At 42.8% G+C, this 275,135-nt stretch overlaps 19 protein-coding genes across 24 annotated transcripts in view; 8 read left to right on the top strand and 11 right to left on the bottom strand.

The window, feature by feature from the left end:
• The first annotated feature begins 6,427 nt into the window (after nt 1–6,427).
• rdh8a (retinol dehydrogenase 8a) lies at nt 6,428–12,464 on the top strand. The gene is made up of 6 exons (XM_079281275.1): nt 6,428–6,762; nt 8,977–9,138; nt 10,310–10,489; nt 10,844–10,937; nt 11,038–11,221; nt 11,378–12,464. The coding sequence occupies exons 1-6, from the start codon at nt 6,657–6,659 to the stop codon at nt 11,603–11,605; spliced, it is 954 nt and encodes a 317-aa protein (XP_079137401.1). The 5' UTR covers nt 6,428–6,656; the 3' UTR covers nt 11,606–12,464.
• Nucleotides 12,465–43,409: 30,945 nt separating this feature from the next.
• notch3 (notch receptor 3) lies at nt 43,410–71,019 on the top strand. Its single transcript, XM_079281755.1, has 32 exons — nt 43,410–43,545; nt 44,589–44,661; nt 54,577–54,719; nt 54,820–55,155; nt 55,809–55,931; nt 56,025–56,258; nt 56,352–56,507; nt 56,624–56,809; nt 57,847–57,960; nt 59,104–59,217; nt 60,174–60,407; nt 60,563–60,673; nt 60,785–60,977; nt 61,144–61,289; nt 61,632–61,865; nt 62,013–62,165; nt 62,283–62,511; nt 62,627–62,828; nt 62,962–63,118; nt 63,216–63,400; nt 63,511–63,643; nt 63,744–64,114; nt 64,235–64,758; nt 64,853–65,179; nt 65,271–65,419; nt 65,513–65,738; nt 65,844–65,934; nt 66,080–66,248; nt 66,387–66,691; nt 66,789–66,936; nt 67,058–67,155; nt 67,255–71,019. Exons 1-32 carry the CDS (start codon nt 43,485–43,487, stop codon nt 68,722–68,724), a joined length of 7,395 nt encoding a protein of 2,464 aa, XP_079137881.1. The 5' UTR covers nt 43,410–43,484; the 3' UTR covers nt 68,725–71,019.
• A 2,105-nt stretch (nt 71,020–73,124) lies between these two features.
• Nucleotides 73,125–78,480, bottom strand: LOC306787395 (retinol dehydrogenase 8; the record flags this gene model as incomplete). The annotated part of the gene is made up of 8 exons (XM_079282515.1): nt 73,125–73,334; nt 73,452–73,635; nt 73,773–73,866; nt 73,948–74,127; nt 74,227–74,388; nt 74,484–74,621; nt 75,645–75,800; nt 78,474–78,480. The coding sequence occupies 8 exons, from the start codon at nt 78,478–78,480 to the stop codon at nt 73,125–73,127; spliced, it is 1,131 nt and encodes a 376-aa protein (XP_079138641.1).
• A 597-nt stretch (nt 78,481–79,077) lies between these two features.
• On the top strand, nt 79,078–80,903 carry soul5 (heme-binding protein soul5). Its single transcript, XM_079281055.1, has 7 exons — nt 79,078–79,153; nt 79,313–79,372; nt 79,466–79,547; nt 79,651–79,756; nt 80,192–80,331; nt 80,456–80,619; nt 80,723–80,903. Coding segments are annotated over exons 1-7 (648 nt in total). The 5' UTR covers nt 79,078–79,151; the 3' UTR covers nt 80,817–80,903.
• A 1,737-nt stretch (nt 80,904–82,640) lies between these two features.
• nr5a5 (nuclear receptor subfamily 5, group A, member 5) lies at nt 82,641–85,968 on the top strand (the record flags this gene model as incomplete). Its single annotated transcript, XM_079281335.1, has 7 exons — nt 82,641–82,734; nt 83,477–83,592; nt 83,839–83,980; nt 84,223–84,977; nt 85,152–85,271; nt 85,413–85,560; nt 85,721–85,968. 7 exons carry the CDS (start codon nt 82,641–82,643, stop codon nt 85,966–85,968), a joined length of 1,623 nt encoding a protein of 540 aa, XP_079137461.1.
• Nucleotides 85,969–88,732: 2,764 nt separating this feature from the next.
• camsap3 (calmodulin regulated spectrin-associated protein family, member 3) lies at nt 88,733–109,685 on the bottom strand (the record flags this gene model as incomplete). The annotated part of the gene is made up of 18 exons (XM_079281341.1): nt 88,733–89,774; nt 89,894–90,012; nt 90,111–90,229; nt 90,796–90,880; nt 90,993–91,285; nt 91,664–91,788; nt 91,887–93,960; nt 94,048–94,120; nt 94,364–94,419; nt 94,504–94,546; nt 94,659–94,743; nt 94,852–94,991; nt 95,082–95,220; nt 96,035–96,067; nt 96,461–96,547; nt 96,751–96,891; nt 103,463–103,725; nt 109,553–109,685. The coding sequence occupies 18 exons, from the start codon at nt 109,683–109,685 to the stop codon at nt 89,475–89,477; spliced, it is 4,308 nt and encodes a 1,435-aa protein (XP_079137467.1). The 3' UTR covers nt 88,733–89,474.
• A 2,518-nt stretch (nt 109,686–112,203) lies between these two features.
• On the bottom strand, nt 112,204–118,677 carry xab2 (XPA binding protein 2). Its single transcript, XM_079282690.1, has 19 exons — nt 118,547–118,677; nt 118,011–118,159; nt 117,644–117,767; nt 117,347–117,544; nt 116,975–117,109; nt 116,713–116,877; nt 116,412–116,556; nt 116,168–116,319; nt 115,945–116,064; nt 115,714–115,845; nt 114,918–115,049; nt 114,644–114,757; nt 114,367–114,529; nt 114,062–114,252; nt 113,631–113,753; nt 113,346–113,517; nt 113,020–113,146; nt 112,797–112,903; nt 112,204–112,660 (listed from the first exon to the last, which is right to left on the bottom strand). Exons 1-19 carry the CDS (start codon nt 118,580–118,582, stop codon nt 112,599–112,601), a joined length of 2,547 nt encoding a protein of 848 aa, XP_079138816.1. The 5' UTR covers nt 118,583–118,677; the 3' UTR covers nt 112,204–112,598.
• Nucleotides 118,678–121,692: 3,015 nt separating this feature from the next.
• LOC306787011 (myosin heavy chain, fast skeletal muscle-like) lies at nt 121,693–132,685 on the top strand. Its single transcript, XM_079281996.1, has 40 exons — nt 121,693–121,741; nt 121,857–122,094; nt 122,374–122,517; nt 122,662–122,818; nt 122,970–122,997; nt 123,145–123,250; nt 123,335–123,427; nt 123,525–123,588; nt 123,971–124,069; nt 124,160–124,263; nt 124,346–124,484; nt 124,594–124,712; nt 124,818–124,967; nt 125,055–125,225; nt 125,316–125,619; nt 125,881–125,951; nt 126,039–126,126; nt 126,218–126,335; nt 126,434–126,557; nt 126,637–126,773; nt 126,887–127,142; nt 127,366–127,608; nt 127,721–127,897; nt 127,997–128,142; nt 128,254–128,344; nt 128,438–128,827; nt 128,936–129,062; nt 129,148–129,266; nt 129,426–129,622; nt 129,732–129,915; nt 129,997–130,162; nt 130,258–130,382; nt 130,632–130,940; nt 131,026–131,229; nt 131,323–131,448; nt 131,558–131,728; nt 131,861–131,965; nt 132,034–132,129; nt 132,240–132,371; nt 132,585–132,685. The coding sequence occupies exons 2-40, from the start codon at nt 121,876–121,878 to the stop codon at nt 132,621–132,623; spliced, it is 5,838 nt and encodes a 1,945-aa protein (XP_079138122.1). The 5' UTR covers nt 121,693–121,741; nt 121,857–121,875; the 3' UTR covers nt 132,624–132,685.
• Nucleotides 132,686–134,632: 1,947 nt separating this feature from the next.
• On the top strand, nt 134,633–138,594 carry LOC306787396 (paramyosin, short form-like; the record flags this gene model as incomplete). Its single annotated transcript, XM_079282516.1, is given in 5 exon segments — nt 134,633–134,641; nt 134,829–134,869; nt 134,871–134,919; nt 135,015–135,146; nt 138,478–138,594. Coding segments are annotated over 5 exon segments (336 nt in total). The 3' UTR covers nt 138,583–138,594.
• Nucleotides 138,595–142,457: 3,863 nt separating this feature from the next.
• On the bottom strand, nt 142,458–152,841 carry stxbp2 (syntaxin binding protein 2). The gene is made up of 19 exons (XM_079281245.1): nt 152,780–152,841; nt 150,109–150,158; nt 149,951–150,032; nt 149,470–149,546; nt 149,291–149,366; nt 149,002–149,105; nt 148,429–148,577; nt 148,262–148,346; nt 147,574–147,704; nt 147,343–147,450; nt 147,104–147,161; nt 146,927–146,992; nt 146,478–146,558; nt 145,082–145,223; nt 144,796–144,902; nt 144,611–144,709; nt 144,419–144,504; nt 143,233–143,393; nt 142,458–143,128 (listed from the first exon to the last, which is right to left on the bottom strand). The coding sequence occupies exons 1-19, from the start codon at nt 152,814–152,816 to the stop codon at nt 143,049–143,051; spliced, it is 1,779 nt and encodes a 592-aa protein (XP_079137371.1). The 5' UTR covers nt 152,817–152,841; the 3' UTR covers nt 142,458–143,048.
• Nucleotides 152,842–153,686: 845 nt separating this feature from the next.
• On the bottom strand, nt 153,687–155,771 carry pet100 (PET100 cytochrome c oxidase chaperone). Its single transcript, XM_079281308.1, has 4 exons — nt 155,667–155,771; nt 155,409–155,495; nt 155,277–155,309; nt 153,687–155,044 (listed from the first exon to the last, which is right to left on the bottom strand). Exons 1-4 carry the CDS (start codon nt 155,691–155,693, stop codon nt 154,955–154,957), a joined length of 237 nt encoding a protein of 78 aa, XP_079137434.1. The 5' UTR covers nt 155,694–155,771; the 3' UTR covers nt 153,687–154,954.
• A 783-nt stretch (nt 155,772–156,554) lies between these two features.
• On the top strand, nt 156,555–179,776 carry brd4 (bromodomain containing 4). 4 transcript variants are annotated; one of them, XM_079282238.1, is made up of 19 exons: nt 156,555–156,594; nt 170,772–171,159; nt 171,350–171,487; nt 171,584–171,713; nt 171,810–172,129; nt 172,299–172,682; nt 172,770–172,898; nt 173,085–173,315; nt 173,409–173,638; nt 173,979–174,310; nt 174,421–174,516; nt 174,604–174,987; nt 175,241–176,080; nt 176,189–176,295; nt 176,391–176,541; nt 176,650–176,780; nt 176,862–177,067; nt 178,338–178,653; nt 178,768–179,776. In XM_079282238.1, the coding sequence occupies exons 2-19, from the start codon at nt 170,923–170,925 to the stop codon at nt 178,834–178,836; spliced, it is 4,431 nt and encodes a 1,476-aa protein (XP_079138364.1). In that variant the 5' UTR covers nt 156,555–156,594; nt 170,772–170,922; the 3' UTR covers nt 178,837–179,776. The 4 variants fall into 4 exon arrangements, with proteins under 4 accessions (XP_079138364.1, XP_079138361.1, XP_079138363.1 ...); XM_079282235.1 differs by lacking the exon at nt 156,555–156,594 and adding an exon at nt 162,276–162,850; XM_079282237.1 differs by lacking the exon at nt 156,555–156,594 and adding an exon at nt 162,276–162,850 and having other exon boundaries at nt 176,650–176,774.
• Nucleotides 179,777–193,641: 13,865 nt separating this feature from the next.
• On the top strand, nt 193,642–196,537 carry lpar2a (lysophosphatidic acid receptor 2a). The gene is made up of 4 exons (XM_079281462.1): nt 193,642–193,759; nt 194,515–195,267; nt 195,742–196,004; nt 196,370–196,537. The coding sequence occupies exons 2-4, from the start codon at nt 194,517–194,519 to the stop codon at nt 196,457–196,459; spliced, it is 1,104 nt and encodes a 367-aa protein (XP_079137588.1). The 5' UTR covers nt 193,642–193,759; nt 194,515–194,516; the 3' UTR covers nt 196,460–196,537.
• A 214-nt stretch (nt 196,538–196,751) lies between these two features.
• Nucleotides 196,752–222,037, bottom strand: pbx4 (pre-B-cell leukemia transcription factor 4). Of its 3 annotated transcripts, none has more exons than XM_079281979.1 (9): nt 221,652–222,037; nt 217,739–217,812; nt 205,367–205,611; nt 204,344–204,534; nt 204,052–204,187; nt 203,663–203,819; nt 202,105–202,208; nt 201,191–201,277; nt 196,752–200,214 (listed from the first exon to the last, which is right to left on the bottom strand). In XM_079281979.1, the coding sequence occupies exons 1-9, from the start codon at nt 221,834–221,836 to the stop codon at nt 200,125–200,127; spliced, it is 1,269 nt and encodes a 422-aa protein (XP_079138105.1). In that variant the 5' UTR covers nt 221,837–222,037; the 3' UTR covers nt 196,752–200,124. The 3 variants fall into 3 exon arrangements, with proteins under 3 accessions (XP_079138105.1, XP_079138103.1, XP_079138104.1); XM_079281977.1 differs by lacking the exon at nt 202,105–202,208 and adding an exon at nt 219,291–219,404; XM_079281978.1 differs by lacking the exon at nt 202,105–202,208.
• A 2,363-nt stretch (nt 222,038–224,400) lies between these two features.
• dsn1 (DSN1 component of MIS12 kinetochore complex) lies at nt 224,401–227,666 on the bottom strand (the record flags this gene model as incomplete). Its single annotated transcript, XM_079282517.1, has 11 exons — nt 224,401–225,248; nt 225,336–225,423; nt 225,749–225,896; nt 225,992–226,063; nt 226,183–226,233; nt 226,349–226,436; nt 226,538–226,610; nt 226,906–226,979; nt 227,094–227,367; nt 227,466–227,514; nt 227,632–227,666. The coding sequence occupies 11 exons, from the start codon at nt 227,664–227,666 to the stop codon at nt 225,166–225,168; spliced, it is 1,035 nt and encodes a 344-aa protein (XP_079138643.1). The 3' UTR covers nt 224,401–225,165.
• A 1,505-nt stretch (nt 227,667–229,171) lies between these two features.
• Nucleotides 229,172–236,755, bottom strand: atp13a1 (ATPase 13A1). Its single transcript, XM_079281013.1, has 25 exons — nt 236,294–236,755; nt 235,717–235,806; nt 235,358–235,621; nt 235,092–235,247; nt 234,909–234,978; nt 234,704–234,810; nt 234,453–234,582; nt 234,262–234,317; nt 234,019–234,145; nt 233,787–233,924; nt 233,529–233,649; nt 233,236–233,393; nt 232,748–232,923; nt 232,563–232,673; nt 232,337–232,462; nt 232,142–232,250; nt 231,758–231,951; nt 231,349–231,445; nt 231,071–231,255; nt 230,845–230,959; nt 230,541–230,737; nt 230,273–230,415; nt 230,060–230,171; nt 229,830–229,973; nt 229,172–229,726 (listed from the first exon to the last, which is right to left on the bottom strand). Exons 1-25 carry the CDS (start codon nt 236,645–236,647, stop codon nt 229,616–229,618), a joined length of 3,591 nt encoding a protein of 1,196 aa, XP_079137139.1. The 5' UTR covers nt 236,648–236,755; the 3' UTR covers nt 229,172–229,615.
• Nucleotides 236,756–240,238: 3,483 nt separating this feature from the next.
• On the bottom strand, nt 240,239–253,679 carry lmx1al (LIM homeobox transcription factor 1, alpha-like; the record flags this gene model as incomplete). The annotated part of the gene is made up of 9 exons (XM_079282306.1): nt 240,239–240,585; nt 240,803–240,958; nt 241,051–241,171; nt 241,260–241,337; nt 241,505–241,668; nt 241,943–242,175; nt 250,641–250,830; nt 251,668–251,756; nt 253,636–253,679. 9 exons carry the CDS (start codon nt 253,677–253,679, stop codon nt 240,428–240,430), a joined length of 1,233 nt encoding a protein of 410 aa, XP_079138432.1. The 3' UTR covers nt 240,239–240,427.
• A 653-nt stretch (nt 253,680–254,332) lies between these two features.
• On the bottom strand, nt 254,333–266,203 carry gmip (GEM interacting protein; the record flags this gene model as incomplete). Its single annotated transcript, XM_079282518.1, has 21 exons — nt 254,333–255,613; nt 256,446–256,548; nt 257,219–257,540; nt 257,630–257,829; nt 257,943–258,080; nt 258,179–258,355; nt 258,469–258,611; nt 258,702–258,791; nt 258,918–258,980; nt 259,071–259,162; nt 259,384–259,574; nt 260,020–260,157; nt 260,348–260,509; nt 260,795–260,875; nt 260,990–261,097; nt 261,243–261,307; nt 263,357–263,482; nt 264,984–265,023; nt 265,107–265,203; nt 265,742–265,823; nt 266,179–266,203. The coding sequence occupies 21 exons, from the start codon at nt 266,201–266,203 to the stop codon at nt 255,042–255,044; spliced, it is 3,015 nt and encodes a 1,004-aa protein (XP_079138644.1). The 3' UTR covers nt 254,333–255,041.
• Nucleotides 266,204–267,697: 1,494 nt separating this feature from the next.
• Nucleotides 267,698–275,135, bottom strand: part of colgalt1a (collagen beta(1-O)galactosyltransferase 1a) — a 7,482-nt gene continuing 44 nt past the window's right edge. Inside the window, exons 1-12 of the mRNA XM_079281780.1 lie at nt 274,815–275,135; nt 272,465–272,575; nt 272,256–272,373; nt 271,599–271,733; nt 271,297–271,501; nt 271,066–271,185; nt 270,818–270,894; nt 270,584–270,690; nt 270,350–270,482; nt 270,134–270,261; nt 269,842–270,048; nt 267,698–269,736 (exon numbers count right to left, since the gene is read on the bottom strand). The exon at nt 274,815–275,135 is cut by the window's right edge and continues 44 nt beyond it. Of these exons, the coding sequence (XP_079137906.1) occupies nt 269,469–269,736; nt 269,842–270,048; nt 270,134–270,261; nt 270,350–270,482; nt 270,584–270,690; nt 270,818–270,894; nt 271,066–271,185; nt 271,297–271,501; nt 271,599–271,733; nt 272,256–272,373; nt 272,465–272,575; nt 274,815–275,038 (1,833 nt within the window). The 5' untranslated portion in view covers nt 275,039–275,135 and the 3' untranslated portion in view covers nt 267,698–269,468. The remainder of the gene's footprint in view (nt 269,737–269,841; nt 270,049–270,133; nt 270,262–270,349; nt 270,483–270,583; nt 270,691–270,817; nt 270,895–271,065; nt 271,186–271,296; nt 271,502–271,598; nt 271,734–272,255; nt 272,374–272,464; nt 272,576–274,814) is intronic.

Raw genomic sequence — 275,135 nt, forward strand, 5'->3', positions numbered from 1 at the left:
GGAGCATGTGCCTTTGTCCAAGTATGGGACAACTTACAGATAATCATTCTTTAAAAAAAACTAAATAAACAATAAAACACAGAAAAACTCACAATTTTCCTTTTTCAAGTTGATGTAAACACATAATTAAACAGAGCTCAACATGGAGAATGAAATCGGTTCCTGCTTGCGGCCTCTTTTATTCTGCATCAATCAGCAGAAACCAACAGTGTTTTGTTCATACTTTCAAATCATGTGGAAACACCAACTAAATTATACTTCATATGTGTTTTGACATTTATTTATGGGTAGGCTGTTTGGATGAGCCCAGACATGTGTGTTACAAATTGCAAGCATCTCTCTCTCTCCCTCTGCAGGTCATTCTGTGCTGACAGATGATGGTGGGCTTTCCTTATCATTGAATCACTGAGCGGGTGGAAGGTGAAGGGAAGTAATCTGTCCTCGCCACATGTTAGACCCTGTGAGATATAGTGAAGCCCCATTCATCCTCACGAGGAGCTGATGAGCGTTTAGGATTATTGCTCCTTGTGTTGAAGAACATGCCACAACAAGACAACAGGCCAACTGTCAGGAAACAAATATGCATGCAAAGTTGCAAAGGAAGACTGACTCTTTCAGCTTGCCAAATATTGAGTTATGTATGTTCAAAGGGAAAATCTTTTTTTTCTAAGCAGTCATTGTGAAAAAAAAACACCTTCAAAATCACTTCAGATCTTACACCACTGCTTCCCAATGGACTTCTGATCTATTTCAGTTGCATATTGTGCGATAAACATTGTTTTTACTTTCTGTCATTATAATACAATGAGGATTTTAAGATGACTGTGAATGATGATTGTGCATCTAAGTTTATGGTGTGTGTGTGTGTGTGTGTGTGTGTGTGTATGGATTCTGACAGCTTGTCATATCATTTCACCATTTATAGCAGAATTATGAATGAGCCTTCAGATAACAACTCCATTTTTCTCTGCACATGGAGATTCTCAAAGCAACTGTAATTCATATCACATGGAAGAGAAGATGTGGTCTCAGGGGTTAATGGTGAAAAATGCGCATTTAGCTTGGAAGGGAAAATGAAGGTTAACCTGTCAGAGGCTGGTAAAGCCCCTGATCTATAAAAACACCTCAAGAGAAATGCGATTGTGCCACCCACTGACTGCTGATGATAGTATCTCCATATATCAGAAAGCATGTGTTCTTACATAAGAGCAAACCACACCCTGTGATACAAATCTAACCTGCAACAGGTATTCAGGCCTGCGGTACAAGAAAGGGGGGGGGGGGGGGGGTCAGATTGAGCACGTCAGACAGGACAAAATTGGCAGCTTGGTATTTAATCATCACTGCACTTCCCTTAAATAACCAATTATGGTATTTGAAAAAAATGACTTTGTTGAGCCTCGTTGAAAGGAGCAAGATCACCCGTGATCAGCCGTGTTTTCAGACATATTACTCCACACAGTCAGTTGCTTAACTCTGCTGTTAAGTTGCCAAACCGGGGAACGGAGCATGAGAAAGTGTGTGGAAATGTTCTGGTTTTGCACTGGGCCAGTAAGGGGAGCTGCCAGTCTGGTGATAATTATAATATTGAGAGATGACGGGAGACTAAACCAATTGACATCTAAGGACCGTGTCTGCTAAATGAACTGCTCACCCTGCTGCGTGCCCTCCTCTTCACATTACAGCACAAAACACGGTGATTGTGTTTTGATCTGTAAATAGCAAGGCAGTTAGGTTGAAAACTAGTATTTGCAGGGGCACTGAAGGTAAAAGCTAAATATGGTTCAAAGCAGCATTTCTTTGAATTTTCTCGCGTGTGAAAGACAGAAGTTCTAGCTCCCCATAACATCAGCTTTCTTGCAAATATGCGAGGAAGCTCCTGTGCATTACAGGCATTCTATTTACATCATAAAATGTATTTTATTTATCCAAGTGCAGAGTAAGCAAAGAGGTCAGAGGAGTTTTGCGGCATGGTGCCACAGTGGCTAAGTGGACAGCCCCCCTGGAAACACATCTATGTCCATTTGTTTGCATTAGATCAGATGTGCTGTTGTTTTACTTTGGATGAATAAGCTATAAGTGGCAATGTTCTGTATGTTTCAGCTTGTTTTGGCATTAATAAATGTTTGTGCCACAAAAAAAGCATCGCTATCCTATTCAAATGAACTGTTTTGAGTCCAATCAAAATTTCACTGTATTTTGAGTCATGCTTTTCTACAGGCATGTGCCTGAGACTGGTACAAAACGACGTACGATGATGAGATGTAACTGTTTCTAAGAATGCCATTAACTGGCGCTCAGAAATGCCACATCATGATCTCCAGAGTGCCATTGGTGTCAAAGCACTCTCTGCGTGTTCATTGTGTGTGTTTCTGCAGCTGGAACAACGGTTTTAACTCTCCTCTTTTGGTTGCAGCTCGTGGGACACTTTTGTTTTTTAGCACTCTCTCAATTAACTGTGTTCTCGGTCTGCCTCAGAACCCCTAAAACACTTCCCCAGCTCACTCTTTTCTAAGCCTTTGCAGCCATTCTCATTCTCTCTCTATCTCTCTCTCTCTCTCTCGTTTTTTAAGTCTCACTCCCGCCCACCGACCCCCAGCTACTCTTTCCCTTTTCGTCCCTTTTATTCTCATGAAGTTTGCATTCCACACCTCCTCTGCAGACTGCACACAAAGGAGCAGAAAGCGCCACTCCTGACCTGTGGCAAACATTCCAGTCCTCGAGGCCCTTTCACACAGCCAGAGTGCCTCATCCTTCCAGTACCATCAGCCAGAACAAGTCTCTTATCGTGGCGATGCCACCGAGAGAACGGCCAAAAAAAGGGACAGTCAGTGTGATGTACTTGATGAGGAATATTGCTGTCGAAGTTTTTGTAAAATACTTCTTTTTTTTTATTAACCCTGCAAAAAACGGTTTATGTATAAAAAATGTTGGGAAAAATGAAGTGGTGATGGATGATTTGGGCTCAGACCAGGTGTCAGAGAGAACAGGTGAAAGGTCTGACAACGGATGTTGAAATTGCTACTCGGAGGATTGAATATTGTAGATACACATGGCACAGAGCTGCAGTAGGGGAAGTGGAGAGGGGAAAGTTTGAGGTGAAAAGGGGAGGAGGATTTACAGCAAGACATTAAAAACAGAGAAAGCTTTTGGCGTGGAAAAGCATGCATGGGCTTGTGTTATCCCCTCTTCTTTGTCTCTTTCCTCACTCCTTCTGTGTCTTTGTGCCTCAATCTTCTGAAATTCCACAGTTATAGCTTGGAGGCTGGTAGACATCACTGGCTGCCCAGCACCCCTCCTCATCTCCAGCCACACCACCTGTCCACTTTCTCCAAAAGCACAAGGGACACAAGGGAAAACATGCCAGGAACGGCCCTGACCTTATTCCAGCTGCTGACTCTGGCCGTTTCTGCACCGTGTCCACTTTAGGACAGCTTTAACGTTTGTCTGTGCTGACTTTTACGACCGTTATGTTTTTTATGTTACACTACCGTTCAAATTTTGGGATCTCCTGCCACTAAAGCTTAATTTGTTACAGTCAGAGGGCTGAGATGACTATACTCTATGTTTTTTGAACCGTCTTTCATGCTTTTAGGTTGGAGAGAGTCCTTTTTACAAATAGGTGTTATTTATGAAGGGTTTGTTTTGTACTTGTTCAACCAGGCTGACAATTGAAATGGCAGAAAGAGACAAAGACCCCTCTGTGCAACAGTAAAATATCATAGAAGAAGTCATTGGGAAAAGAAAACTGGAATCTGAGCATCAAATGTGTGCAGATTTAAACAGGCCTTGCTTCAGTGTTGAGTGCACAATAATGGCTATAACAAGCTGGAATATTAACAGGTGTGTTGCTTTAGAAAAGCGGTTACTGTAGGTTACTGTAGGGGTTAGCACATTGGAACCGGATCTGAACATACAAATAATGTCTGTTCAATCTCCCCACTAACTGCAGAGGGGCCAAAGAAATATGGAAATATTAAGGGTCCAGTTGTACCTTTGTGTTTCAGTAATGGTCAAGGGTCGCGATTTGGTTCAGTCAGTGCTGCTTGGTTGGTCTGGGTCAAAGGTTCATGGTCATTTTTTATTCTCAGACCACCACCTGCCTATCTGTCATGAAAATGTAAAGCTCTTAAAATGTTTGTTCTTACATGAATAGAGTTTGGGCTCAAACGCACAATTTTTCGGCTGCCTTTCCATTGCTATTCTATTGCTCAACTGTAGGTTACTCTGAGATTGTCAGCCAAATGCCTGATATCTGAAACACAGCAACAATATAAATATACCGGTATAAACTAAAATGTCACCGCGGCAGTGCATGTTGTTTTTCCACACTGTCAGCTTGGATTTTAAAGCCGCTTTATCTGACAATGCAAATTATACATTTATTGTCTCATTGTAAACTTCTGCTTTCTGGTGAGAGAAATGGGTCATAGCTGTTCTCAATAAGCAGACATCAGCTTTGTGAGACAGCAAGAGGAAATTGGGCCCAAACTCCACGTAAGCCGACAGCCCGCTCTCTGTTGTCAGCATAACAGACAGTTTATCACAAGCAGTGATGATTGGATGAAGGTTTTTTTTTTCGTTATGTATTCTTATATGTTGAGTTATATGCATCACATGCTTGACATTGATTTTTTTTTTCATAGCAAGATTAAACCCGCCTTGTCGGCTGGTTACTGGCTGACCCAGGACTCCAGTCATTGTGCGATATCTTCCCTTTGGGAGAATCTCTTCAAAGTTATGACAGAAATGTCTGCTGTTGGTGATGGATGTCGTAACCTCAGTTTACCTTCGGAGGATAGAAAACTCAGGAACCTGTCCCTGTCCTCTCCCACTGCTCCCTCTGTTGGTCTGCGCGCGCGTGTGTGTGTGTGTGTGTGGGTGTGTGTGTGTGTGGGTGTGTGTGTGAGTGGATCTGCTTTCACCTAACCTCTTGTCTTGTCCTTAACATGCCTGATGCTTAACACTGTGTTAGCATGTTGAAATGATGAATGGGGTTAAAGAGGTTAACCAGGGGGAAGGATTACATCAGGTGGGACATATTCATCATTGTATGCTTGTAATTAGCTTTTCAAGGGCAGAAATGTTTCGTGTCGGACAATAATCTTAAATAGCTTGCAGCGTTTCAGACTGTTTAACATGTAATGTGTAATCCTCCTCGACTCTGTCCAAACGAGACACAAAAGGCACCTGAGCCGGGAAGCTCCATCATCATGATCCCAGTTCAATCCAATTCTTACAAACAGAAACAGATATGCTAATTATTCCAAATATGTAAAAGCATCAGGAATGTATACGTATGTGCTTATCTGGAGCAGCTGCAGCACTTTCGTTTAAAATGTATTTCATGTAAAGTTAGCAAGGTATTAGATAAGTAGATGCCAAAAGTGAGTTAAAGGAGAATGGCATCAGTCACAGATTGCTTTTAACAACTCTCTGGCTTGCTTACTGATCAGTCCAGATTGCTCTTTGGACCATGCACTCATCCCTTCTTGGGGGCTTATGAGGATCAGTATTAGAGTATATGGAAGACTTGCAGTTTGCACGTGGTTGCATCACATTCAGCAACACGGCAAACACGGCAGACTCTGACTCTTGCACTATGGCCTTTCATCAGAGAAAAAGAAGCATGTCTGGTTTGTTATCAGCAGCACTTTGACCCTTTACAACATCCGTCAAGAATAGAATCTAAGTGCAAGAATCCACTCGTCACCACGACACAGCCTTGCTGATGGCATAACTGTGAAACCAAACTGAGACATAGCTGATAAGCAAACCCACGCCATTCTTCTTGTGTTCTTATATTCACTTTCCATTGGGATTATGGTGATGCTATTAGCATTGGTTTTTGATGAGGTATTATGCAGTCAGTAAAGCCTTAGTGCTGCTTAAGTGTGCTGCACCGTTCCTTACCACCAGATGGCAGTACAATGCAGCGCTTTAAATTACCATAAACATTCCCTTCCAAAATAAGACATGGGATGACTAGTTTTATAAATTAATCAACTCAGGCCGAATAACAAGTTTAGCAACAGCAAATAGCATAACAGTAATAATACAAATAATAATAATAATAATAATAATAATAATACAATCTAATTTGTTACCTGCTGCTCAAATATAGCGAATTTGAAGTATTGTTAAAATTAAATGAACTAATTAAATTTAAGTATAAATGAAATGATAAAAAACATAAAACAAAAAAAGCGTTTGGTAGGCTACCGTGAAATAAAACGTTTTAATCATTCCTATTGAGAATATTAAACACCACCACCATGACCAAAACATCACGTGACTACTGCATGAATAGTACAGTTATTTGTTGTTGGGGTCACCAGCTCAGAAATCAAGCAAGCACTGCCCCCTCAACAAAACACGCACGTTTGCGCATGCACGGCCACGCACATTTTAGAGGAATAACCAAATTTTCAGAGCAGGCGGCACCTAATCAGGTTTTAAAATCCTGTTTGAAATGCCACGTCTTTTTTTGGTTACTGATTTGTATTGAACATGTGACTGAATTAGAGGCTCACATGGCTGAGGTGGCTGTATGATCCGCATTAGTTTTTGTTAAGTCCTGTGATCGGTAGCTCCCTCGGCAGCGACCATCCAGAGCAGAGGACCGCTGCTGAACACGGCGCCCATCCGCACAAATCATGGCGAACAGCGGGCAGAAAGTTGTGCTGATCACCGGCTGCTCCTCCGGCATCGGGTTACGAATCGCCGTCACGCTGGCCAAAGATGAAAAGAAGCGTTACCATGGTAAATGCGCTTTCTTCTACATTGTTTCTTTGATCGGACCTATAAGTAGCAAGCCTGTAACAGTGTGGTTCGCTTAGGAAAACCTCTTTCGTGTTTACTTTTCCTTTTAATGCTCTGCTAATGCACCAAAACTCCTTTACGCACAAAGTTCTGTTGAGTTTCGTGCGCAACTCTCCGCCTTATGGCAACGAAGTGATATGTTGTAATGTCCATTGGAACAACTAACCCTAGTGATATCGGATCCATATCCTTTTGTAAGGACTGGGATCCAGGCGCCCTTTTGGCTCAACAATTATCATCTGAAAGCGCAGTTTCCATGGTAGGGCTCTGCAAGGATGCCGCTTTCCAGCCGGAATCATAAAAGGAGTCTTGTCAGTTCTCTTTCAAGTGACTTCTCCAGCACAAAGCGCCCTTTTATCGCAGCGAATTGTAGACCGCCTGCTCCGGTTTAGTGCCGTGTCTAATGTGCCTATAGTCCCCTCACTGGAGCGAGTGCTGCAAGGGGGACAAAGTTTGAGACCTGTACAAGCGAGGGTTCACTCTAAAGCTAGGGCCTTGTTTGAAGTCTTCATTGGTGCACAGTGGAGTTAAGAGTGTCCCACTTTGACATTGTTGTGTCTGTGGGTCTACTCTCCTGCTTCCCAGCCATCGTTGGTTGTGTCACTCCAGAACCTTTTCCGTGTGGTGGAGCCTCAGACATTATTACATCAGACCACCTTCCCACCCCCACTGCTGTTGGTAAGAGTTGGCCTTCAGACCCCCGTTGTTGTTACATGTGACTTTATGCAGAATAACATAAGTAGCTGTGGGCCTGGTCGGGTCATGAGGTAACAGTGAAACCCCTGACTTCAGCAGTCATCTTATACATGAACTAATTCAACTAATTCAAGCAGTTTTTACGGCTGTCCTTCAGGAACAAGCAAGGGTTAGTTCAAGTTTATTTGGGGGCCCTCGGGGTCTGATGGGATTTATCACCATCGATGAGGAAAACAGAAGTGATTAACTGCTCCCATAACACCGGTTTGAGCAGATTTTTTTTGTGACCTGATGTCAATAAGGCTACCTCTGAGCAATGAAGCTGATCTGCTCATTCCGGAGGTCTTTAGAGATTAAATATTGCATTGTGCAAAAAAAGTGATAATTAGTTGCAGCAGTAACATGCACCAAAACTCAGAGAAACCCCCAGAAAGACCTTTGTGTGTGCAATGCAATGTGGTTAATTCAAGAATGTTGAAGCAGCCCAAGAGTAATTCCTGCAGGAGCCAGAAGAACAATAGATCTCTTGTTCACTTCTAAATCTCTTTGTTGCTTCATGGACACACAGTTTCCAAATCACGAGATTAAACTTAACTGGACTTCATGAAACGTCATTACAAGAATAGAGTGTATATGTTGGATGATGACACTTACACAACGACATTCGAAAGAAGAAAATGGGCTGAGCTTCATTACGAATCAGTAGCATTGAATGGCAATGCAAAGCCTCCACAGCATAGCAATCCCTCTTTCCATCTTACTTATCCAACCCTGTCTCTGTCCAGACACGAATCAGGTAAGGGGTTCGCCTTTATCGGTCAAGGACAACAGGTAGAACCAGATGAATGTGTGAAGAAGAGCTTATTTGCTCCCGTTGGTTGTGCATTGTGCAACAGCACAGTCTCTCCTTTCTCTGCTAGAAAGCGTCAGTCAGCAAAGTGTCAGCACAACACACAACATGGAAGAAGCCATGAAAGCTGAGTCAACACTCTGCTGATAGCTGCTGTCACTGGTCATGATAGATGTGTGTCCTGTATGTGGGTCAAAGTTCAGGGGAAATCAATAATGTGTCCTGTAAACTGACAGGCGTGGTCATAGGAACTCTGACCTGCACGTATGACTCTGTCACAACTGTGTGTGTGTCCGGGTGTGTGTGCGGAAGTCATTTAGTGAGATCAGAGGTTTCACAGTAAAGTGTGTCATTTTATCAGTGTGACAATGGGTCAAGGTGTTTTTTTTCCCTTTTACAGTAAATAATTAAACGTGATTTTCTTCATGACTAAATAAGAAAATGACAAAAATGGACTCAAATATAAAGCCACTTTTTGCAGTGTGTTACTGTACCAGTTTAAAGAACCGTTTCCTGGTACTAAAGAGGCTCTTTTTGTGAAGTTTGAAGCCACACCATCATACAAGTGTATGTACAATACTTTACACTCCTCTGTTTCTCCCTCTCAGTCATTGCCACCATGCGGGACCTGAAGAAGAAGGACAAGCTTCTGGAGGCAGCTGGAGACGCATATGGCAAGACCTTGATGTTGCTTCCACTAGATGTGTGCAGTGACGAGTCGGTCAAGCAGTGCATCAACAACGTCAAGGACCGCCATATTGACATCCTGAGTGAGTGGAAGATACCCGAAACTAGGCCTGCATCTGCCATTTGACCCCTTCCCCAGCTTTCAATTTGATTTAAACGTGGGTCTATACATGTTTTGTTTTTAAATTTTTCATAATTTTTTAGATCAGTTGATAAATAGTTTTAGTGTACAACCATAAGTCGTTAAGAAATGTACTGCATGAGTTTCTTGTCTTTTTTTAGGAACGATAATCGAATGCATAGAACACAAACCTTGAACCTTCCTGTGATAGTAGCCTATATTTAACCCAAACCGCAATGTCGCCCTTCCACGAGAGAGAGAAACAGTAAATATCTAACGTACTTGTCAAGTGGACAAGCAAACTATCACAGTATAGTGTTATTCCTGTTATAAAGCTACAACTTTTTAAATAACTGAAAGGGTTCTGGTGGCAAATCTCTTGTAGCGCTGTCATCTGTGGTTTTGCAGTTCGATGGGGGAAGAGGAGATTGGGAGAGTCTGGGAATTCCAGTGGGCAGATAGATTCTGCACCAAACTGATATTCTGACTGAGTGTTTGAAATATAGCTGAAACTGAGTCTGCAGCTCTTATCTGCCCATGACACCTTCATTTTCTTGTTATTTGTCTGAAGGGGGGGGTCCTTTCAGCTGAGAAAGAACATACAATGTATTTAGAAACCCATGAATCTCACAACATCACCAACAATTAATTAGGGCCTTGGTGTTTGTTAATCAACTCATTCTATTGTAATTTGGTCAAATGTATGTTGCAGGATTAATAACTCTTGAAAATCGGTCTCTTTTTGTTTGTCATGTTTAAACCTCTAGTCTGGATAAAGGTTCTATTTATAAACCTGCATCCACCTCACTCTAAATCCATCATGACATCCCCCTTCACCTAATTACTCAAGACCCAGAGGCCCTTCAACATGGACTGTTGTTACATCACACCTCGCTGTCGTTGTCACACACTGACATCTGGTGGCAATATCAAGAAATGCCATCTGTAATCTATCAATAAGGATCTGTTCTTGTCGAAAAAAGGCCATCAGGGAACAGTGCAATATCCCTTCTTCATGTTAAATGAACAATATCATCGTCAACAACATCAACCATTTAAAAGTATGTGGTAAGTGCAGTGATGGAGATCCAAGCGGGTTTGTCATCTCTGTGTCTGTGTGTGTTTCCTGTCAGTCAACAATGCAGGTGTGGGCCTGCTGGGACCTGTGGAAAGCATCAGCATCGAGGAGATGAAAAGAGTATTCGAGACCAACTTCTTCGGTGTAGTTCGCATGATCAAAGAAGTGATGCCAGACATGAAGAAGAGGCGTTCAGGACACATCGTGGTCATGAGCAGTGTCATGGGTCTTCAGGGTATGATTTGTGTGTGTGCGTGTGTATATATATATATATATAATCTTCTTTTTTTTTTATTGACCTGTAAATCAGTGTTTACGATTGATTAAATTAGTTAAGTCACAATTCAGTTTATAATACCATGAACGTTAAACATTACATAACACAGAGGCACTTTTTAAAAATCTATATGTAGCCTGTTGAATCCTATTGTTTTCCAATAGTAGTGTTAACAATGCTAGCAAGCAGTTTATCTGAATATGTTTTATTTTGTCTGCCTACGATGCCTTTCATTTCCAGTAAAGGTCTGCTTACCTCACTCGGGTACTATGCAGTGATGCTGTCCTCTTTCTCCCTGTTTTGTTGACTTAGGAGTGGTGTTCAATGATGTTTACACTGCCTCTAAGTTTGCCATGGAAGGTTTCTGTGAGAGTATGGCCGTGCAATTGATGAAGTTCAATATCCGGTAGATTACCCTCTTCCCTCTGTTCTTCCTTCACATCTGTCTTTGCTTTGTACTGCGACTGCTCCCTCACACGGGCCTTTCTACATCTGACTCCCCAAAGGTTGTCCATGATTGAGCCCGGCCCAGTGCACACGGAGTTTGAGACAAAGATGATGGAGGATGTGGCCAAGATGGAGTATCCGGGAGTAGATGCCGACACAGTTCGGTATTTTAAAGACGTTTACCTGCCATCATCCATAGATATATTTGAAGCCATGGGCCAGACGCCAGAGGACATAGCCAAAGTAAGAGAAAAGGTTTCTAACTCACATTTGACAAATCTAGCTCAGGATTTGAGAATCAACGATGTGTTTCTGTGACCACTAACTGGTACACGTATTCCACCGGCTTGCATAGCAATGAAATTAGTCAAACGTTTATTTTGCTTCTCGTCTCTCCAGTGCACCAAAAAGGTAATTGAGTCAAACAGCCCCCGCTTCAGGAATCTGACCAACAGCCTCTACACACCCATTGTGGCCTTAAAGTACGCAGATGAGACTGGCGGCCTTTCTGTCAACACCTTCTACAATCTGCTCTTCAATTTTGGCCCTCTCATGCACATCACCATGAGCATCCTCAAGTGCCTGACATGCAGCTGCCTGCGTAGACGCACTGTCTCACCGAACTAAAATTGGGGTCGACCAATCCTGCCCCTCCCCCCCCCCCCCCCCTGTTTGTTGACCCCCACCAAGTTCCTACTGCCTTTTCCTGAGGTTTTGGGCTAAGCAGGTAGGGTGGAGCCAGTAGCCCAGGAAAGGGGAGGTGCCTTTTAGTTCAAAGACACTACCATGATAAGCTTTGCCAGACATCATGCACAATTGTACAAGTTTGTCACAGCGATGTTGTATTCAGGATGACATCATGTACTCGCAGGCTCACACACAGAGAGAAACATACATGCATAAAACACAGAAATACATAAAACACACACAAACGTTGGATCATTGTACATAAAGCTAAGGCCATGCCATAGTCAGACATACCGTGGTTATATAGTTGTTCGATGTCGATATTGTTGAAATGAGAACTCACAGACAGGACATGAGATGTGAGCCCCATGCACAGACTACAAAGCACAAAAAAATTAACTCTGTTACAGAGACAAACAAGAAAAATATTGAGAAATAATAATTATATAACTTGTAGCCGAGATAACTGTAGACTCAGGCTCACCGGAGTTATAACATGTATGAGAGACCGAATGAATTTATCTTCTTTAATTGTTTCGTGCCCATCATTTCATGTTTTTAGTGTTCTCATGGTCATAACTGCTGTTAATAAATCATATTTTTACATTGTTTTGATAAGCTGAAGGTTTGGGTCAGATATTTTTAATCCAGCTCCTTGATTTAAAAATAAATACAATTGTGATTTACCATCAACAGTATCTTTGTTTTTTAAGGATATTAATAACAAAATGTGACCGCTTTGACGAATATATTTTACTGATACTTTCCTGGAAGTTCTGCAAGATGTTTCGTTCTGTCTGCAAGACTCCCTGGGCACCAGGAGGGGGCAGTATTTCACTGTTTTTCCCTGGCAGTCAACCTTTGGATTTCATAGAATGATCAGCCAGCAGGAGCTGGAGCTGTGGTGTAAAGGAATTTGTCCTCAGCAGCCTGAGATAAACAAGTGCAATATAATTAAATCGTTAATATCTTGCAGACACTGGCCGTCTTTCTTTTTAGCAGAATTGTTTTATACTTTGGATTTGTAACAATACATGTAGTCAACACCAATCCATAATTAGAATTTTTTTTGTGGTTAATTTGGGGGGGGAAATATATATACATATTCCTTAGTGGTAAGAATTATTACCATTTTCTTAGTTTTCATGTAGCTTAACAAACCTATCTCACAGAGACTTTAAGCTATTGGGACCATATTCAGGTGAAGACACATGATGCCTCACGTAATTGTTTTTCCTTATGCATTTTGTGCATTCTTGTCCGTGCACATACGCATACATTAGCATGTGTTTGCATGCATGCGTGCGTGTGTATGTGTTGTATGAGCATGTCTATGGGCCAAGTTAGTGATCTGTTGATGGATATAAAGAGGTCATGGCCTGCTCCCCATCAAAACCCCTCCCTTGAACCCCCACCCCTCTCACGCACACACCCTGCTTTGTGCCGTGTGAGAGAATGTGACCTGGTTCCCATCCCTGAGGAGGGGTGAACCCTAATGACGGCCTCCTCAGACACATTGCGCAGCACTGAGCCTCCCTCTCCAGCTGGCCCCCTCAGCCCATAGGGCCGGGGACCCCCTGGTCCACACTGGGAGAGGCCTGCAGTCTGGCCTGGATAGCCCAGCCAGAGTTTGTCCTGTCTGCACTCACCCTGTCCCATCCCAACCTGCCGTGCCCTGCCGTGTCCAGACTCACCCACTGCACGGAGCTCATAATCAGACCACAGGTTCCAGACCTGTAGATTCTGTGCAGTGTACAATGAGTGCAGCGCCTCAGCTCTGTCTATGTGTCTTCATCAGAGGCGACAGCTCCGCACAATGGGACAAAGATGCTGTCAATCACAATCAAATGGGTGTGTGTGCGGGGGGGCGGTGGGGAAGGGGGGGGGGGGGGAGGAGGTTGGAGGAGGAGTCTCTGTGTCTTGAATGTTCAGGGGGATGCCAAGACCCAATGTGGGACGCTGAAGGCTAAGGGCAGGGGGTGGTTGGGGAGTTTTGGGGATGCGAGGGGTGGGAGTTTGTCGCATTTGGGAAGATGAGAATTGGGGTGCACAGGCCTGAATGGAAGACCTGTTTACTAATTGAATGAACACAGGAGTTACAGCAAAGTCTCATTGAACAAGAGGTCTTATCAAACCATTGTTGTGCACCTTTGTTTCACAATCAAGAACATAATTGCAGTATAATGAGGGCAGCGTGACGTGGTTAAGTCTTCCCTTAATTGTAACCCTGTCACAATTACTGAGCCGCTAAACATGCATGAGCTCTGTCTTCATGCACCCTCGCTGTGTACGGACAAACAAGCCATTTGCATGTTTAGACAGTGAACATGAGTAGAGAGAAGGACAAAAATGGGAAACCTCAAAAGGTACCTTTGGCATGTTTGTAGGAGACATTCTTTGAAATATGTCTGCCTTGTGTATTGCTGGGTTGTTGCTGGTTCAGCCGTTTTACCGCATCCTCCTCTCACTGTCATCATCACCAGAGAACCACACCTAAGCCTGAAGAGTGATGAGATAGGCTAGGGAGTCAGAGATTAAACAAAACAAAAAGGGAGCTGCAAAGGTCAGAAAATTGTGAGAACTGAGTTGGACTGAAAGTGAGAAAGAGAAAAGAAGAGAGGGAAAGTGTGAAAGAAGCAGAGGAATCAAAGGAAAGGAATCGAGGTCTGGATGCTGTGGGATGCTGCATTAAGTGGAGCTGATGTCTAGACAGGGTGCTTCAGCCTAATCCCAGGTCAGGATGGATGAAAATGTGGCTCCACTTATCTGTTCCTGTTATTACTTGCATTGCTTTCAAGGATCCTTTCTGGATAATTCTAAATAGTGTCACAGAACCGCCATATGACTTATGACTTGTGGATCAGAAATATATTCAATAAGACTGAAGAAAGAAAAGGTGGAGGTCAGCCACCGTTTAACATGGCGGCATGTGACTGGAGATGTAGCCACATGGGACATATTACTATCCATCAAGAGCTGATCTGGGGGTCTGAAGAGAGCTATCAATCTTTACATAGTCAACACAGGAGAAGCCCAAGTTGCCCCGAGGTTGGCCTGTGGCGTCTGGGTCCATTAGGGCAACAGAGGCCACAGGGAGAAACCAACACACAGCGTCTCGCTCTCCTTCTCTGTTCGTTCCCTCTCTCTCTCTTTCCTTCTCACGCACTCTCAGTCTCTCTGAGGCCCACTGTCTGTCTGCCCTCTCCTCTGTCCATCTCCATAACTCCGCTGTGCAGTGACCTCTCACAGACCCAACGTGGGTCACTTGTTTATTCACACATGGAGGGAGGGGGGGGGGGTCAACATCCCTCGTTCTGAGTAGAGCTGCTTGTTTGCGAGGCCATTCAGGATCGTTTGGAGGTCAGAACATAAATCAATAGCATTTTGGCTCCATAGCTAGCCAGTCATACACATTGTTTTACCCACACAGAACCGCTATTGTCACTATCATTACAACATTAGCGTTGTCCCCTTTCCCCACTGCTCTTCCAGAACATAAACAATCCAGCAGGAATTTCCCGTCTGCGACTCAGTTTGCCCACCACCGTATCGTTTTGTTCCGCTCTTTTCACTCTCTCAAAACGACCAGTTCCAATGACTGTGAAACTCTGTGATTAGAGGGTTCATTCTGTGTACAAGCACGATAATTGTCAAACAAGGGGATGATGGTTGATTGTGCTGGGCTTTGAGATGATGAAATCTGAGGTGGGGTAACGTGATCCTCTTGTTTTTATTGTGGACAATGAGGTATGATTGGTGTCAAATTTCGCAAGAGGAGTTTGACAGCAAAGCCGCTGATGTCAATGCGCAGGTTTTGCTAAAAACCTGAAAGTCCTGTTTGTGGGCAAGGCAAGCCGAAGGGCATGACGTTCAACAATTTAAAAAAAGTAGATAAACAGATAAGGAAACAAAGTGAACAAACACATTACTCTTTTCTCATCATGATGTGCACTCACATTTCTTCCTGTAACATATCATCTGTCTTGGGGTTTCTAACCCCTTCCACCGCGGGATCAGTTGTTTCTCTCTTTCAATGTTGTAATTAGATGTCTGGGAATCTAGTGCGGAGAAGCATTTATATTTTTAATTCACAGACAAATAAGCATATGCTTTGCTTTCTGGTTTGACCGACACCAAGGAGGGAATATGTTCAGCCAAGGGATGATTATATTTTAAATTTGTTTCCCAAGGATGGCAGTGAGTGAGTGAGCTTAGTGAGTGTTTATGTGGATGTGTGTGAGTCAAACAGAGAGAGAGAGAGGATTCAAGAGTGGGATAGATGGATGGATAGATAGATGGATGGATAGATGGATAGATGGATAGATGGATAGATGGATGGATGGATGGATAGATAGATGGATAGATGGATAGAAGGGCAGATGGATAGATAGATAGATGGATGGATAGATGGATGGATAAATAGATGGATAGATAGATAAATAGATGGATAGGTAGATAGAAGGGCAGATGGATAGATAGATGGATGGATAAGATAGATAGATGGATAGATAGGGATAGATAGAAGGATGGAAGGAGGGATGGATGGATAGATGGATAGATGGAAGGAGGGATGGATGGATGGACAGATGGATCTATAGATAGCAAGTATGCAAAGGGGCAGAGACAGTTAGTCTTTGATAGACAATGACCTCATCAAAGAGTCTGTAAGTATTGCCTTGCCTGGCAACCCTGGCGATATCCCAGCCCCTTTTCCCTGCCAGAGAAAAAAAACTCACTCCGGACTCCATCAGCACTGCCATGAATCTGATCTATTCACTGTCACCAACCATGAAGATGAGAAACCAAACAGGGTGCGGGCACGCCCATGCCAGGAAGCCTGTCTTAGCCCAAAGAGCCCGCATCATTGTTTATTCAGCTTGAGCGCATCATGTCTTGGCAGCCAGGGTGAAAGTAGATAGACCTTAAAAATTTGAGATCATAAGAACTCAAGGACAACATAGCTTCAAGTGTTAGCTCACTTAAACATAAGGAATAATGAAAAATGGCACTTTTACTCTCTTCCATGCACCCAAACTTTTTTCTTTTCTTTCATGAAAACAAAAGAATGCCTCCGTCTATTGACCGTGAAAAGATGTTCATAATTTGTCCCCAGTGAAGAGATGTCTTTGTTGGTTATCTCCATTGGTGAGCCGCCTCCATTTGGCTCAGCCTAATCAGAACACAAACACGCCTCTGTCATTTGGCTGCTTTCCCTCTCTCCCTCCATCTCTCCCTCTCGCTCAGTCCGTCTCCTACTAACACACAATCACCGCAAATTAGATTCTATTTTCTCCCTCCTCAATTCATTTTCACTTTTATTTTTAACGTCCTCTCTCATCCAAATGCGTGTGCATGTGTGTGCTCGTACAGTCGAAAGAAAATCACACCACACTGTTGGTCTCTCTCTCTCTCTCTGGCCCTCCTCCCACCTTGGCCTCTGATTTGTTTTCTCTCTTTCATCTTCTGTCGATCTAATCTACTCATCTAGACGGTGTGTGTATCTCCCTGAGGCACAGACACTCAGGCCTGGCATACATTACTGTAACTCTGCTTGTCCGTGCACAGCCTGGTTTCGGTTGCCGGAGGGGAAGTGTTGCGACGTGAAGACACTCCCTGAGGGAGAATACTTGTGCTTGGATTCCTGATGAATACGGGCTGGTCACATCTTGAATATGTTCAAAATGACAGTTTCCTTACATAAAAGATGCTCATACACAACTATACTGCTCCAGAATTAATTAGTTTTAACTCCACTCAGGGGCTTAAATATGCACAGTGCAGGCAATGTTGTTGCGCTGGGGCCGGTGGGGAGGGAGGTGTCCTGGAGAGGGTTTGCGCCCAAACAATGTGTGGGGCAGAGAATGAGCCAATGTGAGTGATTTGGATTGCCACCGAAAAAAACATGCTCGTGCTCAGAAGAATTCACATGAACTTACCGCTGGTGCCATTTGCTACATATTCCCTCGAAAAAAGGAAAACCCATCTCCGGCATGTTTTCTTTTTTTGGTATCTATATGCTAATCCCACATCAACTATAAAAACAATACATATACTCCTCAAAAAATATTCAATTCAATAAATAGAAAATCTCACATTTTCTTTGGTATTGTCACTGTCATTCAAAGTACAATACATTCTCACACCGATGTGTCAAATATTGCAGCTTGGAGAGTATTTCATTCACCCACCACTTGCCCACTCTGCGTGTTTACACAGGCTATTCTTTTCAGAACGCTTCGATTTACACTGGGTTCAAAGAAGGCTTAAGACAGCAATACACATACAATATTTGTACATAGCACAATACCTGTGTGGAAATACATTCAAACCTAGAAGAACACAGGCATTCAAAACACAAAAAGGCCAACGCAGGTGTATGTTTGTACATCTTAGAACTATTTATACAACCACTTTTTTTCTTTGATAACACACTGGGGCCAATTGTAACCTTTCTGTATGAAGTATCAATGCTCTCCTTGGTCGTGAATTTCTTTTTTATTATTTAGTATGGTTTGGCTCGATGCACAATTGGCGGTAAAAAAGCATACCAACGGTGCCGGTCTTGTGTTGTAATGGAATGATGGTTCAGCCAAAAAAAAAAGCAAAACTCCTATAAAGACAAAATTGTACATTCTGTAATGCGACATGTTGACAGTGCTTTTTAGGATAGTATGAGATCTTGAAACAACACGTGTTCTTGTTATAGTAAAATACGTCAATTAGGACACGTATCAAGTGTGTGTTTGCGTGTGTACACGGTAACCATACCTCTGTCATTTTTCTTTCACTGTACCTTTTACAGTTTGCATATCCCACGTCTTGGAAATCACTTATGAGAAAACATTCCCGACAGAATCGGAACCAAAAGTTTCTGTGCCACATTGGAGAGATCAGACATTTCTGCCAGATCCAGGCACTCTCCATATTTCCCCTGACCTCTGGAGAATGGCCTAACTGTGACATTTGCTGCAGGTCATGTCTGGCATTAGTACTGGGCAGGTCCCTCCTCATGTGATCGCCCACTTCTTTGGATTTATTCCAGGAAAGAACAGAGTGATGTGTTTGGTCCATGGTGGGAAAAGCATCCCTTGGAATGTGACTTTGAGCGAACCATGTGGGACCGGCAAGCGGGTCTTCAGTAAAAAGGCTTCTCCTCCTGAGGCTGTGGGAAGGTCAGAGGTCAAATGTACCCAGTGCCCACTCTCTCACAAAGCCCACAGCTGATGATGCTGCAACTCTGTCCAGAAACCCCTCAGGGCAGCGGAGGAAACAACTGGCTACACAGCTATAGCCGCACAATTCTTCTTGTGCTCAGTCGGACAAAACACAAACACATGTCTGTTTGAGACTGTCACGGGGAAAGTTTTTAACAATTTATGGGTTTTACACCTTCATCTTGACTTGAAATGTGGTACCTCAACAGATGTCTACTCAGTAAGGTAAGACTTGGTGTAAACCTGCAGACAAAATGTGCTCGTATTTAAGGAGGACATGATGTCAGCTGGGATAGTCTTGCGTGTCTATTATGCACAGAGTGTATGTCCTTTTTCTGTTTTTCACGTTTCTCTTTCAGAGCTTTATTTTCTGTGTCTCGTGTGTCTCGGTTAGTGGCCTATGTTTTGTTCCTGACAAAAAGCAAACTGACCAGTAAGGAGCAGCGCGGGCACCTCACACAACCACTCGCCTCGTAAAACCTAGGGCTGACCATGACTATTACATTGCAGGAGCGTGGAGAAAAAGTGTTCCAGTTCCCTTCGAATACATTTATTTATGACTTCTTCATGTTCAAAAACCCATCAGCCCAGCCCAGCCTCTCGAGGTATTGTCAATGAGACATGGGAGAATATTCCCTCCATCCTGACCTCCATACCCCCCCCGCCCCCACCCCCTCTTTTCTCCTCTTACAACACAAGCCCACACAGGAAAATAATAAACAGATGAGTGGGATGGGAACAGCTCCCAGCAAGAGCAGCCAGGCACTTAGGTAAGCAGGCAGCGCTGCTCTGGTTCCCAGGCTGGAGGGAATAGGGCAGGCTTTAGCTTGACTACACCAGTCACTGAGTAGAACCAGAAAAACCTGACAGAAATCACCGTTACCTGTCACCGTCATCCACCGGCTCTACACACTCCCTTGCACAAGTCTGGACACATAAACCGAGGAACTGGGAGCAAAACAACTATTTCTACAAAGAAACCACCAGCGAGGATTAGTGTCTCGGTCTTGTGTGAGGTTTTGTCACGAGCAGCTCTCCGTGATTGCGTACAATAGCTGTTTGAGATGTTGTGCTCACATTGGGTAATCTTGGAGAGCAGTGGATTCTCCCAGGCTTGTGGGCCCAGGCCCGTGCCAGAGTAATCGACAGACTATTAACTACTCTGTTTCACAGTATCCCCCCCCCCACACACCCTTTCCCGCAACCTTTCGTAACACCCATATACTGAAATATACAACCACTTGCACAACAATTTCCACAGCAGACACACCGAACTACTAGAAGGCTCAAAATGTCTCTGTCTGTCACGTCTGCATGGCTCAGAGAGGTCCAGCCTCAGCCTCATCATCTGCGGCAGATTTAGGAAACGCAGGTCCGCCCGGCACTCAAACACACATACAAAAGTCCTGGCTTCATTTCCATTGCTCCCCCCTCTCTCCTTCATTCGCTCTCTGTATTCTGGCAAAGTCCCGCTTTTGCAAATTAAACACAGATCTCCCTTAGATGCTGGGCTGACAGCTCCAGCTACGTGCCAACACTACTAAACGTCTGCAGGTCAGAAGGTCGAGGAACACAGGATTATCCCCATGCACTGACTCTCTTGAGCAAGACAAGTATTACAGTTGGCTCCGACTGTACATGCTTTTGTGTCACTTGGATCCATCTGTGGGCCAATGACAGATAAACACTGCAATCATAGTGGACTGATGATGTTGGCGACAGCGTTGACATCATAGAAATATTGAATTACTCACACACACACACACACACACAATGTTTTATAGACACGCATGCCAATGCGCACACACACACACACACAGTGCAGACAAATGGAGGTGGGTGCAGCAACACCACAGCAAGAGTGATGCGACGAAGGCAAGTGTGTCTGGACTTGATCAGCAAGTACTTGTTTGTGTGTCTAAGACTCCTCAGATTACTCCCAAAAGACTTACTACCACGATCAAGAAACTCATACCATGAGCAACCTGCTGCTCATTTGTCGATTTAACTGTGCGTCTCTCTCTCCCTCTGAGTGTGTGTGTGTGTGTGTGAGAGTGTGTGTGTGTGTGTGTGTCTGCATGTTTTTTCCACAGTGTGTGCGTGTGGAAACATGTACATCCTTCATCACAACCAGTCTACCAGGAGCCACATTGTCCAGTACCCAGCAACATATGCACCGAATGCGGATACACACTTTGAAAGGGCAGAAGAAAAAGTCATACGCCCCCACAAATGTGGCTGTGTGCATTTAAGTGTTTGCACACATACAAGAGAGATTGCTGTAGAACAAAAGCACAAAGAACATGTGCGGAACCCACAGCAGTCTGGTCCCATGTGGCAGCAGACCGGTCAGTGTGGTGAGTGTGGTGGAGGGTTTCGCCAGGGAATTGGGTACAGAGAACAGGCCCTTGTATGGTGAAATGATGCAGACCCTCATTCCACTGGCCTTACGAAAGACTATTTCGGGGCATTTTGAACTCTCCCACGCAAGCACAACAATTTTGGGGTTAGTTCATTTATTTATCTTTTATGTTTTCCATCTAATGAAGCCCAAGAGAGAGGCGCGTGTTGTTGTTTTTGGCCTTTAAGTCGGGAGAAAAGGAGGAGGGGTGTGAGTGTGTCTGCGTGCCTGAGTGTGTGACTGTAGCTTGAATAATCATTGCGTTCAGTATTTTTGAGCCAAAACACCACGATGACTCAATCTTAATATCTAGCTTATTGCAAAAGGTGTGTCTATTCTGCAACACCACTCAGCCTAACCCTGGTAGTGTAGCAGAGCGAGTCTCTAGCTCTTTACTGCTCGAGGCTTGATGTGACTGTGATTTATGGTTATTCTCATATTCAGGGGAGGAGATGGGGGAATGGGGGAGATGGCGTGGGAGAGACCCTGGGGGAAGAAACTTCTCTCACTGCAGAGCGCCAAATGTGGGGTTATACCCTGAGTTTCTGTTCAGACGTTTTTTCTCTGTGTGCGGGTGTGACGCAAAAATGTACACACACACACACACACATATAAAGTACAGCATGAAGGGATGAAGCCAAACACTACACAGACATAGCAAACGCTGTTCTATTTTTGTAATTAATGGCTTCTGACTTGTCTGCAAACATTAACAGGCTTCAAGGACATGGAAATGCTTTGTGGGCTCCACATTTCGGAGATGATGACTTTGTTATCCGCTTTTGTAGTGACAGCTATAAAGGGTGCTGTGTTATTCTTTGAAACAAGGTCATACAACTCTTCTTGGCATATTTATGTGCTGTCCTCAGATTGTTTGGCGGTTGTTAGCGGTTTCAATAAACGGTCTCCTGCATTAACTTTTCCTCTACTGAGCGGCACAACAATAACATACATAAAACATAAAGGGTACAAATAGAATGACGGGGCGAACGCTTTATACCTCATCGGTTAGTTTCCCCTGATGGACCTTTATGTCATCGTGATGCAACGTGTGTCAAAGCAACAGTGCATTTATGGGGAAAACAGTGAAAGGGTCACTGAGGGTCATTTGAACTGTGAGTTATGGACCATGACAGACTTTATTAAATATTTCTGTTTGACTAAGACCCTCATAGAGTTGTTGTTTTTTTTAAACGACGGGCTTTTAGCAGCAGTGGTGTGTGACTGGCTGCTGTTGGGGCTGGTGACAGTTCTGCTGTAGCTACAAATTCTGGGAATAGTTAACATAAAGCTCACTTTCTCACCCTACAATTGACGAGTCGATTTATTTACGAGTCTCAGAGGGCATGATATGGTTTGTAATTATGTTGTGTTTTTATGCCCATTTAAGGTTTAATAGATTTTCCATTGACATGTCCCTTCAAATCACCAATTGTGGCTGCCAATTGCCTTTCTCACAGTGCACCATTTACTGAAATAAAGATACTTCTGCATATAAGCAAAAGTCCTGGATTGAAAACTGGAGAAAAAGTACAAACAAAAAATGTGCTCAAAAGTTTGAAAAATGGCATTATTAAAGTGTTATAGCTTTATATTAGATTACTAGAACATTGAAGCATAACGATGCATTTCACTGTTGTAGTTGGTCAAGGTGAAGCTCACTAAAGCTATCAAATAAATGTTGCAAAATTGAACATTTCTGACTAGACTGTAGTGGAGTAGAAGTATAAAGGAGTGTGAAATCGAAATACTCAAGTAAAGTAGAGGTACCTTAAATGTGTACTTAAGTAATGCATGATTTAATCCACCACTGCACATTGCATATCTGAATCAGTTACGAGGAATTATCCGGCTGCACGTGGCCCATGATGTTGACCATGAAGTCTTCCTCTTCCACGCTGTACTAGGACAGTGTATTCTGCTTCCTGGCTTGACCCTGACACTTCTCACATTAAAGCTTTTACACGCTTCCATGAACCGTGATGTAGGCCTACTACACGCTACGTGAGATAAGACTGCGGTCGTAATGCAGTCTATCTGATGTCAACTTTATCGGAGAGGTCCCATGAATGCACCAGCATAGTTTTGCTGAAAATGCAACAATAACACACCTATCAAACTCCAGTCTCTCTCCCTCTCTCTCTCTCTCTCTTTCTCTCTGCTGGGATGAGTGTGAAAGATAAACTGTCAGACTATCTCACAGAGATCAAGTTCCACACCGCACCATCAAGCTTGAAAAAAATCCCTGAGCAAGATAAAGCTTGCGCTGTTTACAATGCAGATGAAAATGACTCCACAATATCTGGAAACGACAAAGTTACATTCTTTTACAGTTGTATTAATTGCTTGTACAACGACAGACAAACTTTGCTGAATGTTTATTCAAGCTTTATATCACAAAGTCCAGTCCTCTCTTGCTGTGCAGCACTTGCCCAAGTTCTTACCACCCTGTATATACGGACAGGAAGTGATTTCACTAAGTGGATCTATTTCACTCTGTGGAGGAGTCAAACTTGCACAGACCTTTGACCCCTTTGTGCAGTCAGCCGGGAGGTTCTCTTTTTCTTTTTCTTTCTTCATCCCTCCGCAGTCCACTTGTTTTCTCACTGTAAGCTCCAGCTCAGTATGCATCCCACAGAACAACATTGCTGGCCTTTCTCAGAGAGTTACTGTGTTGCTGATGACTGACAGGTGAAATGGGAAATACGACTATTTTTTCCCTCACTGGCGAATTGGCTTTTCCCAGTGTTTGGGCCCCCATAGGATTGTTAAAGCGAGTGTGTGGGAGGAGGAAAAGGGAGACAACTTATGGCTGCAATTTGAAGATGCTTTTTTTAGTGACTCTTACATGTGGGAAGTCAAAGTCATTGAGCCCGGGGCGTCTGTGGGAAGGCAAGCTCGAGATCTGGGAGAGTGGGAAGTTTAGATCTCCTGGTGGAATTCTCTCACTTTCAGCTAAGGGGGGATTTTGGTTGAAAGAGGGGCCATGGGCTTGTTGAAATTTTCGAATGCTTATTTACATTAGATTGAGTCAGTCTGTCACAGTGAAGGGGGAGGCATACAAAGTTAATCTGCAGGAAACGGAACATGCAGCCCACACCACATGCAGTTCTCTGTAATGTGGGAATCCTGAACCACATGACGCTGTAAACGCTGGAAGAAGGCCTGGAACAGAACCACAGATTATAGTTTAAACCAGGGGGCAGCAGTCAAAAAACTTGTGATCTCACTGTGTTTTTGTGTGTGTGAAAGAGAAAGATAGGGAGAGAGACAGAGACCAGTAATGGTGTAAAGTGCATCTTAGCCTTTCTCGCTGGTTCCCAGAGTCTGCGCCAGCTGGTTGGTAAATGTCGAGTCTTTGCTGCACAGCTGCCCTCCAAACTGATTAGAGCTGGCTTACTTCACCAGCGCCTTTGTGCCCTTCTAGTCAATCTCAACTTGAACAAAATGTGAAAACACAAGGAAGAATACTTTGGTGCTGTTTTTCACTGTCTATTCCACCCCTGACATACCTGTGATTGATTGCCGTCTGTGAAGTTAGAATGCCGTGGGTTTGTAAACAGATGGGATTAGTGTGAAAAATGATGCGGAGAGATTTCGTGTTTGAACGTACAATTCTTAAAATTCAACTTCAAAAGAGAATATAGCTGACAGATGTGACAGTTGACCAATGACACTTCCGATATATATCCATTGTGCGTATATATGGCTTTTTAAAGAGTGGCTGAAATGCAATCTGCCCATCTGTACAGCGGCTTAGAGCAGTCTGCTCTTGCCGGAACACAGCGCGATGAAAAAGAGCATCAAATCAGCGTGCTAATTCACAGTAAATCCTCTTAAAAGACTCCGTTCCTTGCTGTCACTCACTCACATACCGGGGTCACAACCTCCAGAGGGTTTGGCTACAGAAGTTTTTAAAAACCAGAACGAAAACGTCACAGTCCAGCCACAGGCCCCAAGCTGCAGCATAAGAAATAAGATACCCACAAAACGGACCTGCAGATGAGGATTCGGAGAGGAGTCAAGTTGAGTAGAGAACGTGAGTCACACAGGCTTGCTGGAACAACTGGGTGGTAGCAGGTGGCCAGCAGATTTGATTACCTGGAGTACGTAAGTACAACGGATTGGACGACGCAGGCTTGTTTAATTGATTGTTAACTATTAACCCCAAAGAAAAAAAGTGTGCGGACAAACACAAAGATCAAAAACGCATATTTAAAATACAAGTCACATGCACATCAGACGCAACAAATGATGCTTTCGGAAAATCAAATAAAGGAGCTATACGCCTGTGGCTCTCTGTGGTTCGTAAACACTGATGCATTTATCATTTGTGTGGTGGGAATCTAATTTTCAGGCTGATGGACTGAATCCTTCCATGACATTGTCCAGCGCTGCCACTATCAGCGTGCATGGTTGGTTTCAAGTTGGCTAATCAGATTCAGTGTTGGTCAAGTTGTGTTATCTGGGCTGCCATGGTCCACCAGTCCGCCCATTCCGTGAGCGCTTAGTGGGAGTGCAGTTTCCATGCAGTCATGAACTATAAAGGGGAAGTCGTTTTGGCCTCCTGCAGTACTGTGGGAAAGTGCGGCTCTCGCTTCCTCTGCTTATTTGGACCAATCTGGTTATAAATGGACATTCACAAGCAGGCAGCCCTGTAAGCACAGCCCTGAGCCCTCTAGTCACATTCGCCTCTTTAATATTCCCTATCTCAAGAGACCAAAGTTCTGAGAGAGAGGTGCAAGGGGCCATGCAATTTTCCATTCAACAGAGCAGAAAAAAATCCACTGGTATGTTTTGAGTGGATGTTTAACCCGAGATGTTTACAGTAGTAATTCAGACTGATTCTCTGAAACATTTAGTCCCCAGAGACCTTGTCAGATTTATATTTTACGCGGGTCTTTTTTGTCTCCTCCTCTCCTTTTTTGATGGCCTGCCTTCTCCCATTCATGTCCAGCATATAACGAGATGAAGGGAACAAGAAGGGCTAGCAAGTCAGATGCAGCTTACAATTTGTTTTGACACATGTTCTGCCTGTTGCACAGTCTCAAACAACTCCGTAAGACTGTTTTGACACCAAGCATTCTTATGCAAGTTGCATTCCTGGACCCACTATATCACCACGGACATACGTATTCCATATCATTAGATTACAGGCCCGCTGAGGTCAGAGCACCCACTGAGGAGCTTCATTGTTATGTGTGGTGTCAGATCAGGAGCCAGTAGGAGGGGATGGAGTGGATGGCCTATGTGTTCCTGGCCGAGGTTCAGATTGGACCCACAGCTGCACAGGCAGGGTCCTGCAGAATCCTGGGTCTGAGCTGAGCCCTGACAGGTGCTGCATTAAAAACTGCCCTGAAACCGCTCTCTTTGGCTTAACGTTGATCCCCCTCTTGCAGACGCCTCGTGGAATGGCCCTTTCATTGGCATGCTGTTAAACCAAACGCCGATCTGTGACCAAAGCACAGGCCGGCAAAACATCAGGCCTCTAGAAGGTCCACTGTAGGAAAGAGGAAGATTCTACTGAGCGGCAGACGTGAAAGAAAGAATGAAACATTGAGAAGAAAACTGATGCTTGAGAAAAACGTTGATCTGAGGATCATCTTTAATCCTTTTTCCGGTCTCTTCTATTGGATGTCTGACAGTGCACTCTTCATGTGTATGATTTATGTCATTCAGAAGTCCCAATTATCTAATGCCTGCCTCTGTCGTCACTTATTCACAGTCTCATTTACTCAAACTTTGACTTGGAAAAACAAGAGCAGCATGGCAGCTTCGGGATGAGAAAAAGTACAATTGCCCAGTCTTCTCGAAGTGTTGTCTGTATTCCTAGAATCCCCCATGTTGGACGTGGTAGCAGCAGCTGTCACTGTCGCTCTCTCTCTCTCTCTCTCTCTCTCTCTCTCTCTCTCTCTCTCTCTCTCTCTCCCTCTAGCCTGGCACAAAACTGCCTGATGCTTTTAATGGGTGATTAGTGTCAGATATCTGGCTGTTGCCGCCTGGGCCTCAACTGTGGGAAATGGTCTTGCTGGTTGCACCTGATCCAGGGCTCAGTTTAGAGTTTCCTCCTATCTAAGAGGAACACAGGGATCTAGCACACACATCACAAGACTTAGAAGATTGACTCTACAAAATGGTATTTCATTCAGCAAAGCACAGCTCTGCCACTCAGCTGGAGCCTCTCCATCCATTACTGGGCCAAGGGGCAGCTCAAGTTGGCCCGGCTATTTCTCTGCCCAAAATCCCCATTTCCATTCTCCAATATGACAGTTTGGCTCACCCTCTCCGTGAAACTGAGTAGGCATGCCAGCAGTTATTGTGTGCATGCATAAGGGTCGGGTAAGGTGAATTCCTTGGCCTGGTTGTATGAATTCATTACTGATGTCCGTGATGTACAAAATCCTAAACCTGCAGAAAACTGAATTTAGACACAGATTTTACGCTGGTCTGTTATTTGATGGAAAAAGAAAGAAACATGGAACACATTTTTATTTTTATTCAATTAATTTTTTATTTTATTTTTGCAAAGAAGAACATTAAGGAAAATATAATTATATTACTGTAAATATGTGCCTGTTTTTTTAAAGTTGACATACCACTGAAACAATGGGGTCCTATTGTTTTTTTTCAGTATGTAGATGAGGTCACTGAAGAACAATGGCACAAATATTCTGGTTCCACTTATTGGCAACATAAACTTTACTGGATTCAGTTCTCCTTTTGCGTGTTTCGCAAGGATCTGCAAACTCAGTCCTCCAGTGTCTCCCCAGCAGCAATGGGCTGACTCAATCGCAGAATGATGAGTACCATGTGGAACTCTGAAAAGCATCGCCATCTCGTCACCTATGTGTTGCACAACAGCCTCGTGCAGCTGTTTAGAGAACGTGGGGGTGATGGAAACAAACAGAAACATTTGGTTGCACAGTACATTGCATTACAAAGCGACTTACAATTCAGATTCTACACCGGAGGCACAGCTGCAGGAGCAATTTTGGGGTTAAGTGTCTTGCTCCAGGACACATCAACATGAGAGTATAGTGGAACCGGGGATCGAACTGCCGAGCCTCCGATTGAAGGACGGCCCTGCTATCCACTTCGCCACAGTCACCCCAGTAAAACAATGCAGATTGTCTTTTGTGCATTTCTCTCCGCGCTATGTCTTTGTCTCTTTCTCTGTTTCTGGCTCTGCTGGCACTGCAGCATGTGATGATGCCCCTCACCGCAGCTCAGGCCAGCGGGTAGACGGCTGTCTGTGTGACGGCTGTGGTGTCCTCTCTAAGACAAAGGGAACTTGGCAGGCTGCTGGGCTGCGGTTGGATCAAACGGGCCTTGTTTATTGGACCTCTCCCTCTTTGCTCTGCGCTCCACAGAGGCGGTGTGTGAGACTGCAGCAGTCTGAAGTGTCTGAGAGATCTGCTCACCCCTCGAAGACGGGAACTATTCAGACCACACACAGGGGCGCTTCAACCGCCACAAAGGAGAGCGAGGAAGAAGGCAGACACACTCACTGCGCATATGCTCTCTTTATGACTTCTTCAAGTCACTTAGTTCGTATCTCTATTGATTATACAGCTCTAAGAAATGATTTCTCTCTCTCTCTCTATTGACCTTTACTTTAGCTGTAGTCCATGATGTCTTATGGTCACATATAGCTCCCCTCATCAACCCCTTGCCTTTCTTTCTTTCTGTCACTATACGCACTCTGAGAACAATGTACTGCTACTGCTCTGTGTTTTCCCATGGTGCTAGCGCTGGAATGTGTGCATGTTAAAGGTGATATATATTTGCTATCGGGCAGAGAGAGAAGGCCTTCATCACTGCTTGATACAGATAGAAGGGAAAAGCCGAGGTTGAACACCACTATACCCAGAGGCATTATTCATCAGCCTTCACTCTGGCTGCAGGAATGGTATGAGATTCGTACAGTTAAGACTCCTATTGCTAAATCATACAACAACATAACAGCAGAAGACAGTGGGTCGTATGCACACGCACGTGTTGGTGTTTTTAAGAGAGCGAGTGTGATAAGTGAGAGATAATGATCAGCTTGATAAGTTTGAGTGGAAGGTGTGGAAGGAAGATCAGGTACGGACAGGTTGCTGTCTTATCCCTACATCTACCGTTGGGTTCCCAGAGACTTATTGGCACTCAAGGCTGACACACGTACGGTACGGAAGATTGACTGTTGAAGTTGTGACTTCTGGGAAGAAGAGCAGAGGAGGTCATGGTGCAGTCCCTATCTGAGCCCCTTTCCTCTAAATGTTATGTGTTATATGTTACTATTCCCCCACATCCTCCTATCGCTGCCCTTGATTCCCACGCTAAGCACCAGCGCTGATGGGAACAATTCAAGAACACAGGGACACTCTAAAATTCCAGGATTCTTGTGGTGTGTACAAATCTGTCTGTCTTAAAAAAAAAAAGGACGTAAACAAGGACAAAGTGGCGCACTGCAACAATGTCAATTTTCAGTCTTAGATTGTAAATCGCAGAGAATTCTGAACATGGCAAATCCACAGTGCAGTTGTTTTTAGGCAACTTATTTTTACTCGTCAGTGGCCCTACACTTCAAATAATGCTCCGTATCCCACTCGCGTCTAGTTTTGGGCTGTGTTGATGAAATTGTAAATTTGGACGATAATGGATGATGATGAATGTACAACAACACCTTTGTTTCAGCCTTCTAAACCCAAGATGATTGTATTTTGCCCAATATTTACTTTATCTTAGATTTGCCTTATTTACAGTAGTATTCAGTTCATTCTTATTTTATAGCCGAACTACCTCTAAAGCAAAACATCAACCTGGTATGCATATTGGTATTTTGGTAAGTTGTAAACAACTTTCCTCCTCACAAGATCACGTATATTGAGACTACTCCACCTGAGTACTGCAACACACCTACAGTGTTTTACTGTGAGAGTGGACCAATCCAGATGATAAATATTGGACTTGCATTTCGCTTTTGGCACCAGAGCATAATTGTTTGGTTTCAGAAGGCTCTGATTACACTGCACCAGCTGGAGCTGTTTGTAGTCGTTTTATGGCATAATTATGAAAATTGCAATGTTTTGCTCATTTCACCGTAGCCCCTAAAAGCTGTTCTGTTATTTGCAGCATAGTGAGCAATTCTCAGGGTGACCTTAATGGTGCTCATGGAGAAATTGCAATAATGAGGAAGTTCTCACACAAGAAAAGGATTTTCATGCATGCTCAGCCAAGGCCACTGAGCACTCTTATCTCTCCCTCATCGATCCCGAACGTCGGAAAGCAGCTTTTCCCACACACGGAGTCCCCTCACCCAGCAGCGTAAACAAATACACACAGCCTGCATGCCATCTGCACGTGGAGCATGCAGAGCTTACATGGGACACACTGAGGGCTCATTCACGAACATCAGAGCTACTGAAACCTGCTCACAGTGGCCTAGCTGTGCTATGTCTGGTAGGGAAAGGAGAATAAAGAACAAGTGTCATCAGGGTGTGAGAGGAGTAGTTGAGGGAGGATGTAGAGAGTTGGATGGGACCGAACGATGGAACACATTAGGATGTGGAGGGTGCCAGGCTGAGTCACTTAGGTTCATAAAGCCAAAGCCATTTGCCCACACAGAGCATGTGTTCCTGTCATCAGGAGGATTGTACGCCCTGAGTGCCAAACACTTGAGGAGTTTTTTGTTGCTTTGAACATCAGGCCACAGCCCCCATCAGGACATACAGATGAAACAAGTTTCAACCTTGTTAAAGCAAGGGTAAATATCTTGTGTGAGCAACACGTGTGAGTAGAGAAGACCAAACATCCGAATAACTCAAAATCTAGAGTGTGCAACAATGAAGCCCCCACCTGTTCAAAGGTTTCACTCAACTCAGTCCAGGTCAAACCTATCCCTTCCAAATGTCACAGTAAATTCTATTTTGAAAACTGCATTTGGCGGCATTACAACCAGATTCATGCTCAAGTTATTTTACTCCCGTTTGCAAAATGGGAAACCTTATTTGTAATTAGTTATGCTTGCAGAAATGCAAAAGCCAGACCTGGTATTTGTCATCTTACACAGTCAGTCAGTATTACTGGCTAAATACAACTATCCACTCAACGCTCCTTTGTCCAAGACATTACACGATGGAAAATGTATTTTTGCGAGGGCTGTGCGGAAAAGGAAATCCAGGCATTAGTCACTCGGGCCTCTTCAGTGCTGTCACAGGAGGGACTTTCTGACTTCAATTAAACGAAAGGATTCCTAGGGACTGGCCACATTTTGCTCTTCTTTGATGTCTCCTTCTTGAGCATCACATCTGATTACTATTCAAACAGTGCCCCCGCCTTCATTCATCTAGTCTTGATTTTTGAAACCACAGGGGTGGTGGTGCCTAATTGTGGTATGTGAGATGTGGTTTGTTTTGTAAAGGAATGATGACAGAACCAGGAATTCAGTTCAGTGTTTCTATACAATCTTCTTTATTGTCTTCTGTGTTTGAAAATGAACTCTCACTGCCTATTCCAGATCATTCCTACACACTGTCACTGGGATTAAAACTTCACATGGAAACATTGAAGCTGAGGGTACAGGACTCTGGACTCCGGTTTCAGAGGAACTTCAAACAGTCTGGGACTGGAGGCCAGTTTGCGTAAAACCACTAAATAAGGCGACCCCATGTGAAGGAGAGAAATTCCCCAGTATATAAGGGCGTGGGCAACCCACTACCCTCATTTGTGACCCCCTCGCTCCTGTGCCTCAAGCCCCACTGTGATTGCATTGACCCTCTTCCTCCTTGTGCCCCTAAGGCTGCTCTTATTGTAGCAATGTGGGACTCCAGTGCTTCCTCCTCCTAGAGGAGCTTGTAGAGACCAGGGAATTAGAACAAGCTGTCGAAACAGCATTTCCGTGGGAGCGCAGGTCAAGCAGACCCCCAGGATGGCCTTTCTCATATACGGTATGTGGGAAATCCACCTCCAAAAACCCACTGCTAAACAGGAAGAAGCCTGTGTCCCAACTATTCACAAAGATTATAAAAAAAAGATCAGCCCATAGACTGAGAGGAAATTCAATGTTACTGATTTGACAAAAGCAAATGCAACATGGATAGAGGACAATTTGATGGTTCGGGCCAGCATAGCAAAATACATGAGTGATGTGTTGACACAATCTGTGCTGTTCACTGTATACTCAACATGATAGTGGAGTAACGTATCTGAAAGCACGCATGTGAATTGGAGACAGGAGAAGGAAAATAAATCAGTCGGCATCCACTAGCCTGATTCACAGAACGATTCCCAGTAATTATGTCCCATAAGGGAGCCAATAGTGTAATTAGGGGTTACTACGGAGTAGAGTGTGTACCACATCTAGGATCCCCCAGGGACTGTGTGCCTCAACATGTTCACCAGAGTGTGAGAACCTCAGCTCATGAGCTCACCTAAACACATAGAGTTGCTCCAAATAGCCCACCACATCACAATCTTAAATGACAAGTTTTATATCAAATGATTCATTTGCAGAAATGTTGAAATGTTTAATCTAAATGTTCACACATATTTATAACATTTCATTGGTACTCCAGATACACTTTTTTTTCGATCACGTTTGGCTATGTTGGGAGGAGGCCATGGCAGTGTGAGAAGCCTCTGAGGTATGGAATCTCATGACACACAGTGCAATCATTACTCTTTCCTTTGACTCAAAGAATATGAATGACTCAAGCAACAGGTGATTTCAAGATGTTTTTTCTCCTCAAAGCAGCAGGTGCCTGCCTCAGTCCAAACAACCCAGCAGGAGCCTTTACTTTCCAGTGTGAGAACCACAACGAAGGTCCAAGTATGGATGAGACCTCCTTCTGGCATTTCCAACACTCTCTGAACCTATTCTAGTAAAGTTTGGCCATGCCCACAATAATGCTGTTCAGTTTGCTGGTCAAATATTCCAAAATAATCCAAAAATGTTTAGATCTTGCTCTATTTCCACAAATTATATTCCCTCCATTTCCAGCCAGGGGTTCAGTTTATTGCTCAGGTTCGACTTCGACACGTGACACATCCCAGTCGGGGATCGAACCGTTGATCGAACCGGTTCCCAGACTACCTCTTAACCCAGCGTGCCACGGTCGCCCCCTAAAGCATAAGTATACACATTAGTGCAGACCAGGTCTTAAAGGGCATAGGTGCGTTTCTCTTATAAGGACCATCACTTAACTGACTTCTGTTTTTACTGCAGGGGCCTGCAGTGACTATCCCCTATCCTGTAATCTAGCTTTCATCCTACCTGTCATAGGTGTTCTGTTGAGAGTCAGTGCCACAAACTTGGAAACTGTGATAGGGGGGGGGCATCGGTCCTCATATGCCCCCACCTCCCCAGCTTTGATGGTTGAGAGTTTGCAGGGCCTGACAGCTGCTCTTAAATTAGAGAGTAGGAGAGAACACAACAGGGCCCTGGAATGTCTGGATTGTCTGGATTGCCTTTCTCTTCCGCAGAGTCCTGGGACGATGGCTGCAGCTAAGTCAAAGTGTTGGAAGCGGTGGATATTAGAAGATGAATAGATCTGAACAGTAGGGACGGAGGAATTGAACATGTCAGATATTGGTGACAGTCTCGTGGTGTCTGCCCTGGGCCCAATAGTCAGGCCATCCTGAGGTGAAACCTCCTCTCATGCATTATCACACCTCCTTCATTAGTTGCTGGGGAGACAGTGACCAGGTCATTGGGGTCAGTGTGGCCAGAGCCGTGGTTGTAAAATTGCCCGGACAATAAAGTCAGCCTCAATAAGGGTGTAGTGACCATTCAGGAGAGATTAGCACTACACAGCCTGGGATCCACCCAGGAACACAACCTTTACCTAAAGCTGCAGGACACCCGGCAAAACACAGGTCAAGACAGGCAGTGAGGGAGGAGCGTCGCAGAGTTTCCAAACAGCAACATCTCGCAGTCGTGAGGGGCTCACGTGAGGTGGACGAACATAGATAGTAAGGCCATGGGAGAGGAAAACAAGAGATTGATAGAGTGGGAGACGAGAGGATGGGCAGGATAGAACAGACGAAGGAAGAGAGATTAAAGGAGTGGGCTGAGCTTGGAGGCACAAGCTTCCTGATAGTGAGAAGGAGGTTGGATCCAGCCGTCATGCTGATTTTCTCCTCCTCCTGTCATATATAATACCAGTGTGTTGTTTTCCTTCAATATGTTTCAATAAAAGTGGAATTACTGCAAGCCCTCCTCTCTCCTCTGCCCCTGGGTGGTGTGATGTGGAATGTCTGCTGCTTCCCACCCGCTCTGCACTGCAGCCAAGCCTTTCTGAAAAGGGCTACTACTAGCTTCAAACCATACACTTGACCCATGTGACCCACATACAAAGAGCTAAATATTAACCGCAACACAATAGCAGTAAGCAAGACTTCAAATTACAACAAACCACTTTTTATCTCTACATCTGAAAACAAAGCCAATGAAATGAGAATTATTCAAATATCCGATCGTTTATTCTCAATGAGAGAGGCTTCGAAGGCCCTGTCACAACAGATAATCTGTGTATGTGTTTGGAATAAACTTAAATCAGCGTGGTCAACAAACCTTTAAGAGTTTCCTTTTTAAAGCAGGGTAGTCAGCCCTCAGGCACAGAGCACTTAAGCCATATCGACCCCAAACACTTCACTTTAGTCCCACCCTGTCTTATTCCATTACTACCTTCCTTATCACTCAAGTGTGCCTTCAGGCTAGCCTTAGCCAGAGGAAGGAATGTGGCGTGCACCTTTCAATCTGTGTCCAGTAAACCTGCCATATCCCAAATTCACCCATTTTTCTCGACTTGATCGTAAGCTGACCACAGAGCATCGTCCGGCCACGTTTTAGCAAAAGTACAACAGCTGCTGTGGCCGTGTCTGTGTATGATAACATCTTTGACCGGCTCTGGCTCTGCTGCTGCCTTCCACGGCCAATCCAATGTGATGAAGAGGAGGATGGCTGTGGTAATAACCACACATGTAATCACACACCACTTCAGTGGGCTGGGACAAAAGGGCTTCCATGACGGATCTTGCGATCAGAGACTGCTTGGCCGACAAAGCAAGCAGGCCTGTTGATTTTGGCAAGGATTTAGTCTCACGTTGGACAGTGTTGGCAAGACTCATGCCAGACACTGTAATAGCTGCTGTCCATCTACAAAGCCATAATGAGTCAAGTTCACAAGTACACTCATGCAACAAATACATCCATCGTTTCGTTTTTTTACATAAGACCTTGTAAGAATCAAACTGCAGTGTATGACATCTCTGATGTCGATTATATGGAGATTTACGTGTTTGTGGCAAAAACCCTCATGTTGTGCATGTGTACGTGTAGATGGCTGGGTTTGGTGGGTAGGCAGGTACAGGCTAATTATCCCATTCTTGTTTTTTTTAGTTGTAATTATACCTCAGTGGTACACTGTCATTGTTGCTGATTGGCTGTTGTTTTGATTGCGCACCAGTCAGGTTTAGTGTTTTCTCCCTGTTCTTTTCTTAAGGAAGATCCTGGCTCAGGAGGGCTCTGCTGGGACACGTAGAGGCACAGGTGAGGCTGTGGGTACAGCCTCTCTCACCTCGGTGTGTAAGTGTGGGAACCACTCAGCCGGCAGTAGTGCATGAGTAAGAAGGAGCCTGAGGGAGTGTGGCGTAATCTCCACCTAATACTCTCGTCTCTTTCTCTCACTCGGCGGAACACACACGTTCACTCAGAAGACTGCAGCGCATTCATGCATTTATCTCGATCAGCATGCAATAAAAACAGCAATCTTTAAGCTCATCCTGAAATCACATAGACACAGACATATCTGTATTGTAAATGCAGTCACACCGTGGTAAATAACACCTTTAGTTCCATTGTTGGACCAAATTTACTGAACTTTACTGAAGGAGCGTGCATAACAAATCACATCATGAAACTAACCAGTTAGACAAGTATGTGTCACACATTTTGAGCTTGGTTTGTTTTGAATGAGGGAATCATTAACTCCAATGGAAATCAAAGTGAGACATAATTACATGAGGATTAATAAAAATGAATCATTAATACCAGAGTTTAAATGCATTTGACCAATTTTAACAATGCAAATACTGTAAACACATGGATTTGGTAACTGGTATATACAATAGATGGTGGATTAAAACACTTGATGACAATAATAAATAACGATCAAATTTCACTATCATCTTCAGCTCTGGGAATATATGCAATATATGGCATGAAAACAACTGAAACTCAGCCACCCACTGAGAACTAAATTACATAATTGCTGGTTTAGTGCCCAGGCAAAAATGGATGTTTCCCTAAATGAATACAATTGGCAAAAGCATCTGCCGCAGAAAAGTACATGAATTTTTACACATATTCCCTCTGCTCAAGGGAAAATAATTGATTTTGCGGTGTAATGTGGCCATCTCTGTGAAGGAATGTAAAGGAATGACAATAAATTGCTGTTTTAATACAGATTTTATAGAGCTGTGTTGGCGGGGCGGTTGGGGGCAGTGGGCTGGCAGCTGTTGCTGGTGTGCGGGGGCCCTCAGGTCTCGGCCTACCCCTAATGGCCAGACCAGCTGTCGGAGTTCTGTCTGTAGGGGCGCGGGGCTTCAGGAGGCGGGGAGGGCATGAGAACTTCCACCCCCCTGGCCTGGGAGGCGGGTCCCCGCCTTGTCTGCCCTCCTCTGAAAGGGGGTGATTGATGGCGCAGGGTTGACACCATGCTTCCCCAACAATTGACTCAGGAGGGACAGAGGATGAACAGAGAGCTCGGGACCCCTCCACGTCTTTCTCCTCTGGTTTTCAGAGGCAAATGTGGGATCAGTCGCAATTATAATTCAGTCATTTTTCTCAATATGTCTTTTATTTGACGTTTTTAGTGCAGCATATGCCCCTCTAAACACTTTTCAAGACTGCCACTGCAACAATTCTGCAGACAGACTCAAGTTATTTTCTGCTTTATTTGTCAGATTACATGGGTTTGAACCCGGTTTTGTCAAATGGCTGAAATGACCCTCTGCCTTTCGTTAAGATAAGCCCTCGTGTTGCAGCAGGCCTTCAGTGCCCTCTTCCTTACAGCAGTTCAATTAATCCTAACAACAGAGCGGAGATCCATGGTGCTTCCAGGGTGGACAGTGCCACGGCCTCAAGCGTGTGTGTCCGGTCATCAGTGGGTATCAGCCCAAAGTCTCAGCACCGGGGCCTGCTAACACAGACCTGACCTTTTGCACTAAACCCCAGGATCCTCCCTGGATCCCTTTCAGCAAGTTGCCAGCACCTCCGTTCTCCTTCAAGATTTACAGCCCCGCGGAGGGATAGAGGAGGTGGAAGGAGGGGGGGGGGGGAGAGGGGGCACTGTCCGGCAGCTGTTCACAGTGGTCTTAAGTAGCTATTTCACACTGAAGCAGAGTCATAGCATTCTGAATTACTCCAGCTGGCCAGTCTCCAGCCTGGTCTGCAATACATTCCCGCACAGAGATGCCTTTGCACTCTCTGCCCTCCATCCTCACTGCTCTGTAGATGCAAATGCCTCCGGACCTTCCACTGAGCCTCAGTCCACTGTCCACTGTCCACCCCTCTGTAGATTTATACCTCAAATGGAAGAGACCACAACTATTCCATCTTGATTAGTGACAGAGGACCCTGATCTTGGAGAGAAAGGTATTCAATTCCATAAGATCTCTGTGTCTTGTCCCACTGTCTTCTGGGACAACAATTTAGCAAGACACGCGGGACAGTGAGACGGGAAAAGATTCCCATAGGTAGAAAAATCAATTTCCTTCCTTCTATCTGACCCTGTCCCCTGCAGAGACAAGTCATGTGTACACATACAGGATTTAATGGCCATTTAGAGAGCTTGTGTGAAAGTCAAACACGTTTTCCCACAATCCAAAAAGAGATCCATCATTCACATGTGTTTACTTTAGGCAAAAAGCCCCAGCCTCTCAGTCACTGTGTGTGCGTGTGTGTGTGTGTGTGTGTGTGTGTGTGTGTGTGTGTGTGTGTGTGTGTGTGTGTGTGTGTGTGTGTGTGTGTGTGTGCTTGTGTGTGTCACAGAGAGTGGGTGGAAGGAAAAGAAGAAAAGAATCACGGTGAAAGAGGATACTGAAAGTATGAACACAACTCGATTAGAAACCTCTGTTTTTTGTAAGCTTGGCGAGAAATGAATTCGTCAGGGACTAGGAAAGCACAATATGTTTGAAATGGTTTATTCAGAACCTTTTGACTTGACAACACAGTTACAATCAGGACAAACCCTACATGAACATAAATACCACAGGAATGTCTTTGCTGTTTCCGAAAGTGTAGGATTCCTGGGAAAAGCAGAGGTGTTCCTTTAGATCCAAACATCCCACAACAGAGCAGAAACAAAGATAAGTTCTCCTATCACTGTGGGACACTGTTGTGTGTGAGTTGCGTGCATGTGTTCATTGGGGCTGCTTGTGCTATTGTCACACATTGAGACAACATCAGAAGTGTGCCTACGATCTCTTCAAACCTCAGAAGCCCACTACACTTCAAGCTGAAGAGGTTACCCACAACCCCTGAATGATAAAGAGATCATACAATTATGAAGCGGCCATAAAGGAGACAAAACAGATCACCGACCTGAACGCTGCGCTGCAATTGGCCCTGACGTCTGTCTGTAGGGGGTCTCAGCTGCTGATTGGCCATGACCGGTGTTGTAGAGGGGCTTCTAATCCTCTCCACACTCTCTGTGGGTGCTCTCAGGGCTTTTCCCACATAAATCAGTCTGGCCTGGGTGGTAAAGTCATCACGTCCACTGTGTCCACAAACACTGCCTGTTAGCACCCCTATCACATGGAGCGTGCTAGCTGTGAAAGGCCACTGAGCATGAAAGGAGGGCGCTAGCTGACCACGCTGTACTATGTGTAGGCCGTTACTGGTAACTCCACTTCACACTCCACCGTAATAAACAAAACATCGTCACTGGTGGATAAAAAGCTACCATGAGCTGTGTCTTTCATGGCAACATGATCTCATGGGAAGGCATATAAATAGCGCGCCACTTTTAAGAACATTTCACTTGTCATGTACAAGCATTTCACGCTTTTCTTATGTCATTTAAAATAAAACCGAACTACTCACAAAGGGACGCATGGTCGCAGTTTCAAACATATGGTTAACTTTGTGAATTTATACAAAACGATTTGGTTATGTTTAGTCAATGAAGCTACTTGGCAGGTTTAGGAAATGATCACTCTATTATGATTCCCATTGCTATTCTTGGCAGGACAAGCCCCGTGTAGCATTCAAGCCTGAGGATTGGCCAAGCGTCCATGACGCGAGGCACTGTTGTTGTTCAGGTCCTATGCCTGTGACCAATGGGCCCTAACCACTCAAAGTTAATGCCTAACTTCAACCAGCTACGCAGGCTGCTCATGAGTATGAAACTATTTTTTTTATAGAAACATTATTTTATGTTGGTCTCACTGACCCCTGCAGTGTATGGACACACTCCCCTGCTGTGTGAGTGCGGAGCAAGGCTGGGTGAAGAACGACAGTGATAGCAGTCTGTGCCATTTTGCCTCGGACCCATGGGTGGTCTTCCCTTAAACGGCTTTGGTCAGCTTTTCCCTCTTGACACTGCAAACGCATACGATCATTCACATGCAGTTCTGGATAAAAGCCTTTCTGTTGGCAACGTGCTTCACAATAGTGCTTGTTATCTCAAGGTATCAAATGCTCAATGGAAGGAATTACAGAGTACTTTGTACAGCTGTGTATACAAAAGCAGAAAGATGGTGCTAGAAAGACCATAAATGTGTACACTATGATGTCCTGATTACCAGTTTCTTTTATGATTGCTTACGCACAATTAAGAAAATGGGCTCAGTTTGTCAAAGTACGACACACAATTCACACAACCACACACACACAAGTAGCAGCACACGTCAGATATTTTGCAAAATGAAACACTTCATTCAAAACTTTTAATAATTTATGAAAAAAACAATTTTGTCACCGTGGCACACATGCAGTTAACTCGGTCTGACTCATTTGAAACATTGCTGTGCTCAACCTAAAACACTTTTAACATTTCTACTTTTCTAATGACACAGTCTGGGTTTGATTTTACAGCAATGTTAGAGTTTAGTTCATGAATATATTGACCAGAATCCAGCACTTAGGTGTTTGTCAGGAGTCCGTCTCAATAATTGCTTTTTATGTGTCATTTTAGTGTGTTAGCAATTGAAAAAAAAAACGATGAGCAATTCTCACAACTGTTCAAAGGGAGCCACTCACTTTTCCAACAGAGCACAGAGTTATAAATCCTGACCTGTCTCCTCTGTGTTTGTGCGCTTGGAGATTCCCCCTGAGTCCTGCGCGAGAACTTTGTCGCCAAGACTTCCACTCTCACACTTTCTCTCCAATACAAACAAAACACTGACTTATTTCCTCTGTTTGTGTGTGTGTGTGGGGGGGGGGATGTGAGAGACAGAAGAGATAACGAGACAAAGATGTAAAATGATTAGGAATTCATTAAAATTACAATTTGCAGACTATCGTACGACATGTTCCACAGAGAAACCGGAGGCTGTCTGCTGTTGTTCACACGAGACGTAGTCCACTGTTCTTTTATTGCTGAAACAATCAAGGAAAGATCATATTTCCAGAGGGAAGGGCTGGAGCAGCCACCTCCACTAATAAGATCAGAGAGAAAGAAGACAAACTGGAATTTTCTCATTGGCTCTTTATTTTCTGGAGTCAAGCGGCACAGATTGTAATCCTCTGGAACAAAGCATTTCAGCTTGTGAGTGAAGAACACTGGAACTCTTGTGGATCTTTCAACAGCACTCTTTCAAGGTTGGATGCAACAAGTTGAAGTACATACAGGGGGTTTGAGAATTCATTAATAGGAGAATGAAGCACTGAAGCATCTTTGTATTTAATTGCTTTTTTAAAGTGACATTTATAATTGTTATTTTGTGTAGAAACAGGAAGATACACATGTGATGCAATCCTGATCTTGTTTGAATAGGATATTAAATACATTGTTGGGCAGTTTTGTTGCAACAATGTGACTGATAACAGCCTCGACCATCGGAGATGTAGCATTTGTTTTTCATGAAATGATCAAGGTCTTCCGGTTTTCTTTTAGAGAAACAAGGCGAATGGGGCATTTGTAGACTTTGAGTGCCTAGATAGCAACATACTGTAAATACAACTGTCTGTCCCTGAGCACACGACGAAATATCTCCCTGAGACCTTCTCCAACTGGAAGCCAAAATACTGCCAACACCTGCCAGAATGAGCTGCGAGTGCACATCTCCAGAGGGTGAAAGAGAAATGTCACAGCCAGATGAAAACACAAAAATACAGCTTATTGCACCTACTTGTAATATAAATAAACCATAGTTTATTACTTCCTCCTTGTATCTATCTAGTTTTCACTTTTATCCGGAGGCGCAGTCAGAAATGCAACTATAATCTTGGATGCAAGCCTTCATTCAGATGGCATGATTGGGTGAGATTTTAAATAGGATTTGCAATCAGTTGCAGTAGTATCCAAGTGCTGGTGAAGAATACAGGACGAAGTAATCATGGAATTGTGCACAAAAAGCTGCATCCAGCTATTGAAACTGCCCAACTTTCATCAGTGGGTGCCAAATGAAGCAGGTGTCTGTGAGGCCTTAACAAGCTCTTTTCACTGACCCCTATAGATGACGTCACATGCACTAACGAACTTCACTCCAAACCAGCCAGCTACATTCATGGCCTTGCCTGTAATTTATTCAAGGCCCAGGACCAGGAATAGTGTGATGGAGAGGGGGAGACGGCGGTGGTGTAGGGGCAGTGTGCTTGAATATTAGTGTGCCGCCCTCCCCTGCAGAGAGAAACTGTGTCATAATGCCGGAGTCCTTTTATGATTCAAATCAAGGCTATTGTCTCTGTAAGCGACCGGCTCCGCTCTGTGCCGCAGAACAACCGAGGCACTATACGCCGGCTGGAGAAAAAGAGTCCACTGCAATAGGCTGAGGAGGTGCAGGCTGAGACAGCAGGATTGCAACTCAGTACCATGGGCCGTGGGGATAACAGGAATGTCTGCACTCGCTGCTATCATGTAAACACAATTCACTCTCTTATCTGCAATTCATAAAATGTAAACAAACAAACACACAAGTCAGCCTGCACAGGACTGGACACACTCTAGTCAACTGCCATAATACAGAAGCTACAGAAGATACAGAATACAGAACCTTCTTTTAAGACATAAATTAGGAGTCTTATTTGTTTTTTTTTACTCATACACTCAAAACTAATGATACGCAATTAGCTTTTTGTCAATGCATTCGCAGAAATTCACAGTGCAGCAGACTACATTTTGATATTTAAAACGCTTCAACCTCATTTCCCCCACAGTTCCATTAGTTATTTTGCCAGCATATAAAACACCCACCAGAATTAACATGAAAGTGAATGAGTACCTCAGCCTTGTGTTTATATCAAAACAAGTACGGTATTCTGTGGTTCAGGATTTTCTGAAGATAATCATACATTAATATGAGATAAATTAGGGGTTTTCAGGTTTTCTGAGGTGTTTTTTGGCCCTCGTACGATTGTAGTTGTGCGAACTATATCGGCTTCATATCTTCAGAAATGTTCTATTTTGTTTTTTCACAAACGTATGTAATTGTTGGCTCTTCGTGGCTCTAAAATAACCCATAGAAATACCCTGTTGATTGCATGCTGATTATGGAACGAGAGACAGAGAGGGTTTTTTTCTGTAAAATCGACTAAATGTGTAATATATTCTTCTGTCTCCATTCTCTTTAGGGAGCGAAATAATTCTAAATATTCTGTTTTTTGTTGTGCATGTGTGTGTGTGTGTGTGTGTCTGTTTGGAAGCTCTGCGCGACTATCTCGAGTGGGAGAGAGAGAGGGCGAGGGAGAGGTAGAGGGAGAGAGAGCGAGAGAGAGAGAGAGAGAGAGAGGGAGAGAGAGGAGGCGGAGTAATATCAGACGCTGGGACAGATCGGGAAGCAAAAGTTTTTCAAAAGTTTCAGGAGGTTAACCGAGAATCACAGCAGCCGTGGCCGAGCTGCGGAGGATAATACGGGATTGGGACCTAACGCTACACTTTCCGGCTGACTTTATGAAAAAGTCCCTCTCGATTTTGGAGCCTTTATTTTTATGTGAACTTTATAAAGGATGTATTTCTACTAAAAGCCCAACTTGAAACGTTGGAAGTTTTTCACCGAAATGGAAGGGAATATTCCATGGATTATTTTGTCATTTTTATTGTTTCTTCATATTTGTGAAGGTGAGTCAAATGAATTAAATGTCGTAGCTATGCATCCAGAGCTAGACTGGACATGTCTGGACAACCAAATCAAATCAGGAGAATATCGCTAACGAGCTCGTGGCGTGAGACATTTGTATGTGCAAAGCGGATGTTGTACTTTTTATTTGTATTGTATTTTAGTTTGAGTTACAGCAAAATATAGGGTGATAGATAACGAACACGTTTTTCTCTAAATACCATACACACAATTGTTTTTTTATGTGTATATGTCTTACTTCTGTACAGGGGAAAGTGTTTTTTTAAATTTTTTTTTAAGAAATAATAATTGATCTCTCTTAGTTTCGTCTGTTGGAGAAGTCTGGTGGTGGGCTATGTCTCCTCCACCACCGAGTTAACAAAACTCCAATTGTAGAAGTGGCTCCAACATCAGCAGCACTTTAAATGTTTGGCTGAGGAGCGTGGGCTTGTGAAACGATGCCTAACATAATAGCCAACTTTCCAAAAATGTATTTATTGTATGTGGAGAGGGGGCAGGGTAACAATTTGTTTAAGCTAAATCAGGGGGTGATGCACCGAAGTTGCCCCCTCCCTTTCGAAACAAAGACCTTTTAAACAACTGATTTTTTTCCCCCCCTGGAAACTGTTGAGCAATGACTGTCAGATATGATAAATGAACGTCTCTTAGACAAACTTGTTTCCAAGCAGAAACAATCTCATGTCAGCATGTACTTCTATCAAGGGATCACAAAAGTGTATATGCTTTTTTTTGACAAAGTAAACAACAAACAGGCGTGTGTCTGCAAGATGCCACAAGTGGCCAAAGGCCTGCTAAAGACATGCTTGAGTTTTAAGATTTAAGGAGGTTACATTAATTTGACTGTCTTCAAAATACTTCACATATAGTTTAGAAAGATCACATGCTATTTCAAAGGAACATGCGTGATGGTATTGCTGAGATGAGTTCCTTGTAGGGTTACATGCTCCCCCTTAGGTTGAAGTGGATGACAAGAATTCATTTGTCAGTTGTCTGGTTCTCTAACACATTTCTCTAATTTCCACAGGGTCCCGTTGCGTGGATAAATACAGACCTTGTGAAAATGGAGGGACATGCTTAGATTCACCTTCTCGGTGCATGTAAGTGGAACATATTTAAAGATCTGACTTTTCTCCTGCGTTACTTCTTAAACTCAGCTTTTGTAAGGCATTCAAACCACTTGTTTGTAAAATTGACAGGCTGTTATTTCAGTTGGTTCTTCAAAGGTTCAGGAAAAAAATGAACTCGAGTCTAATACTGAAACAAGTTCGTGAATTTTCTCTCATTATATCCTGTTGGCTTTTAATTTTCAACATTTACAGAAAAGTGGTGAAAGATGGGACACATTAAATTAGGCCTAGATGAGCACCATCAAGCCTCAACATGTTGGGCAGCTACACTCATCCTTTGCACCTGTTAAAGAGCTTTGTCAGACATGTATCACGTCATTATGCTGCACATAGCAAGTCAAGTGTTCGATCTGTTTGTCATTTGTTTGTTATGTGAGTAAATTGCAAGGCTTTAAAACGTTCTTTTTTTGATAAATTGTCTTCGTTTGGTGCCTGCTTTCTGAGCTCTCACATCTTTTGACAGTGATAAGGCTTTTGTTTTTCAAATTGGAGAGGGGGGTTGTGTAGGAACCTATGACAATAGTCAAGTTAAATGGCCTACAGTGTCTTGCCCGGGGGGGTCATCTGTCCTTTTTAAGAACCCTTTAGCTTAGGAAACATGCCTGAGTGTCTTAGGTGGAGGAGATACTTTCATTGCTAGAACAAAAACTCCTGGGTTGCTGGCTGCTTCCCTCCAAAACAGTACATTTATTATTTTATTAGCATGGACTTTACAATACTGCAGGGTTCAAAGTTGAGCCTTTACCAGGAATGCACTTTTCACAAGCAAACGTGAGGGAATTTTTATTGTCCATATATTTCTTCTTCTATACATGAAAGTAACAACATGGTTCTATCAAGTGTTTTTTCTGCCAGTATAGTCACCATTGCACACTAGACAATGTGTAACTCGACTGCATGTGCGACAAGTAACTGCCTCCCACATTTTTTCAATCATTAGCTGGAGGCAAGATGGGTGAGTGTCAATAAGTGAGTCAATGTATAATTATATGAGGCCAGATCTTTTTTATTTTTTTTATTTAATTTTTCTGAGCAAATCATTTCGTGTCAACACCACACAGAAATAGCACTTCCCTACCACAAGTGCAAAGTAACACTCTCAATGTTTTACTTTAGTCCCCAATGTTTTCTTATGGAAGATACCATTCATTCATCCTTTGTGCTCCTTCAATCCTTTTGTGCTGTGTACATGCGTTAGGGGTGTAAAAGCCGTGCACGTGTAACCACTATGCTGGTACAGTGCCAACAAAATGAAGCACTTAAAGTGCAAAGGGAAATTATTTCTAATAGAAGGGGTCATCAAATGTCATACCAGCCAGCGTAGAAAGAGTCCCATGGCAGGGCAGAGCAGTGGAGCAGAGCGTGGACGCATGAGAGTGGTCAGACCAGTCCTAGACAGAGGTGAGTGGTGGAGCCACCCCACCCCTTCCCCTGGGAGCCCACAGAAACAGGAGATTGCAAACAGCAGAAAAGATCCTTTCTTCTACCAGATACCTGCCTGTAACCTGGCACCATCAGAACAGGGCGTAGAGAGGGAGAGAAGAAAGGCCACGGCAAAATGATAAACAGAGTAGAAAGACAGAAACAAAATGCAGTTACAAACAAATAGGCCGACATGTTTCGGCATTTGAAAGGAATTCGGAGAACCAGTAGGAAATAACTTTGCTTGAAATCACCCCTGTTCTACAGAACCACACACACTGTTCTTTGTAGAGAATGTTCATCTGTTCCTGCTTGTTCTCCAGACACTTGCGTGTTTAATTTTTCTTACGGCGGGTATCTTCTCAAGTGACAGTAAAACTGAGTGTATGGCAGCTACCATTGTTACTGTCCCAGATACCAATGTATCGTGTCTCTTGTTAGCAAACACAAACACACTGTAGCTCGAACATGAAAGAAAGGTTCTCTAGCCTCTTACCCATGTATGTGCCTCTGAGTGTGGTGGCTATAGTCCTCAGTTGGCTTAGTTGAGGTTGCAGGCCAGAGATGCTGAGAGGAGATTACAGTGGTAAACTGTTCAAGTGAACATACTGATTCCCATTTCACCGCTTTCAGTTGCTCAGTAAAAATCAGTCAATGTTTACTCCAGTGTACAAACACTCAGTCAATCACTTCAATAGGGTGGTTGGGGAAATCCAGTATTTACAGCAATCTGGTATGAGTCAGCTTGTGTTCCGCTCAGAATCCATGTCAGATGTGGCTTCATGTGAGAAATGGTATAATTAAAGCAGGTAGAATGTGTTTGATGAAGATGATTACCATTGAAATTGATGCACTTCATCACCATATGAATCTGCACTGAAAAGATAAGCACATGTAGGTGAGATGTTGTCTGTTCCAGAGATAAAGATGCTCCGTAACATCAGCTCCGCAATCCAGCCTTAGGTTCAACATAGCACTACACAACATGGCTTACATTCAAAATACCGTGTTGTAATATCAGGTTTTATCTACATTTTCTGACACACTGTTCTCCTTAACAATTCATTTTAAGTGGTGAGCAATAAGTCTCCTTTCTATGATCTTACTGTGGCCCAGAGTTTTGAACTTGACAGTGAAGGGTTGATTGTGTCACAGAGAGTGCGGCCTTCTAGGTGAGCAATCAGGAAGTCCAGTTGAAGAGCTTTGGGCCCCTCAGCTCCGCCCTGTGAGCAGAAAGTGCTGCCCTGCGAGGGCCACAGCGGCGTGGCCGGAGGAGAGATAATTAGGCAGATTGAGAGGGTGTCATTCAGAGAGGATCCAGCTGGAGGGATCGGACTGGGGGCAGGGAGTGGGTAGAGGGAGGCTGGGTTGAAGCGAGGGAGTGGGGGGGGGGGTGGGCTGCGTAGAGGACAGCTGGTGGATGTTGTGATGGTAATCCAGTGAAGTCAGAACTTGACAAAGGGGAAGCATAGGGCCAGGTGCTGCCATTGAGCAGTCAGCCGCCCCCATACTGTGAGAGACAAGCTCCTGGAGGAATGAAGCCGGTAGCTCACAGTCCCTCGAGCACATGTTGCCTCTCTCACAGCGCAACGGCAACCAGGTCCACTCTTTCTCTCTCTGCGTGTCGTCCCAACTCTGGCGGCTCATCCTCTGCCTCTGTGTGTCAACACAGTGGCAGATCGCAGATTACGTCCAGCTCTTTCCTCTGAGCTGAATGGAAATAAATGTGTGGCTTCTTCGCTGCGTGAGGCCCATGGATGGATACAGTGGTCCCCTTTATGTTATTAATGCTTTGCCCTTGGCCTCAGTAGCAGAGTTAGCATATAAATTGTGAGTGTTTTGTTATGACCCGGCAACTCCCAGCCTCTTAGAACATGATGAAGAGGACATCTTTGACTTTGATGGGGGAGCAGACTGTCCAGCAAGGGAGCAGACTGCTGTTTCTCTAGTAAAAAGTTTCCCAATGGCTATTTTATTTAACTTCAAAACACCAAGAACTTGTTCAAACAAACATTTGTTTGAAGAGAATAGACTCATATTCTTTTCGATGTTTTCAATAAGGACAAATTCAATTTTCACAAGGGAGAGGGTACAACCTTTCCAAATGTGAAATGGGGCAAATACAAGCATTTCTGCAATTCAATAAGAAGCAGAAATATACACGCATGCCAATGCACATATTTACTGACGGGCCGTAGCAAAGAAGACCGCTTACATTGTTGGCTACTGTTTTCTTTGGCATCTTTATGGTGGATTAGAAAGGAATGCTTAGTAAGATTCCTCCTGTCCCTCTGGTGCTTTCAGGTTGTTGTCCGTACCTCCCATCCATTCACCCTGGTAGCCCCTTCAGGAATGCCTTCAACAATACTGTCAGCCTAGTCTCATTGGAAATGGGATGTTTGGAATGACTTGTTTGATTTGCAATTACTTTGCAATTTTCTGAGGCGACATGTAGCCCATATCACTCATGGTGTCCTGACAGGCAGATGAAGCCATTGTCATGTCATTATCCAGGAAAGCTAATGCATTACAGACCCAGTAGTTTGAGATTCCTCAAGGAGAGCAGTTGTCATATCTATGAGGAGATGAGTACTGTCTGACCAAGAGGTTACGCCAACATAGGGAGGAAGATTTGGGTTTGTTGTCCTTTATTTTTTCTCTGGGTCATGAGATGTGGTTCCCAGGCCCCGTCACAGGAAGTTGTGCCTTCTGACCTCCCTGCTACGCACATCCTGTCTTATCAGAGAAGCTTAAGCAGCTTACTCAGTCCAGCCAGGTCTTCATGCTCCTTAACTTTCTCGTCTTTTGATACTTGGAACTTGTATGTGGAAAAGAAAACAATGTTTGAGCGCTCACACGTCACACATTTGCAGAAAACAAACCCAGTGTGCTAATTGATTTCATATTTTTTGCATTGTTGTGAGTTGGCACAGGAACATCTTGTTGGAATTTGTGTATTCTTCTTCTTTTTGGAGTCAATTTTTGTCCGAACCACATTCTTTTGTAGGGATAAGCCTGTCTCTGAAACCTCATCCCCTGGTTGTTTGTTCTTTTCCGTGAGAAGATGACTTCTGAAGAGACATTCGGGCAGGCGTGATTGGAATAACTGAGGCCCGCCAGCAAAATTTCCCCAGTCTCTCCCTCCCCTTCAGAAGAGGAAGGGATGGGTCCATCATTAAATGATTCAGGAAAAGGCTTTCACTTTTCCACTAAGCACATTTTCCACCGGCATCTTGATTTCAATGTTCACCTTCTCTATATTTAAGGCTTTGGGACTTAAATACCTTGTCACATGGATATAAGACAAACGTCCTACACTATTATGTATGACTGGCCACCAGTCTTCTTTAACTACCGGTAGTACTTCTTTGGGTGACAGCAGTTTCTGGCTGTTATCTTTTTCTTTAAAAAGTTGCCAGTGCAACGTAAACAATTTCATTCTTCCAGTCACCATTGTTAAATTGGAGTGTGGTTGATAAGTTATAGTTCTGTTTAATCCACTTTAATTATGCATCAAGTGTTTGCTGTGAAATGAATAGCAATACAGGCCATTAGAAGTTCTAAGATAATTTGTCACCTCATGTTTTAAGGCTAATATGAGAAGCATTGGACAAGGCATTGAAGTTGAACTTCCATGTTAGGTTGGGGATGGGGTCCTTTTTTTTTTTAAATTTCACTTTCAAAGTTTAATGGAATCTGGTTCAGTTTAGGTGGTTGGGTGTGGTTTTTGTGGTTGAGTTCAGTGGAGAATGCTTTGAAAGACCTCGACTCTGGGATTCATGCAATGTGGTTATGGGCAAATGCGTTGCTATTTGAAAAATTTCAAGAAGTAGTCTTCCAAAAATCTGTTGACACTTGAGGCAAATTGGTTCAGAGAGTGTACAGACAAAAAGTTTGGGGAAAAAAATACCATCTCTCATTGGGTCCTTTTCATAGCAGCATTAAAGAGCACTTAACAACAAGGGTACATTTTTTTTATTCACTTGGTGCAGAAGATCTGTGCAGTCCCCACTGCCAGGCAAATGCCAGACATTTCTGTATTTATGGTCGTATACATGTGAATCTGAATCGGAGGTGAGAAGGACGCACTGGCAGCCTTCCTAGCTTTCTAGTCAGATTCATTGCTGCTTTTTCTCAAGAGAAAGTTAAATGTCCTTATATTCACATGTTTAATATTCATGCTCTGGGGGGGGGGCTCTGGAAACCTCCTTCTGGAGATTTCAATACCTCCATTGTGTGTCAAAGCACAATTGTTGGAACAAACTTTGCACTTTAGACTGTGAAACACGCATCCTTTTAGACATGATCATTCTTAATTACCGGACTGAATTGGTGCCGCACGGCGCTCAGTGCTACCTGCATATGAAGGCGATCGGTCCTCTGAAGTGCCCCAACTGTCCTTACGAAACCCTGTCTCCCAACACCCCCTTTTTCTCACTCCGGTCTCTCTCACCATGGGTTACTGTTGCCAGGCTACAGCCCAGGCCTGTTGGTCCATGTAAGCCCAGGCCTGAAAGACTAGCTGTTTGAGTCACTGCTCCCCCCCCAGCACTTTCATACAAAGGAGTTCTGACTACTTTAGCTCTTTTATTTGGGCCACAAAACACTCCCCAACCCCCAATCTGGCTCTTTGCTGAGAAAGGGAGAGCAGAGCAGAGGAGGCTGTTGGAAGGAGGGGGGGATGTGGATGGGATCCTGTTGGCAGTGTGGTGTCAGTATGGACTCGCATTAAGGAGTACCGTAGATCTGGTTCCTGCTTGCTCGTAGAAAGGCGGGGGTGAGGGAAAGACGTCTGTGTTGAGAGAAGGAAGGAGACACTGTTTCCCAAAGATCCTAACATTGTGTTTTAGCAGCCTTAGACTCAAATGAAATCTTAAAATTTTGATGAGCTCTTTTCATGCAAAATATATGTGTTGAAATCTTGCCCAAAGTCAAAAGATAGCGGTTCTGTTGTTGCTCTTCCTCTCCATCAGTTTTAGGAAATGCCCTCTGAGATAGGAAGACTCCTTTCTACTTGTTGCTTTGTGGAGCGTGACTGTGTGTATGAACCGTGTCAGAGATTACAGCCTCTTTGTTCACAGGTGAGTCACCTTCTGACCTCCGGCAGAGTAGTTGCTATTGTATAGGAGAGGATGAGCTCAGGTTACCCTGCTTCAGTGACCCAGAAGGCAGGAAAACTGGCATTGTGTTACACACATAAAGGTGACAGAACTCACTTACATAAATCAAACTCGGAAATCACAGTGCACTGCTGTAACATCTTATTTCATATTAAAGAAATGTGTTTGAGGGTAATTTGCACTTCAAACTCTTCATTAAATGTTTAACAATTGCCATTGTCTTTCTTTTATTACTTTCTCTGTGTATCTTCTCTTTTATGGGTTCACGATACTACCCTTCCTCAGAGGCTGAGGCTGGTTGTAAGTTTCTTTTCTTTGTGTTTGGGTGTGTAGTGATTGTTGCATGTGTTTGCATTGTTGCAGTGGTGCCTTCGTGTCAGTCTTTAAAGGTTGTTAAGAGGAACTGTTAATGCATGCGTTTGTGAACGATGACCACATCTCTTGAGTGTTGTGAAATGGTCAATGTGTGTGCGTGTGGTTATGGGTACTAGGAATTTTCCATGAATAAAACAGTACAGTTGTTTTGGCTTAAAGTCTGGCAGGAGATTTAGATGCCAGACACCCAGAGGTTCACTGACATATGTGGACAGATGCACGGTGCCAGGGCTGCAGCTGGCAAAAGTCCTCATATGTGTTGACATGGGGAGATTACCCATTCTGGCCATTCCTCCAGTGTACTCAAAGACCTTCTCAATAATCTGCTCCACTCTCTTCCTCCTCAAAGGTCAGAAGTCGACACTCACTATATATGACTCATTGGCCATTGCGCAACAGCAGCTAGCACCTGCCTTCCACATCCGCCACCAATAAGGCTGGGCCTAGGCGAAGGCATAGTTCTTGCCTTGCTGCTCCCAGATGTAATGGAATCCGCAAGGTTGTAAAGAGCCTGATAAGGAGACTCTCAGGTGCACCAGGACAAAGTTGCATGTCTCTGACAGTGTCCGCACTGATAGCACTCTGATTTGTGTGTTATGGGAGCAGCATGTTGGCTATGAGTCAGACCTAGACAAAAGACCATGTGTTTTGGCTGCTCAGATCAGTGTGAATTTGTAAGGGAGGACAAATTATTTATCAGACACAACTACTATCGTCATTCTCACACACACACACACACCTATACACTAAGACAGACACAAATGAACACAAATGCACTTTATTCTCATAGTTAAACCCACTTTATTCCAAATATCCAGTATTTCAGTCTCCGTAGTGCAACATGCACTTGAACAAACGCACAATACTTTCTGGAATGAGTTTTAAATTATTCTCTGTCTCCACAGAGTCTCGATGGTCTGCCTAGAACAGCCCGTTAAGACTGTAGCTCTTTGGCTTTCATGAGCAGTCGAATGCCCGCAATACAGAGTGGCTCCAGAGGAATTTGACTGTCAGTCTGTGTTGTACTTTTCAGCTCTATAAGCAACTTTCTTCCCTGGCCCTTTCAAAGCCCTCTTTGTGCCACATTTGTGTTTCATTTTTTAGTGACACCCTAGATTCCAGACATAGTTAATTTGCCTCTAAATAAACCCAGCCAAGCCATGACAAATAGCCATGGTGACCAAAAGTGTGTGGGGGGGGGGGGGGGGGTGGTGTTGAGTCGGGTGTCAGACTTGCTTGTTCGTCTGTGAGGTTGCTAGGACAACGGGGATCGTGCATTCGGAGCGAGTCCAGTGTTTTCATAGCAAGGGAAGAGGGATTACAGGAAATATGACATTCTTGCCGGACCAGACCACTCTCTCCTCGTCTTCGTCGCCCTCTCCACCAATTCTACCTTCCAAAGACATTCTCTCCTGCAGAGAAGCCCCAACCCACTCCCTGCAGCCTGAGTGACATTATCATCACAATTAGACGGGGGACCTCTGACATTTGACCTCTCAGCGCGTGAGAGGAGGGGGGTTGTCGGGGGAGCCAAGCTGGCATTCTGGGGGGCTTTAGGAGATGGAAGAGAAGCTGTAATAACTCTCTGGATAACCTTGCTCAACAGTGGTGCTCTAGTGCAGCTTCACTTTAACATTCACACCAAGTTTCAGTGCCTTGGTGCTGATCATGGGAAAAATCTTCATTCCCAACAGCTTTTATAGTTGATACAGATAATTCATTATTTTAATCGACAAACAAACTATTACTTCGGAGGCGTCATAGTTTATTAAGGGGGGAAGGTACATCAAAACAGTAAACGATGAACTGGCGATGCTCCTGTTAAAGAGAATAGATGAAAACCCATTGTTGATCCTGCCCAGGGGTTCCTTTCCAATGAAAGAGAAGACAGAGCCCAAGGGCAGGCCAAAACCTAGCCGTCACTGCCCTGTCATCAGCATCAAACAGCCTGTTTGAAGAGGGGGCTTGTCCCCAGCCAGGGGCTCCATTGTGGGTATAGAGTTACCAGCTCATACTGTACTCCTTAGTAAGTCCAAACCTTGTCTAAACTCCCATAGGACCTTTGCAGAGTGCTATAGGAAGCCATGTTCATATGTTTATCTCAATTTCTGAGTGGAGCAGGTTTAGGTCAGGCTTACAAAACGTCTTCAAAGCCGACATAGCGCAAGCAGCGCATAAGCAGAGCAACAGCAGAAGCTTCATTTCCTCACGTTTGTCTACACAGTTCACGTTCAGCCACATTATTAATTGTATGCCACCTGTGTTTTGCCACTGTTTGTAAGTAGCTGTGTTGATAAGATAGAAGTCTGTCTGTTCCATAAGTTGCGTGTGAGATGGATGACTGAAAATGTGTTATTCCATTTAGCTACCACAGCTGCTTCTCCTATTCGGTTCTTCTGTGCTGTGTGTAGTCCTCGGTTTTCTCATGGCAGTAATTGTTGGCAGTAATACGTTTCCAGACTGCTGTTTCTGGGTGTGTTCGTTTTCATATATGAGAACGGAGCAAGAGCTGAGGTGCGGAAAACTGTAACCGTGTAAGAAGAATGTTAGCTGACATGGACAAACTGAGGCTTTCTAGTTGGAACAGAGGATGTGCCTTGTGAAGCCCGTAGGACAAAGAGATAGCTTCCCTCCATCTTCATTTTGAAATTGTTTGAGTGTATGTGTGTTTTACTTTGTGTGTGTGTATGTACTGCATGGTAAGTACTTGTGGGGTAAGCTATGGTATTTATTACAAATTTGTTCCAGGGTGCAGAATAATTACTCAAGCCAATGCATGAGTCAGCCAGCAGGCCTTGCCACGGTGTCGGGGGCCCTGATTGCCAAACCCAGAACTTGATTGGCTTTGGGCTACACTGGAGTTTGAGTGTCACAGCTCGGTCTTGAATACCTTAGTTTGTCATCTTGTGATCTGTTTTGACATCCAGGTGAAAGACATCCTAATGTGTGTGTGAATTTGTTTGTCCAGATGTCGTCCGGGATTCATTGGTCCTCTCTGTCAGCACCTGGATCCCTGTCATCGATCGCCATGTCTGAACGGAGCAGCTTGCAAGAGCCAGGTGGTCAATGGTATCCCACAATACACCTGTGTGTGCCAGAGAGGGTTCAGAGGTACATCTATCAGAGTTTGTCTAATTGGAGAGATTGGATCTGAGAAGGGAGTTTTAAAGTTCCTATTTTAACTTAATACAATTCACTATTTAATTTCCAGGCCAAGACTGCTCCCTCATTGATGCCTGTGCCACAAGTCCCTGTGCCAATGGGGCCCGTTGTGCCAATTGGAATAACCACTACAACTGTTCCTGCCCACCTGGCTTCCAGGGAAAGAACTGCCGCAATGACATTGAGGAGTGCCGCAAGCCTGGCGTGTGCCTCAATGGTGGCCTCTGCATTAACACCCATGGGTCCTTCCGCTGTCAGTGCCAACCTGGATACAGCGGGCGCACATGTGAGGTGTCCACCCTTCCCTGTGCCCCATCTCAGTGCCTTAATGGGGGCACCTGTCGTCAGACCAGCGAGCATTCCTACGAGTGTGCTTGCCTACCAGGTAGAATAACTCTTAATAAGTTAAATAGACCACACACAAAATAAAACAAGTTAGTGTGCAGACCCTGTTTTTTCCCAGGCCCTTAGCACAGGCATACTGATTTTCCCAGCCTGATGATGTAGCTGTCAGTGCTGTTTCTGGGATTAACTCCTCCCTCCCAGGTCAGCTTCCTGTCTGCTATTAATAGCTAATGATGGGATGGTGGGAGAGTTGTAGAGGCAACCCGCCGTCACTCTACTCCGCTCTGCTCTTTTCACGACAGAAGGAATTTACTTTATGGGCCTTCTAGTTTCCCACTGGGGAGCTGACAGGAAATGTCTCTTGCCAGAGAGGAAGTCATTGAAACTGTGAGAGATTATAAAACAAGCAAACACTGCGGGGAGTGCGGACCTCTGAAGCAGGCAAGAGTCACGGCCGTTGCTGGCATAGTATGGGAACCATCATGAGAAGATGTAAACACTCAGACACCCTCTGAACCTTTTTACTGCCCACGTCACCCCACACCGTCTCGAGTGTGGGAAATATCACTCGACGTCCTGAGTGGAGATGCTCTGGCTCTGGAACAGGAACCACTGAATGTTTAGTAAACGCTCAGTTGGTGTATGTTCCTGTGTCTGTGTATCATAACTCTTTTTGCTCTTCTTCTGTCTCAGGGTTTGAGGGACACAACTGTGAGAATAATGTGGATGACTGTCCAGGTCACAAGTGTATGAATGGAGGAATATGTGTGGATGGAGTCAACACCTACAATTGCCAGTGCCCACCAGAATGGACAGGTACATATCTATTAACAAAATATGAACACAATATACAATGTATGTATCTCATGGTGAGTATGTACAAGCAAATCTATCATCTAATCACTCTAGGGCAATACTGTGCTGAGGATGTCAACGAGTGTCTCATGCAACCCAATGCCTGCCATAATGGAGGTACTTGCTTCAACACCATCGGCGGTCATACCTGTGTCTGTGTTAACGGTTGGACCGGAGATGATTGCAGTGAGAACATCGATGACTGTGCCATAGCCGTTTGCTTCAATGGTGCCACCTGCCATGACCGTGTAGCATCCTTCTTCTGCGAGTGCCCAGTTGGAAAGACCGGTACGTGGGTTTGTCACATGGCCCCCGTGTGCCTCTAAATCCTGGCTGCTGACTAGTTTATTTCATGCGTTTGTGTGTGTGCCGTCCCCACAGGTTTGCTGTGCCACCTCGATGATGCATGTGTAAGTAACCCTTGCAACGAGGGGGCAGTGTGCGACACCAACCCCCTTAATGGCCGTGCCATTTGCACATGTCCTGCCGGCTTTGTAGGAGGTGCCTGCAACCAGGACATGGATGAGTGTTCGATTGGTAAGTCTGCAATTTTTTTTTTTAACCATTTCTCAGTTTCTGTGGTCATAGCCTCGCCGCTTGGTCTTGTTCCCTTAGTGTGTTTCCTATACTGAACCTTAGCCTTCTGCCCGCAGGTGCCAACCCATGTGAGCATTTTGGTAAATGTGTGAACACAGAAGGCTCCTTCCAGTGTCAGTGCGGCCGGGGATATGCCGGCCCGCGATGTGAGATTGACATCAACGAATGCCTGTCCATGCCCTGCCAGAACGACGCCACTTGCCTGGACCGCATTGGAGAGTTCACCTGCATCTGTATGCCAGGTATTCAGGCCTGTTTTATTTCAGCGCTGCCAATGAAACAATACGGAACACCTCAATTCACCCTGATCATCCACTTAAGACAGCCACACACCCCATAGCAGAGTGGAACAACTTATTATTTAAACTTGCTGAAGCATCATCTACAATTCTGCCAGACTGACTGCCAGTGTAGACTGTTATGTAATGCATTCCCATTGACGTTGGGGGTGTGGAGGGTCTGCTCTACTCTCAGTGCACTATACAGCCAGACAGGGTATTAGTTTGGACTAAGTGATGGTTTGGACACTCGGTGACAAAAACACAGTGAAACTCTCACGCACAGTCCTACATGCATCCTGGGGTTTTGGGAACTATACAAATTAGAGCTGGGAGTCGGGTCTATAGGACTGTATGTGAGAGAGGGCGAGCAGTTAGGGGGAGGAGTGTGCTGTGAATACTAATGAGTGGTAGAGTGGTGGGAATGGAGCGGAACAATAGGGCCCCTCTGTGCTCCACTTTGCACCCCTCATACACAGAGAGGGAAAGAGGCCTTTTCCCAGAGCCTCTCCCCCTCCCCCTTCTTTTCCAGAGACAGGCCCTTCCTCATAACCCTCCTCATCATCAGCCAGCCTGGCAAAGCTCATGTGGAGCTGCTGATTATTTCTGATTCCACGCTAGCCTCTCCCCCAGCACTCTGATCCACACTCTGTTTCACCTCAATGAAGGAACCCTCCGTAGTTTGCGAACACAGAATGTATAACACGCATCTGTTGAATGGGACACTGACCCAGGGAGGGAAAATGCTCTGATTTCAGGTCCGTATAGTGGGAACACTGTGGATGCTCTAGGGATCTTTTATCCATTCTGTGGTTCAGCAGTGTGTGTGTCAAAGTGTCAAAATCTCTGAGGCCTCCCATGAGAGAAAAGTTTCCCACAGATCCTTTCCCCATCGCAGAGTACCCACTACTACTGACATACCCGTACATACAAACGGAACATAATGAATCTGCTTCAACTGCAAAAATGTATGTGACTCAGTTTGAACTTCTCTCTTCCAGGTTACATGGGGACTTACTGTGAGGTTGACGTAGATGACTGTGAGAGCAACCCATGTGTGAATGATGGCATCTGTCGGGACATGGTCAATGGCTTCACATGCACCTGCCAGCCAGGTAAGACTTCTCTGCCTCGCCGTGATTTCTCCTCCCTGTGTTTATTTCTCTCCCTGTTAACGACTCGGAGAGCCAAAGTTTGAATGGCCACAGAAACGGAGGAGGGAGGGTAGGCCTTGCTACTTCTGCCTGCTGGCGTTCAGAGCCCACAAGGCAGCCTGTCCTCTCCTCCTGCCTGAACAAAGACACTATTGTGACCCCCGCTCCCCTCCTCTGTGGAATGTGGAAGGGACAGCAGTCTCCCTCATCCTGCCCTGGTGGTGGTGGGGAACAGCAGTCCTGCTAATGAGATTCTTTTCCAGGTCCTCAATTTACATCTGGGACAGACGTCCCCTCTCCACCCCCCATCTAGCTATTGAGCCAGTGGAGCTGATGCAGGAAGGGGATGGGGGGGGTTCCCTAAAAGAGAAAACAATCCCACCGTCTCCTCTAACCCCCCCCCCCCCCCCTTTAGCAGCCCAGGCACCAACACACAGACTGTCGTGACACTGTTAATCAACTGAGCAGTGTGCTACGAATGCACCAATTCACCCCTGTCTGGGCACTTTGCCCACTGATTTCAAGCCTGCTCAGTTTCTCAAGCTTTTCAAGCCAGTAGATTTGAGATATTATTACTTTTGTTATCATTCATAATTCATTCATTATTCATATTATTGTCGTCATTGTTAAAATGAGCCTTTTCTCCACACACTATTTAATTCATTGTACCACTGAGTCAAACAATGCCAGTGTAGAGAAGCCATTGTACAGACACACAGAAATGTGACATAACCTGAAGTGAAATAAAGCTGCCTGAATTGGATTTTGCTGCCCAGATATTTCAAACCACCTGATGGCAATATTGATTTATTTTCACATCCACCTCGTATGCACTACATTGTGTCTCCCTTCTCATAAACAGCATCGAGGTCACAGGCTTTCCAATGCATTCTGTAGTGGTCATCTTAGCCCTGGTCCAAGTGCACAGATGACATGTCCTTAACCAGTCGAGACGCTCGCAAACCCAACCTGAGCCAGACGTCACTAACCTAGCTAAAGACCTCTGCCCTTCTAAGAAGAGACAGAACTGCCCTCTGACCTGAGCACGGACCCTTCCACTGGACCCTCTTTCTGACCCTTCACCTCTGTGTTTGTATGTCCCAGGGTTTACTGGCACCATGTGTCAGATCGACATAGATGAGTGCGCCAGCACGCCCTGCCAGAATGGAGCGAAATGCTACGACCGGCCCAATGGGTTCGAGTGCCGCTGTGCTGAAGGTAAGGGCTTCTGTACCAAATAGTTGTCGGTGAATAATTGTGAGGATGTACACAGCTCAAGATGTCTTCCCAGGCAGAAGAGCAGATGAGCCTTAACCACTTGTTGGGCTGTATTTGGTCTTTGTTAAGTGTTTGTTGTTTTGGGGGGTCAGCTATTTCCCTGGATGTCTGCTGGCCAAGCAGACTGACTTGAGGCCCCTAATCCCCCTCTTTCCCTCGCCGGCTCTCAGGATCATGGGGTCACTGAGGACCAGCAGTTGCCAAGAAAGGAGCCTTGGTCATCACCCCGACATCTGTTCATCTGTTAAACCCCCACATACCACCTCATGCTGCATCTTATCTCTCATTCCTTCACATTCAGTCATGTCCAAGTTTGAAAACAAGCCCAAATACAGTGCGCTACATGAATGTTTGTCACAAAGACCGCATGTATGAGCTGACTGCGTGTATACATTGAAATGTAACATGTTTGTTTGGACCTAAAGCTACCGAGGAGCCTGCTTCATTGTTTCAGTGGCCAGCTGCTTGGTACTCCCTCTGTTTGTGGGCCCCTTCTGTTGAGTGAAGTGGCCCTGTTTGACGTGGCGCAGTCTATTGTTCCCTCCGCCACTGAGAACAAAAGCAGGACTGGGAGGCCTGTGTAGGGCCCTTCTTTACTGCTTTGCCCAACTCGGCACAGCACTACACACATACCACACAAACCAACACACAGACATTGTCGACATGGAAACCACAGTAATCGCAACCCAAAACTCTGGAAAGCTTTTATAAAGAAAAAGTGGGAAACGGACAGAGGAAGTTCAACAAAATCACTAATCAATTGAGAAAAGGTGGAACATTGGATAAAAATGGAACATTAGAATGATAAATGCCTTCATTTAGAAAGAAGCCTTTGCTGCATCAAATGACCAGATGAACAATCTGCATTTATTCTTTTTTTTTTTTCTCATCTTTAGGTTATGAAGGGACACTCTGCAAGAGTAATATCAACAACTGTCAGCCTGACCCATGCCACCATGGTACTTGCATAGATGGCATTGCCAGCTACACCTGTAACTGCCACGCTGGCTACACAGGCTATCGCTGTGAGAACCAGCTCAATGAGTGCCACAGCAACCCTTGTCAGAATGGGGGCAAGTGTGTTGACCTGGTCAACAAGTACATCTGCCAGTGCCAACATGGAACCTCTGGTAAGAGGAATAACTTCAAAATCGCATCGTCGGACCTTTGTTCATTCAAAACTTTTGAATTGTTTTTGTAATAAAAATAATTCATTTCCAGTGAATTTACTGCTAAAGCATGGTGTATGCTCACACATCAATGTAAAAACTCTTTGTCAACACAGGCACAAACTGTGAAATCAATTTTGATGATTGTGCCAGCAACCCATGTGACTATGGCATCTGCAAAGATGGCATAAACCGCTATGACTGTGTCTGCAAACCTGGCTTCACCGGTAAGGCCCTTTTGACAATGAAAGCACACATTTCAGATGAGTAAATCAGTCCTCACTGGAAATGTTTCATGTTTTCTTTCTTCTGATTGTGTCTAAAATCTCTCCTGCCAGGTTCCAAGTGTAACGTGGAGATCGATGAGTGTGCATCTAGCCCCTGTAGAAATGGGGGGACATGTGTGGATGAAGAGAATGGATTTCACTGCCAGTGTCCGGAGGGGTTCAAGCCGCCTTACTGTTACTCCCAGGTGGACGAGTGTGGCAGCAGCCCATGTGTCCATGGCTCATGCAGGGATGACATCAACGGGTACGATTTTGTTTCGGACTTTGTCGCAGTGTTAAGTGGCAGCTTATGTGATGTCAAGGAGAAACTTGGCATCAACTCCTTGCAAGCTTGTTGCTAATCCTACAAGTCACAACTTGTATCGAATGTGTCATCTTTTGGTGTATTGACTGTACTCCTGTATTTCTAGTTATCGTTGTGACTGTGAGCCCGGATGGGTGGGGAAGAACTGTGACCTGGACAGGAACGACTGTTTGCCAAGTCCCTGCCAGAATGCTGGCACGTGCATCGACCAGCTCAATGGCTTCACCTGCAAGTGTCGCCAAGGCTTCAGAGGTGTGGGTGTGTGTGTGTGTGTGTGTGTGGGTGGCTGGCTGGCTGGGGCGGCATGGTAGCACAACACACAGTAACCGCTGGAGTCACCAACATCAAAAGTACAACACAAAGGGAGGAATACACATGTACAGCACATGCAGTGAAGTTGTAACTGAGTAGATTATGGACTTAATAGACTTTTCTTTTGTCTAATTGATTCATACCATGCCCTTCATCATATTCCTCCTCTTGAATGCCAATCATTTACCTCCCCCTAGTGGTGTATTAAAGAAATGCCAAATTCATTCTCCTCAAAATTGAGTTCTGAAATATGTGTTAATGTCTTCTCTGCCTCTCCGACAGGTAACCTCTGCCAGGTGAACATCAACGAATGTGCATCCAGTCCCTGCCTGAACAAGGGCTCTTGTGTGGATGGTGTGGCAAGTTTCACCTGTCTGTGTGAGCTTCCTTACAGTGGACACACTTGTGCTGAGGTCCTCACCCCTTGTTCCCCTAACCCATGTGCAAATCATGCTATGTGCACACACACACCAGACTACTTGGGCTATCAATGTAACTGCCAGTCAGGTTGGCAAGGTAAGCTCATTTTGAACTCGTCATCTCACCGCCTCCTCATCTATGAAATAATCTGCCTTGAATCTTACAGAAAGCCTGAATGCATGAACGCTTATGAACTTGGCTGTGAACCTAAACCTTGTTGTACACTTCTTTTGCCTTTTTCAGGTCAGTTGTGCAATGTGGATGTCAATGAATGCATCTCAAACCCCTGCAAGAACCGTGGGACCTGCACCAACACACTTGGAGGGTTTGTGTGCTCCTGCAGAGCTGGATTTACTGGGCTGACGTGTGAAACGGACATCAATGACTGTTCTCCTAGTGAGTAGCCACGTAAACCTAGCGCGCTGAATTACTAGAACCGTCTGTTGCTATCCAACACAATACCAAGTGTATACTGTTCTGAACCAAAGTCATCTTATCCTTTTGTGCGATCAGGTCCGTGCCTAAGTGGAGGGTCCTGCACAGATGGTGTGAACTCCTTCTACTGTAGCTGCCTGGCAGGCTTCACTGGACCCCGCTGTGCTTTAGAGATCAATGAATGCCAGAGCTCCCCCTGCAAGAATGGAGGCACATGCACGGACTATGTTAACTCCTACACCTGCACTTGTAGGCCTGGCTTTACAGGCATCCACTGTGAAACCAACATCCCTGATTGCACTGAAAGGTGAGCGTTTGAGTCATGGAGACATCCCACATTGTACTTTATCAACCTGCTCATATACACATTTTATATAACTTCTGAATATGACAATATAACTCATGTTCATTCACGCCTGCAGCTCTTGCTTCAATGGAGGGACGTGCACAGATAAGATCAACGGCTATTCTTGTACCTGCCGCTCAGGCTTCACTGGCTCCCACTGCCAATACGAGGTCAATGAGTGTGACTCCCAGCCCTGCCTCAACGGAGGCATCTGTCAAGATGCGCTGGAGTCCTTCCGTTGCTCCTGCCCAAAGGGTTACACTGGCAACCGCTGCCAGGTACACACACACACTCACTCACTCACTCACAGACTCATCTTGAACGGTCTTGTCAGGGCCTTGTGTAGTCATGAATTCGTTTTTAGACTAATAAATCCTGAGAATTTTTTCGATTTGCCTCTTGCCGACCCAGACACCAGTCGACTGGTGCAGACGCTCATCTTCCTGCCAAAATGGAGGACGCTGTCGCCAAAAGGATGCTTCCTTCATCTGTGACTGTAGTAACGGCTGGTCTGGACGTTACTGTGACATCTCCAGGGTCTCTTGTGAGACAGCTGCTCGCCATAGAGGTATGCGGGTATTGCATGTTATTTAACCTCTTGGCCTGTGTTTGTGTTGTAACTGAGTCATCAAGGTTGCGTTTTTCTTCCAAACCTTTCGAATCAGGGCTCCAGACAGATGAGCTTTGCCACCACGGCGGTCACTGTGTCAACACTGGGAATGCCCACTATTGTAAATGTCCTGCTGACTACACCGGAAGCTATTGCGAAAGCCAAGTGGACCACTGTGAAGACAAACCCTGCCGCAATGGCGCCACCTGCAGGGGATATGTGGGAGGGTATCAGTGTGACGTGAGTACATTTCGTTTACAATATTTTGTGCTTCGCCGTCAGTTTTGAGTAAAGTCAGTATTCATCACAATTGTGGAGATAATGTAATTGTCATCTGCATGTTATTGCAGTGTATGCCCGGCTTTACTGGACAGAACTGCGAGATCGAGATCAACGAGTGCCAGTCTCACCCTTGCCAGAACGGAGGCACTTGCATTGATCTGGTGGGACATTACATCTGTTCCTGCCCCCCTGGCACACTGGGTATGCAAGCACACATTCAAAAGTGTATTACTGGAGATTACACTACATGGGAATAAAATGTAATAAATGTATCGTATTTAATAATCCTCTCTTTTTAAAGGTGTTCTCTGTGAGATCAATGAGGATGACTGTGCCCCACCTCTGAGGCTGCGCAGTGCTCCCCCTAAGTGCCTGAACAATGGCACCTGTGTAGACCGAGTGGGTGGATACCGCTGCAATTGTCCCCCTGGATTCACAGGAGAAAGATGTCAGGGAGACATAAATGAGTGTCTCTCTAACCCCTGCAGTCCCTCCAACAGTCTTGACTGCATCCAGTTGCCCAATGACTACCAATGTGTCTGCAAGCCTGGATTCACAGGCCGGAGGTGTCAGAGCAGGTTTAGTGTCTGTGAGTCTCAGCCTTGTCAGAGCGGAGGCGTCTGTTCTGTATCCAGCAGCTCTGCACTGGGATACACTTGCACGTGTCAGCTTGTAAGTTCACATTAAGTATTTAAACACCTAATTGGATTTTGTAGTTTGTGCATGAGAGCTTTTGTTATTTCTTTATTGAAAGTGCAACATCTAAGTGCATGAATGATCGTTTATCCTTAGGGTTATGCTGGGCCCAATTGTGAAAGAAGCATGTCCTGCCGGGAGCTGCCCTGCTACAACGGCGGCAGCTGTGCACTCACCACGAGGGGGGCGCGTTGCGCCTGCCTGCCAGGTTATGGTGGGCCCCAGTGTCAGCATCGCAGCAATGAAGGCTGCTCTTCCCAGCCCTGTCGGAATGGAGGGTTGTGCACTGAAGAGACCAGCTTCCCCTTCTTCTACTGTCAGTGTCCCAGTGGCTGGACAGGCAAACGGTGCGAGCAGAGCAGCAGATCCATTGAGGACACGACACCCTCCTGCCCTCTGGCAGACTGTCAGAGCAAAGCCAAGGATGGTGTTTGCGACAAGGAATGCAACACATTCTTTTGTCAATGGGACGGCGGTGACTGTTCTCTGGCAGTGAACCCCTGGGCTCGTTGTGCAGACTGTTGGCAGGTCTTCAACAACAGCCAGTGTGATGAGTCCTGCAACAACCTTGACTGTCTGTATGACAACTTTGACTGCAAAAACAAGGGGAAAGTTTGCAAGTAAGTTCCCTTTTGCTGCTAACGGGATTCCCCAAAATGTTTCTCTACTGATCTGAGAAACTTGAGCTGATCCTATTTTGTGTGTTGTGTCCAGTCCGATATACGAAGCCTACTGTATAGACCACTATGCTGATGGGAAGTGTGACCAGGGCTGCAACACAGAGGAGTGTGGCTGGGATGGCTTGGACTGCGCAGGGAAGGTTCCAGAAGACCTTGCTGCTGGTGTCTTGGTTGTGGTCGTCCTGCTGCCTCCAGAGGAGCTTCGCCGCACCAGCACAGCTTTTCTGCAGAAATTGAGTGCAATCCTACACACTACAATCCGCTTCCGACTGGACCAAAATGGAGAAGCCATGATTCGCCCCTACACCCGCAAAGACGCACGCCTCAAGCGGGAGTTGCAGCCTCATCAGGAAGTCATCGGGTAAGTCAGGCCTACGATAAACACAAAAGCTGAACTGTTTCCTGTAGATTGTACAATACACTAACCACCTGCCTCTCTGCTATCCTTGTAGCTCGATAGTGTACCTGGAAATAGACAACCGTCTGTGCTCTCAGGGCTTTGAGGACTGTTTCCCTACAGCTGTCAGCGCTGCAGACTACCTGGGAGCCCTGTCGGCTGTAGAAATGCTCCGCTTTCCTTACCCCCTCAAAGAAGTTCGTGGTGAGTAGGGGATACTCAAAAGAACACAAAATAAACTTGTAAAACTTGTATTCGGCACACATGTTTGATTACTACTTTGTCTTCTCACCACAGGTGAACAGATTCCTGATACTGACCCCATACCTCAATGGGGCAAGCTGATGCTGGTGGGGATAGCTTCTCTTTTCCTTTTGGTCATCCTTGTGATAGGCATGTTGATTGCTCGTAGAAAGAGAGAACACAGTACCCTTTGGTTCCCTGAGGGCTTCTTCCTCAAGAAGGAACCCAGCAGCAACAAGAACCGCAGGGAACCCGTGGGCCAGGATGCTCTGGGAATGAAGTAAGTTATGTGTGCAAAATGTAACACCGACGATGTTGTTGGGACTGAATTACTTCAGCGATGCTATTTGTGCTTATATTGTTTAACATATTCATCTGTACACAGACACATGCCAAAGACCGTGGAGGAATCTCTCCTTGGAGATCACGGTGACCATTGGATGGACTCAGACTGCCCCGAGCCAAAAAGGCTCAAGGTCAGTTACACACCTTCTTTACATGTTTCTAGTCAACTTACATACAAGCACAAGCATGTGTATGTACATTTCACAACAACATGTGAGCCTGTATTTAAGCCTGCAGTAAGTAACGAAATAGCATTTTCTGCTTCTGTGAGTTCAGGTTGAGGAACCGAGTATGCTCTCAGACAGTGAAGATGCAGTGGACAGCAGGCAGTGGACACAGCATCACCTTGCAGCCGCAGACATCCGTGTGCCCCCCACCATGGCCCTCACCCCACCTCAAGGGGAGTTTGAGAGCGACTGCATGGATGTTAATGTCCGAGGCCCAGGTTGGTAGTGAGATAATCTAAGTTCGAAAATTGGAGTAAAGATTTGCTGGTTTTCTATACTTTATTTGTATGATCTGTAATGTTGAGCGCTTGAATAGACATAAACTCATCCGTGCCTGTTTTCTCATCTCCTACCAGATGGTTTTACACCTCTGATGCTGGCTTCATTCTGTGGAGGCGGCCTAGAGCCCGAGATAGCAGAGGAGGAGGAGAATGAGGAGTGTTCAGCCAACATCATCTCTGACCTAATCTACCAGGGAGCCTCCCTTGCTGCCCAAACGGACCGCACTGGTGAGACGGCGCTCCACTTGGCTGCTCGCTACGCCCGTGCTGATGCTGCTAAGAGGCTGCTGGATGCCGGGGCAGATGCCAACGCTCAGGATAACACAGGCCGTTCACCGCTACATGCTGCAGTGGCTGCAGATGCACAGGGTGTCTTCCAGGTAAACAAACATCAACAAGTACTGTTTATAGAACTGATTATATAACTGATTTTAGCACATGTATTGTATTAATCATGATGTCTAATTTTTCATCTAGATTCTGATCCGAAATCGGGCAACAGATCTTGACTCCCGTATGTACGATGGTTCTACTGCACTTATCCTGGCAGCACGGCTGGCAGTAGAGGGCATGGTAGAGGAGCTCATCACTTGCCATGCTGATGTCAATGCAGTAGATGAATTGGGTAAGTGTGTGCAAATCCTTACACTTTTTTTTTTTTTTTCTTTTTTCTTCTTCTCCCCAGAGTTTTGTGATAATATTTACTGAAACTATAGATGTGTAATCTCATTGTTTGTCTCTTTCAGGTAAATCTTCCTTGCACTGGGCTGCTGCCGTGAACAATGTGGAGGCCACTGTTGCCCTGCTAAAGAACAGCGCAAACAAAGACATGCAAGATCTGAAGGTATGACATCCACTTCGACTTTCGCAGCAGCTTTGGCTTAAATAGAGTGTTTGTGTCTAACACAGCATCTGTTTGTCTTGTTGCTGTTTTTGTTTTCAGGAGGAGACGCCTCTGTTCCTGGCAGCCCGTGAGGGCAGCTGTGAGGCTGTGAAGGTGCTGCTGGCTCACTTTGCAAACAGAGAGATCACAGACCATATGGACAGGTTGCCAAGGGACATTGCTCAGGAGCGTATGCACCACGACATTGTGCAGCTTCTTGATGAGTACAACACAGTCAGGAGTCCCCAGGGCCATGGAGGGGTTGGACACCACCTCACTGGAGTACACACTCTGTCTCCACTCATGTGCCCTCCCAGCGCCTTCCTGCCTAGTCTGAAGAACACCCCACAGGGCAAGAAGAACCGTCGGCCTGGGGCCAAGGGTTCAAGCCTGGGAGGCCAACATGCTACCAGTCTGAAGGAGTCAGTCAAGGCCCGTAATAAGAAGCTGACCTTGGACATGCAGAGTGCTTTACTGGAGAGCTCAGTTACCCTGTCCCCAGTCGACTCACTGGACTCACCCCACGGGGGAGCTAGCAATGCTGGCTACATAACCAACCCCACTTCCCCTGTGGCCATGCAGTCGCCAGGGCTCTACCACTCCTCCATGTCTGTCCCAAACACCCCAATGGTACACAGTAGCATGTTGGAGGGAGGTGGCCCCTTTGCTGTGTCTCTAGCACAACTCAATGACCTGGGAGTGGGAGGAATGTCCTTGCGCTCCATGGCTTCAGATGTCAACCATGGCTATGTGCTGAGCTCAGGCCAGATGGGGCTCAACATGGGCTTGGTCAGTCCTGTCAGTGTACCCTTTGACTGGCACAGCCGGATGTCCTCCTCTCAGTGTGGTCAGCAGGTGGTCAATCTTGTGCAGAGTAGCCAGGCAGGCATGCACCCACAGAGCCCAGCCATGCAGCAGCAGAACATGCTGATGCACCAACAGCAGCTCTACCGTAATGCCATGCTGCAGCCCACACCTGTTACCTCCACACCTACGATCAGCCCAGTCAAGCTGCCCTCCATTGCTGAGCAGCAGCAGCAACAGCAGCAGCAGCAGCAGCAGCAGCTTATCAACCAGCAGAGCATGGCCCGCATGGGCACCTCCACCCCACCGACACCCCAGACCTCTCAGCCCCCACCATCCTTCTTCCAGCAGCAGCAGATGTCTCAGCAACCTCCTCAGCCTCCTGCTCAGCCCCCACAGGCAGCCACACCAGCAGCCCAGCCCACTCAGGCTGTGCCCTCCCAGCCGAGTGGCAGCACTGCAGGAACGGAGGATTACCCAACCCCTCCCTCTCAGCACAGCTACTCATCCGCACTAGATGCCACGCCCAAGCATTACCTCCATTTGCCCAGTGAGCACCCCTACCTGACCCCCTCCCCTGAGTCCCCAGAGCCCTGGTCTAGCCCCTCTCCTCACTGTGTCTCTGATTGGTCAGATTCCACACCCAGCCCAGCAGTTGCTGGCCCTGCCCAGACCCAAATTACTCAAATCCCAGAGGCCAATGGCAAGATGCAGGTGTTTGCATGAAGATCTCAAGGCCCCTGCTTGAAAAGGGACCTGGGGTGAAATCATTTGTGGACTGGCGCTTAGGCCCGTCTGTTTATATGTGTCAGCCTGTTTCCAAGATTTTCATTGGATTTGGATTGACTGATTATCACGAGGACCGTCTGCTAGTGATTTTGCAGAGGGGAAAAAAGTAAAGGGAAAATGTGTGTTGTCTGAAAAAACAGCAGACAAATTAATGAAGTAATTCTGTCACAGATGGACTTGTTTTTTATTATAAAAAAAAAAGTATATGAAGAAAACCAGGTCTTTCATTTCAAAGACTTAGGGATGCTCTCCTGGAAACTAACAAACGTTTAAAAAGTAGATAAGAGAAAAAAAAGTTCAATGTTGAAGGGAATTCATTTATTTTTATTTATTGTTTTTGTCTCTGAATTGCTTTTTTAGGTGTTTTCACCCTCTTTCTGTCCTAGCCTCTTACATAATGTGCCACTCCCTCCTATTTTATACGGACCGCCAACATTTCTATTTAGCAAGTGATGGTAAAGGAATATAATTCATCATTCAGACCAGTTAACAGACAGAAAGAGAAAAGTTCACCTCTATTAACTGATATTTATTTCGGCCAACAACAACTGGTAAAGATGAGAAACTGGTTCTAGCAGATATATATTTTAAAAGTTGCTCAGCAGTAGTGGTATGTTCTGATTTGATTGAATTGTGGTTATTGATTACTTTCCATGAGTATTATGAATAAGAATGTAGATGAGTGTCTCCGAAGCACTTCAAGTGGCCAGCCTCAAAGGGCAAGTGTGGGTCAAATACAACCTTTAACTGCAATGGATATTTATAATATATGTGTGGCATTAAATCCATGGTAATTTTCCCTTTGAACTTTCAAAATAAATTAGCAGAGTAAAGGTTTAGGTGTAATGCTCCAACTTACCTCCATTCTACTGTTAGCCCTGATGCATGTATTGTTTTGCCTTTTAAAATCAGCCTCTCACTGCCTTTTTAGATTGTTTTTTTTGTTCAATTTGTTTTATACTCTGTATATTTGTGAAAACCATGGATACAGTTTTTTTTAACATCACTTCGGATGTACTAAGCTATGCTCATCAGCTGCTATTTTATGTCACTCTTCCCTGCAAACATTCCTCCATTTTCAGTTTCTTGTTGAACATGGATGCTGTACCGTTCAGCAGCATCCAACCCAGAGTACAGCCAGTTGACAGACTGGTTAGAGGTTCGATCCGTCGAGTCGCCGGACTAAACGGAAACATTCCTGGACTATCTGTGGCAGTTGAGGTCTCGTTGACACTCTGATCTTGTAGTGTCTGTGGTGGAGTCCTGGTCAGTGTGAGGGTGTGGCTTGCTGGGCTGTGACTGCTTGTGCCCTGTCACTCCTCAGGGAGGTGTTTTATGGCATGCAGTGGGACAGTTCCCCTGCATCTACAGTGGCTCCCAGTCCAGGGGCAGCGGAGATGCATCCTCGGATGATTGTTAGAAGAGACTGAAAGGAAAGAACACTACTATGTAGTGCTGCACCCTTAAACTTTTTACAAAAGTCTGAGATGACTCTCCCAGTTGTCCAGCTGACACCTTGTGTTATGTTTGACCAAGTCTTCACCCCCACATCACCCGAGTGTTTAGGACAGATGTCATCCTCTCACTTACTGTGGACATTTCAGCATGAAGTCAGAAGATAATAGTAGGATTTTGAGAAAGTAACTATTGCATTTTCATCTTGTGACGTCATGAACAGAAATTAGTAGGCCACCACTCCTAGCTACTACTTTTGTGGTGACCTAACACAGCCCCTAGTTGTGTCATAGTTTGTCTTTCATTCATTGTTTTATCCTGTTCACTATAGAGCCAGCTACTGTTTTGATCAGACCTGGGAAACATGTTGTTGTTCACAGTCCAGTTCACATTTTACTTACAAAAACTGTGTTTGTTTGTTTTTTTATTTTTATATATAACTGGTCTTTCGATTTTTCCTACCAGGTCGCACTAAGTGTTTTGTACATTTCAACCTCCCAACTTCTGTTTGTAAATATGTTTGTTCTGGGTAGATCTTTGCTTGAGAAGTCTTATGTTTCTGAAATGATTATGTACTAAAAAGGACAAAAATAAAATGTACTTCATTTAGCATTATTTGAAGTGGAGGCTGTGACTGATATGTTATTGGTCTTGTGTTATTAGAACAGTCATAGATATTTTCTATCATTATTAATTTCTATACTTGTTTAAAAGTAGTTCAAAATCACTGTACATAATCCTTTCCACGGTTATTCTTTCTACAGTCAAAAATTGTAAAGGTACTTATAATAAAAACTGTAGGGAACTACATTTTTTTGTGTCCTGGTTTTCAGTAATCGTTTCATATTTTTAAAAGGAGGATATTCATTAATTCCGGTCCTCATAGTCATAACCATTCAAATAAAAATAAATACAGTTACCCGAGATGAATTATTCAACGATTTTATAATCTGAAATGTTACAATTTCTGTCCCAATACAACAGCCAAATAATAAAGGCTGTCTGTTAGATAATACATTCTTGATTTTTGAAATCAGAGATTGTGGTATTGTCCTGCATTATATGTAAACTAACCATTCTTTTTGCACACTAACACAAGCGACAACCTAAAATAATTACCAAAACGATGTCTGAACACCTGTCTGAGCTCTCTGGATCAGCAAGGTTCACATTATAATATTCTTAATGGTTGTATTAGTTGCAGGATTATTGTATTGGACTGAATATGTATAGCTGCTCGTGATATTATGTCCATGTCCACCCAATATATTTGAAACAATTAAAAAAAAAAAAAAAAATGGGGAAAAGATGGTTAAAATGGCCACAACCCATTCTTGTACACAAACCACTTTCTGAATAAGGACAGATTGAGATCTCTCATCTTATGTTTAGTTGCTACGTTCTTGAAGTTTAGCTTGCTCTTTAAATGTGGCACAGGAGATTAAATCCGGACTCGGGTCAATTATGGTGCGAAACTGTTCGCAAAAGATGTGAAGTAATAATCGTGAGTTTGGTCGAACTGATGCCATATCTTTTTAACTAAAATAACATTGCAAAAATAGAGCTCAGAGAAAGTTTTGTTTTTATCATGGGGTTTTTTATTGTTTGTCTGCTTTTGATCCCAGTTTGTTTCTTAGCTTTTCTTCCAGTCAATTGCACTGACGCACAGCAGCGGTTTCAGTGGGGTGTAGAGACTACCTACCCGGCAGCACCAGTACCCCCTGTCGAGGTCTACTGTGACATGAGCTGAGAGGATGAACCTCATGGTACATGCTATTTATAATTCAAATATCGTTGTAGTGCATTAAAACATTTTCTAACAACTTCAGTTAATTTAGAGTCTATACAAGAGTGTGATGGGACCAGTACAGGACAAGCATTTATGATACAATTTATATTTATACTCGGGCGTTCTCCATGTTTTGGCCATGCTTCAGTTTACATGTTGACTGTTTTGTGGGAGTTCTACTTCAAACCACTATTTATATCCATACATAGCCATGTTACAACATACATCTCCTAAAAGCATTGAATAACAACCACAATGAATATTGATCAATATTTGTATTTGACTGAAGAGCTCCATGCTGTATAGTCGGCTTCATGGAATATTCACTGATTCGTCAAAACCAACTGAATAGAATAAGATGTGTTGGTGTGAGTGCTTCAATACAACCACCAGGTGGCCAAGAACAGACGAGCACGGATGTTGCTCCCTACGGTGCAACTCAGCCTAACTTGACTAATGATATGTCGACTGACTCCACTCTGACTTCCTGTCGGAACAAAGTAAACTGTCGAACCGGAAGTCACTACAGTCAGGCGTTTTTGGCATCAATAACTAACTCCTAGATATTTTCTCAAGTGCAACTGCATACGTTGAAGTGTCATACCTTCGTTTCCCTTCGTTAATAGTGGACGCTGTATGTTTCGAGTCATGGTGCGGTTGTGTGATTGGGAAAGCTCAAAATTTGTACTTTCCAGCGATACTAAACACGTCATACATCAGTCCGACTCGCGGGGGGAGAGACTGATACTGTTGCGTTAATGTAGCCTTCTAAGATGTTAAATATAAATTATTTTTACTTTTGTAATAATATTTCACCAATTCTTTATTGTCAGGCTCATTACAGTAGTACAGTTAAATAGTGAGAAGAGAAAATAGATTCTACAATAAGAAAGAAGGTCCATAAATATGGTGTGCAGTACAGGAGTAATTCACATTATTTTTAGACTTAATGTACAGTTTACAGACAACATCCTACAGTTGGATGCTATACTTAAAAAAAACTGTGACAACATGTGGTAGCTATACCACAGTCAATCACTGTCTCCTTATTAAGAATAACATTCACAGTCTATGGAAGCTGACAGCAACATCTTTATTTCTTCCCTGCGCTCCGCTGCAGCACGCGCAGCACCCCGAGAGTAGCATTGAACACGCTGCCGTGTTTAAAAATCATCTTATAGAAGGTGTCCAGAGGCAGTCGGCCAGTGGGATCTGCGTGCTTCAGTGCTGTCATGGGCATGTATAGGCGGTTGGTCTGGTGGCGCAGAGGAGGCTCCTTGGTTGTGATCACTTTAACAGTTTGCTAGAATACAAACAGAAAGATGTCAACACTGTCGGGGGTTTGTTGGTTCTGCGTTTCCCCTGGCAAAACCAGTGTTTGTGACCCTTTTAAACTCAAATGGAAATTGTCATCACTTGCCTCAGCCACTTCCTCTGGTGTCTGGCCTAATGAGGCGAAGACCTTTATAGAGTATGGCAGGTAAACTTCCCGGAAGATTTTGGCCGCCTCCTCGTCCGTCCCTGACAGATCCATCTTCTCAGCGTCCTCGTACACTTTCCTTTCAAACTCCGTCACCACAGGGCCAGGCTCCACCAGAGTTGTCCTTGTGACAGAGATATGAAAAAACTAACATACATACTGGACCACTGTTGCATTATAGTCAACACCTTTTAAATACATTACTTAAGTTGTTGGGTGACTGCATAAAGTCGTCAAACATTTTTCAGGACATGTAATCACTTGATGTTAAACTTCATTGCTTGCACTGCCAGACTTTCGCAAAATCCTTCCACAGCGAATTTGGAGGCCGAGTAGACGTCGTTGAACAGAAGCCCTGTGTGGAAACAAAGGGAAACCTGCTACTGTAACTCTCTTTTAGCTTCTTCTGTAATTTCACTGACACTAACAAACGCACCTTGTATTCCCATGACACTGCTCATCACCACAATATGGCCGCTCTGCCTCCGCTTCATGTCAGGCAGCAGCTCTTTCACCAGCCGTGCCAGGCCAAAGAAGTTTGTGTCAAAGAGCTCCTTCATGGAATCTATACTTTGGCACTCCAGTGGTCCGATCATGCCGACGCCAGCGTTGTTCACTACAACAGCAGAGTATTCTATGTCATAAAATGCTTGTGGCGAGATATTTAATTCACTTAGAAAGGGGTCTGTGAGGATGCGAAGGGGAGGTTACATACCAAGAACATCCACCCGTCTGTCCGGCAGGCTGTTGACACACTCTTTGATGGAGGCTTCACAACAGGCATCTAACTGTTTGATTTCCAGGGTTTTGTTTAAGGAGTCACCTGCCGCTTTCTCCAAGGGCCCCCGTTTCCCAAGATCCCTCATTGTGGCAACCACTACCTCAGATAAACAATGAATACACAGGCAGTAAGTCGCTGTACTTATATCTGTCCTCCACTCTGTTCTTGGTTGAGGAGAGTGAATGGCTGACCTTTAAACCGTCTGAGCTCATCCTTGGCCAGCCGCACAGCCACAGCCAAGCCAATGCCAGACGAGCAGCCAGTCACCAGCACCCTCCTGGTTCCCGTGGCCGTTTGACCTCTGACTTCCAAGCTTAAAAGGATCCTGGCTGCCCAGTCAGGGAAATTTAATTCAAGGAAAATCCTCCCAATCATATGCCTTCATCACCATTCTGTACAGTGCAGATGTTATTTTGTGATTCAGCGACGAGGTCAACCCATTTCCCTTAATATGCCATGTGCATATCTATTTAAACTCTTGATTTATTTCTTTGTCTTGAATGCTATTTCAACATACCCAGAAAATTTGCAAGATAATTGATGTGAGAGAGTCATTTTTAATAAGCACATAACAAGAGTCCAGTCAATAAAAGCCAACACGTAGCATTGTATGCTCAAATTGCAACAAATCTTGCAGCTGTGTTAGATTATGATTTAATGGCATTACTGTGTAGTTTGTTTTTTAAATGTATTATCTTTACTCCCCTGTATGATCACTGAATGCTGGTGCAAAGTAATAAGCCTTCTAAGATGCCTTAGTTCCCTCGTAAGCTGAAATAAAATCCAAATGTTTAAACCTTATGTTGTTGATTTGGAAAATGTACCACCCATAAAGCCACTCAAAGATTATATTGGCTCTAATCTGATTTATGTATCCTGGAATTTTTAGCAGCCTACAAATGCAAGCTTAGTGTCTATAGAGGCCCTTCATTCTCACTCAAAGCTGTAACGGGCATAATCACAGTAAGTATTATGTGAAGTGTCATGGCATGCACAACATGGTAATAAAATAACAACAATTTTGTCAATCCAGTCCCATCCCAATCAGTGTATAATGTAATGAAGGCTCATACTTTCACATATTTACATGGATGCCTCTGAGTTAAAGGTTATGCAAATACAAGTCTCTAGGCATTAAAGCAGGAAAAAGTTAGTTACATTTTTAATATAACTCCATAAAAAGCACCTCAGCACTTATGTCATGACTTATGTCATGCAAATTACAGTGACATCACAGGGGATGAAATATAGCCTACAAAACGTCACTGTAGACTGCGAGTATTGCAGATTTTTTTTAACTCCAAGTCCAGAGTCGGAGGCCTGTTTCCGCTTGTAGGTGTTGTTCTACCAACCTGTAGCGCGTGGAGCGCGTCCTCCACAGCGGCAGATAGTGGAAATGAAAACAGTTTCCCCACGAAACCAGCGGGTCGACAGCGGAACGTTGCTGCATGTGTGAGAGCAGCGATACGACACAGCAGGACAGGCGGCTACATAAGCTCTGCGAGTACCTAAATGGGTCACACAGGGCGAGGCAGTGTGTGTGGGAGTTGTAGTTCTTGAGGTGACTCGTGAAAACTGCAACATCATATTGTGGTTTTATTACGAACCGCTCACATCACTGTGTTAGGTTATGGGTTACACTTTAAATTATAGCAAGAAGGCTACTCGCGCATGTTCTTTTAGGCTGTATGCCTGAGTCTCAGAATTGGATAGAGAACTTTAAGATTATTATAATTAGTAATAGTAGTAGTAGTATTACAACAAAATAGGTCTGTTCTTTACAGTTCTATCAAAATGTAACTTTAATTTAGTCACACGGTCCCTTTTGCAATAAATAATTTCATAATTTCTTATTTCGTTCTTCCATCATAGATGATATGATGTACAGTGGATCTATTGGTGACAAAGTACGATACAGTAATACAGATATGATTAACATTAATGCTTAAAGTTTGAATATTGTTAAGAATACGCATCAAGAATTGGATTGTTTTGATTTGAACACCGGTAGTGATACAAAACAATATTGCATTTCTAGTGTCTCAGTTCTTGGATAAATAAGGACTAATTCAATTTGGCACCAAGTCATAGTATAGCATGTTGAAAAAAACTCACAAAAAAACAGTATATGTCGAAAGAAATGATTAATAAATCTCCCCAGCATGTCGAAAAAGTATAAAAACTTCAAAAAACGTCAAAAAGATTCAAAATATAGAATGTTGGAAAAAAGTCATTAAAAAGTCAAAGTGTAGTTTGTCAAAAGAAAGTTAAAACACTAATGTTACTGGTTAAGAGTAAATGAAGATGGCACGCAGCACAAATGATAAATGTTTCATCCTCTACATTGTGCTAATAGTAGTGTATCTTCATGTTAGAGGTTTACAAAGAAACCAAATCCACATTTCTGTTTAAACTGTTTTATTGCCCAGTGAAATATGGTCTAAACGTGAAAGTTCAATCAACGTCTTCGAATAGTCGTTGGAAAAAAAAGGAAGTTCACATCTAAACGTCTTTTAAACATCACCGTATTTTAAACGTATTTTAAACGTATTTTAAATGTATTTTAAACGTATTTTAAACGTACTTTAAATGTATTTTAAACGTCGATATGCTCACAGTTCATTCAATATGTAGCAATTAAATACATAGTAACACGGTCAACTGTTTTCACGTACAGGACAAAGAAGACCATGTGACACAGACAACAATTAATTTGTATTTATTATATAACTATAACATAAACAGTGTTCTTTAAATACAACGAATGAAACAGAAAATACTCGATTGTTGAACAAAATCTCCCTTTCCTTCTTTAAATGTCGCTGTCAAAGCCACACAGGAGCCGGTTTCAGATGGTCTGCCATATTTTCAGGGTGGACGTTGTAATTTAAACAAGTATTAGAAAAAAATATTCACCTTTGGACCATTTTTTTACGTCTTTTCACCAGTGACCATAGTCTTTTTTTAAAGGCAACAATTGGTCGTTAAGGCAGACATGCTGGTAATGGTGAGAGCAGATATATAAGAATAATGCAGGAAGTAACGTATTAGTTTCGCCACCTCAACACATTGTATGAATGGATGGATAAATGTCAAATTAGATAGATAAGTCATAGTATAGTGTGTCATTAAAAAAACTCATCGTATAGTATGTCAAAAGTCCTAGTACAGTATAAAGGTCATCAAAAAGTCATAGGATTTTTTACCATCGAAAAGTAATTGTACAGTGTTTCGTAAAAAAAATGATATAGTATAGTATGACAATAAAGTAAATAAAAACAGTAATATTATAGTTTGTCATTAAAATGTCATTTAAAAAAGGTCATAGTATGAAAGAAAAAAGTTATTAAAAAGTTAAAAGTGACATTATAGTATGCCATTAAAATGTCATCAAACAATGAGGAACTTATTGGTTTCTGCTTTTTGTATTAATATATGTTCATACTAAAAATACCTCTAAATCATTAGTGTGAAATATTACACTTTCCTCAGTGAGTTGCAGTCGACAGGAGGTCAAATATTAGACCTGGAGACATTCACCTGAATTTACCTTTATTTCAACACAAGGATTTGTTCTAATATATGTTCAACAACAAAAGATAGTCTCCATACTTCAATTACACCACCTAAAACAATCATCAGGGTCAACATTGCTTTTTAAAAAGCAAAGCACAGATGTTTAAGAACTCTTACAAAGACACTTACTTGATGAAGGGGATGGAATAATAAAAAAATACAATACCATGGATAAGAATATGTTATAAAAAAGTATTTTTTAATTTTACAGTTCTTCTCTTTGTTTGTTTTTAGCATGATTGGTATTACTTTTTTTATACCTTCTTTCAGCTATGGTGATCATTTAAGATAACATTTATACTCAGGTGTATGATTCAAATCATGCTTTAACAATCACATTCTTGAACAAAATCATCACATTTCAGTGTACAATTTCATTTTGATTGTTAAAAGTTTCTTTTTTGTCACCTAGCCTCATTGTGCACTAAAGCTCTCTTATCTGTTTGAGTGTAATTGGAACTCGTGTTTTGTGGCTGAATGCATTTAAAAAAAAATTGGAACCATCTGTACAGATTTGGTGGTCCCCTGGCGCAAAAACCGATATCGTGTGATCTTTGCTAACAAAAGGTGTTCAGTAAGAACTTCTTTGGTGACATGATTCTCACAGTCCATCATTTCTATACGAGCCACTTGTTTGTTTCTGCATGCCAGAGCTATAGGTTGGGACATTCTATACAACGTGGTGGTAAGTAATATGTGGGGACTAAATAAGTTAAATTTATGTTCTGAGAAACGTGAGACATCACCTCACATGATTGTTTTGTCAAAATGTATACCACCTGACATGGCTTTGTACTCAGATGACTTTGCTAAATACAACAATGTTTGTTGGTTGTTTTACTTTTAAAGGGTGAACTTGGTTATTCACATACCAGAACTCAACCAGAGTTGAACCTCAACCAGAACTGAGCATTGAAAGTTGCGTATTTGTTGCAGTGCTGTTTTATTGAATTGTGTTAAACGTATGTGTTCAACACAACTACTCTACTCTTGCACTACTCTGGCCCAGAGTCGTGCATACATCTCTTTAAGATCATCGACAGTAAACATATGTCAGAAGTTACAAAATGCATTCTGTTTCTGTGTTTGTTATATAATTCTTCACATTATCAATATATAATTCTGTTACGGCTTTTGGTTCCCATTGGTCCAATCTGGTTTGTATTGTGTGTCCAGGGAGTGGCCAGATTTCGTTTCATAACCAGACATGGAATAAATAGTTGCTTTGGACCAGACTGCAACGATACAGTCTTCCAAAACACAGAAGTCAACTCTCTGCCACGATGTAAGTACAATTTTATGGTTCATATTGTCTTTGATGGTATTAAATGAATAAACAGTTCTTGGTGTGTGAACTAAGCTTCAATGCTGTGAGAAAACGATCCTTTTTTTTTCTCTGGGTGAACAAAAGGGATTTAGTGGAAACTCTATATGTGTGTTTCAGGATTTGCCTTTCGGTGCTTGTTGGCTTCCTGTTGGTCTTAACAGCTGAGGCCAGAGTTGGGTAAGAAATGAACCCCCACTTTAAGTAGATTCTTGCATTTGACCAAAATTGGCATTTGTGCCTTTATTAATGTTTGCCTTCCTCACTGTACAGAAAGTCATCTGAGTTAGAATTCTGTTCTGAGACTGAACAGTGCCTGCTGTTTGATCTGATTTGTAAAACTGATGATTACGAAGTGAGTGTGTCTAAGCAGAAGAGAAACCTTTTCACATTTGAGGTGCAAGAGACTTTCAAAAAGCCTAAAAGCCTTCTCAACCATGTTTGTTCATGTCCATCAGGTCCGTCACTATGACTCTGTCAATTGGGTTTCAACTGATGAAACATCCTGGTTCATGGACATCGCAACAATCAAGGCATTCAAACGACTGCTTGCCTACATCGCTGGTATGAGAATCAAGTGTTATTTATATATGTTGTATTTCATCTGTTATTGAAAGAGTTAGTCTTTTTAAGATCGATGTCTTTTTCAAGAGAGACACAGACAATCAGAACAGAACACCATTTGCAAACAGAAATGAATCAAATGAGTCAAAATGAGGATGAAGTTTGAAACTTTGTGTCACTCAGCCAGTTTGACAAGGAACGCAGTATTGAAAAGCAGATTTCCCAGCCTCTGTTTGAATATGTTGTGCAGCTAAAATCAAAATGCCCCTTTGACCGGACATCATAATTACTGTGTTTAGCTGTGCTCAGAGAGCAGAAATAGTTTGGCGGTATTATCGAATATTCAAGCCAGAACATTTTGTTCACTGTGCATTTCCTATTTTTGACAATAAAAACAAACAAAAACTGTTGTACTTTCAAAATGTTTGCCTACAGGAAATAATATTAAAATGACAGCTCCTGTCCTCGTGAAACACACTCCCGCCACCTCGTTCTGGCAACCGGGTTCCTGCACAATGAGTTTCTTGCTGCCAGTTGAACATCAGAAGAATCCCCCCAAACCTACTGACGCTAAGGTAAGCTCCTTTGACTAAAATGAAACACATTCTTAATTTAGCGATGCCATGATGCCGTGTTTGAATTCATTCTGTGAAGTCTACCTTCAGCTCTGGCAGATGATGAAACGTTGTTGATTTGCAGGTGTACACCAACAAGATGCCAGATATGAAAGTCTATGTACGCAGCTACGGAGGATGGATGATGAGCTGGACTGTAAAAAATCAAGCAGAAAACCTGCGCAATGACCTTGATAAAGTGGGTGCAGAGTACAAAGAAAGCTTCCACTACTCTGCTGCATATAACAGGTAAACAAATGAATACTTTTGTCAGAGACAATCAGAAAGAAAAGCCCATTTTTATATTGTGCAATAAATCACTGTGTGTGCATTTTGTTTGTTTGTTTTCTAGTCCAATGAAGCTGTTTAACAGGCACAATGAGGTGTGGTACCTCGTTGAGGATGAGCCGATGTGTAGCAGCAGTGAGGAATTGGATTTGAATTGAATACACCATGCAGTAGCTACTTGTGAAGATGGTTGTACATTGGCTTGTTTGTTGTTGTTTTTTTGTTCTATTCAATAAAATGACTGCGTTGCATTTCGGTGGTTCGGCCTCGTCTTCGGATTTATCCTAAAATGTGTCAAAAGCAGCTGGTTTAACAATAGATGAGGCCTGCAAAAGACAATGTCCGACTCCAATTTAGAGCAGAATTATTCTACAACACCACTAGATGGCACTGCTTACTGCAAGAATACCATTATGGATTACACATACTGCCTGACATTTCCAGCTTTTCCTTGACATATGATAAGGATTGTTGAAGATTTGGAAGATGTGCCCTGTGAGTGAGGGGAGACAGTGTCCAGGTGTCTGAAGCCAGACTGGTAAAAATAGCGTGAGGACTATTTTATTGATGAATGTCGTAATCCATTTACAAGCTAATGTCCTGGAGTCATAACCATCCACCCTTGAACTGCCCTATTGCTTTGACGTCACTGTGAGCTTCATCAAAGCAGCCACTGCACCTTATCAAGCACTCGCTGTGCTGTGGAACAATTTAATCACAGTCCCTCATCTCAGCAATTGCCTATTATTGTTTGATCCTGAGTTATAGGTTTACTGGACTTTTCTCGATTGCAGTTTAAGGAGGATCAATTATATTTTACTCGAGAATGAACAGTTGATGTTAAATGTAAAATCAGTGGTGGAAAGTAACTAAGTACATTTACTTAAGTATTGTAATTTACTACAGTTTTGTATTACTTGTAGTGGGTTTCTGCATCCTTATACTTCATCTCCACTACATGTCAGATGGAAATATGATACTTTTTAATTCCACTCCATTTATATGACAGCTATACTAGCTACTTTGCAGGTTAATATTTTCCATAAAAAAACAACCAGTGTCTACCAGTGACTTTCTCGCTAAAGATCTCACTCTCAGATGGTTTCATTAAAATGACCCAAAGAGAAAAAATCATCACCATTTTCACAGAGAAGGAGAAATGTAAAAGAAAAAGACGACACATTTGTAGCTGAACTTTATTTTGTCTTGTTTAGCCCAATAATCATCTCACAATGCCTCATGTTTATCTTGTGCACCTTTGGAGGGGCCAGACCCCTAGGACCCCCACTGTACTGTGTGTATACTGTATATAAAGAAAACTAGATGCATCTTGACCAGCTACAACAGTAAAATGCGACTTACACATTGATGCAACACTATTTTCTGATGTCATATCAACATATTCAAAGAGGACAGTGTTTTTCTGCAGTGAGTACTTTTACTTTTGCTGATAATGCTTTTACTCATAAAGTATTAGATTCTTTTTTTACATTGTTTCACTGGTACTTTTACTGAAGTAAACAACCTGTGCATTCTTACACTGCTGCATAAATTGCAATGCCGCAACACAAAATGATAATTCAGAAATAAAAATGACATTTTTTTGGTTTTGACTGTGATTAACAGCACTCTTCAGTTGACCCTTATCTTATCAGCCGAGCTCCAGGATGGTTCAGTGATACTGTTGTGATTTCACGACACTTACATTCCAGCAGGTGGATATCTGACTGTCCCCTGTATAGGGGCTGGCTGGCTGACTGACTGAATGAATGGGTAGGAGTGCCAGTCAGGAGAGGTTTTATGACACAGACTACAGATCAAAGTTCACTTGTGGGCCACGAACAGCCATCAGTCCACCGGGGCTGTTGGGCCTGCCAGCGGGCCATTTTGTGGCTCTCCTGTGTGTCTGTCTGGTCTCCTGATCTCTGAAACAATGTAGATCAGGCGGTGCTGACTCTGAAGCTCATGTCCCATCAGCCATAATGGAGCTACCTGATTATCACCCACAGCAGCCACTTGTCCACTACACTGGCAATTACCCAGAGGATCCGTTAACTTTGGAAGGATCATCAACATGTGAGTATAGACGTTAGTTAGATAGTGCCCTTCTAGACAGGTTTCAGAAAATAATGTTTGAATTTGTATCGTGTTATAAAGGTATCAATGTTTTAAATGTCTTGTTTTAAAGTTGGAGTACAACAGTGTCTGGAAATGTATATTTTGAAGAGTTGCGTAAATGATAGCGATCACGTCGATGTTAAAATCCACATTTACAGAAGTAAAGGCGTAAAGTTGTTCACCGTTGTGCTCCAGATTTAAATTTGGTAGACTGGGGATTACATAAGGGTCATATCTGTGTTCACAGTCAAGTAAACCAAGCTGAGTGATAAGGTAGTGTCTGTAACAGAGGGATCATCATGAATTGTTCTCTATTCTCTCAACATGCTGAACAATAAACCCCATTAGATGGCATAGCACTGACCCAGAGCAATCTACGTTGTTTTAACTGACAGTATTACTGTCGTTATTACAGACGTATTATCAACTCAGAATCTTCTTTGTGACTGACTTGAGATACACAAATCATTCCCAATAAAAGATACAATGTAAAGTCTACTTACTTGTATTTTTCTAAAAGTAAAAAAGAAAAAGAGAGAACAGAGAAGAAGCTTGAAGCAGGAGGTGCTTGGCACAAAACCCCATTTTACAACCAGCACTTGCTTTCTCGCCTTGTGCAACATTAGCGGTCTTCAGCATCAGCAGATTGTGTCGTACTGTACATTTGACATTCAACGTTAATGGTGGTGTCATTCTCCAGCTCAGGAATTAAAGGCAGAACCAGATGGCAGACCAGTACCAGGAGAGAGCTGTCCCATCTGTGGAGACAAAGTGTCAGGATACCACTATGGACTGCTCACTTGTGAAAGCTGCAAGGTAAGGGATAGAGTCCATGAAAAAGTATGTATCCTCTCACAGTACCATGAAGCGCTTCGGTGTCTGTATTGACCAAATAGTCACAGTCAACAACTATAGAACTAAGATATATTAACTATCATGATTTATTTTTTATGTTGTCACTCACAAGACACACAGGATTGTCCTGTGATCCACCGGGAATGAAACAAATAGGGTTACAGTCTCTCTCTCTCTCTCTCTCTCTCTCTCTCTCTCTCTCTGCAGGGCTTCTTTAAACGCTCAGTGCAGAATAACAAGCATTACACCTGTGCAGAACATCAGAGCTGCCCCATGAACCTTTTGCAGAGGAAACGCTGTCCTTTCTGCCGCTTCCAAAAGTGTCTGGCAGTGGGCATGAAAACAGAAGGTACAGTAAACAGGGTTAGAGGTTAACCCTCCCAGAAACATACACACATGCATGTTCTTTTCTCCCCCATACGACTTATCTAAGAAGTCATAAACCATACAGTGCTGTAACGCCCCAGATTATAAATGACGACTCTCTATCTGAACCCGAAGACGAAACGGTTACATGAATTAAATCACCTCTGGCAATGTCTGGAATGTTGTTGAGAAATCTTGATCGTTTGTTTCATCTTCTGTCAACAGCAGTAAGAGCAGATCGTTTGAGAGGTGGCAGGAATAAATTTGGCCCTCTGTACCGGCGGGACAGGCAGATGAAACAGCAAAAGGTGTATCACCAGCCAAACACTGCTCCCTACAGGATTAAGATGGAAACCACTCAGACACATCAGCCCACAGCACCAAGTGAGCATCACCTAATGGGCAGTCACACAAGTGCTCCATTTTCCTCTGATGCTTTACATCAGTCCCACATATATCCCTCTGGCATGGGGCAGTCGGGTGCTCCCATGCCTCTGGACTGCACTGTGAATGCAGACAGGGTGCTCACCCCTCTCTCGCCGCCCTACTCTGGACTGTACCACCGCACCTTCCCCGGATACCTCCAGGAGAAAGGAGAGATGCCTTACAGCTACAGCCCGGCTCCAACAAACTATCTGCACCCAATTTCGGACAATTCATTCACACCAAGAAGCACACCAGCATCATCCCCCTGCTCAACACTAAGCTCATCCACCCCTTTCTCGCAGGCTCCCACCCAAACCCCAGACACCCCCTCATCGGCCACTCTTAAACACAACTTCCTCAATCAACTCCTGGAGGGGGAGCAGGATGAGAGCCAGCTGTGTGCTAAGGTCCTCGCCAGTCTGCAGAGAGAACAGGCAAACCGGGGCAAGCACGACCGCCTAAATACATTCAGCATCATGTGCAAGATGGTGGACCAGACGCTGTTTGGGCTTGTGGAGTGGGCTAGGAACAGTGCACTCTTCAAGGAGCTCAAGGTGATGAATCGTGAATTATAAAGTTACATAACCTTTTTCCGAAGTCGTAGAAATCTGCTGTGTGAGCAGACCCATTTGACCCTTTTTGCGATATGTTTGGTACTTATTTGAGCTCGACGGTTGTAGTCTTTCATTTACAACTACATGAGATCTATTTTGTAATGCTTCCCACAGGTGGAGGACCAGATGGTGCTGCTGCAGAGCTGTTGGAGTGAGCTGCTGGTCCTGGATCACCTCTGTAGACAGGTGATCTACAGCAAAGAGGGCTGCATATATCTGGTCACTGGACAACAGGTAAAGTTTACCGTTAACGCCACAACATCTGGAATTCTCATGATCGTCAATGTCTTTGGATTGAACACGTCTCGTTTTGAGTTGCACAGAAACTCTACATTTTGAGCTCTTGATCACCAGCTATCTCTCATTCTGATGTAGATTGAGGTGTCGACCATCATCTCTCAGGCAGGAGTGACACTGAGTAGCCTGGTATCGAGGACCCAGGACTTAGTGTCCAAACTGAAGGCATTCCAGTTGGACAGACATGAGTTTGTCTGTCTCAAACACTTAGTGCTGTTCAACCCTGGTGAGCTTTTCCTCTTAAAAGTCCAGTTAGACGCTTCATAGAAGATACACATCAGATGTAGCTTTTTGATCAACAATGGCACCTTTTTTCCCCTTCATGTCAGTCATGCATGCAGCTGCTGTTGGTGTTGAGTGTGTGAATTCTAGACTTTCTGCTGTAGATGTGAAGTCCGTGCAGAGCCGCAAGCAGGTGGAGCAGACGCAAGAGAGGGTGAACAGGGCCCTGATGGAGCACACCCAACAGAGTGATCCAAGACACTCGGACAAGTTTGGCCAGCTGCTGCTACGACTTCCTGAAGTACGCAGCATTAGCTTGCAGGTTGAGGAGTATTTGTACCAGCGCCATCTCCTGGGAGATTTGCCATGCAACTCTCTACTCACCGAGATGCTGCACACCAAGCACAGCTGAGAAGATGCTGCTGGATCTACAAGCCCTCGTCAAACAGTGGCACGGTCAGAGTGTGCCGCTGTGACTTTTTGTACCTCCCTTTAGGCATTTAAGACCCAACTTTTGATGATTGTTGCAAATAGTAACTGGCATGCTCTCTTTAAAAGCCCTTGCCGCTTCAAAAACATTTTGTAAACCTGTGTCACACTTACCAGTGTCCATTATTAACAGTATTACCACAGCCAAACAGTCCAGTCAATATATGTTGCTGTCAGTATTGTTAGACAGATGTGAGGTCCAAGCACTACCAATAGGCAGAAGCGATTAACGGTGTAAAAAACTAAATATCTGAATAAAGAAACCAATGTGTATTCAACACCCATAACTGAAATGACTCAAGCATGTATTAACATATCAGTGTTGCTTTTTCACTATCTGCCAAAAAAAGCTCCTTTCTGACAATTCTAACAAGGCAAATGGGAAAATAAAAAATGGGAATGACAAAACATGGATGACGATTTTAAAAGGATTTTTATTCGTCTGGTCTAGTTGCCAAGGATAGTCAATTTCATGAAATGATCATACATAATCTGCTGGCACAGGTTTGATCAGAAAAAGAGAAAGGAAACAACATAAATGTTATGACAACTTCTATGAAATGAATGTGAGACTTACCACCTTAACCTAAAAAGACATAGAACCTGAAACTAAAACATCAAATGCACCATCTAATGCAAACTAAATAAATACACCTCTGGGTAACGTGGGGGTTTCTAGGGGAGAATTGCACAGAATCAAAATAGTGTTTAACTACCACATACTACTATTTACAAAAACACAAGCATCCACCAATTCCATATGAACTCCTCCACACTCACTTTTAATCAATCATCGTATTTCCTGAATGCGGCTCTTAACATTTAATTTTTTTCCATCCCACATCTTGAATCACATTCAAACAACACATTTGTTGGAGGCAGTCAGTGATTTGAAAGAAGGCAGCTGCACCACGGCAGCTGCTGTAGTGCTAAAGACTGCAGAGGAGGGGAAGAAGCACAATTTCCAACAGGGTGTGTGTGGTGATTATTGACCTGATCATAAGCAACTGCAGGGTCAAGACTTTTCCCTAACGACGTGGAAACACTGCCAGACAAAGTGTTTTACAATGGCGTCTTACATTCCCTGAGTGTGTGTGTGTATGCATGCATGCGTGTGTGTATGCATGCATGCATGCGTGTGTGTGTGTATGCATGCATGCATACATGCATACATGCATACATACATGCATACATGCATACATACATGCATACATATATATGCATACATGCATGCATACATGCATACATACGCATACATGCATGCATACATGCATACGCATACATGCATGCATACATACGCATACATGCATGCATACATGCATACATGCATGCATACATGCATGCATACATGCATACATGCATGCATACATGCATGCATACATGCATACATGCATGCATACATGCATACATATATATGCATACATGCATACATACATATATATATATACATATATATATGCATACATGCATGCATACATATATATATATACATATATATATGCATACATGCATACATATATATATATATATATACATATATATATGCATACATGCATACATATATATATATATATACATATATATATGCATACATGCATACATATATATATATATATACATATATATATGCATACATGCATACATATATATATATACATATATATATATATACATACATATATATATACACATATATATATATATACATACATATATATATACATATATATATATATACATATATATATATATACATACACATATATATACACATATATATACACTCTGTGTATATATATATATATATATATATATATATACTCTGTATATATACTCTGTATATATATATATATATATATATACTCTGTATATATATATATATATATATATATATACACTCTGTATATATATATATATATATGAAGGAGTCTTTCGAGGCTGTGTGGGGAAGATGAGGGCTGTTACAGTCCAGAATGATCCTTCGCCAAGAAACCTACTGTTTATATGCAGGTGCACACAAACAGGGAATCATAGAACAGGAAACAGACTCCTAGTGACCTGAAGGATTTATTACTCCCTAGACAAACGGTTTAAGCTAATTTTTAGTTGTTTGACAAATTCTTTTCATTCTGTTACACTCATTCTCATCTCAAACATACATCTCACAAATGCTTTTCAGCAGCAGAATAGCTTATTCGTAGCTTACAAAGGTCAACTTACTTTTTTACAAATCATTGTCAAAAAAATCTAAGTGATCAGCATTCAGTATATATTAAATCAGCATCATCTTCACACATAGCTCTATCCGAGAAATAATAAAACATGGTACCTTCATGTTTCCAGTCAATTTTTTTTTCTCAAGATAAGCTCAGATAACATTTCAATTCATATCACATGTTGAAAATGAGAAAGCAAGTTAAGAGGAAAAAGTCACATGAATTTCATTCTTCTTTCAGCTCTCAAAGGCCGAAGCAACTTGTCCAGCAAAAACATGTCAAAATAGTATAAAAAAAAACATCCAGATGTCTACAGCTGAAGGAGTTGGAATTGGGTGGAATGCGCAAACTATGGGGGGGGGGGGGGGGGGGGGGGGGGCACAGGCAGTTTCTAGGTGTGCAGGTCCAAAGACAACCACAGTAGCTACCACCAGTGCAGCCCACATAGGAACCACCCACTCTGCTTTTCTTTCTGGTCCTGACAAACCAAGTGAAAACACCCTTGAATGGAATGAGTGGTTAGTGTGTGTGCCCTACATTCATATGAGAGCAGCATTACCTGCCATTCATTTTCAGCTAAGATCTCCTATCAGAACTGAGAGCCGAGCCACTCGTCTCACTAGACCGGAGAGAGGGTGAGGCCTGGAAGAAGAAGAAGAAGAAGAAGAAGAAGAAGAAGAAGAAGAAGAAAAGGCAGCAAAAAGGAAAAGCAAGCAGAATTGAGAAGAAGGGGCGGGAACTACTCTGGCCCAAAATACTGTGTGGGCGAAGGCAGTGTGGCTGTCCCCTCTTTGTCTTACCTAAGAGTTGCAAAAAAGGACTCCGGGGGCAGGGTAAGGCAAGGCATGAGGAGGCAGGGTGCAAGGGAAAGCGAAGTCTTCATCCCAACAGAATCAGTTACATTACATTTTACAATCTAGGGAGACGAGGCAGAGCCAATCAGGAGCACTCAAGAAAGAAACTATTGTAACTACATTGGCTGAATGAGTGAGTGATTGGCCCTTTCTCTTGGCATGTAGAGTTGACTGAATTGCTCGAAGGGTCCAGGTTGATAGCTGGCCAAAAGCCATGCCGTCCATTGCTAGTTTGCTGGATTCTGCACAATCTCAAGTGCCTCATTGGCCAAAGCAGAGGACAAAAGGAGCTATTCAAGCTGGGAGCTGGTTCCCTGAATGGTAACATCTCTACCTGTCTTCACCCAGCTTCTCTGACATTATTTGGGGGTGCCAAGCTTCTTGGGAGTTCCCGGGCGCTTTTGCCAAAAGTGACCAGGGATGGTGAAGGCGTCAACACTCATGGACATAGTTTTGGACGGGATGGCAGTGAACTGCTTGCGGTCAGAGCTGTACTTGTAAATGGACTCAACCATCTCAGGCGCAATAATCCGAGGGCCAATACCAGTGAGCCGTACCATCTCCTCAGTTTCAGGGTTCATGGTGTAAACTGCTCTGAACTGGCAGCTGGCATCTCTGAAGAGGATGAGGAAGTGGTTGCCCGCGCTCGTCTCCATCTCCTGAATAGGAAGAGACAGAAAAACAACACAAAAGATGAGTACAGTAGAAATCACAGTCACTTATAGCCTAGATAGGGTGGACCCTTTTTTTTGGACTCTGACACAGGAGGACAGTTTACCTCTACAATCTTGTTTTTCTGTGGTTCATTGACCTTGCCGGCCAGGCAGCAGCGGGTGATAGCATTGTGGATGATGAACTTGTTGGACTTAAAGCTAGGCTCCTTGTAAAGCTTTGGTCCTGTAAGACAAAGCATTTCATAATGTTATTAGGCCGACAAAACCGTGCTTACTGGAATCATCTTCACAATCGAGTTTAGTTGGAAACACGTCACTGACCTGTATATTCTGGGATTGAGGCAGGGGAGGAAATAGTGGAGCCAGTCTCCCAGTCCTTCTCTCCGTTGTGACCACTGACTCGTCTTGGTGACATTAGCCTGGAGGGAGAGTGTGAACGGCTAGAGGGAGTCAAAACAAGAGTGCTGTGAGAAAAGTCAGTGATAGACCTTGAGGCTGTGTGTGTACATTGTTTGTTACGTGTACCTTTGCCCCTGACAACACTGATAACAGCTACTACAAAACCTTTAGTTGTTGATGTAACATTATACAAATACACACACACAGAATACCTTCGATACCAATATTTTATGGGAGGCAATTGGTGCTGGCAGGAGATATTTACAGACACATTTTGATAGATTATCAATAATAATAATAATAATAATAATAATAATAATAATATGTACATAATCAAACACACCGGATGTAATCCTTGTTCGTTTTACGACACTGAATCATAGTTTCTCATGTAATGATATACATTTTCTCATGATATATTGCCCAGCCAGAGTTTATTATGTAAAATCTATTAAAAAAGGTGTAAAATACGTTTTTTTTGTTCTTTGGGACTTAAAATATTCTTGTAGTAAAACCACACTGAACACTAATTTACACTATATTATGTGCCTCCCACTTTATAAGCATGTATTAAGAAAATAAAAGCCATCGTCACTGTGCAGGTTACCTGGGAGACTTCCTGACAGTCAGGCCTCCAGAGTCATTAGCCACGGAGGACAGGTTCATGGTTGAGCGGGAGTACACCTTGGTGCCTAGAAGGAAGAAAAATAAACCATATTGAGTAACTAAATACATGTGTGTCTGTAGGAAGACGGCATACAAAGTCTGAGACCAAGGTGGGTAAAGAACATCAGAACTATTTACCCATGAAACCCCTGGCAGGGCTATGAGAGAGGACGGAGTCATCTCTGAACACAGCCTTGGGTCTCTGCTTCTTGACACCGCGAACCGTGGTGGGTTTCTGCCTCAGCACCTTGTCCAAGTCTTCCATGATCTTCAGCTGGTGTCTCCTCTCATACTCCAGCCGAGTGAAGTCTCCCCTGCGCTGAGGAGTCCCCTCAACTGGTGGGGTGCGTGATGCTGGAGGGGTGCCTGGAGTCTGGGGTCCGTCCTCACTCTTGTTGGCCCAGCCGTCGAGGATCATCCACTGAGGCTTCCTAAAAGTACAGGAAGATACTCTGTAAAACCTCCAATGTGCGAGACCGATATCGCTAAACCAATGACAACTAGAATTACTGCCTTGTTTGTCGACATTTGCACCAAATTTTAAGAAACTCCCTAAAAGAGTTCCTGAGCTTTTGCTGGCGAGGAGGCATAAAAACAGAACTGGTGTATCAGACAAATGATGGCAACAATTAGTTGCATTCAATAAACACTGGACAATATATCAGTAAAACCTAATCAGATACAGTGTATGCTTAAAAAATATGGCTACAATAATATCCAAATATGACCAATCTTAATGTAAGATATTATATGCTACAGTCTTCATTTGGTTATGATTGCAGGCATCTGAAACAGAAAAAGGGTCTCACTTAGATTCCCTTTCTTTTTCCTGCTCAAGTTTGCGTCTTTTCATCTCTTCTGCTCTCTTCTGCTGTTTTTCCAGCAACGCTGCTCTTCGCTGGGCCATCTCGTCTTCTGGTCGTACCTTGTCATCCTAATAATGAAGACCGAAATAAAAAAAAGGCATGAATGCACTGACCTTACAAATGCAGCATTTTTAGAAAAAGGTATACAGCAATAATAATTGCCTACCTTGAAAAAGAAACCGACCCCTCCTCTCGCCTCTGGCTCCGTCCGGTCACTCATCGAGTCGGAGAACTCGTCCGGTACTTGGTCGTCGTCCTCCCCATCTCCTCGCATGGCAGACAGAGAGATCTCTATCAGGCTACTGCGTTTGCCATTCAACATCCCTGCAGTGGCATCACTCTCGAAGGAGCACTCTGATGGGGCACCAGAGCTGCAGCCGCCATCGGCAAGCCCCTTGTTTGCCAAAAGACCATGCGAGGGCCCGGCCTCCAGGTCCATGCTAAATATACTATGATCGTCATTGGAGCCGACCTCTGACATTGTGTCATCGGGACGGGGAGTATGTATAGGGGTCAGTGTTGGCGTGGGGACAGGAGTTCGTCCAGATGAGCGCAGCTCATCTAGGTTGTCAGAGTCACCAATGGTGAATGAGGACAAAGACTGGTCTTTGGATTGCCAAGGACTGACACGACGAAGGTGGGGGATGCGGTCCACGTTTTGAGGTGCTGTCATCATAACCCTCGATATGGTTGGAACCTTTACGTCCAAGGAACGGCTGTGTTTGGGGCTTTTAGGGGGCACAGATTGGGCTCTACGGTGGACTTTAGGGGATTTAGGAGGAGTGGTGTGGTTTATGAGTCTGTGGGATGGAGATGGTGAGGAGGAGGCTGAATTGAAATCTCGGGTGGGTTCGCGCGATAGGCGTGAAGGGGCTGGGGTGGAGGTTTTAGGGCTGGAATCTACAGCTTTCTTCTTGATTAAGTGGTTCTGCTGCTCGGTCAGCCGCTGCATGTCACTTTGCAGAGAGCTGAGAGCTACAGTCAGCTTGGACACGGCATTGTTATAGTCCCCTAGTGGAGCTACCACTTTCTCACCATGAGTCCCAGAGCCCTTCTCTCCTGGTGTACCTGCCTTTTCTTTGGAGTGACTGACCTGTTTGTTGAGCTGAAGTCCTACTTTGACATTACCGCCATCCTCCACTGAGGAGCACTGTTCATTTTGTTCTTGCTGCTCTTCCTCTTCCATTCGAGCTAGCCTTTCTTCAAGTGTCAAGCGAGAGAGGTCTTCTTCTGTGGATGAGGTGCTGATCTGACCATCCCCTCCTTCCCCGTCTCCTTCGTCGTCGCGCTGCTCCTTCTTTAACTGCAGAAAGGCACTCTTCCCCAGTCTTTGTCGGTGCTTTGCAAAAATGGCCTCAATGCGTTTTTTCTGGGCTTCAATAGCCTTGCGCTTCTCTCCAAGCCGAGTTCCCAGCTCAGACATCTCATTGTTAAGTTGAGGGCTATTGCTGGGGCTTTCTTCAGACTTTTGCGCCCATGTGGTCAACTGAGAAGAAGAAGACGGGTCGCTGGCTTTAGGAGAATCCATAATATGCTTCTTTTTGCGTTCTGCAAAGCTAGTCATCTTCACACCACTATCAGACCCCTCTTTGCCATGGCCTCTGGCAGAGTGTGAACCAGCAGCAGGTGTGGTTGGAGTGGACATGGCTTTAGGCAGGTCTTCTGATGCATCAGAGTCTACACTGCCATCTCTCAAGACAGAGTCATCATCTCGAGAACATTCAGAGGCGTTTCTGATGCGAGTGGGGTCCTTGGACTCTCCCGTGGGCCGGTACATCATTCCTGAGCGTGTAGGGGCAGAGCAGCTGATGGGTGGTAAGTTGTTATGTCTGGAACTAGCAGGGTCATCTGGAGAGTGGAGGTAGAAGCCATCAGGAGCACCATCAGGGTGTAAACGAGGCTCCATCTTGCCCTCGTTGTGGATAATTTGGAGAGCCTCTTCAATGGTAGGCAGCTCTCCCGTTTCACTCGCCACAAGGCCGTTCTCCTCTGCCAACCTTGGAACGCTAGGAGTCTGGGTGGCCCAAGAGGCTCTTTGTGGACCGTTGGAGCCAGGGTGTTTGCTCAGCAAATGGCTGAGGTCTTCAGGAGGGGAGTAGGGCACCCGGGTCATATTTTGGCCTACTGGGTTGAGTTGGTCTGAGCTCACAGAGCGGGTTATCACAGGGTTGCCCATCACGATGTCCACATCACTGTCCAGGCCAAAAGGAATGCTGAAGGACACCGCTGACAAGGGGCGGCTAAGAAGAAAAATAAGCGTGTGTAAGTACAATAGAAATAAGTAAAACAAGACAGTGTTTTAATGGTAATGAATATGCGAGTTCTACCTGAGAGGTTTTTTGCGCCATGTCTTTCCAACTCCTTCTATATGAGACATTGAGGTAGACTGAGTCAAAGATCCTGAGTGCAATGGGGGACACACGGACTCGTAAAGGCATGCACACCACACAGGGATGCACAAAACAAGCAATACACCAAAAAATAATGGAAATACGAAAAAAAATAATAATATACACAACACGAAAAACAACTAAAAGACAAACAAGGATTGAGGGGAATAGGTGAACCAGATTGTAAAATGGTAGAAACATACAAAACACTGTAGCTTGATGAAATGATGACAGGACACGGTCTTAATCTTACCTGACGCAGGAGAGGAGATGGGTAGGAAAGGCTTCTTGAAGATAGAAGGGGAGGTACTGTAAGGCAGAGAAACAATCTTTTAGTCAACAATATGCCAGACTACTAAAAAAAGCTAAATCATAGTCAGACAGCTTCTGTACCTGCTACCACTCAAGCTACTTGGTGTTACTAGTGTGGATCCATCTAACAAAAAAGAAAACACTCAATTAGACTTTCTCACGGATACTCATCGTAATGATCTCACTGATGGGATTACACAGTATTACACAGGACCACAACAGTTGCAAACACTTACCCAACGTGTCTATTGGCTGAACAAATTCGGGCCTTCGTACTTCAAACCAGCTAAGCAGTTCTGCTAGGAAGCTCAGCAAATTAGGCTAAATAAATCAAGAAAGAATAAATCAGGCATCCGGAAGATAGAAGAATATTTTTGTTCATGTCTCATGTATCAATCGATTAGTAATCAGGAGTTTGAATGCAAGCACCTGAAGCTCCTGTGGGGTGTATAGCATGTCCTCCAGTGCCAAGTGGCAGCAGCTCTTCAGACAGCTGTCACAGAATTCATGGATGAACTGCAGGTTGTACAGGCCGTCTGCTGCAGACATGGACTCCTTCATGCAAACATCTTACAGAGAGAGCGGGGGGAAAAGGGTTAAAGTGACAGAAGCATATTAAGTACTAAAAGGCTGTTCAGGGTTACAAGCTTTGCTGGTACCTTCGAGTCTTAGCAGGCCAGGGCAATAGTAATGTATGACTGCAGCAACAGCACAACCACTGGACAGGTCTTTTACTTCATTCACCAGCGGAAAGATGGGCTTTTGTTTGGACTGCAATTTATCCTTCCTGTAGCGGAGCTAAAAAAAAAAGCAACAACACACAAACAAGTCAATCAAATACTGCAGGGTGGCCTTAATGGTGATTTTTAATGTTTATATGAACAATATTTCACATATTAGTTAATGTTAAGACCATCATCAAAGTCAGGGTTTTCCAAACATGGTCTATCCACACTGTGACACATAACAGAAAATGTTAAAAACAGTATTACAACAGTCTTACATGCGGTATGCATGTAAGAGAGGAAAACAAATAAAGGCCATGCTAATGTGTTCACGAGAGAGCTACGGTGAACAAATGACAGATGCAACGCGAGTTAATCAGAGCAGAAAGAAGGAAGGTTTTGTCGGGAGAAAGTGGGACAAATGAGAATCTCAGAAGGCAAGAGAGGGAGAACAAATGTTTCAGGTGCAACAGTTAACTACGGTACTGTATACATACAAACAGCTCACTGTCTGCAGGGACCAGCTGACTAGAAGCTGGTCTCTCCGTTAACCTCCACAGACAATCACGCACCTCTGTTGCACAGAGGACCAGAGAAACCGGTTGTACACGGCAGGTTCAAGACCGGCTGGAGTATCAATTGTGATTCATGCATCACTCGTTTGTCAAACAAACAGTGACCCCGCCCCTATTGACACTTCTGCTGTGACGTGCACTTCAATGCAGGTTAGGTTGTGATGCACATTAGTATTCTCACACCAACATATGGAGAAAAAAAACAACAAAAAAAAAACACACACCTGACCATCAGATATTTGCTGATACATTTGATGAAGACACTGGAGAGATGGAGGGACAGGGGAAAGAGGAGGAAAGGAAGGAACTTACAGGAACAAGTTTCCAGTACCAGCGAGTAGGACACTGTCGGAGAGGAGGAGGGACAGGAAATAGAGAAAGACAAGGAAATGGAGAACAGGAGCACAAGGAGAGGTATTAAGCCTAGAGTGGAAGAACTAGACAACGGGCTGTGATGACGGTACTTTCTTGTAATGACAAGACAACCTTGTTGACAAAGCAATGACGCTACCCTTTAGTGTTCTGGTGTCAACCAATACTGGCTGTGCTTGTAGCATTCAAATGGAGAAAGGCCTACAAAAGTGTAGCAGAACCAACAATGTGAGCTTAATCCACAGTACTTTGGGTGCCTTTTTATAGCACTGAGTGAATAATCCTCGACAGATTATCATGCGTGTCTGGTTATAATGATGTGTGACGCGAGAAAGAAATACGCTGGATGTGTAATGCAATACTCACAGAGGGTTGAACAGGTTGGGGCTCTGTCGTGGCCTGAGACGTTTCATTCTGGGCTCCTTCAGTACGTTCTCTTAACTTCTGGTTTAACTGAGAGCATGCCAAGACGCCAAAATGGTTAACATGCATATATCATAGATTTACGGTATACTGTGCTTAATCACCTTAGACGCAGTGGGTTAAAGATTTACAGCATCCTTATTTATGTAGCTAAACAGACTCTGGATCATCTACAACAGTGGTTCTCAACAAGTCATTTTCCGAACGAATTGTTTCTCGTTCGGCTTCCTTACCCGATTAACCCAGTGAAGCAGAGCCTCCTCCCAGCTGGAGGCTCCGCCCAGGAGCTCGGCAGAACCGCATGTCCTCACCGCAGTCACCGTCTCCATAGCTCCCATGGCCATCAAGGCATCCATCACTGCCAGGTGAGCACTCTGCGCCAATCACACGGGAGAAGGAAAAATCAATTACAGCAAACACTATAATGCTGGACACTGACACTTTTACTGCTCTAGTTCACTTGCAGAGCAGCGATCACAGCTAACTGCTGCAGCGCGACCATTATTTACCAGCAGCATCCTCCAGAGGTCACCAGAAGCCAACTGTGAGTCAGCAGAAACACTAACGCGAGTTTCAGACACGCAAACATCAGTCGTTGCGGGTGAACTTTGGACTCGTGTTTGTACAATCATTGAGTCCTTAAATAAGCAATGGACCCATAATATGATAACATGCCTGTCCTAGGACCGTCATTCCTCAGCTGCTTTACCTTTATTTGCCTTCTCTTCAGTGTGCTGCCCTTCCCTTTTGCACAGCGAAATATTGCTCTATGACTCACGTGCAACAGACTACAGGATGAGGTGTTGTTACTAGATTACCAGGAAGCACAACAGTGAATTCCTGGTAAGAAACAGGTGTTCCATGTCTTTTTTTGCAGTTTTGGCGCATGAGTGTTTTTGTCAGACAACATAACGGATATAAAATCGAATGAAGATAGTTGTTTTTGTTTTTTTTCACACAAAATACAAGAATCAAACTATGAAAATGTCATTTAACATATTTGACGTTGCCGAGCATTTTTACCCGACAGACATAAGTGTATTTCATCATAATTAGGAGAACATCAAAGAGCCCTTTCTAATGACTGGAGCCCATTAAAATGCACCATCAACATGGTCAGCTCAGTCAGACAGAGCGCCTTAACTCTACAAACCGGTTTTGCTGGGTATGTGCCGCCACGGATCAACAACCAACAGCACTTTATGCATCTGACCTCCACATTGTTGTAAATGATTCAGATATTTGAACCATTTTAAGAACCTTTGACTCATAGAGGGGGTTTATGCCTGATCAAGTAGCCCTTTCGTTTGTCCAGGTTTTCATCCATTTGTTTTCTTTTGCAATTATTAAAATAATCCAGTAGCTGCTAAATAAAGTTATTTGTCGTTTTAGAAAGCCTCAACAGGACTACAGCTCATTAACAAAGTCAGGACTAGAGGTTTTTTCTAATAACTCCTTTGTTTATGGTAAAGAAATTGAACGCATGATCCTTCTATTTTTGGCTAACGGCTAATTGCAACAAGCACGTTGTTATGATCATCAAGTCTGGCCAACAGAGAGGACAGGCAGGTCGAAAACAACACATTCCTGTCATGGGGCCACTCCTTCAATCTCCAACCTTCAGTTTTGAACCTAATCTGTGGAAATCGGTGCCTGTTCCCTTTTACTACTTACGAAATCCAGTCTAGAGGCCAGACATTCCTCCTTTAACCTCTTACGTTGTCCCAGATGATGGCTGCTGGCGGTCCAGCTGCGTGCATGAGCGACGTCTGCATGTCTGCCTACTCAACCCTGAAGTAAAGTGCTGACCTGGGCAGACCCGGTGCTGTGTCAGGCAGGGCGGGCTATGCAAGCAAAGCATAGCATTGGTCCAGGCTCTCTGGATGTGTGCTGCAGTCAGTCACTGCTGGCCTGCCCTCCCCAGCACTGGTGGCACACTGAGGGCTGCTGCTTGTGCGTCTGTGGCACGACTTGTCTGTTCAGAGGACAAATGGCCTGCTACAGGGACTGGGGCTTCTCAGAGCTAGCCACAATCTGACATGCTGGGGATTGGCACATATTCAATAAGGTCATTGATCAACTTTCATTGATGTTATCAATATATTATATTATCATTTAAACAAACATTCCTCAGCCCAGAATAAGAATCCTGAGCAAACGTAAGATACTGTTTCGCACGAGTTCTTTCTGATGCAAACAGACAAATCACTGTTATTTTGCGTACATTTACCATATTGCAATATTAACAAAACATTTGAAGAGTTGTTATTTAAACTATATTTATATTGACCTGTGTTTCTGTGTTTGGGAAATTCAAAAAATGTGATCATACTTCATACAAAGCATTCCAGTTCAACCCAACTATAAAACTCAGCATCATTTTTTCTGTAAGAGAACACAAGAAACAGACTGCTGCTAAATTGTGCCAGTAGCTGTGTTTCAAACACTCAAAGTGATTTAATGTAGTCGCATATTTTTGTGTTTAGCCACAAAGTGTAATCATCGGTTGGAGCTATTGTCAGTGTGAAAGGAGACAGGATGACAGAGAGAAAAAAAAAGGAAATGAAGCAGAGAGAATGGCAGACCGAGTGAAACCCTGAGGTCATACTGTACAACAGAAGAGAGAGTAGAGGGTGATTCATGACAAAAAAGTGCAGAATAAACGGGATGAAGGGGGGGGGGGGGGGGGTTGCTAGTGGATTTCCCGCTGCAGACCCGGGAGAGCTCGCTAAGCTAAATCACAAGTCTCCCTAATGAGAGGGGGAGAGAGGAGCCTGCCAGATCACCATAACAACCAACCAGCTGACCCACAATGCATCTCGACACAAGCCTGACCGCAGCATTGCTCCGTGCCGCTGGCTGAGCACCGGCCCTCTGCTCTGAAAAACCCAACCAGCAAACGGTTAGCACCCATCAAAACAATGCAACAGAGAGAGGGGAAAGTGATACCCCATCAATTAACCCCATAGACATCAAATATTTAAAGAAAATTTGCTTGCATAATCATGTCAACAACCAGTCGTACAAAGAAGGCAAAGGCATCTTATGGATCATTAAGCGAGATTATAAGAGAGCAAAATCTGATTATGTCTGAAATATGACTTAACCCCAACCCCATCTCTCTCCCCCCCCCTTCCTGCCTGGTGCCTACCGAGGGGGAGACAAACAAACAAGGTCTGGGGCCCAGCAGGGGACAAGAAGCACATGGTTATATGGATAAGAACTGGATGCTTCAGCAAGGAAAACCAGTGTAGAATAGCTTCACACCAAACCTGTTCACCACACGGTAGATACGTTTAATTACTCCTCCACAATTAGCGAAGGCCCAACGCAGAGCAAATGGTGTAAAATGATGGAAAGCATTTCTGATGGTGTGCCACTTCTATTTTCAACTAAGCTCCTGACTGATGCTCACATGACCAGAAACCTGCCAACACAGCAGTATGATTTAAGACAAAGTGTCAGCGCCCATCCAAAACCAACAGGGGACCGGGAAGAGGGTTAGCTGCATTATAGCTACATGACTTACTTTGTCACTGTGGGAACAAATGCTCAACCCCATCTCGAGTGTAATCAGTCGATTTGAAATGGACGATTAGGATTATATTCTACGGTCTCAACCGACAATAAATGCAACAAATCAGTTTGATGTTGTCAGACATGGTAGATGCAATGGTGGTCATCTCTTGGCGTGTCATCCAATCGTGGATGATGACGTTCAGTCTGCGTGGGAGATTATCTCTAATCTGGGCTGGGCCACCACCAGAAGGACAGTTACCAGTAGGGCGCACACACACACACACCCCCCCCCCCCCCACACACACACACACATATATGTATATATATATATATATACACACATATATGTATATATATATATACACACATATATGTGTGTGTAGCTTGGGTAGCAGGAGAAGTGCCATTGATTTACTGTTTCAAGATGCATCAATACTCATCTATGTGCTGAATTACCCAAATCCATGTACCTATATTTTCTCACGGTTCAACATTTTTGGGGTTCTGTGGAAACTATTACAAGATAATGTCAATGATAAATCACATAAAATTCCTGAAGTTATTGTCGGTACCTTTTTTACAGATATGTCCAGCGTGCATCGGTTTACAATACACCGCATACGATACCACAAGATGCTTCATATGAATCAATAATGCGTATGTACGTCACGAAAATTGACTTTTAGACCTTCATGTTTCCAGCTAGTTTATAAATATAGTGGTAACAACAGCATGAAAAAAAACAAGATAAGTAAATAAATACATTTTGCATTCTTTTCTGAGCTTATTTTGTCAAACTAATTCATTTTTAGATGCGACCTCATTTCTCATATTATTACCTACAATTCAGAGGGACCTTCCTCTTGTCCCAGATCACACCATTTTCTTCGTTAATAGTTTTTAATCTAACTATTTACGAAGGAATGTGAAGGTCTAGAAGCGGGGACAAACGCTTCTTCATCCTGTAGCAGAAGCTTACAGTTTGATGCGTCCTGTTTTTGTTTTGCCCTACTTTGATCAGAGCACCGACGGTGTAGTTTTATATAGAGTGGGTCATTGGCGCTCTGCACTGATGCTGGTCCAGCAACTCAAGCCAGTAGCAGCATCTCTATGAGTTAGTGTAAGCCTACATCCCTGGATTTATACATGAGCCAAATTTCATATCAACAAAGTGAAAAGTCATCAACAGTGTAAGGCTTGGCAGATTAACTGGCAGTAGTGTTAACTTGTCAGCGACAAACGTGACTCAACATACTTCCCTGTACATGCAGTATATCCTATCCTCTAGTTTGACATGAACGTTTGAAGATTTAATATACAGCAGCAGCAGCAGATTGCTGCTGCTGCTCCAAAACCGTTTACTAGCCAAGACCCACATCGATGCTCCATCCTTCTGATGCTGCTGCAGCGTGACCCACTTTCTTTGCTTGCCACACTGTAGCTACAGTGGCAGTCAGCGACAGACGAGCTCAGAGAGGAGCCCCAGGGAACAAGCAGCGACTGGAAGGCTCATATACCAACGCATCAAACGGACCATGCGGCATTAACAGCACCAGCCGAAATAGGAGTTTAAAGGTTAGGATTTACAGCTGAGATGGTCCTGAATGCATCACCCAGAACTGAGAAGCACGCAAGCAGACAGACTCACGCACACACACACAAAGTACAGCAACATCATGCATGAAGGAGCTCTACTGTGTCATCAGCCCATTATTGCTGGTGCTGTAATGATGATGATGTAGTCTACAAACTACAATTTTTTATCTTTCATGCTAGCATAAAAAATATTTTCCATTGAATGCCTTGTTGGTGCCGCGGTATAAAATGGTACATCTGTCAGTGCACAGGTGGTTATTGTGAGAAATCCCTCAAGGGCAAGCAGGTATGTGATCCTGTCTGCAGTCCTCTAGTAGGTGGACTATATGAACACACATTCAATGCATAAGGAGGGTGCATGTGACATGCTTTAGGCCAATGATTGATGAGGATTTTATCAAAAGACTAAAACCAACGCACAATAGCAGCACTGAAAATGACTGAAATTGATGGCAAACGATTGAAATAGATACTGAGACTTACATTGTTGTGGAATTACAGGTAGGGAGGTACAGGATAAGGCGAAACACTTTGTATTTATAAATAGAAAGGAAATCCCCATTAAAGCAACCTTCTCCACTCCGTCCTTACAGCGCTCTTGCTGAGTCTTTCATCTTTATCTGTATAAAACTCACTGCCTGGTTCCAAAGTACAACAATCATTTACATTAATGTTTTCATACCAGATGTAGCTGTACCACAATATTACATATTACATTATAACACCCAAATGCTCATATCGCCAGGCTTTACTGCTTATGGTCACACAATTTCTATGTTATTTAATTTCGAAAATGTTACAAATGCATGCACACCTTTTCCAGCATACAATTAAGCTAATCACCCGCAGTGCTGCACCTGCTACAGTGGCCAGGAGACAGCGGCGGTGGAACAAACAGCTTTCACCGAAAAACAACAGCATCCACCCAGATCCCTGGAGACTCCCTACTCAGCGTTAAATAAAACACAGCAGCCTGTAAATGCATGAACCAAGACAACCGGGCAAACGCAGTTGTATGCCACTTCTTGAGGAAGATAATAATCTGTATAGAGAGAGAGGTTTTGTATCAATACTAAAAGTGAGTTACAATGAGTCATTGTTGCGTCAGCAAAAAAAGAAGTAACAAACCTAAAAGCATCCCTCTCCTCTCAGACTGTTAAGATTCCTAATTTGAAAATAAACAATGATCGCTCTGTGTTCAGGCTGAAGAATTCAGGACTATATTATGTGTGTACAACAGAGAGAGAGCGAGAGAGAGAGAGAGATCCATTTTCAAGGGGAAAGAGGACAAACCAGTTTCTCTTGATTTAACTCACTGGGCCAGCCCAGAGCACTCTCTCAACACAGAATCTAAAGTTTCCCGAGAACGATTTAGCTATTTCGCTATTGTCCGGATCTGGAACATCTATTGACTCTCCCTCCTCCTCAAAGTAGTCCTCCCTTGTGTCCCCATGACTGCCCCTTGTCTTAGCAGCTGGATCCACTCATCCTCTGGGATCAGCTGGGGGGCAGCATGGGGGGGATGGGGGCAGGATTGAATGAGTGTGGTCTTTTTGATGTCCTTTACTCCCTAGAATCAAAGCATAAACAAGCCCCTATATCAACAACCGAGCCCGCTCGACCCCCTTGTGCTTTTCTGCAGACTCCTGGATAGCAGAGCATCCGGTTCCACACAGGAGGAGCCGTTCGCTCCTTAAGGCGATAGACAAACAACAGCTCTGACATTTCTTTGACTCAATCCCTTCCACTACCAACAACATTGCATGCCAGACTCGTGTGGCTTCATCGCCCATGCGTTTAACGGTTCCTGTGACCGAAGCGTAACGTTACCATTTTGATGGGTTTGTGTCGGAGGTCGGCATCGGTCACCGGTGTGTCCCGGTCTTTGGAGACGATGCCTCTCTGAGTGAGGAGCTGCAGCAGGGCGACGTTGTCTTTGGGCTGCGCCTCGGCGCCGGTGCCCCCCAGTAACCGGCCGTACGTCCGGCAGTAGAGCTCCGACGACTGCAGGAGGCGCGTGACTGGCGGTTTGAGGTGCTCCTGCTCATACTGGTCACAGTAGAAGGGGTCACGCAGCTCTGCAGGGACACTCTCTACCAAGAGACAAAACACATACAGACACAGTTAGGTCGGTTCATGGAGCAGTGGAGCTGGGAGAGAACTGGTTGCAAAAACTGTACAAACAAGGGAGATGTATAGGTGAAATTCGGAATGTTCGAAAATGGGAGGAATTTTCTCTCATTAGTCGTCAATGATCATCTTGAGCAGGTTTTTTTTTTTTTGGTTGATGGCGTGGAAACCTGCTTTCTGCCAGGTTTGCCGGCAGATTAAGACTAAACACCCTGGAGCTGTAATCATACGAGTGAGTAGAGCACTCATCAAGGTCAGTGGGGCATGATGAGCTCAGAGGTTGGCATCTGCAGATTACAAGATGCTCCGCCACTTGTTTAGCGACTGTCAATCTCAGGAAGCAGGCATAAGCAACCAGATCAAAAACAACCAGCAAATGAGAAAACTCAAACTGTGTCTCAACTCAAGGAGAGTGTAGCGAAGCAATATGTAGCACTCTCTATTAGTAGCTAGCTGAAGATTTTTAAAGAATCTGTTCCAACTGGTCTTTCTGTAAATAAACAAACGTAATTATGAAAACATACGCTGGACACGCCCCCCTGTGAAACTGGTTCTCTGTGCAAACATACTGGAATAAGTGCTAAAGGGCCTTCTGGGGAAACAAGTCGTCTGTCTGAAGAGAAACGTACGAGTGCCTACGAATGTGCCGAACAGAAAACAAAGGGGTTATTATTACAAGGGAGGTGTCAGTATGTTGCTGTATTATTATGAAGTCATGCAATAGATCCACTCAACAAAACAAAAACGCCCAGCTTCAAAGATTTAACAATGCGACACCATTTAAAAATGGCGTCTCTCACACCATGATGACCTATACATGGTCCATTCTGTTGTAAATAAGCTCCTGGATGCCAGGACTACAATGCTCACTTTACTGCCGTATTCACTGTGACACGCCCACCTCTAGCCCTGGTAAGTACATGACTTACATCATACATGTAAAAGAAAATTAACTCCTCCCACGATGACGTGTATATATAACAAAAAAAAAAAAAAACTTCCCCAGAAGGCAAAGCAGGATGCAAATGCCACTACTGAGTGAGATGAGAGAGATCGATATGAGCATGATTTCCATATGAGACAGTCCGGCCATGAACAATGACTTAGTGTCACAGAAACAAACTCAAGGTTGTGTTTCCTTACACAATTTTCCCAAAACTGCACATAAAAAATAGCACCAATCATCAGCGAGCACACACCTAATGGTAATTAACTAAAAGAAACAGAAGGTAATACAAAGAATGACCAGTTAGCAGCCTTAAGAGTCATCAAGCCCAAGCCCAAAGGACCGTGAGGCCTCCATAACGATGACATCAATAGACCCCCAGGGAAATATTTTGATTAGAAACACAAGCTGGTGTGTGTGTGTGTGTGTGTGTGTGTGTGTGTGTGTGTGTGTGTGCGCACACACCAACTGGAGCAACAGCCTCTCCGTCACTGTCACAGGTCATGAGGTCAGTGCTTATCGTCTATTCTAATTAAGAAGTCAAACGTGGGCAAAGTTTATTAACACGTTGGCACATTATCATGGTGGCTGAGCAGGGAGATCAGTCAGAGAGTGGAGAGGTTCGAGGGAGCATACTGAGAAGATTTTGACCAAGAGAGACTTAATCCCGACCACCTACTGTAGCTGTAGGCGGAAAACAAAATGAGAATTTCTCTACAGCAGTGCCACATTGTTGTTATTATCCTCACAATAAAAAATAAAAAAACGGAGAAAGACAACAGCACCATTTCAGTGGTGAGCTGGTGTGTAAAACTGTCAAACAAAATAAGCCATTAAAAAGTATAGTGGGCCTGACGCAGCTTTGCCGTCACGGCTGCAACAGTTCAGCCGTGTTTAGCTCCCGTCCGTCCTGACCCGACGTTGCTCGATAGCCTGCTGATAACAGGAGCCATGTGTCCTTCTGCTTCATTGGCTGACTGCTCGAGCCTGCTGGTCGTGTCACAGAGCAGCACAAACGCATCCAAACAGAGGTTGGTGAAAATCAGCCACAGCTTAAACCAGACAAGACCCCGGCCACCACACATCCCTTCTCACTTTTACATTTAAGGGGAACAATCAGCATTGGATTGCAAGAAGGTTATCACGGTAACTGTTCATATTAATTAACCCCCGCTATTAATGACATTAAAAGGTTGCAAAACCTGCTGGATTTGACAATCTAAACTAACCGGCTGCTTACTGGAACCGTTCAGGGACCCTGACACAGATTCAATAATTCATAAGAGCTCAGATATGCAGAAGAGTGCAAGGTAAGCATACAGACAGGAAGTTTAAGATCAACCATACTTAACCCCCCCACAAAGCAGGTTGTTGCCCCAGAATCGAGAAGTAATGAGAGGGGCTATGTTGACACCCTAACCTACACATGACCACCAGTTCTGAGTGAAATGGTAATGCCAACACAAACACCACAGCTTAGACATCTCAGGCAAGACTGGGAGAGACGGTGCATTCATCAGATGTATGCATCATCTTCTGGCTCCAAGGAATATCTTAAATCATCAATAAACTGCCATTGCATTGCAGTTTCAGCTAATGTGACAGTTCATCTGTTCCACTTCCCTTGGTCAACCGCTGAAACGGAAAAAAATATGCATGCACACAAATCAATGAATCAATAACCAACATCCAATAGGCTGTGCTCAGAAGGAAAAAGCACACATCAAGCACTCTCCCAACCCCCCCAATACATGCACAGGTCAATTTGCCAGGAATATGCCGTCCCTAACGGCCCTGTGTATCCTGTACTACATCCTCACTGACAGTGCTCTCGTACGACATGAGAAACGGTGGCTTTAAATTGCATTACAGGGCCAGAGTACACGGACGCACATCCTATCGACGGAGATAGTGATTACATTACGGGTGCTTGAGGGCCTAACAGGACGACAGAGTAACAAAGTGTGCAGGATGCATCTGCCTTTGGGACGTGTCCTCAAGTTAGACACCATCTCCCAATCAAATCTTTGTACAACGTTCTGCAGCGTATTCCCTGTGAAATTACATCTCTCTTCAATAAAGTATCACATCATCCTGAGACACACTGCGACTCAGTAACTGTATCAAGGAGTTAACCAGAGTCTTGGAGAGGTTCATATAGTGAACAAATAGGATTTCCTACATCTTGAGTAAACACGAAAAGCAATTAAACATCCTCTTCAGGTCCTTGTCCCTTGTTGACATATCATAGTTACAAGGTTGGTGAGAGGATGAGTCATTGCTCATCATTGCTATAGGCTTCCAGTGTGATCCGAGCAGCTTTGTAGCTAGGTGGAGCTAATGTGTAAAAGAGAAACACGTTTTGAAACATGTGGTTTGGTTTCACTGCCTCAAAAACAAAAACAAAAATCAGAAGAGGGTAACAAAGAGACTGATGACCAAAACATCTGGGCAATAAGCGGTTTCATCAGTGGGAATATAGTTGTTAACAGATGAATTCAAAAGCATGGACCGTTTACGTGAACTTGTTCCTCCCAAGCCTCCGAACTTGTGGATCAAGAGTTTCCGGTCTCATTCCAAAGTAAAGTTACAAACTAGTTTGAGTCACCCTTAAATCATTCATCCGTCACAGCAACTACAAGGGAAGATTATAAATGTCAACCTTGCCCAAAGTCTTTTCCTTCACCTTGATGATAACATTATTCATAAATGACTTGTCAAGGCATTACCAAAGATCATAAGACACTCCTCCCAGTCTCTGTTTGGGTATCGGGCAGCCAAACATCTACAACGCACATCTTAAGATGCATAAAGCCTCATGAAGGAAATATGAATAGAAATAAATAAAAAAATATAAAAATTGTATAGCGAGTACTTTTTGACATCTATAACTGTGATGAAGCAGCATTAACTATTTACAGCGTATTACAGCAAGTAATGAGACGTTATGCTGGTTCTTAATGTTGTTATGAAAGTCCAAACATAATGTTACGAGGTGGATCAAACAGCCTACAGGGAACACCCACATTGTGTGCCGTCTATTGCTCGTGCAAAGCATAGTGGGGATGCTAGATCTCCTTTCCTCTCATAAAAAGGATGCTTCTGTGTTTCCGTAGCGAAAGGAGACGGATAAATATTTGCAGCAGCTCTTTCCTTTATCATTTAGAGAAGCGGTTACTTTACACGATGGGTTTAATAGTGGTGAAGATCTTCTATGTTTCAAACTGTTTTCTGTGCACTGCTTTTTTCTGGGGTTAGGGTTTTTTTTTATGCTAGCATAGGTATTTCAGTCCAAGCAAAGCCTATAAGCAGCTTTCAGATTATCGTGATTGCACATGGATTCAATTTAGGGTAACCTATATATAAAGACGAGAGATCTTTTTTCATTTAGTTATCATTTGGCGCTTACCAGTTCCCATTAAAAGCTACCGTCTAACCTCAGCATTCCTCCATCTAAATAAAGATATGAGATGCAGACAGTGTGCCGTCTATCTTTGTGAAAGTCCATTTTGTAGTGTAAAGACTAAGAGATTAAAAATGTCGCAGATTGTTATCATTAGGTTAAATGCCCTGGAAGAGCTGAGGACCAGATGACCCGGTCTGCCTCCTGTTGTGCTATCTGTTGTTCTACCCGTGCCGAGACTCGATGAGGTCATCTTGACTTTGCAGAAATGTTCCTCATGTTCTTGTATCTCGGCATGGAAAGTGACTTTGACCAGAGGGGCGTGGTTGAGGCGCTAAACAGCCTGTAGTCCTGGACACAAGGCCGGCCTGGGACTGTGTAGAACGCAAGTACAATAGAGGAAACTTCACACATCCTTCTAGCCGAAACAGAGTCTGTGATCCAAAACCGTGAGTATTTACTTACATGCACATCCCAGGAACAAGAATGTGCTTTCTACACTGCCTTTTAAGTAAACGTAACCAAGTACTTTAGGATAAACAGCCCAAGACATCCATCATTGGACTAATGTGTCTACTCAAAATGAAACAAAGGAGCATACTGTTTTTTGGTGTCTTCTTTGACAGATCTAATCTTCACCAGATAGTGCTCTAAAACAAGAGAGACTTCTTATCACCTCAGGGTCAAACGCTGGCGCTGTTCTTCTCCCTGTCTCTGGAAAACCTGAGGCAAGTCTGTGTCTTATGATACGTGTGATCTACGCAACACAATTCCATTTATTAGGTGGGTGTGTTGTGCATCACAGTGGCTGGCTAGTTTTTGTCACAAGCGTTTGTTGCCTGAGAATATAAGAAAGACACTGACAAATCGCTACGGTTTTTCACTAAAGTGAACAATGAGCTATTTGAATATGAACTGCACTGGAAACATGGTGTTCACGTTGGCTCTCAAAGCAGAGTGAGGAGCGGGTATGGGCTACTGAAAACCATCATCTAGGCCCGTGTGCTATATGTAACCGGATTAAAAAACATACCCAGTAAGCCTGCAATTTGTGTCTGAAGCCTGGCGGTTAGAAATACGGCAAAAATGGGTTATCGTGATAAGGCCGAGGGGAGGAGGCCCGTTCCCCTGACTCACACATTAGCTCACCTTTAAAATGTGACCACTCACTGAGTGAGAACAAATGACATGTGTCAAGAGTCACAAAAACCCGCACCGTGCATGGTCCCCCTTTCATCTGCTGCTCTTTGTGCTGAAAACCGCTGAGCTATACACACGCGCGCGCGCGCGCACACTCCACTTTCCCTACATGCATGTGCTTTTCGCTACACTGCTGAGCAGGATATACATGTTGCTGGTCAACAAAAGGACAGTGGTCTTTGCATTACTGCTCATAATAACATTGCCACTCACCAGGCCCGCAGCCTGGACTCAAACCCACCTGCACTGCCGTAGGACTTTGCCAACAGCCACCCGACACTTGCGCATATTTTCGCTTTCGTACAGTCATACAAATCCAATGGCTTTATGTCTGGGACCACAAAAGTCTTCCTCATGGTAAGGGAGTCCACCATAGCGAGTTTGCAACAACAACAACAAAAAACGTGAAGCGTTGCTGGCAATAACGCTACAAAAAATATTCAAGCAATCATTATTTATAGCGGACTGTTCCACGCGACCCGGGGACTAGGAATACAAATGTGGGTTAAGGTTTTGTCGGGAAAATATCCGCCACGGAGCGGCTTCCGAGACAGTTAATGTCCCTTTTCTGTGCGGTTCCGTGTGCGTAATCCCTGTTAAATCGTTCCGTACGACCGAGCGAAGCCCCGATCCGCCGGGATGTTAGATGAAAACCGGACTATTCCCCTTGTTTTTGCCCTTCTTCGTCCGCATTGCTGTGTACTCCGTTCACTATGCGCAGCTCCACTGAGCCCGGGCCGATGACTGACTACCAGGTGCTCCACACCGGCATCACTCACTCATCTCTCCGTCCAATAGAAAACGAGCTTGAGCCTCGAGGGCGGGACCTCCCTGTGTGAACACAGACAGCAGGTGGAGGTGTTGGTGTGACTCCTGCTACAGGTTCATCTGCTCAATCAGGTGAACGCATGACCGGACACCCTCTGACTGGAACCGTCAAACAGCTAAAAGTGACCTCATGACACAAATAGTACTGTGACACAAACAATTAATCTTTTATATATAAAACACAATGTAAAAATACTCCATAACAAGTAAAGTCCTGGATTCAGAATGTACATGAGTAAACACAGCTGCTAACACCTGTGTGGATATGCATAATGCATTTTTTTTTTTCAGGTGTCATGTTTTGAATGTAAAAATCAATGTAACAACGTAGCAGTCAGATAAATGTAGTTGAGTAAAAAGTCTCTGAATGTAATGCAGTAGAAGTATAAAGAAGCATACATTGGAAATACTCAAGTACCCTCACAATTGTACATATGTACAGTACTGAATATACTTACTTTCCACCTCTGAAGCCGACATTGTGGTCCCTGTACTGCCTGTATTTACATTTGAAAAGTCTCACGTTTATTTTTCTCACACTTGAAAGGCGGTAAATTCAGGGGTCAAGACACACTGCGAAAATGTAGGTCTTTAGCTTTCTGTTCATGACTGTCTCAGATGTGATGACCCCGGTTAAACACCATGAAACACCAGCCGTGCTGCAGTGACCCGGGAAAACTCCATCAGTAAAGGACCCTGACCTCTTGCAGACAGAGAACAAAAAGAGAAGCTCTGACCCAAGATCACTGAAGCACATTATCGGTCTTTGGAAAGCTATTTTAATGACTTTGCTTGATTTGGACCAATTATTGCTGAGATGAAGACATTTAGAAACCACCATAACCAAGGCAGCTTGTATTCGTCAATGCTTTTAAGTTTCTCCGACACATTACAATGCTGGGTAATCAGAACAATCAGCTCCTGATTAAAAAATAATAGTTAGAGATTAGCAGCAATGTCAAAAACCTGCAGATATGTTCAGTTGTTTACATACGTTGCTGCACTTTAAAAGCAGACTGCTGTATGAACAGAAAGGCTGAAACGAGAAGAACAGAGTAAATGTGTTTTATGTAAATCTATACAGGAAGGGAAAATAGAAATTGGAAAGTTTGGAAAATAGTGTAATTTGCCTTTAATTTTCATTTTAATTGTGACTCAGGAGTTTATTTTCGATTGGTTTTGAAGTGTTTCCAGAAGCAGCATCCCATTGAAAAACTGGAGTCTCAAGAGAGCCTCATCACATGATGTTCCAAGAGCACTCAGTGCTCGGCTGCAGTAACTTCGTAAGAGGATTACCGCTCAGCTATTTCAATCTAATGATGAAAGAAACAATTTATCCCTCATTTCATTTAACGCTTATGGTGGGATGAAGATAATTAAAAGCATGAAGCACATCATATGATGTACAGTAGATGTACATCATATTCAATCTCAAAAGACAAATACTTTGCACATCGATTATTGGAGCACATCAATCTTAATGTGTTTAGTGTCCGACTAAAGAAAGGAGTTTTGCAGAAACGAAATGTGCTGTGTATGCAGTGGCAATCAGAGAACTTAAAAAGAAAATCTTGTCCATACCAAAAACTATCAGACTGCATTGGGTCACGATCAGACCCTCAACAACACTGACTGACAGAAACTACAGCAATACCTACAGCTTCTAAAACGATCAGTGGGAAAGTAAACACCTGCACCTGGCACAAAAAGTGGGCATGAGGAACTGACTGCAGGGCTATTGAACAATAACTTATAACCAACTAATAATTACTACACTCCTATTATTGAATTCAGTCATACAAGCTGTTCGTTCCTTGAGTGTACCTGTATAATACACGTAGAACCAGAAAGTTATTTTAATATTTGGATGGTTAACTTTTGTTTGCTAATTTTGAAATCCTTTCAGGATCATTGGGTTTTGCAAGACACCAACATACCAGAGACCGTCGAGCCACCAATGTGAGGCTTGAATGCTCAGCTCCACTTTCAAATGAATGCCTCCCGTTGAAAGCAAACAAACAATGCTCCTCCCCTTTGTTTTCTGGGGCAGAGCTTCCTGTCAGAACAAGAGATCTGCATTTATTAAGTGTACAAACGTGTTAATTCTTTTACAAAATATTTTTCGGAAAGAAGAACTTCACCAGACTTCAGTTACAGTTATCATGTAACCACATATTAGTATTTCATAACAGAAGACTGTTCATTTGCACAATTAGCTTGAGCTTGATATTTGAGAAAGACTGACACCATATGGCCAAAAGTAATACACGGTCCTGTATTTGTGTACTGTACTAAAACAAATCCACCAGGATGGAAAAAAGGCAAAGATGCTGCCATTCTATAAAGTAAATTGATACAACTAAGGAATTACACAAATTTGAAAAAATGGAGCATATTCAATGTCTACAAGAGAAATCAGAAAATTGCATCTTTGAGAAATGCAGCGAGGGAGGAATCTGTTAGTCCTCTTTAAGGCCTCCGAAGACGGCTGTGGGGACACTCTTCTGTTCAAGCTGCACCTCTGCGAAAGGACAGGACGAAAACAACCATTTACAAATGCATGTTCATGAAGAAAACATGTCCGCATGAATGTTTAAACAAACAGCACATTTCCTTGTTTTACTGCTGAGGCTAGGCCCGCTGTGTCTGTCACTCACCTTCTGGTCCCTGGCCTTCATCACCTTCGTCCTCATCGTCAATGTCAATCTCATCAGGATTGGCTCGTTTGGCAAGCTCAGCCAACTCGCTGCGAGAGGTGTCACTCCTGCAAAGGCACATGAACAGGATAAGATTCATGCGTCTCCATTTAGGTTGGAGCGTGTAGTCCAATTTTATAAAAAAAAAGCATAACTTTTCACAAGAGAAAACAAAAAGGCCGACCTGACAAAGAGAATCTTCTCTTTGGGTTTGGGTTTGTCCTGCTCGGCCTCTGCAGCAAGCAGCTGTGCTTTCTGCTCCAGCATCTTCATGTCATCAATTCCCATTTGGCCCGGAGCAAGGTCTGACACTGGATACAAAACAAATGGATGGACAAACAGAAACATTAGCAGGAGTACATTCATCCGTGTGCTGTTCTGAGGGGTAACCTCAGGATTTTGGAAAAACAGCACTCGTGGCTACCATATGAATATTATGAAACATCCCCTCCCTATGTTCCGTACTGCCTATTCAGCTCACGGCTAACAAGTTAGTGCAAGCTCTCTCACCGGTGCCCGTGGAGCTCGTTATTGCCTTCATCATCTGAGAGGACATGAAGTTGACCTGGGTGTTGTATGTGGCTTGGACACTACGTTTGATCCTCAGCATTTCTCTGATCGTGTCCTCATTTCCATGGCGGATCTCAAATTCCTTCCAGGCCTGCCAGAAATTTGCGGTCACCTGAAAGACCCAAGTTCACGAATATACCAAGAGGAATTACGATGTGCACATCACTGATGGAAATGTGGCGCTTCATTCAGAAACGGGTGACGGCAGGAGGTGGTTTCTCTCACCCGTGGGTCGCAAATCTGCGAGCAGTAGGAGTAGATCGCTCTGGCCCGATCGATCTCACCAAGTTTACTCTCCATGTCAGCAAATCGCTGACACATGTCCCTTGCATGCTCATCAGGAAGCACCTGGATGAAAACAAAAAAGGTATAATTCAGACTTTTAGTTATTTCAACAATTAATAAAAGAGCAAACATTGTAATTTTGATGATTCAGAAATAGGAGGATTTGTGTTATAATGCATAGATAATAACTTGAAAGTGTTCTAAAAATATCAAATTAAAGAGTCTATTGTGTAAGATTTGTCATTAATATTATTATATTTAATTTCTGCCGATATTCTCCTAAATGCGACACACGGTTCCTTTATTTCAACAGAAAAATAAACCTCCCAACACCACATGTTGTCATACGCGTCGATGCTTTTCACATGTACCTCGATAGCTTTCTGGTAAATGGCTCTGGTATACGTGACTCCGTAAATTTCAGCTGCTCTCTTGATGTAGATATTGAACATGTGATGTCTCTCAACAGAGTCTACTGCCTGCGTTGCTCTTTCATAGACAGCCATGGCGTGTCGTGCCAATCCATATCCCTCCTCCAATTTGGCATACAACAGGTAAATTGCTGGAAAGCAAAACACAGTGGTACATTCAGCATCAATACATTTTATAAAGAAAAAAAAGACACAATGAAGACTATGCTGTATACACGGCAATACATTTTGACCAAGGTACTTACTCTTGGCAAACTTGGCAGGGCAGCCGTCCAGGGCTTGTTCAAATAAATCTCTGGCTCTCTCCAGCTTCTTGCCCCCATAACGATCAATGAACTTGGTGAGGTAAGTGTTCCAGATGTCATAAACATTTGGCCACCTGAAGAGAGCAATACCGCGCTCGTATGCCTAAAGAGGCATCAACAAAGACATGGAAAAATTGTTCAAACGGGATGGTACGGTGATCGAGGCTAGAATACATTTTGACATTATTGAATGAGTTAATTAGTGGCATGTTATTACTTTGAAGCTTTCCTCAAAGTAGTTGTGCTCTTCAAGGAACATGGCATAATTGATGATGATCTGTGGCGTGGCGATGCGGAGGTCAATGATGCGATCGTAAACTGCTTTGGTAGACTGAGAAGAAAAATGGAGGAAGAATTCAACATATACCACTCACAGAGATGAATGATTTCAAAGACCCAGGGGATCAGAATTCTAACCCAATACTTAGTATCTTAGAGTTCACCTGTCATGTTACCGTCTGTATTGGCTCATATGTAAACAGTGAGCTTACCTGGAAAGTGCCGAGACTCTCCTCCAGGTCCGCCAGCATGGACCAGACCTTCAAAGACTTGTAAACTCGGTTTTGGACCGGCTCAGATACATCAAAGTACTCCGCCTTCTTGGATGGGATTGCTGTAGCTTTCTAAATTCAAATAATTGAAAGAACATCATATGTCTTTACCTCTATATCCACAAAACATGTATACACAAATACATAAGTGGTCTCATTTATTTTAAAAAGTGCAATCAGTAATATTCCAGTCCGTGCTCAGAATTGCCATAATTCATTAGCGGGAACTCAAATCAATGCCAGTTATTTATCTGTTGCTCACATTTCACCTTTTGCCCCAAATATCTTCTGTTGTGAATACTCTAACCGCCTAGAGCTCCAAACCAGTTATCTGGGATGCCTTCGGTTTAGTTTCCCCCAAACAAGTGACTATCTCTGCATCCTCTGAAAGGTTGAGAGAGCTTCAGAGAAAGCAACCAACAGTGTGTAATGATTTTGTTAGTCACAAGTCAAGCTGTGGTTCAAGTTTAAATACGAACACTATACTAAACACCATTACGATAGGCAGCCTCAGGTTAAATCTATGGACTGCTGCATCTGTTACCAGGTGTGAAGTTTGAAAATCACAAGATAAACCTCGACAGAGAATATGCTTTCAGGAAGTAAAAATATGCCTATGTTGTTGTAGTTTCTCAGTCCTGCCACTAGATGTTACCAAACACCTAGTGTAAATAGTGCTACTATTTGACTGATGGCACCTGTAATAATGACCGCAGACGAGATGCAAGTGCCTCACCCTCAGTATGCGGAGCGCCTGTTCATAGTTCTCGTGGCGTAGCTCCATCTCTCCGTATTCACACCACACTGCAGCAAGGTCATCCACCTGCTTGTAGTTCACCTTGGTAGCCTTCTCAAAAATGGTCCTGGCCTGAGTGACAGTCAGTAAACATTAAGAAATATCAGAAAAAAGAAAAAAAAAGGCATCTCAGAACTGTAGAGGCTTTCCATAAAGCCCTCAACGACTTACATCATCCAGCTGCTCGTTTTCCTCGTAGAATTTAGCGAAAGAAACCCAGAGCGAGTGAGGCTTCCCCGTGGCCTTCATCGGATCTATAGTCTGCACCGCCTCAGTGTATGTGTTGATAATCTGCAGAAGATATAGCGAGCACGGATATATTAGTATAGTACAACATAAATGCAGTTTTACCTGTGTGGCGTTTGTTAAATGTTGTACCAGTATGACGACTTACCTGCCGTGGATTGCCGTCATACAATTTGACCCGCTTGTGCCACTCATGAACATTATGAGGGTTCTGCCGCAGTAGAACACTGTTCAACAGGAGGGGCCGCCGGGCTATCAGCTGCTCGAAGCGGGCCAGTCTGAGCTCCATGTCTATGTCCTCTGGGAGGAGAGGGACAGAGAGTAAGGCATGCATGACAAGAGAAGTGACAGCAAGGAACTTTGGCAATATTAATGAATCCACACACACACACCATCTTCATCCTTCCCCATCTCGGCTGTGGTCTCCATCTTTGCTGCGATCATGCTCTCCTCAAACTGGGCATAACTGTCAAACACTTGTGTGAAATCCCGTACTGTTACCACTGTAAGGATGGCCTCCTCATACACATCACGGGCCTGAGAGAAGTAAAGACACGGAAATCATCATAGACAGTCAGTCAACTAGCTTAAGCAGCGGTATCTCGTGTTTTGTTTAAATATATTTTAATATGATGAAGTGCTGTATGATATGTATAAATATGTATAAATTGAAGCTATTCGGACGATACACACCTTCTCAAAGTGACCACTCCTAATGTAATAGTCGGCTAGAGAGCACCAGAGTTTTCCAAGTTGGTCTGTGAAGCGAGTGAGGCCTCCTCGGATGATGGCCCCTACATTGAGTGACGTCACTTTATCGGGGTTCTGGGAGATCAGGTCGCACAGCTCATGCCACAGCTGTCCGACAAATACACGTAGAAACAAAATCAATTTTGATAGTCAGCTTTAAAAAAAAGAGACAAATTTGGAAGTGCACAGGATAATAAAATCTTACTTGATAGTTAGATTTGCCCTCTTTGGACACAAAGCTTTCGTCATTGACAACAGCTGCTAGTCGCACAGCTGCTTCATCCAAGCGGCCAACAGACCGTAAGTAGTCTATGTACTCCTCTGCATTTTCTGGAGAAAGCTGCACGGTACAAATAGCAGACAGCACATGTGGAGGACATTTTCATTGTTCTAAATAAGTGTGTTTTGCTTCTTCATCAACATTTGAGCTTTATATAGTATGCGGTTACAACTTTTTGGATAGTTGGTAAAACATTCTCAAGACAAAATCAGCAAATCCAGCGCACAAATACAACTATTAGCGTTGATCCGAAATAACAGCTGTTTTATGGAACTAGCTTTGGTACCGTGCTCTCACCTTAAGGTACCTGCGGTACACTCGGATTGCTGTCTCGGGCAGAGGAAGGTTACGGGCAAAGCGGAGGTACAGAGGCCAGATACGCGGGTGCTGAGTAACAGGAAGAGCTCTGAGTGCCCGGTCGAATGTTTGCCGGCTTCTTGTGATCTTGCATTGAGCTACAAGGAACTGGCAGTAATCAAGCCATAGTCTGGGCATCTAGATTAAGGAAAGACAGGCGTTAAGTTTCAAGCACAACTGACAACACACGGACCACAACGGAATGCTATTTTGTACTGTCAAGTGGTTCAGTATTACCTTATGCATGAACACCAATGCTCTTTCATGGCAATTATTGATCTCTTCATATCCTGGTTCAGTGATACATTTCCCTTTGATTTGTTTCCGTCTCTCTCGCAGATAATTGTACCACAGCTTGTAGCTGTAAAATGGAAAAAAAAAATTAAGAAAAAGGTTAGACCATAAGCAAATAGTAGTTGTGCACAATTTAAAACCTGGTATAGCCATCAGGCCACACATCACCTAAATAATAAAGCAAGGCATGTTCATTCATGCATGTTCCAATGTGATTGCAATAATTTGGATTTGCAGGTAATCGCAGCAAACTGCTTTTCAGTACAATGTTGTTGCTTTGTGTATAACGGTCCCCTGTCACGTTAACTACCTGCCGGGCAGCTCTCTCAGAGCGCGCTCGTAGATCATGTTGAGGGTGGATTTGGCTGCATTCTGTTTGAATTCGATGTAACGCATCCAGCACTTGACAGAGTATGGATTCCTGATGATCTCCTCTTCGTATGGCAGATCATCGTCCTCCTATCAGAGCCACAAAGCACATCATAACACGTCGAGTAACGTAACAACTAACGTTACAACATGAATAACTTGAGAGTTTCGTTTGCTAAAGCTAGCATTAGTCCGACGTTACTATAACGTTGACAATACATCAGTTTATAGATCGTAAGTAAAACATAAATAAATCTGCGATAACTATCATAACCACTAGTTAGGAGCCAAGAATGCCTGCCAACAAAATCTCTATGATTCACAGCTTATGAGCCATAGCAAGCTAACTTGTTACACACAAACACACAGCTATGCTAACGTTAGCGCTTTAGTAAAAGTTAGCTAATGTTAGCCAACTAGCTAACACTCCCTCCCAATAAACGCCATTAGATAATAATATGCAGTGGTGTAGCTTACGAATATAACATCGGGTTTTCCGTTTAGTGAAGGCATTTTCTTCCAGGGGGAGAATAGCCGTTCGAGATTTAAAAAAAAAAAAGAGTAATGCTAACTGTAGCTAACACTTCGGTTGCAGACAACTCAAAGCGTGTCGGGTGGAGGTGGGATACTTCCGGCTTCGTCACGTTACGTCACAACAACGTTAGGTCCCATTATTTTGTGCGCACAAATATGGATCTTGTAGCAAATGTTGTATCTGTGCTTGATCTGCGTATTACAAAGTCTGTATTATAAATCATATTGTGTCACCTTACCACTGGCAAAATTAACCAGTTGGCTGAGCATACTAATGACATCATGTTACAATCTGAAATACAGTAGGCAAGGCAAGGCAAGTTTATTTGTATAGCACATTTCAACAACAAGGTGCTTCACATAAAGCCATTAAAAGCATCAAAACACAAGGCAAAAGAAAAGGAGATTTAAAAACAATTTAGAACATTCATTGAAACATTTAAAACAAGCATTAAAACAACAGAAAACAGTGTAAGAAATAAAATCCAGCAGTAAAATGCAGAAATTGATTAATATCCTTGAATCTAGTTCAAGTAAAGGCAGCAGCAAATAGAAACGTCTTCAATCTTGATTTAAAGGAGCTGAGGGTCTCAGCAGACCTGCAGCTTTCTGGGACTTTGTTCCAGATATGTGGAGCAGAAAAACTGAACGCTGCTTCTCTATGAAGGTAGATTTGTGTCTTTATTTTTCAAAAGCAAAAAAAAGTTTCAAAAGCAAAAAAATAAGTTTTAAAAGTAAATATATAAACTGAGAATAATTTATTTGTTAAAAAAAAATAAAAGCTTTGGTTTTGAATCCAAAGCTTTTATTTTTTTTAAACAAATAAATTATTCTCAGTTTATATATTTACTTTTAAAATTTATTTTTTTGCTTTTGAAACTTTTTGTTTTGCTTTTGAAACTTTTTTTTGCTTTTGAAACCTTTTTTTGCTTTTGAAAAATAAAGACACAAATCTACCTTTATACTTCTCCATGTTTAGTTCTGACTCTGGGAACAGAAAGCAGACCGGTCCCAGACGACCTGAGGGGTCGGGATGGTTCATAAGGTAGCAGCAGATCAGAGATGTATTTAGATGTAGTGCACACTACAGCACATTATGTATATTTTGATTTTGGTAAATGTTGTAATAATTAGGTATCTGGTAGTGTATATCATATAGCATGACTGATACTGGAGTGACTGTTGTGATAACCTTAGGCCAACAGACCCAGTCTTATTGAGACAGTTTAGTCCAGTGTAAAAGTTACCCTAAGAAAGTTAGTGTGGCTCAAATAAAAACATATACAACATATGCAAATTGTGATGAAATATCATAGCGAGTTACCAGAAGTTAAGGATGCCGTAAAGTTACTTTTAAAGTTATAAGGTAAACCTTTTTTACTTTTTAAAAATAAAACTATTAGTGTATAATTTGTTCTCTCAAAACCACAGTGACATCATTTTTGAAGGATATTGTGTTTCCTTAACAGCAACAACATCCTATCAACCGTAGCACAAGGATAAAGAACTTTGACATCTGAGTGGAACTTATTATAGGTCTTATCTCAGCCTTGTTGGCAAACACTTTTATATTCCTATTAAGGCAAAGTGTAATACCACTTGAACTTTATGGAATGGGCCTGACATTAAAAGTTACAAGAGAAACATGAGCTGTTCAACATTTCCTGGAACTATATCCCAGCACCCCTTGGGTGCTTCTCCAAAATTAAGATTCATGTCTGGCTATGGTCATGTTTTATTGCAAGGGTAAGTAGAGACAAGCTCTATTATAAAATTATGAAATCCTTCTCAAGTAGGCTAAGTTGGAATCTAAATCATTTGTTACTTAATTATTTGACAAAATGATTTGTTGAAACAAATAACAGAAACATAAACATGTTGCACAGCATCTATTTTTGGACATACTTTGGACTTTGGTTAAGGCTCTCTTGAAAACATGTGCATGACATTATGAACATGTCATACTCTTCAAAATGTATATACGGTGTGTGCGGGACTGCGAGCTACAATGCTTAGTTTTATTTGACTTATATTTGCGAGAGGATACTTGCCAATGACCTTCAATTGTATTGCATTTCAAAGATTCTAAATGTGGACAAGCTCCGACACTAAACACCAATGGCATTTTAGTTAATCTCACTAAGGGCAATTAGTTTATGGGTTCAAAAAACGAAAGTCAAAATATTTACGAAATAGATGAATATGTATTTGTCGAATTAGCTATGTTTTGTAAATAATTGTATAACACACAGAGTGTGAGTTTCGATCCCATCTTGCTGGATTCATTTATCATTTATTTTTTCTTGTTTTATTTATTTTTTGACAGTTGAGCAATGTTGAATCTTAAACAAGCAAAACGTTTACGAAGATAGGTTTCAGATGAGAGGGATGCTTGACCAAATGGAGAGGGGGGCGGCTGCTGACTGGGCAGTTCCAGCCTCTATAAAAGCAGCAGCAGCTTCAGACTCCTCTGACCCCTGACAGGCATCACAGGTTAGTGCTTTGTGTGTGTTTATGCTCATCTAATTTGCTTACAATCAAAATTGTATTAATGTAATGTGACTCTTTGTCAGCATGTTTTTTTCATGTCAAATAGTCTTGAAGGGATATAAATAAGCAAATATGTTACTTTCTTTTGTAAAGCAAGCTGCTAAATATATTTTGCAACGAATAATAGTGAATTTAGAAAAGTCTGTTATTTGATATTATTTGAATGATCCAAATAGCGTTGGATCACTGGAGAGACTATGAAACACAGGAGCTTATATAACTGTATATAAAAGTGTGTTATAGGCAAAGAAAGTCATTCAAGTGAGAACAAGAAGCAATACAAAAGCAGAATAAAATCAATCAAGATAGACCAAAAAGAATGAGAAAAAAAGAATAAAAAAAGAAATGAAATAAAACTCTTAAAATTAAACAAAATACAAATGACAGCTACACTGCAGTAATAAAAGCTTATGGAGCCACGCAGGTTTGCTATAACAGGTTAAAATTCATGTAGTGTGACTGCCGTTTACTGCTGCTTTAGACAGTGGAAAATATTAAAATTGTCTTACCTCTTCAATGATCAACTCAATCTTTCTTCAACAGCATTCTAAGGCAGCAAGCTGTGGCACTCATTTGGGAAAAACTGAGGCAAGACATCAACAATAATTCAACCTCCATAACAGTCAGATACAAATATAATACCACCAAATACTATCACAATGAAATTATTCGAAGTGATCCAAATTCTTTCTTATCTTTTCAGTCCCAAATAAAGTGCAACCATGAGTACAGACGCAGAGATGGGGCAGTATGGGCCTGCGTCCATATACCTCCGCAAGACCGAGAGGGAGAGGATTGAGGCTCAAAACAGTCCATTTGATGCCAAGACAGCCTTCTTTGTGGTCGATCCAATTGAAATGTACCTAAGGGGTAAACTCACTAAAAAAGAGGGTGGCAAAGCCACAGTTGAGACACTCTTATATGAAGGAAAGCCACCAAAGGTGAGTGTAATCATGCATGAAACTCAAATGACCCCAAACCAACCGATGACAGTTCTCTACATCATTCAGATATTACTATTTTACTTCAGAGACTTTCTCAGCAAAAGAGAATGAGACACATTTTATTTAACTATATTATATGAGACTATGACTATGTGACTTGACTAATATTATTTAAATTAAAGGTAGGTTAATACATGCTTTATTTAAATGTGTTGTTAACAATGAAATAGGATGAAATCCATCCCAATTTACTTTTTTACTGCATGTTCTTCTTAGGTTCTCATTGTAAAAGAAGATGACATCCATGCAATGAATCCTCCCAAGTATGATAAAATTGAGGACATGGCCATGATGACCCACCTCAATGAGCCAGCTGTGCTGTATAACCTCAAAGAGCGTTTTGCATCATATATGATCTATGTGAGTGTTTAACATGAAGAAAAAAACAAAACTTTTCTTTTCTCTACAGCCACTGCTCTAAATGAAATTCAGATTGAATTTATGTGTACAGTATGTCAGATGTAGAAGCAATGAAGTCAAAAGGGAACTTTCTTCCCTTTCCAGACCTACTCTGGCCTGTTCTGCGTCGTCGTGAACCCCTACAAGTGGCTTCCTGTGTACGATGCTCAGGTTGTCAATGCATACAGAGGCAAGAAGAGAGTCGAGGCTCCACCCCACATCTTCTCCATCTCTGATAATGCCTATCAGGCCATGCTCACTGGTAAGATATCGTATTTTGAGAAGAGGACAGATGAATTTGTCTTTATGTGACACACTAAACAAGACGCAGCAGGTCTGACCTCAAATGTGACGGTATTTCGACAATATATGGTATTTAATGAGATCTTAAAGTATTTGTTTGTTCATTTCAGATCATGAGAACCAGTCTATCCTCATCACGTGAGTGAATACATAAATAACAGAATAATATATATGTATATATAACATGTATAATATCATAGAATATTACATTGTATGTATCTATATAAGATATTATAGGACATTGATATGACTCAAGTTTTCTCCCTCCCCTCTTCTTTCCCCTAGTGGAGAATCCGGTGCAGGAAAGACTGTCAACACCAAGCGTGTCATCCAGTACTTTGCAACAATTGCAGTAGTTGGAGCAAAGAAAGCAGAAACTAGCAAAATCAAGGTACAATTTGTTGTACGCTAAACATCTTTGCCGCAGTTGATTGTTGTTGAGTAATTTAGACAGCCTCATAATGTCTCTATGTAGGGTTCGCTGGAAGATCAAATCATTGCAGCCAACCCTCTACTAGAGGCCTATGGTAATGCCAAGACTGTGAGGAATGACAACTCCTCTCGTTTTGTAAGTGTTAAAAGGGCATAGCATACACATAAACCTTTTGAGCTGCGTGTCAAAAATCCTGCTAACTTTAATCTGATGTGCTTAATGTGATGTGAAGGGTAAATTCATCCGAATTCACTTTGGAACCACTGGCAAACTGGCCTCGGCGGATGTTGAAACATGTAAGTCATTTTCTATATTTTGCAGTTTGAATTTGCACTTGATATGGTGGTAGTATTGCAAATAGCTTAAAAACATTAGTTGTCACTGTATGACAATATATGCAATATGTAATATGTTCAGCAGCAGTTATGTGGAATAGTTTTAGCTGCAAGCCTTAACTCAATGATCTCTGTATCTCTATTGGAAACATTGAGTTCTAAAATCTTGGGCTTTATTTTGTTATATGCTTTTGGCAATATTGTACAAAGATATGATGCCTCCTGGTGAGGTTGTGCATATATTTCTATAGGTCAAATATTTCCTTTTTTTGTATATTATCAATAATAATAGTATGATTTTAATTCAACAAACTGTAATTTGACTCTGATTTGTTAATCTTAGATCTGCTGGAGAAGTCTCGTGTCACCTTCCAGTTGTCTGCTGAGAGGAGCTACCATATCTTCTATCAGCTGATGACTGGCCACAAGCCTGAGCTCCTGGGTATGTTACAACTCAAATTTGAGATAGAAATGTAAACAATGCCAGAAAAAACTCTAGACAACACTATGTATTTCTGTTGTTCTCCTCCAGAGACTCTCCTGATCACCACCAACCCCTATGACTACCACATTGTCAGTCAGGGTGAAATCACTGTCAAAAGCATCGATGATGTGGAGGAGTTTGTTGCAACAGATGTAAGACAACAATGAGTCAAATAGATAGTTTATTGGGGAAAAGGTTTCCTATACCAATAACTTTGGTTAATTTACATTTCAGTTGGCAATTGACATCTTGGGCTTCACTTCTGAGGAGAAATTGGGCATCTACAAGCTGACTGGAGCTGTGATGCATCATGGCAACATGAAATTCAAGCAGAAGCAGCGCGAGGAGCAGGCTGAGCCCGATGGCAATGAGGGTAATTGTTTAAAAAAAAGAATACTATTCTCATCATGTAAGTTTTCTGGTTTGTAAAATACCGTACCAGTGAATATGTATTCAGTGCTCCTTGTTTTTCTCTCCACCAGAGGCTGATAAAATCGCCTACCTCCTGGGCCTGAACTCAGCCGACATGCTGAAAGCTGTGTGCTACCCAAGAGTCAAGGTCGGAAACGAGATGGTGACCAAAGGTCAGACCGTGTCACAGGTAATAAAAAGAAGATTTGAGGTTTGGAGAAAATAGGGGAATGTTTGCATTTTGATATGAACATATTTGTCTCATAAATTACCACACTAAAATCCTTACTTCTAGGTCAACAATGCTGTCAATGCTCTGTGCAAGTCCATCTATGAGAAAATGTTCTTGTGGATGGTCATCCGTATCAATGAGATGCTGGACACAAAGCAGGCCAGACAGTACTACATTGGAGTGTTGGATATCGCTGGATTTGAGATCTTTGATGTAAGTTACAAAAACACACAAGTAGAGATGATATGCACTATGAACACTGCATGCCAATTTAACTGACTATCTACCTGTTTACTGTAGTTCAACAGCTTGGAGCAACTCTGCATCAACTTCACCAATGAGAAACTGCAACAGTTCTTCAACCACCACATGTTTGTCCTGGAGCAAGAGGAGTACAAGAAAGAAGGCATTGAATGGGAGTTCATTGACTTCGGTATGGACTTGGCTGCCTGCATTGAGCTTATCGAGAAGGTAAGACAAATCTGTCAGGTAGAACTGAATTCCTGTTTTTTGGAGTGGATGCTAAATTATTGATTCTTATATGACAAAATGTCTCTTCAGCCAATGGGCATCTTCTCCATCCTTGAAGAGGAGTGCATGTTCCCCAAGGCCTCTGACACAACGTTCAAGAACAAGCTGCATGATCAGCATCTTGGCAAGACCAAGGCCTTTGAGAAGCCAAGGCCTGGAAAGGGCAAGGCCGACGCTCACTTCGCTCTGGTGCACTATGCTGGTACAGTGGACTACAATATCAATGGCTGGCTGGACAAGAACAAGGACCCCCTGAATGACTCAGTTATTCAGCTCTACCAGAAATCTGCAAACAAACTGCTATCGTTACTGTATGTGACCCATGGAGCTGAAGGTAAGACGCTATACAAACTGGTAATTAATACATTTATGTTAATAAGGAGATAAAACCTGAGCAGAAATAAAGGCAATGATTCAGTGGCATTGTTGCAACTTCTCTGGAACAACCATCTGATGGGCGTTAAAAAAAAAGTATGGTTCCTTCCGGACCATCTCTGAACTACACAATCTATTTTTCACGAAGAAGAATGCTTAACACTGATAACGCGTTATTTATTCAGCCCCATTGATGAAATTCAATTATTTTGCAAAACAGATGCTGCTGCTGGCAAGAAGGCTGGAAAGAGGAAGGGAGGTTCCTTCCAGACTGTGTCTGCCCTTTTCAGAGTATGTATTGTTTCATACAGTATCTTTGGATAACAATCCAAAACCTCAAATAATGTTGACATATTATCTTGTTTTGACGCTCCACAGGAGAACTTGGGCAAGCTGATGACCAACTTGAGGAGCACCCACCCTCATTTTGTCCGTTGCTTGATTCCTAATGAAACAAAGACCCAAGGTAAGACATTCATAATCTTCCTTTATGCACTTTGTGAAACATAGTCAAAAAAAGAGAGAACTTCTACCCAATATGTGTTTGCAATTACCAGGTCTTATGGAGAACCACTTGGTCATCCACCAGCTGAGGTGTAACGGTGTGCTGGAAGGCATCAGAATCTGCAGAAAGGGCTTCCCCAGCAGAGTCCTCTATGGAGACTTTAAGCAGAGGTGACAATATGTTTCAGTTGATGCACGACAAATTGAATTGATTTTATGCCTGCCCAAGAGTTGAAATACATCAAAGTCACAGCATAATTTCCTTGCAGATACAAAGTATTGAATGCTGGTGTCATCCCAGACGGACAGTTCATTGACAACAAAAAAGCTTCAGAGAAGCTGCTGGCCTCCATTGATGTGGACCACACTCAGTACAAGTTTGGGCACACAAAGGTACATTCTTTTGGACAATGTTAACAGACACTAATGCAGTTGTCCTGTTCTGACTAATTTCCTTCACTTGACAACATAGGTGTTCTTCAAAGCTGGTCTGCTGGGTACCCTGGAGGAGATGAGAGATGACAAACTGGCTCTGCTGGTGACCATGACTCAGGCTCTCTGCAGAGGATATGTTATGAGAAAGGAGTTTGTTCAGATGATGCAGAGGAGGTACAATTATCATGCATGCACTATACTAAGTGATATCATATTGATATTTCTACATAATCATATTACAATAAAAGTTCTGTTAATATATATATATACATATATTTTGTTTTTAGAGAGGCAATCTATTCCATCCAGTACAACGTCCGTTCATTCATGAATGTGAAGAACTGGCCATGGCTGAAACTCTACTTCAAGGTCAAACCTCTTCTGAAGAGTGCTGAGACTGAGAAGGAGCTGCAACAGATGAAGGAGAACTATGATAAGATGAAGTCAGACCTGGCTACTGCACTGGCCAAGAAGAAGGAACTGGAGGAGAAGATGGTTTCTCTGCTGCAGGAAAATAATGACCTGCAAATGCAAATGGCTTCGGTAAGTGAAGTCATTTAGACCGAATTCATCAATTAGATCTCAGGAGATACTTGCAGACCAAATGCAGGGTTTGCATTATGTACCTGCTTTTCCAAATATCTAGCCTTTCTGCATGGTCAATCTATATATAATTGGTATTACACATTGAACAAAAAGTAGATAAAAAACTCGTATTTTCATGGATAATCTAAAATGTGTTACCACATGTATATTCAAAATATAGGAAGGTGATACTCTCTCTGATGCTGAGGAAAGGTGTGAGGGGCTCATTAAGAGCAAAATCCAGCTCGAGGCCAAAGCCAAAGAGACAGCTGAGAGACTGGAGGATGAAGAGGAAATGAATGCTGATCTGACTGCCAAGAAGAGGAAGCTGGAGGATGAATGCTCTGAGCTGAAGAAAGACATTGATGACTTGGAGCTCACCTTGGCTAAAGTGGAGAAGGAGAAACATGCCACAGAAAACAAGGTTCACATCATTTGAAATATACACTGATACGAACTGATAAAATATTTCTACAGAATCACATATGCATAGATGTTAAGCTATACTAAAGCGTATCCTTAATTCCTTTTTTAAGGTGAAAAACCTGACGGAGGAGTTGGCATCTCAAGATGAGACCATTGCCAAGTTAACAAAGGAGAAGAAAGCCTTCCAAGAGGCTCACCAGCAATTGCTTGATGATCTCCAGGCAGAGGAAGACAAAGTCAACACTCTGACCAAGGCCAAGACAAAGCTGGAACAGCAAGTCGACGATGTGAGGAAACATTGCTTTCAAAGTCATGAAACTATAAAACAGTTTGGGTTTTAGCATTGATGTTCCATTGTACAAACACAAAACATTTCATTTCAAAAGCTTGAGGGATCACTGGAGCAAGAAAAGAAGCTTCGCATGGACCTTGAGAGAGCCAAGAGGAAGCTTGAGGGAGATCTGAAACTGGCCCAGGAATCCATAATGGATCTGGAGAATGACAAGCTGCAATCTGACGAGAAAATCAAAAAGTAAGTTTTGTTTGTTTGTAAGTTTATTAATCCTCGTATTAGAATACCACACATTACTCTCAAACAACAGTAAAACTATAACAAAGAAATATGTTTGGTCTCCTCTTCCAGGAAGGACTTTGAGACCAGCCAGCTCCTCAGCAAGATTGAGGATGAACAGACTCTTGGTGCTCAGCTTCATAAGAAGATCAAGGAACTCCAGGTAATGTATTTGACATGAATATTACACTCAGTGAATCAAAACAAACATGTTAAGGTTAATAAGTTGCATTGATATTACTATCATCAAATCCAGGCTCGTATTGAGGAGCTGGAGGAAGAGATTGAGGCTGACAGGTCGGCTCGGGCTAAGACAGAGAAGCAGAGGGCTGACCTCTCCAGGGAGCTCGAGGAGATCAGCGAGCGGCTCGAGGAAGCTGGTGGAGCAACATCAGCTCAGATTGAGATGAACAAGAAGCGCGAGGCTGAGTTCCAGAAGATGCGTCGGGATCTTGAAGAGTCAACCCTGCAGCATGAATCTACCGCAGCAGCTCTCCGCAAGAAGCAGGCTGACAGTGTTGCAGAGCTGGGAGAGCAGATCGACAACCTCCAGCGTGTCAAGCAGAAGCTGGAGAAGGAGAAGAGCGAGTACAAGATGGAGGTTGATGACCTCTCAAGCAACATGGAGTCTGTTGCCAAAGCAAAGGTGTGGGGTTTGTTTCTAAGTCAAAAATGAAAAAGAAAAACGATCTATTGACAAGCAGTAAATGTCTGTGTTGCTTGAATACAAATTTAGCACATTTATTATCGATAGGGCAACTTGGAGAAAATGTGCAGAACTCTTGAGGACCAGCTGAGTGAGCTCAAATCCAAAAATGATGACAATGTTCGCCAACTGAATGACATCAATACACAGAGGGCCAGACTGCAGACGGAGAATGGTAAGTCATCTGTACACCTGTAATGAAAAGCACTTGCTAGGTGAGTTAACCATTTTCAAAAACTAGTTCATACATTGTCCTTCAGGTGAGTATTCCCGTCAAATTGAGGAGAAAGAAGCTCTGGTTTCCCAGCTGACCAGGGGCAAGCAGGCCTTCACTCAGCAGATTGAGGAGTTTAAGCGGCACATTGAGGAGGAAGTGAAGGTATTATAATACCCATTCTCTCTACAAAATATGCCGCAACTTAAGAATAATAGTAAAACAAACATCTTGTGGAAGTAACCAAGAAACTTGTATCCCTAGAGTGCCTATTTGCAATGTATATGTAGGTCAGTAAACAAGGTCTCTTGTCATGTTAAACAGGCCAAGAACGCCCTGGCCCATGCTGTTCAGTCATCCCGCCATGACTGTGATCTGCTCAGAGAGCAGTTTGAGGAGGAGCAGGAGGCCAAGGCTGAGCTGCAGCGAGGAATGTCCAAGGCCAACAGTGAGGTGGCTCAGTGGAGAGCCAAATATGAGACTGATGCTATTCAGCGCACTGAGGAGCTGGAGGAGGCAAAGTAAATAAACAATTTCTACTGTTCCATACATTAAACACATTGTAATACATTGTAGTGTCGGTAATGTTTCAGTATTCAATAAAGATGTGTCTTTCCTTGCTAACTACAGGAAAAAGCTTGCCCAGCGCCTTCAGGATGCTGAGGAATCCATTGAGGCTGTGAACTCCAAGTGTGCCTCTCTGGAGAAGACCAAGCAGAGGCTGCATAGTGAGGTGGAGGACCTCATGATTGATGTGGAGAGAGCTAATTCTCTGGCTGCCAACCTTGACAAGAAGCAGAGGAACTTTGATAAGGTATGTAAATGTTAGAAAAAAAAACAAATCCAGATTTATTCAAATTAAACCAATAATGTTTCCTCATGTATATAATTCTAGGTCCTGTCAGAATGGAAGCAGAAGTACGAGGAGAGCCAGGCAGAGCTGGAAGGATCCCTGAAGGAGGCTCGCTCCCTCAGCACTGAACTGTTCAAGATGAAGAACTCTTATGAGGAGGCTCTGGATCATTTGGAGACCTTGAAGAGAGAGAACAAGAACCTGCAACGTATGTGAACAGTTATACTTGAGGGAAAATACTGCTGATTGTAGAGCAGCTCCTAAAAGTGTAATTTTTTTTGCCTTGTATTATCTTTCCTGTAGAGGAGATCTCAGACCTGACTGAACAGCTTGGTGAGACTGGAAAGACTATCCACGAGCTGGAAAAAGCAAAGAAGACTCTGGACACTGAGAAGACTGAAATTCAGACAGCTCTGGAGGAAGCTGAGGTACAACAACATCAGAAGTTGACAGGGACTCACAAAAAACATCCAACAGTTTTTTAGTGTTAGTAATCAAACATGCATATTGACAATGATAAAAGACATTGGATCTTCAAGTTTACTTTGGTTTGGCACATATACAAAACTAAAAACAATATGCTGGCTCCTACAGAAAATAAGTTGATCATTTTGTAATTTCCAAGTCTGGGTGACCTTTTGGAACGCTGATTTGTTAACTGTTGATATTACACCAAGGGTGCCCTGGAGCATGAGGAGTCCAAGATTCTCCGTGTCCAACTTGAGCTCAACCAGATCAAAGGTGAGGTTGACAGGAAGCTGGCAGAGAAGGATGAGGAGATGGAGCAGATCAAGAGGAACAGCCAGAGGGTGATTGACTCCATGCAGAGCACTCTCGATGCTGAGGTCAGGAGCAGGAACGATGCCCTGAGAATCAAGAAGAAGATGGAGGGAGACCTGAATGAGATGGAGGTTCAGCTGAGCCATGCCAACAGGCAGGCGACTGAGGCCCAGAAACAACTGAGGAACGTCCATGGACAGTTCAAGGTGGGTTTGGTTGGATTGCTGAATGAAAAAAAAAAGAATGGTTTGAAAGTAAAGAAAGTTAAAGTCTTCATTTTTATGTTTTCAGGATGCCCAACTGCACCTTGATGATGCTCTCAGAGGACAGGAAGAGATGAGGGAGCAGGCTGCCATGGTGGAGCGCAGAAATGGCCTGATGCTGGCTGAGATTGAGGAGCTGAGAGCCGCTCTAGAGCAGACAGAGAGAGCACGCAGAGTGGCTGAGCAGGAGTTGATTGATGCTAGTGAGCGTGTAGGACTGCTTCACTCTCAGGTTTGTTTTCAAAAATTCACAAGAAATGAGTATTTTGAAAATACAACAACAAAACATCATATTAAACATGGCTTCCTTATTTCTAACATTCAGAACACCAGTCTTATGAACACCAAGAAGAAGCTGGAGACTGACCTTGTCCAGGTTCAGGGTGAAGTGGAGGATTCAGTTCAGGAAGCAAGAAATGCTGAGGAGAAAGCCAAAAAGGCTATCACTGACGTGAGTTTACATCTCTAGCTCACCTATGTTATGTTTTTGTTCTACCTCCATGCACTGACAATATATATTATAGATTGGGAAAGAATTAGAGACCATTGTATCATTTCAGGCTGCCATGATGGCAGAGGAGCTGAAGAAGGAGCAGGACACCAGTTCTCACTTGGAGAGGATGAAGAAGAACCTGGAGATCACAGTCAAGGACCTGCAGCACCGTCTGGATGAGGCTGAGAACCTCGCCATGAAGGGTGGCAAGAAGCAGCTCCAGAAACTAGAGTGCAGGGTATGCATTTTATACTTTAAATGCTCATCATATATGAAGTTTAGGACGTATATCGTGCGTGGAATGAATAGAATGAATTCAACCTTTTTCAGTTCGAATATTTTTGATGAATTATTTCTCATCACATTGCAGGTGCGAGAGCTGGAGACTGAGGTTGAAGCCGAGCAGAGACGTGGAGCTGATGCTGTGAAAGGTGTTCGCAAATACGAGAGGAGAGTGAAGGAGCTGATCTACCAGGTAAATTATTGTTTAACTGGTAACTATCATGGTTTGAATCCGTTGGTAAAAAATATGTATCTGTACAGGCTGAGGAGGACAATAAGAATATGACCAGACTTCAGGATCTGGTGGACAAGCTGCAGCTCAAAGTCAAGTCTTACAAGAGACATGCTGAGGACTCTGTGAGTCAAATCGATCATGTGACACATGATCTACAGTTGATAGAATAATAACATCACTCTTAACTGCCTTGTAGCTACAGTATGTCAATATAATTCCAATCCCTTCACAGGAGGAGCAGGCCAACACTCACATGTCCAGGCACAGAAAGGTCCAGCATGAGATGGAGGAAGCTCAGGAGCGCGCCGACATCGCCGAGTCCCAGGTCAACAAGCTGAGAGTCAAGAGCCGTGAATTTGGAAAGGTATCTTGGTTGTTTGCATGATCACAGTATCAATTGTGCTGACACAGGAAGTCAGTAAAATGATTTGATGCTGTGCACTTTCACCATTGACAGTGGAAATCAATATCACAGCTTATATCGTACCCAATCATTACATATTTGAATTTCCACCTGAGAATAACTATGCTAATTGATTTTCCTGTCTTTTTCTTTCGTCTGATTCTGCTGAGTAAGAGTCATCATCAAGTTGAGACCTTCCAACAAAGTTCATAAAATATGAGCCAGTGGCTGGGGGATCTTTAAGTTATTAATAAAGATGATAATTGACATCGCAATCCAGAATCCTGTCATTTCCTTTCTGACAACTAAATTATTATCAAGCAATAAGCCATGGCTGTATTATCTTATTGTATCGGCAGCACTTTGAGTGTGTAAGAATAATTTTCTATTACATCCATCATTACATCCCCCATTATAATGTGTGCAGCTGTCAGACTAAATTATTCACATATTTTGAGTAGGATGGTGCTATTATTGCCTCATTAACCCTCAAAATCTAGATTTACTAAAACCAGACCACAGTATTTCCAACTTAAAAGAGACCAGAAAAAGAAAAATGTGCTGGTTATTTTGTCTGAGATCAGAGCGAATCAAATTCTGCTTCGGACTCAAAAAAGGCTGTGTCCTGTCCTGCATCCATGCAATGCTTTATTTGGGTGGTCACTGGCGATAAATAGATGTAGGGTGCCCAGTCATGCAAGTCGTTGCACTCTGTCTCCTGGAGGAAATTAAAGCTTGACTTGGAATCTTGGAGCAGAATGAGGTCTTCAGCCTATGATGCCCATCTGCTAACCCTTTGGGCTTTTTCACAGAAGGGTACTAGGATTTCACATCATACTCCTGAAGGGAATATACGGTGATAGGGCAAACATGCAGCAAAGGACATCCACACCACCAAAGTGGATTTCTTTCCATAACAGAATCCGAAAAGGTTAAATGTAAAAGGAACAACATATAACTATATATAACTCATTGGGCCAAGTAATGATTACGTTTTCACTCAGATACCACATGGCACAACATACTGTATATTAATTCGTAGATGTTTAAAATCAAATGACATCATGCAATCAGTATCGGGAGCAAAGAAGTTCTAAAGTAGTAAGAAATACTTGTGCTGGTCACTTTAAGTCATCGCATAATCTGCTCAAATCTGTATGTGTCCTAAAAGCCAACTCAAAATAAGTCAACATAATGAACGAAATGGGTTTCCTTTTCATGTTTTAAAAGGTTTTCTGTGTTTTTGCTATTTCACTTATTGCTTATTTAACAGATAGTCCTCCTTAGTAACACATGTAGCAACTGGATGAAGTTCAATTTTATAGAAAGTGGGGAATTGGATCAAACCTATCCTGTGTGCGTGTCAGCAGCCACCATAGCTAACCGGTTAGGGTAATATGACCATTTAAACTGTGTGTACTTGAAAGGATTGGTAAAATCTCAGTGTGCTTCTCCACAAAGGAGCGCAAGCTGTTGAAGTCCGTAAGGAGACTCCATCTGTTCTCACAGAACAGAACAGAACCTTCATTATCTTGACTACTTCAGGTCGAACTACAGCAACGCTTGATGCTGCACACCTGGCAGAGCTCTATAGCACTGCATTATCTGTCACATTATCCGGGGACAAAAACAAGTAGAGCAAGTCAGTCATTTTCTGTGAGCAGGCTCAGCCCATTTCTGGCACGTCTACCCGATCCTAGGGCAACACAAATTACCATTCAGAACATATTGCCCTGATCTTATATACAACTAAATAAATAAATATTATATTTGAGAAATAAATAGATTATTCAAGAAAATAAATCTTTTTAAACTTCTGATATGGTGTTAATAACATACTAAATCGGTCCTATAAATATATCCTCCTCTTTGTGCCAAATACAGATCACTGCTCCCTCCCTTAGCTGGATTTATTTTTGACCATGCATACCTTGTGATCTTCTAGTATGATGACAAATAATGAGCCAAGTCTGCTCAAAGCTTGGAAATGAAAGTAAATCTTGGAGATGATCTCAGACTTTCCCTTCATTGAATCAGTCAGTCAGTATAAACTCTTCCACTCAAAAACTGCTTCTTCTTCACCCATCACAGGGAAATCTTTATGCTATTTATAAGGACCATAGTTCTGGTGTTAAATGATCTGAGTTGGCAATCCTTCTAATCCCAGGAGATGCATAGCACTTATCGTTAATGGAGAGACCGTGGCCAGAATTTGATTTCAGATGTCTGAGGTTAGTATGTAACTATACACCAGTAACTATACACCAGTGACATTTCAAGGCTTCTCCAAATGTAAAACTGAAAACTGAGAGCCGCTCCATAGCAGACAGAGAGAGGACGCAGAGTTGATTGATGCTAGTGAGCGTGTGGGACTTTCTTCACTCGCAGGTTTGTTTTCAATAATTCACAAGAAATTAGTATTTTGAGGACAAGAAGAATTTGACCAGACTTCAGGATCTACAAGCTGCAGCTCAAAGTCAAGGCTTACAAGAGACAAGCCGAGGAGGCTGTGAGTCAACGATATTCATTTGATTTATCGGGCAGTAAAATGAATGCTATCACCATTAGCAACTAAATTAAATAATACTCTTGAACCGTTCACAGGAGGAGCAGGCCAACACTCACATGTCCAGGCACAGAAAGGTCCAGCATGAGCTGGAGGAAGCTCAGGAGTGCGCCGACATCGCCGAGTCCCAGGTCAACAAGCTGAGAGTCAAGAGCCGTGATGCTGGGAAGGTATCTTTTTCATTCTCTTGATATCATATTAGAACTATTTGCATATTCTTCCTCGATATATCCAGTATTTTACATTCCAATGTGAAATACACACACACACACACATATATATATATATATATATATATATACCTTTGACATTAATGACCAGTGTTAATCCACAAGCCACATTGCTGATTATTCTCCTTACTTCTGGTTTTGTCATTGTTGCATTGCTTGCCCTTTTCCATCAATACATACTGAATGTTATTGTATTGCTAATACAGTCCTACAAAAATCTTCAATAAATGTTAAACATGTCTCAAGTGTTCCGTCTTCTTTTTACCCCTTTGTTACACCTCTTTGTCTTCGTGTGTAGTTGAGACACACAAATAATTTACAGGAAACAGTGTCTGATATTGTAGTGGATTAATATCTCTGTAAAATGTTAAAAGTATGCTCTAGGCTGAATGATTCAATTAATCAAGAGCAAACAAGGTTTAATTTCTGTTTGTATTGTTTGGCAGAATAATGGGTTTCATTTCAACCTACCTACAATTTCTCTCTCTGGATGAGCAGCTAAAACAGCATTATCTTTAACCGCATACATTTGAAAAAGCAAAGCAAGGAGTTCTTATCCACACCACGAAGCTTGAAACTAAATAGACCATGTGTATATGCATACGTAACATTTAACCAGCAAAAGAAAAAAAGAAAATCAAACGCCTTAACAAATAACAAATAAACTTGAGTTGTACTACAGCGAGAGCTTCTAATTAGTGTGGGAAATGCAAACTACGGATACAATTTCATAAACATTGTTCAATCAATTATTTTCCGAGCCAATTACTGACACTTTACATTCATCTCTGTTGCTTTCCTCAGAAGAAAATGTACAAAGTGGCCCCTGACTATTGGTTTTTGCCACCATCCTTCCTATCTTTCTTTCTATCCCACTTTCCCTTTCCTTTCACTGCCTTGTCCCTCCCCTTTCCAGGATCCCCTTTCCATTGACGTCCGCCTTGAGCCACACCCTTCTGCAGCTGGGCTGTGTGAATCTTCTCAATCAGAGAGCAGAAGTCTTCATCTTGACTGATGGGGCTGGTCATGTTGCCCTGTTCATGTGGAGTGGGAGATGACGGCCTTGAGTTGGCTTTTCTGGGACTTGCATGGCTCGGAGAGCAGTGCCTGGACATGACATCTTCTTTTGGGACCAGGTTTAAGTTGAAGGACAGGGGCCTGCCAGGTCCTGGGTTCAGAGGGATCACAAGGTTATCTCCAGGGCCTCCTAGAGTGAGGAAGACTTCTGGGAACGCACATGATTGGTTGATATTCTTCTGATCCTTTGACACATAAGCATAGATGAAGAAATGAATAGACAATAGAAGGCAAAAAGCTCACAATCTACACAAGCGGTGACACCGCTTACCTGCTCTGGTGTGAAGCTCATGGACACCCTCACTGTCACCTGTGAAGCAATAGCGTGTCATTGTTCTGTACAAAGTCGTTCGGCGATGCATGTTTAGTTGTTTTGTTCAGTCATTGGTGGCCAAATGCAGAACGGTTCAAAGACTAGAGTTTAAAATAATCACTAAAAGCAGCAAGATTTTACATTATCAGCAAAACTCACACATGGGAATCTGAGAAAGGAGCATCACTTCCACCCTAACGGAAACACTTAACTGGGGATGGGTGTGGTATTTCAAATTCTGGGCAAGTCCGATTTTTTTCACTTTCAACAATTTGGTGTTCTTTATTTGAACTCAGGAAGGAACCATTTTGGTAATGCAGTCTGACCTTATGACCTTATATTAGCATATTGAAATTAAGAAAAAGAATATGAATGAACAAGTCACCTGTGCTGGGGAATTTAGCTTTTTCTGATATTCTGTCTCAAGGGTAAATAAAGCAGATTTGGAAATGACTCTGGGGGAGCCAGATTCTGCAGAAGCCATTCGGGATGGCGAGGTAGGTTTGTAACAGTCCTTCCTTGATGTTTTTGGTGTACTTTCAGACACGGGGATGTGTAGTGGAGAAGCCTTGCAGAAGAAAAATAAAAACAAAAAGTAGTTGAGCTGTCAAGTACTCCGCTGTGATTTACAGAATCATAATTAATTGTGGGTATGAGGCTGTTAATTCAGCAAATATTTCCATGCCAACATACTTTCCTCCTTTACATAAAATACAGATATGCAAATACAGTAAAATGCTCCACATCAGGAATTTAGAACCATATTAAAATGTTCCAAAATCTTTTTAACTCAACTGACAGACATACATCATGTGGGAGTGGGATATGCAAATGACAAGGAACTAAGCAACAATTGGCAATATTCATTATGTTTATACCACTAACAATTGAAATGTTGTGCAACTTACTGGGATTCCAGCCTTTGCATTTCTACCATTTTCATTGCTTCTTTCAGCATTCCCACTTATCCCTGGAAGGGGTTGTAGTGCAACACGTTGATCATCTAGCCGTCGTCCCTGACTGGAGGCAATGATTTTGAAGAATGCGTCAGTGTCTGCATCTGTTAAGGAAAGACGAGAGTTATTTCTGTGACATCTCACAGACAGAAAACACACACTTGACCTTTCCCTGTGTGTTTTCCTGACCTGCGGGTTTACTATTTAAAGCGCTTCCATTGTGTGTGGGTGTGGCAGGTGTACTTCTGCCGGGTTGTAAAGCGCAACGTTGGTCTTCCATACGTCGCCCTTGTGCATCACTCATCATTTTAAAGAACTGCTCCTGGTTAGCTGGAGATGTCTCCTAATAAAGGATTAAAGAAAGAAAGGCAATGAGAAGTGGGACAACGTACAGACAACTTAGCAAATAGAGGCTGCCACTGAAAAAATGAATTGTACAAACAAATCAGAGGACGAAATGAAACAAGGACATTTTTGGAGGAGGAGCCTCCCTAACCATCACTGATGTAATTGTAACATCTTATTTCGGAGAATATACGATTACAGGAGAGTAGATGTGTTGGCAAAACTATAAGCTGTGTTTTGTGGAGCATGACGTCTCACCTGCTCATGTTGGTCCGGTTTGGCACAGTTTGAGGAGGGAGACCTTTGGGGAGGTTTATTAGATGCGTCTGAACTGGGATGCTCTTTGCGGTGACTAGATGGGGTACCCAGATTTTGGGAAATGTGGGGTCTTGAACATCTCTGTTGATCCATTCTTGAGCCCTGTGGGAGAAAAATAGGATTCATTGTTATAATGTTGGATCAAAGCAGTTGCATATATTCTTCACCTGCAAAACAATGTTTTTTTGCACCGTCCTGTATATCAGACCAACCTGGACTTTGGAGACCATGTAACACAAGTAGCTTGCATCCTTCTCTGCAGCAGTTGATGTCGATGTGGTACCTCCATTCTGTATCCCTGGCAACGAAGGAAGAGAGACTCGCTGGTCATCAAGCCGTCGGCCCTGAGAGTTGGACAGCAGGCTGAAGAACATTTCAGAATCTGGACCTGGGACAGTGAAAAAAGAGACACGTTAGTTTTAAGGTAAAATGTGTTATCAATTCAATTATCATTGTAAAAACCTGAAATGCAAGAATAAAAACAGGAAAGCAAACATATTATTCGAACCTTTGGGCACGGTGCTCTGACTGGGTTTGTGTTTGGGTGTGGACTGGGAACTAACATTTAAGACACATCGCTGCTCATCCATTCGCCCACGCTGGGAATGACTCATTAAGGAAAACATGGTTTCCTGTTCAGCTGAAGTCAAGGCCTAGATGGGGGAAAAAAAGTGTTTCGGTGAGTAAATAAATAATCTGGAATATAAATTGTATGCAAAAAACAAATGGGCGTTCAGACTGCAGACATTATTGTTTCGATGAATAAATGTAATTTACCTCCTGGGATAAAAATGATAGCAGTGACGTGAGCATATACCTGTTTCTGAGATGCTTTATCTTTCGTCTTTGGTTGTTCTATGTCTGAGCCGGGGCTGAATGAGGCTGAACGTGGAGGGCCTGAACCAGATCCAGACGCATCCTTTTTTGGTGAACACTGGGTTGCCGGGGTTAGGGGTAGAGGTAAAGAGCACCTTTGCTCGTCCATTCTGGAACCCTGAAATGCATTACACCAGCACGTCTCAGCATCTATTCAGGAGGCACACTTTTAACACATAACGATCCACAGAGCATTGAGCAAATAATGACTTCATGTAAGAATGTGATCATAACATACTTAGCCCAAAAATAATGTATTACTTTTATGTGCAAAAATCTGCAACAAATTTTAAAATAATTAAACTGTTCAATACTGTATACCGTACATAAAAAAACCGTATCCAATTCCCATTTATACTGTTTTTGCATTGAACACATTTATTATATCCCACTTCTTAGCATTTGTTTGTTCACTTAGGTACACTGTGGTTATATATTGTATGTGGCTCATGCATATATTTGTACATATTTTATTATATTTCTCATTCCTTGTCTTTATTATTTATTTATATCCTCTACATACATTGTGTTATATATTGGAGCAATGTAGACAGACAGACAGACAGACAGACAGACAGACAGACAGACAGACAGACAGATAGATAGATATGTACTTTATTTATCCCCAGGGGGAAATTTGTACGAACATTATTTCTATTTTACATAGTCCTTTATTTTCTTATATTTCTTTATGCTTATATATAATAGCAACTGTAGCATACCAATTTCCCCCCGAGTATCAATGAAGTATTTCTGATTACATCCCATTTGTGCAATATTTTGTCCACAATCTAATTTCAAATTTGTGTAACAGCCACAACCAACATCACCACAGTATTTTGGTACTTTCATCAATTGCTGTTAAAACTGTAAAATATTTTAATATTAAAGGGAACTACTAACCTGGACTTTAGAGACCATGGAAAACAAGTCGTTTGAATCTCCTCCTGCCGATGTGGCATTTTCCTTTCCTAATCCGGGTAATGATGGAAGAGACACTCGCTGGTCGTCAAGCCGTTGGCTCTGAGTGTTGGCCAAGAGGCTGAACAACATTTCAGAATCTAGACCTGGGAAGATGACGTGTGAAAACAGCTGGAATAGTTACTTAACTATATAGAACTTTAAAAACAAAAATGCAATCCGTTGGGAAGAAACGGTAAGTAAGAGGCAATTGCAAACATTGCACCACACTTCTGGAAATGATGACAGAGATGAATAAAGGCAGTTTTAATTTTCACCTGTGTTTGAGGTACTTGCCGCAGGCTTTCTGTGTTTGGGTGTGCAGGGAGCACTCCTGCTAGGATCTAAGGAACAGCGCTGGTCGTCCATGCGTCCCCGCTGGCCATGGACGATTACATTCATGAAATTCTGTTCTTCATTAACATCCGGTAATTCTTCCTATTGGGCAAATACAGTGAGATTAAGATTTGACCAAAGTAAGGATGAACAACATTCAATAATGCATGACACAGTGGGACAGAACAGACTGTCATAGAAGTATGCTCATGCTCAGAGCGAACCTGTAATTGGTTGTCTTGTACCGGCAGATGCTTCCTGTTTCTAACTGGAGTAATCGCTGTCACAGAAATCTGAGGTGCAGAGCCGTGATGGTTATTACTCCTCAGGTCCTGAGAAAACAAGTCACATTTGAGGTAGACTTCAGTCATTTGTTGATCCCACCAGCTGTGCAGGTGCATGCACCTAGCCCTTTCCAACCTATAGTCTAGTACCTGGTCTTTAAACCCTGGCAATGACACTTGCAGTCCATCAAGGTGTTTCCCCCCATAGTTTGAACCTGTGGGGAGTAGGGGTGAAACAATCAACAATCGACAAAAGGACACGTACAATGCAAATAGCATCTTTGTGTCCTCTGTCCCAACCTGCAGGTGTGGTTTTGATTTGTCCCGTTTTAACAGGACCCAGGGAGCACCGCTGGTCTTCCATTCGCCCACGCTGTGAACAACTCACTATGTTGAGGATCTGATCAAGTCCTGGGTCTTCCTGTTGAACATCAGCCAGAAGGAAAAGCAAATAGTGTGAACTAACACAACTTTAATTGCTCTAAACCATTTTTGTCTCATTTCCCAATGCAAATCTTAACACAAAAGTAATTATTCTTAAAAGATAATTGTTTCACCCTCTCACAGTAATAGTCGTGGAACCCATGGTGGGGACCAATCATTTATAATATTTTACAGAGCAAACAAATAAAACACCGTGTAGCAGAATAAACATTAATAGGTTTGCTTCTTTTGGTCACTTATGATCATGAAACACCACTCTGTACACAAATAATTAAAAGATACTTAATGCCATTCTATACAATTAGAACCAAAATATCAGTCAACAAGGCACCAAAACAAAGTGGCAAAATGTACACAAACTTACAGGCATAGGAATGAATGTTTGGCTACAAAGGTCTTACCTGCACAGGGTCGGTAGCTTCTGATTTTGAGTCCACTTTAGCGGCTGCCATCACAGAAAACAATACACAAAAAAGGGAAAGTGTCCCCTACTGAAAACAAGATGAAATGTGAAACAGTACAGGAAGTTACACAAAAGTACTCTCAGTAAGTGATGAATGTATCTATTTGATGTGCAGTGGAAATGAAGATCCTGAATGATGCAACTCCAAATGTGTACTGAATAAGGCTCGGTGGAAAGCTTTTAAAAAGAGGTAAATCCCGAGTATTAACCCATTGACCATCTGTAATCCCAGATGAAAACATAATCCTCAACATGGTGAGGGATGATCTTTTTCACCGGTAGGTGTACATATTCTCCGTTCTGACCTAGCCCTTAAACCCCACATTTGAAATATGTGTTGCATGTAGGCGTGCTCCCAGGTTGTGATATTGAGATGAACAAAACTGGCACTGCGGTAAAAATAACATTTCTAACTCAAATCCTGTATACAAATATACTTAAAAAATAGTAATATATATGATATACTGGAGAAAAGGATGCAATGGTAAATTACCTTGTACTCTAAACATGTAGAGTGATTAACGGAACCGTAAAGTGTCAAAATACTTATCCGTCAAAGCTGTAAAAATAAGTTATAATGAGGACTGAAAATGTTCTGCCCACATTGATCACATAATATATACAGTATATTCAAACTAGAGACGTTTGAGTGTATTCTCTGGACGTTAAGGATATTAGGAGAGCATGTTAGCGGTGGTGGAATAGCGAAGTCAAAAGACGTCCACAATGATTCTGAGCATGGAAGTTTATTCCTCACTTTCAGCATGTGGGACAAAGCTTTAAAGTGGACCACGAGTTGAGATCTTTTTTTTTTTTATTTTCTAAATGTATGCTGACTGAACTTCCACTGGAACACTATGCACAAGACACAATTTCAAGTGAATATCAAGTTTCTTTTATTACTAATTTTTAACAACAAAGAAACAAACACCCACCACACTTGTTCCAAGCAATATATTAAAGCAGATGGTAACTGTGCAAAAAGAGAAGAAAAAAAAAGTATTCCATACTTAATGTCACTGAATATATACGTTACATACTTCTATTGGTTTATATACAGCCACATTAGACTTGATACGATTTTTATTGTGAGATGATCCAGTTTTAAGGGAACGACGACATTTTTAAGTACAAAATAAGGAAAATCTAATATATATTGTAGTAACAAAAATAACAATTTGAATGAGAATAGTAAAAAAATCAAGATATTATTAATGTCTAATTCAATATTGGAATACAATTTCAAATCACAGCAGTGTACAGAGCCCAATTCACAAGAAACAATAAAAAGATCATTCTAAAACAAAATAAAGAATCACAAATGTTTCCTTCCGTGGCTACATCTAAGACGTTCTCACGTTTCACTGCAGACAAAAGAGATGCTGTGACAGAAGACCAGCAACCAATCATCTCAAATGAAAGACTGAACCCTGATTCCAGTATGCTCTACCCTGTTCAGGATCTCACCATCTAACAGTCAGGATTAGGAACTTTGTCCAGACTCTTCAGGTCATTAAGGAAGCTGGTAGGAGTCAGGATGTGAGAAGACCCTGTCAAGGAAAAAGTAACATGTATAATAAAAAGAGGCAAAACTTCTTGAACGCTGCATTTTTTTGGGACAAAAATCGTGGCCTGCTCGACAGCGATCGCTTACCAATCACCACTTCCCATTTCCCATCGGTGGCTCGAGTAACTTCGTAGGCGGAGCGCATCTCTGAATGAGACACCCCACCAATCACGAATATAATAAGTCGAGGGCCGGAGCGATATTCTGTTGGAGATTTATTTTTGTGCCAGTGTCCAAAACGTGCGCTGCTGTAAAAAGGAATTAAAACAATAGTTGAGCAACAAGTAACATTACTAAAACTAAGGGCTACGCAGCCAGTTTCATTACACGGAAATGATCCATCGATGAGCACACCAAATTTGAATAATAGCAAGTACTTCAATAGTATGCAATGCTTTTATACTGTATTCACATGAAATTGGCTCTGGTAAATACATGTGAAAATCTTATAAATGAATTAGTCCTATAGGCAGCAGGTCAGACCACACAACTTCTTCCAGTCTGGAAGCAAAAGGCTCATTATTTAAAATCAGCGGAGGATGTGAAAGGAATAAGTACTGCATGTGTGTGTTATTGTGATGCTTTGCTTCCTACCTCTGCTAACCAGTTTCATAATGTAACAAAAGAGATCAAATTAACCTCACTATATATATATATATATATATATATATATATATATATATATATATATATATATATATATATATATATATATATATATATAGCGTTAACAATATTGACTACTCCGTTTTAATTCTGCACTTTGCTAAAAAGGAAGGAGACAAGCATTGTGCATTATGCAGATTATAAGTCAATCCAGATAGGAATTGCCTGGAGGGATTATAAAGTATTCAAAGCAAAACTGGCTTAATTTATTGTTCTCCTGGATGCACGTCATCACAAGCTTGGCTTTAACTCAGTTATAGGGATAAAAGCTTTGATTTGACAACATTAATCTGCCTGCTACCCCAGTTAATATCGTCGTTGTTGCTTTAAAAAGTACAATCACAAGAGAGGTCACAGAGACCTTTGACCACCAAATTCTTGAAAGTTTATCCTCGAGTGAAAAATGACAGGAATAGAGACCTACACAGCCAAATAATAAATTGAGCTAAACTAATGAACGAATATCACCTTGGATCATAACAACAAAAAAGGCACATTTCAAAATGTTTTTGTTTCATTACTCATTGACCAATTATTCATTTACGTTCATTGTGAATTGGAATAAAGGAACAACGTGCAGCTCACATCTGTTTCCAGCAGCACCTACCTGATTGCTGTCTGAGTCGTGTTGATGGGAGCAGGGTCAGAGATGAACGGCCACAGCTTTCGGTCCAGTTTGTCCTCGATGGCATTCTGCGTTACAGAAACACAGATAGTGTAAAAAAAAACAAACAATCGGAGGGCAAAACATAGCAGGTGTGCGCCGGCAACATCAGACACGTGATTTGGGCTTTGGTACCTCCATGACGTCTTTCATGACGGGAACCCATCTAGAGAGCTGGTAGGTGCTCTCCGTGCGCTCCTTGCGCTCCGGCAGTGTTTTCCCAGCATTGCGGCCCTGACAAACAACATGACGCATGTAACAAATACTGAAGGGGAAACCATATTTGAAAACCGTAACCACGCTGCATTAAAGACATCTACCCCAGCTATAATGTTGCAGCCCAGGTTCTGCAGGTTGGTGATGATGTTGCTGTCGGCCTGTATGTTTGCATGCTGGATGAGCTTGGCAAGGTTCTCCTCCCCGATGCCTACACGGATAACCAGATATGTTACAACGGTGAAGGCAATGGCACCACTTACTTCTCATCACTTCACAACTTTGATCACGTTAACGCTTCTAATTAACAGTTGCACACAAGAATGCTTCTCGTGCACAACGAAATGTAGGGTTTAGCTAAAAATAGGAAGAGTTTTGACAAAGTCGCACCTTTTTTCTTGTGAAATATGTACAGCAGTATGATGCGGATTTTGTCATAGGCCTCAACTTCATTGTTGAGGAGCACAGGAACAATGTTCTTCATGGCATCCTTGAGAGGCTCCCCTTCTTCGTTTGCTCCCATTGCCAGGTCCTGTGGAAGACTCCCGTGTTTAAACATTAACTTCTACTACAACCTCAATTACAACTGTCAGCTGACAGGCGACTCACAGGGCAGCTGACACAGGAGGATGACTAACCTTTGAATCTTATTCAATATCTTTTTCCTCTCTCTTTCATTGCAATGCTATGGTTTTAAGTTTAGTTTAAACTTCTTAAAAAGGTTAACGTTTCTTTGATGAAAGACACTGTCCTAGATTGCAGCGAAAACCTCCAGAGTTGCATTTATAAGCAACACCTCCATGTCAAAAATAATGACACATTTTTGCTTTTATTCTTATCCGAGGCACTGTGTGTGACCTCCCATAAAACTATTGTGAAGCTTTATGATGAATTTGGACAAAGCCTCGTTAACGGCAACCAATAACGAAACAATTTGTGAGCAACTGAACCTAGAGAGCGGCTACACGAGCACATAAAAATAGAGCACATTGTTTTGGTTACAACGCTACACAGGCATCTGTATTGGGTCGGCCAAACAATGTGGAGCACTAAAACAAATGGCAGCTGACACGGAGCTGTTGCTGGTTGGATCACACCATTGGATTAGAGAGGCAGCTTTTAGACATGCCGACACTCCATTAGTGCAGTTGAGGGATTCACTCGTATAAGAAGGGCACATTAACACTTGCATGTCGTAATGCCACAACCATGCGTCGCTTAACATTTCCCGTGTGCTTTGGACTTATCGGATACCGGACTAAATGTGGCAGAATGCATCCCCCTCACAGAGACAAAGCAAGGCTGGCTTATACAAAGGACACACTGGGGCTTGGCACTGGTCTGGACCGTGGCGTTATCCCAAGGCTCATGTAGAGGGAGGGATTTCCACATTACTAAGTAGTGCATGCGTTATTAAATGCCTTTACAGTAATGACATAACGGCTTCTTGTGCAGCTAGAGATATATATATATATATATATATATATATATGGATGTTGACGTCCGGTCCCAAGCTTCTTATGCACCATTACGATTCTATATTAAATATCACAAGACCAGTGGAGCTATAAATAAAGACGCCATGACGTCGAGGTCACTTTGCGTGGAGAGTGAGCGAGACACAGAGTTGATCCCCTGTGATATAAAAACTACAGATTGACGGGTTGTTTTGCCAACAACAGCGCACGAGAAGACAAATTCCAAGAATATTGAACTTGACTTTGACAGTAAAAGTGAAAACATCAAATCGATTTAATTCCAATCGGACACCCAAAAGACTACCGACCTGTTCCACTTCACAAAGCTTATCAAGAGAGGCCTTGTATGTCTTCATACACTCTTCGGCTAGGTGCAAGTGAGTAGAGTACTGTGAATGAAAATGTATTCGGATTATTGTGAATTCATAAATTTGTGGTTATAATAAAATCATCGCATGATATATAAAAGCTATAAAACATTTTTCTTAACGCTACAGGCAAGACGGACAACTGATGAGAGACTTTCTGGAGCTACTCCAGAGATTCTTGACATGTTGGACCGTCAATGTTTGGGCAAATTAACAACAATGTGGTCAAAATTTAAGTTTAGACTTGTTTAAACTAACTGTTCAATTTACTGTTCGAAGTGTCTCCTAATACAATATGTTCAACATCCTTACAGTACTGGCTTTACAATAGAAACATGATAATTAGATGAGAATATTACTAGTGACAAGTTTATCTTCATCCCACTCACCATGCTCAGCTCCTTTTGGTACTGGGGCATCTTCTTTAACATCTGAGAGAGATCTTTCATGTTGGCCTGGGATGCAAAACATTTTTTTTATTAAAAATAGCATAACATAAAAGTTGTGTTCATCATACACATCTGTAATAAGAACTGAACCGCAACGAGAACTGCACGAGCACTCACATTGTCGGTGCACATTCTCTTGCTCTGGCAAAAGGTGCGAAGAAGCTCCGTCACTTTCCTGCAACAACGGGTTTTCAAAAATGATTAGTCAAATACGACGCTACTGTTTTACTTACTTTAACTTATTGGCATAGTATAGTGTACAATTTCTAACTGTTCGGAAAGCAAAAGCATGAGGAGGACATGAAAAGGATGACAGTGACACGAGAGAGACTTTAATCGAGTTGTGACAGACTTACTTAGTGACATCAGCGATGTGCATATGCCTGAGCTGAACCCAGAGCTCGTCATCTTCGTCCAATAACACTTCTCTGTCATTTGAATTCCCAATGCCGGTTGACTGATAACTGAACACAAGTAGACGCATAAAACACACGATTGGCTCTGGAGAAACGGTTCGCCCCAAGACAGCACAGTGATCTGGAGAAGCAAATGAGCAGTAGTGCATATTTAATACGATGCTCACTCACGTGTAGATATCCTGTTTGATATCTAGCAAGTCGTGGGCCATTGCCTGGAAGGTCAACTCATGCAGAATAGGCGAGATGGGATCAAACCCACGATCAACAATGAGTAGCTGGGATCGCGCCTTATCTGGACCCTAAAACCAATGAACAGAAGGGATATCAATTAAGACAAACCAAAGATTTGATGCACCAATGCACAATAAAAGAGGATCTAGTCGACAGTATGCATGAAAGATATGGCCCTTCGTTATCTTTTTGCAACTCCGTCATGCAGCAAAAGTCTTTTATCAATGCGAGTTAGAGAAGAGAATGCTAAGACAGCACAGCCATTGTTATGCACTTCAGATGTATGGGGGCAAAAAGAAAACAGAAATACATGCCTGTTGAGACCCATCTCAGGATTAAGGAATTGTCGGCTAAGAAGACAGATAAGGAGAAGGGAAAAGGTCCAGCAAGGCGTGAGAAAAACACAGGAATTAAAACCCAGAAACCAAAGAAACCATTAAAACGTCCTCAGCCTGTGAAGGTGACGAGCTGCCGAATCCCAAAGGAAGTCTATTCTCTGATGCAGAAAAGTTGGTTTAGCAGAAGAAAAAAAAAAAGCAGCTTAAGAATTTAGAATGCAAGAATTCTAATAATACAGTCGAGCACATAGGAATTGTTGTGGATGGTGACGGAAGTAGTTCCTAACCTCGCCCATGCTGGGGTTGTCAGCTTTGTGAGCAGTGAGGCGCTGGTGGACCTCATCAGCCAGTCTGGCATTCTCCTCTGGTCCCCTTAGAGAGAGATACAAACAACGGAATCAGCAAATTCTGTGACAAGTTACTTTTAGTTGACTTTTGTGAGAGGTTTTCATACTTGCGGTAACGGATCGCAGGGTACTCCTTCAGTGTATCACACAGGGTCGCGATCTGCTCGGCCAGATTTTCCAGCATTTTGTCTTTTCTTTCATTTGGCTCAGAACTGTAGAAGGAGTACAAGGAGCTTGGATCGTCCAGGGAGAATACCTGCAGGGGTGAGGTTAGCCTCAATTTAACCACATCGTTTATGTTTACAACAATCAAGCTGCAATATATATATATATTTTTTTACATTACCAACGGAAAACAAATGAGGAAATGATAAAATGTGTCACTCTTAGTAATACACCCTCAGCTCTAAAGCAGCATTTGTTTCACTCTTAACTCGTAAAAAAAAAGCTCTGATAAACCCACTGTATGCTAGCAGACAAAAATCAACCCTGGTGGTAAAACCCACCAAACATCACACAGAAAACACAGGCGACACGCTGTTGAACAACATGGATTTAGCATTTAGCAGCTAGCCAGATCATTTTCTCAGGAGCTGTCGGTCACCAAAACACAAGTAAAACAAAAGTGACTGAAGAACAATGTGGCCAAAAGAATCAAGTAAACAGGAGATCATTCCTACCTGAGACTCATACGGCAGGAAAGCAACATTGATCTCTTTTAAAGTCTTGACAACCTTGGAGACTCTGGATCTCCCAATCTCGGCAAAGAGACCATCTGGACAAGCTGTGGAAGCAAACATCAATAAATAACGGCAATGCAAGTATTCAGTATATTTTGAAACTTTAAATGTTTTGCACAGTACTTTTGAAAATAGCTGATCAATAAATATGGTTCCCACAGGTTTAAGTCGTTTTTCATCGTGAAATCAATGATGAAAACACACACAGTACACACACAGACAATCTTACTATCGGTGAAGAAGATGTGTGCTGCTTTGTAAGTAAAGGCAGCGTCTTTGAAGTCATTAATGAGAGCACGAACAGACTGTAATTGAAAACAAATTTTGTTTAAAATGTTAGGATAGTGAGAGAAATCACAATGAACACAGAAGATCTTGCTGAGGGAACTCTGAGGAAGAACAGCAGACCTTCTCCACGGGGGAAATCAGATAAATGGCCTCCAAGCTAGAGATGGGCTCCCTGCGTTTATTGATGTCCTCCACAACTGAAAAGGATAAAACAGAGGATTTTTAATTCAATCTAAAACAGTCTCACTTGATCAATATGCTACTGCAAATAAAACATCATCTTGTAAAGGGAAAGTTGGCATGTCAATCTCCCATGGGAAATTCACACATCTGGTGCTTCTTTTAATAAGGCTGGCGAGAGTTTTTTATCAAATATATCAGTGACCATTCATGCACTGGGGACAGTGGACATTTATAACTTAAGAAATACTTTGGCCATCCATTAGTATGTGACAGGACAGCTATAAATATCCCCTGATTGCTCTATGACAGTTTGATAGAGGTTGGTAAAAACCTGATATCCATTATTTTTTTAAAGTTCGAACCCTCGTGTTTGCAACGATCCACAGGATGCAAGACCGTTAATTATCCGCATACTTACTGGTCACGCCCTCTGCCAAGATGTCTGACATCTTGCAGCAAGAGGACAGAATCCGCATGCTCATGTGATCCACGATGAGAACCTGGAGAAACACGAGACAAACAGGTTAGAAATTCAGTGTGACAAGATCTTCTTCATTCTTATTGAGCAACTGTTACCTTCCATTCTCCATCCTTCTTTACACTCTTTATGACCCCACTGAGGATTTCTGTAGAAGAATTAAATTGAATGGATGGTTAGAAAACAATCAATCATTTGGAAACATTTCTTGCGCTGCACAAAAAAGGTTTACGTGAATTTTAGCAACGACTCCAATATGGAAATATCTGGCAATAAGGTTTGTGAAACAGAACTAACACCATAATAATAATTTATGTGATACCTATAATTTGCAGTGACTCACATTTTTGTTACAGCATCCATTTATACAATTCATTTTTGGGAACATTCTCCTTTACTTGTAGACAAAGAGTGACATTTTATATACTGCGGGTCAGTGGGTAAAGAGTAAAAATACATGCGTTAATTGAAATGTTGTCTTTTCTGCCTACAGTCACTGTAAGGAGATTCAAGAGCAAGTCAAATATCTATTTGAAACGTTGTGACATTTCTTATATTAAGCCAATGCAAAGGGTTAAAGGTCGGCTGTGTGTGTCTAAAACCCTCTTAACCCAGAACCAGGAACAAACCTCACATTTAGTACTTGTATTTACCAACTTGTGGTGCAACTTCCTTATGTGATATTGTTGCGATTACAGTGTACGAAGATCAGACAAAAGCATAGTTGTTCCAGTGACTTCATAGGCACAACAGCTGCGGTGTGGCACTCCCCGTGAAACCAAGTGTGAGGGTTTAGTGCAGTGTTTTATTGTGACAGTGGGCCATCTTACCCAAAATGCTCTGAAATAAAACATACAGAGCAAAGGTGCTATTCCACAAAACAAAATCCATTAGTCGTTAGTGTGGCTATTGTTTTAGGCCATCATATAGTCACCAGGATCTGGGTGGCTTAACATTTCCTCCCTTTAATAGTGCACAGAAGGGAGGACGGTGTGGGAATAAAATAGAAACATGAAGAACTACATCGATGTGATATCATGTTCATCACTCGACTTCCTAGTCTAACCTCATTATAAACCCACCTGTGACTCCCTAAGACATATGATTGATTCTTATAGGCCAAGTCTTACCACCACATCTATTCACTTGCTAATTGATGCGCTAATTGGCTGGTTAATTCAGCAATTCATTATGAAAAAACAAACATTTTTACACTACACCTACGTTAAAGATCATTGTCATTACTACGCTATGAATTGTTTCCACGAATAGATTGGTGAGGTTCCTGGATATTTCAGTGGATACTGGATGAATATTTGTTTGCTTAGATAGGCAAAACTATAATCTAGTTTGTACCAATTTACATTTAACGACGTAGAACTGTCTGCCAGGACCACGAGGAAAATGAATCACTGACAAAAGGTTGTGTCATGCACAACCCATTTCCAAACAGCCAACTGGAAAAGATGACGACTTGAAGCTGGGGCCTTCCACCTCAACGCAGACCATCAAACCATTGTAGCAGTCTTAATCTAAGCCTATATACATTTGTGCCTCTTTACAATGTAGCAAAATATCTGCATGCATAATTGCCAGGCATCAGCCAGTCTTGCCTCTTGGAGACTTATATTAATTGGCATTATAGTGACAATGGAAAGTGGCAAGGAAGACGGCCTGCACTCTCCTATGCTTAGCTTAACTTGTGTGTACAACAATATTTCCAAGGATTAGATCATGCATGATAAGACCTGTCCTCATGCCACCGCTATAGCAGCGGTTGCAGATTTCCTAAGCCCAGACCCAGCATCACAAACATGTGTTTTATATTCAAATCAGTTGCAATTAAAAACTCACGGTTATAAATAGGCCTAGAATAAACAAATAGCAAGTCATCGTTGGTCTAAACTGTGAGTCCTGGGGTCAGAGTTACTTCTATTACTAGAGCACAATTGAAGATTTGAGCAATTCTGTGTCACAGGTTTGTTCACACTACACTCCTCCCTCTGACATAATGAAACGGTTGCGTGAGAGTATAAACAAATTAGCCTTTAAACATTATAAGTTCTTTAGAACAACTGAAACCCTGAATGCAAATACTTGTGATTAAATAGCCATTACATAATGCTATTTATCTTTGATTTGCAAATACACAATGTATTCATTCATCATTATTATATAAAGATTTAAGAGATGCTTTAAGCACAATTGATTCTATGACGTTATTGAAATAGTTAGGCTTTTTGTAAAAACGAAATAAGTTAACATTGAAATATCATTTACTTTAAAATAATTTTGTAACAACAGTTCACATTCTATTGACGTTTAATTCCGTACAACACGAGTGATTTAGCGTTAGTCCTTCTGAAGTGAAGTTACCGGACTTCCTCTTTGGGTTCACTAATGGTAGCTCACATTTAGGACCAACACGACAATGGTCACAACATCGTCAGTCACTGAAGCCGTCGATTTTCACAGCCGCCCAACAACAAACCACCATTTCTCCTCGGCTAATGGTGTTACCAACACTGGCAACACCATACAAATGTGTATCAATGACTTGGTTATCGATGACATTATGTCCTCAGGTAGTGTTAGCATTTACATTGTGACCTGGAACAGGAAGAACCTGAGCTCGACCAGCAGTGCTTCTGATAAAGGTTTAGCTTTCAATTCATCGAGCTCCTTCGAGACTAAATCAACAACCTGTGTATTTTATTTGTAATAAACTTCTGAAAGTGAACACAGCGATTAAACGAATGTGTAACTTACTTTCTCCAACTACCGCCTTCAGCCCACTCGGTGCCATCTTGACAGCAACCTGTTGGCTCGTTTGTCGGTCACTTCCTTGTTGTTAAAGCCTGTATGAGCCGAGCACACAGGCTTTAACAGTGAAATGTTGCCCTCTATTGCCCGATACTGCTATTGCATGAACACGTCTCATACACTTGATACCAATTGTTGTGCAGTAACCTTGTTGAAACAATTAGCAAAACGTGTGGGAAATATCAGTTAAAGTACATTAATCATATGGTGTAATTTGCAGTTTTATACTTCGTATTCAAAATGCTTTATGAATTGTTATTCTTTAAGGCTCCAACCATGCACATTCTGGGCAAAATGATTAGATGGTGTTGCACAATGAATAGCACTGTAGTATCATATGATATGTCACAGCGCCATCATTCCACTTCATATAGGGTGTTGAATCAGAAAAGGTTTATTGCCAAGTAAGTTACACATACAAAGAATGGGGCTTGGTGATTGGTGCATAAAAATAAACAGTGCAATAGTATGAGACATCATTTAAATAGATGTTAAGTACTTGAAGTCCTGGGTTATTGTGGAGCCCAGGAAATGGAAGGACTCCACAGATTCAACGGGGGAGTCACACAGGGCGATAGGGTCAGGAAATCCACAACCATCTCCACTGTCTTTAGAGCGTTGAGCTCTTAGTTGTTTAGTCAGCACCGGGTCACCAGATGGTCGATCTCCAACCTGTAGGCGGACTCATCCCCACCAGAGATGAGTCCAATGAGTGCGGCGTCATCCGCGAACTTCAGGAGATGCTGAACTCCAGATGCTTGAGGATGAAGTGAAGGGCCGCGTTGACTGCGTCGTCTACAGACCGGTTGGCTCTGTAGGCGAACTGCATATTCACGTGCACTAACAGCGTAAAGCGTACAGTACATGCTGTATTTTTAAAAGAAAAATACAGTAATAACATTACCATACTCAGGAATTAGGGAAAATTCACTTTATTCCAGAAGTTGAGGCATTTTGAGCAATCGAAGTACATATTTAAGACATCTATACTGTCTGCATTGAACCAGGAGGTACATTTGGGTCACAATCTATTTCAATGCCTCTGCACAAGTTACTCATAAACACCTTGTTCCTATTGGCTGGTGGTCAAACCAGCTCTCTTCTGGTCACAAAGCATCTTTAACCAGAGGTTAGAGATGTGGCCATAGAATGTACAGTACATCAGATACACCTTCATATCCAAGCACAACCATCAATGCTTCTACAACAAGTGAAACAAAACCAACATTGACTTTAATGAAAAACAGCGTTCAAATGATTTGTTAACAAGAACTACAGAGTCAGTGCCTATAGCGTCAAATTCCTCCATTCCCTCAACTGTTAGTATACAAACCCAGGGGATGTCATAAGGATTTTACAACAGTGATGAGCAGAAAATAAAACAATTTAATGTCATAGTATCACACAACTCAATCACCACTGGTGCAGACAATTCTTTTTCATCTACAATGAACGCAGCAAAAATAAAAATCTCACAGAAGGAAACCTGCTGCAGACTAGTGAAACTTGATATTTTATTTCCCAATAAGATAACCCAGAAGATAAATTTAAAGTTACCCAGACTGTAAATCAAAGGCTAAAAGCAATAGTTGCTGCAATCTGTGCCTCTAGTAAATACTTGTGCAATCAGGTAGTTCGTATTTTGTGTTTGTGCTAAATTCAAATCAGTTCATGGAGATTTTCTTTATGCTTTGGTAATAATGTCTCTTTCTGTTTGTCACTGTCAAAAATGCTCAATTACATCCAATGTGACACAATGTTGTAAAACACTAAACATGAAAAAAGAAATCAGCATGTAATAGAAACTGCTCCTCACAAAATAAATTGTGAAAATTACATTCGATCCAACTGGATATACAAATCAAATAACTATTTTATGACAATGCAATCACAGCAACTCATCGGGCATCTGAACAGTCCTTGGTGAAAAATATATAGATTAAAAGCATACTAGGAACGCCTAACACACATTAGGGATGTGTTAACTTCTCATAGAGTTTCGATGTGTCGCGCTCTTAATCCAGTCCCACCAGTTTCTCGTTTTACCCAATAAATACTGCCAGATATAATCCTCCATCAGTGGTGCTGGTAATATATGCATTTTTTTCCAACACATAATCCTCAATTCTCAGAGTCCATAGAAAGTGCTCTTAATAGTTGCTGCTCCTTACGAAGACGCAGTCGCTCTTTGAATTCCTGCATCTCTTTCCTCTGAAAATAAATATAGCACAATCATTATCATATATTGTGCTTTACAGCCGTAGTTATATCAGACTTAATTACACACACACACACACACACACACACACACACACACACACACACACACACACACACACACACAGCTTTTTATGGATAGTTTAAAAACAGCTAGGAAACCAGACGAAAATGATTAGTTGTGTTTATTATTAGCCTTAAATTAAATGAATAAATAAAAACGTACCCGCAGTCCTTGGTCAGGGGGGAAGATCTCCCTCTGGAAACCATAAAAGATGCCAGCAGAGAAAGAGATATGTGTTATTACAAGAAGGGCACCGAGCATGTGGACAGAAAATAAAACGCCAGCATTGCTTACCTTTCTTTTTACTATGTACTCTTCAAAATAATCCGCTTGATTTGAGATCCAGAACATGGTCACGGGAAAGGACAGATACAGCACCATCTGCTCAAAAACAAATAAGATCGGCAAGTGAGTGACTGTGGAAAACGACCACATGACCACACATAGCCTAATGATAACGACTAGCTAGAACCACTAAACCTGGACACCTTTGTGTGATATTACATCTTAAAAACAATACATATGTAATGTCCAGGAACATTTGGTACTTACTCTAAACATCTCTATTTTAACACCCATGTTTGCATCGGCACTGGACCCAACAACAGTGAAACGTTATCTAAACTCCCAACATCGCCAAAAGACCTTCACACTACTTCCGGGTAAGTGACTCGGAAGCCACAACGCATGCGCTTGTGGTGTCATAAATACATATTTCAACACAATTGAAAATAGACACACGTATCACATTTGACATTATACATGGTTTTGCCCCTTGATTAAATAATATTTGGAGAGTTTTAAAATGTGACGCTTAACTTTTGCATCGCAGCTGACCTTTGGTTAAATAAAGGCGCAGGGGGGGTGTCCACCGAGGGGCGCTGCAAACCAGTAATTGTGTCCTGATACCATTCTCACTCTGCTTTTTAGGTACATTTTGCAATAAATACCTACAAAGAGACCTACAGTGGATGTTATCTCGTTCTACTGACCATTAATATAACAAAGCATTAACAAACCTACAGGCTGGTCACGCTGCTGTTGATAGTATATTTCAAATGTGAAATAAAAACACAATACAGTGGATTTAATATCAACCCAATTCTTACTGTCTGGCAACTCTTTTGAACAATTTTTTTGGGGAAACTTGGGTTTTTATTTACTCTCACCTATTTACATCATATCAAATTGAATCAAAAACAGTGAGGAGAAGACACCAAAACGGGGTACTTTTGGGAATAGCATTGCTTTTTTAAAATTTCACTTATATTTCTGTAGCTTTGTCCCAAAACATCATGTCGGATTTATCCAGTTTTTTCCCAGTTATCCTGGTGTGCACAGATATTTTTCTCGTCACAGTAAACACGGTCTTGTACGTCCTCCACGAGAGACCGACGCGTGACGTCATCGACAACGAGAGGTGTTCAGGATCCTCGGAGAGAAAGATCCCGCGCGCCCTGGCAACCTGATAAACCCCCAGGTAAACGCCGTTGTTTCAAACGTTATATCTGCCAAGTCATGTTGTCTCAGTAAAGCCGAACGGGTAAACAGCCAGAAGACACGGTTAAAAGCGGTGTAAAAGGCTTGAGAGGGAGCGCTGATGCCCCGGCGCCTCACTGAGACCGTTCACTTGCACGGCGGGCCTGTTCTGGCTAGCTAGCTTGCTAGCTAAAGCTAGTTGGACAGTTGCCTTATCAAAAGACACAATAACCGATTCTACATTGTGTGTCTATCTGAAACCCTGTGCCTGTCTCACACACCGCTGACCACAAATACGCTGTGAATAGACCGACTAAGGGTGCTACGACCACTGTGTATCATCTAGTGCTAGTTCGCTCGTCGACTGTCTTGTGTTGTGGGAGACGGTGACGCCGTCACCGTGATGATGGCGCACACTCAGACCGAGGCTATTTTAACGAGAATGCAGTCAATAGAGCAGGTAACACGTAATATACCTGTAATGTTGATCTTCCAAAGCTCGCTGTGATGATCACGAGACGATATGTCGGTGTCTTCGTGCGCTTTCAGCTCCGCTATTCACACTCACTGACGTCCATTACGAAACCCGGGCAGTAATCTGTGCCCTGTGGCCTAACGTTAGGATCTTGGCTTCTCCGCGAAGATCGCTCGCCAACAGTCATTACTTTGCAATTGTATCCTTTTTATTCACCAAATGTGGTAATGATATCCATCCCACATAGACGTGGTTGTGTCTGTGGTGTTCATAAGACTACTATGGGGGGGATATTACAGACGTAAAGCTGACCGGTATGTCTAAACAGATTACTCATGCAGAGGCCCGTTACTTAACTAACTGTCCCTCAGGCGTGTGACATGTTTTTCTTGTTGTTTTTAATGGTTGTGTGACAGCATACGGATCTATCTCATAGCAGACAGTAGCCCACCTGCAGTCACGTGCTTGTTTGGGTAGGCTTCTTTGCCTAAAGGTGCAAAAAGACTAAAGCAGTTTAAAGCTTTAGTGCCACTGTAAACCTATCGTATACCTTTTTTTATCCTTAAACAACATGTTGGCAGTCTATTATTAAGACTTTGTTGGTAACGAGTCACAGCCATAGGTCAGTTTTGTGATTAACTTGTCACTGATAAGGTATAAAACAAATGTTATCAACCTTTGTGTAAATAGTACAAGAGGACCAACTGGGTTAAAGGGCAGTTACCAGGTATGCAGTTAATCAAAAGGAAAAGCTCAGATGGTTGAGCTATTAATAACATTACTGCAAATCAAATTGAAATTGAGCAACTGCACCATATGTTTTTTTAAAAATAATAACTGATTTAAAGTGCTTGTAGATACTACTGGTTAGGCTTCACAGAGCTAAAATACCAGGCTGTCATGATTGTTGGTTTTACATTTAAAACCGCTGAAACTTCCTAAAACAGTTCAGGGTGTCAGGATGACGTGCATGTGTGCTGCTTTGGTCTTATTTCTGTCTGCGAGTTTGGACACCATGTCCTACACTAAAGAACATACATTTCTTCTTCTCCTTGTTTTTTTAAAATTCCTTTTTTTGGGGGTTTCTGGTTTAGTTGCCATGGTAACACCATCCATGGCCTAGTTGTGAATGACCTCTGAATGAGACGGAAGTGTGTGGTCAGGGAACTAAATCTGTCATAAATGCTTTGTTTATCACTTTTGAGTCATTGGCAGTAGTGTCATGAAGTCTACAAACGAGTCAATATTGCAGAACACAGAATTTTAGTTTTCTCTCTTCTGCCGCATGAAAACAGTGCGTCTTTGTCATATTGTGGCATATTCGGAAAGCAACAGGCAATATTCACAACTTTTCATTTTTTGATGATCAATAGTTTTATTTATTTCCTTTTTAGAACCGTCAATGCCCATACTGAACAAAGCTAACGTCATTAGCATCAGCCAATCTAACAACAATTACTGGTTGTTGGCTTGTCTGTCACCATGTAATTTCCAGCGGTTGATTCACTATTTAAATGGAATACTCAATGTAAACATCCTATGTTGGTTAGAACAAAATGTAATACTGGGGGGGGGGCTTGCTTTGAATAAAAATGTGTTGAAATTGTACAGATTGTCATCAATATTTTCTCGAGCTTTAGTTGGAGTGGACATTGACACGATCCAGTCGTACCCGTCATATCTCTACTCACAGACCTCCGTCAAACATCCTCTCGTGTCACACTGTTCTGTTAACACGCACAATCACTCACGAACATCGCAGATCGCCGAGATCATTGTATATCGGCACAACCCTTGCAAAGTTACCGCCGTATTGATAAGCCCCGATGTTGGTGGTGTTTTAATGGTACTTTTTAATGTTTTGATGACAAAGAGCGTCGGGCTGAGCTCCTCCAACTGCAGACATAGACACAAACACACAATCTAAGCACGAGCAGAGAGGCCGCTGTGGAGAAGTGAACCAGGTGACGTGAAGGATACTCGTGTTGATGTCAACTACGCTTGTTACTGTACGTGCAATCAAATAGTTGCGATTAAAAAGCCAATACTTTATCCAAACATCTGTGAATATCGGCCACTATGTTTACACAAGCACAGCAAGCACAATCGGCCAAAAGCTTGTTTTTTTGTAAACGACAAAGCAACCGGGAGGACAGAAGTCAGGAGGAATGACTGATACTGACGGATGTCTGTGTTCTTTATGCTTCATAAACTTCACTCAGAAGTGTTTCTTTTATTTACATTTTATAAGAGGGAAGGTCTTGTGGGTTTAGACATTAGCTGAATAAATGTACTGAGTATTACTCAGAAGTCCTAAATACTAACTGTCATATAGCTCTGTTTTTGGTGTCTCCCAACTCCTGAGGGTACTCTACCTGGTGCTTTTGTTGCTAATTGCTCAATTGTTTTTTCCAGGTGTTTTCTAACTCTTGTCTTTTTGCCATTTGAAGCTGAGCAGAAAATGTGATTTATTTTCAATGAAAACAGCTGCCTGCAGCTGCCAAAAACAACGCTGTTAAAGTAGTGACAGTGAATAAAAACTGTAAAGTTTGAATGAGCTGAAACAGTCTATAACGTTTTGTAAATCCAATGGGAGCTGCAGATTTGGGAGATTATTCCCAGTAGGTGGACAGGAGTACGGGCACGGAAGCAACATACTGCTGTGGAAGGTGGCAGCAGTATTTAGCCACTTAAATTAAAGGTCCTGCTTATGTACAAATTAGAGGCACACGATATTGGAAAAAACTGACAATGTGGTTTTTTTTCTTTGATATTGAAAACAAAGGAATAGCCACCCTAAGTTATGTAGGCTACATTTTAAACAAATGCAGATGCGCCTGCTCTCCGAGAGTAAACGGTCCAAACATGTAATGTATACAGTTTATTACTCCTTCTCTGGACTGCCGTCGTACCATTCAGGAAAGTTTCTCGTAGGGTGCGAGCAGCGGCATGGCGGCTCCCCAAAAGTGAAGCCAAAAACATCTCAACCGTCAGCAGGTGGCTGGTAGTTAGGTTAGGCAGCGCTTGATTCGATGTGCAGCTGAGTTTTCCATGAGCGCGGCATGCATTTTAAACGTCAATATCGCAGGCGATAGTGTTCATTTAATTATGGGAGGCCAAAATCGTGTCGTAATATTCGACTATAGTGCAGCCTAGGTGACTATGCTAGGACAAGCCCCTGATGAAAGTTATATATTTAATCGCTTCTAAAATGCATATGCTAATAAGTTGCTTCAAGAGGTACTCCAGTGAATTAGTGCCGTATGGCACTAAAATAAAGCGGAGGACTCAAAACAGACTGTTTAAAAGATAATGGTGAAATAATACAGGCAGAGCTATTCTGACTTTTAGTCTCTAGCACCGTTCAAGCTTTCTTTCAGAACTACAGAAGCATTATTCGTTAATTCTCAAATGACTTATAGGCTTTTGTTATTATTGCTACTAAGTGCCTCTTTCTGCACCAGTCTCCTTTCTATTGTTTTTCCCCTCACAAAACTGAATACATAAGTGTGTGCTACACCATGTCAAGTTGGCAAATTGCCAGTTTTCTCCACTCGGTGTCCCTGCAGACTTCAGCTTCTCCGGCACTCTGATGATTAATGGAAGTGCCTCAGACTTTCTCGCAGAGTCTCATCTCTGTGTGCACTTCTGCCTCTTCATCTGACCCAACCCCCAAATGCAACCCGTTTCTCCCCTTTCTCTTGCTATCCCCCCCACCCTTCCAGTGACAGGGCCATCGGTTTGGCCTCCTCTGAATTGCTGTAGGTTGGAGCTTTCGCAGCTGCTGTATTGTCCTTGGGAATGGTGCATATGGCGCGTGGACAGAGGAGTAGGTCTGTGTGGACGTTGTCAGTGTCTGGCTGCAGCACAGATGAGCTACTTTATTTTTGGGGGGGAAACCCAGCATTGTGCATTGCACTCACAAGTCACCTGAGTTGACTCTACTTTGTACTTGGTGGATCTATACTTGCCTGATCTCTTAGGTTTTTGACATCTCACTCTGATTCAACTTGCCTCTGGTAGTATGTATGTAGACATTTAATGGGGCCAGTTTGATATACTGTGGTGGATACTCAAATGCAATATTATATGTGTATCCAAAAATAGTTACTTGGTATTTAGCTGCTAAGAACTTTTTACTTTTGTGACTTATTATCGTCATATCTTTTGATAAGATCAGATTGAAAAAAAAGAGGGAGGTCTGTACGTGGTCAGTGGGATGTCCTGAACGTCAATACAGGAGGCTGCTCTGGTCACATGATCTGATCACTTCAGTTTTCTTTCACGTCCACAGTTTGACCACCGCTCTACGTTATGTCCTGAATTCACATCATTCACATGAGTTTACCTGCAGTCTTTCTACAAGATGCAGCCTCTGTTGTGTAAGTTGTTGGTGGCGTCGTGCACATACAAATTATTTATTGAGTTTAAGATTTCTATGTAGCTTTGTGGTTGCTTGCTTTATGGGCAAAGTGGCTACAAGAGATGTACTCCTAAAAAATCGAATTGTTCCACTTTGTGGAATATGTTTATGGCAGTGCTGCAATAATGGCTTTCCAATAAATTTGGCCTTGCTGGTTTAGTGGTTACTTTGGTAACCCTGACCAAGGTCTCTCTGCTTGAATTAAATGTGATTTAGAGATGCTCGTGTTTCTGGGACAGCAGGGTTCATATTGTTGATGTGGACCAATATATGTATTGGAGTAGTCCAGCCACTATATGAATGGCATTGGTCAATAAGGGCCAAAATAAATGATTATTACTTAGTAAATGTATCGAAACGACAATATGAAAAGGGGTCACTCGTAGTATTGAACCGACACGGAATTATCTCCCACATCTATATCAAGAGAGGGTGGAGTGCAGATAAGGGGGGGGGGGGCTTAAATTGGTGGGGGGAGGCACACAAGATCACGCCAAGGGAGGTGGGGGTGGGGCATGATGAAATGGACTGAGGAAAAGACAGGAAGGGGGTGGGGTGTTAAAGGTGTAAGAGTGTGAGCAAGAGAGAGAGAGGAGAGAGAGCCAGCACCTAAAGCTATTGATGGGAAAGCGGGGAGGGGTGGAATGAGCAAGCGCGTGGGAGGGAGGGAGGGTGAGTGGGCTGAATGAGGAAGCAGCAGAGCCATTTTTACTGTTGAGCAACTGCATGCTGGTCTTGCCTCTTGCTTGAGAGAGAGAGGGTGAGAGAGCTAGAGCAAGAGGAATAAAGCGCTCCTCCTGGATCTTACCGGAGCCCTCTCTCCCGTCTCTCGCCTTCCCCTCTCCGTCTTGCTTTCAGTTTGTGTCCATTTAAGTTGGGGGGAGCCCTGGAGAGGACACACAATGGAGCGGAGAGCCTGTGGCAACTGGGCCGTTGTGCTGCTGAGAGGGGGATGGGGTAGAGAGAGGACCGGTTCACACAGCTAACACAGCCGGCCGGCTGGAGGCTTCCTTTCCTCCCCGCCTGGACCCAGTGTTTCCAGGCCGGGGCCTTTTTTTTTGTGTGGAACAATCCGTCCTCAAACTTCGCTTGGACAACACTAAGGATTACTCATTGTGCTCTGTGGGATTTTAGGACACATACTGGAGCCTGAAAAATAAATCCCTCCTGTGTTTTGGATAAGAGAAAGAGGAGAAAAAAACTAACTTCTGTGTAATTCTTCTTACCTGTTTTTTTGGTTTCTGTTTAGTGGAGTTCATAAATGGATTACAAGATGCATGCCAAGTCAAACGATTTGCTGGATTTTCAAAAACTGGACGCCCTTCTGGAAAAAATTGCACATTCAGTCTCTGTGAAAAGGTAACGTTATCTGGCAAGGTTGACTCCTACAAAGTTTTCAGACATTTTAACTGAGGCACTAAAGATTTTACAACCATACATAAAAAATTATATGATCATTTGAAATTCATGGCTGAAAAACTGACGAGGTTGAATCAAAGACAGCCTTGAGTAATGGCTCTTGGGACCATCATGTGGTTAGCACTATCTCCAGTTCTACATGGCCCAGCACGACTATCCAGTTTACATTTGCAGTGTTGAGATTGGTATTGTTATCCAGATTTCAGCCAGAAGCCATGAACTTACCCCCTGGTGAGAGAGAGCGGGGGGAGGGTTAGTTCAGAGGAAGAATGGGGTTGTGTGTGTGCGTGCGTGTGGCAGTTGTACAAATGTCTCCTGATTCCTGGCAGGGTTTGGCTTACTCATCCCAACCAGCTGGAAGTTAAACCTGAAAGAGCTGGCGTGATTCTTGCCATTTCCTGTTTATGATGGGCCTGACTCATGGTTAGTCTATTCGACTCCCTTGTGCTCATGCACTGAATCATTCAGGAAGTGCTTATGATCAATACTAAAGGAACGTATTGAGATTTACAACATTGTTGTGATGAACACCCATAAAGACAAATGTAAACAACGCTGTCCATATTTGTTTTTGTGTCTAACTGCCGTTTGTCTGTAAACACACTTAAGTCACACAGGCCATGGGTGGTTACTGTTCAATTGGTAGGCTGCCAAAAGTAGGCGTTGGAATCAACGAGAATAAAAATACACTACACTTGCCAAGAAGTGGAGAAGTTGTTTTCCTTGAAGCACAGTTTCAGAGGTACTCCCAAGGAAGCAACCGATGGCACATGATACAAGGTGGACAAAGGTAGAATAGTTGCATCCCTAATGCCGTGGATATTATCGGTGTATAATTCTTACTGCTTTGCCAGTACTCAGCCTCACACTGTACAATAGAGTGGTCTCACCGACGTCACGATCTCCTTAGTTACGAGGTCTGTCGGCCATGTTGGAGTACATACAGATCCTACATGGCGGCGCGTGAACAAGGAAGTGCGCCGAAAATACCATACTTTGAATCACTGGATAGTGTATCAAAGGTTCGCTACCTGGCCAAATTGAAGGTTATTGGTAACTTGGATCCCTATACGATGAGTGCAGATCGTTTCAGTGCCGATCCTACTTATCGTCCATCGGTAAACTACGCCAACATCTACACGTATCTCGTGAACACCCCCAGTCCTTACACAAGTAGAATATGGGATGTATGGTTCTATAAAATGGTATAGAATTTGCAGGGTTGAGAAGTCCGGCAGTCCAGTATAATATCTCACTTTTTCATCATTATTTTCGAAAAATTCTGAATCAAACATGGATCGTTCATCGGAAAGTTCCTTTTTCAAATTCAGATTTTCCGAGAGTAGGCGCTGCATCTCAGCTTGCATTGCTGCAATCGTGGCCCCACCGAGGTCTGTCTGGTTGGCTTGGTTATTCTTATCCTCGTCCTCATCCTCTGCTGCTGGTTGGCTGTCATATGCATGATCCGACGTTAAACTCGTATCAAGCAATGCTGAGGCTGCTTGGATAGCTCCTTCGTGTCATTTCCTTGATGTGTAATGACCGCTGGCAAACGAAAGAATGATTTATTGTCTCTAACAGCTCTGCTGCCACAACCAAAGATAGCACAAAAGTTCACCACCGATAGGTTATGCATGCCAGTGGCTTTGTGTGTACTCCAACATGGCCGACAGCTAAACTGTGACGTCACACGAGACCACTCTATTTTGAGAAATGTGTAGAGCTTATTATTCGTCTGTTATTTCTCTACAGTTGTGTATGATGGCACTTAAGATAGCATTAGCATATTTAGATTGGGTCATAACATTGCCGGTACTACTGTTACTCGGCTAATTGTAATATATTGGTACTCGGTAGATGCATCATTGATGTTTGAATGTAGAAAGTAAGAAAGTTCACAGTGAAATCCATAATTAATTAGGTGTGCAGATTTTTATCTTAACCTTTTCCTAACGGACACATAATGATGAATAAAAAACATTAAAAGCTTGTATAAATAAGTCCATTCATGTTGCCTTCTTTAAAGCTTTATTTACACAGTTGCTTATAACAGGACACATTTTGGTTATAAAACAAATCCCATATAAAAGGGCTGCTCCTGCTCTGGCTGTCATTATTCACAAGTTAGAAAAATAAGGATAAAATACAATTATTGGGTGCGTACCAGCTTTATTGGAGAGTACAACAGTTGCCCTTCAGGTGCCATTTGGTTGTCGTTGAGGCACTTTGGCTGACCAATTTTCGTGTGGCCTGTTCTGTTGGCTCTAGTTGACCCTTAATGGCCGGAGGCAGCAGGTGAAAGACGGCTCTTACTAACTATAAAGCCTTGAGAATCAATGATTCCAGTCGTTTAGTGCCGTTTTTTCCTCTGCTTTCCAAGTAGGACAGTCACTGAGAGGCTCTACACAGGACTAGGCTTTCCTGGTGTGACATGTGAATCCCCCCCCCCCCAGTATTCAGAGCCACTTCCTCCCCAGAAAACATTCCACAGCAGTCGTCAGTGATCTATGTCCAGGTCAAAGATCAACTGGTATTCCAGAGCTGAGAGCCATGGAGAACGTGCTGCAACAGGAAGTGGACCTCTTGATTGACCCCTGTTGGGGGGGCTTCTGTAGACTTGATTAGTCTTGCATGCCAACATTGCTCTTACACATGGAAATGTTGCCTGGTGGTTGTCTTGGAATTTCTATCTGATCAATTAATTGACAGAAAATACATGGATTTCTGACATTTTACAGACTAAACAATTCATCAAAAAAGATTCGTTGCTAATACAAATTCAGACATAGGGAGACAAACCTAAATTAAAACTTTACTTTCGTTTGTAGTCGGTGTATTAGGGTTACTTACGGGACCACAAAGGGAACTAGAACAGGCTCAGCAGGTGCCCTTTGACAATATTATTTCAACATCTGTTGAAAGAACAACAAAAGTGACTTCAACCGTGTTCATGTTTGTTGTTTCTGGCTTCTGCAAAAGACCCAACGCATCACAAACCAAACCATTGCATTGTAATCATTTGGCGTAATTATTTGGCATAATCCTCAATGTTTCCTTGAGACACAGAAGAACTTCATCAAAGAAACGTTGAGCTGTGGAGTTTGTTCCTAACAATGAGGCTTGTTCCTCTCCGGGATTGTTTGGGTTAAAGGGCCTAAATTATATTTATGCCTGCAATAGACTGTCATTAAATAACATTGCGACATGATGCAAGGGGCTATTCCTTGACAAACTGCAGTAACTACTTTTGACAGACACGAATACAGTAGGCCGTAAACCTACTGTATTGGTGGAGCATGTTTTAAAGGTGAGTGAAAACCTTTTTGCATATTTTGTGAGACACACTGAAAGGCATTTCCCTTCAGTGTGTCTCACACAACTGGTATTTGTTAGGTGAACATAGTAGGCTCAAGTCATTAGGAATTTATTGCTGTAGTAACATGATACAAGTTGATTGAGGTGTGTAATCTGATCGCTGAAACCTGTCTCCATTGTCATGACGGGCAGTGCGGGATGGTCTTGTCTTCGCTCTCATTATCTTTCACAAATTTACCTTTCTGTGCGTGAAAGTGAAACAAATCGTGTGCAACCCTGAACATGCAGATCACAAACTTGATGAGTTAATTTGGATCAGAGCTTTCCAGAAGGGTGTTTACACTCGTCGTCGTTGCAGTGCTCTCATGTCAATGACTGTGGCTGTGAGAGTGCTTATCGCTCATGTTAATGAGCTATTAAGGACCATCTGGCAGTATTTCTATGACGAGACTTTAACTCAATGCAGCGCTGGAGGCCAGCTGTACCAGGCTCATGTTGTGGTTTTTAAAGGCTCCGTTACAGTAAAGTGGTGTCATTTTATCAACTTATCGCCGTTTTAGCTGTTCTATTATTTGCCTCTACCCACTTAGTCATTACATCCACATTATTGATCAGTATTGATATATTTACATACAAAAATATACAAGTGGAAAAGTATGTGTTTATGTTCTGTGTGTGTGTGTGTATTGTGATGTTGGTTGAGGGTCTGGGAGGTTGTGTATTTAGGGTTAGGCAGTACTATCTACTAAAAAAGGAAAAAGTAATTTAAAAAAGTAATATACTATCTAAGCTTGTCATGTTAGCAATGAGAGGAGGTTACCTTCCTGCTAACTTCCCTAAATGTTGTCTTTCTAGTTTGTTGAGTTCAACTGTTTTTCCATACATTCCTCTCGACTCCTTGATGTTCAGGCTCGACGCCCTCTCGGTAACTGTGGTTACGTCTTTCACATTTAGTGATCAGTTGTCACAGACCTGACAATGAAGGCTGGTGGAAATCTATCCAGCTGAAATTAATGGGGCTGAAGATGTTGCGGTAGACGCAATATCACGAACACCTGTGCAATCCAATGCAATAGCCTTGTCGTGTCAGAGAGGTATTGATTGTGCTCTGGTAACAGCTTGTGTTGACTAACACCATGTACCAGAAATAAGAGGACCTGCTACATCCCAATACACTTGATCGCTTAGGAAAATCTCACTAAAAATATGTTTGCACTGCTCTCTATGGGCTGTGTTTGTGCCTGTTCTACAATGGTCACAACCCAACCATGTGATGGTACAGCTGATTGAAGGCATGTACTGTGACTCAGCCTGTCACCATTTATTGCCATTTATGTATTATAAATTTCGCCACACCGGGATCATTTTATAGATATTGAAACTGAGTGACTGAGTCAGAAATGTGTTTTCTTCTCATATGTTAGATGTGATTGGAATACCTGCTGTTAGCCCACAGATGTGATGTGTAGACGCTGTCAGTGGTTTTCGCTACAACACAAATGGCTGTTTAGGCTGAAAGTCACCGGTGGTACTTGAAGTTATTAGACTAAAGCTGATTAGTCGACATAATTGTATTTCTTTGTAAAGCCAATTCAGCAAACTTTTGCATTTTACAGAATTTCCTCGGCTTTAAAGTTTTACACATTGGTGCCTTGGGCCGAGACGAGTTCTGTGCGTATTTATTTGTGAGGTTTTTCTTGCCTCCAGCCACAAAAGTTCCATCTGTATTAAAATGTTTACTTTTGTTCTTTCTTTCTTTAATGTGTTGTCATTCAACATATTGGTCAGTTCGTCAGATTATCCACTGTGTTCGAGTGCCTCGGGGGGGCCTGATCATGTGGTGTACAAACTGCTTCCCTCTTCTCCGAAAGTGACTCATCAAGAATGAGATTAGTCACAGATCTATACTGTGGCGTGTGTGTGTGTGTGTGTGTGTGTATACATCTTTAAGGCCCTGTTGTGGGGGTTGGTTTTAAGTCTGCAAGACTTGGGGGGCAACTTGTTTCTAATAGAGGCGTGAATACCGTATGATCAGTGCTTTATCTATTTTTTGTCACGTTTTCTTTATTTGGCCTTGTTGTCTTAACGGCCTTGTTGTGTATCTTGAATGAGATGTCTCTGACTGCCCTGGAGAGGACATGATGTTGGACTGAGCATTGCGTAGTGGAACACACAGTCTCCCAGCTGCCAGATGACGCTAACCCCCCCCTCACCCTCCACCCACATCCCTAAACACTCCCAGGTCCTTAGACAGTGTAGCAAGACAAAGATCTACTGAAAGCACACTCAAGAGCCAAACCTCTGAGCTCTTCTGAATACAGTGAATTTATTCTCGTAAAGTAATTAATGTGTCAGTAGGAGGATATCAACTTTGATATATTGAGTCATAACTAAAGGCTGGTGGTTGTAACCTTTTGTGGGCGTTCAGTGCTTGTAATTTATTGTTATGCTAAGTAGATATGAAATGATGATGAGGACTATGAGGAGGTCTGTGTGCCACAGCATCGTGTACTTTTAACATTATTATCTTATAATATCACAATCCAAATCATATCCACGACTAGGGCTGCACTGAATATTGTAAAGCTTTGAAGCATTATTCAAAACGTTAACATCCAAATTATTATAATAGTGAATATCTTACAGAAACGTTGCATGCAATAGTCCACCTTCTCTTCCTTTATTGCACCCCTTTCTTGTCTCTTTAATTGTCTGTCCTCAGTACAAAAGTTAAAGTTTATTGCAAAAAGATGTACTCACACCGTGTTTTTGTCTCGTGAAATATTCTGCTTCAATCCACATTTGTTGGTGCTTCCAAAACTCTCCCCTGCACGCACCAGTACTAACGAGCAGCAATCTAACAGCACCATAAATTACATCATTAACCACAATAACCTATTTTACCCATTGTTCAGGGTGATAGTCATAAAATATGAAAACTGACATTCAAAGCTTCATTTGAAAACCTTTGAATGTGAAGAAAATTACATTGGAAACAGCCCTAACCATCACGTTAACTACTCTTAAGCTTGGTTTACACTCGCCATAGTGAGGCTCGTACCACAATGCATTTAATATCAACTTCTTTCTTTACAGGTCTTGTGTAAAGGCAATCAGTTTTCCATGAATATGTGGTATGAAGTTACAGTTGATTACAATTCCTCCTCAGCATTGTGCAGGTTGGTTTGTGGCGTTTTTCCGGGAACACCGGTTGTGTTCTTGCTTCATCAGAGTACATTTTGTTTGTCCGCCCTAATGCAAACCAAGATGCTTGGAGAGCAAACGTTAGATAACAGTGGATTTGCCCATATTCAGGTGAACGATTTTACGATTTATAATCATGCTTCCGCTGTGCGACATTTCAGCTAGTTTCCCGACCCGCTGTGAGATTAAATACCAGACGAACACCTTTTGATTCCCATAGGAGTGTGTAGTCTCACTCCCCAATTGGTCGAATTGGTGTATCGCTGTGACCAACATACAGCTAAACTCAAAGAAGTGTTTCAGAGAATACAAAGTAGCTTTGTAGCTTGCGCGCCATCTGTAGAGGGCCGCACCGTGGTGCCAAGCATGAGTAGAACGAGCAGAAATGGATATGGAGAACGAAGAATGCGGGTTGTCAGATCCACGAAAAAGAGACGGCAAAGTAGTTTGTAATTAAGGATTTAAAATGTACTTGGGCCGAGTAACAGGGCTCAGCTGGTGCACATGCCGCTCTACCAGAAGCATCTCTAAATGCACCGTAGAGCACAGAATGTAGAGATTATTTCATAACATCTTAGTTTTGATAGAGTTGGTTAAAATCGCCTTAATATAAACCCTTCAATTATGTACTATCCACAAGCCTAATACCGTGTTCACTGATTTACTATAGTTTTTTAACTGTTGACCAGAGATATATTTGCAGGACTTTTCATTTTGCAACCAGCCTATTAGAAATGTCGAATTTCCAATGGCCATAGCATCGACTGTGATTTTCTACTTGTAATGTGGGAGTTTAGTAACCGAGGTAAAATCAAGCCTATGACTGTCATGACATTAGGAAAGAAATGTCTGTAAATCAGCCAATATATTTTATGAGGTAAATCAACTTCTGAGTATGAACACTTGAATACCCTGAACGCATCAGGTCCTAGAAGTTGTAAAATGCAGAAAATTGCTGGAAGATCCGGGTAATTTTATACTTTGTTGGAAGTCAATTATTTATTTTTGTGTTATGCGTCACTGAGCAGCTTTCATAGGAATAAATAGGGGCGCCACCTTCAACACTATCCAGTTCTCTTTATACATCCATCGGTGCTACCCAATACAGCTGCTGCTCCAATGGAAGGAAAAAACAAAACATTGGTAAATGACTAGTATGCCGCTGCCTTTTGCAATCCAATTACAATAAGCTCGATATCAGAAGTCTACCTAACAATGCGCTGATTAATGATTCAAATAAAACTTTGTTAATGATTGTGTTACTAACAAAATAACGATAAATTGTATTGAAGGCTGTTTAAAAAGACACGAATGACTGTGTTTTTTTTTTTTCATTCTCCAGAGAGTCCAGCGAGGAGTGCAATGGGATCAGTGGTGCTCTGTCAGTGGAGTCTGTGCCGGGGCCAAGACTGAACTGGTGTCCTGCCAACACCACTACCCCTGCCCCTGCAGCTCAAGCTCCAGCTCTGGGGCCTGAGCCCAACCCTGTCAGAATGGGGGACGGCCTGGATGCAGCACAGATGTCGGGCGGCAGCAGCAGCGGCAGCAGCCAGGGGCAGGCCCATCAAATGGGCAATCCCCCACCCCCAGAGTACATCAATCCCGACAGGCCAAAGCGCCAGACCAATCAGCTACAGTACCTGCTGAAGGCGGTGGTGAAGGGCCTGTGGAAGCACCAGTTTGCCTGGCCCTTTCATATACCAGTGGATGCGATCAAACTTAACCTGCCGGTGAGTGCTAGCTTTGTCCCTCTGTGTGCATGATGCCACGTACCTCAAAACTAAAAGCATTAGGCTGTACATCAATATGCTTCTCACAGGTTGAACTGCGATGATTTAAGCTTATTGCTGTGAGCAAAGTACACCCCGCTACGTTTCTGTACGTGTAGTGTTAACCTACCGCTATGCAACTTTTTTTCAGGACTACTACACAATAATCAAAACTCCCATGGACATGGGAACAATCAAGAAAAGGCTTGAGAACAGTTACTACTGGAATGCCCAAGAATGTATACAAGACTTCAACACGATGTTCACCAACTGCTACATATACAACAAGGTAACACAGTTGAAGACCGGAGCCGTTGTTGACATGAAGTGCCAAAGATTCTGAAATGCCTCTACTTTTGCTAAGCGTATTTGTCTCCCCCTGCAGCCTGGAGACGACATCGTCTTAATGGCTGAATCTCTCGAGAAGGCTTTCCTCCAAAGGGTCCAAGAAATGCCTGAGGAAGAAACTGAGATTGTTGTCATGATGGGGAAGGGCCGTGGTCGAAGGGAAGGAGGTATGTCACTTACCGCTTTACACTGTGTTTTCCTCTTTGGGCTGACCTCTGTGAGACATGATATTTATCCAGGTGTCTTCTTCTTCTCCTCTCAAGGTCTGAACTTGAAACCAGGGGCCATCATTGATTCATCGCCCACGACTCCTCAAACACGTGGTCTGTCAAATCTCTCAGCACCACCGCTGCAGACCAGAGGACCACCCCAGCCTTTGATGCAGGTCCTGCCGTCCCACGTGCTCCCAATGTTACCCAGCCACGCGCCACAGCTTGGAGCTCCGTACTCCCTGGGCCCATCGGACTGTGCTCCTCAAGGTCCCATCATGACTTCTGTGCCTCCCCCTGCTCAGACCTCCCTTCCCCCAGCATCCATCCAGAGCACCGCCCCCATGCTGCAGAACCCTATAACCATGACCAAAGTGAGTTTTGATAGACACGGGGAAATATGCTTGGGCAGGTGGGCACGTTTTTGACAATGCTTGGGGCTTTAGACAGGTTTAGTTAAGTTTTGTCAACTCATTCTAATCACTTATTTTTGTTGCTCTTTTGCACCATTTCTCTGCTCTCTTTGTATTCACGTCTATCTAGCAAAGAAAGAGCCAGAAAAGGAAAGCTGACACTACAACGCCCACAGCAAATGACCAACTGAGTGAGTCTTCACCAGCGGAGTCCAAATCTGGGAAGACACTACCCAGGCGAGAGAGCAGCCGGCCTACAAAACTGATAAAGAAGGACGCACCAGACTCCCAGCATCACATAGGCATGGTGATGGGACTGAGTGGACCAAGTGAAGGTCATAGCCCCAAACCACAGGATCAGCTGGGTTACTGTGCTAGTCTGGTTAGGGATATGTTGTCCAAGAAGCATACTGGTTATGCCTGGCCATTTTACAAACCTGTCGATGTGGATGCACTGGGACTACACGACTATCACGATATCATCAAATATCCAATGGACCTCAGTTCCATCAAGGTGCGTTGAAGATGTCATATATTTTCAGCTGAACAGAGAGGGTTCGTGACATGGCAGGTTAATACATATCCTTGATGTGTTTGATAGGCCAAGCTCGAGAACAGGCAATACCGGGAACCCCAGGAGTTTGCTGCTGACGTACGATTAATGTTTTCCAACTGCTACAAATACAATCCACCAGACCATGAGGTGGTAGCTATGGCTCGCAAGCTACAGGTAAATATTGGCTATCATGCAGGCAAGGTTGCCACGGCATGTGTGTGTATACATTTGTTTGTCCATGTCTGTATATGCCCAGTACATCACATCTTCCAATTGTTTGTTCTTGTGGTGTTTTGACTCTCTTCCTAAAAACGTACACGTATGCTTTGCTTAGCTCGTTTGTTTCTGTTCATTTTATAGGATGTCTTTGAGATGCGCTTTGCCAAGATGCCAGATGAACCTGAGAGCAAGCCTCTAGTTTCTGCCCCAGCTCCTACACTTCACCATCCTGCCCCTGTTAAGCCCCAGCCTCCTCTGGCCCACGTTGCTTCATCTACAGACAGCTCCAGTGATTCGTCCTCTGAGTCCGAGTCTTCGACCGATGACTCTGAAGAGGAAAGAGCCCAGAGGTTGGCAGAGCTCCAGGATCAGGTCAGTGACGGGAGTAGATTCAAGGTGGCAGCAAATCCATTGTCCAATTCTCGTTATGACGTTGTTGAGAACTGGTCTCTTCTCTTGATGCAGTTGAAGGCTGTCCATGAGCAGCTGGCTGCCTTGTCCCAACCACAAGCCAGCAAACCAAAGAGAAAGGAGAAGGAAAAGAAGGAGAAGAAAAAAGAAAAGCATAAGAAGAAAGGGGGCATGTCTAGCCTTGTCGATGAGATCCAGGATACTATACCTGTTCCGCAGCTCTCTAAGAAGACAAAGATTAGTAACAATAACAACAAAGAGGTTGTACCCAAGAAGAAACCTAGGTGCGTAATAAACTTGTATTTACTGTATTCATGTCATGTGGATGCTCGGTCATCTGAGGACACAGGAAGTGCTTGTCCTGTAAATAGATATAATCCTTAAACAGTTGATTGTGGTATTAAAAGAATGATTGATTGATTGGTATGTATGTTGAGAGATACAATGCAGAATGGTTTATGATTGGTAGGGGATCTTTGTTATATATTCTTCACCTGTAGTTTTAAGATGCGTCTGTTTTTAGTTGTGAAGCCTTTTAAGCTGTGTTTCTAGAGAGTTGCTGTTCAGGTAAAGTCTATTCAGTTTTACATATTGATGAATTACACATTTGTCTTTTGCCTCTAGTAAAAAGGAAGGGATGAAAAGCAATCATCCTTCCAACCTGCTGCCTGTACCCGGCCTGGAAGATGATCTGGGGGCCGCTGGGTCGTCGGCAACGGTGGAAAAATGCAAGCCCATGACGTACGAGGAGAAGAGGCAGCTAAGCTTGGACATCAACAAACTTCCTGGTGACAAGCTCGGCCGTGTAGTGCACATCATCCAGTCCAGAGAGCCCTCACTCAAAAACTCAAACCCCGATGAGATTGAGATTGACTTTGAGACGCTAAAACCCTCCACTCTGCGCGAGCTGGAGAGATACGTGTCTTCCTGCCTCCGCAAGAAGAAAAAGGTTCACGGTAAGTCCCGCTAGAAAACCAGCAACGGTAGTTATTCACCCGAGTGTGCAATTCTTTTGTTTATTTACGCCTCATTGGAAATCCATGAACACATAGTTGTTGGTTTGCAGTTGAGAAGCCTGTGGAGTCCATGGCTTCCTCCAAAAAGACTGGATCCTCTTCAGAGAGCAGTGGCTCCAGCACAGACAGCGAAGCTGAGGGGACAGGTGACTTACTGCAAATATGGCAATTCAAATGCCCACAGTGAAAGAGGAAGTGCTTAATCTTAATTTCACTTTATTTATTTTCTTTAGGAATAATTAAGCATCAGAAGAAGAAGGGCCATTCTGTGAAGGAGGGGAAAAAGACCCATCCTCATGTACACATTCAGAGTGGCCCTGCTCCGATTGGGCTTCATTCCCAAATTGCAGGCCTTCAGTCCAGCAGTCAGATGAAGCAGCAGCCTCAGCCACCCCCTGCAGGCTTCCCTTCTCCCCCTGTAGCTGCTCTGGAGTCTTCCCAGTTACTGGAGACTAGCTTTGACTCCCTGCCGCCCTTCGGCCAGCCCCTCATGCATCTAACCCACCACACGGGCAACTCCTCGCCCGCACCGCCGCACCTCAACGCTCATTCTGCTGGGCCAGTGTCCCCTGAGACCCACCCCTTCCTCAACCAACATCCCGTCCTCACATCTCCAGGTAAGGCTGTGTGCAGGCTGCTTCACTTTTGATAGGTCCACTACTAATCACTACTTGGATTTTCATTGTTTCTGTAGGTGTAACTGCAATCCCTCCCAAGAATAATGCTCTTACAAAGTCAACCAGTCCCCAATTAGTTTAGCAAAATGAATATTACCGTAAACGAAACATGTCAAGGATCACAAGCACAACATTTGTTGTATTCATCATGTGTTGTGTCTCTGCCTCCTTTCCTGGAACTGTGCAACCTTAGCTTTGCACATTTCCATGCCTCAGCAGCCTTCTCGACCCAGTCACAAGGCAGCGCCTCTTCATCCCAAACCCCCTCAGCAGCAACCAGCACCTCCTCAGCAGCAGCCAACCCTGCAGCCACAGCAGCAGCAGCAGCCGCCGCAGCAGCAGCAGCTCCAGCCCCAGTCAGCACCACCACCACCCCCACCACAGCACCAGCTTTCCTCTCAGATCCTCCACCCTCCTCAGCCCCTGCACCAGCGGCCCTTGTCCCCTCCAACACTCACACCCCAGGGCTTGCTGTCTTCCCAGCCTCCCCAGATGCTGCTGGAGGATGATGAAGAGCCAGGGTCTACAACGCCTATGAACCAAGTACAATTATACCTGCAGCAGTTCCAGCAAGCTCGTCAGCCCCAGCAGTCCATGCAGTCGCTCCAGCCACAGGCTCGTCAGCAGCAGCAGCAACAACAACAACAACAACAACAACAACAACAACCAGGACAGATCTCTCTCCTCCAGTCTGTCCACGGACAATCTCAACTATCCTCTCAGACCACACTGCCTCCTCCCCAGCTCCCTTTGCAGACCCCTCAGCCCACCCCATCACATCAGGCCCCGGCCCAACCGATGCCTCTACTCCAGGCCCGCCACATGCAGCATTCTCAGCCGCAGCAACAGCAGCCCCAACAGCAGCAACTGAACTATCAGCAGGGTCCAGGACTAGCTGGTCAGTCCCAGGGATCACAACACAAGGTGTCCATGCCCAGCAACAAAGCACAGCAGATCATTCAGCAGCAGCAGCAGCAGCAGCAGCAGCAGCAGCCCTCCCCTCGCCCAACCAAGGCTGACCCCTATAACGCTGGTTAGTTTGAGAAGACGAGACTAACATTAATTGTGTCACTGATAGTAGAAGCAAAAATTGTTGCTGTACAAATACATTGTGTATGCTGAAGTTGTATGCTGTTGACAGGTCACATAAGAGACAACCCATCGCCTCTCATGATGCATTCCCCACAACTTCCCCAGTATCCACCTGTCTCTCACCAGTCCCCACCTCACAACATGCAGCCCAAAAAGGTGAGGAACCCTTTTTAGAAACCGTTAAGTGCAGGGCCAGCATTGTGTCTCCACATGCCTGTGTCTGACTTTGACTCCATTTGCTTGTCATGCAGCAGAGGGGCCCTGGGAGCCATGGTGTACTAAAGGAGGAGAAACATTCTCCCTCGCCAGTGATGAGAGGAGAGCCATTTAACCCTGCCATGAGACCAGACCATCATAAACAACCCGATAACAAGCCTTCTCAACCAGGCCACGGCCATCAGAGTGAGTTCCAAGGCTTCTTGTATTTTCTCTCGCTTTCTGCGGCTAAAACGCCAGAGAAGAAGAAGCTACACAAGCTATTGAGACTGTGTGTGTCATTGTGTTGAGCAGATGTGAAGTCCATGGACAGCTTGCGACCTGTCATCCGCTCCTCCGAATCCAGTGGACTACCCTCCTCTCTGCAAGAAAAGGATAAGTTCAAGCAGGAGTCCAAGGTGCCCATTGCCCCCAAAAAGGTACAGGTGGGTGAAATAGTCACTTTAGAAAAATATATATTTTTGGCATTTTGCAAGATTTTTGATTGCAACTTAATGTTTTCTCAGGATGTGAAACTGAAGAATATGGGCTCATGGGCCAGCCTGGCACAAAAGTCCACATCTACACCCTCATCTGCAGTGAAGTCGTCGAGTGACAGTTTTGAGCAGTTCCGTCGTGCTGCCCGGGAGAAAGAGGAGAGGGAGAAAGCTCTGAAGGCCCAAGCCGAGCAGGTGGAAAAGGACAGACTACGCAGAGAGCAGGACAAACTACGGTAAGCTTGTCCAGAAGACCAATGACTAAATATATAGGGCGGCACAATGTTTACCTCATGAGGGACTTTGTAGAGTTTTGAGGAGTTACACCTGTCTTAAAGTTGTTTATTTGCTCCACGAATCTAAATATAATATCTAAAAAATGTGAATCCACTCATCTGAGGGTCCTTGTCACCCTCTACAGGCAGAAAGGGCTTCATTTATCATTTAACCTATCATTTAAACACGCACCATCGTGAGTTGAGCTGAGGCTGACGGAATTAATTGTGTCTGTTGGGTTCACGTAATTACAGATTGAGCAAAGCCTCAACTGCCTTAAAAAGTCAAATATTTTATCGTTGATGCAAACAACATCAACAAGGTACAGATGTCAACATTAAAAACACAGCTGCAGTGATAACCTAAAGACAAGAATGCAGGTTGTACTATGAGGTGATGTGTTATGCCCTCTAGTGGCAATATTGTAGGACCACCACAGCCACTGAGAATCGAGTAACTAAGGACATGTTTTGGATGTCAACCTTTGAACCAGAAAAGATTATCATCGATTATATCCATCGGTTGGTGGGACGTGATGTCGGTCCTCGACTACTTATGGGCATCTACTCTTGTTCAAGCCATCAGATGTTTACAGTGGCACTTAATACCCTGCTTCATCTGAATCTGACATAGCAAAGCTCTTTAATAGGACACTGATTATCAAACCCCACAGTAATGAACCTCATGTAAAGTTCTTGGTCAAAAAGCTGAGGCTTATATTAACCCTTTATTTCGTGAATGGAAGATTATAAAGTTAATAAGAGAGTGATTGGCCACCATATGTTTACCTGTTTTGCACGTGGCAAGATTTTAATACTTGAGTAACATCATGTCTAAAGCAGGGCTGCAAAATAATTCTGCATTCCATTGCCGGTAGTTGACACACCTTAGACTTTCACTATAGCTGGATAAAGCAAAACTCAGTTCTACGGTCCATTAAACAATAGTGAGCCTCGAATCTAGAGAAAGCTCTGCTCAAAAGTGTTCGATCTTTTGCCCCAAATATCCACCAAGATTACAAACCCGCTTGTCGCTTCCTTTAGCTGAAACCTCTATATTTAAATCGTTATGCATGTTGTAGATCTTGTTTTCTCTCCTTGTAGTTTCATATTTAGCACGTCCATTTTCCCTGTGACACATCCAGGATGACTCCAAACGTGAACCCCCTTCAACAATGTCAAAAGTATTTGGTTTCACCTGATGGGAATTATTGGCCTAAATGTTTTCCAGAGGTCGAGATGAAGAGGACATCATGGAGCCAAGCAGAAGGGTGCACGAGGAGCCACGCAGGCGTCTGGAGCAGCAACACATTCAAGCTCCTTCGCAACAACAGCAACAACAGCAGCAACAGCAGCAACAACAACAACAACAACAACAACAACAACAACAACAACAACAGCAGCAGCAGCAGCAGGAGCCCCAGCCAGTTGCCATTCAGCAGCCTCCTCAACCCCCAACACCGCCTCAGCCTGCCGCACAGAACCCACTTGACCAACAGAGGGAGCTCGCACGCCGCCGAGAGCAGGAAAGGAGGAGGCGAGAAGCGGTGAGTTACTTGTCTTTAAGCCTTTGTTGTCACATTTCTTGCTGTAGGAGCAATTTTCCAGAGGTTTGAAGATGCACTCAGAAATGCTTAGTTGTTCTTTCGCTCTCTCTCCAGATGGCGGCAACTATTGACATGAATTTCCAAAGTGACTTGATGGCTATCTTTGAGGAGAACCTGTTTTGAGGAGAGGAGCAACTCAAACATAACTGCAAAGAAAAAGAAAAAGAAAGAAAAAAGGAAAATACTTCACTTCCTCTTCAGAGGGATTTGCCGACCACGCACCACAGAGGGACACGGACTGTACGTAGATGTGACGGGCCCTTGGGTGGAGTACAAACGCTGGACGGGCGCTCGCAGGTCGCTTTGTCCCTGTGGACTGAACAGACACACAACGCATGGGGATAGTCTCACTGTCTTGGATGTCATATCCTCGGAATCTGGCATTGTCTGCCTGATATATCTAACAGGAGAAAGAGGACCCCCGGTTGGCACAGTTGCCTTTGTCACTTGCTTTTTACAGTGTGTGTGGCCGCAACGATGAATTGCAAGAGTAAGGACATCCCAATAACTATGAAAATGCTCTGATAATGTACTGATGGACTGTGCAGAGGTGTTTTGAAACTGCCAGATATCTGAGGTGGCGAAGAAGACTGGTCTTTTATGTTCTGTTTTGTTTTGATTGTTGTAAGTGAACAAATGAAAGGGGCGGGGCAACTTCCATACTGTAAATCATGTATATTTCTCAGCAGAGAAGGTACAGTTTGCCTTACACCTCTTTCCTAAACAGACAATTATGTTCTTTGGCCTGCACACGAGGACAAACCAGTGACATTTACAACCAGGAGTAGGAGCCGTGCAGACCTTTTTTCATCATCTAGTATCTACTGTAAAGAAGTATTTTCTTATACTACAATAACTGTTTATTTTGGATCGTCCTCTTTTTCCTCTTTCGGTCTAAATTGTCATAGATCACACTCCGCCACCTCTGTCTATGCCAAACAACTCACTATATTTTATGCTAAATGACTTGTCCTAAATCATGGTAGGTAGCTCGTGACAAAAAAAAAAAAAAAAAAAAACCTGAATATATGCATTATCATAGTTCCAACAAGTATTTATCAAATACAGACTCAGTTGATGTTTTCATCCTGCCTTGTATTTTTCTTTTACAACATGAACGTTTGCAGACGAGGGGAAAGGTCCAGCCGTTTCTGAGCTTTAGTTGGAATATGATTTCACTACAAGTGTCGCACCATTCTTTGTATTACACTTTGAGACGTAATGTTGATATCATTGGCCTGTTCACAACAGTCACACTACCGGATCAGTTCAGCAAAGAATAGATGAGGACCCCCTTGCTGTTCCCTCTGTGTGCACTCTGACCTTACGTAAAGGTTTTGATCAAACAGGTAGAGTGCTTTCTGAAGCTGTTACTTGAATCAGGTTTAGTAAAATAAAATACAAAATAGCTGAAGGGACTGGAATGAGCTCCCAGTTAGTTTTTGCATCAAATTGTCTTCAAAGGACAGACTGTCAACAATACAAAATAAAAAAGACAAACAAATGTTTCGCAACAGAAATCTCTGAAATAACAGTTTTGATTTATCTTTGTTCTCGTTTGATAATAGTTGATGTGAGTTATGATTCTGTTCTTGGAAACATTGTTTGGACCGGGGATGGGGGTTGAAATCGGAATGCGTCTCGTCCTCTTCACTTGTCTCTGTTATGGTGTTTTTCTCCAGTGCCTGTATTGTATTGCAATTCTCGTTGGCTTATATTACACTTCGAGGGGGTTTAGAAAGGGGTCAGGTCAGGATTGGGTGGTGTAATATTTGAACGGGGAGGGAGATTTTTGAAAGAGTTTGTGTAAAAAAAATTTGAAAAAAATGTAAAAAGAAGGAAAAGACAGCGTTTTATATTTTACCCGTTGTCAATATTCGGGTTTTAAATTTAGTTTTAGCTGGACTTCTGAGTGTACACATCTGAAAAACGTTCTCATTTTGTTCAATCAGCAGATTTTAGGTAGATATGTTTCAGCGTTGCCACACTAGCGTTTGAGTCTGGTCTGTGAGTGTGACTGTAAATTTGGACGGCTGTGTGACTGTATGTGTTTTGTTATTGTTCATTTTTTTTTGTTGAAGTGTGCGGTGCATGAGGCATTTTCTCCAATGCAGATGAGCATTCTATTTGAGAATAAACAGATAAACCGTACTTCAGGAGAACTTGTTTAAGTGCTTAAGTCACCTTTTTAATTTCTATGAAGTCCACCATATATGAAATATAGAATTTTTATTGTTAGACTGGTTTTGAAAGGGTAAAAAAAAAAAAAAAAAAACCATTCCTTTTCAGCCTTTTTTTCCTTTTCACAAAAACTGTTAATGTGCCATGAGTTCTACAGAGAATGTGCTGACCCGCAGCTCAGCCCAGAGTTTGCTTTATTCAGGTATTTTATTTTGTGTTACATTTGTTCTGTTTTGGGGGTTTTGTTCAAACATTTTCCTCGATTTATTGTTTGGTATGTGAGTGATCTATCGAGGTCTCTGATTCAGTCTGTTATGATCATTGAATAAACTCATCTCTTTTATAGAAAATAAAAAAATATACTAAATTCTGTTTTTCTTTTTTTTTGTGAAATGCCTCTTGGAACTGGTATATAGCTCACCTATTCTCATTTAGCAGCATTCTCAAGACAGAGCTTTAAAGTCATTGCTTTAGACATGCCAACTGCACTTAAATTCCAAAACAACATTGCCACAGACAAATGGGGTAATAACTTCTGCAGTTTTGACACTTTTGACACCTATTGTTGCTTTTTTGTCAGAGTTTTAGCATATTATGTTGTGACTTTTAATGGTATACTATACTATGATTTTTTACTTTTTATGAAATACTATACTATGGCACTTTTATGAAAGCCTGCTATACTATGACTTTTTATGACATACTATACTATTACTTTTTAAGGAATGCTTTAGTTTTTCATTTGTCAATTTTATATGACATACAACATTTTTAAACTATGAGATTTCATGACATTTTTACTACATACTATGACTTTTTGATGACCCTTTTAAGAGTTACTATACTGTGACTTGTTTTATGATACGACTTTTTATGACATTTTCAAGATCTACAATGATATGACATGCAATACTTTAATTTTAATGTTTCTTTTTTAATCTTTGTAATTTAAAGCTAGTTTTAGTTTTAAAGTTTGGTGCAACATGATTTAAAGTTAGGCCATGAGTACCCGGGCCGCCGAGGTGAATACCAGGAATCCTGACCGCTAGACCATATGGGACTTGTATTTTGATGAAATGTACGACCTTTTTCGACATACCATACTACAACATTTGTATTATCTTTTTCGACATGCTGTACAACTATGTTTTTATACATGCTATACTGTGACATTTTTATATTTTTTGACATGCTTTAATATGATTTATATAAAACCTTTTCCACACGCTATACTATGACTTTTTTGTAATCTTTTTCGACGTGCTAAACAACGACATTTTGATTGTCTTTTTTGACATGCTAAACTGGAACTTTTTTCTGATATTTTTCTACTTGCTTAGCTGACTTTTCAATCATCTTTTTCAACAAGCATTTCAGGATCTTATTAAAATCTCATTCCCATACCGGGAGTCGAACCCGGGCCGCCTGGGTGAAAACCAGGAATCCTGACCGCTAGGCCATATGGGACTTGTTTTTTGATGAAATTTACGATCTTTTTCGACATACCATGTTACAACATTTGTCTTATCTTTTTCGACATGCTATACCACTATGTTTTTATACTTTCCAACATGCTATACTGTGACATTTTTATGTTTTTATAACATGCTATACTATGACATTTTTATATTTTTTGACCTGCTTTATTATGATTTGTATAAAACCTTTTCCACACGCTATACTATGACTTTTTTGTAATCTTTTTCGACGTGCTCAACAACGACATATTGATTGTCTTTTTTGACATGCTAAACTGTAACTTTTTTATAATATTTTTCTACTTGCTGAGCTGACTTTTTAATCGTCCTTTTCAACAAGCATTTCAGGATCTTATTAAAATCTCATTCCCATACCGGGAGTCGAACCCGGGCCACCTGGGTGAAAACCAGGAATCCTGACCGCTAGACCATATGGGACCTGTTTTTCAATAAAATGTATGATCTTTTTCGACATACCATGTTACAACATTTGTATTATCTTTTTCGACATGCTATACCACTATGTTTTTATACTTTTCAACATGCTATACTGTGACGTTTTTATAACATGCTGTACTATGATTTATGTAAAAGCTTTTCCACACGCTATACTCTGACTTTTTCGTAATCTTTTCGACGTGCTAAACTATGACATTTTGATCGTCTTTTTTGACATGCTAAACTGGAACTTTTTTATAATATTTTTCTACTTGCTGAGCTGACTTTTTAATCATCTTTTTCAACAAGCATTTCAGGATCTTATTAAAATCGCATTCCCATACCGGGAGTCGAACCCTGGCCACCTGGGTGAAAACCAGGAATCCTGACCGCTAGACCATATGGGACCTGTTTTTCAATAAAATGTATGATCTTTTTCGACATACCATGTTACAACATTTGTATTATCTTTTTCGACATGCAATACCACTATGTTTTTATACTTTTCAACATGCTATACTATGACGTTTTTATGTTTTTATAACATGCTATACTATGACGTTTTTATATTTTTTGACATGCTGTACTATGATTTATATAAAACCTTTTCCACATGCTATACTCTGACTTTTTTGTAATCCTTTTCGACCTGCTAAACTATGACATTTTGATCGTCTTTTTTGACATGCCAAACTGGAACTTTTTTCTGATATTTTTCTACTTGCTGAGCTGACTTTTTAATCGTCCTTTTCAACAAGCATTTCAGGATCTTATTAAAATCTCATTCCCATACCGGGAGTCGAACCCGGGCCGCCTGGGTGAAAACCAGGAATCCTGACCGCTAGACCATATGGGACCTGTTTTTCAATAAAATGTATGATCTTTTTCGACATACCATGTTACAACATTTGTATTATCTTTTTCGACATGCTATACCACTATGTTTTTATACTTTTCAACATGCTATACTGTGACGTTTTTATAACATGCTGTACTATGATTTATGTAAAAGCTTTTCCACACGCTATACTCTGACTTTTTCGTAATCTTTTCGACGTGCTAAACTATGACATTTTGATCGTCTTTTTTGACATGCTAAACTGGAACTTTTTTATAATATTTTTCTACTTGCTGAGCTGACTTTTTAATCATCTTTTTCAACAAGCATTTCAGGATCTTATTAAAATCGCATTCCCATACCGGGAGTCGAACCCGGGCCACCTGGGTGAAAACCAGGAATCCTGACCGCTAGACCATATGGGACTTGTTTTTTGGTGAAATTTACGATCTTTTTCGACATACCATGTTACAACATTTGTCTTATCTTTTTCGACATGCTATACCACTATGTTTTTATACTTTCCAACATGCTATACTGTGACGTTTTTATGTTTTTATAACATGCTATACTATGACATTTTTATATTTTTTGACATGCTTTATTATGATTTGTATAAAACCTTTTCCACACGCTATACTATGACTTTTTTGTAATCCTTTTCGACGTGCTCAACAACGACATTTTGATTGTCTTTTTTGACATGCTAAATTGGAACTTTTTTATAATATTTTTCTACTTGCTTAGCTGACTTTTTAATCATCTTTTTCAACAAGCATTTCAGGATCTTATTAAAATCTCATTCCCATACCGGGACTCGAACCCGGGCCGCCTGGGTGAAAACCAGGAATCCTGACCGCTAGACCATATGGGACCTGTTTTTCAATAAAATGTATGATCTTTTTCGACATACCATGTTACAACATTTGTCTTATCTTTTTCGACATGCTATACCACTATGTTTTTATACTTTCCAACATGCTATACTGTGAACTTTTTATGTTTTTATAACATGCTATACTATGACATTTTTATATTTTTTGACATGCTTTAATATGATTTATATAAAACCTTTTCCACACGCTATACTATGACTTTTTTGTAATCTTTTTCGACGTGCTCAACAATGACATTTTGATTGTCTTTGTTGACATGCTAAACTGGAACTTTTTTCTGATGTTTTTCTACTTGCTGAGCTGACTTTTTAATCATCTTTTTCAACAAGCATTTCAGGATCTTATTAAAATCTCATTCCCATACCGGGAGTCGAACCCGGGCCGCCTGGGTGAAAACCAGGAATCCTGACCGCTAGACCATACGGGACTTGTTTTTTGGTGAAATTTACGATCTTTTTCGACATACCATGTTACAACATTTGTCTTATCTTTTTCGACATGCTATACCACTATGTTTTTATACTTTCCAACATGCTATACTGTGACGTTTTTATGTTTTTATAACATGCTATACTATGACATTTTTATATTTTTTGACATGCTTTTATATGATTTATATAAAACCTTTTCCACACGCTATACTATGACTTTTTTGTAATCTTTTTCGACGTGCTAAACAACGACATTTTGATTGTCTTTTTTGACATGCTAAACTGGAACTTTTTCTGATATTTTTCTACTTGCTGAGCTGACTTTTTAATCATCTTTTTCAACAAGCATTTCAGGATCTTATTAAAATCTCATTCCCATACCGGGACTCGAACCCGGGCCGCCTGGGTGAAAACCAGGAATCCTGACCGCTAGACCATATGGGACCTGTTTTTCAATAAAATGTATGATCTTTTTCGACATACCATGTTACGACATTTGTATTATCTTTTTTGACATGCTATACCACTATGTTTTTATACTTTCCAACATGCTATACTGTGACGTTTTTATGTTTTTGTAACATGCTATACTATGACATTTTTATATTTTTTGACATGCTTTAATATGATTTATATAAAACCTTTTCCACACGCTATACTATGACTTTTTTGTAATCTTTTCGACGTGCTAAACTATGACATTTTGATAGTCTTTTTTGACATGCTAAACTGTAACTTTTTTATAATATTTTTCTACTTGCTGAGCTGACTTTTTAATCATCTTTTTAAACAAGCATTTCAGGATCTTATTAAAATCTCATTCCCATACCGGGACTCGTACCCGGGCCGCCTGGGTGAAAACCAGGAATCCTGACCGCTAGACCATATGGGACCTGTTTTTCAATAAAATGTATGATCTTTTTCGACATACCATGTTACAACATTTGTATTATCTTTTTTGACATGCTATACTACTATGTTTTTATACTTTCCAACATGCTATACTGTGACGTTTTTATGTTTTTATAACATGCTATACTATGACATTTTTATATTTTTTGACATGCTTTAATATGATTTATATAAAACCTTTTCCACACGCTATACTATGACTTTTTTGTAATCTTTTCGACGTGCTAAACTATGACATTTTGATAGTCTTTTTTGACATGCTAAACTGGAACTTTTTTCTGATATTTTTCTACTTGCTGAGCTGACTTTTTAATCATCTTTTTCAACAAGCATTTCAGGATCTTATTAAAATCTCATTCCCATACCGGGACTCGAACCCGGGCCGCCTGGGTGAAAACCAGGAATCCTGACCGCTAGACCATATGGGACTTGTTTTTTTGATGAAATTTACGATCTTTTTCGACATACCATGTTACAACATTTGTCTTATCTTTTTCGACATGCTATACCACTATGTTTTTATACTTTCCAACATGCTATACTGTGACGTTTTTATGTTTTTATAACATGCTATACTATGACATTTTTATATTTTTTGACCTGCTTTATTATGATTTGTATAAAACCTTTTCCACACGCTATACTATGACTTTTTTGTAATCTTTTTCGACGTGCTCAACAACGACATATTGATTGTCTTTTTTGACATGCTAAATTGGAACTTTTTTATAATATTTTTCTACTTGCTGAGCTGACTTTTTAATCATCTTTTTCAACAAGCATTTCAGGATCTTATTAAAATCTCATTCCCATACCGGGACTCGAACCCGGGCCGCCTGGGTGAAAACCAGGAATCCTGACCGCTAGACCATATGGGACCTGTTTCTCAATAAAATGTATGATCTTTTTCGACATACCATGTTACAACATTTGTATTATCTTTTTCGACATGCTATACCACTATGTTTTTATACTTTTCAACATGCTATACTATGAAGTTTTTATAACATGCTGTACTATGATTTATGTAAAAGCTTTTCCACACGCTATACTCTGACTTTTTCGTAATCTTTTTCGACGTGCTAAACAACGACATTTTGATTGTCTTTGTTGACATGCTAAACTGGAACTTTTTATGATATTTTTCTACTTGCTTAGCTGACTTTTTAATCATCTTTTTCAACAAGCATTTCAGGATCTTATTAAAATCTCATTCCCATACCGGGAGTCGAACCCAGGCCGCCTGGGTGAAAACCAGGAATCCTGACCGCTAGACCATATGGGACTTGTTTTTTGATGAAATTTACGATCTTTTTCGACATACCATGTTACAACATTTGTCTTATCTTTTTCGACATGCTATACCACTATGTTTTTATACTTTCCAACATGCTATACTGTGACGTTTTTATGTTTTTATAACATGCTATACTATGACATTTTTATATTTTTTGACATGCTTTATTATGATTTGTATAAAACCTTTCCCACACGCTATACTATGACTTTTTTGTAATCTTTTTCGACGTGCTCAACAACGACATTTTGATTGTCTTTTTTGACATGCTAAATTGGAACTTTTTTATAATATTTTTCTACTTGCTTAGCTGACTTTTTAATCATCTTTTTCAACAAGCATTTCAGGATCTTATTAAAATCTCATTCCCATACCGGGACTCGAACCCGGGCCGCCTGGGTGAAAACCAGGAATCCTGACCGCTAGACCATATGGGACCTGTTTTTCAATAAAATGTATGATCTTTTTCGACATACCATGTTACAACATTTGTATTATCTTTTTTGACATGCTATACCACTATGTTTTTATACTTTCCAACATGCTATAGTGTGACGTTTTTATGTTTTTATAACATGCTATACTATGACATTTTTATATTTTTTGACATGCTTTAATATGATTTATATAAAACCTTTTCCACACGCTATACTATGACTTTTTTATAATATTTTTCGACATGCTAAACAACGACATTTTGATTGTCTTTTTTGACATGCTAAACTGGAACTTTTTTCTGATATTTTTCTACTTGCTTAGCTGACTCTTTAATCATCTTTTTCAACAAGCATTTCAGGACCTTATTAAAATCTCATTCCCATACCGGGAGTCGAACCCGGGCCACCTGGGTGAAAACCAGGAATCCTGACCGCTAGACCATACGGGACTTGTTTTTTGATGAAATTTACGATCTTTTTCGACATACCATGTTACAACATTTGTATTATCTTTTTTGACATGCTATACTACTATGTTTTTATACTTTCCAACATGCTATACTGTGACGTTTTTATGTTTTTATAACATGCTATACTATGACATTTTTATATTTTTTGACATGCTTTAATATGATTTATATAAAACCTTTTCCACACGCTATACTATGACTTTTTTGTAATCTTTTCGACGTGCTAAACTATGACATTTTGATAGTCTTTTTTGACATGCTAAACTGGAACTTTTTTCTGATATTTTTCTACTTGCTGAGCTGACTTTTTAATCATCTTTTTCAACAAGCATTTCAGGATCTTATTAAAATCTCATTCCCATACCGGGACTCGAACCCGGGCCGCCTGGGTGAAAACCAGGAATCCTGACCGCTAGACCATATGGGACTTGTTTTTTTGATGAAATTTACGATCTTTTTCGACATACCATGTTACAACATTTGTCTTATCTTTTTCGACATGCTATACCACTATGTTTTTATACTTTCCAACATGCTATACTGTGACGTTTTTATGTTTTTATAACATGCTATACTATGACATTTTTATATTTTTTGACCTGCTTTATTATGATTTGTATAAAACCTTTTCCACACGCTATACTATGACTTTTTTGTAATCTTTTTCGACGTGCTCAACAACGACATATTGATTGTCTTTTTTGACATGCTAAATTGGAACTTTTTTATAATATTTTTCTACTTGCTGAGCTGACTTTTTAATCATCTTTTTCAACAAGCATTTCAGGATCTTATTAAAATCTCATTCCCATACCGGGACTCGAACCCGGGCCGCCTGGGTGAAAACCAGGAATCCTGACCGCTAGACCATATGGGACCTGTTTCTCAATAAAATGTATGATCTTTTTCGACATACCATGTTACAACATTTGTATTATCTTTTTCGACATGCTATACCACTATGTTTTTATACTTTTCAACATGCTATACTATGAAGTTTTTATAACATGCTGTACTATGATTTATGTAAAAGCTTTTCCACACGCTATACTCTGACTTTTTCGTAATCTTTTTCGACGTGCTAAACAACGACATTTTGATTGTCTTTGTTGACATGCTAAACTGGAACTTTTTATGATATTTTTCTACTTGCTTAGCTGACTCTTTAATCATCTTTTTCAACAAGCATTTCAGGACCTTATTAAAATCTCATTCCCATACCGGGAGTCGAACCCGGGCCACCTGGGTGAAAACCAGGAATCCTGACCGCTAGACCATATGGGACTTGTTTTTTGATGAAATTTACGATCTTTTTCGACATACCATGTTACAACATTTGTCTTATCTTTTTCGACATGCTATACCACTATGTTTTTATACTTTCCAACATGCTATACTGTGACGTTTTTATGTTTTTATAACATGCTATACTATGACATTTTTATATTTTTTGACATGCTTTATTTTGGTTTGTATAAAACCTTTTCCACAAACTATACTATGACTTTTTTGTAATCTTTTTCGACGTGCTCAACAACGACATTTTGATTGTCTTTTTTGACATGCTAAATTGGAACTTTTTTATAATATTTTTCTACTTGCTTAGCTGACTTTTTAATCATCTTTTTCAACAAGCATTTCAGGATCTTATTAAAATCTCATTCCCATACCGGGAGTCGAACCCGGGCCGCCTGGGTGAAAACCAGGAATCCTGACCGCTAGACCATATGGGACCTGTTTTTCAATAAAATGTATGATCTTTTTCGACATACCATGTTACAACATTTGTATTATCTTTTTTGACATGCTATACCACTATGTTTTTATACTTTCCAACATGCTATACTGTGACGTTTTTATGTTTTTATAACATGCTATACTATGACATTTTTATATTTTTTGACATGCTTTAATATGATTTATATAAAACCTTTTCCACACGCTATACTATGACTTTTTTGTAATCTTTTTCGACGCGCTAAACAACGACATTTTTATTGTCTTTTTTGACATGCTAAACTGGAACTTTTTTATAATATTTTTCTACTTGCTGAGCTGACTTTTTAATCATCTTTTTAAACAAGCATTTCAGGATCTTATTAAAATCTCATTCCCATACCGGGAGTCGAACCCGGGCCGCCTGGGTGAAAACCAGGAATCCTGACCGCTAGACCATATGGGACCTGTTTTTTTATGAAATTTACGATCTTTTTCGACATACCATGTTACAACATTTGTCTTATCTTTTTCGACATGCTATACCACTATGTTTTTATACTTTCCAACATGCTATACTGTGACGTTTTTATGTTTTTGTAACATGCTATACTATGACATTTTTATATTTTTTGACATGCTTTAATATGATTTATATAAAACCTTTTCCACACGCTATACTATGACTTTTTTGTAATCTTTTCGACGTGCTAAACTATGACATTTTGATAGTCTTTTTTGACATGCTAAACTGGAACTTTTTTATAATATTTTTCTACTTGCTGAGCTGACTTTTTAATCATCTTTTTCAACAAGCATTTCAGGATCTTATTAAAATCTCATTCCCATACCGGGAGTCGAACCCGGGCCGCCTGGGTGAAAACCAGGAATCCTGACCGCTAGACCATATGGGACCTGTTTTTCAATAAAATGTATGATCTTTTTCGACATACCATGTTACAACATTTGTATTATCTTTTTTGACATGCTATACCACTATGTTTTTATACTTTTCAACATGCTATACTATGACGTTTTTATGTTTTTATAACATGCTATACGATGACGTTTTTATATTTTTTGACATGCTTTAATATGATTTATATAAAAGCTTTTCCACACGCTATACTATGACTTTTTTGTAATCTTTTTCGACGCGCTAAACAACGACATTTTTATTGTCTTTTTTGACATGCTAAACTGGAACTTTTTTATAATATTTTTCTACTTGCTGAGCTGACTTTTTAATCATCTTTTTAAACAAGCATTTCAGGATCTTATTAAAATCTCATTCCCATACCGGGACTCGAACCCGGGCCGCCTGGGTGAAAACCAGGAATCCTGACCGCTAGACCATATGGGACCTGTTTTTCAATAAAATGTATGATCTTTTTCGACATACCATTTTACAACATTTGTATGATCTTTTTCGACATGCTATACCACTATGTTTTTATACTTTTCAACATGCTATACTGTGACGTTTTTATGTTTTTATAACATGCTATACTATGACGTTTTAATATTTTTTGACATGCTTTAATATGATTTATATAAAACCTTTTCCACATGCTATACTATGAAGTTTTTATGTTTTTCGACATGCTGTACTATGATTTTTTTAAATATTTTTCCACATGCTATACTATGACTCCTTTTGTAATCATTTTCGCCATGCTAAACCATGACATTTTGATTGTCTTTTTCGACATGCTAAACTGACTTTTTTCGACGTGCTTGGCTGACTTTTTTTCATAGTTTTCAACATGCTTGGACAGGATATTACAAACACTGTCTCCTCATTCTATTGTTTCATTTTGAAGGTATTTGTAGCCTACATATTGATGACAATCAAAACAGCTGTTGTGGCTGTTTCCTTGATTTCTTTGTTCTTCAGGAAATATAAAATCAAACACAAACTTACGGTTAACTCTTTGAAATTATTATGAACAAATTCAAACAACCAGAAACAAAGCTACTGCAAAAATAATAATATTACCATTATCACTCTACATTCAACATATGGCATAAACACACAAGTTTAATACCTGTACAATCGTTATACACGTTGTATATAACATATCACTGTGTACGAGTCATTATTAGTGGGATCATAATGAATATTTTTTCTATCATTTAATCGTTATTTAACCAGGGTTAGAGTTAGTCAAATTAAGATTAAAACTACAAGATTACACAATAAACAGGAATTAAAAACAGCTACACGAGTCATAAAAACATCAGACAATGGAGTTTAAAATGAGAATGCAGGACTACTTTGAGAACAGTTTGCATTCATTTAATTTAAAAGGTGCATAATACCTGAAACCAGTTTGTGTGTGTAAACATGAGGAATATCCAGGGTAAAGTAGTTACTGGATCGTGAAGTTACTACATTTAAATAACAGAAACGACGTGAGGGAGTTTTGGCGCTTCAACAGTATATTTTTAGTGAATACGGGTTAGGTTCTGACTTTTTCGATTTATTTCATCAACTAGATATTTCTTCTGTTACTGTAGATTCTAAACTTTAAGCATAAAAAAGACAGCATAACTGTCACAACCATAATTGTGATAAATATCTGTGTTATTACCACTGAAGGATGAGAAGATGTTGGTTACTTTATTTCGAGTATACCTGAAAAGTGCTGCATAATGTGTTCATTGACTAATCTAATATTGCAGTTCCTCGTAGTGACCACTAGAGGGCGACGACCCTCATAATTCTGAACACATTCAAGCTAACCGGCCGTTCTATACAAATGGAGGTAAACAAGTAAGTAAGATTTGCTGCAGAACTGTTTATATGAATGCATTACGTTGCACATTCATATTGTTTGATGACAAAGTGTAAATATTCTGCTAAATACACCGCAGTATTAGCCAACCTATTTAACGTAGCGTAATGTAATGTAGTTATTCACGGTCGCCACAAGAGGGCGGAAGATACTCGTGATTCTAAACACGTGTATGAGAACAGTGCATGATCTAAACACATATTGAAAACGTCTCATTTAATGTCATAGCAGTGTACGTCTTGATGCTAGTAGGAGTGATTTGATGACATATTTAATGGCATACTACAGTATGAATTTTATGGCATAGTATACTCTGCTTTTATGACATTGTTTGTTGTATTTTTATGACATACTGTGCTATGATATTTGCTATGAATGTTTATGAGTTTTTTTACAACATGCTATACTATGTTTTTTGATGACCATTGCTGTGGAATAATATTCTGACATTTTTAAAAATATTTTTTGTGGCATACTATAGCATGGCATTTTATACTATGGTAATGTTCATGGTGTTTTGTAATACTTTGGTAATTTTCGTATGACGTTTTTCATGGCATGCTATACTCTGACACTGTACTTTTTATGACTGAGGATTTATGTGTTGGTAACGAATGTAATGTAATGTTGTAGTACCCCACTGTGACCACTGGAGGGCAGTGATTACTCATTTTCCACCAGCCTTAAGACAAACACAAAACTATACAAATTTTTCCGGCAAATACCTTCAAAATAAAAGTACCAAAAGACACTTGTCCAACATAATGTTCCGTGATTTCAGATGATATAACATGAGCACTGTCGTGACCAGGAATTTACTTTTTTACTATTTATTGCCACTGAGCTCTCTCGCGTGGTCGGAGTCCCGTTTTGTTTTTTTATGTTCTGTTGTCTTTATACGCTCCTCAAAACAAATCCCCTAAAAGAGTGAAACCCACTGTGTGCATGTTCTTTTTCCTATATTCCAGGCTGCAGTTGAAGGCAGCACGGTTACCGGTCTGTCGCTGATCTGAGTGAGAATGATTCACTGAGAGGCGTCGACTTCGATGTCAACAGAGACAGGAGCGCAAAGACTTCGTGTTTCATCAGATAGCAGCTGTTAACTCTGGGTTCATGTCGGAACTGTCTGGATGGAGGGGACGCTAACAAAGGCGGTTGGTTTCAACTACTTGTTTTGTTCTGTAGAAAGTCTAAAAAAATATATTTTTTTTAAAGAATATATATGTATAATCAGCACCAGCAACACATGTTCACTGCAAATTGAAACACGTTGCATGAGCTAAAATACATTTTTTGACGAGTACGTGTGTTTAGATGTTGTTGCCCCAGAGTAAAGAGTAAACATGTGTTAAATTGTTGTATCATCGACTGCTTGTCAAATATTACTCCACCGAATGGTTTCAGCTCTTCAACGTCTGAGGGACTAAAGAGCAATTTGAAGATCACACTTTAGATCCCTGTGAAATTGTACATTTGGGGGGTTTTTTACGTTATTTTCGGACATTTTATAGATTACACAATTGATAGAGTTAATTTCCCGAGACGCTTTTTGAATTAATCTTTACTGTAGCACATCTGTCTTTAGAAATAAGCTGTGTATGCAGCCTGAAGTTGTGATCACTCTCTGGTATTGATGATTGTGTCCCGATCTCACTGAAAACCAATGTGTTGAATGTATCGAGTTATGACAGCAAGTGACTCTCAAAGTCCACAGTTAACGACAATAATTTATTTCCAATACAGCAAAAAAAGTTATTACAACATTCAATTTGTAAAGGTATGTGAAATAAGAGGATTAAGCTGTTATCATGATTCAATTACACCTGGTGAATATTGAATAAATACAGTATTGTACATTACCTGTTGCACCTGTTGTAGACACCCTAACATGTCAGCGTTCTGTCTGCAGCTATGGCCATGGAGAGCAGTGTGTGGAGTCCCTGCGACTACAGCCACAATGTCACCTTCTTCTACAACTGGGTGGGCAAGAAGATCAGCGTGGCGTGGACGACGCGGGACTCTGTGGTGATCGGGCTGGGCTTGACGGTGTGTCTCATCGTAGTCTTGGCCAACCTGCTGGTGATGGTGGCCATCTCCATGAACCACCGCTTCCACTTCCCCATCTACTACCTCCTGGGCAACATGGCTGCAGCGGACCTGTTCGCAGGCATCGCCTACGCCAACCTGATGTTGCACACGGGCCCGTGGACCAGCACGCTCTCCAAGAAGCAGTGGTACATCCGCGGGGCTTTGATCGACATCAGCCTGACGGCCTCTGTGGCCAACCTGCTGGCTGTTGCCGTGGAGCGCCACCAGACCATCATCACCATGCAGCTGCACAGCAAGATGACCAAGCGGCGCGTGGTGCTGCTGATGGTCTGCATCTGGGCCGTGAGCATCATCATGGGCCTGGTGCCCTCCACCTTTTGGAACTGCGAGTGCGATCTGGACGATTGCTCCACCGTCGCTCCTCTCTACAGCCGCCGCTTCCTCATCTTCTGGGCAGTGCTCAACCTGCTCACTTTCTTCATCATGGTGGCCGTGTACACTCGCATCTTCGTCTATGTGAGGTACCAGATGTCGCACGCGTCTCATCACACCACGGACATGCGGCACAGGCAAACTGTTGTCAACCTGATGAAAACTATCTCCATGGTTCTGGGTGAGAAGCTGTTTGTGTGCAACCATCCACTGCCGGATGTTAGTTGTGGGTCAAATGTCAAGTTTTTTTTTGTTTAATCAACCACAAAATGAACAGTCTAGCTCTGCCTCACTCTGAAAACACACATCTGGGCCGTTTCATTTATTTGTTCAGTATCTGAGTCCTAATCTTCTACAGTTTCTCAGAAAGTAATGTTTAATGGCTTCAACATGAATTCAGCTTTCCACTTAATGTGAGACAAACTGAGGGCGCTAGTGTGTATTTTGAAGGTGTCGATACTGAATGTGCTCGGGGAGATGTTTCATATTTGGGTGCGTGCTACCTGCATTCTCCCACTTCCCCCAAAACCAGTTTGGCAGCTCTAACCTGTGTGTTAGTCAATCATTGTTATATTACATTGCTGCGTTCGTGTAAGATTTGAGTTCATGGTCGTCGACTCTTTCCTGTCCTCAATAACAACCCGCATGTCTGCAGGCGCCTTTGTGATCTGCTGGATGCCGGGCCTCATGACTCTCCTGCTGGACGGGCTGCTGGGTAAAGCCAGCCACGCCAATGCCTACGAGAAGTTCTGTTTGGCGATAGCGGAATGCAACTCTCTGGTCAACCCCGTCATCTATTCCCTGCGAGACGACGAGATGCGGAGGACGTTCAAGTGGATCCTGTGCTGCTTGTGTCGGAGAGGTGCTGACCAGCAGAGAGAGCTGTCACCTGTCGAGGTCAACTCTCCACTGCCGGAGGTGAAGCTAGAATACAGCCTCACAGCACCTTTCAACAGGCGTTACTCCATGTTCACCTGTACCTGCGGTCGTGATTAACAAAAAGAAAAAAAGGCCCAAATTCTCCCCCTCTGAGTCATGCATGTTTTCCCGTCCTGCACTAATGAACACTGATTTTAATCTAACGTATCTTGTGCGTGGCGCAAGATAGAACCAGTAAATTCCTCCTCTTGATTCGTCTTGTTTAGTTTCGTTAATCTTTGAGTCAACACCACTTTTCTCGTAAAAAGTGTCTGGGAGGGTTAACAGTAAATGAATGAATGTTACACGGCAACATATTTATCTTTATAGCCCGTAATGCTGATTAAGTTGTGTTTCTTCTACAGGAGACTCTTGGCTGTGTGCAGAAGTTAGATCACGCCGTCTGTACGGAGACAAACCATAAAGAAGACAGTTGGACGATGCCAGGGGTATGATGGCCTTCAAACGAAATACCTTCACCTTTACTGTCATCTAACATCGTATATGATTCAATTGAATGAAGAAATTTATATAAAGATGCATCTTTTGAAAAGGATTTGTTGGATAAATGCTTCTGTCTCGCTCAGTTTCTAAGTCTGACAGATTCACATATTAACCATCAGATGGTGCAATCTCTCCTTTTATTACATTTGACTATCACAAGAGCAGTTGTGACAAATTATAAAATGAAACACTCCTAAAAATCTGAAATCAAATACTGGAAAAAAAAAAATTCAAAAAAAATAGTCACACTAAATCATTTTATTAATTTTCGAATAAGAACACCACAATTTGTCATATTCTTCCTTTTTGTTTTACTCTTTCTAGAACAATTCTAAAGTTGAGGTATAAAAGGAGTTCATACAGACTCGCAGGTCTGAAAACAGTGGGGGTTATATACAAGAGAAATGGACAGACAGAGGTAGAGAGAGGGGTAAATACAAGGGAAAGAGGGGAGATACAAATAGACTAATAATAAAAACAAAGAAATCAAAAAAGGTTTAAGACGCCATTTGGTGCTGTGGAAGTAATTTAGTCACTTGCAGAATCCAAAGAAGATTTAAACATGATTAACGTCAAATTAAGTTCCCGGTTTTTTTTTTACTTGCAGATCTGTTGCAAAGATTCAGGCGTTCAGTCTTAAGGGTTTATGCATGAATGATTTGTTCTGTGTTTATTTTCAAAGTGAGCGGGCAATGACAAACTGTAGCCCACAGGCTTTTATTGTGAAGGTCTGCCTCTCTTCCTGCTTCAAGGTGTTGCAAGAATTTAAATAAAGTTGCCAGTTAAGTTCGTCAAATTCCTGAAACTAAATTCATTAACGTCCTCTCAGTCGTATGCAAATGTACTGCTGGCATATTCTCACAATATTTGAGAATCAAAAATGACAGACTTGAGTAAGTTTTCGAGGTTTTGGGATTCACATCTGGACGTTTACATTTAGTCGTCATGTGCTGATAAATTTGAAGCGCCAATTAACCAGTTTCAAAAACAAATTTTTCCATTAACAGAAAGCTCTGATCTCGAGCAATAAGTTGAGCATGTTTAAAAACAGATTTAGAAGCACAAATGGGTGAATATTTGGGGGAAGGTAGAAACTGAAGGGGAGGTCCATAAATCTATATGGCAAAATACACCAAATAATGTTCGTCGGAGAACCTCAATTGATACAATTGTCTTTCCACAGCACCAAATGTCACATCTGTAAACCCGACACTGCCACCCGGTTATGTAACAAAAAGACCGAAATAATAATTCAAAAATCGATAGTTATCGTGAATCCTGTGACACAAAGGCCAAATAAAACTGGCATCTCAACCAAAACATCAAAGTTTATAAAAGAAAAAAAAAAAGAAAAATACTGAAACATTACACAAACTGTACAGTGACATCCATTACAACAGGTAGAAAAAGGAGGGGGCATGGTGATTTGGTGTGGCGATAAGGTTATTCATAAGATACAGTCGTATGAACTGCGATGAGTAACAAAACAAGTAGTTAGATGCGGGATATCACACGGGAGCAGCTTTTAAGCTGGAGTTTTGTTCTGTAACATAGAAGAGTCTCGACCGACACTTACATCTTCATAAGGCTTGACCTTACTATCAAAATGCTTTGTTATTCACAGAACAGTTAATGTATAAAAAAGCTCAGAAGAATTCAAATCCCCCTCCCCCCCCCCAAAAAAAAACATGTCGCAAGTTTGTCTTAAACACGAGTTAAGAGTTGTCCCTCACCCAGCGCTGCCTCTTTTTTTGGTAACAGAGGAGAGAGAGAAGCCCTTGCCCAATCGGCCGTAGAACTAAAAACTAAATATTTGTGGTTTTACCAAGAAGCTGTTAAAGGAAGAGTTTAAGGGGAGAGCACAGCTTCTATGCTCACAATCAAATTACAGGTGCGATATGACGGTCCTCACACCCCCCCCCCCCCCCCAAAAAAAAATTAATCAACTTGAGGCATGACAACACCACACAGAGAGACACAAGATACAAATATAATTCCCTCCTCTCGTCGAACTGAACCGGTTGCTGTGCACCAACGTTAGAGCCACAGAGGAGCATTATTACATTGCTGAACGTGGCATTTTTGGTTTTGGTACAACAGAAGGTTTTAGTGTGTTGCCTTGGGCTCACAAGCTTAAATGTTTTTCAAGATGGTGGGGGCGGCGGGGGGGATCTCAGTTGAACCCCACACAATGGTGTGTCATTGGCTGGTGGAAGCACCCCCCGTCCCCGTCCCCCCCGTCCCCCGTCTCTCGACTGCTTACAAAAGGTGAGAGGGCACCAGCCGGTTAGACCAAGACATCCCAAGAACACTGTACACACAGAGACACACACATCAGAGCAATACACGATGCACTTTTTTCCTTTTTGGTCTTGACTGTAATAATTATACCCTTTTATTATTTATGTTTTTTTGTTTTTTTTTTTGTTAATAAAAACGAAGCTTAAAAACTCGGAAGGTTAAATGAAAAACAATAATATCACGCCTAGAAGTCCTACATGCATGGAAGACAGTCACTTTTCTAAACTCATGTCACGTTTGTCCCAATAACACATCGATGCCCCACAATCTCTTCCACCCTCCTCACGTCATTTAGATGCTTTTATTGAGCTCATTTTTGGTGGCGGCTGGTGCATTCTTGGTGAAACAGCATTAGAAAATTAGCCTACAATCAAATAAACTAGTGGACAGAAAGCAAGAAGTAAAGTCTACAAGCCATCTACCAACACCCCCCTATTGGTAAGCAACAAAAAGGGCTATTAGTTACATCCACTCAACCAAAGATATCCTCCTCTCTGCCCTTTCCTCCTCCTCCTCTCACCAGCCCTTCCTGGTTTAGAACAGCGGTCTCCTTCACTACCCTTTCACAGGTAGACACACCCATACCAAGGATGCTAACTGCTGTGCTCGACACATCTTTTAATGTCGGCGCACTATGAAAGCGACTGAGAAGTTGTGAGGTGTGTGTGTGTGTGTGTGTGTGTGTTATGGAAGCGGGGAGCACGTCTCGATTATTCACTTTGTTTGGAATGAAACATCGAGCTGTAAAGGACTCGAGGATGTAACAGGGTCTTGTGTTGAGTTGGCAGAGGGTGATCTCGGAGGGGGGGGGGGGGGGGGGGGCAGCACTTTGGTACGAGCGTAGGTGAGCGGAGCTCCCTGCTGATCCGTATCAACAGTTTGGCTGTCGGATGCCACGGCTTCAAGAGATACAGGCGATCACACACAGTTGTCCAAAGCAAAGGGTCGAGTGCAGAGGTGCACACGGACAAGCGGTGTGAGTACTGTGTGAAGTTAACGTGCATATACACAACGTACAGACATCGTGATCATCTACACAGCTGGGTCAGTGGTTGTTTTTTTCCATCTCGGCATCAGTAAGCTCCACCCCCTCTTTTATTCGGAGTTAAGGAGCTTCGAGCGTTGAAGTGGGGCTACTGTTGTCGGCTGTCCTGTGTTCCAGCACAGTGCGTGTGTGTTTATGAAATGCGAGCACAGCCAATGCGTGGCTGTCCAGTTGAAGCGACGAGGGAGCAGAGAAAAAGATGAAGACAGAGGACGGTAGTGGGAGCAGACCGCGGTGGGAATGAAGTGACGGCAGGGAGGCGCCACCGAATCAGTTGGAGGTGTCGGAGTGGACGCTGCCAGGAGGACCGGGAGGAGAGGTGACCGAGGGGGGGTTGGTGGTGTCCTGCCAGCTGTTAGCCTGCAAAACAAAGTCAGGGAGGAGAGTATTCTGCATGAAGGCGTTTTATAATGAGTTGTCTAAATCAGCTTTATTTGTGCTTACAAGCCAAATGACCGGCTTGCTGGCTGGGGCTCTGTGATTTCGGCGATGCGGAAAAAAACAGAAAGAATCGCGGAATTTAATGATAGAAATGACATTGGCTCGGCGCTCACTGCTCAATGACGCGAGCAGAGAGGCTCGGCGACGCATCATCGAGCAGGCCGACCTGTCGGCGAGCTACGGCCAATGAGAACGGAGGAGTTCAACACCAGCAGCTACATTCAGAACACGCTGTTTTATAAAAGGATGGAATGTTCTGTTTAATAACTGCATTGAATCACTTTCTTTGATAAAAGAAAAAATCGAATTTGTTGATTTTTAATCCATTTTCGATATTTCTTTCTGAATGGTTGGACTTTTATTCATCCAGAAAATAGCTGGGGTCATGTTTTACCCAATTACAGAAAACTTGTTTCTAGTTTTCTTGATGCTCAAGAAATTGTCTTACTGGAGAAAACCGACTTTAACCAGGCCACGTAAGTGCATGCAAACACGCCGCTCTCTAACCTCAAGTTATAAATTATTCAATTTAAGTCTCTAAAAATGATTCACCAGCAAAATGCAGCTCTTGGTTTATTGTCAAATCCCAGAAAGCATTAATTCGGTGATTGGCAAGTTTAAGTCGCCTAAAAGTTGAGGTTAAAACGGGCCTAAAATTGCTTTAAATGCATAATTATAACCAGGAATGTTTTGAACCGTAGTCCAACAGCGTTTCAATGACATTATTTCAGTTTGAATCCTTTTAACAATTGTTATGTGGAACACAGACATTAAAAAAAATTATAATTAATTTCAAGCAAACTGAGCAGAGCATATTCTAGCCAAGTATCTTGGCTACTAAACGCAAACGTATCCATGAGCTACACCACAAAAGGAGCCTTTAGTTGGTACTCACATCCAGGCAATGAGGGGTGTAGAGGCCACTACCCGACAGCTCCTCATAGCCGCCCGTCAGGTGTGTAGCACGGTGCAGGGTATCCACCTGTCACAGACACAACACACACACACACACACAGCTCAACACAGGTAGACATCTTAAGCTGAACCACAGGCTGGACAGAGGACTGATGGGGTCCACAGACCTCTGCTGTACGCAGCAGAGCCGCTCTGTATTACTCACTGCTCTGCTGCTAGTGACCTCGTTTTAATTAATAAGTCAGTGCGATCACTGAACATCGTGGCTCACCGAATAACTTCATGACTCTCCATTAAAGTGCCAGTCTTATGCCTTTTTGTTTATGATTAATCCATTATTAAATGTAAACAGCAGAAATATGTGGACTCCTCCAGAACAACAAAGGTGTGAGGACATGTCCTCCTCGTCTACATTAGGAGGTGAACACATGGAGAGAAGGGATGGAGGAATGTGTGGAAAGGGAAGGAAAACAAGGACTAAGAAGGAAGGAGGCTGTTGGAGGTGCAGGAGGACCTAGAGGGAGAGAAACTGATCAATCAGAGCGCTTTCTGCTCTATGTTGACAACTACTTGAGGAAGGCCCTGTGCTCTCTCTAGAAAGAACACACGGGTAGGGACTGTGTGAACATTGTACCTATAGTGGGATATGCAACAACAAACTGACATTATCCCTCTTGAGTGAAGCTATGAGCCCCTCAGGGCTCACTGCGCCGAGCAAAGACGGGTCAGTTTGGTGGTTATTTTATTGTTGGGGGAGGAGAGGATGGGGCCAGAGGTAACGTCAGGACGGGGTCTGAGGTCGACAGGAGCTACGCTACGGGTAGGTATCCAGGGATTCTGGGTAGGTGGGTTAACGGCATTGAGGTCAAGTCCTCAGCTGTCCCCGGTGCGTACCTGCGGCTGTAGAGAGGGGGCGATGCCGAGACCCTCCCCGTTGAGGGAGTGCAGGCTGAGGTAGGCGTCGCCTGTGTGAGACAAACTGTATGGCCCCGGTGACCCTGCAGGCAATATATATATATAGCCAATAACCAATCAGCTCAAAGCGGTGTCATGGGGTCAAATAGTCACCGCTGGTCACGGACATCGACTGAAAGAAGTACATTTTAATAACCAGCTTCAACATGCGGGTCAATGGTCTCAGCCAGCGTGTGCTGAATTCATTATTCTACAAGCCCGGCTTCAGCTGCGCACACACACACACCAACGGCCTAAACGTGTGCCAGCTGGACCAAAACAAACACAAACATGAAGAGAGGTGGGTGCAACTCTAAAAGTTGCAAACACATTTTTTTAGCTGCAAAAAAAAAAAGAAGAAAAAAAAAAAAAAAGTAGTAGGTTTGGTTTGTGTGGTGGAGATGGCCTTCTCTGTGGATCACAGTTTTGGGGGTTTTGATAAAGGAAAACTGAATGCGACACGTTTACGTTTCCATGAGTTGGTGGTTTTGTCCGGCTGGGCGTTAGCGGAGTGAACAGGTTTCACTGTGTGGACGAATGAAGGCGACAGTCGACTCCAAACAAACAGTAGCATTCATTGGTCTGCTTCATCCACATCGAAACAATCTTGTTGGAAACCGGAATGTTTACAACAGAAAAAAAAAAAAACTTTGTGACATTCACAGAACATAGTTTGTCTTTAATACTTTGTATAATCAAAGTACAAAGTCTCATACATGTCTTTCATTTTCTGGTTCAAATTTGCATAAAGATATCCAGTGAATTGGTTAAGTTGGGCGTCTGCCCACTGAAGTCGCAGTCATACTGCATCCTCCATACGCCTCTCACCAGAACCGTTTGAATTTGTGAAATTTGGTTTAATGCCGTGATGAAAAATGCACAAAATAAACCGTTTAAAGTGAACATAAAATGAACTGTGGACCATTGCACACATCTGTTGATCAGTGGCAACTGAGTCATACTTCCTCTTGCTATCTTAATGCTTTCCTTTTTCACTATTTATTCATAAAAGGCCTTTCAGTCCTTTTCTCACACACACACATCTTTGAGTTTAGTCACTCTTAAAAAGGTTTTAAACAGCCTGGCTGTCCAGAGCGGTTATTATATTATAACTATGTGATGCGTGTTCAGAAAATGCAGATGCAAAGATTGAGGTAACACACGCAACAAAGGCAATTAAATAAAAAATAAATGGGGACGATTTGTAGAATGAGTATCGAGTTTGTCGAGAGAAAATATGGGAAATGGACAGAAAGCACGTCCTAATCTGGTCCTAACTAACCTTTGACTTGATAGAAAACCAGATGAGCAACAACATTACAGACTTTTTACTCTACGGGGATGAAGATTTGGAAAAGTGACTGCTAGGAAACAAAGTGAAAGTGATTTCATGCTAAATAAAAATCGGCTCAATTCACACGACTCTGAAATGAAAGCATAGAGCCTGTTGATGAGGAGCGAGAGGGCTTGTGGGTAGACGAGAGGGAGCATGTGGTACCTGAGTTGGGCGTTGCCGGAGAGTTAGCCTGGCTAGCCTGCGCAGACACGTTGGCAGCATCCACCGCTGTCTTAACTGCGTAGAGGTTCGCTTCCTCCTGGAACTTACCGATGTTCTTCTTGTAGCGTATTCTCTTGTTGCCAAACCAATTAGAGACCTGGGGGACAGACGGATGTCAGATATGCAAACTCAGGGTTTCCTTTGCCATTCATTTAGCTGCTGCAGCCCCCTCCGCTAGTCAGCTTATTTTTGTTTTTTAAAAGATGCTATAAAAGTAAGCACTGAACCTGATCTTGAAACAGAGACACGACACCCTCAGCTTCCCCAAAAACAGTTGCAGTGTCATCGTACTCGATTATCCCTGGATAACAGTGGTGTTAGCAACTCACCTGAGACACAGTGATCGCACACTTTTTGGCCAGTTCCTCCTTGGCTTCCTCACTCGGGTAAGGGTTAGACAGGTGGGAGTAGAAATACTCGTTCAGCACCTCTGTGGCTTGCTTGTTGAAGTTGCGCCTCTTACGTCTGACACACACACAGAGAGAGAGAGAGAGAGAAGAGATAATGACCAACATGCTTGAAATGTGGAGTCTTACACATTGTCAACATGCTCAGATCACTTCCTCCCACAAGGAAATAATCTGTCATTCAACAGACAGACAGACAGACAGACAGACAGACCTGGCGTCGAGGAAACGCGAGCGCAGAATCATGACGGCCTCGCAGGTGCTCTGTTTGAGCTGCATCTGAATGGAGCTGAACTTGCGGTGGATGATGGCCACCATGCGCTCAATCTCCTTGGGAGAGATGGGCCGTGTGCGAGACTGCTCTCTCAGCAGGTTCATTACATGGTTGGTGAACTCACTGCAGGCCTGGACCGAGGAGAGAGCGAGAGAGAGAGATGTTGAACGCGACTGTAAAAAGATAGCCCGAGCACAGATTCTGTCTCGTGCCGTGACATCGTTTTGATGATGACATGCCTCGGCTGTCTGACTCCTCTGTCAATGCTCCTTCATCTTTTCTCAGCAGAATAGAGCAACACCACGACACTTTCTTTGTGAGTTACTCGTAGCATTGGAGCCATAAAACACAAGGTGCAGTAGTGGTTCTCAAACCAAAGAATACAGACGTGATTCGTGACGATGTCACGAATCACGTGACATCGTCTTGGAAAGAAGATAATCTGAATGTTTGCTCATATACCAATTATGAATTATTTGCGTGTGGTAAAATGTATCAATGTTATGAAGAAGCCACCTCTTATTTAAGCAGTTCAATTCTAAGTGAAAGGACTTTAGAGTACACAATGAGGAAGAGTCCAGATACTCATTTGAACGAGACTAAAGCATTTGTTTTCACAGATTATGTACTAGCTGTTCGTATGAATGACACCTGCAGACTCTCAGACTTCACAAATGTTCATTCCAAACAAAACTACAGCGCCTGATTATAGTAATTTAAATACCTCAAAACACGGAAACAGGTAATCAGTCGTGTAGCGTGGCATTGTTTGAATACAATCCTATAAATCATATTCTAACAGTAGTTTACTGTCTACTTCCTTTCATTTAGCACAAGATTGTTACCAGACTGACAAACCCAGGTCCACAGACGATACGTTTCCCTCTCTAACTAACTGACCTGAATACATTTTAACATGTAAATACCGGCTGACAGTATGCGTTGGGTCCGCTCTGCACACACCTGCTCGTACTTCTCCAGCTCAGAGTGATAGATCTGGCGGATCTGGGCGAGCTTGGCTCTGTAGTCGGAGTGTTCGATGCTGCTGTCGGTGGGTGAGCCCCCCGCAGCGGCCGCAGCGGCGGCGGCTGCGGCCGATCCTCCGCCCTTCTCTGGTCCTGACACGCCCTCCGCTAGCAGCATGTTGTCCAACCGCATGATCTGGGGGTCTGGGGGGTCCTCCTCCTGCACACCTCGTATACTCAGCACTGGACAGGAGGAGAGAGAGGACGTACACGAGTCAGGCGGGCAAGGTCACAAATGTACCGGTGTGTTTGTGTTACACTCTGCCCTTTCTAGGACTGAGAAACCTGTTGGTTGGAAAAGTTTTTTTGAAAACCGACAGACCACACGTTTCCCTTCGAGGAGGAGGCTAATCCTGTGGGTTCTAGAGCTGCATACAAAGACACTTTAACACTGCTAAAATTCAAAGAAGTGCAGCCCTGTCAGGACCCAGTCAAGTTCCTCCCCTGAGTCATTGCTGTGGGTGCCTGGCTGAATCCTCAATGAGCCTGAACTTCCTCTGACTCAGCAGCAGGGGGCAGTGTGGTCCCTCTGTGGCAGGCTGCCAAAGATAAGGGCATGAGGCATGGGACCAGTAATGGGAGTGCATGTGCTGTCACTATGAGCCCCAGTGGCCATAAGTATAGTTATCAGTTGCTGCTCTCCACCACTGCATTATACCAGGACCTCTGTCAGCCTGCAGCCATGCTCTCATCTCTCCCACACACACACACACACACACACACACACACGCACACACACGCACACACACACAACTCTGTTACCGAAAAGTTTAGCACAGACGACCGTCTTTTCTTCAGAGCCCAAAGCTTTTTAAATCGTTTGCCCCCTTTTTGCTTCTCAATCATTCAACTTCAGAAAGTTGGCATCATAAATCAATATCTCGGGCACATTATGTGTAAAAGTCTCTTTTGTAGATTACAGTAATGATATGAAACACGTGGATCTGACATCTAAAAATAATTGTAGAGGCTGTTACTTTTATTGCATATATTTACTACGTGCTTTTTTTTATTGGTAATTACATACATTACATATAAGAGCTCAAATGATTGGTTGATTAATCAACTAGCCATCAAAAGACAAATGAAAAAAAGAGCAGTAAGCTAAATATCTCTGACCGGTGGCCTGCTGGTCAGACAAATAAAGAAATTTAAAGAAGTCTCCCGAGGTTCCTTTGCTTCTTCTTTTGACTATTTTTAAAATGTTGTAGATTAAACGACAACAAAAACAAACCAAACAAATGGATTCATCTCAAAAAACTGAACCGCAAATTAGTTGATAGTTAAATTAATCTTTGCAGCCCTACAACACACGCCAGCAACAATAATATCACGAGGTAATAAACACACCAGTGCCACACTGATGTTGATCTTGTAACTGGAGACTTGATTAAGAAGGAAAAAGCCAATTCAAACAGCGCTGAGACAGACCAACAATATGGATGACAAGATGAATCCCAGTGGAAACTGGGTTAGGCGTTGGTCTTTAAGGATTACGCTGGTTAGTCAAAGCTCATCATCAAAGGGTTTACGGGGGGGGTTGCGTGAACTCACTCACTCATAGCGTCTCTAACTTTTTACTAACTTATGATTCTTTATGCGTTTGTCAAAGTTGAAGAATCGAAGAATCACGCTGGAGGAAAAAGTAAAAATAAAAAAAAAAGTTTGCAGCCGAGGAGCAGTCAGAGCTAACAAATGAGTAGAGCCGCACTACAGCACCAACACATGGGAAAGAAATGAGGACAAAAACTGTTTTGCTTAAAGTTTCCAAGCGCTACGGAGCAGATGAGTTTTTGCTTCTTTTTTTTTTTTTTTTTTACAAACTTCATTTGATAAATGAGTCTGTTCCACCATTTAAGGCCTCTCGCAGCAACGCGTCCAACTTTTCCTCCCCTTGTTTTTTTTTCTTGTTCCTTCTTGCCTTTTTCTTTTTCTTTCCCTCTGCTTCTCTGAGGCGCATTCCTGCTCTGCTGCTCCCCCATCTCAGGGCTCAGGAATGCAGCAGACCCAGCCGCCTGAACTAATGACCCTGATTCGCCCGTCTCTTTCCCTCCTCTTTCTCTTTCCTCTCGGTCATTCACGAGCCATCCCTGCACTTCCTAAACAGATAAGCTGAAGCTACATTTAATGACCGACGACAAAGAGGCGGGTTTTGTACCTGTTGAGTGATCGGTCGGGTACTTTGACGACAATCTGATGGCGGTTAAAGTTTTTGTGTGTACTGACAAACTGTAGTAAAGTGTGGGGTTGATCTTCAACTGTACTGTGTTCACTGAGAAGTACAACTGACCCACAGTGAAGAGGGCAACTGTGGCTCTTGAAGCTTCTCACCTCTCCCTCCTCCCCTTTGCCCCCCACACACACACTCATCATCATCATCATGGCCCCCAGCTGTAGCCTAATGCCCCTACATTCCCCTAATTACTCTAATTAAGCTGTGATTACCCACAATTGCACTCATGCACAGTCTAGTGGCCTAGTGGTATTACAGCAGCTGTTGAGACGAGTTAAGATACTGCACAAGAAGAAGAAGAAGAAAAAAAAAAAAAAGAGTCCAACTGTGCTCCGCTCACAAACCAACACGCGACACTCCTGAAAAATACAAAGAATACGAAATCAATCCAGAGGTCTGAGAGCAGGCCTTTTCGCCGCTGGGCTGGTTCCGTTACTGAGAGACTAAAACTCAGAGTGCTGTAAGTAATGATACTTAAATCTTGCTTCTTTTTTTTGGGGGGTGGGGGGGAATAAGAAGACAGCTTAAGGCCCACAGCCTGCATCCACAGCTCTTAGACATTACACTATTATGCACAAGATACCACCCTAGCTGGGCTGCGTGGCATTGAGAGACAGAGCGAGCAACACATACTATGAAATATTCAGGGTATCCAGCTGGGCTTTCACTGCATACATAATCACTCTCATTGCTGCACAGCCAATGTGGAAACACAACACACACTATATGAAGCAGTGCAGGTAAGGGTGAACAACCCGACCAGCAGTGTGTGTTGCTGTACATTAACTGTAAATGCCTTCCACACATAGGGAGAGATAAGACTTAAACGCACTCAGTATATCATTGCTCAGCTCACAACACAAGCTTTATCCTTGTCTGTCTTTTCCCTCGCTAGCATCCCCTTTTTCACTCTGTCTCCCCCCCAACACACATCCCCTCCCCCCCGTCTCCCTTTCAGCACACCCCCACCAACCTCCCCCAGTGCCCCCCCCTCCCTCTGTTCTCCATTTCAGTCGAGTTCTCCATGTGAGCCGCAATCCCTCATGCTGTCAGCCCCCCCCCCCCTTCTCCCTCTCTCTGTAGACAGACAGGATTAGCATTTTAATTGCATCAGCTCCCTTGGGTATTCTCAGCCTTTCACTGGGAGAGAGCAAGGGAGCGGGGCGGGCAGAGAGAGAGAGAGAGAGAGAGAGAGAGAGAGAGACTCTCTCGCCAAGGAGAATTGAAAAAAGGAGTCACAGGAGAAGATATGTGTGCAAGAGAGGAAGAGAGAGAGGAAGAGAGAGAGAGAGAGGGAGAGAGTGGCTACAGAAATATACAGAATCCAGAGTACAGACGTGCCACAGAGCAGGCGAGCCAGAAAGAGTGAAAAGATAGGACTGTGAAAACATCAGTTTTCTCTTTCACGACAGACAGAGAACTCCGATAAAGAGAACGGGCCACAGAAAGATGCATTTTACGATGAAAATATGCGCCATGAATATGCAAATTCACCTTGCAAAAACAAATCTCAACTGCGGCGCTCTGGAGGTGCGAAAGGTAAAAACCCTGTCGAAGGATTAAACCGGTTCGCGGGATGTAAAAACAGTGAAGGCAATGCAAATGTGCCAGGGAAAATAAAAAACGGGGGCCAATCTGCCTCGTCTGTGTTAGACGAGAACTCGAACAGAAAAAACAGAACTCCTGTACCAAGCATGACCCTGAGGACAGTGAAACCCCACACGGTTGAATTTGGTTTCTAGGTTGAATGAAACACGAGGAACTTTCATTTGACTAGATTTGAATACCGAATCTAGTCGTGATGGAGTAGTTCACTTATAGGTCAGACATAGTGTCGCACTGATTTCATAACCATGTTTAAGCTCCTAACAGTGACTTTAAGTCAGGACTGAGTGATTATGGACAAAATTCTATTCTACATTTGATCATTTTACTTCATTATCGTCGATATTATCAGCCGTTTATAGCCAACATTAGTGTTAAGAAGTTAAACATGATTCCCTCTCTAATATGCATTTATATAGCTGTAAAAACATCTTTCAAACAACTGTGTTTATTCAAGTTTCTCGCCAAATTTAAAAAACATAATAATGCGTCTGTTAGCTCGGTTAGAAGCAGGACTGTCCAGGGACCCCATGCTGTCGGCAGACGAGCCAATCACTGCAATTACTCAGAGCAGCATGCATGGGAATGAATCACATAATATGAAAGCGTCTGATTAAGTTAGTTGCTCCAAATATTTTAAGGCTGTTCCTCTGCAGCTTCTTTTGGACTTTCAGTGACGAGCTTCACGTCTTCTTCCCTCCTGCTGAAGAACTGCATGTTGTGTGTGGCTGTGGCGTTACTGTGTGTGCCTCAGTAAAGCGATCATGAACGGGGAAAAAACATCTCAACAGCCCCCTGGTGGCTGGCTGTTAGTTTAGGAAGCGCTTGACTGGATATGCAGCGGCGTTTCCCATAAGCGGAACACTATTCTACACATTAATACCAAAGTCCATCATGTTCATGAATTACCAGGAAGCCTAAATCGTGATAGAGACCAATATTTGATCAATTGTGCAACACGTGTGACTAAACCCAAACGTGACCAGACCTAATATGAATTCTGTTTTTCCAAATTGTAATGTTGCACCACTTCAACCTCCACCATGTTTACCTTTAAATGCATGCAGTGAAATACAAACTTTGAGTTCATTACGCCCAATTAGTCCCCCAGTAAAGTCTGTTCATGTCAAATGTCTCCGATATCACCACTAGCAGTCTTTAGCAATCGGAGTAGGAACTAATGGCACTTTATTTACAAAATCACATGATGTAACAATCAATTAATGTCAACTTTCACCAACAGCTTCCTCTGTGCATGGAGCCATTTGATCTACCGTGCCATTTCGGTAGAATATAGGTTGCTCAGAAAAAAGGGGGCTTGGGTGAATAAAATGTTGCCTTAGGCGAGTTGTAGAATATGGCGTTGGAAAATTAATAACTTCCCTCATGGGCATTGTGCCAAATGGATAATGCGTATATGCTAAATTTCTATGGTAAATTCAGCATAAAAAGCGTGTACCCCATTCTTCAACAATGGCATTTCTGTGGCGTACAATCTTCTTAATGAGCCCGATCCATATGTCCATTGCTACTTTAAGCAGCTCACACTAATCAGCATCTGTTTGGGTAGAGTCCTGTTGCACGCAGCCCCCCACTCTGACTGACTGACACACACACACACACACACACTCACACACAGTGGTCTGATTAAGGTGTGAATTGGAGAACTCACACCTTGGGCAAACACAACAACACTTCAGTCCAACACATCATTAATCAGCCCTTAATTAACTAAAGCGAGCGAGACGCGGACACTGGAGTGATGACTACGTGTACCGCCCTTGAATGGTCATACACAAATACACCATCACACAAACAAAAACACACACAAACACTAATGAGGGATAGATCAATTCAGGTTGTCACTTAATCTGAACAAATAGAAGGCATGAAAGGATCTGCAATGAATGCTCCCTGCGTCTATAATACCTACGAATAGTGTAATAGAATTGTTTCCGATAGTTCTTCGCAGGCGACTAGGAAATAGATTTTTTGCAAGATTTCTTTTGCTGTAAATATGGCACAATAGTGCTTTAACAAATGGTGTTTAAAAAGGTTAGTGAAACACCGTTGAGCACCAGTAACTGCATCGCCAACACGATATCCCCAGTCTAGTACGGGTCTGCGCGCAGAGAGAAAAAAGAAAAAAGAAGAGACAAGGAAAGTAGGAATTTGAAATGTCACAGGAGGAAGAGGAGGATGACGAAGAGCACCTAGGCAGGAGGCTTGTTAAAGCACCGCCAGGATCTTCCCCCAGTCAACTCTCATCAGGCCAGCTGCCTCCTGTGCTCATTAGCGCAGACTCTTAAGGAGCTCCTAAAGACTTTGTGAAAAATGAACGCTCATTTGAGAGGTCGTTAATTTGCACTGTTATGCAAATTAGGTGGCAATTAAGCGATAGATCAGAAGAGCAGTGCCCATTTATAACAAGCGAACAAGCATTATGACACAGTCAGATGGTGCCGGAGAGAGAGAGAGCCGGGGCTACATGGTGGGTCTGCACGGGTCCGATGTACCAGTTCAGTCAGGAATCAGATCCCTGTGTGTCTGCGGTGCGTCTGCCTGGTCGGGGTAACAATTTACCAGCGGTTTTACAGGAGCGTGTTCTGAGTTGGCTCCGCTAACCTGTGCACACACATGAATGAACACACATATTACAAACTGATGCAAACAAAAACTAATTATCTTTCCAGAATACGGATTTATTCTGGATTAGCATCAATCCATCCAGCGATACTGATGAAGAGTGCCACAAGCTTAGAAGCAGCATGGGCTTCCCATTATCTGTAATAACACCAATGCATACTGCTAATCCCCCCCCCCACCCCCCCACCCTTTACCAGCCCCGATGTTTCCATCTCGCCCCTGCATTGATGACATGGTGTGAAATATACAAACATACTGTCTGGGACAGCAATGTGCACTACTGCAGAGGGGTGGAAGGCTCCCATCAATTGTAATTAATCCTTAATTAGTCAGGATTAGGAGCTAGGCTCTGGCACTCGCCCACCCCACCAAACTAATGCAATCCAGCTGAGACCACATTTACATATCTTTAATTAAAGAGACGCCTTCTTCTTTTAAGAGCAAAGCCTGAAAGCAATGCGAGCGGCATAGATATGCTGAGGGAGAGCAGATGAGATGAAGCGGTAGGCGTCCGCCCTACTGGGGGATCCTTGACCAATACCGACGGGTCACTCAATATCTCCTGGTTACTTATTGTTAAATCCGCGAAAATGTCTGCATCCAAAATAAGGATAGTATAGGAAAGTGTGCAGAACATAGTGCCTTGCCTATCGTGTCACTCCGGCCAATTAAATTCCAGCAATGTCTGTCACCAGTATGCAAAGTCTTATTTGTTGCCCTTTTTAATTAAGTAAGTAACCCCAATGAAACATGGCACTAATGAATCTTTATTTCATTTTCTGTTTAACGTCAATTTCCAGCACTCAAGTGGCAGCAAATGCTTCATCGTTGTTGACCCGCGTTCTTCACTCCTCTTCCAACAAACCCTAACACTACGGTTCTACCGTCAAACTGTATAATTATGTTCTTAGTGAATTCAATCAGACAGAAGAACACCTAGCGTGGGCATTTGTGCTAATAAAACCATGCAATTCATGAATTCATCACGCAGTCTTCCACCGAGCTTTTCCCATCCTACAAACAGTCCACACAGCAGTTTCCCTCGTCAATACACAGAGGTCCAGTTCCGACAGGAATTATACCACATGGGGGAATCAGCTGGCCCACACACCATTAGGCCTACGCTGAAGGTTGGGGTGCGCTGCCTCCCCACTTTGGGCTGGGTGGTGGTGGTGGTGGTGGTGGGGGGGGGGGGGGGGTGTCTGTCAGGGCCAGGGGTCTGTGTGATATTAGCCGTCTGCCAATCTGGCTTGGGGAATGGACACAGAGTAATTACTCCTGCTCTTACTGCCTCATCAATCTCCCTGTATCGCTCCTGCAACAACCCCCCCCCCCCCCCCCCCCCCCCCCCAACACACTGTCTTTTTTCCGTTCTCTTCTGCAAAGAGGTCGGGGGAAGAAGAAAAAAAACCGATTGAGTGGCAGGACAGCACAAAAACAACAGAGAATCCTGAAAAGCCGATGAGATATAAATCCAGCCTCACCGGATAGTGAGAGTAAATATAAAACGGACTCTTTCAGAGGATTTGACCAAGGGACGTGTGGCTGCACAAAGGTGGATGACCCATTCTTGTTTTAAACCCAAGAGATAGTAAAACTGACAATGGCGGTTTGGTAGCTTCACATCGGTTACATTTCTACCACAAACTATTTTTATCTCCTTACTGCTTCTGGCTTAAAAAGGCAATGTATGCCTTTCCCTCATAAAAATATAATAAGACTTCCCACAGGTTCCTAACAACTCATAAAATGTTATGGCTCTGCTCCAAATTGGGCTCTTTTGAAAACGAATAATAATTAAGTTGCCTTAATGAGGCATGATTCACTAGACTCCATGTACTGTAGTCTGTGGAATGGAAACTCCTAAATCAAGGCTGAAGAGGTTTTTCCCAACAGGACAGCGCTGGTGTGTGATGTTTGGTCCTCAACTTTCCTGCCTAGCCTCTAAAATAAACAGATGCAAATTTAAAACGAGGATTCCAAAAAGGTTCTAGAAAAGTGAAATGTTTGTTTTAGCTGTGAATTACCACACGGAAAGCATGTGTGACTTTTTGATGCGGTTTTGTTTTGGGTGTTTTTACAAATACAAGCGTGCTGAAATTCAATTAACATGTAAATTGGGAGCGTGTTGTTGCTGAAATGGTATTGAGACAACCGGAGTGCTGTGAATGCTACGGTAGAGCGACGACGCCACGTTTTTAAAAACACTACGACCCCGAATGAGCCGGTTTAACATCCGTTGTTTAATAGTTTGGTTGCTCTCTGAAAAAGGGTTTTGTGCCAGTTTGTAGGCTGATAAGGACAGAATATAAGGATCCATTCAGATAAACACTACGAAACAAGGGGCTGCATTGGTGTGTACGGCTACAGGTTACAGGATCAAATATGAACCACTTTGAAGGCTTTTTAAATGCCAAGAAGCTGCACGGTGGTTTACACTCCTTTGAGGTCGGATTGTGCAACTCTCGACAGTCAACACGGCCGTCATATATTTTCTTCATCAACGTCTCACTCGTATTAATTCCCTTTTCACCAATTGTATTTGTAGTAATTGATAAGCCATCGTAACTACACAGGGGCTGCTTTTAATATTAAACGTAACCAGGAATAGCACTGAAAATCATAAAGCAGAGAGCTCATGGAGAAGGCTAAATCTCACCATTCATCCATCTTGTCAAAACATTAATAGGATGTGATGATGGGTTGTCAGCTAGCCGCTTTGCCAACATACTAGCTAAGTGCTGCTGGCTCTGCCGGCAGCCATCGACTGGGAGATTTCGGCGCTTGTGTGCGTTTAGAAAAATAAAGACATTTCCATCCAGCATTTGGTAAATATCAGTCAAATTTAGGGCAATGAATGTGATCCAAAAATCCTCAGATCAGATGACGCAAAGAGAGTGGTGAGTGAGGCAGACAGAAAACACCCAGACGCATTGTGAGGACACCTAACGGAACAATCGACTGGCTCAAGTTAACATCACGCTGGCTGCAGGCCATCGGGAGTTACGTGTTGTTGAACCCTCACTGTTGCTGCTGGGATGCACGGCCCATATTAATGGCGGTGTATAGATACATGCAGAACATGAGAGAGAGGGTGTCATTAATTAACTTTTAACAGGAAGAGACGACACAGAGCTAGTCCTACACCAGGTAAGATGCTCGCCAGGTTGCCACCATTTCTACTCAGCCATCCAGCAGCATTATCGCACAGAGCTGTTTATCAGACAGCTTATCAAGATGAGTGTTGGAGGTGTGAACTTGTCCAAGGAGGGAGGGGGGGGGGGGGGGGGGGAAGAGGAGGGAGAGACTGTAAAGCTTCAATTCCGCTTGAAAAGTTTTTTCAAAATCCGTCCAAAAATAAACAACTGGGAATGTGCAGGCTTGAAAGGAAAGGACTCGAGCAGGGTGACGGAACAGAGTGAGTGACAGCTTCACTGTTGTCACGTGTGAAGCACAAGGAAACGCATAAAAGTACGGAGAAACGCCTCAAACATACCCAAAGTTAATGAAAAACTTCTGAGAGTAACTGCAGTGGCTTGTGAGAGATTTTGGCATAAGCTGTCCCATTGCACCAAGAGCTATTTTTACAGCAAATACCCATGAGAGCGAGGGAGAACAGAACCGAGTGGAAGCAGAGTCACTGGCTCTCAACTTTGATCATTTCCCCGTCTTTTTGTTCCCATTCGCTGTAATTCCTGTTTCCGGGAGTGTATCTTCAACGAAGTATTAACAAGAATCAAATGTCACGCAGACGGAGGTCATGTTTAAATGTGAGAGAGCTCAGGACAACGCAGGCACTGTTGTAAAATGGGGGGGTGTTTTGGAGGAGGTAGTGATGGTGGGGGTGTGGGGGGGGGTACTGGCATTTGCGCAGAACATTTCCTTTACAATGAAAACAATCTAACCAACTGCAGCACTCAGAGGAATTCACCTCCCATCCCCCACAACCCACCTCCCCTCCTCCACCACCACCCCCACCATTACATTACCATATCAAAGCGCCGAGTTCAGAGCAAGTCTTCTCTTTCAAGAATGGGAGCGAGGCAGAGCGAGGAAGGGAGGGAGGGAGGGAGAGAGGGGGGAGAGGACAAGACCGAGGCAGTAAGAGTAGACCCAAGACCGAGTTTGCTTTTATCCTTTTTCGGTGTGTGTGTGTGCGCGCGTGTGTGTGTGCGTAAGAGAAACACAGTGTGTATGCGGATGTGTGTGCATGTTTGTTAGTGAAAAGAAGACTGCAGAAAATCTTGTGGAGATACTAGAGGACTACTGATTGGGTCTTCCACGAGCTGCACTGAAGAGAAGTCAATTCACATTCCAGAGGCACATAATGGGGCCTGCAGGGGGTCTGATGGAGTAGCAGTGAAATGCCAAAGCAGGTACTCGGTTGCAGTTAGGAGGGCACTGCGTGGCAGATGGCCAGCAGAGTACAGGCAGAGCCAAAAGATCTCTATTTATCTCACGGTTGGCATATTCACCTCAGGCATGAATCTTTTGTTAACCTGCCTCTATGCTCAGCTTTACTGTAAAATTACTCACAGGCACTCTCCGACTTGCCGGGAGACTAAATGCGAAAATCAAAGTGAATGGCATTAGGGTAAATAAGACCACTGGTTGCCTGGGAAACAGTGTACCCGGCCCCACTCACTCAAGCCTAGCCTTTACTTTTGGTCCAATCACTGGAGAGCAATAATACATTATTGACAAATGGCCACAACAGACAGCAGTGCAGCATTTTTAAATTGTATTTTGAACAAGAGAGGTTTGCCGTTAGAAGACACACAAGGCAACGGAGAGAGAGGGAGAGAGAGAGAGAGAAAAAAGCACGACGGAGAGAGAGAGAGAGAGAGAGAGGGGATTCAAAAACACCCCCCATTTACACTACCATAACCATCAATCTGCCATCCGTCCCAGGCCTTTGAACCACACTAGAATCTGTCAGATAGCTGACTTGAATAGCTAACAAGATGAGAATAAGAAGCGCGTTAACTTTGAATCATTTTACGAGTAAAAGCAAATCTGAGGTGTTTACATTGGCAATACTTTCTATGTGTGTATGTGCGTTAGCAAGCCAGCATTATTTGCTAAAACAATGTTAGAGTAGTTTTGTGTTGCTTTGCCTGTTTGGATGAAGATACTGCATTTATATGTATATCCATTTATTCCCAATACACAATTACCCCCAACACTGTCTCGTGAAGTTGTTTTAATAGTGCGGGAGGAAAGAGAGACTCTTTGAACTGAAATAGCATAAGAGTTTGACTGTAAAGCAATAACCCTGTGGAGGTTTTTTCATATCTGCCTGCTGTCAACCAGCTGCGCATGAACTTTCTTTTTTCTAATAATTTGGATGTGATACGCTGTGGTAGTGGCAGCAGAAGGCCTCATTACCCTGCTTTAAAATAGTAACTAGCGCTGTGTAATTCAATCAACTGTATCAGCCTGCTTGGTTTGCACCATTCATACATTCTGTCACAGAAATGCAAAGTATATTTCTTCAGGTACTCCAACAATCTGGTAAATAAGAGTGTAAACTCCTGTTCTGCCGTCCGACTCAATTATCAAAAGGCACCAATCCAGTGAGATTAGTTTCAGCTGGTCAGTGTGAAGTCTTGGGAGGTTTCTATAATTACTAGGCCAAAACAAAAAACAGTAACGCATATTAACATTCATCTTGAACCAAAGCATGCACGATACATGCAGCTAAATCAGAGTTCTCTGCAAGTAACTTGGTTTTCAGGTAGAGTGGAACAGAGGCGCACTACATCTCCACATTACAACCTGTGCAGACTGGAAGACAGGCGGAGAACGAGTGGAGTAGAAACTCACCCGTCTTTTCTTTGATCTCACAGAGAACGCTGAAGAGGGCTGGCTTCATTCTGTGACAGTTCAGGGCATGCTTCCTGTAAGAGAGAAGAGGGAATAAGAGAGGGAGAGAGAGAGCGACAGCGAGGAGGATTACGATAAACAGACCTCCATCTCGAGTCGTTCCATGTCCTCCCCCATAAAAACAGGTAGAGGAGCCGTATGTATTATGCATACAGCATTTCAACAGTGCCGTGCAACACAGCAGGACAGAGCCGTGTTGTTTAACTGCACTTTCGACGGTCAAATAGCCGTCGTCGGTGCAGAAAACATCCCCGACGTGTCAATCGGAACAAGCAAAAGTAATGTTGTCATGTTGGACGCTTTGCACTGTGGGACAGGTAATGATGCCAAACCTCAAGGTCATCATTACCGAGCTCCAGATTCCAGAGTTAATTCACAGTAATCTCATTTCCACCTCTCACAGAAAAACCTGGTCCATAAAAGTAGATGGCGAGTTGATAGAGCGGATTAGGATTGAGTTTCAATTTAATCAGAAACATTCACTTTATTGCCAACGGGCTAATAGCAATTTAAAAAAAAGGAGAAAAGGGCAAAACTTCTACAGTTCACCGTAATTAAATCAGAACACCACAACAACTAAATGTCCTGCTAATTCACATCCACGCACCCACACAAACAGTTTACGTGTGTATTAAAACTTGTAAAACTGGAATGCTGTAACAAAGCCCCGTTCCTAATGCGGCCCTAAATGACACTATATTCTCTAACGTTAAGTGTTGTACTAACAGTACACACCAATTACGTCAGAGGAGTGCTGAGTACACACAGAACTTTGTTTTTCACATTCAAAAACTTATGAAAGGCACATATAACAAAAACATGTCACGAAGCATGCAATACGAGCATGCTACACCCATGTAGCTCATAATGCTACTTGTCAGAGAGTTGTTGTTTAACTCTATAGTGACTGTGTGAGCATAGCTTGCAGCGCTGTTGTAATATTATGTCGTCTTGTAAAATGTTTTTGTTATTTTGTGTTTAATGACGACTTCTATAGATGGAGAAAACAAGCATAGCGATGTTTTACAAATCACAACAGGCATCATTTAGTGGCAAAAGCATAAATATGCAATTGGGAAAAAAACAAAACCAGCATGAGGCCTCCGTTTCTGATGATTGGGAAAAATGAAACAAGAAAAAACTGACGATCACAATGAAATAAGGAAGTTCTTCTCCAAATAACATCACTAACAAGTTGAAAACAACCACAGATGAACATGATTTGGCTACACCTGACCGCAACACCAATTCCAGTTGTGAATGTCCACTGCAGTATTAATGAGGGGACTAGCAAATAGTGCTCCTACTGTATGCCACACAAGATACGTTGTGAGGCAGTATGATGTAGAGAGTTATGTGTCGAGCATTACATGGGTCATTTTTGTCCACCAATTCTGTCACTGCTGGATTGAGTTGGGGGGAGGGCTGCCTTCAGCATGGAGGGTATGAGCAGGAGGGGGAGGAGGAGGTGCTCATGCGGTCCTGTACTGACCTGTGCTGGAAGTTGAGTGGCAGGCCACCCCCTGCCATGCCCCCCCCTGCTCTCCCTCCCTCTGTGGGGTCGTCTGATCCACCCCAATGCGCCGGCGATTCCTCTGGCCAGCATCTGAACATATGGCGACAGGGTGAGAGGATGAGGGTGGATGGTGCGCAGGAAGTGTACTCCGCGACACCGAGTTCTTGCGCTGCCCTGACCACTCCCCATCCCGACACACTGCCACCCTGCACGACAAGGACGTCGCGCCCGCACGAGAGCCACCGCACGTTAACTTGTAGACCGTAGACCGAGGAAGAGATTGATGTGTGGGTGACAAACTTGATCAGAGTTAAGTATGATGTTGATGAAGAACTGTACATTTTTAGGTCATAACCAACTGCTCTGCTATATATTATGAAAACAATTTGTAACAGACAACATGTAGTCCTGAAGTCGGGTTATGTTTGGTGCTTGCAAACCTGCAAATTAGCACACAGCCTAACAATTCCACAGCTAATGCTGAATGTATACCGTTCAGAAGATGAATATTTCATTAACATTATCAAAATGCCTTCAATGATTATATACAAACTATGCACGTGACAACAGCAGAGATTTACACTGTACATGCGACACAATTTGTATCCACTGAAGTGCCAGTAGGCTGCACTCTGTTTAGTATTATTCCTGCACATATATGGCATGAAGAGGACATGCTCTGAGAGGGAGTTTAAATCAATACAAGCATACAGCAAGGACACCTCTGGCACTTCCGAGGCAGCCACACCTTTAATTAGTTTTTCAGAATAGCCTGTTAACATCTAATAATAGCCCTGCTGTGATTTCCTACACTGCAATTGCCCCTTTAAATCCAAATAATTGAAATTGACATGACTGGTTGCACTGTAGAACAACCTTTCTGTAAATGGTATTCACAAGCCATAAAGGACTTAAAAAGAAAATTTTTTAAAAAGACTGTGAGAAGATGGAAAATAACAGACTGCAATACATATTTCAAAGCTAAATTATTTGCATGTGTCAATGAAATAAGGTCTGATTAAGCCCTCAAACTTGTGCTGGAGAGAAATGTAATACCCCAGTGTTCATAAGCTGCTGGTATAGCATCATCCCTCCCCCTCACCACCATCTCATTAATAGAAACTCGATTTGCGGACAGCTGCACTCGCGTACACATTATAGGAGAATTGATTGCACCCAGCACACAATGAAAAGGATGAACACCAGGGAGGGAGGGAGTGAAAGAGGAGTGAATTAATTAAGAGAACCAGGTGGTCAAATGTTGGGTGGAAAATCACTAGCTAATGACACATCACACTGTGGCCACAGTCTCGCAGTGGACGGTTGTCTATTGTTGGAAAATACTGTCTGCTTCATCTCAAAAAACTGCCCTCATGCTCCTCGAGCCACATGGCAAACGAGTGCGGGGTCACTGCGATGCATACTCAAAATAATGGTATCCGTAAAATACCTCTAACACGAAACATTAAGTCATATGAATGAGTGACTGCTATCATCACAAACAGCACTGGGACTTGAGAGTAACCCTCACCCTTAATGTATCCGCTCATTTGCATATCAATGACTAATGATATCGACGCTCATTTGAGCGTCATTTCAGATACATGTTGTAATTGGGCAAAACTAATTTGCCATAGTCTAGACGAAGCTTTTTGGCAATATGACCAGAATAACCTATTTTCACTCGCTTAGCTCTGGCGCGAGCAACTTAAAAGCATGCACTAAAAAGCATTCAGTCAATTGTTGACGTATTCTTTGTAGTCACACCAACTAATTGGCGTGAAAAGGGACATTTGCGTCACTAACGGGATATTGTCCTATGAGCCAATGGAAAGATTAAAATAATAATACTACTGATGTGGTCTGCAACTACTTTTTATCAAGAGACCCAAGCATGCAAACACATATTAAGTAGTTATATACATTCTAAACGGAAACCATTGTCACAGAATCAATAGGACATTCAAACTTTCACATTTAACCCTTCATTGTTATACTAATTACGATTAACATCATCGCCCCTTTGAGCATGTTTACAAACATTACAGTACACAATAAAAGCACGATGTTAAGTAACAAAGAACCACCTTCCAAACTACAACAGCACTGTAATGTGGATGTTTCAAGTTACGCTGTAAATTCCTAACGGTTAAGTATTGGTTCAGCAACTGATTACAATGTAACGTGAAGTTGCATTAATGTTGCAGTTGTGCGTTTGCCTACAATTTACGGGAAGGTTTCACACAAAAGCTTGAGCCCTGAAGCAGAAAATAAGACACACAAAACGCACTTTAGCTTAGCTATCATGTGTGGAAAATGGCTCTTCGCCTGTCTCACCTGGCCTGCGCTTCGTCCAGGCTTTCGTCGGTGATGGCCATTATTTGCTGTAAGATATCCCCTATGTCTTGTTGAGGTTGACCGAGGGACTGCTGTTTCCTGACCGAGTCCGGGTCACCGACATCGGCTTGTGCAAGTCCACCGAGTCCGGTGAGACCAGTCATCATCCTGGTCTGGTCATCCATACTTTCAAAGAAAACTCTCCCGTTTTCTCCCAGTCGAAGAATACAACACAAATAGCTAGCCTGTTAGCTAGCCAGCAAAAGTCTTTTCTACGACAAAAACCATACAACTCTTCTTACCGTACCCGACAGCGACGACTAAGAAACGGTTACGGGTTGTTGTCATAAGACGGATCGCACGGACACGCTTTACATTCGCTGGTGTCCCCCCCCCCCCCCTCCCCCCCGCGTCAATAAACGCGGCCGGGCTAACGTTAGCTCACCACCGAGTGAACAGCAGCTAGGTTAGTAGCCGTAGCCCAGCAGAGGAGCAGCAGCAGGGACACACATGCACAGACTGTGTGAGCTAGCCAACAGCGCCTCGCACATTTTACCAAACAATTTAAAACGGAAAAAATGTTAACAACAGTCGGAACACTCTTGACTAAAAAAATAAATAAAACTCGTTAATTAAAAAAAAAAAAAATGAAATGTGACATGGAATTCAGCGACTAAGCGTTCGGACCGTCTCGCTCCCAATCAGAGATCTCCTACCAAAACAGACCACGGTTTGGGTTTGCCATTGTTGTTGATGTCGCGCGAGTATGTGGGACGTTCTTGGGGCTGCGCGAGCAGTGTGCGTCGCGCTGACCATTGAACTCAGCACCGTAGAGGTTGGTTAATCGGTAGACGACAATATAAACGCAACTAATACATATACATGTCTGTATTAGCTGGTCCAATGCATCAAATACACATTTTGTAACACAGTGTTCCAGACCCTAAAACGGTATTATTCCTGCAGGTGACAAGCTTTTTCCTCTTGTACGGCCATTACAAATGGATAGTCCCTTACGTCATCAGCATTGCTTGCTATTATAATTGGTTCAAACCATTTCCCTGATTAATATATGGTGATACCACGTACTCAACAATATGCTTCTCTAAACAAAACTTTGAAATGAATGCTGGTAGGCATTTGAAATGGGGGTAGTGCGCTATTTGAGCTCATCGCAAGCTGTGCACACAGCTGTAAACGTTAGAAAACGTGTATAATCACCAAGGTGTTAAAGCCTCTGCCATTGCACATGTTTAAAAGATTGTTTATTGAGAAAGTGCAGAGGTGTATGAATTCAACAAGCCGCAATATATGCTCACAAGTGTGTCGAATAGAAAAAAAGGAGTATTGAAACTTATTTGTTCTCTGGGAGTCAGTTTCATCTCATGAATTGTGCCTGAAAGTCGATGCACCGACATATATTTGTGTTTGCAGATTTTGGGAATGAAAAGAGCAATATTCAATCTCAAAGCGAAACAGTCCAAGCAAAGAATATCATTCTGTCCTACTCCTAAACCCCCGATGAATGAAACATCCCATCAGTTTTCAGTATGAAAATGTTGACAGCACAGATTGAAAACAAGTGTCCTTGTTTTTTTGCAAACTGGGCAATTCTGCTGTAGTTTATCACTCAGATCGGAGAGACAGCTTTCCAAGACGAATGGCTGGCTGAATGGATGTGGAGGAGAGCTGCAGCCTATAGCTGCACTGAGAAGAGATGATGGGTGTGCATGAGGGAGTACGACCAAACTGGCAGTGGTTTATGCTGACTCTCCACACATCCATCTACCACAATCTGCAGCTAATCAATCTAAAGTTAGAGACAACGAGAAGAGAGAATACAGCAAACCTAAACAGTCGTCGTTGTTTGCATGTGCATATAGGCTGCAAGTCACAATCCACGTTTTCATGGTGTTTATGCCAGCAGTGGATTTTAACCCCGTAAAATGTTAAACCTACAACAAACCAATCATATAAACATTGGGCAGTTATAGAAAACCAAACTGTTCACATATAATAGCAAAAAGAACCCGCCTTTTATTTCTTAGTAATAACAGTCACACCTTCATCCAAATGTGGACTGCATCCAAATCAAACAGGAATAACTTGTAACATGCCATTCACTTGGGTCATTGAGGTTGTTTAAAGCAACATTAAGCTCTATATGTAAGTGAGGAGCTGCAGGGGTTACCACCTAACCCCAAAGCCAGTGGCTTTGTAAACTTCTTTAAACCTTTTATTGTTGGTGATTCATTTAAGGATTATTTCAGTGAAACTTCTCTTCATTTAGATGCTAAAGCTGCCCTTCTCTCACCCCCACAAGCATCAAGCCTCATTTTCATCTAAATAAGAATCGATCTTTCCCGCTGTGCACCGTCCTCCCTTACTCACAACTCTCACGGTCACAACCCCACTTGTCTTCTCTGTGCATGTCCCTGTGCTCTCCAGTCACTCCCTTGCATACAATCACAAGGAAAATACTCCATGTTGGCGAGACCACAACTGCAAAGCACAGAAAGTCATATTTATTGTTGTCAATTGGGCAAGAAGGGGTATTCTGGTGCAATCAGCAGAGAAACAATAAGTATGAACATTAATGAGTGAATGGGTCCAAGAGATAGGAGTGATTGCGAACAAAGCTTTGACTGACTGGTACAATGTCAAAGCTTCGTTCTGCATCAGTGACCCAGCCAAATGCAAGAGATGGGGGTGAGTCACTATGGGGGAGGGGCCTCCTCCTGAATGGTCAGGGGACACCACTGAAGTGAAATAGATGCAGCATCAGAAGAGAGTACATGTGCTGAAGATGAGCACGTAAAAAAAAGACAGTATACATAAACCAGACTATAGGCATATTGTATAATATTCCTTCTGTATTCAACAATCTTTAAAAGTTAATGCTTTCCAGTTGTCCATTTTAATTGAAAAATGGCAGATTTCTTCACAGGTATACTTTTTTTGAAAATAACACTAAATGTCACTACATTTAAAGACAAATTCAGTTTGGTTTCCAGAACTGTCATTATATATATATTGACTTGTTCAGTCTATTTTATGAATGACCGATTGTTTTGCAGGTTTCTGCAACATTTGTCTGTTCCTTTGTCCCCAACAGCTGGCAGTCAGGTCTTAACAGTTTTAGGTTTTAACAGGTAGGAATACACCTAATTAAGGCCTAACAGAAAAAGCCACCCTGGACATTTGCCAAGCCTCTCATAATATAGTATAGCCAGCTACTGCCACCTGCTGGTCAAACACGTGTATTACCCGAACTAACTGTTACCAGTCCGGCTTCAGATGAAGTTGTTTTATTTGACACAGAACATATGCAATTAGAGCATACGTTATCCAATAACAGGTGACAAAAAATGACTGAGCAAGAAATCATATGTTCCAAAATCACATAACAGTAAAATTACCCAAAAAAGTATGCATTTGAGTATCATAAACCAGTCATAAAAAGTCATGGTCCATTAGATGATGGACTGCAGGCGCTTGCCTCCTGCCAGAGGGACTATGTAGTTGCAGAGGATAGCGGTGCTGCAATGAAGTTCCTGATGACGTCAGCTGAAAGATCCGGGAATCTTGCCTCTGCCGCTGTTAGAAACAAATGTAACCAGATTAAATGTCAAATTGCCACACATTTGTTTATTCTATTTAATTATATTTAAATAAAGTCATTACCCAAACGGCCACTAGTCTCTTTCACCAATAGCTGCGACTGCTCCTTGATGGACAGAAGCTCTCTAACCATCTTCCCCTGAATGTCCATCTGCACACAAAAAGGCAGAACTCGTTACATAACATGTTAAAGTACATCAAACAAAAATACAGTACAGCTGTTAATTGTTTTTCCAACAGGTCTGATGTCTTCATATTTCAGGGGTAGTCAGTTCTTAAAGTCCTTGAAAAGATGCTATTTTAGATTAATAAATATTCAAAACATCATTACTAATTAAGGGTACATTAATTTAAATTAAGGAAATAGTGCATTCTTGAAGAACTCGGCACCTTTAAAGCATTGAACATGTTGCTGCAATCAAAGTACAGGTGTTTTTTTTAAAGTACTGATAAAATTATATGCATTTCCCACATACAATCGCCGCCATAGTGTGAAGCATGGGCTGTTGTCTACAGAGGAGGCCGTGGTAGTCGGGTTTACTCTGTATAAAGCGGTGCTGTGAGGACCGGGCCACAGCTGTAGAGTCCAACGATACGCCTCCTTTCTGGCCCTGCTCCACTTTCCTGCAAACGAACACAGAGCACATGATTGATACACAGCCGAGAGGATGATAGTGGCTCTTGATACAGTATTCCTCAATGACGGCACACGCGTTCACCTTTCCAATTCCTCCGCTTTACTCCGGTGTTTGTTCAACAGCTCCTCCCAAGAGTCACTTTCAGCCTGGAGCCTAAAACCCAACACAGGCCAGTAAACTAAAGAACCTCACGTGGAAGGTGTTTTTAAGTTTGAATGTATGTTTTGCATGAATACTTTGGATGTGTTATCGTGATATTAACAACAACTTGCCTATTGATGCCTTTCTGGACCTTTTCCATTGCTTTTTGCACTACAGGATCACTAGAACAGAAAGAACAATAGAGGCACACACCCAGTATAAATTATTAACTTGCAGGTTAAAACTAAATCTATATAATGCATGCAGAGCATTGAATATATAGAACATCTACAATACCTGGCTGCTATAGAAGGGAGTTGATGAGCCCCTGGTTCATCGCATATGCTTTTGGCCAGACAGCCCCAGTCTTTCTGCATGTGCTCAACTGCTCCGAGGAAGACAGAGAACATAGACGAAGAAATAACTTCAGGTAAAATACAGAGCTCCGTGAAATATGTACAGAATGCAGTAGTACAAGGCACGTACCTTGTTTATGAAAAGACTCCATTGAGGTGTGCGGCACGGACTGCAGCGACCTTTGAGTTCTTTCTATTGCCAGCTAAAGACAAAGCAGAGGTGATTAGACAAGAGTCATTCGTTTTGGTTCATGAGGACTACAGCAGGGAAGTACTTGTGAATAAAATCATAACATCGGATACATCTCTAAGTTGTGAATCTTGTATTTTTTCCCTTAGTTGCAATCCAATAAGTATGTCTATTTTATATTTCAGTGATTCTGTAACAGAGGGCATCATGTATCTGTTGAACAACCACTGGTCAGTTTCGTGAAAAGACGATATTCATCTCAAACAGTCAATACCAGAGACCCTTTATTAACCCTGTCACACACTCACCTTCATTGAAGCCTCCATCAATTTCTCAAGTCTCTCTTGCTGTGGTAACGATGCACTTATGCTCCGGCACAAAACTACAACAGACACATAAATAGGGATTTATATTGCAAAACAAGCAACAACAAAAGACAAAACCCAATGACATTTGATTCCTGATTATAAAGGTTCAATAAAACCAGGAACCTCACCCTGATATGGGTTGGGGAGGGCAGGGAGAGAGCGTTGGGTGATAGTGGCTCTCCTCCAGGACTTCCTCGGTGCAGTGGGGCTGACTTTGGGACTTGAGGGTTTCTCCTTGTTGTCTGTCTGCATCTCTAGTTTGTCTGTTTCTGACTGTCCTTCCTCTTGATATGGAGACTGTGTGCTGGTCGGTGGGAACACGGTACGGGGAGATTTGTTTGGGGGAGGCGTGCTGGGGCTTGTGGAGGAGCATCTTTTCTTTGTCTGTTTCACTGAGTCCACCTTGATACAATTGAAGAGAGACTCACATGTATCATGAGTAGTTCATGGGTTTATTAGCATTAATTAGCTGGCTTAAAATGTCAGTTAAAACCTCTTACCTCATTCTGGGTAACGATGGGGTCATCAGCAACGGCGACACTTCCGCAACTGCAAGAACATTGTTGTGAATTTAAAAGCCAACGTTGACGTAACGCTACCTAAATAAAATTAAACATTTTAAGTAAAATCGGTTGTCGCACCGGTGAAAGAAAAAAGGATACAAACCTTTCTTGTGCTTCTTCCGAATGTTTTTCCGCCATTTTTTCTTTCAAATAGTTTTTCTCCACAGCGCGCGCCCAACAAGCCAACCCCCTCTCAGCTAAGCACCATGGGAAATGTAGTGTGCTTGTAAGACAAGCGACAGCAAACACGGTATAACTGTCGAGGCAAATGTCATCTGTAGTCCCTTTGTTTTAATAAAAAATGTTTCCAGTTTTATTTGCAATAGATAATTAATTGTGCTTAGAATATGGATTAAAACACTTTCAATCGTGTTTATGCTTCCTGGGAAACAAATGAAAGAAACCCTCCGTGAGATGATCTGTACAACTTTATGTGACTGTCACCCATGAGGAGTTGCACGATTATCCACAGATGTTTTTGGTGTGTAGATCATTTGACTTTACAAAAGTTACAGGGCTTTTGTATGGCAAAAGAGAGCAGCTTATCAGTATATGCATAGAAACATAAAAGTTTAATTTTAAGATTTTATCAATTAAAGATTGTAAAGTGGAAAATACTGTGAGTATGATATATAATTTAATATATTTTAAATACTAAAATGAATTGAGGAAACCAAAATGCAGGCTGCAATTACAGTTGTTTCTGTATGTGGCCTTGAGGGGTGGATGAAGTCATTAATCAAGTCCTGGAAACCCCCACAGACCAGGTTAAGAGCAAGTGTTGACCTACTGGTTGAAAGAGACCATCCTGGCGCCAATCCTCTTTGCAGGCATTGGTTGGATTTCGGATATCTAGCTGAACAGTTCATCAGCTGGTTCTTCAGAGTTCTTGTGTTTTGGCCTCCAGAGTTTAAGACCCTGTGCTCAACAGCGTATAGCCTCATTTCACGGCATTTTCCAACCGCTGGCTATTTGCCTTAGTTTTTCTGAAATAGATCTGCAGAGTGCAGCTCAGTCATGAATACTACCTAACATGGCTCTTCTCTCACACTTTTTTCAGTTTTTCAGTTATCATTTCAGTGCAATGCAACTGTGTGCAATATCTACTAACAAAACAAGTAAAAGTAAATCATAATTCTAATAATATAACTTTAAAATGAAAAGAAAAAAAGGTTACTTTTAGCCAAGCATAAATCTCCCTATTTTCTATTTTTGAACTGCAAATCTGTGTCACACTTTAAACTGTATGTATATATTTTTGTTTATTATTATAATTATTAACAGCTCCAAAGTTCTTGAATGCTTGATGCAATCTATGATTTACAATGCAATGGACTGGATTTCTAGTCAGAAATATTCTATTTTTGGTGGGAAAGTAATTTGTTTAAGATGCTAGTTTAAGTAAGTTAATATCAAAGATAAACAGCAAACAGTTATCTATGGTTGATGGTCTTTCTTTGTGCAGTTACACTATACTCTCATACCTTGATTGTTCTTTACTTACCTACTCGTGTGAACAGGATAGTTCATGACCAGCTGCACATGCTCATCCTGTCCATGTGCAGACGCATCAGTACTTGTACTTGACAAAACACTTGGCAGACTTCATCATTTGTTATCTGTAAGTCTTTATAAGTCTGTTAGAGATGTTTTTCACTTTTTACAAAAATCAAGGAGAGGAATCAAAAAAATCAAAAACACTTTTGCAATTCTCTTGGAGAATTGCCCTTCCTGTGTTCCAGCATGTTTCACTCTGGCTGGCACACAGTCTCGCACTCCACTCAATACTGCTGTCTTCATGGCCTCGTGTCGCAGCGGGGAGGGACAGATGAGGAAAGAGGGAGAAATGTCGAAAAAAAAAAAAAAAGAGTTGGAGAATGGAAGAAAAGAGCTGGTGAAAATGCAGAAGCACAGATGGTTAAGGAGGGGCAGAGCAGGGCGAACGAAGGGATGCACGGAACTGCACGCCATGACTGTCTCGGCTGTCTTGTGTAAGTCACAACAGCTTTAGTTCTCCTCCTCCTCCTCCTCCTCCTATCCCTTTACAGTTTGGTTGGTAAGGGCAGTGGTCACTGTTGGCACTGAGTTCAAGAAGGCAGCCTGAGAGCTCCTTTGCCCAGCAGGAACTGCAAGACACGATCCACCAGCAGCGCGGCGACAAAGTCCACAACCAGAACCTGGGCGATGATTAATTTGAACTGCAAGGAAGTAAAAAAAAAAGTAAGCAGGTAGAAGACGTAGATAATTATCACAAGGCGACTTCAACAAAAATGATTCATGGTAAAAATGACATCAGCTCACCTCAGTTGGAATATCTACAAGAGAAAACTGTTCGTTGAATTCTGGCGAGGAACCAGAAAGAAGTCCCACAATCGCCAAACCCGACAGAGCGATACTCCATAGTAGCGGCCGATTCTCGGTGAGAGACTCCATGAAGGGGTGACCCTTTTGGACGCAACAAGGCATGCTGTGAGTTTATATATATAAAGAACGCAGAGACAAAGAACACTCATGGTGTAAAGAATAAGTACCTTGTAGTTAATGGCAAAGGTGGCCATCTGCATGGCCATGGACATTATATACACGGTGCTGTTAATGAGACTGGGTTCAAACTCTTTGTATAGATCGGCAAACTGGTCCGCTCTGCAAAAGACAACGGAAAATATGTTATTATAATGTATTGATGTCAGATTATGAATGTAAATATTGAACTTTCTCTCTCTCTCGGTCTGACAGTGATTTACCTGGGCGGACTTCTGGTTTGTGCCTCTTTGTAAAGATACACCAGACTACAGAAGTGAACAGCGAACTGTAGCAGCACAGTCAACACTGTGTAAAGATTGAAGATGTTTGGTAAGGGCCGCTCTCGAGACAACGTTTTCAGTGGCTGTGCAAACAGAGGTAAAAAAAGATATTTCATAAATTAGTTTTTCAGCAAAAACAGTAGACATTCAGTAAAGACTGCCTTGCTAGGAGAACGATCAACCGAAAGCACGTCATATAAATTGTCACCTTTGATCTAGAGATGAAGAGGAAGCATCCGGCCAGGAGCAGGCCCTGCAGGGTCGCCTGGAAATCGCTGAACTTGACCCCCTCGAGGTAGAGTACAGACTGGCTGTAGGCCAGCACCAGGGCATTGAGAGCGAGGATCTTGAACATCTGGAGCGTTGTCACCAGAGTGCAACGGCCTTGCTTTATTACATGGCAGACTGGGGGGGGGGGTAATAGTAAAGAGTTTCAGAGGTGCGGGGCAGCTTCATGTTCAGGTCTTTGCCAACTGTGTCAATAGCTGAAATCATAAACATGTGCTACTCACTGCACTGTATGGAGGAGAGCTTGGAGGTGAAAGGTGCAGCGATGGAGGCATCACCCAGTTTCACTACTTGTATCTGATCCTCTTCAAGTTCCCGTAAGACTTGACTGATTCTCTCCTGTTACAGAATAAACCCGGATGTTTAGACCTGTGCACTAAAACTTGAGAACTATGACAAAACTTGACACTATGAGAACCAGGAAGGAGGCCCTTTCATGAAGATACACACCTTTTGCGCTGCAAGCTGCTCTTCTCTCTGGGTCATCGCTCTCTGCCTGGCTGCCCGAGAGCTCAGTTTGCCTCCTGAACCGACAGGTGGTAAAGGTCTGGACTCGGCTGCGGGCGCCTCCTTTTCTCTCCCCCGTTTCTTTCTTTCAGGCATGCGCTCGGGGGCGTTGGCTAAAAGAGCGACACCTGAGGAAAAAAAAATGATCATCACTACACACTGTTGGGGTCATTCACAGGGAGGGACACGTGCTTTCAGTCTTGGTGGTTGATGAATCGTACCTATGTGGGCGTGTTTGAGAGCTCCAACATCATTGGTGCCATCACCGCACATCAGTGTCACATAACCCAGCCCCTTTAGACTGGTGATGACGAATTCCTGAAACAAAACAACACTTAAAGTTCACCCTTAGACATTTTGACATTGTTCCGTAACGTACCATCAATCTGTCATCCTGAAAATACTGTTGTTTAGTAGAATACTGAGACTGCCATTCGGCTAAACCTCTGCTTTGTCTGTGATGAATATCACTGTACCATTGGTGAACAAAGAAGCCTTTGATTAAACCCACACCATCTGACACTGACTATTGATGCTTGAGAGAGCTCAACACTTTCTGCCATCCAACTCCATTGTGGCTGTGATTTATAAACCTCAATGTCTGTACCTATGTTGGTTTTTGGGACCTACCTTCTGTTTTGGACTGACACGAGCAAACACTTGAATGTGAGGCAAGAGGGCGTGGAGAAGTTGGGTGTCACAGGTCAGTCTGGCTAGCCCCTCCCCTGTTACACACAAGTCAAACTGACTGATAAATGTGGAAACGGAGGGAGGGGGCAGTGGTACATGCACGCTGCCGTCAATGGACTCCCACTGCCACTCACCTGGAAAACAAAACGACATTAGAGGTAAGTGATTGTGTACTTTGGCTATGTCCTTGGTCACAACACCACCTGCGAATAGATTACTACGAGAATGTTCGTGCCCTTTAGCTACAACCTCTTTTACAGACATCGTGCTCCAATGACAAATGAGTAATGCATGTAATTCTGTAAAGTGATGACTTGTCTTTACCCTGACCCGGGCCCGTCTGTAATACAAGTGTGTGTTCTTTCTGGATGAAGTGGAGCTCTCTTGCTACATGGCAGGCCGTTAGAGGGTTGTCGCCTGTGATCATCACCACCTGGAAGCAAAGGGAGAGGATTGATCTCTCTTTAAACTATGCCGTTTGAGTCCGTGTGCACAATTGTGTCTCGTCAGCGTATTTACATGATGAGATGCCTCCTGGATCTCTCTGATGACGGCCTTGCTGTCAGTCTTGAGGGGGCAGGACACGACCATGAACCCAGCGAAATGCAGGTCACACTCCAGCGCATCGCGACTCATCTCCCGGACCTAAAAAACAGATCCATCTCAGTTTGTAACTAACTCTATTCCCATCAGGCCAGACTACTCAGACAATATTTGATAGTTTTGAGTAAAATGAAATAAGAACCTGCTGATGACTGAGGTGTCCTATCTCTTTGTAACCCAAGGCCAGCACTCTAGCGCCTTCCCGAGACATTTCCTTGTGGACTTCGTCATAATTCGCCGTACATTCTGAAAACTATGATCACGGACACATTAGGGAAAAATCAATTAGGCTAGACGAGAGCATGTATGTATTAAGGACATATGTACCATTCCTCTGAGTGTCTCTGGAGCTCCCTTGACAGTTGAGACGTAGCAGAGTTCAGTGGAGCCGAGTTTCTCGTACGAGGCCAACACCGACATCCTCTTCAGAGCGCTGGCAAAGTGGAAACGCTGGTGGATCTTAAGTCCCTGGGTTTTGATGCCTCGTGAGAACACCTTCTCATCTGGTCGAAGTGACGAAAGTCAATGAGACACACACACACACACACACACACTAAAGTATTGTGCTATTGAGAGCAAAGCTACCAAAACACTACCATCTACATGAAAAAGCAATGCATTTGAAGAACAGCTTCACTTGTAGATGAACCGGTCAAATTACACCACCAAGCTGAACACAGCAGGTTTAGTGCAAAGAAAACAAATTCACATTTGTGACTGTAAGTAGCACAACACAAACATGAGCATACACATGCTCTCTCACACACCGGCCACTGCCCTGCACTGTGCATTTAGTGGAAGTCATTTCCTGTTACCTTTAGTGAGGGTCCAGTCAGCCGCAGTCAGCATGGCCTTCTCCAGTGGATCTCCGACCAGCTGTCCATCATCCAGAGTGACCAGTGAGTGACAGGTGGCCACCACCCGATGCGTCTCAACCGGGATCTCAGACACAGGCATCACCTCCTTTCCCTCTCTGTCATAAACGCAAACACCAGCCGGTAACCTCCACTCCAAACAGTGCAAACATATAGTAACCTTGCCATCGCATAGTATACTTTGTGTGTGTGCTTCATAAATTAGGACCCTAAGAATGGTGAGCGGGGTTTACCTGAGGCCAGCTACTCCTCGTACCACGAGGCTGTCGCTGGTCAGTGTTCCTGTTTTGTCAAAACAGCAAACCTCCACCTTCCCTGCAAATGGTATCCTGAAGGGCTCTGTGCAGAATACATCTAAGCAGGGGTAGAAAAAGGAAGATTCAAATGAACCACTGCTGTTACAAGCTTTGTATTGTACGCTGCTTTGTCTGGGTTTCATAATATATATTCTACACGCATGCAAAAGGGAGCACACACACACACAGACATACAAAGTTTAGCCAGGGCGATAAGAGACGTGTTAACCGCCAGAGAAAGCTCTATGGGGAGTTCTGGTGGAACGACCGAAGTGAGGATTAACGTGCACTCCAGAAACAGCTTGTAGCGGTTCCTGCTGGGATCCTTGGTCCCTGAGGGAGGAATACAAAGCACAAAGATAGTATTTAGATACCATACTTCTGTCCTCACCTATCACTCTGACTATGATAACGTCCGTGTCCTCACCTTCTACCCACACATAAAGAGCTGCAGCAATGGCAAACACCAGGAGGAAGAGGATGAAGATGAAAGTCTCCATGTTGTTCGCCGTCACTCTCTTCACACCAAAAAGGATGGTTCGCAACAGTTTACCCTGGAGACAAGTTTGCACACACAACCGGTACACTTTCACATTTCACTCCACATGTTGTCAAAACTAGAATTAAAATGCATGATAAGAAAAAAAGACACACTAAGCGACATCCTCACCTGCGAGGTGTAGAATCCTGTTCTCAGTACGTAGGCCACGCAGCCGTTATCTACAGCTGCACATAAAGGAGAAGATTAATGAGCTTGCATCTGGATTTGATGATGAAGATTGACAATATACGCACTCTTGAGTTCGCTCATTCAACTGCCAGTATGTGTTGTTGGTAATGAAGTGAGGAATTACTGCTTACGTTTGAGTCCGGCGCTGGCCTTCAAAGGGGGGCTATGTTGGACCACTTTTGTCCCTCCGGAGATGATGTGAAGTCGAGAGTCTGTCTGAACGTCCAAGATTCGCTCTGGGTCCAAGTCCTCCACCGGCTCCTGCACACTCCATATTGTCAGCAGTAATTTTGACACCCGACAATCATAGTTTATAAACGTTGAGGCTTACATTCCTCTGCCTTCAGCTCTGTACTGTTATTATGTATAGTTTGCCTCTAACCTTCATCTGGGGCACCGACTCTCCAGTCAGCATGGCCTCGTCCACAATGCAACGGCCCCTGAGTAGCAGCACATCACACGGCACCAAGTTCTCCTGGGGCGAACGTCCTGTGACGTACAGAATACACATTTTAAACACACACACCAAGAGAGCCCATCTGATGTTTGTGGTGAGGACGTCATAGAAATGTTGATAAGACATTTACCTATTGAGACGATGTCACCAGGGACGAGCTCATCGCTTGAAATAGGTCTCCACTTCCTGTTGCGATATACCTGGCACAAAATACACCAAACTAATTAGGAATGCTTTAAATACATAGGAAATGTACTGTAGTGTAGATGATGGACATTTTATTGTACTACATTTTAAACTTGATCAAGCCTACCTGGATCATGTAGGGCTTGTTTCCCATTCGGCGGATCTCGGACATGTTCCTCATTTGCTGCTGGACCAGGGAGGCCTCGAACGCCACCAGCATGAACAGTGTGAAAACACTGTAGTACCAGTACTCGTCCAGACACCACAGCCCCACACAGAACACCTGATGGAAGGCAGTCACGATTACAAGGTCAACAACATCATCATATCTAAAGCCATTAAACAAAAGCAGTAAAGTCAATTTTTACAACAAACACACACATACGCACATACCTGGAAAACAAAAAAGGGAGCTGTGGCCCTCTCTTTGAAGAGCTCGAGGAAATCTGGCACCATCATCTCGGCACAATTGGTGCCATAGCGCTTTTCGGCAGCTCTGAGTTCGGCCTCCTCTTGATAGCCACGCCAGGACTGAAAGTTGCCCATTGGGTTGTCAATGGGAAAAGCAATCGGGAGGAAAGATTTCTTCTCTTGGTGGTCAAAAATGTAGCGGATCTTTTGAAACTCTAAAGATAAAATCCCCTCTCCATTCTCATCCTGTTGGTCAGAAAAAAAGGAAATGAAATGTAAATTAGAGAAAGAAAGAAAAATATATTTTTTCCTTGAACTTGAGAGAAGATATGTGAACTGACCTGGTCCCTCTGTAGTGCCACAAGCTCGGCTGAACCGTTGTTGGGGGTGGGTATGACCTTTGCCAGCTTAGCCTTGTTTGGATCTGGTTCCTGTGTGTACAAATGAATAGGTGACAGATTCACACTCTGTGGCATGTCATCATTACTTTTCACTGTGTGCCTCTGGAGCACCCAGAGGCACACAAATGTCCCGCTCAAATGAGACCGTATGTCCTTATATACAGCTGCTTGATAAATATATCATATATGTCATGAAACACAATTTAGTCTTTTAAATTGGTGGTACAAAGCTACGACTACCAATAAGGTTGTCTCATGAAATACTGTGGAATGCTGGTTTAAAACTTCCCCTTTGCCTTCTAATCCAATGATTATATCAATCAGCAGTCGGTCTTTAGGTTTGCATGATACATATTGCTTCTCCTGTAAAACTTACTGGAAGGAAGTTTAATGTATAAGAAAACGTACACAGACCCTGCCTATTGTCTGTATACAAGCGATATGGGAAACCTGTGGGCTCCTTTAGTAACATCAGTGGACATCCTCACTGTTATTGTTGTTATAACTTAATGTTTACCTTCGAACAAGTTAGCCAACAGTGCGCGTGCACGGACCAATAACCAGATAGCGCTGTCAGAACGTGCGCGATCCCGATAGCGGCTAGCGACAGGAGGCCTGCCTCCGGATACTCGGAGGCACCGTATACTCCTAACCACACGTACAGCCAGCCCGGGTAGAGAACAGTCAGGAACGGAAGCACCGTGCCGTGTAGTAGCCGGGGCCTGCGTCTGTACAGCGTCACCGAGCTCACCAGCTCGTCGCCGGTGCCGCTGTCATGCTGGTTGTGGTTCTCAGAGGGGGCCATTTGCAGATCACCCGGTCCCTGGATCCCGTCTGCATCCAAACTCCCCTCTTTGTTGGCGTCGTTCATTGTACTTTACTCACACCTCGGCCCCCCCTCTATCGTCCACCACCACCCCGTCGTGCTGTAGCCGGTACAAATACGTTTCTACACACGGAGCGGCGCTCGGTCGAGCTTTCAGAGCCCGTTCACTGAATCGCTGGTTCTCTGACCGTTACTTCCGCATACGTAAGCACGCAAAGGCACGCAACGGTTTGCTTGGTGGGCACCGCATGATTAAACCAGAGAAGTCAATCATTTATTATCTGCCATTCAGTTAAAATGTGTTCATGTAGGTTGAGCTCCATGTAACACGTTAATAAAGAGGATAATTTGATACAATTTCGAGTGCATTTATAATTTAACGCTTACATTAAGTAGTGTCTACCCCTTTAATAAATGCAGCGTCATCAAAGAGGAGGGGCCAGAATGAGAGATTGACACAAACCTGAACCAATACAATGAAAGAATTATTTCAGAATGTTCTATTTCCATCCAATCAGGTAGTAAGAGGTCCGTATCGTGTCGTTACCGCAGAGACATGGCTCCACATGCAGAAGCACTGGCACTATAACCTTGATTGATCAGCGTCTTCGCTTGAGACCACCTAAAAGAGCAACATGTAAGACATTTAAATATGGTTGATACCAACATTACATTAACTATGTTCTCTAGTCAAGGGAAGTAGTCGTAGACTGTAGATCCAGACTCTAAATAAAGACGTCTGCTACTTTGTGAATCAGCCTGCGTCCTCCACAAAACTATTGCTGACACACTAAGTTTGTTAGGTTGATGATCGATGGCTTATTGGACTTGTCTGTAGTCACTGACCGGTTTACATACATCTGTCACCTTTCAGGCAGGCTGCTATGGATATCACGGCAAAGTATTGCCATAAAGAAATGGAGGCATATGGGTTATGTGTGGCCTCCAACCCATCAACATGGCAGTCAAAGTGTTATGAACTGAAGATGAAGGTTGCACAGTGCACATCATCACAGTAAGGCAACATATACTTGTGCATTCCCTCCCATTCACCACAACATTTTCTACACCCACATTTTCAGGGTACATTTGTATCTAACCACTCCATATTTTTCTGCAGCCCAGTGATCCAGAAGATCAGACAGGATTGCTCTGCAGAGTTTGTAGAGTTTGAGCGCTGCCTGAGAGAAAACCAGGACAAACCTACCTCCTGCTCATTACATGTGGCTCGCTTTCTGGGGTGTGCGGAGACAGTAGACCTCAGTGCAGTGGGTAAGTCCTTGCTGGAACTGAACACACACAACTCAAGGTCCCCAAAAGACAATTGTAAACAGTCGTGAAAATAAATGAAACAAAAAAGAAATCGGAATGTGCAGATTTGTATGTCTCACTTGTCTGTTGAATGGGGGGTTACACTGAATGGATGCTGGTTATTCAGACTTGCAGCAGTTAGGTCTTGTACTATCTTAAAAAGACACATTGGTTTTCATGTCTAAACTTAAGACTAACACTGCACCATCCTTTCTTCCTGTTCCTTTTCTTTTTCCACTCATAGATCCGGTACCTCAGCCATCGTAGCATTCAGACATCTTCCATCCCCTTCAGATTACTGCTGTCTTAACAGCAGGACACATGGGCTGGCTTTGCACTTGTCCCATCCATGTTAATGTTTTCCTCTGTGTGACTTATTTTGTCTTTCTTTGACAAAGATAAATGTGAATTGCAACGGTACAACTGTGAGTTAGACAGGTTAGAATATTCAATTACTGCATCGTTCTTCTCGTACTCGTCATGGAAATGTTGTGTTCATGTGATGATAACATGTATAATTGCCTGTATGCAGGAAGTCTGTTTTTTACAAACCATCTCATTAAAATTGACATCAGACTTGTATTACTCATCCGGTGTAGTCATCCTCTGTGGTTTTCTGTTGGTAATGTCTGCCCCTCCCACCCCTTGCCCTCTCCAGGTCTGAGTCAGAGTCAAATATTAAACTGGAATGTACCGCTCCCACACAAACTCTCCTGACTACTCAATGACTTAGAAATAGGGAGTCTGGGAAGGAAGGAGAAGTAGGAGGCTGTCCACTTCTAATCAGCGGGACTACTGAGAGACACAAAGGGAGGATATTGAGTTATGAGCCCTGTGACCACTAAGCAGAACAGACCTTTTCTGGTTCAATTATTAAAGCTTTGAAGGGGAGGGGAAACAGATTCATTTCTTTTCAAGTGTAATATCTGCTGTTCTTACCAGACGAGAAAGTAATCAGTGCATCACCATTTATCATATTTAGGACAATAAGGCAATCGCACTTCAAAGATGAAACCGCAGATTGTATTGAAGATACGGCAACATTACATTCAAAGCACATCACCTGGCAGTCACTGAACAAAAAAGCAAGATAGGAACTTGCCTAATACCGCACAAATAAGTTACATTTACAAAAATATCACTGTAAAAATACCATGAGTCAGTGATCGGAGTCAAACATATGTCATGATATAATGTCACAAGCTGCAGCCGATCACTGGCACCTAAATTAAACAAGTATCACCCTAATCCTATTTTATTCTGCACCACATTGTGAGTCTGATCCTGGTGCTTTCTGCACTTGCTTTCCAACTTCAGTTTGGAGGCTATTTCTTTAGACCTACTTTGTGACACATAAATATCATGCTACAATTTAAATATTTGCTGATTATCACAGAAGAAGGTACAAAATATCAACCGAACAACATCTAATTTGAGATGTTTGAGAAAGAAGTTATTACAGAAATTGACTACAACAATTAAGTGTAACACAGTCATACTCACATTTACATTTGAGAGCACATCATCATCATGTGCCCAGTGTTCGAACTTTTGGGCGTTCTAGATCTATTGGTTGTCATTTACTGCACTGCTTCTAAGTAATTACATTATAAAAGAGAAGGGAAAGCAAAATAAATAATCACTTATACAACCCTGTTTCCGCATAAGGCTCCTCAAATAACCCTGTATTGTTGTCTAAATGCTAAAAAAAGATGCGATTTTTTTTTTTGGTCCATATTAAACATGCATTATTAAAAACTAGTGGTTTGAAATTACCATTTCAACATGGAGAGTTTCTTCCTCTTTGCAATCTGCGTCCTTGGATTCACTGGGCAAGTTAAATTGTACTCCTATCCAGCTCAATATCCTGAGTTATAGCTCAGGTCACATAAACATACACACTAACCTGAGAGCAATTTGTACTCCAATCCATATACAGTATTGTATACGCTGCAGTCTTCCACACACAACAACTAATCACTAGTCCTGTCGAGAAAAAAAGTAATGCAAACTACTATTCGACTCTCAGCTGCTCATAAGGCCTGCCAAGACTCCTGATGCACGTACCTTGATTGATGAATTCACTTTCAACAACCAATCATCATCTGTAAATCATGATATACACATAAATATGTTTGATAGGTGTCTTTTGTTTGTCTTTTTTTTTGTCGGAAAGTGCCATGAAACGTGTTTCATTGAACATTACATAAATACAACAGGAGCAATTTAGGTCTTTTTACATATCTTGGACATTTACAGTGTTTGTATTTCCAGCATGTGATTCGTATCAAGAAAAGATGGTTGGGACACGTAGCTAATATGCTGCAAAGTGATGTTATGACTATGTTTGGCTTTGTGATGATTTTAGCCTGTAATAAAAGCTCAGAAGTGAGTTTGGGTGTAGGCTGTTTCATGGAGAGCGGTCCCACAGGCATGTTGATGGACAGACTCCATTAGCTGCATCTCTGAGGTGAAAGGTGGAACAGGAGTGGGAAAGGCGAGAGTTTATAAGGGTCAGGAGGTGAAGTAGGAGTTCTGCATGGAGTACAGCCGGTCAATGGGGTTTCCCACTCGCCCTGGCAGGAGACCGCCGTCCCCTGTTGCCAAGAGGCAGTCTCCAAGGTGGCCGAGGCTTCCATCGCTGTCCAGGTCATGGAACACCGTCTCTGAGTCTGTGGTGCAAAAAAGAGTGTGCACAGCTGAAGTGGAACGGCCTTTAATTACCACCAGAGAGCACAGAAGAGTATTAAAAAAATGAAAATAGGCACATATGTTTCCTCTAAACGCCAAAACGAGTCAGTCTCTGTAGTTTAATCTCAGCCTTCTCCTCACATCTTCACAACTTTTAGAATTAAAAACCTCCTTCAAACATCCTCCTATTAGTCTTACCATAGGAGTGGAGCTGCTCGTTGCTCAGCTGAGGCGGTGTAAGCCCGTGTCGAAATGGTTCTCCGCCGTAGATGTTGGGGTCCAGAGCGAGTAGCTGCTGACGTGGCAGAGAGGGATATCCCAGCATCCCATCCATGCCATGGGTACTAGAGCCATCTGTGTGGAGATGAGTATCCCTTTTAGTCATACCATGTCCTGTGTTGTTCTTCTATTCTTCTCCATCCTGCATTGGCACTTCCAGCTCTTACCCTCACTGTCGTCATTGCTCTGGCGGCCCCCTCTGCTTGGTCCTCGTCTGGTCCCTCCCAGCTGCTCTTGTTCCTGCTGCTGCTGCTGCTGTTGCTGCTGTCTGCGAGCAATCTTCTTCATCTGAGGCACAAAAGCATTGTCTGTGTGAATTTCTTCTTTGTGTCGATCTGTGAGACAGAACATGTCCTCAGAACATATAAAGTCTGACCTTGGCTCTCTGGTTTTGAAACCACACCTGCACAACACGCACTGTCAGCCCGGTCTCAGCAGCCAGTGTCTCTCTCACCTGCAGCATAGAGTTGTTCATTGTTTTTGAAATACAAACTTTACAGTGTCAAGCACACGTAGGGATTAATTGATATGCAGACTGACAAAGATGCCCCAAAAACAATAAAGTCAAGGGAGTATTTTCTGGCACACATTTTCATTGATAAACCAAGCAGGTCCACCCACCTTGCGGCAAGGCTTAGCAGACACTTCAAAGGAGGCCTTGAAAGCGCGGCGCTGCTGTGTGGTCAAGATGGTGCGTGGTCGTTTTGAACGCTTGTGGTCCTTGCTTTCATCACCACCTTTCCCCCCGCCAGAACCTCCTCCACCTTCCTCGTCCTCACTTTTTACTGTGCAAGGTAAGCAGACAACAAAACAGTCAGATCAGCCCATAGGAGAAGGTGTATTTTCATTCTTCCTTAAAGGAAAAATAAGTATTTAAAACTGACTGAGGGTTTCTTAAACTCGTCCCTAGTTCTGTAGTTATTAAATCTCTGAAGAAGAAAAATGTTTCTAGAGGGTTTAATGCCAAATTGTTCCAGTGCAGAGTTCAGCTTAATATACAAGTAACTTCGAATTGATTTAAAAGTGATCCAGACAAAGCAACCTTATAATCTACTATACCTGATTCAGTTGGTGTGGGACTAATAGCAGCCAACATTTCTCTCTCCTTCTCATAGTCCATACGGCAGAGCAGCTGGCCTTCTTTCAGTACAAACTCATCACCTCTTTGCAGCCGGCGTTCACACTCGCAGCAGGTAAAGCAGCCCAGGTGGTACACCTGGCCGAGCACACGCATTATCAGCTCTGAACGTCCAATCACCTGCAGGCAAGCGCTGCACTTCCTTACAAACAGCCTGGAGGTGCACAGAAAGACACATGGGCTTGTATATGAATGATACTTACATAAACTGTAAGGAGTACTGAAAAAGAAAGGTAATTACAGAAAGCGGCGCAGTCAAGGAGCTCCAACGCGTTTATCCTCAGTTTTAATGACTCTGGAGATTAACATCGTCTCTTAATTAAAGGTCCTATAAGCATTACCCAATACACAGAGCAAGAAGGTGAACATCTGCTGAGAGGAATTACAGTAGAAGGCATCTTTACATTGTATTTTCTTTTCTCCCTCATTACAGTAGGTGGCAGTAGTTAGCTTATGATAAGAGCTGCCTGTTGAGAGTCTTTCCCTTTTGAATCCTTAAATGTGGAGATCTGTTTGATGAGGTAAACTCCAGTCTGTCCATATCCCACCCACAATCTCAAAGTACTTATTTAAACTCTATAAAGCTTAATACACCGTCTTTCTCGGGTCTATTGCTTTCCCCATGACCACTTTCCTCATTTTGTCCCTCTGTCGCTCCTCCTGTGAGATGTTATAACCCTTCAATTTCTGTCCTGCCTCACCATCTCTTCACATCCCTGTTTCCATTCACAGGGCTTTAAGTCTCTGCCATTAAATTCCTCTCAAATCCCTGCTCTCACATGCACTTGGTTTCCTCCCCCTCCGTCCCCAGTTTTTTTCTGCCAGCATTCCCAGTTCTCCCTCACGCCCTCCCAGCCTGCCTCCCCAGTTCACTGAAACTAATAAAGACAGGATTAATTAGATTGTTGTTTAAACAGTGCGATGGCCAGACAGACGCTGTAAACTCATAACCAGGGATTGGGGATAGCATGGGGTTAATCTCTCTCCTCTCACTTATGCACACTAAAACACACTTACACACACAAACATAGACACTCACACACACACACACATGCATGCACACGCACAGGCCTGCACACTGACATTTGCACCCACCCACTGAGAATCAGTATATCGTCTGACATTGACTAGAAAACCACATTCACCGTACCATCAGCCATGATCATGCTGATGTTGCAACCTGCAATCAGGAAATAGTACAGATAATCTTGATCACCAGAATATCCCTTTAACGGCAAGAGTTTCCGGAGCATAGGTGTAAGTAAGAGAACGATCAGCTGGTGCAGAAATAGCACTAAGAACACAACACAAACCTGGAGGGATGGGAGGATGAGAGGGGAGTGAAAAGGGGGAGGAAGGGACAAAGGCAGAAGTGTTGACGGTCCCTGACTGAGTGATAGGAAGGTGTTGCTGCCCAAATCTGGAATGTAAAGAAGGAGCCAGGTCTGCACATTAGAGCTCCTAATCTGTGATCCTGTCCCAAACGCAGCTGCTATGGCTAATCTCTCTCAATCCATCTGCCAAACGCTCCCCAAATTCCCCGAATGACAGTGTCGCTAGTTTAACATCATGACACAAACACAAGTGTCCCTATAAACAGCCCTTCACGTCTCTATTGTGACAGGACCTTGTGTTTAACGAAAGGTTGCTCCCCCTATTTTCTTACAGAAACAGTGCATCGCATTTTAAAGAACTGCTTCTGCTGGGAAATATCTGCAAAAAACGTATTAGCCTTAATATTTGCCATCTAATATATTCTGCAAAGGGGAGCCATCACCATGTGTAGCCTCACTCTCCATCCAAACAGACACTTCAACACTTCCTTTCACTGTGAACAAAATGCAACTGAACTGGATTGTCACAGGATTGCTTGACATAAGACTGATGATGTTGGTGGTTAAGTCCCACACTCCCTAATCGGGGTGTACACAGCAGGGCAGGAATTTACTCAACATGGCAAATGAAGGCAACTTGGGGCAACTGCCACAGAGGGGGGTCTGTAAGTAGATCAGTCTAATCCCTCTAATAGAAGTATCATTCACACTGGCCCTGACCAGGGTCCAATAAATCACTATCATCACGTGATGTTTAAACTGCCACATGAATAAGGTAAATTTAGGTTCTGCACATTTTTTTTGTGTTTTGCACATTTTGCTAAACCTTCTGTTGAGAGATTGTATTGCAGTTTTATATTGAATTTTACAATAGATTGTAAAATTCAATGCCATATGGTTACATTTTACTTATTTCTTTGTTAATTTGCCATACTTGTCAAACAAACAGGCATGTTTTTTTGATTATATCTCGTGTTTACAGCAGAATACATGTAAGGTAAAATACTCCAAAAATAGTTTGACAATCTTATTATGTGGAACTACAATAAAAACATGATTTTATAAGAGTGGATATCACCAATATAGAAGTCATATTTCTGGGTTTGGTTCAGGTGTATGTTTGCAAGGCCAGAAGAACCTGACTTGGGCAGATTAAAGCTTCTCCAAAGATCTACCGTTCTCCCTCTTTTTGATTCCTAACTCGTAGTTTAAGATGCATTTCGGTCTCTAAACAAGGTATTCGTGTACCAGCTTGAGATTCCAACATACACTATGTGCTTAGAATGACCATATGTGTCACACAAATGGGTGTTCATACATCCCCTTTAAAATGAAAGTACATCCAAGGATTCATGTGAGGGACCTAGAAAGAACAAATGATATGCAACAATCTTACTTTAAAGTTGTATTCTGTTTAGTATCCATTTCTTCAATGTGTGTGTAAGGGTGTGTGTGTGTGTGTGTGTGTGTGTGTGTGCGCACTTTCGGCGGATATTGCTCTGTGAAGCAAAATGGCTCAGAGCCAGGGTTCAGTAATCACATCATCTCCTTTTATTAAATCTCCCTGCACTGCTTCTGTGTTATTAAAATCTCCCAGCATTCCCCACGATACTCGCTACCCCTGCCACCACTCACTCACACTCACTCACACAAATACACACATGTATATAAATATATATATATATATATATGCAGTACAGTCACACACATACAGACACCTACACATACATTGGTATACATACGGTCACATGCACACGTAAACACAAATATGCACAGTTTGTGTAAACACAGATAAGGTGCCTGCGTACAAACATCAATAAAACACTGACAGATGCTGTCATGTGTGCACCCCATCCCTCCATGCATCAATAAAGTAACATCATAAGCAGCCCTCTTGTAAAAGCCATATAATAGTTGTTATCTAATGACCATGAGGGTCTGCAGAGTACGGATACATCTTTCGAGACAATCTGCAGAAACTCTCAAGCCAATCTCACAGTTACATGTCATGACTCTCACCAGAAACCATTCACACTGGCAATAAGACGAGCTCTACATGAGAGCAGCACTGACGCCTGTAATATTCAAGACCTAATACAATGTACCATGTGTAGAGTAACAACTAAAAACCTGCATGACGCGCATGGTCTGCATGATATGTGTCTCTGGGTGTGTGCGAGCTACACCTGATGCTCCCAAGAATGAATGCTATGTGTGAGGATATAGATGTGTGTTTGTGTGCGTGAGTGAGTGGGCGTGTGCGTGTGTGCGTGTGAGTGCGTGTGTGTGTGTGTGTTAGTTTAGATAAAACAGTTAATCCCCAGGCCACCAGAACGCAATATCCTGTCTGCCCGTTTCTCATTTCCTGTCTGTCTCTGGCGGAGTGGGAAGCAGCGGGGAGGGGGTGGCGGGGGACAGCGGGACCCGTTGCCCCAGAAACAGGAGATACAGCCGCTCGATTTGAGAAAAGTCTACGCCGATCACCCTATCTCTCCCTCTCTGGTGCGACCCCCTATTCTCTCTCTCTCTCCTCCTCTCCCTCTCTGCTTTTATTATCTCAGATTTAATAAAGCCAAGGCGAGCAGCTTGTTCTGCCATGAAACATTTATTAGCTGTCTGTTATGAAATTGTTGTGGGGGAGGAAAGATGATGGGGTCTCATCTCACATTATGCAAAAACAGTGGCAATATCACCCCCACCTCACACACACATGCACCCGGGCCAAAATCTGATGCTGCATCCCTTCTTAGAAATCTCAGACACCTCGTCTTTACCTTCTTCATCCCATTTCGAACCCTTTCTCCATCGTCATTACGATTTCTCCCTGATGTTCTTTCATTTATACCATCAAATCTTCTTGTTCTGCAACAGCACAACATCCAAACACAAAAACTCCCCCATCACCACTTTCCTTCTTCTGGCACTCCTCCAATAATCAACTGTTGAGCTGCGGGTTCAGCCTGTGTAGGCTCCTGGGCAGGGGGAGTGTTTGAACATTTCAGAACCACATGCATGTGTCATGTAGCTTCTCACTGGGATTTCTACAGTCCTGTCAGTCAGTCAACCACAAACTTTCCTTCCACTTGCAGAAAAAGCTGATATTTTCTCACTTGCCTCAAATGATTTCTAGCGATGCAGATAGTTTCGGTTTAATTTGCTCAGGTTTTGAGAATTTCTGAGATTTCTGCTGGCACCCAAAACATGACAGTTTTACCCATAACATTTACTTTCACAACTTGTAATGCCATTTTTAAATGTAACTTCATAACTGTGCAGTTATTGATTTTAAAAGTACCTCGTTAATGTGGCATTGACTCACTAACCAGAGTTGAAGTTGTAGCTGATGGGGATAAGGGCTTGATGTTCTTCTGACGTGTCATTGCATAATTCTCTCTAATAGTATTTCCCTGCAGTCTAGTGTCAGGCCTGTCATCGCAGGACAGCCACAGAATGCTGGGTAATTAGCACTGTACCCAATCAGCCTCCCCACCACCTCCTCCCCGTTCCCTTCCCGAGACACAAAGAGGCGCTGAGGGAGGCGAGGCGATTAAGAGAAAACAAGGGATAAACGGAGAGATAAACTGTTTTGGTGTCATCGCTGCCATCAATCTCAACGAGAAGGAAATGAGGTTTGGAATAGAGAAATATTATTACAAAGCAGACAGTGATGAACGAGCTAACGGATAGAGAGACAGGGAGCGAAACGGTGGCTGGGATGGGGGTTTGGAAGGAAGAACGGGGGTAGAAGATGCTGTTTCTATCCTTCGTCTATGAGTTTTAAAGCCACAAGTCTCAGAAGTTCACTCACATCAATGCAGAGTAACTTGAGAGGATACTCTGTCAGGCCGTCAGTGTTAGACTCACATATAGATTCCTGGTCAGCAGAGGAAGATTCCACAACTGTGGCGGCGGGGTCTCCCTCAGTCTGTCTGCAAAGGCAGGGTTCGTAGACCTAGATGTAGTCTCAGTGCCCTCCTCCCCACAGAGTGAGGTATTAAACCCGAGCTTGAGTGAATATCCACCCTGGTGACCTGTTTTTCACAGGGCTGAAGCTGCCTTTATGGGGCTTACAAGGGGACAGCCAGACTACCCTCCATTCTGTCTGGGCGCAGCACTATTGACCAGGGAACACTGGCCTTATACTGCTCTGTTTGGCAAGGAACCATAATGTCGAGCCGGTGTGTAAAAGACAACGTCTGTGACAAGTGTGTGTAAGGTACCGAGGATGGGAGACAATATTCATGCATGTCCGTCTGCTAATCAGATGGTTTCATTGTCTTATTTTCAATCAGAATGATATCTAGTCATTTTCTACTTTTTATTCAAAATAAATATGTTTTTACTTTATAATAAACAGAATTAAATAGTCGTAGCCAAATTTCTACCTTGGCTCATTTAGGTCTTGAAATGTTACTCATTATAATCAGACTTCCTGTTTCCGATGTCGTAAATTCTTTCCATCCAAATTTTTATTATTATACCCATCTTGTCGGTAGAAATGATTGCACAAGCGCATAAAAACATCCTGATGGGAATTTAGCCACACAATGATTCTAAAGCCTCACGCTGAACATCTGGTCCGTGACAGGATGGAGTTCCAGAGAATTTCTTCAGGTTTCAAAACAAAAATAAATCCACAAGAAAAATCCACAAGATGCACTTGAGTTTATTGTGTCTTAATCCCCTCATTTCCATAACAGATTGAGATCAGGGAATCTTGAAAATGAAGACATACCTCCTGTTTTATTACAGAGACAACAAGTGGCAGGAGAGTTTGCACTAATTTATCACAATAAGTTTCAGGGACTGAACTTGAATTTGACTCACAGCTGAACCTTTATTCTATCGTTGCATGGGCTTGAATATTTAGATTAAGATGATGTGTTTCACCCTAAAAAGTCGAATGTTATGTTGAACCGTGATGTCGAGCATCGCAGTCAATCCGTTTGGAATAATTGAGGCAAAACGTCCTTTGAAAACATTAAACATGCAAACGTTGAATGAACTTTTGCCTCGAAGGCAGTTTAGTCCAGATGAGTCAGGGTGGGGGATGGGGTCAGATTTCAAAATTAGATTTGTCTTCTCGTTTGAATTGATAGACATCTACATGCATTTGTTTGTTTCACCTCAGCCGAATAGATTCATTATTTTTTTTAAATTCCGACATACCTCCCCAAAAACACATTTTGTATTCATTTATATTTCACCATTTTCTTGTCGGAAAACTAACCATAGAAAACAAGCACATGCGAAGAAATGCACAGTGTGGCTTCTTAAGTTGAAGGAGAGTCGGGGAGGAGAGTTCTGCCTGTGTGCCAGGCGGGTGATGTAATCAAAGCAAAAGATAAATTTGAAAATATTTGGACAAGCCAGAGATAGCACGTGGGTGAGATGGAAAATAGCCCAGTATGAGCAAGAAAAGCCTGCAAGATGTCATCTTATACATGCATACACGTTTCATCCACACACTCTTTAAAAGTATACTTGACGATCAATGTCTCCAGACATCGGGCAGTTGACCTGCCTTTGCCTCTTTCAACCAGCTGGTGCTAAAATACAACTTCAAGTAGTAGAGGGTTAAAAGAAAAAATAAGCATCCCTTCATAATTGTATAAGTTCCCCTAATTTTTTCATGCACAGTCCGAATTCTTGGGCATTTAGTGACTGTTAAAATGCACACACCTGCTCTAGATGGGGGGGGGGGGGAGGGTGTAAGGCGCTGATGGACAGACTGCAGGGAAAACAAGGAGACAGTGTTGCTGATCCGATGAAGGTCACAGACTGTGCTGTGTGCCAAGTCTGGCACCGACTCACACAACACGGCAACTATCCATATGCAATGTGTAGGGACTAAGTCAACACCATATGAATGAATGGCTGACTATTAATCTGGATCTACAATTACAGTCATTACACGAGGGGAGCAAATACACATTTTCATTCCATCACTGGAAATTGAAAACATTTATGATGAGCTATTACTTCCACGTTTCTCATTCATTTTTCCAGATAAACGTCACACAATGGGACTTTCATCAGCTGCAGCTCCCCCATCTCTCTCTCTCTCTCTCTCTCTCTCTCTCTCTCTCTCTCCTCCAGATGTCAGGTACAGTGGGAGAGTCTGTGCATGCTGCCGTCTGACACTTTTCAAAACAATGATAACAAGCTTCATGCTCGTCCTTCAGCTGTCTACCCCTGGAGCTCCCACTGCAGGCACACCCTCTGACCGCAACACACCAAACGACGAAAACAAAAAGCGCACACACACACACACACACACACACACACACATACACACATACACATGGTATGACCTCAAACGTTGAATCATCAAACAAAAAACAGGATATTTTATATTTTTACGAAGCAAGTATCAAATATGTGTTATTATTTTACACTGCAGTACTGCATTGCATGGAGCATGAAATAGCAGAATTAAGTGCTGTTCATTCAAAGGAGTTTGAAGACATACACCTATATGACAATTCTCCTAAATCCAGATCCATAATTCTATGACACAAACTGATCTGCAAAACAAATGAATAACTACAAATTCTTGCAGTGGGAAAATGGGGCTCGTATGTTTCTCCATATAACTCTGCAAAATGTGCCAAGAACCTCCAGTTAATCATTTGAAACCTGAATAGTCCCTCAAATCCCCTTAAGAGGCTTCACAGGTGCAAGAAACATTGTTACACTCTGTCTGTCAATATCATATTTATATCAATGTTTATGTTTTGTGAAGAAAATGGAAAATCCTAAAAATCTAGACACACTTTGCACTTACTTCAGCCTGACATGATCTTTTTCAACTTTGGGGATCTTGACTACAAATTCTAAATCAAGCTATGTGGTTGAGCAACGTTTTGGCCCATTTGTAATGACAGACTTGAAAGGTCACATTTTGTTAGATAAAACTGGAGTGGGATTATTTGAATTTTCTTAAAATGTTCTAAGTTTTTACGAAACAATCATCAGCGGAACACTCATAAAGCTATACTTTATAATTTCCAGCTAAAACTTTTAAAGATGCATTGTTGTTTTTTGGCTTGGTGAAGAACAGCTGTTTAGCCTGAAGAATGTACCACTGCATAAATGACGTGCGGTCAAAAGTGCTTTTCTCTGGATTTAGGCTTTTGTTCGGCCACGTAAACAAGTTTTGATCATATCAATATGGCATTGCTTTTGTGAGTACTTCTTCAATTCCTGCCCGACTCTCCCATAATCAATGGAGCAAAAACTAATAGTGAACCTTACGTCAATGTGTGTGTGGGTGTGCTCTCACTTTTCATAGTCGTGCTTGCAGTACAGCAGGCGGTCCCTGCAGTAACAGGTTCCGGTGAGCGCGCTCAAACACACGGCGCACTTGACGCAGGTCTCGTGCCAGGAGCGCTCGTTCACGCGCAGCAGGAAGCGGTCGGCGATGGGAGACTCGCAGCCCGCGCACACCTCTCCCCCTCCCCTGTACTCCTGACCTGGAGGGAGGATATCAGTGCGTGGATAGAGAGACAGGGCGGAATATTAAAATGACTGGCGTGATTCCAAGTCTCCACGATTTCACTCATGGTTACACTGTTATTGTTTGACAAAAAGACACAAAAACAAATGTTAATGCATCATTTGGCACCCTCAGACACAATTACGATCGCCCGCCGAGTGTATGCTGAATAGATAAAAAGTTGATCAAAACCCCACTTTTTGAAACTATTTATCTAATCTCAAGATTTAAAAAGTCCTTAGAGCATTCATTTAATTCATCCCTATTTTTGTGAAGCCTAGATTTGTTTATTGCATTCATTTGTTTTTCATTCCTCGTGGAGTTGAACATTTTTCTATAAGATACTATTTACATTGCGTGTGTGTGTGTGTGTGTGTGTGTGTGTGTGTGTGTGTGTGTGTGTGTGTTGTGCGTGTATTTCGGTCCCTAAACAAGGTATTCATGTCCCAGCTTGAGATTCCAACACGCTATGTGTTCATAATGGGATTTTATACATTCCCTTAAAAATGAAAGTACATCAGGATTAATGTGAGTGACCGGGACAGAATAAATGCAACAATCTGTATATCAATAGTGATTTCATCACTTCATTGATATTTTCTCCAACACACACGCATTCGTGGATTTATATTGTTTCAACACTCAATAAGGTTACAGTGATGATTATGGGATTTACTCGCACGTGGTCTACACAATATTCATAAATTGTACGTTTTTGACGATCCTTAATATTTGCATATGGTGATAATATGTAATGTATCATTGTGAGTTTAATTCGTTTGGGCCTTATGCAGCAAATTGTCTGTTAACTCACCAAAAGGCGTTGAGGATGGAGGCTGCTGCTGACAGGACTGCGGGCTATCCTCTGTTTTCATCCCTTCTCTCCTTCCCTCAATGTGATCGCTGCAGAGAAACAAAAGCACGATTTATATATCAGCAGAACTACTGCAGTGAATCCATTTGAAAATAAGGGAAATAATGAGGCAAAATGTAGGCCGATGCACGCCGACTTAGGATATATGTAAGTATTTTTAAGGCGACGTTTAAGCTGCCACAATATATATCCTAAATTAGACTGAATTAGCACACGTACACACACACACACACACACACACACACACACACACACACACACACTGATAAAAACGAAATATAAAAACGAGACATACGTTTCTGATGATTTAAATAAATATCAAAATAAAAGGAATTACAAAGTTTGGCCCATTACGCAAGCTTACATTTTGGTTGATATTATGTTGCACATCAGGACCCATATAGTCATCTGATTATGTAAAAGTTAATGTCAGCTTTTAAATATAAAATCAACACAGCCTAATACATCTCAATTTAAAAAAATTAACAAGTTTAAAAATGACAACAACATTGGGAAAATACCAAAGCGTAGCAGCCTGCGTTCTTACATATCTATTTCTATATATTATTTCATTTAAAATAATCCCAGGATCATTTTGATCATTTTTGTTGATTGTTTTGAAAATATGTAAATGTTTGAAGTTGTCTCTAAAATTACGGTAAAAAATTGAATTACTAGTTTCAGTTTGTTTTTCAACTTTGTAAATCTGTGTCATTAATGTGACAACGTGGAGTTTTGCAGAAGAGGCATTTTCTCTCATAACGTCCTGTTTGAAAGTGGACGCATTTCTGTATCGGCCTACTTTAATGTAGATTGTTTGCTGAGGCCTTATCAGAGTCAGTTGTATTTATTTTATTAGGCTCTTTAAATGAATATGGATATCATAATATTTATAGTCTGTGTTCCAATTGAATATTAAATTATGTTCAGATTTTTTGTTGTGATATTTGTAAATAATCCAAATTTTCATGATACGATTACTTTTGGGATGCTTGAACGGTTAACCTGTAAAATCCACTAAATACAGAATAGGCTATTGAATATCGGGCAATTGTCCCACTGCCACAGAACATTTGATAATGAAATAAAACAAAGGAATTATGTAAATACAGCTAATCTGATTTAAGGTTTTTGCCTAATTGCGGGTTGAATACATCGCTGACATATTTGTGTAATGCATCGATAATTACATGGTGAGATTAACAGCCTGACACTGTTAATGATTACCGAAATAAAAATGGTGGAAAAAATTTCATTAACTTTGCTGCCGGTCACCTGGAGCTTTAATTAAAGGAAACATAATTGCCATTTCATATGAGGACCGGTAGGATCAATAAATCGGTCTATAAAGTTGAAGCGCACTGTAAAGATTGACATGCAAAGAAGTGAGAAGATTTTCTCGTGCAGAGGAAATCTGTTAGTTATGATACTGAAGTTTAAAAAGCTGTTGAAATGGCAGGACTACCCTCGTGCTACAAAAAAAGGCGATAAAAAAAGACAGTTGAGTTGTTAAGAGTCTGTTTTGGTTCAACAACTGGATGTGATTACTCATAAAACAGCTGTAAGCGAATGTCATACGGAAATGTTATCCACGATAAGCATCAGACAATCTCAAAAGCAACGAATCTCATACTGAACCACCAACCGAAGCCCATCCGGTAATACAATCGGTTCCCTTCTGTTTGTTTGGATTGCCAAACCAAATCCAAGATCATAATGTATCAGGTCACTGTGACTTCATTGTATTCTCTTTTTTTAACCTGAGCATTTCAAAAACAAAACACAAAATAAGGTTGGATCTCCGCCAGCGTTGCTGTAGGAGATCAAGCAATTCAAGCAAGCAACATTATTTGGAAATCACAAGTCTGCCTTCACTGGCAACCTGTTCTTGAGTTACGGAGTCCATACCTTGAGGTGAAACACACTCCTCCTGAAATCTCGGTTGGCAACATTAAAACCTGGAGAAACTTTCGGCCAGTGAATGGACAGACGCGTTCACAGATTGTTCACCTGTATCTCACAGTCCGGCGCGCATGTTTACCTACGGTAAAAATCCGAATACCATGATGACCCAAACTATTGTCTATTGTCTCTCCCGCTTTCTCCGCCAGTCGTGTGTGCGCTCTGACTTGTTTTGTGCGTAAAAAGGCGCAGAGGGAGGAGATGGAGAGACAAGGAGGGAGGGAGGGAGGGAGGGAGAAGGTGCGGGAGATGATGAGGGGAAGATGAACGATGATGCAGCCAATTGATAACTCAGACAAGGATGATCTTTTGCAATTGTGTTGAAGGTTAAACGGAGACTTTTAAAGCGCGCAGTTGATACCGAGTGAGACATTCATCTCTCTCTGGGAAACGGGAATCTATTGTCACGCAAATGTTTCGTTATGTGCTTAAAATGTCTGATTCTGGTGAAGTATAAGACAAAGGCAGATGGATATGAGAACAGTAAAAGGCAACAATCTAGAATTCCATCTCGACATCAGGAAATGTTGCCTCACTTTATATGCCGTTACACTCTAAACTGAAACAGCCAAATGGATGAAAAATACTGATGTTGAAGAAGGAAAAGTGACATCTCAAAACAGGCAATTAGAAATAAGCGGTTTATTGCCCTTCCTCTATTGTGTCTGGCGTGTTTTCCACCTACACTGGGAGAACACCGCCCCCCTGTGTCAAAACAGAAAAGGTGCATGACACTAAGATTATATATCAGTGTTAGGATGTCTTCACTGTGACTCCAACGAAGGCAGATATATTTTTTCCCCCATCTGGAGCCTATAAAACGTTCAAAAAGCACAAAAAAATACATCAATCTTATCAATCATACATCAATAATATTATCTTAAAAGTACAACACTTGATGGCATTTGTATTTAGTTGCATTTCATTATAGTTTGTTCAGGACCAAAACGGAGACTTGATACTTATGTGCTAGTTTGCATCTTTTAACCCGTCACCTCAAACCACCTGGTTGCTACATTCAAATGCAGTAGAAATATTTAAAAACTGATAACTACGCGATCCTCTCTCATCTGGTTTGGATATTAGACGGCTGGACGGTCAACAGATCAAAATCAAAAAGAGGATGAATAAGGCTGTGGCATCCAAGTAAGCATCAAGTCACAACTTTCCAACTGTGTTTCCTTAAACAGTGACTCCAATGAGAGTTTGAAGCATTTCATTTTAAGGGAACTGAACTCTCATCTGTCGTTTTTTTTTGACAGTTACATTTTTGTGTAAAATATGGGAGCATTTCAATAATAAAAAACGGCATGAATCTTGATCGTCGTTACACACAATCGTGGAGATGTCAATTATTTGATATCTTCCAGCATGTGTGAATGTATTTCAGTGAACTGTCTGGAGCTTTCTCTCTTTCCAGTTCCAGCACTCTGTCTGTTGTTGGACATATTTATGTTCTGAGCAGCTTGATTCCCAGATGCCACCTCCTGAGAAGACCCCTGTGTTGTACTGGATGATGTCGTAGTTACAGCTGATGTAAATATTGAGTCCAGTCCCAGCATGTACTGGACAACCTCGCGGGGACTCGGTGGGACGTCCACTGTATTCTCTGCGGCAACGGTGGCCTGGTGGGGCTGGAGGGTGTTCTCAAAGCGGACGCCCAAGTTTTGGGAAAGTCTCTGTGTCCCTGGCTCTGGAGAAGAGCTGCGGCTGCTGTCTGCGCTCCCTGTGCATCCTCTTGCTGGGGCTGCAGGCTGTCTGGCTGCACAACCTGGGTTAGGGAGTCGGATTCCTGGGTTATGATGCCGGTAATACTTCACAGGCTGTCTGGTGAAGCGATAGTGTGGCTGGGTCCCCAAATCGGTGCCTGGTTCCCCCGTCGGCTCACCCTGAGGATCGTTCGACGCCCCTCTCATAGCCAGGACTGAGGCAGAAGAGGGAGAGCAAGCATGTGATTCACAAAAGTTATACAAACACAGCGCATTGATTAAGAGAAACTTCGCTTTCCCAGCATATTGTTTTCAGGCGGTTCAAACACAAAAACCTGAACTTGGCAATATCTAGCAATATGTCTCTTTCCAGAAATCATGACCCGGTTACTCAAGATAATCCACAGACTTCCTCGGACCTTGAGCAGTTTCATTTAGGCGCTCTGGTTGAAAGAAAACAGTCATGATTTCTAGGTTTAAAACTAATTCTACTGTTCTGCGTTTGAGGTTGATATATTCAAGTGTTCGATGGTGAATTGAAGCTTTGAAGCTGGATTTTGGATTTTGTAGCCACACAGAAGAAAGCAGCTAAGAGCTACAGTACAGAGCAAAGCAAGCGAAGAAGTGACACAACCTCACAGTCAGCGAGGCAATCGGACTCCCCCAGTTTTACAGATGACTACGTCAGGAAGTCTTACTTCTATAAATAACTTGAGGAAACAAATAAAGTGAGAAAAAAAATGGAACAACACTCTTGAGGCACTCTGCACCCACTTTATCTGGTGCTCAGGGAAGATACTGAACAAACCACCTGTCTGTGAGAAATAAAGTAAACAACAAGATCTCCAGAAGGATTCAGTAAAACATGTCCTCAAGCAGCAAACATACAAGATGACATGATGATCTACAACTCATTATACCAACAACTAAAAAGCCCAACATCTACAAACTACATAAGACATCAAAACACTATGAATTAAACTCTATCGTTATCTCGTTCACCTGTTCTTGTCAGGCATAGCTGCTCTATTACTACGTCCCGCCTACCTGCTCTCTCATTGGCTTCAGGGCTGAGCTGGTCCACCGCCTCATTGGATGAAGACTTGTCAGATATATAACCCTCGCTTGACTCTCTCTTGATTGTTCGACTCTGTTGGAATGACACAAGTTGAGTGGTGGATTTCTGCAAGTTGTTTACAGACCACGTCTAAACCTGAAAATACTGCAGCATTACAGCATGATGATAATGATTCTTACTGGGAAAGGCCATTATTATTACTGGATCACTCAGCCCCTTTGGTATTAGGAGTCCTTTTAAACATGGTCCAGAGATGAAGTAGCCTCCAGTATTTTCCACCTTTTTTAACCCACCTGTAGGACGATTTTATGTTTGTGTCTCTAATCCATCTGGTAAATGTCCACAGTGGGGCAAACTGTTTCCTGTTTATAAGCAAGAGCAGTGAAATGTCCACATGGTATAGCTTGATGCAAGAGACCAGAGAGCAGGAGGAATGCAGTACCAGCAGCAGCAGCAGCAACAGCAGCGTGATAATCCTGACAGAATGAACAGGTTAAGGTGCCAGGTGCTAAAGCTCTTAAAACAACGAGTAAATGAATCAGGAAAAGAAGCTCAGGCACAAACTCACTCAAACCTATGTGTTTGCCAAGCAACTGCTTCTGATCCTGTATTAACTGTAGCAGCAGTCAAATGTTACTGTTAAAAGATTTTGCATTTATGAGACCAGTAACAATCCTGCACACTCGAACACAGCAGCAAACACTAAGTCTGTGTCTGAATGCTTTGTCACTGCAGAACTTACTTCTAGTGAGTGTGGCCGCTCTCTGGAGGAGGTTTCATGTTCCGAGCTGGTGTAAACTTCCCCATCGAGGGCACAGGAAGCTCTGGGAGGGGTGTCTGGGAGAGGTGCGGTGGGGGCTGGGGGAGGAGGCGTACTGGGTCTCCGATGAAGGCCAAAAATCTTGTCATGGTGCGTGATGAGGAACTCAACAAGCACAGCCTGGTAACTGGTTTCCAGCAGGGCAATCATTGACATGTCCGTGGACACAAGAGGGCGCACTAGTGTCGGCCCAAACACGATACCCAAATTGCTCGGGGACATCTTGTTGTCGTTCTCTGAAACTCTGGGAAGACAGAGAACGGACACATTCAAGCAGCATGTAAATTCTCGATCAATCTACTGGGAGGGTCTGTAACGCGGCTGCATGCTCACAGTTGCAGGTGAGACATCATGTGCCGCAGGGTGCTAAAGCAATATGGAGGGAGTTTCTGTAGTAGCTTTTGCAGGCTGAGAGTGATGTCCATTGTGTCATTAGTGTCTGGTGTCGGCTCCCTTTCATTCAGGTGCTGAATGGTCTTTCCCATCGCGATGAAATGATTGTACAGGTCAAAGGTTAGTAATGGCTCTGGGAGCTGGAAGAGAGTGAGGAATAGAAAGGTTACTCACTGAGATCAGAGGAAAGCTGTGACACCATAACATCTCTTATGATCGGCCTCATTCATTCAGTTGGCAACGGCTCCTGTACCTCCTTGAAGAAGTGCTTGAGGATCGAGGTGATGTCATGCGGGGAATGGTCAGACAGGTCCACCTGCTCCTTTTGCATCTCAAAGGCCTGACAGAGCTTCTGGATGCGGGGCTTGGACCCACTCACACGATACACCCCCTCAGAGAAAAACAAAAGCAGAAAACTGTTATCAAACCGCAAACTCACACTTGTCTTTTTTTCCCCGACGTCGCCGGCATTGTGATGGTAAGCAATACCTGGATCGAAAGAGCTCGGCTCTCGATCTCAGACGTGCAGAGCAGCACCACAAAGGGCACATCGCCGGGCCTGTCACCAGTCAACAGAGACAGGTCCACTCCAAACACAGTCCCCTTCCTGTGCTCGCACTCCGGCTGACACACCTCCATGCACTTCCTGTGCAAAGCCAGCCCGCACTGAAGGTGGGACAGGAACAGGACAGAGGACATCAACAATCTTGCGCAGGACCATTCACGTTCTGCTGTTCTTCTACAAAATGCCGTTACTGTAAACATCTCCCATTTCGTACCTCCTCACATTCGACCCCGTTGACAACAATGTAGTTTTCACACTGCTTGCATTTCACCATCTTGCTCTTCAACTTCCTGAGTCGGTGTGTCAGCGCAGCTCGTGAAGGCGTGCGCACTTTGACCGGCTGACCATCAATGTATTCTGCAGGTAGAGCGAGAGGACAGACTGATGTAGATTAACTCCTGTGGTATGGATTTGGGGTTATAGAGGTATAAGAAGGGAATAAGAAACCTGATTCTGACGCCACATCCCGTTCGTCCATGTCGTCCGATGACACTGTCAAAGTGGATGCGGTTTTAGGCAGCCTCCTATTAGTGTGAGCTTCAATTATGCATTCCCGGAGAGCAGAGGCACAGTAGAGGGGAAAGCAAACATGTTATGCATTGAAATGTTTTCATACGCGTGTGAAAGTAAAGTTACAGAAACACATGCAGGGGTTGTGCTTACCAGGGCTGGACAGAGACTCCAAACTGCCTCCAAAACTCTCACTGTCGCTGTACCCTGTTCTTCCTTAAGTGTACCGAAACACACACGAAAACAAAAATGGAATGAAAGCGCATCGTTTGTTTAAATCGTGGCTTAATCATGGGGAGTCCTTACTGCCATCGCTGTATCGTGTGGACGGGCTGTCATCTGTCATCGGTGACGAGTCCTGCAGAGAGCTGACAGGGTTGCTGGTTTTTCGCTTGTTCCTTACAAATGAAAAGGATTGTGACAATCATTTCAGTGAATAAAGTGTAAATAGAAGTGCATACAAATTGTACACCCAGTGGTAGATTTTCATAAAAAATTAGCTTCTTGTTTTGGCTTGATATTAAGTTTAATTTCAGGTCTTAAACACATACATTATGATTTCATTAAAACACAGCCAAAGCAGCAGCAGCAGGGACAGTCATAGGTTCGTTTGGCTTACCCTTTGTACGGAGGAACATATTCCTGGAAGGTGAAGACTTGGGAAGGTTGTTCGGGCCGACGCTTGCTCTGGATGTAGAGCAGGTAGGGCTCGCCAGGCTCCAGGGACCTGCATGTCAACTCCAGGCTGTGGTAGCCGAGGGGGACGGACTCGGTCTGCTGCCGCTGGTAGTAAAACATGTTGACTGTGGCCTGATGCAGAGAGGAGAAAAGCTCATTCATCAACAAACAGTTGCACGAGTGTAATACATACTGTCAGAGTACTGCTTTGCATATCGATCTCCTTTCAAAAAACGTCATCATTGCTAGAAGTGTTAACCTCAACTGATGTGTAGGAATTCTACAAGAGTAATCCCTTTGTTTTATTCTATTATAGCGGCAAAGTGACAACATAAAAGCACTGCTTGAGTAGATTCATTCAAACAAATGAATGCACTTATTGGTGCAGAAGTGGAGGTGGAGACGTCACGGTTTACTTTCTGACTAAAATAAATGCATGACATCACGACTACATGTTCTATGTTTGTACCACAGCCCCGTTTAACCATTCATCACTTTGAAACTGCGGCAGTGAACATCCAGATAGAAACAAGCTGACAGGAAGACAGATGCTTGGTCTCCTCGATTTCATACCAACCTCCTTGAGCACAGTGTCTCCCTGACAGATGAGCTTGCGAATGTGGGAAATAATTCTCTCTTTGACTTTTACTAACTCATCCTGGTGGATCTTTGCGTCAGTCACGCACTGCCTGTACAGAAGCTCTGCCTCCGACACCTGAAGGAGACAGAGAGAAGAGATTTGAGTAAATTACCACGAATCGACATCATGTTTCTCCAGTTGTATTACCAAACGTCATAAACACACTATGAGGACACTGGAAATTAATATATCCAGCATTATTTCTGTGGTAAAATGTACTCAAACTACATATTATATTAATGTCGTGCATTAAGGAGACATTCACCTTCGTCTTGGCGTCATCCTTGGACTTCCGCCTCTTATCCAGTGTTTTGAATCCAGCTGTGTCGTCTAAAGCTTTAGCAGAGACAGCTTTGGCCTTTACGAGCTCATCGCAGCGCTGGAAGTACTGCTGACGAGCCTTTTTAAAAGCCGTCACTGTTTCGTTCTGACAACACGCGAGGAGGACACACACACAGAGAGAGGCGGGAAAAAAATACTCAGGTGAATTTGTTCTTATTGTGTGAGCCATGTGCAGTCCAATATCTCTTAAGCAGAAATCAACACGGTCATAATCGACGGATACGCTTCTCACAGAGGGACATATGTTTGCTTCAGACGCTTGTTCAGGCATCCAGGCTGTGGGAGTGTCTTCAATGTGAGTAAATTAGTTATGACAGTGTAATAAACCGAGCACAGCTTCAGACACAAACAAGATTCCTAATTCACGAACCATCCTCCTTTGTTGTCTTGCCCACTGCTCCTTAAACTCTCTGCGCCACTTGTCGATCTCATTCTTCTTGGCAGCCAGGGCCTTTGGGACAGAGATACTGCATCAAACACAAAGTCATGGCTACATAGACGCCTCTAAAAGACAGAGAGGATCTACTGAAACTCAAACTGTTTCTACATGTGTGGACTTGCATACTTGGTGGCAGCGGTTTTGTAGCAGTTCTGACGTCTTCCTAGAAGACACGCTGTTCTTGATGTCTTGCTCCAGCGCCATTGTGTAGATGCACTGCAGGGGCATCATTTCCTACAAAGGCAAGGATCACTTTAGACCGCTTTGCTACAGTAAATACAGCGAAGAGAGGGCAAATGTTACAAACACAACTCTATGACACGTTGTGATCACCACTCAAGCATTTTCGTTGGCACACATTCAACAAACACAGCTGTACCTGCTGCCCCACATTGACTTTTGCTCCTTCAGCTGTCTTGATTACATTTTTTGAAAATTCTTGTTCTGTCGACAAAAAAACAAAACAAGTTTCTTATCAGCTTTACATTACTCACAAGATTACAGCACATCAAGACAAGACAAGTGGAATTGGACAGTGGACTGAGAAGGGATGATTGATTACTGCCGTTAGCGTGTAGCCTCGATATGATGCCTGGAGCTCCATTTCGGAGCAGCTCCGTGATATAACCCGGCCTCTGTGTCCCTTCAGATCGCCCTGACCCAACAGCTCATCAAACCTCCTGAGCCGGTCGTCCATTTTGACCTCAACAGCTTTGGTCTCTTTTGATACAAGCAAGAACTACAACAGGAAGTGTACACACATACCCATTTCTTTTCAATGTTTACATTTTGGATCTGTGAAATGGTCTGTAGATAACCGGAGGGCTCTGAAAGCTTTACGGGTCACAACCTGATTCTAGCAAATCTCTGATTGACGGTTCTTGATCCGATTGCTCTTTTCCTAAAATGGACACCGTACCGTTGCCGTTAGGGATGCCACTGTGTTGCTCTAATATGTGTAATCCACAGTAGTGTTGGGCTGAGCTCCACCCAGGATTACTCATCTGTTGCTGTTGCCTAACAAGGTGCTCACACAGCTGAGCAGGACTCTCCTGTTTTGTTTGATGCCAATAGACTTTCATGCTAAGCATCTCAGTGTGGACACTGGGCACCTGCGCAGGCTGATAATCAGTGTCTGCGGACTCCCAATGCACCCCGTCTCCTTTATTGCGCTGCTCTGACCTGCTAATCTGCCCTCTAATCCTCTCTCTCTCTCTCTCTCTCTCTGTGTACAGTGTGTCGAGGTTACTGCACCAACCGTTGTTATGGGAAAATATGTCATCGTCTTATGCTTTAGGATTGAAGAATGTAAGTCTTTAAAAGTGCAGGCACAAAACCTATTTGAGTAGATGATTCTATCAGTTTTGCATCCAGGTGTTTTGTTATCTGTTATCTTGTTATCTGTTCTCCTGTGCATTGTTTCTGTCTTCAAAGACAGCGACACACAGAGGTTTAGATTACGGTACTTCCTGATGAGCATCAGCTGAAGAGCATGACCCTCTGTATGTATATGTGATGTGTGATGGTAAAACAGGCTTATTCAGAATCTGTATTTCTTGTGACTGAACTCTTTGATTGGGTCACAGTGACCCAATCAAAGGAAGCAGTATAAAGGTCCATGTATCTGACTATGTTGTCAGAGCACCTCCTGCAGACGACGGTGATGTATCTGTGAGACTGTGCTCTCTTTGCTTGCAAGACATGCATCTGACTGTGTTATTCAGAACACCTCCTGCAGATGACGTGATGTGTCTGTGGGACAGTGTTCTCTTTGCTTGCAAGCAAATAAATTGACTATTACAACCTTGATCATTCATCCAGACTCTGTTTCATTTGACATTGATTTGATAACACTTTGACACTCTTCTCCCGACTTTTCATAGAAATATTCCACAACACCGTAGACGCCCTCACAGAGTGAAATAACACAGACAGATGTTATTGCAGGTTACAACGTGGTGTTTTACCACACAAATCAACCGGCACACAAGCATAAAGTATTGGTTCCTTATTGATGGACACTATAAAGCAAGGCTCTGCTTTCATGAGGCCTGCTGACTATGTCTTAATCTCTATCTATATATGACTTTCCTAGGAATAAGTGGGTGTCTTGACGCCATGTTGCTGGTGCTAATTATGGCTCTAAATTGACTCAACAGCTCCTACTCTATAAGGAATCCTTTGACAAAAGTCGCAGGTACTTATACAAAATGATAAAAAGCCCACACTTAAATAAATGGTGATACTTTCCTAAAACAAGTGACAGCATCGTGGATATTAAGAGGATTTTCATGCACTGGATTCTCTGTTGTACAGGCAGTATATTTGCATTTTATTAGCACTGCATCAAATTTGTTTTTGTGTGCGGTTTATATTCAAATGCGTTCACATGATGCACAGATGCCTCGATTGAGTCGCCACAGATATGTTGTGACAATAATTTGCATGCCACGCTACTGTTTGGCCTTTTTTTTCAGCAGCATTTGCACTTACCCAAGCCGATTCTCTTCTCCATCCAGGCCAGGAGGTCTTTGGCGTAGCGGCACCACATCTTGGTGTACTGCAGCGCCGTCTCCACTCCGTCATCACACCGACAGAGGGCCAGGTCTGCTTCCTGGGCTGAGAGGGGGAACATCAGCATCACTTCAGGCTCCGCAACGCTTGGAGCTGGTCCCAGGGATCACACGGTGTCCATCGGCACACCTGTCTACTCTAGAGTGGAAGCCCCCCCCCCCCTCCCAGGCTCCTAGACTTTCTCAGGCAATTAAAAGAACGTCACTTAAATAAAAGTATACACAAACCCAAAACTATGAACCCACGACAAAACAGCTTTAGCGAAATAACTTCCCTCCTCTCCCCTCTTCCTCTCTCTGCCTAGGCCCCTCTTCCTCTCTCACCTGTGTTCACTTCTTTCAGCGACAAAGAGACACGCCGAGCGGTGAGAGCAGAGTCACCGACACAACTCAGTGCCAGTCAGCGGTATCAGACGCTGCAGTGTCAAAAGCTCTACTGTGGTCAGGCAAGGCAGGGCGTTGGCATGACAACCGCTGTGGTTCTTCCTCCCTGACGCACACCAACACAGGGCGGACGATGTATGCGTGACAATCACATGGTCTCTCCCCCCCCCCCACACACAACTTTCTCCTTTCCTCTTTCTCTCCGTGCTCCACTTCACCACATTTCTAAATAAATGTCAAACTCCAGTAGAACACATCTTGATTTCCTTGATTCTGACTTCTCACGTACCACAGTGCAGTTCCAAGTACTCAGCTATGTTTTTAACCCAGCAAGCATGCATCGCCAGAAAGAACGCAACAACTTCTCTCTCAAGTTCCTCACTCAGACGTGCACGTTTTATTCAGTTTCTGCTCTTTTGCACGGATGCCAAATCCAGTTCGACCGGAATAAGAATCCAAAGCAGGGTGATCTTTTCTTCAAGCAAAAATCTACAAGAAAGAACAGGCAATTCCAGAAGAAGGATGGATTTGCAGGCAGCTTGTGTGCCAAGCTTGACCTCTTCTTAGCCTTTCCTCTCTGTGTTGTGTTGCAACTTTTTCTTGCAGATTGAGCAAGAATTATATTTAGCAGAATACAGCACTAGTGACCGCGTTCAACAGGGTCAACACATTGGACTTGAAGCCAACAGAAGATCTTAAAGAGACATTTCTACTTTGTTATGTCCACTGTGCTTTAAACACCATCTGTCTCTGTCATTCCTAATATCTTATTCTGTGCTGTGGCCTCTTTCACATGCCTCCTTCGTTAGGTGGACCCCTCTGTCTTCAGCTTGTGTCTGAGGTCAAAACTGAGAGCAGATGTCTCCTGCTTTAATCCCGTCTCTTTATCCTAATCTTGTTACAGCGGGGCAATTACGACTCGCGGCTTATTTGAAGAAAACAAGTCAAGATTGAAGAAAATATTCTGTTAAACGTCACAACCGACATCATCGCTCATGATCTGGTGTTAAGATGAGATGGGAATCAAACCAGTGACCTTAACCACAACAATAACTCTGGAATTCACAGGCTGGTGGTAGCTTTCTGTGTAGATGGTGATTCCAAGTGAACAGAGCTTTACCGTTTGTATCAACACTTCTCTCTCCCTGTCACACAAACCATACCTGGTTGGTTTCCATCCACGTCATTGGCCTCAGGACGAATCTGTCGACAAAAAGTATTTTCACAAAGACTGTTTCTTTATACATCAGTATTTCTTGTATTCATTTTGAGTGTTGATTCCTTACAGACACTTCCTGTTGCTCTGTGAGATCTTCGCTTCCTGTAAAGATGGACTCTGTGATGGACTGTGAGTCAATGTCTGCCAGCAGATCCTCCCCTACACTGAATATAAAAAGAATGTATTGGGACGGAAACATACACAAGTATCAACACCTAAAACGGCTCAGGGTTTGTTGAGGAACATCCTACGTGCAAACACTTCCTGCAGCTACCTGCCAGACAGATTTAGGAGAAATACAATTTCCTCATGTACATTTTAAGGTACATTTATGAATACACTTTTGCCAATTTACTTCACTGCACTTCTACTTGAGGAGTCAGTGCCACTTAGCAATGGTGAGGAGGTTTGGGGCGGATGTGCAACAAAAGGAAGAGTTTCCAGTGGTTTCAGTGGTTGTCACACAACTGGATTAAGATAAACATGACATGATAAAGAACTTGTTGCCAGCGCATGAAATAATGTTTGCGGCTTTGAATTGACAAATGGAACTGAAGAGTTCCATCCTGTATGGCTGAATGATGCCTCGCTAACCGCTGCCTTTCTTTCCGTCACAGTATTAGGATGAAACTGAACAAAGCTGCAGCAAGACAAGACGAACACTCGGTGGCCCCGTTTCATTTGTAAATGTGTAACACTTACGAAGATAAATCAAGATTATCAAAGTCTCTGAAGATCTCACTGTATCGCTTGGTTTCACATTTATGATGCACCTTCTTCACATCTGAAATGAGAAATTGGAGAAGCTTAGATACATGAAGTAGTACCATGGTTCATGTCATACGTAACACCGTTGTGGATTTGAGATCCTGAAATGTGATCCTCACCATCAGACACAGGCCACACAGACGTGCTGACACCATCTCTAACACAACGCAAATATTCTCTATCAACGGAAGTGTGCTAAGTTTAAGGCCAAACAAGATCCTTTAAAAGCTTGTCTAAAGAAAAAGAAAAAAAGGTTCTGCATATGCGAACAAGACTGCAGATCCCAAAATGACGTTTTCTTTCTTTTACAATGCCACCAAACAGACAGATACACGTAGGTGGGAATGATGACTAAGCTACGTAGCGCTGACCTCCTTTCTGGTGGTCTCTTGACATTGTTGGTGATGTGGTTATTGAGGTAGACATGACTTTACTTCTGCACTACTTCAGAGCTGCTCGACAGAAGGCATCAGCTAAACGTCTAGTGTACAACATAACAGTATGCTTTGAGAGAAAAACTGTAAGAAAACATGCATTAAGATTGTGTAAAAGAAATGAATGGGGAATGAAATCAGACTTAGTTCCTCTCCTGAAGTTATATCTAACAGCATTTCCTTTACATTTCTGAGAAAAACAGTGCTTGGACTGAATTTGAACTAAAATATAATGCGGAACAAGGTGGTGCGTTTTGATAATGTAGCCTCAACCTTTTGGACTCCCACGATGTAACTGACTTTTCAAATGAAACAGATGAAGAAGAAGCAGTCTTGCTCTCTCAGACACGTCTCCATTTTGGTCACCACATCCTGCTTGCAATTTGTGTCACATCCCATCATGAACTCAAGAGGCCTTGTTTTTCACACCAGCAATGTTTCAGTGTTAAGAGTGACAATTTTAGCGGCAAGTTTCAAGTAAAACCAGAACACAGAGTCAAACTCTTCACATTCAGAGACAAACTCTTGAATGTTTTGGTTTGCTGCAATACATTCTTTACATTCATGACTTCCCTCGTGTTTCTAAGAACTTACGAGCACAATGCAAAACTTTCTACTTAGAAGTTTCACCAACCGTGAATTGGCCTCACTGATGATCTTAAGTTGATATTCTATTTGGGCTTTTTTTTTTGCAAAGATTAAAGATAGCCTTATCTTGTTACATACAAAAACAGAAGTCACACAAAAAAGACAGAACAAGAAATGTGTCAAAACAGTGAGAGAGTTCAGGAAGTTCACCAGTCCTCCTTTGACTCGGAGGATGCTACACAGCATTAACAAAAGGCATATCCTATAACACACGTTATAATGGTAAAACGGCAATGTCAGCAAATTTCAAGTCAAGGCACGGCAAGAGAATATTCATCCATTAAAAAACAATCCTGACAAGTGAAGAAACTACAAACAGTTTTAAAGTTCATATAGCATGATGAGTAACGTGTATGAAGTGAAAAATCACATTCTTTGTACTCGCCTGTGACTTGAGAGAAATCCTTGTTTGGCACTTGATCTTCTTCCATTTCTACACTATCACCACAGGAGCTGGACCCTACCAACACCACTCGCACATCATCTGCAATGCACAGTGAAGAACGGTTCAGTCGAAGAGTTGCACTGCAATCTCTGCAAAACACTGACACACAAATGATTGGCATGCAGCTCTGAGCTTGCTGCCGTTTGTGCTCACGAAAATGATCTTCCTCTGGCAGAGTGGAGGTTGGCCAATCGGTTCACCACCATGGGAAGAGGAAGTGTGTCTTGCCGTCACTGTAAGCCCCACCTACGCTGTCACACTACACACAGTGAGAAGGTGCCACTGTGTTGCTAGATTGTGTCGTTTTAGGAAAAATAACGGATACGGCCTCAGTGGTTGAAGTGCAAACAGGTTGGATATCATGTATGTATTGACAGGTTACAGATATGTGACATTCAGAACAGACTTTTCACCTTGATACTGGCAGGTATTGGTGTAACAAAAACAGCTGATAGTTTATCTGTACTACATCAGAATACATAATACAAATCAAGTTCTTCACTTCATCAACAGAGGAGCTAATACTCTACAGTTGAATTGTTCTGTCTTGGGTTGTTTGTTGTTGCCTCACAGCTCCCCAGTTGAAGCAGAGTGTCAGTAAAACGGTGACACCCAGAGGGTCAACAAAGCTAAGACAAGTGAAGGGCAAACTCAGTGCTTTGAGCGACTTACACAAATGAATTAGTTATAAATACGATACGGCTCACCACCGTTCTGAGAGATCCACCGAGTGCTACACGAGGTGTGAAAGAGGCCTCAATGAACAGTTACTGTAACAGGAGCATCCCATTCAAAATACTAAACGTCCGTCACAAGAACACATCAACAGTTATCTGTGACAAAATGCAAATTTATTCCGAAAAACAAAGTCATAAGTGAAGTGGGCCCTCGTGTCTTTTGTCTGTTCACACTGTTTTGTAACGGTCAAAGTTAAAGTTGCACAAACGTGAACAGAGAACATTTGGTTACACCAGCATGAGAATATGAAATATCACAGCAATCACAAATTCAACCTTTTTTAAAAAATAAAACATTTTATTTTTTGTTGGCACAATGCACCACTACCATTTTCGTGCGAGATCCATGGGGTGAACGGCTCCCGTTGACACTACAAAAATCAACTTCCCGGGAGCTTAAGTGTTAAACCACGTGAGGCAAAACCATAACAGAATAAATACGTTCTCTGTAAAATTGATACAGACGTCATGGTGTTTGTATTCTCTTTTGCAGGAGACTTTTATCGGGTCTTACTCACACAATTTGCTCAGATTCAGATTCAACCGAAAATGATTAAGAGGTGGAGACTAATGTGTGGTTGGATGTGGTTGGGTGGCTTCTTTTTGAGGGAAACTAAAGGGCATTTATAACCATGTTACTCCCAAGCCACCAAGTTTGAGGCGTGTACCGTGGTTTGTCCCGTCTATAACCATGTCAACAGCGGGTTGGCGGCATAAATCTGGAAACAAGGGACACAGGAATAATGAACAGCATTGGTGCGTACTCTACAGCAGTCTGTGACTCTGAGTTGACTGCAACTGTGGTTTTTGTTGCTTTGGTAAAGCTCTACTGCAAGCATCTTACGTGCTGGCTCATGATTATTCAAAACAAAGCAATACGAAGTGTAAAAGGACAAAATACTAAAGATCGAAGCAAAAGAAACGCAGATGTTTCTCCTCTTGGACCAACGACTTTACAACGATTGAGGTTTGATTTAAGACGTGAATGTCTGCGAAAGTCTTGAATTTGCATTTGTCATCTTAAGAAATTTAGAAAAGCATTTCACAGTATAAACTCAGATGAGGACAAAGTTAACTGCTGGATGACTGAAATGTTACAGTCCAATTGCAATCTTTGCTAATAGGTTAATTTCTGTATGACAGACAGAAGGTGGGTACTGCAAATGCCACTCCAAATGGCAAGTCTAGTGCCTTGATAAAGTAAAAACTACAAACAGAGAACATGACCTCGAGACACACACACGTTCCCTTTTTAACTCGTCACATCTGGATCAATTCAATCCGTCTACGAACTCCGGTGTCACATCCCTGCTGTGATGCAAAATCAAAAGCATCAAAGATGAAACGCGTACAAAATTGTAAAATATTAAGAGGCTCTCCTCTCGTTTCAGTTCCTCTCATAGCTCGTCCCGCGCCGTACTGTCCAAAGGCGACTGGAGCACATCGGAGTTCTGGGCCTCGGTGCTGATCTCAGCCTGCTCCCCAGTCTTTCCCGAGCGTGCTCTGTCCCAGTCTGTGCGGACCTTGTCGTTGTCCCACACTGTGGAGGTCTCAGTGTCGCTGATGTAGCCTTGGTCGCCCGTGTAGTGAGTTGGATACACAAGAAGGGGCTCGGCTGAAAACGCCTTCAGGTCCCTGGTTTCAAACTGTTTCATATAATCAGACCTGCAGATGAGAGGGTCATGTCAAGAAAAAACAAAGAAGGCAAAACTCCTGAGCAGAAACTCATGTTTTACGAGTGTGTACTTGCTGTGGGTGGGGTACACTTACACAGGGTGTTTATTGAACATGATGGGAAGAAACTCGTCCACGGGCAAAATATTCTTCAGTGGTTCTGCCTTCAAAAGCTTCTCTGCACCTTGTAAGGACATCATATAGCCGAGTGTCCAATATGAATAGTCTGCTTCCACTATGTTGTGTATATTCGGCACAGCTTTCTCGGGTTGATCCACTTGCATTCTCTTCCGACCAATATAGCTGGAAGAAAGAAAGTGAAGTGGAGTGAGACGCGCAATTGCAAACTTTTTAAAATCAAAGACTTGTGCAGGAAGCACCAGCTCACATGAGATCCCAGTCCAATCCTTCATGCTCCACCTCCCTCATCAGGTTCATCAAGCGGCGCTTGAAGAAGATCTCGAAGCGCAGGTCGTCTTCGATCACGAGGGAGGTGTCCAGGCGTCGCTCCACAATCTGAAGGCCAAGGCAACAGATTCATCAAACACTCGCGCATCTGTGCGGCTCACAAACGTTCAAAATGGCTTGGCGTCTGTTGGTTCACCTCTTTCCAGACGTTATAGTGGGAGAGGAAGCATCCCAGCTCTCCCTTTGTCAGTGGGCGCCCATGATACGGGTCGTTATATCCAGGGAGCATGTGGATGCCCATAGCATGAATGTCACTGATATTCGTAGCTCTGAAATGGAGAGAGAGAACAAATGTGAAGAAAAACGGCAAGTACGCGAGATGACCAAGGACTAAATAAAGGCAGAAAATGATGAAACAGAGTGAGCTTACTTTCCATCTACAGCTGCAATGACCTTACAAGCGATCCCCTGCTCGTATAACGCCCTCGTCATACGTTCTCTGCGGTCGGTTCGCCTCTGCAGGTTTATCATGAACACCTGCACACGGGCAACAGTTGAGCCAGTCACTTTAATTGTAACGACAGGTTTCTCAGAGCAGCGGAGGCTTTCAGCACACAAGAGGGTAGAGGGACTTTCTTTTGTTTTCACGTCACTCGATACTTACCTCATCAAAGCCCAGTTTGTCAGGTTGTTTTTTAGGTAGACGTATGTGTTTGGAAGGCATCACTGGGGGATTTCGAACTACACAGTGAGAGGGAAGATGGATGCACAAATGGTGTAAATAATATATATGCTGATAGTTGTCATTAGATGAAGAAGCAGGAAAGTAGAATACAGGCTTCAAGCTCATGGAAAAAAAAGGAGGAGTCAGATGCAGAAGTGAAGCCCTCGGCCTGAATGCAAGCTACTCACCATTAACCTCCAGCATGGAGTGCAAGAAGCTGTCAACTTCGTCTTGCAAAGTATTGTGGGACCGCAGCGGCACAGGGAAGTAACCATAGGTCTCTTTGTTACAGACGAACATCTGAGCATCTGTAGAGAGCAGAGGATGCAAAATGTGTTCTCAACGTGAAGTCCCGACGTTTATGTCGTAAATGTGAAAGGAGAAATGTGTCGATCTAAGCACTGAATTTGTAAAATTACCTGCCATCCGAGCGGAGAACGCAAACACAATGATGTCATCGAAAGCCCAGCTGTATTCTGGGTGCGGCGGATGAAAGGCCAGCTGCCTGGACGCCTCTTTCCTGAGGTCGATCAGGAAAGTGGAGTGGACCATGGGGACGGCGAAACAGCCCCTGCGCACCTGCTTTCTTATGGGTATGTAGGCCGGAGTGCGCTTATAGTAACCCTGAAGAAGCCGAGAGGGGTTTTAAGAGCGTTCAACAACCAACTTTGAAAACACCTGACATCCGCAAGCATGTACACCCCAATGGTCAGCACAATACCTGGGAGGTCATGCCGCACCAGAAGTTTGAATAGGCTGCACGGGATTCAAGCATTGGTGCGATGATGGTCTTGTTCTCTTTCATGAGCTTCCAGAGCACATCGGGGTTGGTGAGGAGGTTATCACAGTCCGCCAACTACAACAAGGAGGAGGAGATGAAACTGTAAAATAAAGTCCATGAAGTGACTCTTCAATAGCAATGCTGAGGGTTAAAGGGAGCACCAAAACTGAGGCGGTAAAGAAACCCGACAGACTATTCGTTTCATTTCTGTTTACAAGGGTGAAGGCGAAAGAGTTTCCAGAATTTGCAGCACAAAATGATTGCAATCCTGGATGCACTTTGCCTCAAAATTATAGCTCACTGAAGCTCGACTTTGAGGGCTGCGGAATACAAAATGCTGGAATATATGGTCGGTGTCGAGTCAAGCTTTGTGTCAGTTTAAGGATCCAAATGAGCCAGACCAGATAAACGTTAACCATAACAGAGGCAGAAGAATATAACATTTTTCAAGACACTTCCCGGTGCTTAAAAAAGTACCACTGTGCTGCTGCGTTGCACTCGACTCCGTACTTACCTCGCTCAATGTTTAAAATGGAAAACCCTTCAGTGTCATTGTGCTTTCTTTCGTGCCAGTAAAGAGCAGTCCAGCTGACCTACCATGAAGTGGTCCGCCCACATCTCGCGAGCTGACTCCAGCGCTACTTGCCGAAGCTTCATGACGTGCTCGTAACGGAGGTCCGTCCATTGCTTCGGACCATCTTCGTTCCGATAATGTCTGCAAGAGATATTTGGATACTAATCAGACGGATTTTAAATGGGCTCCGTGAGTTTAAAAATTTCACCAGAAACTCTCGTAAGTAACCAACTCGGGTTCCTCTTTTGGCCTCCACTCCACATAATGGTAAAGGCTCTGCATCTTGACAAGCCAGTCGCGCAGGACGGCGGTGGTGTTGTCCTTGTTGTGATCAGTTGCTACCCTGTCGATAAACAACAAGTGTTAACGATTAGAATGATTTCACATCAGAGGGGGTTTGAACATGATCACCGAGTGAAGCCGGTCACATTGGCTGAATGTGCCAGACAGGAGTGAGTTGAAAGACAATACCATGACTCAAATAACAAAAGCCCAGTGTTCACTCTGTGCCAGCTCATTGTCTGCAGCTGTGGGAACTGACACGAGCGTTAATGATACCAGCATCACAAAACAAAAACACAGACTGAACATCGAGATTACATAATTCAGGGGGGGCATGCCACACTTTCAGGAATAAGGAAACCATACTAAATAAAGGGCATTACAGAAGTGAAACTGTTTTCTGCAACAGCTTGAAACAGAAGGAAATGGAATTCGAACTGGCTGAAGAAGCTAGACAACTTGCACGCCGGATTCTAATTCTGCAGAGGAATGAAATCAAGCCACATGTAAATCTTTAGAGTCATCACATATGCATGTGTCTCTTTATCGAGAGAAATAATGCTGGAAAAGAACATCCACCGCCTTTCTTTAAGTCGACAGTCTTTGCTGTAGTGCAGGTTTTCTTTTTGCAGGAGAGTTTGTGAACCGCTCAGAGGGACGACAGCCAAACCCGGTTCTGTTGACAGATTTCACACGGAGACGTGAGAACACTGCAGCTCCTCGCTAAACCATTTCAGCCCTCACTCCTGCCATCCCGACAGTCCAAATTCTCAAACTTTGAAGCGCACCGGCTCTTCCGCCTCATGTTTAGCTAAAAATAAATATTCGTGAAAAGCGTGTACCTTTTGCTTACATCTACAAGTGGTGTTCCACTGACAGTCTGACGTTGCTCTGTTTGAGAGCAGAAGCGAGGGGCTAACTGCAGACGCCAAAAGATTTAAATGACACTTTAGCCGATTCGGATCTGGAGGCTTTTGGCATACTTACAAACAGCTGCAAAATGCTTCAGCAAAAAGAAATATAAAAAAACCCATAGTGTGTCGATGTTTACGACATCCCACAGCTGTTTGCATTTCACAGATGTAATTAACGTACACAGAACGTTTCAAAACAAAATTGTCCTCACCTCAACCATATTTACACTGGAGTTTTATGGCCGCCAAACAAATGAAAAAAAGGAGGCAATGCAACTGTTCCACTCGTATAAAGCCCAGATATAAAGGGGGTGGGGGGTGGTGAGTGAAGAGCATACCTCTCCGGGCCCTCCAGGCTGTCATGCAAACTGAGCCCTGAGGGTATAGGCACGGGTGGGCTGTTGGAGCACGTTGTTATTATGTGAGAAACACCTCCCTTTCACTTCCCTCAACTCTGCCTGAGCATGGTAGACAGACGCTCAAGGGTCTATAAAATCCTTTTTCACTAACCCGCAAGAAAACTCCCTTTGAATGCTTAAGTTTGTCACAAATGGCAGACAGGGTGCAAACTGGGTTAGCCCTGGACAGAAACACGTCAAGTGGGCCATACCAGAGCATGACACTAGGTTTTAGTCTCCTTCATCAACACTTATATTCACTAGAGTGAATATTCATGTCCCGCCCTGTACAAAGCTAAAGGCTTTTCTCAACACTCCTTTATAAAAGGATGAAGAAGAATTACACAGAATGTCCTTCAGAGGGCTAAAACAGAATGCAGTGAAGTTAGTGATTAGTTACATTTGTGTTACAGTTAGTGCTGGGAGGGGCTAAAGCCAGATAAGATGGAGATCTGTGGGCTATGAAAACGCATCTGCTCACTGACATGATGAGAATGCAGTCAATCAATCCACTGGCAAATCACACAGAGGCCTATCTGGGCTGCAGGAGAAGAGAACTAGAGGTAGCCTAAAGGTGTGCGTTAATGGAAAGTACAATAAGTCACTGTCAGGATTTGTGTGAAATCATACAGCTCCCCTCGCGGCCAGATCAGTCCCCTCCCCTCCACGTATACAGATCAATGCATGGACCCTCGGATGAGCAGAGTGGCCAGATGTGCGCACCTCTGTCCAACCTAACGGTTGTTTTAAATGTGCATTGTTCTGAAGTCGGCGTCAGCTCCTCGTTGTTTCCCCTGCTCGTGTAGATTTGACACTTTTAACCCGCAGCACAACCTTGTTACCATTAGTACCCTGCAGATTCACCCCATTTTGACTCAGAACTACACACTCAGGAATGCACCGTTTTACTTTTAAGATGAAACGTTAACTTTTCCTATTAGCTGCTTACTAGCTTAATAAAAACAAACGCGTCCGTGTATCAACTTACCACAGAGCCATACGCTCCTTGGGGTAGTTGAGGCGCTCGATGGTACCGAGGAAATACGGCAGAGAGTGCTCCGAGTTTCTGCAGATGAGCGCGAGGAAGACTCGGGGCGCGAGGAGCGGAGACTCGGGGCTCCAGCGCTCCTCCGCAAAGTATGCCCGGGCAGGAGAGCAGCCGGTCAGCAGCAAGGCGAGCAGGGCGGCGGGGAGGCAGGCGAGCACGTGCATTGCGACGATCAAGTCAGAAAATACGAGTGAAACAAAGCTAGCTAGGGTGGCCTCGCGGTGAGACACGGCTGCTAGGGAAAAGTTGTCTCTTTACTTC

The sequence above is a fragment of the Melanostigma gelatinosum genome, assembly GCF_949748355.1.
Source record: "Melanostigma gelatinosum genome assembly, chromosome: 13".
NCBI classification, from domain to species: Eukaryota; Metazoa; Chordata; class Actinopteri; order Perciformes; family Zoarcidae; genus Melanostigma; species Melanostigma gelatinosum.

Bases quoted from the DNA above. Each gene is read 5' to 3' on its own strand.
- brd4 (XM_079282235.1), top strand. From the start codon at position 162,753: ATGGATTACAAGATGCATGCCAAGTCAAACGATTTGCTGGATTTTCAA. The intron at 176,542-176,649 runs GTGAGTTCCAAG...TGTGTTGAGCAG, and splicing joins ACCAGGCCACGGCCATCAGA to ATGTGAAGTCCATGGACAGC. The intron at 177,068-178,337 runs GTAAGCTTGTCC...AATGTTTTCCAG, and splicing joins AGAGAGCAGGACAAACTACG to AGGTCGAGATGAAGAGGACA.
- pbx4 (XM_079281979.1), bottom strand. From the start codon at position 221,836: ATGGATGACCAGACCAGGATGATGACTGGTCTCACCGGACTCGGTGGA. The intron at 217,813-221,651 runs GTGAGACAGGCG...TCTCTCTTACAG, and splicing joins CTGGACGAAGCGCAGGCCAG to GAAGCATGCCCTGAACTGTC. The intron at 201,278-202,104 runs GTACGCACCGGG...TGTCTGTGACAG, and splicing joins CCCCCTCTCTACAGCCGCAG to GTGGATACCCTGCACCGTGC.
- soul5 (XM_079281055.1), top strand. The intron at 79,757-80,191 runs GTATGAGAATCA...GTTTGCCTACAG, and splicing joins ACTGCTTGCCTACATCGCTG to GAAATAATATTAAAATGACA. The intron at 80,332-80,455 runs GTAAGCTCCTTT...GTTGATTTGCAG, and splicing joins CCAAACCTACTGACGCTAAG to GTGTACACCAACAAGATGCC.
- rdh8a (XM_079281275.1), top strand. From the start codon at position 6,657: ATGGCGAACAGCGGGCAGAAAGTTGTGCTGATCACCGGCTGCTCCTCC. The intron at 6,763-8,976 runs GTAAATGCGCTT...TCTCCCTCTCAG, and splicing joins TGAAAAGAAGCGTTACCATG to TCATTGCCACCATGCGGGAC. The intron at 10,490-10,843 runs GTATGATTTGTG...TTGTTGACTTAG, and splicing joins CAGTGTCATGGGTCTTCAGG to GAGTGGTGTTCAATGATGTT.
- xab2 (XM_079282690.1), bottom strand. From the start codon at position 118,582: ATGCCTTCACTAAACGGAAAACCCGATGTTATATTC. The intron at 117,110-117,346 runs GTGAGAGCACGG...TGTACCGTGCAG, and splicing joins TGTACCGCAGGTACCTTAAG to CTTTCTCCAGAAAATGCAGA. The intron at 115,846-115,944 runs GTAAGTCGTTGA...ACTGTCACTCAG, and splicing joins AAAACGAGCAGCTGGATGAT to GCCAGGACCATTTTTGAGAA.
- atp13a1 (XM_079281013.1), bottom strand. From the start codon at position 236,647: ATGAACGACGCCAACAAAGAGGGGAGTTTGGATGCAGACGGGATCCAG. The intron at 235,248-235,357 runs GTATGTGCGTAT...GCCTTCCATCAG, and splicing joins CTCCCTTTTTTGTTTTCCAG to GTGTTCTGTGTGGGGCTGTG. The intron at 231,256-231,348 runs GTACGATTCATC...TTTTTTCCTCAG, and splicing joins TCTCAAACACGCCCACATAG to GTGTCGCTCTTTTAGCCAAC.
- notch3 (XM_079281755.1), top strand. From the start codon at position 43,485: ATGGAAGGGAATATTCCATGGATTATTTTGTCATTTTTATTGTTTCTT. The intron at 59,218-60,173 runs GTAAGGGCTTCT...TCTCATCTTTAG, and splicing joins CGAGTGCCGCTGTGCTGAAG to GTTATGAAGGGACACTCTGC. The intron at 64,115-64,234 runs GTAAGTTCACAT...GTTTATCCTTAG, and splicing joins ACACTTGCACGTGTCAGCTT to GGTTATGCTGGGCCCAATTG.
- stxbp2 (XM_079281245.1), bottom strand. From the start codon at position 152,816: ATGGCACCGAGTGGGCTGAAGGCGGTAGTTGGAGAAA. The intron at 148,578-149,001 runs GTAGGAATGATC...TCACCCCTGCAG, and splicing joins TCCTGCCGTATGAGTCTCAG to GTATTCTCCCTGGACGATCC. The intron at 144,505-144,610 runs GTACCAAAGCCC...TCTGTAACGCAG, and splicing joins TCATGAAAGACGTCATGGAG to AATGCCATCGAGGACAAACT.
- pet100 (XM_079281308.1), bottom strand. From the start codon at position 155,693: ATGGGTGTTAAAATAGAGATGTTTAGA. The intron at 155,496-155,666 runs GTAAGTACCAAA...GTTTTTGAGCAG, and splicing joins TTAAAATAGAGATGTTTAGA to ATGGTGCTGTATCTGTCCTT. The intron at 155,045-155,276 runs GTACGTTTTTAT...ATTTATTTTCAG, and splicing joins CCCCTGACCAAGGACTGCGG to AGGAAAGAGATGCAGGAATT.
- lpar2a (XM_079281462.1), top strand. From the start codon at position 194,517: ATGGCCATGGAGAGCAGTGTGTGGAGTCCCTGCGACTACAGCCACAAT. The intron at 195,268-195,741 runs GTGAGAAGCTGT...GCATGTCTGCAG, and splicing joins AACTATCTCCATGGTTCTGG to GCGCCTTTGTGATCTGCTGG. The intron at 196,005-196,369 runs GTGAAGCTAGAA...TTTCTTCTACAG, and splicing joins TCAACTCTCCACTGCCGGAG to GAGACTCTTGGCTGTGTGCA.
- LOC306787011 (XM_079281996.1), top strand. From the start codon at position 121,876: ATGAGTACAGACGCAGAGATGGGGCAGTATGGGCCTGCGTCCATATAC. The intron at 124,713-124,817 runs GTAATAAAAAGA...CCTTACTTCTAG, and splicing joins AAGGTCAGACCGTGTCACAG to GTCAACAATGCTGTCAATGC. The intron at 124,968-125,054 runs GTAAGTTACAAA...TGTTTACTGTAG, and splicing joins CTGGATTTGAGATCTTTGAT to TTCAACAGCTTGGAGCAACT.